This window comes from Sceloporus occidentalis, unplaced genomic scaffold, assembly GCF_023333645.1.
Source record: "Sceloporus occidentalis isolate IW3139 unplaced genomic scaffold, rSceOcc1.0.p SCAF_2, whole genome shotgun sequence".
NCBI lineage: Eukaryota > Metazoa > Chordata > Lepidosauria > Squamata > Phrynosomatidae > Sceloporus > Sceloporus occidentalis.
In genome coordinates this window covers 195,063,919-195,286,447 of record NW_028316982.1, presented here as the reverse complement: position 1 = coordinate 195,286,447, position 222,529 = coordinate 195,063,919, and the positions used below count along the sequence as shown (strand labels likewise).

At 40.6% G+C, this 222,529-nt stretch overlaps 3 protein-coding genes and 1 long non-coding RNA gene across 14 annotated transcripts; 2 read left to right on the top strand and 2 right to left on the bottom strand.

The window, feature by feature from the left end:
• Positions 1–16,025: 16,025 nt before the first annotated feature.
• Positions 16,026–38,045, bottom strand: LOC149319513 (ATP-dependent RNA helicase DDX3X-like). 7 transcript variants are annotated; one of them, XM_089511865.1, is made up of 19 exons: positions 37,826–38,045; positions 34,448–34,505; positions 33,718–33,768; positions 30,985–31,047; positions 27,964–28,095; positions 26,337–26,460; positions 25,246–25,410; positions 25,063–25,162; positions 22,830–22,965; positions 22,044–22,129; positions 21,632–21,730; positions 21,393–21,553; positions 21,149–21,293; positions 20,741–20,885; positions 20,295–20,476; positions 20,078–20,195; positions 19,235–19,391; positions 18,666–18,814; positions 16,026–18,526 (listed from the first exon to the last, which is right to left on the bottom strand). In XM_089511865.1, exons 1-19 carry the CDS (start codon positions 37,868–37,870, stop codon positions 18,447–18,449), a joined length of 2,196 nt encoding a protein of 731 aa, XP_089367991.1. In that variant the 5' UTR covers positions 37,871–38,045; the 3' UTR covers positions 16,026–18,446. The 7 variants fall into 7 exon arrangements, with proteins under 7 accessions (XP_089367991.1, XP_089367988.1, XP_089367989.1 ...); XM_089511862.1 differs by having other exon boundaries at positions 20,696–20,885; positions 37,826–38,044; XM_089511863.1 differs by having other exon boundaries at positions 20,696–20,885; positions 33,718–33,765; positions 37,826–38,044.
• Positions 38,046–38,534: 489 nt separating this feature from the next.
• LOC149319512 (uncharacterized) lies at positions 38,535–65,407 on the top strand. Of its 2 annotated transcripts, none has more exons than XR_016280210.1 (3): positions 38,535–39,501; positions 53,747–53,940; positions 63,480–65,407. It is a non-coding gene; the product is annotated as an uncharacterized LOC149319512 (long non-coding RNA). The 2 variants fall into 2 exon arrangements; XR_016280211.1 differs by lacking the exons at positions 53,747–53,940; positions 63,480–65,407 and adding exons at positions 43,791–43,942; positions 48,196–49,443.
• A 7,895-nt stretch (positions 65,408–73,302) lies between these two features.
• LOC149319511 (large ribosomal subunit protein uL2) lies at positions 73,303–79,016 on the top strand. Its single transcript, XM_089511861.1, has 6 exons — positions 73,303–73,375; positions 74,614–74,757; positions 75,556–75,697; positions 75,791–76,009; positions 78,000–78,115; positions 78,796–79,016. The coding sequence occupies exons 2-6, from the start codon at positions 74,620–74,622 to the stop codon at positions 78,952–78,954; spliced, it is 774 nt and encodes a 257-aa protein (XP_089367987.1). The 5' UTR covers positions 73,303–73,375; positions 74,614–74,619; the 3' UTR covers positions 78,955–79,016.
• A 9,271-nt stretch (positions 79,017–88,287) lies between these two features.
• Positions 88,288–193,536, bottom strand: LOC149319510 (ubiquitin carboxyl-terminal hydrolase 9X). 4 transcript variants are annotated; one of them, XM_089511858.1, is made up of 46 exons: positions 192,652–193,536; positions 172,605–172,738; positions 169,845–170,098; positions 166,962–167,107; positions 166,577–166,656; positions 162,091–162,203; positions 161,615–161,833; positions 160,045–160,160; positions 157,638–157,889; positions 157,410–157,548; positions 153,993–154,145; positions 152,421–152,525; positions 151,590–151,796; positions 148,681–148,817; positions 147,140–147,273; positions 146,010–146,097; positions 143,439–143,781; positions 134,772–134,867; positions 132,637–132,848; positions 131,770–132,010; positions 131,387–131,536; positions 131,162–131,282; positions 128,195–128,325; positions 127,633–127,911; positions 126,288–126,413; positions 125,211–125,336; positions 123,424–123,590; positions 121,257–121,365; positions 117,486–117,632; positions 117,150–117,296; positions 115,912–116,134; positions 114,867–115,087; positions 113,746–113,936; positions 112,003–112,176; positions 109,100–109,241; positions 107,992–108,742; positions 106,976–107,099; positions 104,821–105,046; positions 104,187–104,316; positions 101,866–102,051; positions 100,679–100,899; positions 98,134–98,222; positions 97,352–97,508; positions 93,526–93,738; positions 91,794–91,889; positions 88,288–89,871 (listed from the first exon to the last, which is right to left on the bottom strand). In XM_089511858.1, exons 3-46 carry the CDS (start codon positions 169,938–169,940, stop codon positions 89,737–89,739), a joined length of 7,659 nt encoding a protein of 2,552 aa, XP_089367984.1. In that variant the 5' UTR covers positions 169,941–170,098; positions 172,605–172,738; positions 192,652–193,536; the 3' UTR covers positions 88,288–89,736. The 4 variants fall into 4 exon arrangements, with proteins under 4 accessions (XP_089367984.1, XP_089367983.1, XP_089367986.1 ...); XM_089511857.1 differs by lacking the exon at positions 172,605–172,738; XM_089511860.1 differs by lacking the exons at positions 172,605–172,738; positions 192,652–193,536 and adding an exon at positions 192,383–192,413.
• Between the last annotated feature and the right edge of the window lie 28,993 nt (positions 193,537–222,529).

The following is a 222,529-nucleotide window of genomic DNA, read 5'->3' as shown; positions in this document are numbered from 1 at the left end:
CAGTTTTTGAGGCACCAGCACACTCTGGCAGAGAAGGCTAAATTCCTTGTAGAACTACAAATCCTAGGATTTCATAGGATGGAACTACAGCACTTAAAGTGGTGGCAAACGGCATTATTTCTACATTGTATTTATTATTAATCTTTATTTATGAAGCGCTGTAAATTTACACAGCGCTGTACATGCAATCTTTTTAGTTAGACGGTTCCCTGCCCTCAGGCTTACAATCTAAAAAGACATGACACAGAAGGAGAAGGGAGTGGTGACGGGAAAGGGTAAGAGGTCCAGCAGTTCCTCTCTACCTCCGAGGCCTGGACCAAGGCAGATGGACTGGAGGGAGGGCTTGGCTCCAAAATGGAAGGTTAATCATTATCCAGGGAAAATACATACTCACAAGTAGGATAATACATATACAGTACATAGCAATACAGGAAATGGATCGATAAACAGCCAACAACAGAACATCAGATAGTAAGCGACAATTATGCGATGCCTGGGAAGGCTTCTCTGAACAGGATGGTTTTCAGCTCCGTTTTGAAGCTGGTTAAAGAAGTGATGGCTCTTGCTTGTGGAGGAAGAAGGTTCCAGGAGTGAGGGGCAGCAAGTGAAAAGGGGCGAATCCGAGATGGGGCAGAGGAAATCCTGGGCTGAGACAGGAGCCCTTGACTACCAGAACGGAGGGCCCTGGTGGGAAGGTGAGGAGAAAGAAGGTCTGATAAGTAAGGAGGGGCCAGTCCATGGAGGGCTTTGAATGTCGACAGCAGGAGCTTATACTGAATGCGGAAAGGGAGAGGGAGCCAGTGAAGGGATGCCAACACAGGAGAGATGTGGTCAGAGCGGTGGGTGGAAGTGATAATGCGTGCAGCTGAATGCTGGACAGAGATTAAGGGACGGAGGTGAGAAAAAGGAAGACCAGCCAGGAGGACATTACAGTAATCAAGTCGTGAGACCACTAGGGCATGGACCAGGATCTTGGCAGTAGAGGCGGAGAGATATGGTCGGATTTTGGCAATATTGTACAAAAAGAATCTACAAGCCTTGGCTGTGGTCTGGATCTGAGGGATACACGACAGAGAAGAGTCAAAGATAAAGCCAAGACTGCGGGCTTGCTGGACTGGTTGAATGGAGATGTTGTCCACAGAGACAGAAAAGGAGTGTTGAAGGTTGGGGTTAGGAGGAAAGACAAGAAGCTCCGTCTTGGACATGTTGAGCTTCAACCGCCGATGGCGCATCCACTGCGAGACAGCTGTAAGGCAAGACGAGACTTGCTGTTCAAGCCTTGGAGAAAGGTCAGGGGCAGAAAGATACAGCTGGGTGTCATCAGCATACAGATGGTAGGAAAAGCCAAAAGAGCTGATGAGTTTTCCTAAGGACAGTGTGTAGAGAGAAAATAGAAGGGGACCCAGAACAGAGCCCTGGGGAACTCCAACAGATAAGGGAACAGGAGAAGAAGTCTGACCCCCTGCAACTACTGCAAAAGATCTGCCAGACAAGTAAGATCTAAACCAGTCGAGAACAGAGTCTGAGAACCCAAGGTCAGAGAGTATGTCAATTAGGAGACAGTGATCAACAGTGTCAAAGGCTGCAGACAAATCGAGAAGAATGAGAACAGAGTAAAGGCCATTAGCCTTGGCCTGTAAAAGGTCATTCGAGATCTTAGTGAGAGCTGTCTCTGTAGAATGCCTTGGGCGGAAACCAGACTGAAAGGGATCGAGAATGGAGTTGGCTTCAAGAAACTCAAGACAGCGCGAATAGACAACCTGTTCCAAAACCTTAGAAAGAAAGGGGAGAAGAGAAATCGGACGATAGCTAGACAAGGAGGAGGGGTCAAGAGAAGGTTTTTTCAGAATTGGGGAAATGAGAGCATGTTTGAAGTCCGAGGGGAAGGAGCCTGTAGAGAGAGAGAGATTGAAGATATGGAGGAGCGAGGGCAGAAAGGAGGGAGCTATAGAGATTAGAAGACGAGTAGGAATAGGATCAAGAGGACAGGTAGCAGGTTTGGAAGAGTTCAGAAGTGTAGAGAGTTCATCCAAAGAGGCAGGAGGAAAGACAGAAAATTTGTTAGGCGAAGGCGATAGAAGATTAAGAGCAGAAGAATCAGGAGGGACTATCTCAGAGCGAATAGTGGTAATCTTAGAGATGAAATAGTTAGCAAAGTCATTAGGAGAGAAAGATGAAGAGACAGGAGGAGAGGGAGGTTTAAGCAAAGTATTGAAGGTGGAGAACAAACGCTGCGGGCACCTCTCATTGGCAGAGATCAATGATTTGTAATAATTCTGTTTTGCCATAGAGAGGGCGCGTGAGAAGGAAGAAAGAACAAATTTGAAATGGATAAAATCAGCCCACTTTTTGGACTTTCTCCAAAGACGTTCGGCCACTCTAGAGCAGGACCGGAGAAACTTAATGTTGGGGGTAAGCCAGGGCTGAGGTCTAGTCTTGGAGGAAGAAGTGTGTACAGAGACAGGGGCAAAATGGTCAAGAGTTGAGGAAAGAGTGGAGTTAAATAAAGACATTGCTGAATCAGCAGAATCCCCGAGATTTAGGGAAGAGAGAGAAGAATCCAGGGTCAGACCAAGATGGTTAGAGTCAACAGATTGAAGATCACGAAAAAGACGTTGAATAGTATGGCGAGGAGGAGGAGTATAAGTGAGAGCAAAGGAGATTAAATGATGGTCAGAGAGTGGAAAGTCAAGTGCCAGGTAGTCAGAAATGGCGCAGTTTGCAGCAAGAACTAGGTCAAGACAGTGACCAAGAGAATGAGTTGAAGAGTTGGAGTGTGGTTGGAGGCCAAAAGAAGCTAGCAGAGAGTTAAAGCGAGATGTTGTAGGGTTATTGGAATCGTCAACGTGGATATTAAAGTCACCTAGGATCAAAGTGGGGACTGAATCCGAAAGGAAGAATGTCAGCCATGATTCAAAGTCAGATAGGAACTGGGTGGCAGAACCAGGAGGGCGATAGATGACTGCAACCCGGAGCTGTAGAGGAGAAAAGAGTCTAATAGGATGAAACTCAAAGGAAGAGAAATGATAGCTGGGGGGGAAAGATAGAACTTGAAACTGGCAGGAGTTAGATAGCAAGATACCAACCCCTCCTCCTCGACCCTCAGGGCGGCTTGTGTGCGTGAAGGAGAGACCACCAAAAGAAAGGGCAGCGGAGGTTGCAGTATCATGGGCTGGGAGCCAGGTTTCGGTGAGAGCAAGGAGGTTAAAGGATTTAGAGAGAAAGAGGTCATGAATTGCTGTTGCTTTAGGGGCAGCAGAGCGGCAGTTCCAGAGGGAACAGAGGAAGGGAAGCAGGGAGACAGGGAGAGGCCGAATGGGGATCAGGTTAGGAGAAATGTGGCGAGCCATGGGAAGGATGGGGTTGACAGAGAAAAGAAAGAGGTGAAGCTAGCTTTACAATTAAAGGTCAACAACAACAACAATAACAATAATGACAAAAACAATAATAATATAGCCAGCTCAGGCCTTCTGGGTAGGAGTCTGATGCAAGCAGGAAGTTCTGCCAGGGAGCACAGGTTAAACTTGTCCTTCTTCCTGTGGAGAATTCTGGGACAAGCAGGAGAGTGAGATGGAGCAGGGCCTTCTGGGAAGGAGAGAGTTCCTTTGTGTAGGGCTGATGGGAAGTCTTACCTTCCTCCTTTCCCCTCAGAGGCAGAGATGGAGCAGGGCCTTCTGGGAAGGAGAGAGTTCCTTTGTGAAGGGCTGATGGGAAGTTCTACCTTCCTCCTCCTTTCCCCTCAGAGGCAGAGATGGAGCAGGGCCTTCTGGGAAGGAGAGAGTTCCTTTGTGTAGGGCTGATGGGAAGCCCTCCTTCCTCCTTTCCCCTCAGAGGCAGAGATGGAGCAGGGCCTTCTGGGAAGGAGAGAGTTCCTTTGTGAAGGGCTGATGGGAAGTTCTACCTTCCTCCTCCTTTCCCCTCAGAGGCAGAGATGGAGCAGGGCCTTCTGGGAAGGAGAGAGTTCCTTTGTGTAGGGCTGATGGGAAGCCCTCCTTCCTCCTTTCCCCTCAGAGGCAGAGATGGAGCAGGGCCTTCTGGGAAGGAGAGAGTTCCTTTGTGAAGGGCTGATGGGAAGTTCTACCTTCCTCCTCCTTTCCCCTCAGAGGCAGAGATGGAGCAGGGCCTTCTGGGAAGGAGAGAGTTCCTTTGTGTAGGGCTGATGGGAAGCCCTCCTTCCTCCTTTCCCCTCAGAGGCAGAGATGGAGCAGGGCCTTCTGGGAAGGAGAGAGTTCCTTTGTGAAGGGCTGATGGGAAGTTCTACCTTCCTCCTCCTTTCCCCTCAGAGGCAGAGATGGAGCAGGGCCTTCTGGGAAGGAGAGAGTTCCTTTGTGTAGGGCTGATGGGAAGCCCTCCTTCCTTCTTTCCCCTCAGAGGCAGAGATGGAGCAGGGCCTTCTGGGAAGGAGAGAGTTCCTTTGTGAAGGGCTGATGGGAAGTTCTACCTTCCTCCTCCTTTCCCCTCAGAGGCAGAGATGGAGCAGGGCCTTCTGGGAAGGAGAGAGTTCCTTTGTGTAGGGCTGATGGGAAGCCCTCCTTCCTCCTTTCCCCTCAGAGGCAGAGATGGAGCAGGGCCTTCTGGGAAGGAGAGAGTTCCTTTGTGAAGGGCTGATGGGAAGTTCTACCTTCCTCCTCCTTTCCCCTCAGAGGCAGAGATGGAGCAGGGCCTTCTGGGAAGGAGAGAGTTCCTTTGTGTAGGGCTGATGGGAAGCCCTCCTTCCTCCTTTCCCCTCAGAGGCAGAGATGGAGCAGGGCCTTCTGGGAAGGAGAGAGTTCCTTTGTGTAGGGCTGATGGGAAGCCCTCCTTCCTCCTTTCCCCTCAGAGGCAGAGATGGAGCAGGGCCTTCTGGGAAGGAGAGAGTTCCTTTGTGAAGGGCTGATGGGAAGTTCTACCTTCCTCCTCCTTTCCCCTCAGAGGCAGAGATGGAGCAGGGCCTTCTGGGAAGGAGAGAGTTCCTTTGTGTAGGGCTGATGGGAAGCCCTCCTTCCTCCTTTCCCCTCAGAGGCAGAGATGGAGCAGGGCCTTCTGGGAAGGAGAGAGTTCCTTTGTGAAGGGCTGATGGGAAGTTCTACCTTCCTCCTCCTTTCCCCTCAGAGGCAGAGATGGAGCAGGGCCTTCTGGGAAGGAGAGAGTTCCTTTGTGTAGGGCTGATGGGAAGCCCTCCTTCCTTCTTTCCCCTCAGAGGCAGAGATGGAGCAGGGCCTTCTGGGAAGGAGAGAGTTCCTTTGTGAAGGGCTGATGGGAAGTTCTACCTTCCTCCTCCTTTCCCCTCAGAGGCAGAGATGGAGCAGGGCCTTCTGGGAAGGAGAGAGTTCCTTTGTGTAGGGCTGATGGGAAGCCCTCCTTCCTCCTTTCCCCTCAGAGGCAGAGATGGAGCAGGGCCTTCTGGGAAGGAGAGAGTTCCTTTGTGAAGGGCTGATGGGAAGTTCTACCTTCCTCCTCCTTTCCCCTCAGAGGCAGAGATGGAGCAGGGCCTTCTGGGAAGGAGAGAGTTCCTTTGTGTAGGGCTGATGGGAAGCCCTCCTTCCTCCTTTCCCCTCAGAGGCAGAGATGGAGCAGGGCCTTCTGGGAAGGAGAGAGTTCCTTTGTGAAGGGCTGATGGGAAGTTCTACCTTCCTCCTCCTTTCCCCTCAGAGGCAGAGATGGAGCAGGGCCTTCTGGGAAGGAGAGAGTTCCTTTGTGTAGGGCTGATGGGAAGCCCTCCTTCCTTCTTTCCCCTCAGAGGCAGAGATGGAGCAGGGCCTTCTGGGAAGGAGAGAGTTCCTTTGTGAAGGGCTGATGGGAAGTTCTACCTTCCTCCTCCTTTCCCCTCAGAGGCAGAGATGGAGCAGGGCCTTCTGGGAAGGAGAGAGTTCCTTTGTGAAGGGCTGATGGGAAGTTCTACCTTCCTCCTCCTTTCCCCTCAGAGGCAGAGATGGAGCAGGGCCTTCTGGGAAGGAGAGAGTTCCTTTGTGTAGGGCTGATGGGAAGCCCTCCTTCCTCCTTTCCCCTCAGAGGCAGAGATGGAGCAGGGCCTTCTGGGAAGGAGAGAGTTCCTTTGTGAAGGGCTGATGGGAAGTTCTACCTTCCTCCTCCTTTCCCCTCAGAGGCAGAGATGGAGCAGGGCCTTCTGGGAAGGAGAGAGTTCCTTTGTGTAGGGCTGATGGGAAGCCCTCCTTCCTCCTTTCCCCTCAGAGGCAGACATGGAGCAGGGCCTTCTGGGAAGGAGAGAGTTCCTTTGTGAAGGGCTGATGGGAAGTTCTACCTTCCTCCTCCTTTCCCCTCAGAGGCAGAGATGGAGCAGGGCCTTCTGGGAAGGAGAGAGTTCCTTTGTGTAGGGCTGATGGGAAGCCCTCCTTCCTCCTTTCCCCTCAGAGGCAGAGATGGAGCAGGGCCTTCTGGGAAGGAGAGAGTTCCTTTGTGAAGGGCTGATGGGAAGTTCTACCTTCCTCCTCCTTTCCCCTCAGAGGCAGAGATGGAGCAGGGCCTTCTGGGAAGGAGAGAGTTCCTTTGTGTAGGGCTGATGGGAAGCCCTCCTTCCTCCTTTCCCCTCAGAGGCAGAGATGGAGCAGGGCCTTCTGGGAAGGAGAGAGTTCCTTTGTGTAGGGCTGATGGGAAGCCCTCCTTCCTCCTTTCCCCTCAGAGGCAGAGATGGAGCAGGGCCTTCTGGGAAGGAGAGAGTTCCTTTGTGTAGGGCTGATGGGAAGCCCTCCTTCCTCCTTTCCCCTCAGAGGCAGACATGGAGCAGGGCCTTCTGGGAAGGAGAGAGTTCCTTTGTGAAGGGCTGATGGGAAGTTCTACCTTCCTCCTCCTTTCCCCTCAGAGGCAGAGATGGAGCAGGGCCTTCTGGGAAGGAGAGAGTTCCTTTGTGTAGGGCTGATGGGAAGCCCTCCTTCCTCCTTTCCCCTCAGAGGCAGAGATGGAGCAGGGCCTTCTGGGAAGGAGAGAGTTCCTTTGTGAAGGGCTGATGGGAAGTTCTACCTTCCTCCTCCTTTCCCCTCAGAGGCAGAGATGGAGCAGGGCCTTCTGGGAAGGAGAGAGTTCCTTTGTGTAGGGCTGATGGGAAGCCCTCCTTCCTTCCTTCCCCTCAGAGGCAGAGATGGAGCAGGGCCTTCTGGGAAGGAGAGAGTTCCTTTGTGTAGGGCTGATGGGAAGCCCTCCTTCCTTCTTTCCCCTCAGAGGCAGAGATGGAGCAGGGCCTTCTGGGAAGGAGAGAGTTCCTTTGTGAAGGGCTGATGGGAAGTTCTACCTTCCTCCTCCTTTCCCCTCAGAGGCAGAGATGGAGTAGGGCCTTCTGGGAAGGAGAGAGATGCACCCTAAGAGCAATGCAAAGTTCTAAATATTTCAGTCCTGAGTTATATGAAAAGAAGAGGTGGCTTTATTCTGCTGCTTTGAGTGCTTTTAGCATTTTTTGATGGTTATGGTTGCAGTTTTTTGGTCATTTTTCACCTTTAAAACAGGAAAATAATGTATAAATGCCTGAATATGTAAATATTCACACACACACACACACACACACACACACACACACACACTTCTTGCTAAGATTAGAGGAGTACAATTAAGAAAGATAATAAATAAAAAATTCAAATCCTTGTTGAGAGCCTACTGTATCAGATAGGAGCACACTGTCACAGTTTTGCATCTGTGATGTCATGGGTTTGTATTTAAAAATGTTTGATTTATTGTGTGTATGTCAAGAGTATGAACTCGGTGGCTGCAGGGTGGCATGAGAGAATGAAATATTCGAGGGAATGCTGATTGGTAGAATGTTTGAGGAGCTTTGCATAATACTGTTAGAGAATGACAGAAGTCTGAGTTCGAGTTAGCCCAGGGTTTGAGAAGAAAGCAGTTTGAGTTAAACTAGGGTTGAAAGGGGTTTGAGTATACTAGGGTTGGATTGAGAGAAGGGACTTTGAGTTGAGTAGATGACATGTTCTGAGTTACCTTAGAGAGAATTAAAGAAAGAGAAGTGTTTTAAATGTGTTGTAATTTATTTGATTTGTGTTGAACTTCATTTGATTGCACAGTATGGTATTTGTCTATTGTAGTACTGTAATTCTTTATTGTTATGACTTTATAGCTTAATTAATTTTATATTGTTTTTGTTTTAGGACTGGGATGGGGGGTTGTTTAGGGATTAATTATGAATTTAATTTTATTTGTATTGCAATCTTGCACTTCATTTGACCATTAATTGATTAGTATTGTATTGTAGTTTCTTATTGTTATATTGTATTTCTTTATTGCTGTAACCCAGCTGGATTCTACGTGATTGGGCGGGCTAAAAATAAATCCTTATTATTATTATTACTATTATTATTATTGGTGTGGTCCAGACCAGTGCTTTGCACCAGCCTGGCCACGTACTAGTGTTGTGCGGGCGTGGAGCAACTGCACACCCTGCAACCCTATTGTGTGGCAGCGGTGTAATAATGGCGGTGCCCTGTATACATGGCCACCGCCATTGTACCTAAGCACTGCATGGCATACGCACATTGCTGCGCGATGCTTATGTAAGGAGTGCGCCAGTGGTGCACTTGTTACACCATCCCTGTGGCTTTAAAAGAAACCAACTTTTTTCAGGTTCTTTTTCCACCGGAGGGAAGCCGTGCGGTTTGGTGGCTGCGGCTTCCCTCCAGAGGAAAAACAGGTGATGGAAGTCTGTACTGCACTATTAATAATAATACTAATAATAATAATAAATCTGCTGTGTTATGGTAAACATAACATAAATAATGATTTGCTTTTGTTTTTATACACTTTTGGCCTCAGAAATGCTAGCTTGCTGAGAACTTGATTCATACAAAGTGTCTGTGGTGCTATCACTGAATATCAAGGGGGAGTATCTATTGATGACAGAATTTGTATAAATCATCATAGATATCTTGAGAGCATTGAGAAGGCTGCCAAAGTTGGTGATCACAGAGATGGGGAGCAGGGAAAGCCCTGACTCTTGGTGATTGTAGTGAGCACCATGAACATCTTCACAGTTGGTGGGTTAAGTGGTAGAAAACCCCAACTTTGGCCAGAATGGTGGGATTACCTGAGGGGAATCTTCACAGCTGGTGAAATGAGGGTTGGAAAACCCTGCCACTCCTAAGAATGGGCGGCTGCTGCTTACTGATGGGGAGGGGAGACAATTCACAAGATAAAGAACCTGATGGTCTTGGCTCAGAGGGAATCGTGATGTGATCATAGATGGAATGCACTCTTCTTTTCCTTCCCCAGGAGCACAGAGCAGCTCATCTTAATCTGAATTGCCTTCCCTCCTCCACACTCATAAGCAGCACCACCACCTCTTCCCTGGATATGGCAGCTACCAAGGGGAGTTTTTAGTTGGAGTATAAAGGGCTAGAGAATAACCTCCATACTCTGTCCATAAAGAGCTTTAGGTGTGCATGCAGCCAAGAATGCATATTTTCAGTGGGAGGTTGAAAGGGGAAACCTCCCCTTCACCATGCATTCTCGGAAGATGCCAGTCACAGCTGCTGCTGAAACATCAGGAAGAAACTCTTCTAGAACATGGCCACATAGCCTGCAAAGCCCACAAAAAAATTCCCTTCACCCTCCATCATCCGAGGCAGCCCTATAACAAAATAGTGTGAAGGAAGCTGCTTCCACAACAGACTCTGGGATAATGGTATCACTAGGGGTGTGTGGGAGGTGCGGAGTGCACTAGGTGACACCCTAAAGGGGAGGCACCACTTCTCCTCAAACATCTTTTTGCCAGAAATGGGCTGTGACATTAGCCTGTGTCCAGTTAAAATGCTGAAGAAGTGGGGTGAGTGGGGTGAGGCTCAGTGGAAGCAGAAAGGAGAGGTCTGAGTTTTTTAAAAAATAAATTTTAGTTTTTTAGTAAAAAAAATTTTTTTTAAATATTATTGTAAGTTTTTTCTTTAAAAATATCACCTTGCACCAGATTTTTACTTCAAACACATTAAACTATATATAGTTGGTCCTCTGTATCCATGAATTCAAGCATCCATGGCTTGAAAATATTTTAAAGACTATATCAGTTCCAAAGAGCAAACCTTAATTTTGCCATTTTATATAAGGGACACCTTTTTACTATCAATGTACTTAATGGGACTTGAACATCCACAGATTTTGGTATCCATGGGGGTTCCTGGAACCAAACCATAGCAAGTACCAAGGGCCCAGTGTGTATGTAAATGCACTGAGGCTGTGTGTATGATGTTGCCATTTAATGGTATAATTTTAATTTTGCTAGTTGTTTATGTCACAGCTATTACCATGACATCCCATGATATGCAGAATTACGATTAATGAGTAACAATTAAGGATTTGGTATGGGGTGGGAGGAGGCTAATGTAGGGTGACACCATGAGTTACCGTACTGGTTGATGTCAAGCCTAGTGATACCATTGCTCTGGGAAAGAGGAAGATGGTTTTGAATTTAAACAAATAAATAGCCAGAAATCAGTGCCTTTCTCTAGTAGTGAATGACAGGAGAAGGAATGCTTCTCCAAAGACATTGCCTGCCTAGAAGTTTACTAAAATACCTGCTTAGCTGGATTCCATTTTTACTTACTTTATGCTGAGGGGCAAAAATATAATGCACCTGCATGAAAGCAAATGAAATCAATTGAGTGCTGTAATGGGAGAGGGGAAGACTTGGTATCTCGCTTTACAGATTTTGCAGTCCTCTATTTGACACTCTCCAGTCTAGGTCAGGGTTAGAGACAAACAACTGTGAGAAGAAAAATTAAGAGTTCTTAAAATTACCCCTAGAGTTAGTATTAGAGATGGTAAGCCTATCACCTCCTAGAGGTTGGATTTTGCATTCTTTCAGTCCTAACCAGCATAGCCAATAGTCGCAGATGCTAGGAGTAGTATTCAAGTTTCTTATCCTTGAATTAACACCCAGACAAGAGGATTGGGCCCTTCACTTGGACACAAGCCCTATTCATTTGTTACTCATTCCAGTTCCCCCAGAGTAATGCTGAGCAATGCCCAGGTTTTTTTAAAAACTTTTCCTGTATGAAACATGACACATCTGCAGCGGAGAGATTTTGGTTTGCTTAGAGACAAACAGGGATCTGGCTCACCTGGACATCCTCCTCCCAAACAGCGACCTCTCCTCTGCAGGTGAATCACTTTCCATGTGAGAGAAGTGATGGCATGGAGGGACAGAACTTGCCTTCCCCTCCCCATTTACATGATGAAGTAAGTGGGGTGAGTAATGACTAGAGATACCCTCCTCCCCACTGTCTTAAGAACGTAGTTCTAGTTAATCTGTAATAATTATCTGTTTGTATGTCTCTACATCTATATTAGCACATGTAAATCTGTTCCCTGTTTTATCCTCTCCATAAGTGGTCACCTTTGCTAGAGGTTTCTGAGAATGCAAAGCCAGTGGCATTGAACTACATCAGGGGTGGGAAAAGTGCAGCCTCCAGCTCCATCTCCCAGGACATCCCCAAAGACACATGTGTATGCATGTGTGTGTTTATATATATATATAAAAGTCAGGTGAACAAAGCTTGACAAATCAGGTACCACAAAACTATTCAAACACATGGTGATTTGGGTTGTCCTCTCTACAACCTCAGTAAGAAAAAATGGCTGGTTTTAGCTCAGAGAGAAACACAAAGTAAAGTTTTATCACTTCCACTTTCGTCATGGACGAAAGGGAAAATAGGGTGAAGTTGCCCACCTCTGAACTAGGTAGCCCCTGCCTCCTGAGGAATTATGCCTACTATGGAAATATTGGTGCCTACTTTATTTTCTAAAGCCCAGCCAAGACTTTAAACATTTTCCCCAGAGCTTTACTATCTGGGATTAAAATGAACAAGATGATGACATGTCATTACAAGTAGTTAGTTCTCTTTCACAATGGAATTGCTTTTACCAGTAGTGAGTATTATTGGAATTGTTATTAAGAAAATAACTCACTTGCCCATTCAATGCTATATTCCTCAGACTATGGCCCTCCTGGAAAGGAAGGTTTTCTTTTGCATAGGGGAAAAAATGCTAAAAAAATCCCCCCCTCAAAGTGTGAGGTGGAAATTGCCTTGCAAAAAATCCTTTTAAAATGCTGAAGTGGGGATAGTAAGTTGGGTACTTGACACTCTTGCTATCTCTACAGTAAGCAACACATTCAGGACTGCTGGATCGTAAGGTGAAACAAAGCATGGCAAATTCTTGATGTGTTTGTTGTGCTCCTTCCAAGTTGTTTCCGACTTATGGTGACCCTAAGGTGAATCTATCATGGGGTTTTCATGGCAAGATTTGTTCAGAGGAGCTTTGCCATTGCCTTCCCCTGAGGCTGAGCATCTGACTTGCTCATGGTCACCCAGCGGGTTTCGTAGCTTAGCTGGGAATTGAACCCTGATCTTCAGAATCATAGTCCAACACTCAAACCACTACACCACACTGAGTCTTTCGTGATGTGTACATAAGGGGAATAGTATGTTTTTAGGATTAAACATCCATCACTACTTGAGGGAGCACTCTGTCTAAATAAAGACTTGGCCTTCACAACTGTTTTAATCCTCTAGTTGTTGTTGTTAACTGCCCTCAAGTTGCCCCCCACCCCTGACTCATGGAGGCCTCTGGTGGGGTGGTTTAAATCTATAAACCAAATGTAATGTTGCACTGAATGGCAGTACAGAAATCTGATAAAATTTAAATCAAGAAAACTAAACATGGCTAAAATAGTTATTTGTGGGTAGGTTTAAGCTTGAAGCTGTGTATAAATTCCATGCATTCTGGCTGAAGTTCTGTACTCGTTTATAAACTAACTTTCTGTTTAAAGTCTATCATGCCAATAATACTCACTACTGGTAGAAGAAGAAGCTTCAGTTCTGTTCAGCAAATCAAGTGAAAGCAGAAGGTCCATCTGTAATACTAGGAAAAGAAAGTCTTCTGGATTTGGCTGTTTCCTTAAAGAGGTTCACAAATAACCACATTTATGTGTTTCTTTTCGGAACTGTTTCCAAAAGGACTTAGGCGGGTTACAAACCGCCATTAAAGTAAGGACTCAGTCCGTACTAGGGTTAGGAAGGTACGGTGCTTCTGCACCCCCCTAACCCTAGTACGGACTGAGTCCGTACAAAATGGCGGCTCCCCTTCCACAAAGGGGCTGCCATGAAGATGTCACAACCGCACCACCTCTACACGGGGCGGCGCGGATGTGACGTTGGTCTGCGCCAGGGCGCCTCGGGCGCCCTTTCCGCAGACCAGGAAGGAGCTCCATTTCAGAGCTCCTTCCTGGTTTGCGGCGGTGCTTTGCTTCGCTGGGCGCAGCCTTCAGACGGCTGCGCCCAGCGAAGCAATGGAAAGGGGCCAAGCGGCCCCTTTCTCCTTCTCCCCGCCGCCGCGGGGTGTCCTTGGGGCTTGAAGCCCCAGGGACACCCCTTTTCAGGCTGTGGGGAAGCGGCGTTTTGCTGCTTCCCCGCAGCCTGAAAAGCGACAGATCGGGGCCTCAGCAGCTGCCGTTCTAGCAGCTGAGGCCCCGATACACCGGGGAAAGGGGCGGGTACAGCCCGCCCCAAATGGGCAGTCTATAACCCGCCTTAGAGATCATTATTGCATGAGAAGAGAAAGCCAAAATGGATTGGAAGAGTAGTGGCTTTCTCTGTCTTTCTCTCCATACCCACGAAATACTTCAATTCTCTTCCCAAGGGAGAGTCACAAAAGTGTGTCTTTTGTCCAACTGGAAAAGTCAGTTTAGCTTTTACAACTGTCTGACTTGGGAAGGAGAACAGAAGTGCTACAACAAGCATGTGACGAGGCAAGAAGAAAGCCACTACTGTCTCAATCCATTTTGGTTTCTTTTTTCATGTGATAAGGCTTACTTTACTGAGGTGATCAAATGCATTTTCAGCCATCCTCTCAGACCAGCCATCAATTCATTGAACAGTAGTGGACTTAACTAAACCAGACAGGAGTATTTCAGAGTGTCTCAGACTATCTGATGTGCGGGGTTGGCAAACCTCTACTCATCCCATATTTATACATTTGTGGTGAATTACCTCTGGAGAAAATTATGGAACTTTTAGTAAATGCTCCTTTAAACGTAAGTAATATGTATTCGTATTAACTGTTGCTGTCATATTCAGCGCTACCGTTATTAATTCTACTACAGTTACAAGTAGTCATTAATGTGAAGTCAAAAGGGAATAAACCAATAATATGGACAGGAATTTAAATCAGAATTTCTGGAATATTTAGCTAGATGACACTCAACCTATCACATAAATGACTTCACTAAAATCAAGCTACTTTCTTTTCATAGCAAGTGAATGTGCTGTTCTTTCTGGACAGTAAGCAAAAGATCCTGACTTTAGTTCTATTCCAAATTTGCATATGCCACAGGGCTGCCAAGTAATAACATACCTAAAGTGAACTATTTCCTGAAAGTTGTTGGACTAAGAAAACCCCTGGCTGCCATATTGTTAGTGACATGCTCAGGCCTAAGCCCAACTTTGTTGTTATGAGGGCAGGAATTAACTACTTCCCTTAAGCAATGACCCACCCACCCCCAGCTTTTCCATTTTCAACAGCCTACTTACTGTCAATGACCAAGTAGTCAAAGCTGGACACAAGACGATGTACGACAATCTTTGGCTGCTGCCTTCCTTGGCCACTACACAGACATGTTGGGAGGGGGAGCTGTAGGAAAGTGTTGACTTGGAAGAGTTGGAGGGCAGGTAACATGATGTAGTTCCGTCTGCTGGAATGCTATACTGCATCTCCGCAATGCAGCGTAACAGATGGTAAGCAGATTTACTTCACACATCAACACTGACCACTCTAAAGATCTGAAAGACCTTCATCACCTTATGCAGCCCTTCAAGAAAATTTAGGGGAAGGGCCACACTTTGCATTCTTCTGTATCCTATTACATTCTACCCTATTACTCCTTACAACTGTAGAAATATGCTTTATACCAGGCCTTCGTACCACTGAATACTGCTTCTGGAAGAAAAGGGTTTATATCTAACAAAAGCTCCCATAAAAATAAAAGCTAGTCTTTAAAATACCAATCATTACTCAAGTAAGATCTCCAGGGATATTAATATAGGACTGAAAAGAAGCATGCCATTAACCATTTTGGGCATGACTAACATAAATTACTCAAGAGCACTGCAATACATCAATTAAAATTAACTTTTGACAAAAAGAGAAGTACCACTTTCTAAAGCCAACCCCTCAAAGCTGGGGGTATCAGGTCTGAAAATACCTTTTAAATTTTGTTAAAACCAGGGAGTTTACTAACATAAGTGAAATTACTTGATGGAATGTATTGTTACTTAACACAGTAGCCAGAATGGTGGGAGCCCAGCATCTCTGGAAGCTAAATCACAAAAATCTTGTCAGTGCTCAGCATCTTTTTCTTTTCCACTATCCCCACCTCCAAAATAGCTTACTCTCTTTGAAAACCTTGTTAATTACTAAAGGACAATACAGTTGGCCCTTCTTATACATGGATTTTTTATACACGATTCAAGCATCCACTGTTTGATAATGTTCAAAAAAAGTATAAATTTCAAATATCAAACCTTGATTTTTCCATTTTTTATAAGGGACACCATTTTGCTATGTCATTATATTTAATGGGACTTGAGCATCCACAGATTTTGTTATATATGGGGGATCTTAGAACCAAACGCCAGTGTACAGCAAGGGTCCAATGTATGCTTATTTCATTTGGATGACAATACCCCTTTGGGAACAGTAATCCATTTGAAGTGCCACAGTATATTATTGGCTACAAAGATCAAGTTGGTGAATCAACAGTGGTAGACAACTCTTCATCTAAAACAGTCTGCAGATCACTGCACACCCTCAAATTAAGGCTGAGCCATGAAATAATTTATTCTGTGCTCTAAAGTGGTTCTCAACTTTTACTCCTCCAGATGTTTTGGGCTTTAACTTCCAGAAACTCTATTGATCATGTTGATGTTTAAAGCACTTGGGAGGAACGAAGTGCAAGAAGAATTGATTTAAAGAACATTTCATCACCAGAAAGCCCATACTTTGTTCAAATAATAAATAAAAAACTCAAAAATGACCTGATGTGCATTTCAACTTTTTATTTTATTAAAATTGAGAGTAATGCACAGCACATGCAGTGCTAGCATCTAAACTAATACAATAAGCAATTACTAAACCTACAGTGACCTGACGTTCAAATCCTTTACACTCAGCAAGTTTAAATCCGTTCTTTGCATATGATTGAATCCTTATCTTAACTGAAGAATATTGCTGGCTGTAAAACTTGCTAAAATGCTATTGCTGAATGTACAAGTCACTGATTATGCCAATACAACAAATATAAACCACATGTTTGAGGATTGCAATGTGCCAGACATTCACTGAAAAAAACCACACAACTAAACAAAAACTCACGCAACAAACATCTGAGAATCTGGACACTTCACATCAGTGTTTTGAAGTGTTTCATTAATATCTTAAGACAAGTGTATCAAAACCTTGGCATGTTCAATTTTAAAGTTGCCAATTTTTGTTTTACTATCAGAAAGTTATGGCTACACTGCCAATGCCGGGTCTGCTTAATTTGACTTAAGAGTTTAATATGACTTAAACATTAAAAGCTCACACTACCCCGAAATATATAATTTCACGCATACGGTGACATTCAACATTCAAGTGCCAGTGTTTTTGTACTGTCTTTTGGTCAAGTTTCTTTAAACTTTCAAAGAATCACTTTTAGGCTTACAAAAATAAATATTTGTCAAAAATGTTCAATAAATATTACACAAAACTAGCAGCAAAAAGTATCTAGAAATCTGTCGTGTGCAAATAGTTTTCTTCCCAACCATTATTCCCATGGTCCCAGTTTTAGAATCTAGTTCCTTCTCCTTAGACAAGCTGCGTTCAGTCTCCCAAGAGACAAAATAAGATTGGAAGTTAAGGACACGCACACAAGACATATAAAATTTTCTGAATGTGCAATAAAAGAAGTATTTTGTAAAAAGTTATGGGCAAAATGTACAAGGGCCTAAATCTAGACTAATTGAAATAGCACCATAACAAATGACCTCAAATACTGTCAAGTGCACCTACTTAAAGTTTAGAACAAGGCACAATACACTTGAAAAGATCTATTGCACTTTAGGAGATTTTGCTGTTGTCCTATACCACTTAGAATAAAAGTTGGTAACAGCTCTGGCCACAGAGGTTAGGTCAGAGATACTAAGTGGCAGAGGCATTTTACTGTTGGAAATACTTTTATCTTTGGCCAGATTCAGCATAACAGACTAAATACAATGGAAACCTATGCAACTAAAACTGACTAAAACTGCACTTGATAGCAGAATTAAACCTTGTGCAGTTATGTACATTCCAACCTTTGTGATCTCAGAATTTGTTACTCTTCTGGAGCCATTTTACAAGTCTACAGTAAGCCAGTTAACACTTCAACGCAGCTTGAACAGAGTAATGTGAATCTGCATTAAAATAAAGCCTGCTGCATAATTCTTCCTGTTCATTCCCCCTTGACCAAAAAACATCAACACTAGCATGCGTTAAGACCAAAAAAATCAGCCAGGCCCTTAAAAAGTGGACCCATCACTGTTGTGGTCAGCCATTCTACCATTTCAATTTTATATGGCAGGCAATTTTGAGAAGTCCAAGTAGATGAATTCTCCTAAAAACTATTTCAAGTTCAGACCTTTAAACATTCCCTGTAATGGTCCGCCTCCATTTGGCTAGCTCACATTAATAATCTGCCTAAACACTGGAATTGCTGTGTTTACTTGCATTAACTTTTTAAAACAGTGCTTGTATGCATGTACCCATACATCACCTCATCATCATGACTGGAATGGCTTATTAAAGACTATCAGGTTCTAAGTACCTATCCAGGATAGAGTGAGCAAATCAACTTTAACTTTGTACAGTTTTGCCACATTAGAAACTAATTCCACTGATATGCTTCAAGATGTTTTATTTTTCAAATCTCCGAGTCTCAAAGCCCTAATGCAGGCCACCGCACAAGTTGGTTTTTTTGTTTTGTTTTGAAGTATAAAGTGGATGAATCAATGATTCCTGTAAGTTGTATCACACCTGCGTGCCAAGGTTTGATTTTTTTAAAGCCCAAGTTGAGTAATTTTGTCAAGACAATTGATAATCTTGGGCATTACTGAGCCAACAGGACATCAAAATAAAAAGTTGTCTAAAGTTAAAGGCACAGTACATTAACAAATGATCCTCAGTCACAAAATTATAAATACAGTCTTGGAGTGGGGGTGGGTGGGGGAGTTAATCCTTGACTACAATGGAGTCTTTAAACCTTCTTCAAAGTAGGGCTTCTGTTCCTTCCCGTCTTGTGACCTTGAGCTCCCTTAAAAAAAATTCAGTGGAGAATCACAGCTGGTAATGTACTGCGAGTTCTTGAAGCTACACAAGGTATAGTCTGGCTAAGTTACATGTGGTTTCCATATTAGCTTGTTTGGTAAGAATCTGCAGCAAGAAGATCAGTTGCCCCACCAATCTACCCCCTGAGAGTTATAGTTGCCTCCATATCCATCACTGTTGTAGAAGCCGCCATAGCCACCTATTAAGACAAAAGTAATCAATAGTTTAGGAGCAAGCAAATTTACCTTTACTTTTTAAAAGCCATTATTTTAGTATTATCCGTACCCACTTCCCTTTCATCCACAAGTGCTCAATATACAATCCTCCCATATACTTACCACCTCCAAAACCTCTGCTCCCACCATGGCCGCCGCCGCTGCCACCTCCACCACTCCGCCCGCTACTTGCACGGCTACTGCCAAAACTGCTGCTGCTACTACTGCTACTTGTTCGATAATCTCTGGCACCAAATCCTCCACTGAAACGGCTAAAAATGAAAAATAGTAATAAGTAACAGGCTATAATTTCTTTAAAGGGGCTTTGTGGATTTTTTTTCTCTTCAGAAATGTTCTCAAACATTATTGTATCAGAAAACAGAAAAACTAAATATCCTTTCTGATTTTTTAACATAACTGGCTATGATACAGGACTATTTATTCACACATGAATTTGCTCGAATGTCAAGGTCAACATCTAATAACCCCTGCTTTCAGAAAGTGACCAAGTAAGAAACTGTTTCAAGCACCTAATCTGTAGAATAATGTATAATTTTGTTGTCTTTTCAATGCCAGACAAAGGTGTTTATTTAAAAGGTCCAGTTAGCATACATCTAACATGCTTATTCTGCTTGCTCAATTTAGTATCATTTCTGGAGTGCAGGCAAATTTAACAGATTAATTTAAGTTACCCTTTAGAGCGCCCACGACTGCTTCCACCCTTGTGATGCTGCTCATATGCCATGTTTTCTAGCCAAGACGGTACTTCCTGTTTAGCTTCAACAAGCAGATCTAACAAGTCCTTTGTGATATTTCCGTTCTTATCATTGAAGAATGATGTAGCAAGGCCTGAGAGAGAGAAAGATACTTTGTTAAGTGAACTTTAGTCGTCAAGTGAGGAAGCTGTCCATGGTCACAAAGCAGTCAGGAAAAGTACAGTTGGAACATGTTTCTGAACGTTTATAAACAGCTCACCAAAAACATATTCTAAGCAGAAGGGAAGCTGTGGACATTCTTCATGCCACTAAGGACAGGTAAGCGTAACTTTAAAAAGTCCAGTACCTCATACATTTTAGAAGCTGAATTCTAGCCATTCTTGCAAAGGAAAAGCAATGAGAGGGGCTATCCTTACCGTATGCTTTGGAAAATGAGAGGAAGAAAAGCAACTGGCAGCACAATCCCTACAGTATAGCAAAATTCAAATCCTTCAGTTTAGAAGTCCAGGCTATAAGCTTTATGAAGCAGGATGCTTCAAACCAATTTCTAAGAGAGTACAAATAATCACCTAGGCAGTCTTCTAAAATGTTCTTGAGTTCTGCAAATATTTCTTTACTTCTGTTCACTGCTTTAGAGGTGACCTACAAGTTCTCCCGATGCTTCCATCCAAAATGAATCTAACCTGATTGGTCTCCCATTACTACTTTACAGCTTTTTCACACTTCCTCAAGCTGGTAGTTACTGGCACTGAAGTTCACATAGTTTGTTTGTTAAGGCTCAACAACTAAGTCTTCAAGTTTATATAAATAGGATCTTACCGAGATTCCCTACACGGCCTGTACGCCCAATGCGGTGCACATATTCTTCTATGTCACTTGGCAAATCAAAATTTATAACATGTTTCACATTTGAGATATCCAATCCTCTTGCTGCTACCTAAGGAAGACAAGAATTTAGTCATCAGAGCCTGTTAACTATATCACATCAAATGAGAGTGCTGAATACATGCACTTTCACAATCTAGCATTGGCTTACTGCAGTGGCAACCAAGATGGGACATCTGCCTGAGCGGAACTGGTGCAATGCTTCTTCTCTGTCTCGCTGAGAGCGATCACCATGGATACTTGTACAAGCATATCCTTCACGGAATAGGAAATCCTCCAGAGAATCAGCCCCCTTTTTAGTCTCCACAAAAACGAGTGTCAAGGCGTTTTCATCTATGTAAGTAAAGAATCTCATTAGCAAACATTGCTGCATCTGTACCTATAGCACCATCAAGTGGTACAAACTAGTATTATGGTTGCAAATAACAACAGAACAACAACTTTACTAGTCAAGCTAGCTGCATGCAGATTTAAATGAAATATTCAAATATAGGACAAAACAGGGAGGAAAAGTCTGAAGCTTTTCCTCCACCTAACATAGATTCTCATTACCTGAGCCATTAGAGTTGTGTTGGAATTCTCCCAAACAGTCTTTACCTGTGGCATTTAGGAGGTCAAGCAGAAATGACCGTTTGTCTGACTCTTCCACCCACACTACTTTCTGTGTGATGTTCTCAGATGTAGAGCCAACTCTGCCAACAGCCAAAAAGATATATTCCTCCAAGAAGTCACGAGCAAGCATCTAAAAAGAAACATTTTATTCAATATAAGACATCCAGATATGAATGTATTCATTAGGCTACACACTTCCATGGATATGTATGAATCAGGGACAAAGTTCATGATCATGGAGCACTCTATCTGTTGAACCTGGAAAAACAGGTTGTCTGCCTACATCCTAACAAGCAGTTACTTCCTTTAAAAAAAAAGAACACATCACCACCTTAGTAGGATCTGCTGGATCTCCCTAAGCTGTACATTACACAACTTCACAAAAGAGAATACCTGGATTTCCTTTGGAAAAGTAGCACTGAACATCATTGTTTGACGGACACCCTTAGGTGGCATAGTGTCTTGTTCAACAATACGACGAATCTGAGGTTCAAAACCCATGTCAAGCATGCGATCAGCTTCATCCAGTACCAGGTATCTAAAACAATTAAGAGTGCCTCATGATTTCCAAGATTTCAAGTTAATAAGCAGCAATCAAGACTGTGAATATTTGTAGCTATGGAGCCATTTCACTTACTTGCAGAAGTCCAGTCCAATCTTGCCTCTCACCATCATATCTACAAGACGACCTGGAGTTGCCACAAGCAAGTGGCAGCCACGTTCCAAGTCTCGTATCTGCTGACCAATGTCAGCTCCGCCATATACAACACAAGGACGAACTTTGGAACGATATGCAAACTGCAGGGGAAAAATAAGGTTTTAGTCTGAGGTATCTTATGCACTGCTATCAAACTGCTAGGAGCATGCAATGTTTACCTTTCTGGCTTCTTCATATATCTGAACTGCCAATTCTCTTGTGGGAGCCAGCACCAGTGAGATTGGGTACTGTTTACGGCGTCCGTATCTTCCATTCTCCTGCAACATTAAACACTTGTTATTAGCTGCAACATAAACTGTAACTGTGGCCCAGGCACCTGATGCATCTTCCATCAAAAAGCAGAAAAAACACCAGAGATGGTTCTAGGTGGTCTTTGGTCCCTCACTGCTCAAGGCATTACAACTATACGCTGGATTTGTGTGCTTCTCCGTACTAATACCACAAACACCCTATTGAGGAGGTTCCTGCCTAGATGCTATTGGAACAAGATCACAATACCCGAGTAGCGTTTTTGGTCAGAACTGTTGGGATAAATCACAGATATGGCTTATATGTTAGATATAAACTTGCCTTCATAGCTCTCAGGGCATCTCCTGGGCCATCTGTATATATCTGACTCAATATGGGCAGAAGAAATGCAGCAGTTTTTCCAGACCCTAAAGGAAAGATACACTTTAGTCTTGATAAAAATACAACACTCAAGTTTCCAAACCAGGATGCCAATCTTTTCCCCACAAAAGCTTAAACAGCAGTAAAGATTTTATTTCTAATATAGATTAAAAATGTCAAAATACTAGCGTCCACACTATGTTAGTTGCTACCCCTAGAGAAATGTAATATCCCATTATTTGCACCATTCCATTCTCATCCTAGCTGTATACATTGCATCCCTAAGCAGCACCATCAAACAGCATTTCCCACCCATATTTGATTTCTGCTCTCTTAACATCTATACAGCACAATGAGACTTCACAACATTAGCTTTGGCTGCATCCACAATGCAGAAATAATCCAGTTTGGCACAACTTTAATGGCCATGGCTCAACGCTATGGAATTCTGGGAATGGTAGTTTGTTGGAGCACAAGCATTTTGCTACCATTCCCAGACATTCTACGACCTACCATTACCAGAATTCCACAGTGTTGAGCCATGGCAATTAAAGTGGTGTCAAACTGGATTATTTCTGCAGTGTGGATGCAGTGTTTGTGTACTGACCAGATTAAAAAAAATATGAAGTAGACATTTCATGATCATATCCACATTCAGGGGGAAACATTCAAGTACACAGATATTTACAGCTCTGAAAATTCAGAAGCAGCATATCAACTTCTCCAACAAGTAATGCACAGGCTTACCTGTCTGGGCACAAGCCATCAAGTCTCTCTTGTCTTTAATGATAGGAATGGCATATTTCTGCACTGGAGTAGGCCGAGTGTAGCGAGTGAGCTCAATGTTCCCCATGATGATTTCCCCCATGTCAACATCGCTGAACTGCAAGATAATTGAAGCTATTAAACAGCAGCCTTGCAAATTAGTCCTGAAGTTATCAGTCTCACAGATCTCTCAACAGAACACTGTGTCTTAATAGTCCCTTCTACTTCCACACTGGCTATGAAAGAGGTTAAGTGCTCTCCTCCACAAGCAGCAAGGAACTACAGTGGGATCCTTCCAACAGACAGCTTTGCTGCCTGAGCAGGAATGTTTCAGGGTTTTTTAAAACTGCTTACAGCAACCAAGAGAAAAAGTTACAATTAAGACTACCAAAGGGGCTGGTGCTGTATGGCAATTTTGCTAGAACTAAAGAAGTCTACAGCCTGCCCAGAAAACCTGACAGAAGAAACAAGATACAAACATGTGAATGTAGCATGAGCACATGAAAAACTCCCAATGAACTCAGTATAAAACTTCAGGTTTATGCCTAATGAAACCAAGATGTGCCTCTACATCAGACATGCACAACTTGGCAGTAGGTATGGGTCAAAATCAAAACTTCTTCAGGCCACAAATCTGTTTTAATTAAACATTAATTAATAATATTAATATTAATTCCATCCCCCCCCCCTTCCTCTGCCTGGCCCTCTGCTCAGGAGAAAGCCGAGCGGCAGAGAAGACTTGGGGGTGAGCGTTTGCTCCGCTTCTTCCTCTGCTGCCTGGCCTTCTCAGGAGAAGGCCAAGCAGTGGAGAAACCTTGCAAGGCGAGTATTTGCCCATCCTCCTCCATATGGCCCTCTTCTCATTAGGAGGCCAGGTGGCACAGGAGCCTTGAACTTGTTTCACATCCTTCAGGCTGACCAAAATTCTTTGACGGGGCATATGCGGTCCCTGGGCCTGCTCTACACACTACACAACAACCAGAGGCCTACATTATTTTTGTTAAAGTCAAGATTTTCCCCAACATTTCACCAATCAAATATTGTATTAAAAAATTTAAGCTGCCAATTCTGAATAAGGTGTCTACAACATTACCACCCTTACACCACACCACCTCTGAATAGCATATAACCACTGCCCAACATATCACATATGGTTTATTTTCTATTAGGTCTGCTTTACTGCCAGCCACTCTAACATTAGAATACTATGGTTTAAAAAGTTGTATCTGTATGTTAATAAAGTTTTAAAAGATGTTCAAATAAATTATATCCTCTAAGACGATGTGTTGTGGTCATTCTTTATTCACCTTATTTGAGAAAATAAAGACCAGAATCAGAAAGAGTATACCAATGTAAATCTCAGTATGATGCAGAAACAAACAAGTTCAACATATGACAAAAGTTCAAAATTTTAAGAAGTAATCTCAATGAAGGCTCAATTGTCCATTCTTTCTATTAACTCAAAAAAGCCAGCATCTAGAGGGAAGAGTTAAGTTGTTGTTGACTAGTAAACTAATCAACCAAAGCAGGCACTGACCTAAAACAGGGGTTCCCATCCTTTGGTCCTCCAGATAGTTTGGACTCAACGTTCCATAATTCCAGGCTGTTGGCCAAACTGTTCTTGATCTGGATCTCAAGTCCAAAACAAATGGCGGACCAAATGTTGGGAACAGTTGGTCTAAAGGAGCAGAAAGGCTTAAGAGATTTTAGACATTTCTAAAGTAATAATAATAATGATAACAACAACAACAACTTGTATCCCGCCTCTCCCTGTATTGGATCAAGGCGGGTAACAACAAACAAAAACAATAAAATCAAACATGACTATCAATAGATAAAAGCATAACAGGACATATTAGATCCTCGTTCCCCAATCTCCCACCCTAAAGTACCATTAAAAACAATTCCCAATAAAATGGTTAATAAAGTAGAAAAGCTTAGAGATTTTTAGTAAGACAGAATTGAGAAAAATGGATACAAATCAGGTAAAATATGTAAACATAGGTAAATAAGTGTACTGAAGGAACTGAATTCAGTACACTTGAATAAATTCCTAAATTTATTAATAAACTCCCCTGAAATCCACCCAGAATTAACTGCTTACTTAATACACTAATTACTGATTAACAAGGTTTCCCTTGTCAGGACCATGTTGACATCCCTTTCATTGGAGACTGATTATGCAACATTAAACAAACAAAAAAAAAATACTTACACTTTCAATGTGTGGAGGACAGTTGTTGCCTGTTGCTTCAACCGGAATGTCATCATATTTTTCAAAATTAATGCCTGTATTCCCACCAGCAAACAGCTCCCTAGAATAGAAATACTCAGCATACTATCAGGCTGCAATGAATACCTGATTTAGAAACTCTGAGATAAAACTGACTGTACTTACTGTTCCATGCGTTCACTTGGTGGAAGTGGTTTGGACCAGTCATCCTCGTCACATTTATCAGACCAACGACTGTTTCCGCCACGATCAAATCTGCCAAAGCCACTCCTATCACCACGACTGCCAATACCATCAAAGTCACTGCCTCTTCCACCACGGTCATCAAATCTAAATCACATAAGATAACATCAGAATCAACTTCCACAAAAATTCTGATGAGAGGCTGAACATAACTGCCTCCCTTTAAAATAACTAACATAATTAAAGTGACCATAGTTTGATTTTTTCCAGGCTGTTGGACATCCCCTTGCTGAGCATAAATTAAACCAAGCTAACCTATCTACACATTCAGCTCTGGGGTTATAAAATCTAGTGAAATCTTAAATCTGGAGGAAAAGTCTTCTCTTGTTCAGATTGCAATTTAGCATTTTTTGGGAACTGATCTTAACACCTCCACTATGGAGAAGCTGGAGTGCACAGAGGCTCCCAATTTTACATCACTCACTGCTGTCCTTAGTGACAAGATAACCAGTAAAGGAAATTGATATAAGCAAATTTAATGTTCAGGTACTACCCTGCTATTGTGCACACATCCATACAGGAACATGCCTCTCAGCTCTTAAAAACATGAAAAAATAAGTAGACTTGGTTCCCCCCCCCCCCTTGGGATTGCAGTGAAAAAAAGAAACTATTTCACATGAAATGCCAATTTTTAAAAGCTTCCAATCATTTTATCAGCAAATTAAATCATTTATTTGTAGTCACACTCTAGGCTAAAGCAATGTTATCAGTAAAGCTGTTTTTGTTGAGATATCACATTTAGCAAATATAAATTTACTGCACAATTAATGAAGAACCAAAGTAAATCAACTCAACACTGTATAATTCAAACCTACTAAAGCTAGTTTAAAATACAAACACTTTTGTACCTCAGGTTATCCTGTATACTTCTTCAGATTACTAACTTTCTCATCTCTCCTTCAACCCATACTTAGTAAAGAGCAGAATAACAGTGGCCAAACTTCTACAGACATTAGAATTACCTACTATGGGCACAGTCTGATTATGTCAATTAGAAGGGAGTCAAGTATTACCTTCCTCTTGAGCCACTGTCACGGTCACCAAAGAAGCTTGATTTTCCTGAACCACGTTCACTTCTTGCACCAAAGCTACTGTATGCATCTCTATCTCTGCCAGCATTCCACCCACCATCAAATCCTAGGAGTAATGCAATCACTGATTAAATGTTTGAATTTTAATGACCAGTTTTTATTAAATGTAAAGAGTCAAAGAATCAAGTAAGAAACAACAACAACACCATAAAGGTGTTTCAGTAATTGATACATCCCCAAATATTTGAATGTACAATTATTCAAGGCAACACACTATCTGGTGTTATACTGCCAATATCACAAGATGGCATTAATTATAAATACCTGATACATTGGTCTTGTAGCAAGTGATATTCAATATGCAACAACTGTTAAACCTCTCAAACAGCAGTAAACTGCTGTCTAGTTACTGTGTATACTCATGTACAAGTCTAGAAATTTAGGTTGAAAAATTGACCCAAAAAACTCGAATTGACTTATCCATGAGTGTAAGTACTGTATCTTAATTCTTATTTAAAAGAAGGAACTATCTCCTGGTGAAAAGCAAGATTATAATATGTGAAGCACCGACCCTCTCTATTCTCTCATCCATCCAGCCTTAAAAGTAAGCACAAAGAGCTATGTCTGCTGGAATTTTATAAGTTCTTTCACATTGTTTGGCTTTGCTTCATCCTTTAGATCCTTTGCTATAGGCCCCTCAGTTTTACCCTTGACTTATCCACGGGTCATAGCAAAATCCATAATTTTGGCCCGAAAACTTGCCCTCGACTTATGCATGAGGTTGACTTATAGTCGAGTATATGCGGGTATGTCCAATGAGGACCCTGCATGTCTTTGTGTCTATGGCTATTAGGCAACTTCCAGTGAATTTTTTCTAAACTCTGAAGTGAGATCTTAATTTTCAATCTAGTTACAATTTTTGTGTAGTATCCTACTATAGCAAACTGGTAACAGAATGGACCATTCTATGAGCAGATTGACAATCTCTGCACCCATACAAGTGGGAGAGCAATTTGGAGGGGGGCAAATCAAATAGTAACCAGCTCCAAGTCACCTATTTCTTGAATTCCTGGCTCCAGGGGACCTGATGGCCCAGGTAATCTTTCCCATAATTTGATTTATTGTAGATTTTTTTTGTAATGGACTGAAAAAATGGCCAGTTCCTATTAAAAAGACACTGAAGCCAACAGGATGAAACTTCATGTGGAGAAAGAACCCGAAAAATGTTTATGCTCCTCAACATGCAAAATATGGAGTATAAAACTGGCTACTGAATAAAAAGCTACACTGTAATGAAAGCACTCACCTGATTGAGTTCTAGCTTCAGAATTCTAAATCATCATCTTACAGTAGGTGTAGCAGTAAATTAAACTGCCATGGCCCCCATTAAAGTAACAGGTATGAATACTAGTACTGTAGCCTTTCAGTTTAGGAAAAAGCAGCTCTGTCAGAACTGCTTGGTAACAATCTCCAACTTCCATAGAAAGTTGCAGCAACTCCATACTACTATAACCTAGGCTTTCTACAACATAGCTACGTTTTTCCCAGCAAGAGCACCAGCAGACTCTGAAGGAGTGTTGCATGAAAGGTGACAGGTCCCCACGCCCACCTCTGTCATCACGTCCAGATCCTCCTCTGGATCCAAACACACCGCGATCACGATCGTAGCCATTCATCCGGCTGTCACGATCATATCCATTCATATAGCCATTACCTCCACGAGAGTCCCAGCTGGGGGAATCTTTGGCAGAGAATAAAAAGTTAAACAATTAAAGGGTAAAATGTCACTCGTGCTGGCAAATAGTGTTTGCAAGCTCCATGGCATCAGTGTGACTTTCACTGCCAGAAATTTATATCAAGGACACTTTCCATGGGAAAGGACTGGCAAGTTTGGGGCCAAATTCTTGATCAGAAATGCAGACACTGACTTGATCAGGATGCTGCATTAGTGTTGCCAAAAGCTGCAAACATTTAGTTCAGCCAAGGGTTTAGGGGAAAAGCTAGCACAACTGTTTGTATGTGTATTAGTTTTGGGCACCAGTAGCTGCTATAATGCTGTAAGCAGAGCATGTCTTAAAGAAAGGTGGTCACAGTGTGAAGCAAGCTTCAAGATTCTGTGCTAAGCTCAGTCAAGTACTATGAAGTATAAAGATAATGAATACTTTGTGAATGTGCATGATCACCAGATAGCCCTTTAATTGGTAGAGTTGTGTGTTGTTTGGATCCCAAATCCAAATACAGAAACTGAACTCTGCTTTTGTCACTATGAAGTTCCTGAAGGAATTACATTGGAGAGTCTAATCAGACTGAGATTTTAAAATCTCAGATGAACTTCTGATAGCATAAGCAATGTTGCAAAAAACACAAAGTCCTGTGAAAGCTGTGGCATAAACTGCCATTAGATCACAAAAAGTGAAATACAAAGGGACCAGGGAAGAAAAATTACAGTTTTTTCCCTCTCACCCCATCTTTTCCTTAGGGGAACAAGGGTGGTTGGCAAAAACTGGGGGTAGAGGTCAAGGTAACTTTCTCTATGAAAATGAATGACATTCTTTTCTAAAGGAAAAGCTTAAATATTAAGGTCTACATTTGCAACTCAGAATGGAAACATCCATGGTATTAAGAAACTACAATCCCTGCAGACATGTGTAATTTAATCCAATCTGAGGCTGCCAACTTAATTGCTTATAGTAGGTCACCCAATGTTGCCCTGTTTAATTCCAAAAGGTTTTTGTGTTATCTCTTTTGTTTTGGATAATACTGATCTCAAAGGTGAAAAATTGTTTGCAAGAGCAACAACTAATATAAGCAGAGCATAATATACCTGATAGATTTATTATTATAATAATAATAATAATAATAATAATAATAGGATTTATTTATATGCCGCCCAATCACTGGAAATCCGGTCGGCTTACAACAGAGGGGATAATAAAGCATTTGTAGTTGTAATTGTATTAATTACAATAGATTTACACACTATTTTTGTACATACTTTACGTTTTGACAGTAGTAATGTTTGAAAACGTAGATATTTCAGCAATCCCATAACTTTAACTACAAAAAAAATTGACTTTTTCCACAGCTTCAGACTGTTGAAAAAATCTGTATGTGGTCACTGCTCCAAAGTATTTGTTCTGCTTTTTAAATCCTATCGCAAGTTCTAGTTAAGGTGGAACAAATTATTCCAAAGATTCTCTTCTCCAATGTACTAAACCTTCCAAGTACTTACTCAACCTAAAAACAGCTAAAATGTTTATACGAAAGAATGGGAGAAACAATATTAAACAATCTATAGTCGTGCTTCCATATTCGTGGTTAGGGGTGAAGGGCCCTTGCGAATGCAAAAATTTTGTGAATAACCCCTCCCCCCAGTTACAGAGCAGCAGGGAAGGGTTGGAGAGGAGCACACGTTTGCCTCTCTTTCCTCTCTGTCACTCTGTGGCTGGCTCAACTGGGCCAGTTACAGAGCAGCAGGAAGGGGATGGAGAGGAGTGAGAGTAAGCGTGCATGTTGCAGTCTTGACTTTGCAAATGATCTAAACCACGAGTGCTAAAAGCCACAAATACAGAAAGACAATGGTAGTTTTAAAGATCTGAAAGATTTGGCACACAATATTTATGTGTATTTACAAGTTACCAGAACATACTTTGGTGAAAGGTAAACTTGCGTAAGGATAAACTTGCACAGTGTAACATGTAGAGCGCTGGGCTAGGACTCTAGCAGACCTCAGTGTGAATCCCCCTCAGCCATGTAAAATCCCCCTGGTCACCATGGGCTATCACACTCTTTCAGCCTTACAGGAAAAAGTAGTAGCAAATGTCTCCTGAATAAACATTGCCAAGAAAACCCTATGGTAGGATTGTTGTAAGGAAAAGTTGACTTGAAATTTACACATACATTTATGGGGACAGGATACATGTGATTATCATTGTCATGTTAAGAGAATAATTATATGGCTTTTTTGTTTTGGTACAAGTGTATCACACAGCTGTATTAATGTATTTGATTTAATGTATATCATGCATTTCTCCCAGCATATAATTATTTGAATTATGTCTGTTAATGCAATATATGTTTTAATGTCAGTAACCCTTAATCCAAACAATAATCTACATCATTTTCACACAGCCAGTAAGCATTGTGCACTATTTATCTGTAAACATATCGTTGTGCATGTAGGCCACAGAAACTTTGTTTGGCAACTAGAATTATTTAAAATAAAATAAAGTAATAATAAATCTGGAGTGGCTAAATTTCAAGTGACTAGCAAACCTGGTGATGCATAATAAAGTTCCCCATCTTGTTTCTTAATTGGATTTGACTACTATCCGCAGCTGAATATTAAAAATCTAATAAAAAGTGCTATCAAGCCACAGGACCATGAAACAAGATTTTAAGCTTGTTCAATACAAGTGAATTTTTCATTTCCTCATTGTCTCATTTTCCTTAACATGCTAAGCAAATCAGTCTTTAAAAAGTTAAATAGGCAAGTAAAGCATGCCTGACTATGCGTTTCAAGAAAAAGCTCACACCATTAGTTGACTGCAAATTCCTGTTATGCAGTATGCCTGGAGGCATGCTCTCAAATAGCAAACTGTAAGATCACTCCAGCCTTACACCAACTTACAGCTTCTTGGTGGTGGCGTCGAATTGGAATAGTAGTTTGCTGTATTGTTATAGGCATTTCCTGCTGCAAAAGAGTCATGAACACTCCTAGCGTTATGATTTACTCCAAATATAAACACAAAATTGTAATTCACTGGTATAATGAAATTTCTTCAACCTGCAAAAAAAACCCTTTTACCCAAGCAGTGTAGTGGGAAAACTACTTGCCAAGGTCTTTACAAATGCACCTATTTACCTCTGACACTGAAGGTGACCTGAAAATGAAAAACCAAGAGGAGTGTCTTGTTTCCTGGTGGTTAAGATAGCTGACCTCATTCCTCTAATGAATCTCTGGCAGACAGAGGAGTTGTTAAGTAGAAAAGTTGGCCCCTCAGCAAGTATCAGAAATGGGAGTACCTCCATTTATTTGAGCTTGCTTACCAGACAAAAAAGGGTTAAATGTTGGGATAAGTCATCAGGTGGTGGCAGGAGCAAGATTTTAGATAAAAAGCTGGTCTCAAGTGATCCCATCCAGCTTACCAGGAGTAAGGGGAACCCAAAGAACCTTCACATGGTAGGTTCTGTGTTCTCAGAACACCATAACAGCAAGTTAAAATACCCTCAGAAGTGTTGGTGAATTTTCAGCACTTCCAGAGCACACTTGGGGTTAGCATGTACCCAATCCTTTTGCTTGGAGAAAAAGGTCAGCATATTTCTGGGTCATAATCACAGGAACAGCTACAGCTCCTTCAGAAGTGCCTTTGCTAGCACCTAAATAAGCACACAGCTATGGAAGAGCCCTGATATGCCTTAGTCATTTGGAAAGCAGGCATCACTCACTTTGCTGCACCATGAGAGTCAACAGATGATTTTGCCACCCATGTGAATGTAACCCTTCGCAACATAACCCAAAATTGTTTTGGGCAAGGGCTAGTATGGCCACTTTAGATTATCACTGTATTCATGATGAAAACACTCTCATATGTCAGAGGACAGGACAATAAAGGGACATGTTGAAACAACTGGAAGTGACTAATTCTTAGAAATGGTTGCCAATGCTTGTGGATACTCATTACCTGCAGTCAACCCAAGAGTAAAGAGCTTTATTGTTGTACTGTTATAAGGTAAAGATTTTTTATAGTTTCTGAAGTAGCTATGAACCTCAATTTTAGACTTTCTGCTTGTAATTAGGAAGAATGCAAAACCAACCTGCCCAATGCTTAGGACAGTGGTTCCCAACCTTTCTAATGCTGCGACCCTTTAATACAGTTCCTCATGTTGTGGCGACCCCCAACTATACAATTATTTTCATTGCTATGTGCAAATATGTGTTTTCCGGTGGTCTTAGGCAACCCGTGAAAGGGTTGTTCGACCCCCAAAGGGGTCCTGACCCACATGTTGGGAACCACTGGCTTAGGATATAGAGCATGACTGGTATATTCAAAAGTCAAAAGATTCATATGGGATCTTCCCTGCTACGAAATATTCTACCATCCATCAACAGCTATACTAGAGGCAAGCAAAACAACAAGCCAAGTTCAAAGCTTGTCATCTGCTGCATTTTCAATGGCAGTGATATGTAACTACCCAACTTTCAAAAAATATTTGTAACTTTTTTCCTGCTCAAAAATCTGAAAGTATTTGTGAACTGACTGATTAAATAAGGATATGGCCCACAACTCAGGAAAGCACACATCCTTCACAAGTATAAACATTTTTTGTGGAATCTTTAGTAAAAATATCTGTGTAAGACTTCTATGAACTATGATCTGCTGCTAAGCAAATGTTGGTCTAGAGGGGCACCTATCCTATCCTGTAGCTACAGTATAAACAGGCATTTTAGCGCACAACTCCAATATGCTTCTGTTAACAAAGACCATTGCCATCGATTATGCAAGCAGCAGTGACTTTCAAATTATGATATTTAAAGCAAAGTAACTTACTATCATATATCCAAGGGAGAACAGAAAATAGAAAAATAACTAGTTTTCATTCAAGCTTCCCTTAGTTGTGAATCAGGCATTATAAAAAATATTATCTCAAACAGCTTGGAATTACAGGATATTCCTCTAGAGCTTTCAACAGGCAGATTTAGAACATGAGGCAATTTAAGAAGAGGAGTTTAAAGAAATCAATTCATTGTCATTTAAAAGATTGTACCCAGACTTCCTTGTAGAAATGTTTGAACAATTTTCCTAGAGCAAATTTAGAGGCACCAAGTGCACTTTGAAACCATAACAGGCCACCAAATTATGTTGCCTGACTGGTTTTTTAATCTGCCACCATTTAAATTCTGAAAGTATATGAAGTTTTTCACAAGCTCCAAGTCAAATTACCAGATGTGTTTCCACAAACTCCCAGGTGCTAGACTACAAGTCTATCATCAAAAGCAGCCATTGCCTACCTGATACTGCCTCTACTGCAACAGGTACATTCCTCTCTAACAGGCTCTTTGCTACTGAAGTAGCTTTGCTGTTCTTGCCCTTTAATTACTGCAACCTATCTAGTTAATAATAACAATGAATCTGAAGTTTCTCATCCCTTCCATCCCAGTACTGGAAAAGGGAGCCAGACATCCCAGCATTAATGTGCAACTTACCTCACATTTTCAGAGCTACCACTGCTTTTAAGAGCATAGCACATCCATTTCTAATACACTTAATACATGTTGATTTTCATACCCCAACTCAGTTACATGGCAACATTAATACTGACAGGATATCTCATAGGCAGAATATCCATGTACCAAACATACCCTGCTTTGAAGCTTCTCTATTCCGTAAGTGAGGAGGAATGTAGCGACCTTCTGAAAGTAAAAACAGAAACTTGTTAGTTTTAAACATTTTTGGTCTGCACTAAGATTTCATCATAAGCACTATTGCACATTCATGTGTTCCTTTAATTAAGTACTTTATGATTGAAGCATGTAATATAAATCTGCAGCTAAGAAGACCAACTGCCCTCAAGACAAATACAGATATATAAACCCACCCAGAGCAGCTACGATGTAAAAATAACATTCTAATTACTGTTATGTAATTAGTTATCACTGGAATGTGTTAACGCCTCACTGCTCGCTATCAGAAACATGCTTCCATTTCAACAAACAATCCTGTTTGTCAACATGTAAAAGCAGAATATTTTCACTGAACCTAATTCACTTCACTGGGCATCAAGAAAATGAAAGTGCTGCTCTGGGAATCTGGGCCCATTCCTACAGGTACAGAATTTCATTACATCATTGGAAGCCGATTTAAGAAACAGGAACTCCTTTTGTTCCAAGAACAAAATTCTTACCATGAAAACATGGTGGAATATTTTATGAAAAGTCAGTGAGATTTAGTGGTATAGAACTTCACACAACAATATTTGCAAGAACAAATATATTCCATATTGGTTGAATTCCAACAGCAAGGAATTATTTTCTGGTCCTATAGGTAACCATGTTATCTAACTCTAAATAAATAAATAAATTATATACTCACTACTTGCTGTGCCTCCTCCACTCTGAGAGTCTGAGGAATTCAAGTCTAGACCAGCAAACTTTAAAACAAAAGAACAAAAATAAATACTTAGTTTTGAACTATGTGAATAATTATTAAGTATATATATTAAATCCAGCTTTCTCCTTTCAATATCAACATACTTGCTTTGATTTATCAATCAAAAACCTACAAGAACTACTGTAACTTCCTTGTAGCATTTATACATTTGAAAAGTAATAATTTAATACTGCACACAGCTACTTGTTGAACTTATTCTAGTACTGTTAATATCAATGTCACCTATCACTCAGTTAACCATCCCAACTGTTAAGTGTAAAAATATAAAAAGTTACACTGCCCCCCCCCCGGGGGGGAAACATTTTGCAGAGCCAAACGTAAAGGCATCAATCACATTGCTTACTGTGATGGTGTGCCTTCAAGTATAGGATGAATAGCCTTTATCAAAAATGTTTGGGGACAGAAAGTGTTTTGGATTTTTCTTCCAGATTCTGGAATATTTGCATATACATAATGAGATATCTTGAAGATGGGACCCAGGTCTAAAGATAAAAATCATTTCTTTTGTCTATGCCTTATATTCACAGCCTGAAGGTAATTTTATACATGATATTTTTCAAATAATTAAAATTTTGGATAGTTGTGGATTTTGGAATTCCAGGTAAGGGAAGCTCAACTTATAGTTTCCAACTTATGGTGACCCTAAAGCAAACCTATAATGTTTTTCTTGGCAAGATTTCTCCAGAGCTTTGTCTTCCTCTGAGTGTGACTCAGTGGGCTTCCCGGGCGGAGATTTGAACCCTGATCTCCAGGGCCATAGCCCAATGCTCAAACCACTACACCAGATGGATATTTTATTGATTGCCCTTATTAAAAAATGTCCAAAGCTGTCCAAGATTTATTAATACTTGTGTATTTATAGAACAAATGCTCTGAGAAGACACTATGATCTTGGTCCCAACATTTTGCCTATGAGACAGGATGGGGAGCAGGAAGTTAAATAAGAAAAAGCTCTTTCCCCGCCCCGTATGAGTTTCTGGAAGACAGAAGGAAGGCTTCCTTCATCATGAGGGCCTTCCATCAAAGGCACTGAATGCTTGGTTGAGGAAAAAGCCCCCTCCCCTTTCTCAGGGTGAGGAGATGTCCTCATCACCAAGAGGGACCAGGCACTGCAAAATGGAGGCCGTACAAGGAAAACGTAGGGCATGACCAACCAGATGTTTGAAACATTCATAGAAATATAAATCCATGATTCTTAACCATATTCAAAACGGAGGACCTTTTGGAGCTCCTCCTGGAGGGAAGGTAATGAAATGTAGGACATGCCCTGGCTCAGGAGGACACCTAGAGATCCTGGGACTAAAAGACTTGTGTAAATGTAAATCCATGCTCAAAAGGAAGGACGTTTTAAAATCCCTCCTGGACAGAAGCCTGAAGTGGAGGACAGGTCCTGGAAAAGGAGGATGTGTCTGGTCACCCTGGCTATTGTGACGGTTCTACTCTGCAGCAGGGCAGCCAAAGGTCCCCACCACAAATGGCAATAGCAGCTTCATTTATATATACTGCTTCATAATGAACTAACAGGGTCTAAGCGATTTACAAATTGTAAGCCAATTGCCCCCAACAATCTGGGTACTCATTTTAGTGACCTCCTTGGAAGGATGCAAGCCTGAGCCCTTTTGCTGGTATTGAGCTTGCAACCTTGTGGTTTGTGAGTGAGTGGCTGCAGTGCAGGCCTTTAACCCCTGGGCCACCAGGAAGGAAGTCAGAAAGGCTAGGGGAAGAGGCCAGGCTGGATGGCCCCTGAGCCCTGGCTGGGACTGAACTCACAACCTCCCCATGCCATCTCAACTAAGGACAGAACCATCCAAATGTAGGCCTCTTAGTAACATCTCTAATTGGCTTTTCCTCCTGTGACATCTTGCCTGATGGAGAAGCCCATGGAGCTTCGAAAGCTTGCAACACGGGCATTGTGCATTTTGTTCGGCCAATAAAGGTATCGCTGGTGGATTGATTATCTGCTGAGATATTTCTGAACTGTGAATGCGAAGGCTTCCATGACTGGGGCCCATCGTTTTTTGTGGGTTTTGGGGGGCTGTGTGTCCATGCTCTCAATGAGTTTATTCCTCCTCTGTGTATCCCCCCCCTTGGTTGCAAGATCTCTGAATCTTTAAGGGAAGGTGAGGCCCAGGAAGGCCTTCAGAGGAGATGCCAGCCACAGAGGCTGTTGAGGCTGTCTCGTGGCTTGCGGGGGGGGGGGGGGGGGCGGCTGCAGTGCTGGCATCAACCACCGGGAAAATGGAGAACGTTCCAGAAAAAAAGCAGGCAGGAGGCGGCCCAGCAACAGCTGGAAAACCCTCCTCCTGGAGGCACGAACCTGGAAGGGGAGGCCGCCTTCTGGAGCCCTCCAGGGCAGAGGGAGGGAGGGAGGGAGGGAGGGCGCCTCCGGCTAAGCCCGCTGCCTACGACTCCCGCAAAGGAGACAAAATGGAGGGCGTCAAGGAAATCGTGGGAGGGCTCAGCATTGCTGTAAGAACTCAAGGGCGGAAGGTCCGGCCTTTTAAGGCTCCTCCGAACGCTCTGGATGTATTGACAAAAGGAGTGCCGCCTCTAAGGATCGCTTTCATTTATTCCTTCAAGGGAGAGGAGAGGCCTTTTGGGGGGGGCTCCTCCTGGGCAGCCGGCTCGGCTCCGTCACGTGACCCACTTCGGGAGCCGCCGCCGAAGCGAAGCATCTCCGAGGAAGGCTTTTACGAGGGAAGCGCGCTCCCGGCCCCTCCTTTCCTCGCGAAAGGACAAAGGAGGCGGGAGCGCGAGCGAACACGAAACCGCGCACGCGCGAGAGAAAGGAGGGAGGGACGAGAGAGCGCAGCGCCACCGTTGCGCTTCCCTCCCTCGCCATGAGGCAGACCGCGCATGCGCGCCGCAGCCGCCATGATCACCCCTCCCCCTCCTCTTCCTCCTGCCCCCTCCCTGCAGTTCGGGCATGCGCACAATGGCCGCCGTTGTTTCTCGCTGTCGCTCCCAGCCTCCGCCACTAGGGGGCCCGGCAGAATCTAATCCCTCGCCGCTGCCGCACAAAGCACCCGAAACAGGCCGAGGCCTTGCCTGACCCAGCACGGCCCTCGCAGCCCCCGGCTCCCCCCTTTCTTCACCCGCTTCTCTCCACCCCTCGCCCGGGGATGGTTCCTTGGAGCGGCAGAGGAGGGATCCATAAAACTGCGTCACAATTAAATGCGCCACTGGGAGGCCTTGGTAGGGGGAGGGATGGAGGAGGGGGAGACCCGAAGGAGGCCGAAGGGGATGGGGAGGCCTCGGGGCCTGGGTCGGGCTAGGCCTCGGCGTCGCTCTCTGGCTCACCTGCTGATCTAGACCGAGGGCATTCTCCACTGCCACATGACTCATAACGAGAGGTCGTCTCGGGAGGTCCCGCTCCACGCAGAGAAAAGTCAGGGTTCACCAGAAACGTCGTCGGGATTCACTGTCTCGGCTGCCGCAGCTCACTAGCCTTCGCCTCCGAATCGCGTCTCTAACTGAAACCCCCCCAGTTCGGCCGGGGCCTTTTTATATCTCTCCGCCCCCTCGACGTCGACGTGATGACCTCAGCAACCAAGCCACGCCCACTCTTCTTCTTACTCCTCCTCCTCCTCTCGGCCCCCTCCCCCCGCCTAGGCTTGCAGCAGAAGGTCTCGCGGGGAGACCGCTCCGCATAAAGAAAGAGGGAGAGGCGGGGGGAGGGCAGAGGACTCCCAGAACTCCCGCGAGAACTGAGGTGAAGGGAGGGGGAACTCCTCCCGAATTACACTGTGAGCGAGAGGGCTCGCGCTCAGTTGTCACCGCGAGGCTTCTCTATACAAAGTGGGTGGTGCTACTCCTCGCGCGAGATCTCCCTCCTTTACCCCTTCCCTTTCGTAAAATGGCTGTCGAGTCACTACTACCCGTCCTCTCTCTCGTTTGTCGGAGATCTCGCGATGCTTCGGCTGAGGGCCGCTTGGCGCAGCGACAGTATGGGGGCCTCGCTCTTTTTAGGTCACGTGGTCATCTTGATCATCCCGCTCGCTCCCGCCGCCATTTTAAGTCGGTTGCGGCTGAAGCGGTTGAAGCGGCGCGGCCTTCTCGCTTCGAGGCGGCGGATGGAAAGGGGCTTTCTTGGGGCGCTGAAGCGGCAGGGCCGCCCCTTGTGTCTTGGGGTGGAGGAGGCCATTGTGCCACGACGGCGTGACTCGCCCCCGGCCCCTTATGTGACCTAAGGCCAGGGGAGGTCGCCTGGCAACGGAAGGCCCCTTCCCCTCACAAAATGGAGGAAGCGAGGGGCTTGGCGGGCCTCCGTGCCCTCCTCTCCTCTCCTCTCCGGGGGACCAGGTGTCCTCAGCCCCGAGCACTGTAAAATGGAGGACGCTAGAACCTCTTACAGAGATGTCAGCCTCTGCTTCATAGGCTCACAGAAAGAAAGAGGAGGGCAGAAGGCTGGGGAAATGGAGGACGTGTCCTCAAAAAAGAGGACCTCGGCTGCTTTGGCCTGTTCTGCTGCGCCAGGGTGGCTACCAGGCGCCCAACCTCCAGAGGAGGACAAGGCACCGCCAGAGGGGAATGGAGGAGGAAGTTAAAAGAGAGAGAGAGAGAGAGAGAGGAAATGGAGGAGATGGCGCAATGAAAGCCAAAAAGACACAGAAACATACATTCGTGCTCAAAAGGGGTCTGGATCCTTCCTGGGCAAAAGGTGGGAATGTAGGGCGCCTCCTGGAGAAGGAGGGTTCCCCCCAGGCCCTTTCACCCTCCTCCTCCTCCTCCTCTCCCTTGGCCAGATACTCTTTTTGCCTGGCTGTCAGAGAGAATGCTTTGCCTGGCAAAGGACACAAAAAGGCCTCTCCTGCCTCTGCGGATGGAGAAAAGGGAGATAGGCATTTAGGTGAGTAAAACAATAAAGGCAGGCACGTCCATAGCACTCTCCCATTGGTCTGCTTTGCGCTTCAAAAGGCCTGTGCCCCTGACCAGGATTCAACTGGGATTGCTCCATGAAAAATGCCAGAACTCAGGTAACATTTCAGTAGAAGGATGTATTTTCCAAATGACTTGTTTCGACTGTAACTTCCGGCCTCCTCCCAAATACTTTCCTTGTTTTTCTAATCATCAGCTCTAACACTATTTACCCGTCATTTTGATCTCAACCCCACTTAGCCTCAATTTCCTTTCCAATTAATTGTTCCACAGCAGAGCTTGCAAAATCATTTTACACAGTTGTGAATATCCAGCTGCCATCAACAAAGACGCATTAGGAGGACAGAACAACATCAACAAGAATCCTAAAGCTACAAATAGAGAAACCCTATTAAAACAATACCAGTTTGGGGATTGATGAGACATGTTGAGAAGTGTATTTATTCCCATAAACGAAATCCAAATCCATCTGGAGCTTGGCCATGGGGCAATCAACCCGGTTTGCTTGACCCACGTGGAGTAGGAGACAGCAGCTATGTCCATTCTTGGAACTTACTAGTCTCTACAAAGCCTTCCTTAAGAACCACTTAAGTACAGCCAATTTATGTGGCCATGATTTCTCCCAGTTGTTGATCCATAATGCAGTTTTCACACAACATTCAAAGTTTGTTTTATATTGCATCAAAAAAAGTCTTGAATTTTAATCTCAAAGTGTGCTAGGTAGACATTTCATAGCAACCATTGAGCTCTTACCTCTGCTGCAGTTCTCATATCCCTCACAGGAAAAAGCAGTAGAGAAAATGGCTGCCTTATTATTCTCTCTTAATAATGCCTCTGGGTTTCCATTGAAAGTAGCCACTTTCTTCTACTACAACTCAAAATTCAAAACCATTTCCTGTCTAGTTAAGCTCTGGCCAAAGCACCTTATGCAGTCCTTTCTAGAGGTCAAAACAACCAGGTTGATTTTAGTGTGATCAAGAACTGTGTTTCTGGTCCAAAACACACTGCAAAAACAATCCAGTTTGAGACTGCTTTAACTGCCCTGGCACAGTTCTAGGGAATCCTGGGAATTGTAGTTTATGAGGGCACCAGAGCTCTCTGACAGAAGGCCAAATGTCTCACAAAACTAGCTCCCAGAATTCCCTAGCATTGAGCCGGGACAGTTAAAGCAGTCACAGACTACATTTCTGCAGTGTGTTTTGAACCTCTCAGACTCAGCATTCCTACAATCATAATGCTCTGTGGATCTGTCACAGAAATTAAATTTGAATCTTCAAAAGTGCAGTTATACTTTTGTTCTGTGGCAGGTTTTTCTCTTGCTCTTTTCTATGACCGCCGCTTTGAGGCGGTCGGCCGCCGCCACCGTTTGCTCCGTAAGGGAGCCGCCGCAGCCACACCGCGCGGCTCCCTTGCAGAGCAAAAAAGAAACTCCAAAATGGAGCTTCTTTAAGCGGCGCCTCTATGACGTCGCGAGGCGCCAGGGGCGGACTCACGACGTCATAGACGCCGCAACACATGCGGACGCACAGCGTCCGATATGTAAACATGGTGGCCCCCATGTGGAAGGGGCGCCGCCATGTTGTACGTATGGAATACGTACTAGAGTTGGGGGTGCGGAAGCACCACCCCTTCCTAACCCTAATACGTATGGAATACGTATTTTTTGGCGGTTTGTAACCCGCCTATATATGGGAAAGAAAGCCCTTGTCTGCATTGGCACGTCACTTTGTTATAGAATCCTTTATTCCAAGGAGATGCTTTAGGTTTGAATGCTTACTACTGAGCACAATTGTGACTTTGTCTTTGTTGAAGTTAAAAGTTGGCAGACAGCAGCCTTCAGATTATTCTTAACTCCTTAAAATGTTTCTTGCTGGTGAACTTTTCAATATATTTTGCAAAGTTTCTTCAAAACAAACATAAGTGTTCTTCCTTTGAACTTAATCCGGGGGGTTTACTGAAAATGCATCTTTGCAACATCTGGAACTTTCCATAGACCTCTGTTATAGCCATACATACCTACCTATTAATTTCATAGAGCTGCACCATCTTACGTAGTGCAGTCCTATGCATGTTGTCTTGGAGGCAGATGCTATGGAATACAGTTATGGTCCATATATCCTTGTTCCTGAGATATTGCCTAAGATTTTGCCTTAGGAGACATAGTAAAAAGTTCTGCCCATGCATAACTATGTCACATCTCCCCTCCCCTTCTTTGCTGCTCCTCCACTGCCATTTAGTGACTGGGGCAAGGGAGATATCAAGAGAATGGTCTGCTATTTCCCAGTGTGGGGGCAAAGCATGACAATCATCCTCCGGGACCTGCAGAGGATTTCCCAGTATGTCATGGTGGATGCCTTCGTTGGTCTGCATCTGACTATAAAGGCTGTTGACATTATGCACATATATTCAAAGGTGGAGCTTTGCTAATAAATAATGTCCAGTTCATTTAAATGTGCAGACTCACACTGTTTTCACTCTGAAGTATGTTCTGCTGTGTTTAGCAGGGGTTACTTCTAAATAATTAGGCAGATGTGTATGCACAAGCGGGACACATGTCTAAGATACATAGGCTAATATATAGGGTTGAATGCCCCCTGAAGGACTGCGTGATCAGCGTGAAGATATTCATGGATTCATCTTTATTGCTGTACTCAGGTGAGTACAGTGGCTCATATGTCAGTTGCGGCTGTTCTTGAACATGGGCTTGTTATCTAATGTGTTGAGATTGGACAGTTACAGTACACTGTGAGACTGCCTTTAAGGTTGTTCTGGAAGCTTCAGTTGATCACAGTGTTTCAGCTGGCTTCTGACTGGTACAGCTTACTGGCAGCACATAACATATATGCTGAAGGAACGGTACTGACTTCCTCTACTAGTGGTAGGTTTAAGGGTTAGTTATTAATTTCTAAAGCCTTAAACAACTTGGGATGTCATTACCTGAGAAATCATCTTGTCCCTTATATATCTGAATTCACAAGGGTGCTACATGCTCCTGAGGGTTGCTCTACACTCATTCAGTGCAAGGTGTGCAGTGCTGTGGCTAACAATTGTTTTTAGACTATTGTATTTCCATATTTTCATTTCAGTTAGGTCTCAGTGCTGTGTCTGATTGAATTACTATTGTGTGTGTGGTTGTACTCTGTATTTATCTAAATAAAACCCTCTTAAATCACTCAGACTTGGAGTCCTCCTCAGTTCTTACTGGTTTACAGAGGTGCCAATGGTCTTAACGGTTACCTAGCCTCTTGTAAAGCTAATTTCTCCAACATTTGAAGAAACGCTGACATACTTGATGGGGACCTCCCTAGTCCCCCTCCTTTCTGTGGGTAACATGGGGTTTCTGAAAGTTAAAGCCAACTAGACAACAATTAGCAACAAAACATTTTCTTCTATGTAAATGTCTCAATATACCTAAGCCTATGTAAGTCCCAGTGAGCAAACTGTTAAATCCATTAACAGTTAACTGTGAAACTGCCAAAGTCCCAATGAGCAAACTATCATCTCTTTCACATACAACTAAAGGGATCTGTTTTATATGTGAAATAACTTCCGCGTTCTACTTTTACACCATTAACACTTGTTCCCTTCCTGACCAGAGTCCTATTATTAGCTTTAGTTAATTTATAAGGAACATTAATTTAACTAATGGAGCTTAACAAGTCACCATTGATTCATTGAGCTATCTTTGGAAAAGATTAATAGTAGAATGTAGACAACAATAATAAAAGATAGGTGCTTGTATTTTTGTTTCAGATATATTTGTTTGTAACATTTATATGCCTGCCTATGGTTCCAATGTTTAATGAATTGTAGGAATGTTATAAAATATATTGGAACTGTATTTTAAAGGCTTATCTAGTTAAATTTTGCCACAAGTTAGTATCATCCTGAACATATCAGTGTCTTTTGATTATGGATGCTATTCAGGGTTGGGTCTACTCCTTATTTGGATGGGACACCATGAAGTGTACATCCTTACTGTAAGGTGAATCAAATTGTTGTAGGCATGATAGTCAGTTTTGTATACTTGCTATGGGAGCAAAGAAAGCTGCCAGATAATGTGCCAGAGGGAAATTTTACAGATAGTGTGGGCTGCCAAAAACCCAGATGTGGATCCTAGAGCAAATCAAGCATGAGCTCTCCCTGGAAGCCAAAATGACTCAACTGAGGCTATCAGCCTGTGGGCATATCATGAAATGACAGGACTTATTATAAAATATGATAATGTTTGGTAAAGTGGAACGTAATAAGGGGGAAAGGATGACTGTTTTACAGATGGTTAGATTCAATCAAGGAAGCCACAGCCTTGAATCTGCAAGATCTTAACAGGACTGTTAATAACATTTGTTTTTTGTTTTGTTTTGTTTGGAACTACCTCATTCACAAGGTTGCCATAAGTGAAGCTGACAGCAGTTAACAACAATAATAATAATGTGTCAAGAAGAAAGCAGCAGGCTGACATTGATCATTCGAAACCTCACTCATGTTTGGCAATACTGTTCCCTGGTTTTGGGCAGAAATCTCTTCCAGCCCTATGAGGTGATGTCAAGTGAACCTTAGGCCTTTTGTATGAAAAGTATGTGCTCTGCCACTGAACTATGGCCTTCCATTAGAAAGCCTGAACAAACCTTTCTGGGTCAACAGACAGTAATAATGATTGGGCTAGTGATAATGATTGGGGTGTGCATCAAAGGGATTACAGTATCTAGGAGGTAAAGCTGTAGAATGCTTGTTACTACAGTACTAGGAGCTACTGTTAGGAGTGGTAGGCAGTGTGGACTAAACAAATTAATTTCAGAACTTATTTTGTTTGTATCATTGGTAAAACAACTAATATGTACCAAAGTGACCTGTTTCACAAAACAAAATGACCTGTTTCACAAAACAAAATTAAAAACACAGTAGCTCATTTGGCTTTATATAGCAAATAATTGCTTTGAAATTGACTCGTAAAACATTAAATAATCTATGCTGGATCCAATTCTGTAGATTCGGTATGAAAAGTTATGCTGTATTTTGAACAGTTCTAAATATACAATCAGCTTAAAGTAATGTCTGTGCCTGATACTTGGTAATATCCTCAATATATTTTCTTTCTCCTTTCTTTATTTTTCTATGTTTTTGTTTGTTGTGTGACTCCAAGTCATTTCTGAATTATGGCAACCCTAAGACAAACCTATCACAGAGTTTTCCTGGCAAGATTTGTTCAGTGGGGAGTTGCCTTTGCCTTCGCATGTGGCTGAGAGCGTATGACTTGCCCAAGGTCACCCAGTAAGTTTGCATTCCTTGAGATTTGATTTGAACTCTGGCATCCATAGTTTTTTGTGGTTTTTTCGGGCTATGTGGCCATGTTCTCGAAGAGTATATTCCTGACGTTTTGCCAGCATCTGTGACTGGTATCTTCAGAGAAAGATGCAGCTACAGATTCTGGCGAAACGTCAGGAATAAACTCTTCTAGAACATGGCCACATAGCCCAAAAAACCCACAAAAAACGATTTGAACTCTGTTCTGCAGAGTCATAGTCCAACACTCAAACTGCTACACCATCTCTCTCTCTCTCTCTCTCTCTCTCTCTCTATATATATATATATATATATATATATATACTGTATACACACACACACACACTATAATTGGATTAAATAATGGAGTTCCAAAGCCCCAAACATGAAAGCTCTCCTTCATGTCATTCAATAACATTTCCATCACAGGTGGAGGAAACCCTCCTCCACTGTCCTGAAAGCAGGGGTGGGCATCTGCCAGAGCATGTGTGGCTGCAATGGCCTTCCATGGAACTTTGTAGGGTTGTACAGTGAAACTAACAATTTTGGTGTCTCCACTCCAGATTTTCCCTGTACACATTATCTTTAGGTAATCGCAGCAGCTTGTATGGTTTCAGTAGCTTCTTTATGCCAGTGATACTCAATTGTATTTTTCTACTCCAGAAATCTCTTCTGACATTGAACATCATGTCACAGCATATCTCTCAGCTATCTCATCATGGATGTTTCATCGGCATCTAAAGCTCAACATGGCAAAGACAGAACTACTTATCTTTCCTCCAAAACCTTCTTTACAATATACATTCTGTCATGGCTAATAATGTTCCCATTCATCCTGTTAAGGAAGCACATAGTCTTGGCTTTATTTTTTATTCTTCTTCGTCCTTTGCTCCCCAGATTCAGGCTGTAGCAAAGTCATGTCAATTTTTTCTTTATAACAATGCCAAAATTAGATATTTTCTTTCTGTTTCCTCTGCTAAGACCTTAGTTCATGCTTTGGTTATTTCCCTCCTTGATTATTACAATCTTCTTTTGACAGGGCTCCCATTGTTTCACCTTAGTCCTCTGGTTTCCATTCAACATTCTGCCGCTAAGATTATCTTTTTGGTTCATCATTTTGATCATGTTACCCCACTTCTGGTATCTCTTCACTGGCTACCCCTTCCTTTTAAGATTCTGTATACAAGCTTCTTCTTTTAACATTTAAAACCTTACATAACCTAGTGCCCCCCCCCCCCCAATCCTTTAGCCCTTACTTCTTTTTACCAGTCTGTTCAAGATCTACATTTCAGGAGTCCTGGGCTTCTTACCCAGTCAAGGTTTCCTCTTCTTTGACTTGGCTTTGTCATTTTTCACTTGCTGCACCATACTCCTGGAATTGCCTTCCTGAACATCTGCGGACTGCCTCTTCTCTTATTAGTTTTATATCTGTATTAAAGACTTGCTTGTTTTCTAAAGCATTTGGAACTTTATTTTAATACTGTTTTTATAATTTTATATTTGATTGCATGTATTGGTTTTATACTAATTTACTTTACCCACATAATTTGTTATAATTACTGTATAGTTTTACATTTTATTATTCCTTAGATTGTATGCCTTTGGCAGGATTTAATGTTTTGAATTGATTCATGTAAACCTATGGCACTATACAAATAAATGATGATGATGAACCATCTCTATCCATTACAGAGCATTATATTTAAGTATCTCAGCTCTATCCATGTCCCTCCACCTGTACACTTGACAACCCAGAAGCCCAATATGTAGAAAAGTTGGTGGCTACAGTAACAAGACCGTGAAGTCAAATGTGTCTATAGTTTTGTCTGGGCTTTCCAGGCTATGTGGCTGCATTCTGGAAGAATTTATTCCTGATCTTTTGCCTGCATCTGTAGCTGGCATTGTCAGAGGGTAGTGGCATGAAAGTGTGTGGGGTATATATACTTGTGTGATCCTTGGTTGGGAGGAAGTGATTTACATGTTAATCTGTGTTTTGGTCTGTTGTTGAATGGCAAGGCCATTAACATGTAAATACCAACCAAGGATCACACAAATATATATACCCCCACACTTCTATGGCAATAATCATCTTTGGCAATACTTATCTCATGATGCCATCTCCATTGCATCACTGCCTTGCTGTCCAAGTGCGGATAGAGTGCATGTTATAATTGTCAGGAAAACCCATCAACCAGCCCCAAAACTGTCCCATTAGTCCTTAGGTTCTTCAGTGGTTTTTCTGTCACTGGGCAATTGTGATGGTGTCAGTGTCTCTCCCACAGTCTTGTGCCATCCGGCTTTTTATAAAGTTTTAGATGAGCTTTTAATGCTGTGTAGTTTTGTGATTTTTGTAGTCTTTTGAAGAATTTTTACTGTTTTTAACTTTATCAATTGTTTTATTTTGTTTTAAATACTGTTTTTTTACATTTCTATTGAAGTTTGCAGATAGTTCTTTTTCAATCTGTATTGTTTTTAAATATGTTCTAAGGCACCTTGAGTCCCATTATTGGGGAAAGGGTGGGATAGAAATGAAAATGAGAAAGATTACGATGATTATATAATGTAAATTTTTAAAATTATGTTAGATAAATGTATATTTTCTTTTTAAATGTATCCAGCTGAGAGGAGTAATGTATTTTATTTTATAAGCTCTTTAAATACAAATAGGAAAAAGTTATAAAATAAAATGAAGAACTTTATTATAAATGCACTGTGCAGGTATCAGCATAGATAACACAGAAGAATTCTATCCTCTCTTTTGCGCAGTTTATTCAAGGCCTGATACAATCTCAAGCTTGCATCATGTAGTGATTGAAAAAGCAATTTTAAGCAGGAAAACAGTTCTTCAAAAGGATTGTGGGATCCTTCAGAACTTTGCTCAAGAGCACTATAGTGTAATTTTTTGCTACATGGATAGTTAGGGGAGTATGGAATAAAACAAAGCATATGCAGTGGTGTGATGGTAATGTTGACGGGCAGACCTTCTTCCCGACAGTCCACATAGCCATACCCCAAGAAATGTCCAAAAATGGAGGCATGTCCATGATACAGGTTTTGTTGATCTGTATCACTAAAAATGTTCTAGCAATTTTCCTCTTCTCCAGGACCAGGTTTCATAAAACAGATGGGTCTGAATTGCCCATTTGAAACCCGAACAACCTAAGCCAAAACAAATTGCATTAACACAGGAATTGCTTGCAATAATGTTGCTGAGAAAACCAGTTTCGTCCCATCTACTGTGAGCTGAGGATCAAGAATCACTGTCCCTGTTAATGAAAAGTCCTTGCACTTCCAGTGTGCAAATCCCAGCTCTGCTATACCACTGTACAGTATTCCATCAATGAAAAATAGTAAAGGAAATGAATGACCAAAGAAATTTGGTGTAGAGAAATTGGCAGTTTTTCCCTCCCCTGAGAAAATGATTATGAAATATTTTATTTTAGAATGATGGGCAAAGTATTTAAGACAAGGTGTTCATATATGTTTCCTCTCCCAAAATTATATTGCAGGAAGACTTAGGGGAAGGCAATGGCAAACCACTGAACAAATCTTACCAAGGAAACCTCATGATAAGTCAGCCATATGTCAGAAACAACTTGATGGCACATAACAACAACTATGGGCCTTATCACACGTGAAACAGGAGCTCCAATTCGAAGCGAGGGGGAGCAGAGTCACTTTGGATCCAAGGCAATTCACATGATGAGGAACTAAATTGTGGTCTCTACTTGGGCAAAATAATTTTTTATATTTTAGTAATTGGTGTGTTTTTCTGTTTTTATTGTGAGGTCCCCCCCCCCCCTTAATAAACTAGCCAGACTAAAGAGGTTCCTTATCGTTTGGTACCTTGTAGCTTCATTTCTAACAAAAAATATTTTTTTGGAAAAGGAAATTAAAGTTTAAAAAATGTTTCAATAAACTGTACTTGTCATATATCAGTGATGACACTTTAATGCCAAACAAAAAGTTTACATCTATACATTTTCTGTTCTTAAAGTAACAAAATAACTTTCAATCCGCAGAGTGCTGTTATCTAATTTTTCAATTTTTGCAAATTTTTCAAGTTTTATTACACCCTGGAAAAATGTTTTTCCCCATGACTTCAAAGGCCTGAAACTTATGGGCCAAAATAAGGCATCTTCCGGCTGCTTTGGGAGCATTGGTGTTTACATGGTGCACACCCCCAAAGAGGCCGGAAGCCGCTCTGATGCTCCACTAAGGGGAGGAAAGCCAGACCTTTAAGGAGCGGAAATAATCAGCTCCTGCTGGCAGCCAGCTTTGGACTACAATGGTGGCCCATGGTTATCACGGTCCCGGCACAATCACAGGAGGCTGCTCCTTCCGGGCCATGTGCTTTGGCCCAAAATTTCCAAACATTTTACATCTCTAGCATCTACCAAGACCATGGGGATGTTTCCTGCAAACTCTACTGCAATTTTTGGATTCACTACATTCCAATATAAATGTAATGTGTAAATTGTACACACATTATTTTGTATTCAAAGACATAGCCATGTTAGTCTCTGTTAGCATACAAAGCGACCCTGTAACACCTTTGGGAATGAATGAAACAAAGACATTTCTAGTATAAGCATTTCTGGGGTCCAGTTCACATCATCCTAGAATTGGGCCCTAGAAGCTAGAATTTCCTTTTCCTCAGTCTCAAAGGTTCTGTGTGATTCGTTTATATCTTTTTCACATTTTTTTTTTTTTTTTTTGCTATTTTGTTATAGTCATCCAATAAATGTTTTCCAAGGAATAGATATCTTGTTGGTCTTCCTTTTTGACAGCAACATATAGTGTTTATAGTGATGTGATGCAGAAAATGGCACTTGCTAGCAGCCACCTCAAGAACTCTTTCCTTTGCACAGAACCTTGAACTTTTAATTACAGCTGCTTCAATGCTCTCTCTTGGTTTTATGCATGACATGAACATTTACTGTTTATTTGGCCTACATTCTGAATCTCCATTATTGAAATTTCATCAGCAAGCTAAACTTTCTCCTTCTTTGCCTAAGAACCCCTTAGGGTGTTTTTGTGCAGCTGTGTTTAGTTTATGTAGAATATAGGACAACAACATGTAATAGTTGTTGTGATCACTAAAGCTAATTTTTTGAGGTTGTGGCTTGTGGCTTTTTAAAAAAAACGCCATTTAACAATTTGATTTTACTGCCCATTATGACCTAAAGAAGAATACAGTTGCTATGGAATCCCTCACACTGGGAGAAAACATTTCTACCAGCTTACAAATATCATTATGCTAGTTATGTGTAATTCCTTTATCCAGTTTTCAAAAGCATAACAAAATTACATTGTGATTGTAACTTAACAAGCAATAACTCAACACTTTGTGCAGTATAACTGTAACCTTTAGTTACTGTTACAGTTATGAGGTGTCCTGGCTGTGGTGACACATGCTTTAATTACATTCTGTGGGAATTTTCTGTAACTTAGTTTACAAAAAGGTGCCTTTGGAGAGTGTTCAGCTACCAACTTCAGCTACCCCAACAGCTGCAGCCAGACTGGAATAGCTCAGTAAGTTCATGACTCCCTTGTTGCAATAGCTCCACTAACTACCAGTCTGTTTCTAGTTACGATCAGAAGTTATAATTATGACAAATAAATCTCTACCTGGCTTAGGTCCAGACTGTCTGAAGGACCATATTCTTCCATATGAGCCTGCCTACGCCCTAGGATTCTTTGGAAGAAGCCCTTTTCTGACTTCACCTATCTTCTGGGAGGATCATTGTAGAAGGCCTTCTTGGAGGCTGTTCCTAGGGTCTGGAACTCCTCATTCTAGGGATGTTAAAATAGGCCCTTACTTCCTTTCCTCCTGTCAGATGGCTTTTTAAAAAAAAAAATCCTGTAAGGCTTTTGAGGACTGTTTTTTAAAAAAGAGATATACTGTTTCTTTAATATTTTTATTATATGTTTTAAGTTATTGATAGTTTAATTACATTTTTATGATTTTCCGTCTGTCCTATGATAATCTGGTAATACTCTAAAGCAGTAATTCCCGAATTCTGGCCTTCCATATTTTTTGGACTTCAGCTCCCAGAATCCCATTGGCCAAAATGGCTGAGGCTTCTGGGAGCTGAAGTCCAAAACACCTGGAGGATCAGAGTTTGGGAATTCCTGCCCTAAAGGCACCTAATCCTGTTTAATAAATAATAATAATACTTTATTTATATTTCCCACCTCTCCCTGTGGATTGAGGCAGGACTACATCCGATATTTGATCTTGGGAGCTAAGCAGGGTCAGCTTTGGTTAGTATTTGGATGGAAGACCACCAACAAATACCTGGTGCTGTAGGCTATTTTTGAGAGGAAGGAACTGGTAAAACCAACTCTCAGTATTCCTTGCCTAAGAAACTGTACGAAATTCATGGGGCTGTCATAAGATGACAAGCAACCTGAAGGCACATGCAGACACAGACACACCTATAGTCATGTCCTACTGGATGAGCATGGTACCCCTGGATGATATTCTGATTCTAATATTAGGAAATGCCCAACTCCTGGCATTAAATAATTCATGCTATTTTAATGATATCTTTTTCTTGTTATTGCTATAGCCAAATCATTCTGTATGTAAAAAAGAGTGGTGTGGAAAAAGAATAGCAACTTACAAATATTTGGAAATAACATTAATAGCTATTGTGATCCAATGCATAGATACAGATTGCCTCTGACAAGATGCAAAATTGTGTCTGCTGCTTTGGTTTTACAGTTCAGAAGTTTATTTCTGGGGTGGGACATTTGGGCTGAAGTGCTCAAATCCTGCACCCCATTTGTATCTAAAAATTTTGTTGTGCCCTATCACATGGCAACTTTTGTCTTGTAGAGATCAGTGTCCTCCCAATGTGGGATGAACCCATATCTTCCACTTCCTTGTTCTTTCTTGGTATCTACTTTTCCTTGTCTGTTCCTTTCTCTTAAGCAAAAAATACCAATGCAACTTAAATTGTTTTAGGAGGAGTGTCTATATGTGGAAACACACAGGTAAAGACCTGAATCGGTCCCATTAATTTACAGGGGTGTGTCAAATTGTATTGTCTCACTTTACAACATACCTCTCCCAGTGCACCTGTGCAGTTGAATGAAGAAGAGAGCAAGAAAGGAAAGGCAAGAGAATGAAGATAGTGAGCTGAAAGAACATGGCAGTTTTGAGTATCAAGAAAAGGTTGGAGAAGTGGTAAGGAGAAGAAAGAAGTTGCAGCCTTGAGGCTGCAGAAAGAAAAGGGTTTCCTTTGCCAGGTTATAGGGAGCCATAGGGAGCTTGAGGGGGAAGAAGAAGCTCAAACCTCCTTGTCATTTGGAGGCAGGGCTTTCTTTTGTCTCATTAGAAGGGTGGAGGCACTGTTCTCTTAAGACAAACCAGCTCACTCCAGATAAACCCCCTTGACATCAGCAGTCACTGCATCTTCTGGTCACTCTGGAAAGCATCTTCATATTTCTTTAGCCTGAAAAAAGTAAGCTCTGATGTTTTATGCTTCAAATGTATTTAAAATTGCTGGTGAGTTGAATACATCGTTACTTTTGTGGCTACTTAAGCTTTGTTGAAACATGCACACACATACACCAGGTGCAATTAAATCACTACAGTATTGGCTCCTATAATTTACAACTGTCTCAATTTGCCTCCTGAATCCAGGAATGCAAACCCACCATAAATCAAGACCTGCCAGCGTTATTACATTTTTTCTGCAGGGAAAAGGGCTAATGATTTAATTTTCTGCTGCAAGCATCAAAATGCCTTAGGCTCTGCCTTGTTTGTTTGTTTTTGCAATTAATGTTATCCTATAACATTCCTTAAAAAACCCAGAACTTGAAGTAAGAGCATAGTTACTAGTCAACTTAAGAGAACCTTAAATTTAAATTCATGCCGTCTGATTATCCTGCTTGATGAGCAATGGCACATTGCACATGGATTTCTTTTGTTACCCAACACAAACCATACAGTATCCATGTGGAATCCAGTTGCATTTGGAAAACAAACATATTTTCTGTGTACATTTTCACAGAAACACTAACATGGGATCTCACTGCCCATAGCTAGGAAGGCAGACTCTTTGTAGGGTAGGCAGGTGTATAAAAAGCTATACCTGTTGAAATTCCTCCTTGTAAAAACCCTTAATAAGTAGCATCCCCAGCTGGGATGTCACCCAGTGCAGGGAGACAGGGCATCTGGGGATGGGGCAAAAGGGCACTCCTCCCACTTTAGTGCAACAGCACATAGAATTACATCATGACAGCAAGGCGGGTGGGTGAGCTTGGCCCTCAGCAGTCCTCCTGGCCTTCTGAGTCCCGTGTGGCTCCGGATGGTAGGCAGCCACCTTCCCCGGCCTTCTGAGTCCCACATAGCCATGGATGCCTGGAACCCAAAAGGCAGGGCCCCCTGGGATTTACTACCCCACTGGGTGACACCCCCCCTCTGGAGGTGCATAAGCAAAATGAATCTGGGCAATGGCAATGAAACAAAGCATGGAAAAGTTACTTTTTGTGTGACAATAATAAATAAATAAATAAATAAATAACATTTATTTACATCCTGCCTCTGTACAAAAAGCAATCGGGGCGGCTTACAAAGTCCTAGAATCTCCTATGGAACATGTCCTTTCTATGCTGATTGGGAGGGTTTGGGAGCTGTAAACCAAAACAAACAACATTTCAGAGCTCTGCAATTACAGCATGACTAGCCTAATCTATCTTCCCAGCCTTAGTGTGCATGAAAATTTGTATCTAAATAAAGTTCTATATAAACAACAATTTTTGTACAAATTATTTCTACACTTCAGTTTGAGTCCCAATTTTTTTCCTGTTATATTTATAAAAAGGTGTCTTCAAATTCCCTCTTCCTCTAAGCAAATCAGGTTTCAGACTCTAGTGAAGTAAATGATAATCCCAGTAGTTGTCTTCCAACTGTCTACAGAGAATTCAACAAGAGCAAAGCAACTGACATCAAATTAACATTGCAGAGAAAGAAAACAAGTATTTCACTGAGAACACTTATGCTTCATACCTCCATCACATAGGTGTTTCTCTTTTTTTTTTCCCCAGCTCCTGCAAAATGTGTCATTTGAAAGTCATCTTTATGAAAGGAGAGAGAATCCATTCGTGTTGTATTTGGTCCTGAAACTATGCATTCCAGCTCTAACTAAACCTCCAGGGAAGGTGCTATGAAACCAATGTCATTAGGAGGTCTAGAAGGATATGAAGAGAAAAACAAGGCAGCTTGAAAACAAACTCCTTAAGTAAGTTGGCCAAACATGTTTCTTGGTGAAGTTTCTGACGAGTTTGTTGTTGCTAACTGCCATCAGGTCAGTTTCAATCTCTGGTGACCCTATGAATAAGAGACCTCTGTCTCCCTACCATCAGCCACCCTGCTCAGGTCTTGCAGACCCAGGGCCAAGTCTTCCTTGATTGAGTCTATCCATCTGTAAAGCAGTTTTACAGATTGCTTCCCTACTGCCTTCTTTTTTACCAAGCTTTATTATCTTTTCTAGTTACAAGTGGCATATTCACGCATTAAAGCCAGTGGAGGGAAATATCTTGAAGCTGTGGGGATTGCTCCTCTTCTTATTTTAGTTTATAACTTTTAAAATATGTTTCATCCAGAAGAGAAAAAAATAGCAAGCTTCTTCCTTCAGTAGCTCCTTCTAAAATCACATCTCGGCTGCCCACCAGTGATTCCTCTGTTTTCCTTTCACTCAGCTAAATCTTCTTAAGAAAATAAAATGAAATCAAATAATAAATAAATACCTAAAATAAAATAAGAAATGTGGGCATCTGAAATCCTTATTATACTTTTCCATGCATTTAGAAAGCTACTGTAAATCACTATATTCCACCATTTATTATTTATTGTCAGTCACTGTGTTCTGAAAATACTGCTTCTACTTCATTCATTAATAACAACATCATCAATAAAAACCCTGCCTTTTGTTTGATATAGTATGGTCATCCTAATTAGAATGGTCTAGAAGTGTGGTGTAATCAAATAATACTCGATTTTTTCATCTTCCCCCCATGTATGCGCAGCATCACAAATACATCGTCTGTGATTGCCAATTGCCTCCCTTATCCTGCCCAGCTGCCATCCCCTTGGACTCCCCATGTGACTGGCCACATAGTTACACAAGTGATACACCACTTGTACAGTGCATTGGTGTTCTTAGGCGCTTTACAGAGCGCCCAAAAAGGGTGCTCTGCCGGCACCAATGTTTGCTGCGCCAGGGAACCGCAGCGGACAAACTGCACGATTCCCTGGTGCAGCAAAAAGAACCGACAAAAAGCGGATTTTTTTTGCGGCACGGTTATGACACCACAAGGCACCAGTGGCGCATTTGCGGCATCATTACTGTGCCGTGCCATCAAAACGGCACCGCCATTTTGACGTACCCAGTACGTCCCAGGGGTGAGGCCTGATTGGACGCTACATCCTTGGCCAACCTCTAGGACGTACTGGGGGTGTGGCAAAGGCCTGTGTAGAATGGGCCTTAGTTACACACTGGGGAAAAACGATCATGGAGGGCCCCCACATACATAACCCCTTTCTCTCCCAGTTTGTGTACATTTTTGTTACATCTATTGCATTATTGGCGCCCTGCTGTGTTTGTCATAATTTCGGTTCATGGGGTATGTGACAGCTTGCTGGTGCAATGGTGCATCTGATCACCTATGCCTGTACACTCAACAAAAGAAAAAAAAGCATGGCAAGCAATGACGCCAGCTGCTGCATCTTACCAGGCCCAAGGTACTTGCTCCAGACCACTTCTGTAAGGTTCCCGGGCCTTCCTGCATTCCCACACTTGCATCGTGCTGGTTGTATGCTGGTTGATTAATGATTTTGGTAAAATATCTGGATATTAAATTAACTGATTCAAGTCAAAAATACCACCAACAGGAGATAAGATGGGGTATACACTTGTACCTCCATATTTGCTAGGGATAGGGGGACAAGACCCCCGTGTATATGGAAAAACCTCAAATAACAAAAACACCATGTTTTCCTAGAAAGGCTGATGCCTTTCTAGGAATCTCTAGGTGTAACTCTGTGGTCAACGTCCCACAAAGATTCACCATAGAACTGCACTGGAGGAGCTACAAAGGCCTAGTAGAGTATTCTCTCTAGGAATCTCTCGGTCTTTCAGTGCAACTTTTAAAGTTGACCATAGAGTTGCACTGGAGGACCTAGATATTCCTAGAGAGAACATATTAATCAAATTCATGAATAATTAAATCCTCAAATATCAAAGCTGCAAATATAGAGGGATAAGTGTAGTGTGTTTAAAGTATGCCAGTTTTGATGTTACCCAAATGTTATTACTTGTTTGGGTATAATTAGTCCTAGGGACTTATCTCAGATGATTAATTTTAATATAAGTAAACTGATAAGAGAGATTGCAGACTTAAAGATGACTCTATGAGATAAGGTAAACATTATTAAAATGAATGTCATTCCTAGTTATTGTTTGTTTTTCATGGAATTCACCTTGCTAGAATTTTCAAAAATTAAATGCATTGTTTAGGAGATGGGGAGGCTTATCTCCTCCTACAATTTCAGTTAAAAAACTGGAAAAGGATCAGCCTTCGGGATCTTACACACCACTGGGCATATCTTGTATTAATTTTTGGACATATCTCACTTAAAATAAGCAATTCACCATGACCAGTCTTGGAGCCTTCATTTCTAGCACCTCTGTTTAAATGGGCAGTACTTGGTTATCATTTTATTTTACTTTTAAAAAGGTCAGTGTTTTCCAGTCACCTAAGACTAGCTTAACATCCTGTGTTGGTGTGTTGTCAATTTCTTCCTGGACTCCTTTGTAAAAGCTCACTATTTCTTCCTCTTTTGCATCTGTGGTATGTGCATATACTTGAATTACGGTAGTATTCATAGGTTTTCCATGGAGCCTTATTTAGATGATTCAGTCTGATTTGGCATTATAACCCTTTACTGCTTTTGCCACATCAATCCTTAATATAGTGGGGGGGGGGGGGGGGGGAATGATAGGAAAATGTGAAAAGAGTGCATGGTTTTAAATACTTTCTCATAATAGAAAAAATAAAGACCAGGGGGCAGAAATATGGTGTGACAAAAGGAACTGGACAGTCAGCCAAGAAACAGGAATCCAAAAGATGACAGTGGAGAAGAAACAAATTTATTAGGAATGGAACAGAAAGACAAAGAATGCAAGGAGCTGAATAAAGGAGCTACAAACTATGGGAGCTCCCAGATAGGCTATAATGAATAGTGTTGGCACAAATGGAATTCTGAGGAAATGTAACTCCTGAGGGATGTAACAGAGGCTCCAGAACAGAATAGACAGTAATAGCAGATTCAAGGAAGGAACTGGCAAAAAGAAAGCAGGGGTACGTTTAAAGTACTTTTTAAAAAGGATTGTAAACTATTGGCAGGGGAACTGAATTAACAGGAAAGGAAGCTATGGTGATGGGATAAACAGCCAAAAGCACAGAATCACACTTTTAGCTATAAGGCTTGCACTGAAAATGAAATTTACTTAGGCACAACTTTTACCCTAACTGCAACTACCAGCCCTTAATGAGGAGCAAAGGCCAAGGAGCAGTAGATTAAGATTAGAATTCATTTAATATATTCACTTGAATGAAGCACCAGTTCCTTCTTTTTAAATTAATTGCCATCACCTTCATGATCAACAGAGCATTTTACAGCATGCTGTTGAAGTAAAACTTTACATATTCTCAGGTATTAAATATGTGAATTAATTAGACATTACTGTCTCTTGAATCCTATGTGACTTGTCATGTTATATAACTTTACATAATCCTAGCAATGTAACAGAGGTGATAAGAAATCACTTTACTGAATTGCAAAGGTGTGTAATGGGAGGCTGGCAAGAGTACCCAATGCACATTGATACATGATGTGCACTGGTGTGCAAAGCACAGTGTGTAATGCACACATGTGCACAATGTTATCAGTTGCATCTCACAGACTGGAAAATTATGGTTTTATACTATCATTTCTTGACTTCTCTGAGAGCTGTAGTCTTCTAGAAATATACCTTTTTTTCTAGGTTCTTCTCTGCTAACATTTAAATCCATTAAATAATGTTCTTCCCTCATATAAAGATGAAATTCACCAATGTTATATGACAGTACTGTATCAATCAGTGTATATTATCATAATGCAATAAGCAGAAGCAAAGCTATTATCCTACGCACATTTGCTGGACTAGATAGGATACTGAAGTATCAAGAAAAGTTAAAATTGTGCACGTCATCGCATTTTCCATTTCTATGAATCGTTGTGAAAGCTGAACAGTGAAGAAAGCTGACAGAAAAAAAATCAACTCATTTGAAAATGTGGTTTGTAGAAGAGTTCTACAGATACTTGCTAAAAATACAAATAAATGGGTCCTAGAGCAAATCAAGCCTGAACTCTCTCTAGAACCCAGGGCCCCATTCCCACTCGCTCATTTGCCCTGGGTAGATCCGGTCTGGATTCACTGAGCTGGTACAGAATCTCCCCGGAAAGAAGTTCCCACTACCTTTTACCTTGATCAATACAATTTGCCCCTCTGAAGTTCACATTTGCAGTACCACTTTAAAATGGAACCCCCTTTGTTGTCAATCAAATTCACTTCCACTTTCGTCAAAGGTGACATATCCTACAACCAATGGGCAACGGAATGGGTGCTTTCCCGCCTCCTTTTTTTAAAAAAACAACTGACGGCAGTGTTCGCATATTCTGTCAACTTGTCAAATTTAAAAACCTCCAGGTGTATGTGTGTCTGAATGTCAGCCTCTAGCTTCCCCTTTGCTTCCAGCCCAGCATTTCCTCCTCTTTGGAACCTCTTCCCTTCCCTTCCCCTCCAGACCAATGCCATCTTTGAAGCCCTTGCCTCCCCCCCCCCCAAATGCCAGCCACTTCCCTTCCCTTCCAGCCCAAAGTATCCGCATAATCGGTCACAACAACAACAACAACAATAATAAATGTCACTTGCAGGGGAGGCCACCTCAGAATGCCATCTCTGCATCCTCTTTCTTTGCTTTCCCTCTGATTGCCACCCCAGAATGCCATCTCTCCTTACATACACATATGTAGCAACAGCATTCACACATTGTATCAATTTGCCAAATTTAAAAGGGAAACGTATGTAGCACAAGCATTCGCATATTCTGTCACACACACAAAAAAAATAGTTTTAAAAAAATGCCGCTTGCAAAGCAACCGGTGCGAGAGGGGAAGCATGTTCTGCCCACTGCCCTCCCTCTGACCTAAATCCCTCCCCTGAACTTGACCCGGTCATGATCGGGGCCAAGTTCACATTTGCCGGCAGCAGGGAAGAAACGGGTTTTCCAAAAGAAACTGGAAATAATCCACTTTCGGAAAATCCGCTCTAAGGGGGATTTGCCCTGGATCTGGTGTGCAAAACCCTGATCCTGATGTGTTTAAACCGGTGCCAATGAGAACTTCCCACTTTTAATCTGGGTTACAGTTCAGTACAAAAGGTAGTCTGAATGTTCCCTAAAATTACTAAATTGAGACTATTGTACTTTGTCCGTATCATGATAAGACATGATTCACTAGGGAAAAAAAACACAATAATACTTGGCAAGGTAGAAGGCAGTAGGAAAAGAGGAAGACTCCAATCCAGATGGATAATCTCAATCAAGGGACGTCATGGCCCTGAGACTGCAAGACCTGAGCAGGGCAGTTGAGGATAGAGTGACTTGGGTGTTTCTCATTCATGTGGTCACCATAAGCTGAAGTTGACTCGGTGGCAGTTAACAACAAAGGCCAATTTAATATAGTAGTAACTATTTTTGAGAAAAAAATACACAGGATTGCACTGTATAATTATTGTAACATAATATCAAGGATGTAGTGGAAAGTTCTTCAAAAGGAGAGGTGGATGAGTTATGTTAAATTAGTATATGAAGTGTTTCTCAGAACACTGGAGTCTCCATTTTGTGGTTAGCAAATCTCTATAAAGGGACCTCAATCAATGCCAGGGAGCTATTATGTACTTACTGTATAGCTCATCCCTGGAAGGGATACAAGCATACAATGGGCCTCTTTGTTTTTGGTATGTGTTCTCAGAAGACTGTCATTGATCAATTGTAGTGATGTGTAAACTGCAAAATCACAAGAGAGGTCTAAATCTAATTCAAAAGATTATAAGGCCTTTGGAAACAAGGAAGTTTGCAGATATAATACAGTAGCCTGCAATATCCTTGACTTTTCCACATTTTGTTGTGGAACTGAAACTTAATTTGCATTACTACATCATATATACAAGATAGTCAGCACTGTAAAGGTCCAAAATATTTTTATTCTGGCACAAAAAAATAAACAGAAATAAGCTGGTATTTGTTGGATGCCTAGGTGTTCACCCCCTTCTCTTTGGTAAGTCTAAAAAAGCTCTGGTGCAACCCACTGCCTCCAGGAGCCACATAAGCAGCTGAATGCAGTCCACTTATGTGAAATTCCATTGCCCCCTAATTTCAGATGAAGTATACTTGTTCCTGAAGGCCTCAAAGATTATTAGAGAACATACAGTATTTAAACAAACAGCATCATGAAGTCAAAGGAGGTATTGAAACAAGTCTGGGATAAAATCGTACAGATGCACCAATCATTGTTGGGTTATCAAAAAATATCCCAAACTACAAACATCCCCTGGAAAAATGTTAAATTCATTATTACAAAATAGACCATGGCTCAACTGGAACTCTGCCTGAAGAAGAGAGTCCACAAAAACTCCATTGATTAGGTAAGGAGGGCATTAGTCAAGGAAGCAGCAGTAACTCTGAAGGGACTGGAGTGATCCACAGATGAACTGGGAGAAACATCTATGGGACAACTACTACATTGATCTTTCATAAAGCTGGACTTGATGGAACCATACCAATAAGGAATCCATTGCTGAAATAAACCCATATCAGAGTCCAATCTGAGGTGCAAAAAGGCATGTGCAGTATAGTTATTTTTTTAGTCTGATAAGAACAATACTCAACTATGTGGTATAATGCTTTGAGCAATGGACTATGATGCAAGATCAGGGTATTATTCCCTGCTTGGCCATGGAAACTCACTGCGTGACCTTGAGTGAGTCACATACTCTCAGCTTTAGAAAACCTTAAGGTCACCATAAATTGGAACTGACTTGAAGACAGAACAAAAACAACAGTATGGCAGAAAGCTAACAGTGCTCCTTGTTCTAAGAAACCCTCTCTCTGGTGAAACATGGCACTGGGAAACCGGTCCAGATTAAGGGCAAGATGCATACAGACAACTGCAGGGCAGTTCTATGGGGAAACTTGTTTCAATCTGAAAGAGACCTGTGAGTGGAACAGAGGTTCCTTTTCCAGCAGATAAATTACTCTAAACACACTGCCAAAGTAATACTGGAATGGATTAAAATCAGGAACTTCATACTACACCTGAAAACTGCTGTTTATCAATGGTTCCCATCAAACCATTTGATGAGCTGGAGCAATTTTGCGAGGAAGAACAGGGAAACATTGCAAGATCCAGAAGCACAAAGCTGATAGAGACTTAACCCAAGAGATCTGTAGCTGCAATTATTACCAAGGATTCTTCCACCAAATCTTTAGTCAGGGATGTGAATACCTATGCAAATTACAAATGCCAGTATGCTTTAAAAATAATTAGTACCATCATAAAAATCTTTTGTATCTTCACAGTGTTGAATATCTTGTGTATTTGAAGTGGTAACAATGTTAATTAAATCAATTTCAATTCAAGGTTGTAGCACAACAAAATGTGGAAAAATCAAAAGGGGTATTATACCTGTAAAGTGCCTGTGTTATTCGCAGATAGATAGATAGATAGATAGATAGATAGATAGATAGATAGATCCATATGTGGGCGCATTATATGCAGCTTTCAGCTTACGTTGAAGTCACGTGGCAAGATAATGAATGGCATGTGCCCCCATGGCGCATACGCTCTCTTGTGCCGTGAGCCCAAGCCCCATTATATTCAATGGGGCTCGAGCATATGCATTTTTCGCCTTGCGTGGGGATGGGGTCCAGAATGGATCCCCCGTGTAAGGTAAGGCTCCACTGTATACACACACACATTCACACACACTACATACATAACACTAGCTTGGAAAACTTCCTTTTCTTTTACTACAACTGTCTCAACCTTATAAACAGCATAAATATTTTAGATATGATCCTAATCAACAGAGACAATCTGGTAAATTGGATGCAAGTGGCAACATCCTTAGGTGGGAGTGATCATGTTCTCCTGGAGTTTGTTATACAATGGAAAGGATAAGCCAAGCATAGTCAGACATGCATTCTAGACTTTAGGAAAGCTGATTTCAGTAATCTTAGGGAAATACTGGGGGTGATCCTGGGTCAGGAATAGTAAAAGACAAAGAGGTTTAGGATTGATGGGAGTTTCTCAGAAAGTAGATATTGAAAGCACAATTTCAAACAGTTCCAATGAGGAGTTAAAATGGGAGGTGTCTCAAGAAACCAGGCTGGATGGCTAAAAAACTTTCAACTGAGCTAAGTTTTAAACTGAATATGTATAAGAAATGGAAAAATGGGGAAGTCACCAAAGAGGACTTCAAACAAATACCTAAGACATAAAAGGGGAAAGTCAAAAAAGCTAAAGGGCTTTTTCTGAGTATGTCTGCAGCAAAAGGAAGAAGGAGGAAATGGTAGGACCATTGTGTGGAAAAATGCTAACAGAAGACAGAGAAATGGCCTCTATTAACTGGAATTCTCAACACCTTCTTTGCCTCAGTGTTCTCACAAAAGGAAAAGGCTGCTCAGATTGAGGAAAATGGAACAAAGGACACAGTAGGGAAAATGCAGCGCAGAATAAGTAAAGAGGTAGTACAGGAATATCTGGTTAATCTAAATGAATTCAAGTCTTCAGAGCCAGATGAACTACATCCAAGGATATTAAAAGAACTGGCAGAAGTAATCTCAGAGATACTGGTTAAAAAAATACAGTGGTACCTCGGGATACGAAATACCCAGGTTACGAAATTTTCAGGATACGAAAAAAACCCATAGGAAATTATTGTTCCGGGTTGCGAAAGTTTTTTCGGGTTACGAAAAAACTTTTGGTGCTTTTCTCCGCGATTTCACACGGAATCGCGGCTTTTCCCCATTAGCGCCTATGGCGATTCGGCTTGCGAAGGCTTTTCGGGTTACGAACGGCGCCCCGGAACGAATTAATTTCGTAACCCGGGGCACCACTGTATGTTGAGAATTCCTGGAAAACAGGAGAAGTCCCAGCACACTGGAAGAGGGCAAATGTTATCCCCATCTTCAAAAAAGAGGGAAAAAGAGGACCCAAACAGTTACCACCCAATTGGCCTGATTTCAGTACAAAGAAAGATTCTAAGCAGATCATTAAACAGAGAGTTTGAAAAAATTTAGAAGAGAATGCTAAAATTACAAAAAGTCAACATAGGTTTATCTAAAACCAGTTATGCTAGATTAATTTTATATCTTCTTTTAATAAGATTACCTGTTTGGCAGATGAAGGGAATGCTGTGGATGTAGCATGTCTTGATTTCAAGAAGGCCTTTGACAAAGTCCCCCATGATATTCTGGCAAACAAGTTAGTAAAAATTGGGCTAGACAATGCTACTCATAGGTGGATTTGTAACTGGTTGATTGGCCAAACCCAAAGGCTGCTCAGTAATGGCTCCTCTTCATCCTTGAGAGAAGTGACTAATGCGATCCTAGGCTGTAAGTATCATGTCTAGATTGAAGGAAGTAATCTATCACTCTATTCTGTTTTGGTCAGGCCTCACCTGGAATACTGCATCCAGTTCTTCACATCACATTTCAAAAAGGATGTTGACAATCTGGAGCGTATCCAAAGGAGGGTTACCTAAATAGTGAAAAGTCTGGAAAAGTTGGAAACTATGCCCTATGAGGGGCAACGTAGAGTACATTTAACCTGGAGAAGAGAAGGTTAAGAGGTGATATGATAGCCCTGCTTAAATATTTGAAAGGATGTCATACTGATGATGGAACAAATTTGTTTTCTGCAGTTCTGGAGAATAGAACCTGGACCAATAAGTTCAAACTACAGAAAAAGAGATTCTACCTAAACAATAGGAAGAACTTCCTGACTGTAAGAGCTGTTCGACAGTTGAATATGCTCCTTTTGGAGAGTGGTAGAGCCTCCTTCTTTGGAGAGTTTTAAACAGTGGCTGAATGGCCGTCTGTGGGGGGCGGGCTTTGATTTTGTATTCCTACATAGCAGGGTGTTGGACTGGATGGCCTTGAGACCTCTTCCAACTCTCTAATTCTATTATTCTATTCTGGCTGGAGGATTATGGGCGAAACACTAAAACAAGATTAAGGGATGGAATTGAAGTTAGCAAGAATTTAATGATTACTCAAGCTGGCTGAGTCTGATCCCCAATAACTATATAATGTCAAGCCAACAGAGGAGATAACAAAAATCAAAACCCTCCAGTTGACTGCCCTTGTTCTTTCCCTCTTTACATGTGTGATCATAATAGAGAAGAGCATTTTAAATAAGTGTGGCACACCCTGTGTTCAAATTTTTTCCTGGACTGCAACTCCTAGAATTGCCTAACCCAACACATGGTTTCTGGGAGTTATAATTTTTTTAAAAAGACTAAGGCCTGTTACAGACTGCCAAAATAAGCTGCACCAAAGCTGCACTCCTGTGCTTAGGAATGGAGTGTGGCTTTGGCGCGACCTCCGGACTCTTAGGACCCATGCATCATTTAAATAGCATACCTCCAAAGAGACCTGAAGCAGCTTTATTTTGGCAGTCTGTAACAGGCCTAACTTTTTCAGATGCTACATATACCACATATTATATCTAAGTCCTAGCTCAAGGAATACAGATCACCACTGAAGACACACACAGAGCCTGGGGCTACATCACTCACTATCCACTATAGTGATCAATGGGAATATCAGTGAGTACTTTGAAAACAGGAATGTTGATGATGGGGAACTTATATCTCACCAACAAACTCAAGGCAAAATATCTGACTCTAGTCCCTCCACTTTATCTTCATAAGAACCACATGAAGTAGGTTAGGCTGTCAGAGTGTGCTGGCCCAAGGTGACATAGTAGGATCATAGAATGTCTCAATGAAAACTTCAGCCTGGATCTCCCAAATACCAGTCCACCACACTAAGCAACACATCACTGCCCAAGAAGAAAAACAATTTAGAAAAGACAACACTAGCCACCAAATACAAATATATAGGAAAGACTGCAGTATAAAATTCTACATAGGGAGCCCTTATGGCACAGTGGTTTAATGCCAGTATTGCAGACACAAGGTTATGGGTTAGCTTTCAGGGCTCCAAGGTTGACTCAGCCTTCCATCCTTTTGTAGGTTGGTAAAATGACTACCCATCTTGTTGGGAGCAATTGGCTTACAGATTGTAAACCTCTTAGAGAGTGTTAAGTTCACTATGAAGCAGTATAGAAATGTAAATTGTATTGCTATTGCTATCCTCAGTTAAACAGAGCTGGAAATGACCAAGTCCTTACAGTGCTGAAGCTGCAAGTTGTTAGCATACCCAACATATCCTGTATTTAACTTCTAGGTTGTACGCCATAGGCAGGCTTTTTATATATTCTTGATTTTATTTGGTTTTTGTACAGTGCCGTGTACATTTACGGCACTTTATAAATAAAGCTAATAATAATAATAATAATAATAATAATAATAATAATAATAGAGATCTTCATATTTTCATATCTAGGGACTGGCATACTCTTAAGAGATCACAATATCCTTTACAACACCAAGTGAATTTCCATTGGGATGGACACAGAGACCCAAAGATCTGTGAAAGATCCAGGTAATACCAGGATAAAAACTGGATCAGTTTGCAGATCATTCCGTGCTCTCTTGCAGCTCTCCGCATATCCTCTCACACTAGAAACAAAAGGCAAAGGCAGTAAGCCAATGCTTCCTAACTACCCCTTGCCATGTTCCCAGCCAACTTCCCCATCCATCTACTCTGGGGTCCTAAATCCAATAGCTGTTGTTGTCACTCCAAAGTTAAAGCTATCTGTCATTGCAGAATCCCCTTGTTATGAAGACCATTAGGCCCTTGTCACGTTGCATGATAGCACCCACTAAGGCTAGGATCTCAATTATAAATATCCCAAACCTAGCTTCCCTGCAAACAGCCAGCATCCATCCAGCAAACAGCACACAGTTGGCTCCCAGTCTGTGCTCCATACATGCAGAACACTTGCTGTGTCTCCCTCAGTTCCCATCTAAGTAGGGTTGCCATAAGTCTGGACCTCCAAACCAGGACAAATGTAGGACAAAAATTTCAAATGAAGGGCTTATTTTTTAAAAATGGAGGACACGCGGAAAAATTTGTTGGTTTAAAAAAAAAGTTAATATAAATACATGTTTCTTAGGCATGACCAAAATGGAGGACATTTGGGCATTATTCCTAGACAGATGACAGAAATGTACTTTCCCTTTCTGGCCACCCCCCTCCCCCCATTCCAAACAGCACATTTGGGCATTGAACATGGCTTTACTTAACATGGCAGTCTCTTGCATATTTCAGAGGCTTATTCAATAACCAAACTCTTTGGGTTTCACACTGAACATGCTATGCATACTGAATATGTCAAGGTGGTTTAACAAGAAGTGGGTTTGCCCTCGGATTCAACTGTACTTCTCAGAAGTGTGTACTTGGTCAAGGGACTTTGGTTTTTTTTCACTGCGCATGAGTTTGTAAAAATCAGAGCAACTTACATTGGTTGTGCCGCAGAAGCTGGCTCATTTCATCATCATCACTATCCTCTTCCTCCTCCTCCTCTTCTTCCTCCTTCCTCCCTCCTCCCTCCCTTCCTCCCTCCTTCCTTCCTCCCCCTTCCTCCTTCCTCCCTTCCTCCCTCCTCCCTTCCTCCCTCCTCCTCCTCCTCTTTTCCTTCCTCCCTCCTTCCTCCTTCCTCCCTCCTCTTCCTCTGCCTCCCAGCCCAGGCCCAAGCAGAGGAGGAAGTGGGTGGCTGCCTTGGTGCACTCCCCCCCCCCCGCGCGCCAAGGCAGGAGGCAGGCAGCCAGCCACCTCCGCCTCAGCCTCCTCCTCTGCCTCCCGGGCCCAAGGAAGTGCCCAGCGCGGAGGTGCGCCAGGCGGAGGAGGCGGTGGGTGGCTGCCTGCCAGTGCCTGCTGCTTGGTGCGCGCACGCGTGTGTGCAGGGAGCACCAAGCCAGGCAAGCACCTCTGCCTCCTCCTCCGCTTGGGCCTGGGCTGGGAGGCAGAGGAGGAAGGAAGGAGGGAGAAAGGAAGGGAGGCTTGGAACGGAGGAGAAGAAGGTGCGCCTCCTGTGCACGCCCACGCCCGCGTCCCCTCCCCACCTCCCCGCCACCCTCCCCCTGCGCACCGCCTCCTCCTTCGCTTCCGAACGGAGGAGGAGGAGGAAGTGGGTGGCGTGGCCACGCGGGGAGGCAGGGGAAGGTGGGTTGGCGCCGCGCGGGCCCCAAACCGGGGGCTGGGGGCCAAACTGGACCGGGACCGGGAGGGGGCCCCCAAAAGCGGGTTTGTCACGGGGGCCGCCGGGTTATGGCATCCCTTCATCTAAGCCATATCCTGTTCTCAGTAGTCTCTTCTCCGGGACAGGTAAATACTACCCCTTCTACATCCCTAAAATTTTGCTGTCCAATTTCCATACCTCTATTTTGGTTAGCTCTGTATGGTGTGTCCCTTTGAATTACTATCATTAGCATATTTCTAAATAAAAATCCCCTTATTCACCCAACCCTAGAGTCCTCCTCAGTTAGTACTGGTATGCATACAGTGGACCCTTGTTATACGCTGAGGTTTGGTTCCAAGATCTCCCGTGTATAACAAAATCCGTGTGTCCTCAAGTCTCATTACATATAATGACATAGCAAAATGGTGTCCCTTATAAAAAATGGAAAATCAAGGTAAATTTATACTTTTTTGGTACATTTTCAAACCGTGTATGCTTAAATCCGTGTATAAAAAATCCGTGTATAAGGGCCGACTGTAGGTGGAAATGATCCTCAAGTTCCCCAGCCTCTCGCAGGATTCTTTGAGCTCAGCAAATTCTCGCTACTTTTAAAAAAGAAGCTGAACCAGTTGGTGGGGATCTCCAGTCTCTCACTTTTATTTGGATAACAAAGTGTATAACTAGGCTGGCTGGAGTGTGGGTAGGTGAGGACGTGTCCCTGGGCTGCCATCTAAAAGGGCAACCATATGCCACCTACTCTACTTGTCATGGAAGAAGGAAGATGGGAAAGCAGGGAGTACATAAATGTATCAGCTCTCGTGGCACTTGCCTGCTGAGAAAGAAGGTTACCCACTTCCCTTTTGATGGCTTTAGAACTGCCATTGGCACCATCTCCTCGCTCCTTCCTTCCATAGCCAGAAGAGTATGGGGGTGGTATATGCATACACATGTACATGCTTGTTCACCAGCTGAGGGTGCCAGTGCTCAGGGACATAGCCATGATTTTGGGAAGGGGAGGGTCCAGATAATGGGGTTTGGGTGCAGTGGCACAGCGGCACTCACCATTCGTTGTATCTAACAGAAGGGGGGGGGTCTGGACCCCATGGATCCCGCACCCTTGGCTATGTTCCTGCAGTGCTGAAGAGCAGCTATAAAAGCAGGCTTTCCTGAGCTGGTGACAGCAACAGTGAGGGCCATGGTTTCATTTTCTCAAGTCCAGGAGGATACGAAAGTTCAGAAACTTAGGCTCAGTAGTAAAAAAATTCAGAAACTCTTAATAGGAAGCTATAGAGCCGGCCTAGTTACTTTCATTGCCAGAAATGACCAGCAAACATTACAATCACATAATTAAACTACACACAATTCTGGTGGGCTTAATTCATATTCATTAAAATTAATAAACACATTTCTCTTTCTTTTCCCACACCACCCCTTTCTCTTTCTTGTTATAGCCAGATGCTTTCTTACAAATGATCTTGAACAAGTTCATCTCCTAACCTGGCTTATCTCAACAGCTGTGTCTGAACTCACAGTTCTAAAATATTTCTATCACTACTACATATCCCATCACTATGTATTATGGCAGAACAAAAGACTCCTGACAGATTTCCATTACTGGCCCCTAATCTATGTTCCTGTGAAACTGGTTCCTTGTTCCCCGTTTGTATGAAACCTCAAAACATTCAGTTCAACAGGGGCAGGAAGTTTATATGTCCTGATGCTGAACGCTTGATAAATAACATGTGTTTCCCCTCAGCTCTTACATGTAAAATCTCAGATGCACTCATGAACCTGAAGCCATTCACATGAAATAATTATAGTGCTACATTTAACTGGCATGTGGTGCCATCCTATGGAATCCTGGGATTTTCAGTGTAGGCAAATCCATTTAAAATGCTCAGCCAGAGTGCTCTAGTGGCCCACCAAACTACAAACAAACTTGACATAGGATGGAACCATGGCACTTAAAGTAGAATAATGGCAAAATAATGGCTGGATGTCCATCTACTGGGAGTCCTTTGATTGTATATTCCTTCTTGGCGGGGGATTGAACTAGATGCCCCTCATGGTCTCTTTCAATTCTATGATTCTCTGGTGCTATAATTGTGTAATGTGAATGGCCACTTTGAAACTTTAAGGAAAAACCCACATGCTAACAATCCAAGATCATCATATAGAAATATATACTGGTTTAACAAGGCTGCCTCACTCATGAGTCTGGAATCAGAGCTGGCACACTGGAGACATATGGTAAGCATTAGTGCTTGCCTGAGGTCGGCAGTAGGAAGTATGCATTGCAAGAGCTGGGGGATGGGGGATTAATGTCCTCCCTAGAAACTAATGGGGAAAGGATGTGTTATATTTCTAGAAGGTGGCATGAGACATTTTACTTTTTTATGGGGAGGGGTGGTGGCTCAGTTCTTTCAAGCAACACTGTGGCAGAATGCCCATTGGAATAAATTCTCAGGCAAAATACACTATGACATTCAGCCACCCACCTGTAAGTCAGTGGTGCCTCCTCACACCTTACCACCGCCACTTTTGCAAGGGGCAAAGTATCCTGCCATTGGTTCGGGGAAGATTCTGCCCAGCTCTCATAAGTAATCCCCTTTGCAAGGCCCAATGGTCTCTCCATTACAGTGCCCATTGCCAGTGGTGACTAGTCTCTTTCTCCCTACTGTTTTGCACAATGTGAGCCAAGGTGCACGGAGCAGAACAAACAGTACTTGCAGACAGAGTGTCTTCCAACGCAACTCCTTAAAGCATATGGACAAGTACTGTTGCAAATGACATTGACCACACTGTGTTCCCCAAAAGGTGAAGTCACAAAAAAGATGCCAGCCACAGATGCTGGCAAAACATCAGGAACAAACTCTTCTAGAACATGCCCACATAGCCTGAAAAACCCACAAAAAACTATTAGGAAGATTGCCAATGAGAGATGGAGAACCTGGTTGAGGTATGCAAATGGAAGTGTACCTAGACAATAGCAACCTTTCATGCATTTGCTCACATAAAAAAATCTGCTGCAGTTATTTAGTATTCATTGTGCATCTTCCTCCTCCTCTTTCTCTGATCTCCCCAAATATCAGTAGCAAATATCAGTAGCATGCTATTCCTCCCCTTCCCCCAGAACCACACAAGGTCTGCAGTTGCGTTAGGGATCTCCTGTTGTGTATATCCTTCTCCCTGAGCTCCTGTGCCTTGTGAATAGACACTATGTTAATTTTGTTGTAAAAACAGATACAGGTAATTGTGTTGGTCCTTGGCAAAATAAATCCAAAGCTGAGCAAATCACTTTAATTAAGACCAACCAAAATGCCAGAAAAGAATGGGGACTTTTGAATTCCCCAGAACTCTAGGATGATGAAGAGTTCTGGAGCTCAAAAGCCTTTAGTGACATTGTCCAACTATAATTGTATAACTGTCTTATATGAATCTCAGCTTTGCATTTCATTCCTCTCTCACTTCACTAACACTTTCCTCTCTTCCCTGCCTACCACCCAGCTGGTTTTTGTTGCAATAGACATCAATTGTCTTGTTTGCCAAGATTCTAATTTAAATTGTACCTGGAGCAAATTGCTTCAGAGCACGGTGTGTTTTCTACTTAGGGGGCAAATATCAGTTACACGAAGATTAATTGAACAGGGAATGGGGTGGGCACAGTGGTTACCTTTCCTCCCTCAGTGCCATGGCCTGCATCCAAATCCTTCCTCTCCTGTGGCCGCTTTTCAATGGCAAACAAAAATATGAGAAATCCTGTTCATGAATAATCTCATTTGGTCCTTAGAACAACAACTCTAAGCTCCATTAGTTCCAAAAATAATTTGGGGTGAAGGTTTATCAGCTGCCTCCTTCTTTTTCCATAATGGTATCGGGCAAATGACACTCTCTCAGCCTCAGAGGATGGCAATGGCAAATTTCCTCTGAACAAAATTTGCCAAGCAAACCCCACAATAGGATTGCCTTGGAGTCCCCATAAGTCAGAAACGACTTGAAGGCACACAGCAGCAGCAACAACACAACTGTCATCATAACTAGGCTGCTCTCCCTTGCAAACCATGGAGAAGAGCAAGGGAGATGATGCTCCTTGCAAAACTGCCAAGTCTGAAACCGCTCAGGCTTTTCCCATTCGCTTTAAAAACAAGAAGGTGGTGCAAAGAAAAAATCCTTGCAGTTCCTCCCAATAAAAGCTACCCTTTAGTTTTGAATCCTGCCTGTTTTCCCCAAGGATCAACACTGCCAGTATTTTTCCAGAAAAAAAAAAGGGGGGGGGGAAGCAAACTGAAGGGGGAGGAAAGGGAGGTGAAAGCTTCAAAGACAGAAGAGAGCATCCCATCCTCCCAGCAAGCAAGGGCATCTTGCTGCCTTTGCATAGCAGCTCTGTCTTGGATGTCGACAGATCTCTATCTCTCTATCTCTATCTCTCTATCTATCTATCTATCTATGAAGACTCCAGATTGTCCTCCGGTTGTCCGGGAAGACTCCATTGCCATTGAACTGAGAGGCACGACAAGCTGAACCTGGGGGAAGGCAGGGAGGGAGGGAGCTTGGCTTCTCCTTGCAGAGGCAGATTGGCATTCATTGGCATAGCTTCACTTGCCCCAATTGAGGCTAGACTTAAATGCCATGGGATCCGTTGTGTGTGTGTGTGTGTGTGTATTGAGGGAAGGGGAGAAAAGAAAACCCTGTCAGTCCCAACAAGGACACCCTAGCCAAGCAGGAAAGCCAGCTGCATTGCATAAGCCTCGCCTGTGTCAGCCACAAAGAAGAGCCTTTTGCATCGCAGGAGCCTTTTCCAAGGGAGGATGGCAAGCAGCAGGGATCCTCCGCAGCGCCCTGCAGAAGAAAATGGAAAGGGAAGAGGAGGGAGAAGGAAAGGGAAAGGGAAAGGAAAGGGGCTTCGCCATAAATAGGCTGCAGCCCTTTGTAGCCTCTTCGTAAGGAGCAAGCTCCCTTGCTACTCAGGAAGCCTGCTGCAAGGACAGGGGCTGCTTCTAGGCAGAGAATGAGAGCCAGGGGGGCTGTGTGCCTTCAAGACATTTCTGACTCATGGCGACCCTCTCATGGGGTTTCTTGGCAAGGTTTGCCATTGCCTTCCCTTAAGGCTGAGAGCATGCAGAATGCACTTTGCAAGAGACCACTTTAACTGCCCTGGCTCCATCCTACAGGTCCCTCCCTGGGAATTTGTAGTTTGGTGAGGCACCAGGACTCAGGCAGAGAAGGATGGTAATACATGTACATATACATATGTGTGTATATATCTATATATGGGGGACATACTAAAACAAATGACAGTACTTGCCCATAGGGAAACCATACTTGCCCATAGAGAACCATTGGAGAGTACTTGCCCATAGGGAATCATTGCAGAATACCTTCCCGTAGAGAAGCCATACTCGCCCATAGGGAATCATTGGAGAATACTTGCTATGGGCAAATATGGCTTCTCTGTGGGCAAGTACTGTCATTTGTTTTGGTACGTCCAAAAGCACTCTTTGGCAGAGAAGGGTGGCAATAACTATATGTATTTGAATGCGATGTACCTGGACTCGAGGAGAGGCTGGGAAGCAATAATAATAATAATAATACATAATACATCATAATAATAATTTATAATATTATATATATATATATATATATATATATATATATATATATATATATAAGCACTCTGACAGAGAAGGGGGGTAATTATGTTATATGTAATCATGACAGACCCTGACCCTAGGCCTGCGCTAAGTGTCCTCTCTAGGAATCCTTCTCTCTGGTTAAAGTTGGCCATAGAGTTGCGCTGGAGGAGGACCCAGAGATTCCTAGAGAGGACATATTACTCCAAACCGTGCACAACCAAAGCCGCAAATATGGCGGGATGGGTGTATTTTGAAGGGTATGGGAGCTTCTTTGGCCCCAGAGCTCTTCAACAGAGGAGGCTAACGTCTCACGAACACTACACTTCCCACAGTTCCCCAGCAGCGGGCAGTGAACGCGGCCTCAAAAATGCGATCATTGCTATAGTTTGAGAGAGAAGAGGCATCCATCTCTGAGGGGGAAAAAAGAGGCGGCGCTGCTAAGTTCCCGGATGTCAGGACTTCATTACCCACGAGGCCTTGCGGCGGGCGGCCTCCTCGTGGCCGGAAGGAGCCGGTTCCTCCGCGAGCTTCCGGTCCCGCCTCCTTTCCGAACCAGGGCCTGCCGAGGTAAGGCTGGAGGCGGAGGGGGGCCGGGCGGAATCCGTCTCCATCGGGGGAATCCTGGGGGACTCAGGGCGCCATCGGCTTCCTGGCGACGTTGGGGTCCTCGGAGGGAAGCAAGGGGGCGCCTGGCCGCCATCTCGAGCTCTCCGCCTGGCCTTTTGGGCTCCTTTTGGGGGGCACCAAGGAAATGGCGGCGCCAGGAACATATAGGTCCACAACACACTGCAGATACAATCCAGTTTGGGACCGCTTTAACTGCCCTGGCTCTGTGCCAGGGGACCCTGGGAGCTGCAGTGTTTGTGGGACATTCAGCCTTCTCTGTCAGAGAGAGCGAGCGCCAGGGCAGTTAAAGCGGTCTCAAACTGGGTTATTTCTACAGTGTGTTTGGAATAAAGATATACACACACAAGTGTGTTAATGTGTAAAATTGTGTACGCAGGGAGGCCTTGTAGCGCCTTTGAGGGTAACACAAAGGAAGAGGTTGGCAGCAGGAGCTTCCCTTGCCTTCAGTCTACTTCCTCAGATGCGTCCAGATGCCTCTGTTTCCACTCAGATGCCTCTGAAGAAGTAGACGAAGTCAAGGGAAGCTCCTGCTGCCAACCTCTTCCTTTGTGTTACCCTCAAAGGCGCTGCAAGGCCTCTCTCCCTGCCTGTTTTCTTGGCATGTGGGCATGCTCTTTAATTCCACTTGCATGTGTTACTCTGCCTTGGCAACAAAACGCATAAAAGGTGCAAAGTGCATAAAGTATAATACGAAGAAGAGTCAGCGTTGGACTGTGACTCTGGAGAGCAGGGTTCGAATCCTGGCTCAGCCATGAAACCCATCAATTGAGCCTGGGCAAGTCACACTCTCTCAGCCTCAGGGGAAGCAGTGGCAAACCTTTGAGCAAATCTTGCCAGGGCAATCCCACGATAGCCTTAGGGTCACCATGAGTCAGAAGCAACTTGAAGGCACACAGCAACAACACCATTTCTAGTTCAACTAAGCCTATCACTAAGATTTAAATGTATATCTGTTGGTGGTTAAACTTTGGTAATGGCAGCTGTGCTTCAAGATAGTGCCATGAATACGTGGCTCCATTCCCCCCTTCTTTGTGTATCCTTGTAGTAGTAAAGTGTAGGAGTGGATTCTGGTGTGGAGAGGGGTTGAACTCCCTTCATTACTGGCATTACTCTAAACAAATTCCTGGGCCGGGATTCCTTTATTCTAAACCTCCTTGTCTCTCGCAACTCTTTCCCAGTGCAGAATGGGCCGCGTAATCAGAGGCCAGAGAAAAGGCGCGGGGTCCGTCTTCAGGGCCCACGTGAAACACAGGAAGGGCGCAGCGAAGCTCAGGGCTGTTGACTTTGCTGAAAGACATGGCTACATCAAGGGTATTGTGAAGGTAAGTGCCGGGCGGTGGGGAATTTTAGGTCATGATGCTCCACATATTGTGGTGTGTTCAGTATAATGTGACTTCTTGTGTCCTGGCTGAACTGCCGCAATAAAGAGTAGGTGGGTATAAAAACTGTGAAACTACTTACCGTCTCTTGTTACACACAGATAGATATCAAGGGGCAGCCCTGACAAATACATCTTGTTAGGGAGCAGTATAATTTAGTATGCAAATTTAGGTGTTCTTGCAGCACCTGAGACTAACAGATGGAAAGAAGTAGTAGAATCGCAGTATGAAAGTATGAATCGCTTTCATAGAATTGGTCTGCTAACTCAGATGCAGAAAGGATTCAGTGTAAAGAGGTGAGCTGAAAATAATTTGGGAGTCATACTAAAGGCTGGAGGCCTGTGAAGCACAATGAGACTTTCATACAGATGAAATTTCATAATGCAAATGAATTTCACCTAGAGTATGGGTTTTTAATGAAACTATCCTTCAGTCCTTTCAGTAGTATGCCTCCAGTATTTAGCATTTATCATTGCTGTGTGGAATTTAAATATGTGAAGATGGGACCGCTGGTAGGCACTTGGGTTGTGTGATACGATTACCCAGTATAAACAGTTGTCATGTCAAATATCAGGCTTTCTTTGGTCTGACAACAATGCAAGTAAATATTACAAGGAAATTAGTAGTGTTTCTAGTATTTAATAGTAATTACAATTAATATTGCTTCTCCCTCTCTCTCTCTCTCTCCCCTCTCTTTCTCTCTTTATGCCATCATATTAAATTGCAATTCTGTTTCAATAGGATATAATTCATGACCCTGGACGAGGAGCTCCTCTTGCCAAGGTTGTTTTCCGTGATCCATACAGATTTAAGAAACGAACAGAATTGTTCATTGCCGCTGAAGGCATTCACACGGGACAGTTTGTTTATTGTGGCAAGAAAGGTAAGTAAAGATGATACAATTGGTGCATGTTTCTTTGAAATGCGCCCAGTGACATTGCTGCTTTAAATATTCCCTCTCCTTAATCTCTTGTAGCTCAGCTCAACATTGGCAATGTGCTGCCTGTTGGTACTATGCCAGAAGGCACCATCGTCTGCTGTCTTGAAGAGAAGCCAGGTGATCGTGGGAAGCTGGCTCGCGCCTCTGGAAACTATGCCACAGTTATCTCCCACAATCCTGAAACCAAGAAAACGAGGGTGAAACTGCCTTCTGGTTCCAAGAAGGTGATCTCCTCTGCAAACAGAGCAGTTGTTGGTAAGTGTTACCTAAAATGTGTGTGGCACTCTTCAAGCTCCAAAGTGTTTGGTTGGAAGTGTTAGAATAGAACATCGTAATTATACAACCTGGATTGCAGAGTTGTTTTGGGGTTTTGAGATGTCTAAAAGATGTCTTTACAATAACTAGGGACTGCATATATAAAGCTAAAATGAATCATGCGGCATTTTAAGAGCTGCCAGGGATTGAAGCCACATTGGTCCTCCAGGAGGTCCTAAGGCTGCAGCTCCCCACCAATTTCAAAAATGCCCACCCCCCAATTCTGCCATCTGCCTGCCATTTTAGGTTGGGGGAGGGGCTTTTTTGTTGTTACAACAGGAAGTTGTCATTGGAGATGATCTTTATGCAAAACTCAGATGCAGTGAATAACAAAAATAGCAGCAATTGAGAAAACCATATTTTTAGGCTTTTGGTTTCCACTCAGTCATATTAGAATTGTTGGTTGAGTCTACTGAGACATTTTCGTCATGGAATCTCTGAACTTGCATATTGAGTTAGGGCTGCATCCACACTGCAGAAATAATCCAAATTGACACCACTTTAACTGCCATGGCTCAGTGCTGTGGAATTCTGGGAATTGTATTTTTATGAGACATTTAGAGATCTGTTAGAGAGCTCTGGTGTCACAACAAACTATAATAGCAGAAGCAGCCTAACGGTAACATTTTGGACAACATGGTTGTGTTTGAAAGTATGGAATACTTTTAATACTCAATACCTTTTAATACTCAACCTATCAATCTATGCGTCTGTATAGAACTTGATGTGTTCTGACTGTGTAGGCTGGGATAAAGCAAAGTGGCATGTACCCTGTAGTGGGTTTGGGGGGGCATTTTCACAAAACCTTTGACACATACTCCTAGCCAATTTTTGCCTGGTAGGAAAAAACTTTCAGGAAACAGGAAGTGACTTGTTTTGTAAAAAAGGGCCTCTTTCCCAGTAGTCTCTGATGAGCCATAACTCTGCAATTAAATAATGAACTGCTTTTACCATTTACGGACATGGGGCATCCCCCCCCCAGCCATTTTAAATGGCAGAAATTTTTACAGGATGGCATATGAGTGCATTTTTAAATCTTCAATCTTGTTTTTTAATTGCAAGATGTTATATAAGAAGAGCATGTTCATAGTTTCTTATTGTTATTACAGGCATCTCTCATTTAAGATGTAGATGTGTTCCTGGGCATTGTTTCTTTATCAGAAAATTTGGTTCGGGAGAAAGAAATAGAAAGAATAGGGACAGGGTCCTACTTCACAAAAAAGAATAGTTTAGTAAACTCCAGTAAACATTTTATCCAAAACTATCAATATATACAAGGGAAATGAAATAAGGCCAGATAAGCCTTGCACAAGTAAACAAAAACACTGAACCTTCTAGACTCTAGAATCTAGAGATAGTTGAAAGCTTCTACTAAAATGCATTCAGGTTTTTTTCTGTCTCAGACCTCCAATTTTCTTAGGATTTTAGTTTTGAGGGCTATACTTAAGAAATCCATCCTTTTTAACATGGGCAGGGGAGGTGGTGAGTCTGGCTTAACTGCTTTCCCTTTTCTGTTTTGCGTTTAACACACATGCTCAGTAAGGGATTGTGGAAGCAGCTGCTGCTTACCTTGCCTTTTTTTAGGCAGGCACACATGGCTACAGTAGGATTGGTTAGAGCAGAATCCCATTCCTTCCCAGCTCAGTGTTTTATTGCAGTTTATCAGAAATATGTTGCTGCAATCCTACCTTGAAAGTCTGCCTTTCTCTAGCCCTCCTTTACCGTCTCCCAATGCTGATACAGCGAAAAATCTCTAGCTAAGCAGAGGATGAAGCAGAAAACGGGGCTGGGTAAAGACTGCAAAAACAAGCTTCTTTATATTAAGCTTTGTTAACTGTGGTGTGATTGTATTTGGGAAGGGCTGTGAGCTGTTTCAACTGGTGTTGATTTTTTAAGAAAAAGCGGAGAACAAACTTCCTATATTTAACAGGTATTGTTGCTGGTGGTGGTCGTATTGACAAACCAATCTTGAAAGCTGGACGGGCTTACCACAAATACAAGGCAAAGAGAAACTGCTGGCCACGTGTCCGTGGTGTAGCTATGAACGTAAGTAACTCTTTTTATTGCAATCTTGCTTGGTTTTTTTTCCTACAGTGATCTATTTCCTTTCTGACAAACCACTCAAGACTGTTTACAATTTTTAATTGTAATCCATTACTTCAGATCCATCATGCAAAAGGAAAATGGAAGTAGAAAAGAAAAATAGGCCAGTTGAGCTACTGGCTCTTGACTGAGGTGGCATGCTCACTTGAGCCACACAATGCTGGAACTAAAGGGCAGTCTGATGGGTCAAGGCATCTCTTGACCCTCAAGTGGGTCAGTGACTGCTAACAGACACAGTTATAGTACTGCCCAAGTGATGTTCTAGTTCAAGCAGAAAACCATGCATTGCCAGTGCTTCAAAGATTTAATTATGCATACGTAACTACTGTACTTTTTGTATTGTACATATCAAGCTGGCTAATACATATAAAACATACAATTCAAAGCTAAAACAAAACCACTAATCATCATAAAATTAAAACATAACATTAGTTCTTATTGCAAATGTGCACTATTTCTTGAAGTTGATAAAGCAGGCTTTCTCCCATCAATTGTGTCTTCAGCATCTTCTGTCTTCAGTTCCATGGCATTAAGTGGGGTTTTGTATAGGTTTTGGCTTGACGGGCTGTTTCATGTTGTATTGAAATCATTTCTTGCTCTGATTCTGGCTGTTCTTTTCACAGCCTGTTGAACATCCTTTTGGTGGTGGTAACCACCAGCATATTGGTAAGCCATCAACCATTAGGAGAGATGCTCCAGCTGGTCGCAAGGTTGGTCTCATTGCAGCCCGGCGTACTGGCAGACTGCGTGGAACAAAGACTGTGCAGGAGAAGGAGAATTAAATCTTCAGTTCATTATATTCATAACAAAATAAATGCCATTATTTGTGTACATCTGGTAAAAATGTGTGGAAATACTCATTTTTTTCTACTTGTAAGAATTTGTCAAAGCATTGAGTATGTATGTAGGTGTCCTGAAACTGGATAATGGAATAAAAACTTTCAGTTGAGGCTACAAAAAACATTGTTCAGGGTAACTGCAATACTAAACTTAGTTCACAAAGTAATTTTTCCTGTGTTTTACTAAATAGTAGGATAGCTAATTGTGTAACAGAAGAAAAGAATAATTCCATAATGTTGATCAACGTGTTAATTATATTCAAAAGTTATAGCAGAGTTGTATTAGTTTCATGTACAGTCATGTACTAATATAAAAGAAAGCACATGCAGTAAGTTTAAACTATTAGTCCTCTTCTAAAACACATTTTAAAGTGATAAAAATTGAACTAGCTCTGTAGGGTTTCCATATATATAGTTCTCACACTACTATTTGACAAATTATTCCTTAAACTGGGAGATATCTCCAAGCCAAATGGGGAATAACAGGTCCCTTGCTGCAACAGTGATGAGTGTTGCTGTGTCAACTTTACATATTTAGGTTGAAGTAGCTTACTCATATGTTGGGCCCAGATTTGTATGAAACTGCTGCTCCATTTGTTTCTCCCCTTGTGGCAACAGCCATTATCAGTAATAGTCCCATAAAGCCCATGGGACTGCCACAGGATGGGAAAGCACCTAGCCAAGTGAAGACAGAAATTAGTACTTTCTGTTTAATGCAAAAGCTAGGGTGGATCCAACCTTCCTTCTGCAGTCTGTTTTGGCTTTTTAATGTAAATTATTTAAAGCTAGTCTCAAAAAACTATTGCTGAGATAGACAAAAGCCCAACTTTTAGTCAGTGGATTGCTGCTTCACGAGGTTAAAAAAGCAGTATTTAAGCATCTTTTAGAGGCCGAACAGATAGGCCAAAATAAAGGTGCTTCGGGTCAGTTTGGAAGTATGCTGTTTAAATGATGCATGTGTCCTAAGAGGTCTGAAGCTGTGCCAAAACCACGCTCCAGTCCTAAGGACTGGAGCGCAGCTTTGGCACAGCTTCCAGTCTCTTAAAGATGCATGTGTCATTTAAACAACATACCTCCAAAGTGACCCAAAGCAGCTTTATTTTGGCCTGTCTGTTCGGCCCCTTAGCCATCCTGACGAAGAACACTAAAATTCAAGCTTTCTTACTGATCCATTGTAGGGCTACCAAGAATTAGATGCTATTAGGCCAGCAGCTGATAGGCCTGTTCCTGACTATGCTGATGTTAAAAGGAAATCTTAGTCAACGACAGTGATAATGGAGAACATTGGCCAGTAAATAGGATATGTTATTTTCTGCAGCGCAGAGATTTTTACAATTCACAAAATGCGCATTTCCCAAGTTTTATTAGCAAAGGGTTAAGTATAAACCAATCTTAATGCAAGTTAATACCAAATCCAGTAAAATGCTTTAGCCCTTTTTATTGGAAATATTTTTATAGGCTCTCCATTTGTAGGTTGAAGCAGGAGGGCACCCATTTTTTAGAAACTGGCTTTAAAATTTAAAAAAAAACTTGGTTACAATTAAGCATCATTTGCTACAAATAGATGTGCAACATAAGGTACCTTGTGTACAGTGAGATAAATGAAGGGCAAGCACTTAGGAAATGCATTTAAAAACTGGAAGAATATTGAATTAAGTATTCTATTGCTAGGTGGAAATGAAAGGCATAAAGGCACACTGGAATAGCCCATCTTCAATCTAAAAATTGTTGAGCTGCAATTTCAGTGTGTAATAACTATAAATAGTGTGTTTGTGCTTGCACAAAGTCCTGAAAATTAAGACTTACTGTATAAATATGGTATTTTGCCAATACAGAGTTTTCCCTTCTTTGCTTTTCCTTAGCAGAGTAATTTCAAATTCAACATTCTGAATTTTTTGATCTTTAAATACGGTTCAAATAGCAAACAACTATCTGAGCTCAAAGTAAACATTTGAAATCCCATGTTTCAAATGTTAACTCACACTTGAATACATAATCCAAAAATGTAATTGTGAAATACAGTATTCTACCTGTCTCAGTAAAACCAGTAATGACAAAAAAGGGGCACTTACTGGAATAAGCTGTGGAAGAAACAGAAGCAATTGGATTGTGTCCAGTTAACACCTTTGATGGGAGGTGAAAATCTTGGTTGTTGCCCCTCTTGAAATATACTGTGGAGTTGGGGGACCCTCTGGGGAGGCAAGGCGTGAGTGCTGGAAAGGGAGAGGAAAGGATTTCCCTTTTGGATTTTGTTGAGTAAGTCAAACATTTCCAAAGCAATCTACAATGGGAGTATTCTCCCTACCTCCTAGAAGCTCAAACTTTGCAACAGACAGGGTTGGAAGATTTCAAGAGAAGGTCAAGATTACCTGTATTCTCCCATATATGAAAATCAATAAATTGGTGGCAAGAATCTTCATCAGTACAATATTGAACACCATTCAAGGTTCTACAAGATCTAGCTCATCCAAACAACTCTAGAAATCAAACATGGGATGCAATCAAATGTTAAAGCTAAAGAAAGGGTATGCCAGAGGTTTTAATAGAGGTTTCAGATAAAAATGTTGAAAAGAATAAATAAATTGCACCCATCAGAGTTAAAAGTTGTTTTGACAAAACTTTCCATCATATGCCTTCCCAAGATAAAGCAAGATATGATCTATAATCACATAATTCTTAAAATGTAACATTCAAATATAACTAGAAAACATTTTATATTTTATGGCGGGTTACACACCGCCATTAAAGTACGTGCAGAGCGCGTACTAGGGTTAGGGAGGTGCGGTGCTTCTGCACCTCCCTAACCCTAATACGCGCTCGGCGTGTAAAAAATGACAGCGGCCATTCCAGACGGCTGCTGCCATGAGGACGTCACGGCTGCACCACCTCTAAACGGGGCGGCGCGGACGTGACGTCCTTGCTCCATGCCAGGGCGCCTAGTGTGCCCTTAGCACGGACCAGGAAGGAGCTCCATTTTGGAGCGCCTTCCTGGTTTGCGGCGCCGCTTTGCATCACTGGGCGCAGCCTTCAGACGGCTGTGCCCATGGAAGCAAGGGAGAAAGGGGCCAAACGGCCCCTTTCTCCTCCTCCCCGCCGCCGCAGGGTGTCCTTGGGGCTTGAAGCCAAGGACACCCCTTTTCAGGCTGTGGGGAAGCGGCCTTTTGCCGCTTCCCCGCAGCCTGAAAAGCAGCGGATTGGGGCCTCAGCGGCTGCCGTTCTGGCAACTGAGGCCCCAATACACCGGGGAAAGGGGCGGGTACAGCCCGCCCCAAATGGGCGGTCTGTAACCCGCCTACATGTCACATCCAAAGTCTAATAGAATTGTATTTTATTTTTTTGGTGATCAGGATAGTTTTGGCAACTGTTTTCTATCATTTACCTATATTATTCCTCTTGAATTAGTAAAAATTGTGACTTTCAACCACATCATTTTGAAATAGTGTAGCTCTGTTGCAGCTTGCTTTGTTATGTAGGAAAAGGAACACTCAAACAGTACTACTCAAAGTTGTGATCCTTGAGTAGTTTCCAGGAAAGAAAAACAGTTCCAGGCCCCATGGGGAAAATATAATTGCCAGTCAGCTACATTCCCTACATATGACAAGATTATAAATCAAACTTAATTCTGTCCAAAGAGATACGAATACCCTACACAGGCAGATGGGAACCACTTCCTCAACACCTAATAGGATATAGGTAAAGAGTATGACAATGTAAGTGATAGGATGGAATAGTGCGTCCACTAATCCTCAAAAATGTAGACACAGGTTCTCGGCTAGCTTTAACAGCCTGCCCCCACTATGATTAAAATGTCAATGAAAAGCAGATTAGCGGTCCAAAACAACTGCAGAAATAATCCAGTTTGAGACCTCTAACTGTCCTGGCTCAGTGTTGGGAAATCCTGGGAATTGTAGTTTATTGTGGCACCAGAACTCTTTGACAGAAAGCTAAATGTCTTACAAAATGATAGTACTTGAATTCCCTAGCACTGAGCCAGGAGAGTTAAAGTGGTCTCAAACTGGATTATTTCTGCAGTGTGTTTTGGATCAAAGTCTTAAAATAGGTCAGCAATTAGAATACAAATGACAAATTGGATTTGAGGGACAAATGGTTGCCCATGCAGAAGGGAAACCAGCTTTGCCAAAAATGGTATCTGAGGCGAATGAACTTGCTGGCAACCATGAGAGGTGGAGGATGAAAACAGTGTTAGCTCAGGTTAGTACTTGGATGGGAGACTGCCAGCAAATACCTGGTGCTGCAAGCTATATTTCAGAGGAAGGAACTGGCAAAACTACCTCATGAGTACTCTTTGCCTAAGAAAATCCTATGAAATTCATGGGGTCACTGTAAGTGGACATGCAGCTTGAAGGCACATACATACACTTTGAAGATCACTGTTATGTGCTCCCTCTTCATACTCATTCTAGGACAATTGATTCCCAAACAAGGCTCCAAAAGGTCATGAATTACTGTGTTGTTCAATAAATGTTCCATGGAATTAATCAAACACACAGCAAAATTGAAAATATAAAGCTAATTTTTCAGATCCACATACAGGCTTAAGCAAAAGGGAGCAAATCAGATTTTGTACTGAGCAAGAGGGTGGTCTCCAAGAATGAAACAACATAAAAGAGATGGCAAATACAGGTACTGGAATGAATGTAGAGTAGCATACTAAACTCATGAGCACCTAAAATAACTTTTCTTGGTCAAACTAAATCTTGCAGGAATTAAATAAAAAGATGTACAGCAAAGAGCAAGAGATGGTGCTCCTTTTTTAAAAAAACACATGTACAAAGATCAGAGAAATGGCAATTTTCTAAGCATGAGGGGGAAAAGCCAATCAATATGACCCAGCACAATGCAATTATGAAAACACAAATTTGAATGGAGAAAATTAGACAATTTTAAATAGATTGTTTTGGGTATTATGATGACAGTTAAGGGGACAGAGACTTAAATGGTGGTGCCTTTAAACACAAACAACCTGTTTAATTAGCACTCTTCTTAAAGAGCATTTAAGGTCTTTACTATCAACAGAAAATCCACACATGAAAATATTTTGCTCTATGCGTGAGAGCTGCCTCTTGTGCTTGAACAACTGCACTGAGCAATCACGACAGCCAACCCCGACCACTGGGACTGAAACGGACCCATATTCAGCCAGAATGGCCACAGGAATTGGCACTAAGGCATGGAGCAAATATTTGAACTCGCTCTTAGCAATTGCTGGCATTTAGGTTAATTGGAGAGCTACAGTTTGTGGGCAGGAACTGTGTCATTTACGGATCAATTTAGCTGTGGAGCACACAGAACTGCATTACTGAAATGCTTCCTTTGGATTGACCCAATCTAGAATTTGAGCAAGACTTTTAATAATAGGGTCTCCTGAAGGTCTTTCGTTCACAGGATTACCTTATGTTAGATTGATTTGATGGCACAGAACAATAATGCGATATTAAACGCACAATTTTTCAAATGTGCTTATAAGTGTTCACATTTCTTCACATATATTATCTCCATTACAGTTCGTCAAGACTGGCATGCCTAAAAGTACATGAGTTCATAGCATATCTTGAGTCTGAACTGGGAATTTTCTGACCTTTACCGTGTCTTTTTAGCCAATGTGCTTCACCAGCTCTTCATTATGGATGATCCTAGCAGATTACTGTAAGTACTAATTTCCTTGTATGCCTCTTTTCCCTCAGTATTTGCAATTTAAGCCCCTAGGAATCCACTATGGGTCAAATCCACAGCAGTACAGAACCTGAGCACAACTGAAATTCAACAAGTGCAACTATCTTCAGAAGCCAATGAACAGGAAGATGCCAGAAATAGGTTCAGGTAATATGCTACACTAATAGTGTCACTACTGCAGTATTTTTTTTATAATTACACAAACAGCAGCAACTCCAATTTGAGTTCTATAATGGCATCCAATCCCTATTGAATTTAGTACTTAATTGGTCACAAATTTGCTATTTTGTTTACCATTGTCATCTGATGCCAAGCAGGACAGCTATTCAGAATGAGAACAAAAATATGAAGGGGAGCAATTTGTACCAATGTTTATTCATTAAGGTACAGTTATTTTCCTTACTGCAACAGCGTTCATATTGCATGCACTAGATTCTCTACAGATAATCTAATGCCTTTCCCACATTAGCAATGAAGTAAATTGTGCACGAAGAATGCATATCTATTTCTTCACCTTTTAGCCATAGGACTTTAAAAAGATGAAATGATTACTGTCCCTTTAGGGAAGGCTAAAGAATACAAAAACAATAATACAAAAGCATGTTCCTGCTGATCAAAAGAAGGTGACAGAGGATCCATTCATAAATAACACATGAAAACCTGCTTCTCAGAATGTAAACCAACACTACAGAAACGCACTGTGTTGAATCCTAAGCACTCTGCAGAAGGAAATTGCCAAGGGGCATTCCCTGCTCCTTCTTGCCTGTATATAACCAAAACCTTTTGATTAGAGGGACCATTCTGAATAGGATGGCTGTCAAGGGAAGAGAGAAAGATCCCATTGTGACAGAAAACCTATACAATCAGAACTTTGCTCAAGGAAGCTACTGTTGCTTTATCTTTGGAGACTCACTGTTTTACCAAGTGCTCCATGTACCACAGATCACCTAATTCAGGATGGTCTCCAACCCTCACAGGATCTAATCCTCCGCACATGAGATCATATAATGTTCTAGCCATAACACCTGACTCACAATTGCCCATTCTTCCACAAGGCACCACTTGCTGGGATGTTATGAAATTATGCACATGCAACAGTGAGAACCAGCTTCACACATCTGTGTTTTCTATTAATAACCATAATTCCCAGAAGGAAGACGTTACATTTCTAAAATAACTTTTTCTGCTATGAGAACATTCTAAAAACTTACATTTCCCTTATTTTTTTTGTTGTTGTTGCAAAGAGCTTGTCTGCATAATGAACAAATCTTGCCAAGAAAACCTCACCATCACCGTAAGTCAGAAAATATTTGAAGGCACACAACAACAAAAAATGCCCATGTTAATGTAAGCTTGTAGAGTAAGAAGAATAAGTTAAATGTTCTGTCATACAACAGTGACTAGTATTAGCAGCAAATTTACAAAATGATAAACAGAACTTGGGGAAGTTTTCTTAAACAAACTTCAGGAGAACTGATGGGCTTGTCCCAAGAACATAGCAGTACTTTTTATTTTCGCTCTACTGTAATGTATGGGAGCTATGCAGGCAACTTGTCGTTTGAACTGTGCCAGCCAGGACACTCAGAAAATGTAGAAACCAACATAAATGAACATGTTCCAGGAAACATGGAAACAAACACAAACATTTTGCAGCAAGTTCTTAAAGTGCAATTTCATTTTGAAACCTCCTCCAGGGTGATAGCAGCAAGACAACATTTGCATCTACATGAACATGTGCCTAGAAGGGCAAAGCTAACCTACTTATTCTACTTCTCTCTCTTTAAACTGATACAGAAATTTCAAATACATGTTTGTCTTTCTTTGTAATTTACTAATTACATAAGCAAAATGACACCCAATATCTGATTTATATACATATACTGCCTAAAAACCTTTTTACTAATCACATCCTAATTTGCTTGGGAAGCAAATCAAATTTGTACATGTGTTTCTAAAGCTACCTCAAAACACATGGCCATTTAAACAAATATATTATTTCATTTAAAAATCATGAGGTTTAAAATTCCATTTTGGATTCTTTTTATTTCTCTTTTGGTTTTTAAATCTTGAGAGGACACTGCAGACATGCTTTCATTTTTTTCCACAATTGCTAAAGATTAGAATCTATGTTCGAACAAAAAACTGAGGCTCCCATGAGTTTTGGCATTCAAAAGCTCCCCACAAATGATACATTTAAAGAACCCCAATAAGTTGGCAGCCATGCATGGCTACTTAACTATGTTGGTTTAGCAGCTAACACACACACAAAAAAGACCTTTAAAGTCTCGCACTGAGACAGTGGCAAAGATTCATTTGCACATAGAACTATTAGGGTGAAGAAAACTATTCACATAAACACATTCTGATTACAAACATACTTAAAAATCCTACAGGTGTACAATTTATTTATAGTTTATGTCAGATAATTAGGAAAAATGTAAGATTATTTTGCTGCTGGATGGATCACTTTTATGGAAGACAGGGATTTCCGATTAACTGTTACAACAAAAATTAAATAATCAGTGGAAAAGTAAAATTAAACATTTAGGCACTTTGAGGACTTGTTTTAATGTGTGCCATTAATATTGAGGTATTACATTACAGTTTTGCAGCAACTGCTGCCAGAGCTCTGACAAAAGCATGCATTAAATCATTCTTCAGAACATTTTCATTTAAAATGAATAAATTTGATGTTTTTGAAGAAGAAAAGGAAATCCCTTTCTCAGGTTTCTGCTACACACTTATATGAGGCTATCATTTTAGAAAAAGTCTCTTTTATGGGGAAAGATTAGCCACAATACTCCCAAACTGATCATCCAGAAACTTCTTCCCCCACGAATGGGAAAAACAAATTAATGCTTTATGAAAATAAGTTTTTAAAAAATCCACAATCACTTAATGCTTCTTCATTTTTTCCAAGGTTGAAGTAACAAGTTCTACGTTTCTATAAGCAAAGATAAGTCTTTGAAACATTATGTTTAACAATAATTACTGGTCCAAGGGAATATGAACTGTTGCAGCTCAAATACAAAAACAGGCTAATATTCTGATTTAAGCCAGTAGTAAACATACCCAAATATACTGGGAACGTTTTGCCTGAATGTTGTCACCCATCAAATTATATGCTATTAAAAACATAACAGTTAACATAATTCTAGAGAAAATCTGGAAGAGTAAAACGATAATTGCTACATAGAATATTTAAAAATGGTTTAAGACTATCTCATTACACTAAATGCAACAGAACACACTTCTGATTTTCTAACTTAGTTCATTTCAACTATAAATACTAGTCTTGATAAGCAGCGTTGTTTGTATTAACTCAGTTGTAAAAAATACCATCAAGCTTGTGCTCATTAAATATATATGTATATATAAAACATACAAAAAGTACAAGATAGTCACATTAAGAAACTATTACAGTTTTTTTTTTTTTATTCTTTGTCAAGGATCAAATTTCTGTCCACCAAATCTCAATGCGACTTTTTAAGTTCCAGAATTCAGTATAGTGCACAGAATCCAACTACCTGTGCAGTCTGTTCTTTAAAAAAAAACCACACACACACCACAGGACAAAAATGGTCTTCTTAAATCAAATTCTATTTGTGAATTCAGCAAAATAATTTCTATAAAATAAAACAGCAAATATTTAAATAGTATAGGGTGGGCTGTATCTGTTTTGCAGGGGTATTTGGTTTTTCGACAAGTTCCAAAATAATTACACACATTCAAGTTACCAATTTTAATTTAAATACAGTATTTACTGATGCGTTCCTTGAAGTCTTTAAACAAATGTTTGCTCTGGAATAGAGAGATACCTCATATTTGTATTTGACTAACCAGTAGTTTGTTTTTCAATAATCAAACCCTGCTTCTAAGGTTAAGATTTCTCTTAGAATGGATAAAGAGCTAAGACAATTCTTGCTTTCAAGTAGAATTGTGAACGAGCAGAAAACCAGCAAGTTAACTTGGTGCAGTGGCACTCACAAGTATTGTGTGATTTTGTTGACTTCCACTTCACTGCAATGCAGTAGAAAGGAAAGTGTTATCAAATAAGCTCTACCAAAGAAACAAAACAAGCACACCAAGTACAGTCTATTATGCTCCAGGCATCCTGGCATAGCAAAAATTTGCATATTTGTTTTAAATCTTTTAATTTCCTATTACTGAAAACTAAATGTTCTTTTATCCCACCCAGAGACAGAACTGTCAAACATTAGATGTGAGGAACATATGTGCAACTGAAAACCACTTGTTTGTCACATTGCCCAACCCTCCCCCTCCCTGTTTTATAATCTAGATGTCAGAAGAAAAGGCTCTGAACAACACAGTTGTCCCAATGGGATAACTGTTAATTTTTATTTCCTCACTGGCTACACTAACCTGGTGTGAAGCCATGCTAAATGTTACAGCTTAACTATAGCTTCAAAGTGATTAACCTAATACCAGAATGAAAAAGGCAATGAAAAAAGACCTAGAAACAATGTTACATCACCAATTTTCCACATCAACCAAATAATTAAAAGGTTACCAGTCATTATGTTGCTCATAGTAAAATCGACTCCAGTGGCAAAGAATTACATGAAACTATTTTTTTCCTGGTTGACATGGACAGGCTTACTTTTTTGGGGGGGAAGGAGCTGATCCAACTGCCATTAGGCAGGCAACACTGGTTGTAGAGCGCAGCAGATATATCAAGAAATTAATTGTTGTAGATCTGTGAGTTCTCATCAAGACAAAAAAATGTTTCTTGCTTAAGAATTAACAGTCAAACATTAATATACTATATACACCTTTGCCATTTACACATTAGCATCAGGCCATTTATTACAAAACACTATACACTTTCCACTGCAGGCAGGTTATATATTGACAGCAATTTTCTGCAGGTAAGACAGTGAATAGACTCTTCACTCCATGTTGATTAGGAATAGTTTTTTTTTCTAAATATTAGCCAGACACAGAGAAAAGTTGGACTGTAAGGCCTGGGTGCACAGTCTTGATGGAGCAAGTTAATCATGTGCATTTCCACTATTCTTTTGTCTGAGGTGGTGAAACCTCTTCACTGCCTTCAAAATTTTCTTGTGCTCGTTGGCCAGGTCGCTGAGGGTTGTTCATATGATGTGCTGCTGGGCCTGTATATGGCTGTCCATGCACATGGTTATTCTGTAAGAGACAAAATGTATTGTAAGAACAATTGCTTCTACTTTATTTTTATTTTTTTTAAAAAGAGCAACTGTTTAGCAACGTATTTTTAACAACCGGAGATAAGTCTTCCCTGTTAAATAGAACTAAAAATCAAACAAATTTACACTGAAAGCAAAATGTAGTTAATTAAGTCCAACTTCATGCAAAACTTCAAACAAGAGGAAACTGAAAAAAATGCTAACCAACTTATATGAATACATTAAATTAAATAAGTCTTCAAAAAACAAAATGGTGGAGCAAAAGTACTTATAATCAGTACAGAAAATAGGAAGTGGCAATTGTGAATGTTCTTCAAAGGATAGTTAGAGTTCTTGTGTGAAGCTTAATTGAATGATTAATTTGTATTGCTAGCCCTCAAAACATCTACTAAACTAATGGGCTAATATCAGGGACGTAGCCAAGGGGGGGGGGAATCTTGGGGTCCGGACCCCCCCCTTCCATTAGAAAAATGAATGGTGTGTGCTGCTGCGCCGCCGCACCCAAACCCCATTATAATAGTGGTACTTAGTCTGGACCCCCCCTTCCTAAAATCCTGGCTACGTCCCTACTAATATGAACCATTAGTATACCTTCATGTAATATGAAGTTGCATCAGTTCTGAACCTGCAACTGGAATTAAAATATAATCTCTGTGCATTCGGGAAGTGAAAAAAGCCAGCTCTTGTGAGAAAGTGAAGACACATGAACAAATAAGGGAGCTGGTGGACAAAATGTGATTTAATTTTGAGGGGACTGGGTCTGTATCACTTACCAACTGCTCTGCTGAGAACATCAGTAAAGAAATCAAGATGAAAGCAAATGAGCAGGAAAGGAAATTAACAGATTAAGGACAGAGAATTAATGATTTATTAAAGATAGGGAGTCAAATAATGCAGTTATCCATGACTCTCAAACATGGCTAGGGTCAGATTCGCTATCATTTTAATTTCCAGAGCTAGTGATTTCTTTATAAAGGCATTTAATTTTAAGGGAGGTTTAACCCAGAGTTCAATATTCATTAGCTATTTTGCGTCTCATTTGTAGTTTCAGAAAATCTAACTAGAGTCCAACACTGGAATTATCTTGGAGTCTGATTACATCAACAAGCATTATAGGAAAACTTTTAAATCTAATAAATGAATTAAAGCACAATAGAATCCGACTTCAGTGTGGTTCAGAATTTTGTTTAGCAGATCATTGTATTAAAATACTGTATTATGTTAAGATTAGGTATTTTGCCAACACATTGGCTTGATTTCTAAAACGGTTCACTAATGCATAAATAGGACATGTTGCACTTGGGAATTTAATTTTCTTCTGGAGATACTTGTGAAAAGATGCATGGCTTTGGTCATGATGTAAACTACACAGGGAAAAAAAAGGTTAAGCTTAAGACTTGCTGGAGAGCCCAAACTGAAAGGGAGGGGGAAAGGAGCCTCTCTTTAACTCTTTCCTCTCCAAAATATACAAAGGAACAAACAAATCTGAGCAACCCTTTGAGTTAGAGAGCCCGAAGGGAGAGGCATGGGAGAGGGAGCACTGGGAATGGCAGCAGAGATGGCTCTTTGACACTTGCCCTCAGAGCACCAAAAGGCAAGCAGAGCAGCAGGGACGTCTCAGGGGCTGCAGCCATTCAAAGGAGGACCAAGAGGCAAGTGGAGCAGAGGGACAGTGACTGCACCCTTGACTTATCCACGGATCATATTAAAATCCATAATGTTGGCCCCCAAACCCCACCTCGACTTATACATGAATTCGACTGATACACAAGTATATACGGTATGTGGCAACTTGTGTCTAAAGAAATAAGTTTACAATATATTTCTAATCAAGCTGAAGCAAAATTTACACAATATTAAAATGAAGTAATATATTTCTGTTCAAGATGTTTTTCTGCTCACCTGTTGATACTGGGAGCCAGGTGAATGGGGATACAATGGAGCATCTTCAGGTGGCGAGGACTCGTGCTCATCAGGTGCATCTGGATCATCTGGCTCCTAAAAAGAAAAATCACTCTAATTAAACAACAATAGAAATACAGTTCACAATAACCCTTTTCTCTAATTATGTTTATTGTCAATCAATATTCCAAGCTTTATGCACAATATACCACCCACAAGTCAGAGACATATAAAGAATTATAAATTAGATTATGTGAGCATCCTGGTATTGGGAGTAAGGAGGGACAGCATCTCAACCTTTCTTTTCTCTCAAAAGTTATCACTGACAGCAAGCAAAAAGATAAAAGCAACCATTGTATCAAATCAAAGATCTATATAATCCAGCATTCTGTTCACACAATAGCCAACTAGATAGTTGAAGGAAATCCACAATAGCAATATCAAGTACATTTCTATACCACTTATCAGTGCACTTAAGCACTTCCTAAGCAGTTTACAATGTGTAAACTAACTGCCCCCAACATGCTGGGTACTCAGTTGAGCGACCTGCGGAAGGATGCCAGGCTGAGATGACCCTGGAGTCCCGAGATTGAACTCACTACCTTGTGAATAGCTGCAGTACAGGCATTTAACCACTGTGCCACCAGGGCTCCTTCCAAAAGTAGCATAGGAACACAACAGTATAATGTTCCCAACCTAAGGTGATTTTTTAAAATACACTTCTTCTACTACTGATCAACAGCCTCAAACCAGAACATGGTAACACAGCAGAGTGGAATGGTTCCAAGGCAGGAGATCCCTTTTATTTTCCAGCATATCTAGGGAGTTTTCAAGTAATCACATACTTAGAAACTTGCATTTTTTTTATGAGAAGCTGTGCTGTATTACCCTACTAGCTGCTAAATTTAATAGAAAAAATATGTTTTTGTAGAAAACTGTTTCTCTTCTCTGAATCTACAGTCAAGCATCAATCTTGATGTTAATACCTCTAAGTATCAACTTTCAAACAAAACCTAGTTACATTATGCTCCAGTACCATAAAAAGCTGAGAAATCCCCCCATATTTGTTTTAAACACTACTGGAACAGTTATCAGTGGCCACACAATGGGTCTTTTATTTTTGTCCAACTTCCATCCCACTCCCACCCACCCCAATACATAAGACAATCAGAAGAATAACACTTCACAATCTAGATGTCCTTGGGAGCAAAACAACAGCTAAGTAAGCATCTTGTTTATAAAATGCAGGTCCAATGGCTTTATCTATCAACAGGTGAAAAAATGTCTGTGCTTGTCTTCCTCAAATACTTGCCCAAATATGTTTTGGATTATAATTGCAATTAACCCCAGCCAATATGACCACTGGCCAGAGATAATAGGAACTGCAGTCCAAATCATATTTTCTTCTTTTGGTGATCTGAAGATTCACCTTGGTTATAGCCATTGCAAGCTGCAAACCAAGCAAATATCTACAACTTTGAAAAATGTCAGTGTCCCTTAAATATAAGACAAAGTTAAGGTGGATTGATGTCAGTCAAAACAGACATCTGTTAAGATAATGTATGACAAAAAATGGGTAAACTTGACATTTTAACAACTGCACACTAATCTGTAGTACAACGAGCATTTTTGCTATGGAACTAGTATCGAATTCTGTAAAGCATTTTAGTACATTTATTATTTACTAGGCAATGGATGCCAAATTACCATAAGGTGAAATTTTAGTACTTACCTCCTCTGGGCACAGCTCACAAGCCTTCGCAAGGGTCATTCTTGCACTATGAGATCTCTCCAGAAAGTAGCCATTTGATGTTTCATTACTTTGGACTGGAGGAGACCAGTTATTATATGTATATTGTGGGTTGCCAGTGTACGGCCTACGTTCAAGTTCATCTCCAAGCCACTCTACTGCCCACGTCCATTTTCTTTTCAAGTCTCCATTGCTCTGTATGAGTAAAATGTAAATAATTCAGTATCTATGAATGCATTCTTCAAACATTTTCCCTGAACACAGGTTTTTAATAGGAGATGCCATTTCCAATTCATTATTCTAGCCATTATAAAAGTAGGATTTTTTTAATGGCAGGTATTTGACACTTTATTTTACTATTTAATTTAATTTTATATTTATTTTAATTTTATTTTATTTAATTCATTTAATTTTATATTTCTGGCCATGATCTGCGGAGGGGGGGCACACGACAAGGGAGCAGTCAGTAGTGCCAGTTCTCCAACTACAATCTGCAGAGAGGCAGTCAGTCGTATTTGTTTCTTCATCAAGACTCCAGAGTTAGTTTTAATTCCCTTTTTCCAATGATGGAACCAAATTAACATTGTTTGCTTGTTATTCCAATGATTTTTTTCTCTCTTCTGCCCAATCTCCCATTTTAAAAATTTCTTCTATTAATTATGTGAAGACAACAATGACGTTTAGCCAGCAAGGCAAGATTTTAAAAAAACTGATGTGAAGATAGAAGAAAGCAACAAATAGTGTAACAATAGTGGGAAGCAAAAAAAACTTGCACAGGCAGCAAGTAAAGGGGACTCATGGTCTGCGATGTCTCTACACTAATGCACAGAGCATGGGAAATAAGCAAGATGAACTCGAACTCCTAGTACAACAAAGCAAATATGGTAAAATAGGCATCACTGAAAACTGGTGGGATGAGTCTCATAATTGGAATGTAGAAATAGAGGGATATAACCTTTTAAAGAGAAATAGGCCAAACAGGAAAGGAGGAGGAATAGCACTATATGTCAGAGATATTTACACCAGTCAAGAGATCCAGGACATCAGTACTGGCAACCAGGTGGAGAGCATGTGGATAAAAATTAAAGGGGACGGAAACAACAAGGATGTTCTGGTGGGAGTCTACTACAGACCCCCCAGTCAGATGGAGGAATTGGATGATGCCTTTCTAGAACAGATGACTACACACTCATAAAGGAGAGATGTAGTAGTGATGGGTGACTTCAACTATCCTGATATCTGCTGGGATTCAAACTCAGTAAAATCATCAAGGTCTAGCAAATTCTTCACTCGCCTCAAAGACAATTTCATTGTCAAAAAGGTAGAAGAGGCAACAAGGGGGTCAGCTATTTAAGATCTGATCCTAACCAAAAAGGTTGACTTGGTTAATGGGGTGCAAGTGGTGGGATCATTAGGTGGAAGTGACCGTGTTCTCTTGGAGTTTGTTATACAATGGAAAGGAGAAGCCAGGCATAGTTAGACACGCATTCTAGACTTTAGGAGCACAGATTTCAGTAAACTTAGAGAATTATTGAGGGTGATCCCGTGGTTAGAAATACTAAAAGAGAAGGGAGTTCAGGATGGATGGGAGTTTCTCAAAAGGGAGATACTGAAGGCACAATTTCAAACAGTTCCAGTGAGAAAGAAAAATGGGAGGTGTCTCAAGAAACCAGGATGGATGACTAAGGAACTTTCAACTGAGCTAAGTTTTAAATGGAACATATATAAGAAATGGAAAAAGGGGGAAATCATGAAAAAGGAATTCAAAGAAATAGCAGGCATGTGTAAAGTCAGAAAAGCTAAAGTACAGAATGAACACAGGCTTGCTAGGGAGGTTAAAACAATAAAAAGGGCTTTTTTGGATATGTCTGCAGCAAAAGGAAGGAGGAGGAAATGGTAGGGCCACTACGTGGAGAAGACAGCAAAATGCTAACAGGAGACAAGAAAAGGCAGAATTACTCAACACCTTCTTTGCCTCAGTCTTCTCAGAAAAGAGAAAGGGTGCTCAACTGGCAGATAATGGAGCAGAGGACAGAATAGGGGAATTTCACCACAGAATAAGTAAACAGATAATACAGGAATATCTTGTTAATCTAAATGAATTTAAGTTTCCAGGACCAGATGAACTACATCCAAGGGTATTAAAGGAACTGGCAAATGTAATATCAGAGCCATTGTCAATAATCTTTGAAAACTCCTGGAGAACAGGAGAAGTCCCAGCAGACTGGAGGAGGGCAAACGTTGTCCCCATCTCCAAAAAGGGAAAAAAAAGAGGATCCCAACAATTATCGTCCAGTTAGTCTGAAATCAATACCAGGAAAGATTCTAGAGCAGATCATTAAACAGAGAGTCTGTGAACATCTAGAAAGCAATGCCATAATCACAAAAAGTCAACATGGGTTTCAGAGAAAGAAGTCATGCCAGACAAATCTGATCTCTTTCTTTGATAAAATTACCAGCTTGTTGATGAAGGGAATGCTGTGGATATAGTATATCTTGATTTCAGTAAGGCCTTTGAGAAGGTTTCCCATGACATTCTTGCAAACAAGCTAGTGAAGTGTGGGCTAGACAAGATAACTGTTACATGGATTTGTAATTGGTTGATTGGCCGAACCCAAAGGGTGCTCAACAATGGCTCCTTTTCATCCTGGAAAGAAGTGACTAGTGGGGTCCCCACAGGGCTCTGTCCTGGGGCCAGTGTTATTCAACATCTTTATTAATGTCTTGGATGACAGAATTGGGGGCACTCATTAAATTTGCAAATGACACCAAATTAGGAGGAATAACTAGTACGCCAGAGAACAGGATCAAAATTCAAAATAACCAGAATAGACTAGAAAGCTGGGCCAAAGCTAACAAAATGAAATTCAACAAGGAGAAATGTAAGGTACTGAACTTGGGATGGAAAAATGAGATGCACAGATATAGGATGGGGGACATCTGGCTGAACAAGACTGCATGAGGGAGGGATCTAGGGGTCCAAGTGGACCACAAGTTGAACATGAATCAACAGTGTGATGCGGCAGCTAAAAAGGCCAATGCAATTTTTAGGCTGCATCAATAAAAGTATGGTGTCTAGATTAAGAGAAGTAATAGTGCCACTATATTCTCTTTGGTCAGGGCCCATCTGGAATATTGTGTCCAGTTCTGGGCACCAAAATTAAAAAAGGACATTGAGAAACTGGCGCGTGTCCAAAGGAGGGCGACTAAAATGGTGAAGGGTCTGGAAACCATGTCCTATGTGGAACGACTTAGGGAGCTGAGGATGTTTAGCCTGGAGAAAAGAAGGTTAAGAGGTGATATGATAGCCCTGTTTAAATACTTGAAGGGATTTCATATTGAGGAGGGAGCAAGCTTGTTTTCTGCTGCTCCAGAAAACAGAATCCAGGCCAATGGATGCAAACTGCAGGAAAAGAGATTCCAGCTCAACATCAGGAGAAACTTCCTGACAGTTAGGGCTGTTCAACAGTGGAACACACTCCCTCGGAGTGTGGTGGAGTCTCCTTCTTTGGAGGTCTTCAAGCAGAGGCTGGATGGCCATCTGTCGGGGATAATTTAATTAAGATTTCCTGCATGGCAGGGGGTTGGACTGGATGGCCCTTGTGGTCTCATCCAACTCTACGATTCTATGAACAGTCATAACAATTAACATTTTGGGAGGATTTGGATATTCCTGCCATGTGAACTGGCACTTCAAATTTAACTCAACTGTGGATTGCTCCTCTGAGCCATCCAGAGAATGAAATATTCTTACTGAAATTAAACCAGTATAAAACTAATAATAGTGAACTGAGATCAAAAGAGCTACCTGTAAAATCTGGTAGGCTACTGGACAGTTGCTGAAGAGAGCCACCATGCACTTTATACACTGGTAAGCCCTTTTTTGATAATGATTCTTGGAGCGCTGAATGGTATCAAATAGTCCATCCCTGTCATCTGGAATTCCTTTAAGTGCATTGTGAATCCTGAAGAGAAACCAACATCAAAATGTTACTTTCTCAAAGCCTGGAAATCTCTACACAAATATCAATGGCACAAATAGTTTTATTAAATAGATTCAATAAAACCTAGCACTTTTACCAAAAAGTCTCATTTGTTTGCAGGAAGAACTTATATTCAATATAAATTATTTCCCCCAAATTCTCCTGTAACTCACACCTCAAAACACCCTTGTTGTTTCAAAAGGCTTCCTAAGTTTCCAAAAACATGTAAGAGTTGCAATGGAAGAGGGAACTGAATAGAGAAGATTACAAGTAATTTAACAAGGTAACTTATCTATCTATCAACAATTGTTTCAATATACAATCAACATCTTATATATGTAACTGGAATCCAGTGCAGGAACAAAATGGCATATAGACTTTCCTACAACACTTATAACTGTTTCCAATTATAAATGACAGGATGATATGCTACCAATATGCAAAGTCAATCTGCACATCTCGCATGCTGCTATAACCACTATATGCTTATAACAGTTAAATGTTTTCAATAAGTCATGAAAACCTGTTTCCTGCTAAAACATACATGCCTAGTAGTCACATGGATAGAAAACAAACATTTTTGAATCCAAGAATCTGAAATGCTAACCTGTGAGTTTGCCAAGAGTCCTCAATTAGCAAAATTTGCAAAAGCAGATCCAAGTAAGGTCGAAGTTCATATGTGTATGAATATGCAACCTTAAAAAGATAGTGATTAAGATTTCATTCACATGTCACAAGCCACAAAATATCTCTACTTTATTAATTAAGGTTTTATAACTGGGTAGTTATTCAATTTCTTTGGTGACAGTGTTTTTTAAATCAGAATTAAGTACAAGAGATGTTCCTTGTTAGACTACTCATGACTACAGGTAATGGACAACAAATGTGAAAAAGCATCTTCAACCAGTGTCTTTGCTGTTTTTCAAAATAGTAAATTTCTCCAATGGTTCTGTTTATACGTAATACTAACTTTTCAAAGTTACTTCCTGATTTCTTATGATTCAAGAAGTAATTAAATGTGAAATGAGTATGGGGAGAAATAGGTCAGATTTTGGTCATCTAGTGCCAAACCAAGAATTATTATGTATAAACTAATGATTGTTTAACAAAATATAATGGGAAATCAGTGGGAGGTATAATAACATGTTTATTTCCTAAGGGTGGTCAACAAATAGCTTCTATACTTAAAACATTCCAGGGCAAAGTTACCTTACAACTTTTACATGGGGCTGAAATTTGGGGATGGAATGAGAAGGTGCTTGATCAGCTAGAAGCAGTTCAAAACAGTAATTTTGGGTCTTTCCCAGGGTACTCCTGCTGCAAATTTAAGACTAAAAGTTGGACCGCCTTCAGTCTGTGCAAGCATTCACCTGAAACTGTTAAAATATTTTAAGAATGTGGGTGGCTTATATAGAAACCATTTAGTGAAATTGTTTTTGGTACTTCAGGGAAGAGTGATGCAGTGGCTTGAGCATTACACTATGACTCTGGAGGCCAGGATTAATCCCCACTCAGCCATGGAAACCCACTAGGTGACCTTGGGCATGTCACACTCTCAACCTCAGAGAAAGGCAGAAGCAAAACCCTTCTGAACAAATCTTGTCCAGAAAACCCTGTGATAGGGTTGACTTAGGCAACCATAAGTAAGAAATGAGTTGAAGGCACACAGCTGCTGCCTGTTTTACAAATGTACACCTCAGTGATTGACTGTTTGCCCAGGATGCTAACCAAATGTCAGCTTGGTCCAACCTTTTCCAGGTAGTACTTCAATTTTAATAATAATAAACACATATTTCTCACTACCTTATTGACCTTTTGAAGTGTCGCCTTACAGAAGGCATATACCAATTTTCATTTTCAAAGCATATCCTTTCCATACCTTCAGGGAAGATTTTATTTCAATTCCTATCAAATTGTTCTTTGTCTCTGTGGGCTGGGTCAATTAGAAGATACTAAAATTATGCTTTACACTGTCCTTTTTCTAGTAACATAAGAAGGAGATTTCTGAGCCAGACTTCTGGAGGATTTTCAGTGTTCAAAGAGGAATGTATCAACTCTTTACTGGCAGATGCACTCCTGTATGTTACTTACTAAGTTGCTATTTTTAATTTATCATTTAAAATGAGAAGGAATTGTTATCTGTAAGATTTTTTTTCCAAGCTGCAGTTAGCATTTTAATTTTATATTTTTAAAAAATTATAAGTTGTAACCACCACTTTGTATTTTTATCTACAATTGTTTTTGAAGCTGTTTTAACAACTATGTGTTCCTATGTTGTGACTTGGAATTATATAATTAAACTAATGTATTTATATAATGGGAAATATGAACCGTATTAAACTGCAAAAGTTTGAGTGCTTAGAGAGATCTTGTAGCACCTTTGAGACTAACTGAAAGAAATCGGCAGCATGAGCTTTCGTAGACTTCAGTCTACTTCCTCAGATGCGTACTGCACTAGGATTGTGGGAGACCAGGATTCAAATTCTTGCTTGGCCACTGGGTGACCCTGTGATCAGCCTCAGAGGGAAGAAGGCAATGCCAAATCCCTTCTGAACCATTTCTGCCAAGAAAATCCCATGATATGGTTTTCTTAGGATTACCAGAAGTTGGAAATTACTTGAAAGCATACTATGATTTAAGAATTAGCTATCAAGTTGTTCCCCTTAAAAATGGAAGCATATAAAGCTCTCAAAACTCAAATAGTAATTTCAAAAATATGTACTGCAGCTTCTTCCAAAGTAAGGATGAATCACATAGCATAAACTGCTCCTCTCGTTCTGGATAGAGAAAGTGATAAATTAGGGAAATCCCATGAGTCATACCAAACACCAACAATTCAACCAAATGCTGATGGAAAGAACTATGCTCATCTCTATATAATTCCAAGATGAAATTAATCATGCTCCTTGTTTTAAATGTATGTAAAGCAATTTTCTTTTCACATATTTCTATACTGTTTTATTGTTTTGTATGTATACTATAAAGGTGGATATAAATATTTTGAATAAATGAAGTGAATAAAATCTTCAGTTGATTTTGGACAATGGTGATGCAAGGTCTCAAAAGGCGTGTGTGTGTGTGTGTGTGTGTGTGTGTGTGTGTGTGTGTGTGTGTGTTACTTCAATAAAATGCTCCTTATCTTTATTTATTACCTGCCAAAGTAATTCACTGAGGACTGTAGATGAAAACTGAGGATTTTCCCAACAGCAGAAGCGAAGTAGTTTGATGGTCTCTTCAGAATTACTGCAGTCCTCAATTATTTTTTTCACATAACTAGTCCGCACAAACAAAGTGTCTGCCACATTCTGTTGAAGTGCCATTATTGGCTGTGATAAATTAGGATCGCCATATGGGTTGCTAAGTGGAGGGTTACCTAAAGAGAAACACTTATTATTTTATTTGCGTTTTGTACTATATGGTACCATACACCTATTAATGCAGTCATTTTATAAAATTATTTCATGTAATATGTATATAATACATTAAATAAGGATGTTAATATGTCTTGCTATTTGGTATGAAACTTGTAGGCACTCACTTGGAATTAAGTCTGTCTTATAAACACACAGTCATCCGATGTTGTCACAACTGTGATCACAGAACTATTAATGCCATTTACATAAGACATGGAGGTGGAGAAGAAGAGGAAGCCCTGTCTTATCACAAACCATGTTGACAAGTGTGAAAAGAGTGTCCCTCAATTTGCTGATACTCTTATCATTCATACCAAGTAAATCTGCAACACAGCAAATTATATTCTTCCTTACTGTACACTTTATTACTTAGAAATAAAGGGGTTTGCTAGCTAAGCTCCAAGTCCATGCCAGTCAAGACATTAATTTGTCTTCTCTTTCTTACCTTCTATTAGTCTAAAGCCTTTTAGCATAACCAAAATGTTTAGACAGCAGTCTATCTCTTGAGTAGTCCAGCAATCCAGCTAAGCCCTGACTTCCTCAGGTTTATTACAGAAAAATATAAAAAGGAAACAAAACAACACCACAATGGAATTACATCATTGGATATTAGCCATACTTTTAAGTAGGAGTGTGTATAAATCCCATCACAAGAAATAACTACTCTGGGTGCTATTTTAGATTGAATCACAATGACCCATAAGAAACTACATCCTAAAGTTTCACCATTGTGATTTCTTAGTGATTGCTACAGTATATATATTAAAATTCCAGTTTGTATTTCAACATTTTGCAGTTTTTTTCAACTCTTGATCATAGGCCAGTATAACAGGAAGAAAAGGCTAACAAACTATGAATATTAACATGCTGCTACACACATTTAAGTACAACATATTTGTGTTTATGAACTTCAAAATTAACAGTACCGTTGATAGAAGATTGCATACGTGATGATACATTGCAACAACGGATTAGTTGGGACACCACAGTGTAGAGTTTGCCCAATTCAGCATACTGGTATTTGATAGGAGGACCTGGGCCTTCATCCAAAGCCACAAGCATAAACGTGGCAGGCACGTTTAGTTTTAAAAGCTGTGTTTTTTCTGCTACACCTAAAACAGAAGACAATACAAGGGAAACATAATTGGAGCTACCCTGCATATATTCTAGGCTATTAAGTAAGCCATGTACACTCATCCCTCATATTTGCGGCTTTGATTATTCACAGATTTGATTAATATGTTCTCTCTAGGAATACCTAGGTCCTCCAGTGCAACTCTATGATCAACTTTAACTAAAAGTTGCACTGAAGGACCTAGAGATTCCTAGAGAGAATACTCTACTAGCCATTTGTAGCTCCTCCAGCACAATTCTATGGTCAGTGTCTGTTGGACCTTGACCACAGAGTTGCACTGGAGGACCTAGAGATTCCTAGAGAAGTGTCCTCTCAGGTAAAAACATAGTGTTTTTGTTATTTACCGGTTTTCCATATTCACAGGGGTCTTGTAGCCCAAACCCTAGCAAATATGGAGGGACAAGTGTACACTGTGATTTCATACACATCAAATTTTATGCATCTGTTCCCAACTGAGAAATCAACAAATGATATTTTGTACCCTCAAGCACCAACCACAAAGAATATTGAATAAACATTTTTATTCAGCCAGAAATGCTTATGAAATCTGTTCTCTAGAAGAATGAACTCCGACTTGCCCACTGTTAATTCTACTACATAGATCTTGTTGGTAGAGATGACCCTACTTTTCATCAATTTTCTTGTCAAATTTAATTGCATGTTTAATTAGCAAAACAACTTGGATACTTATCACAACTCAAAGATTTTTAAGGCCTCAGAAGACTGTGTACCTATCCTACTATAATTGTTCAGGGAACACTGCAGTATTTCTGAGCCAGTGAGATAAAGATAGAGTCTTTTAATATATTCTACAAACCCTCAATGGGACTAAAGGGGAGTTGGAGGTGGGGCTTTAAATGTTCACAGATTAAGGAATTGCCTTGCAGAGAGCATATTGCTTATATTTTAGCAAAGCCTTCCTGAACTTCATTAGGAAAGCCTTGGAATAACAGAGCTTTCTATGGCATCTTAATGCATGGGAACTCTCATTCTCCTTGGAGTTGTAAACCAACTTAGGGAGGTATTTACACACTTTCTTTCAGTATCATTTGGACAAAAAAGGAAGTATTTCAAGGGGGCAGTTAAAAGCAATTAAAAAAAAAACTTCTTCCATGTTATTTTATTATTTTGTATCTTACTAATCTCTCTTGGATGGTGACAACTGCTTTATTTATGATTATTCATGCTAAGGACTTCTCAGATTGTGTTTTTAAAAGTTATTTGTAATTTATTTGTCTGCTGAATTATTTAGATATTTGCTAAAGCTGTCCCTAAGAACGAGTTTTGTTATGTTGGATTTTTAAAAAAATTCAAATGCACGACTTGGATGTTATTTTCATAATAATAATAATAATAATAATAATAATAAAGTACACTGAAACAATATGAAATACTGTTTTGCCTTAGGCCTAGGAACAACTACGTTCACAGCTTTGATTCATATTTTGCTTCATATAACCTGCCTGACAGAATGGAACTTCTTTCCCCTCTTTTTCTTATTCCCTACTCTGCTCCCAATGCTTCTCAGAGGGTCAAGAGACTTGTGAGCTGTGATACAGAGAGAATGTGGGATCTCTGAAGGTTGGAGGAAGGCATCTTACATGAGTGGAGCCCTTCTGTCATCTGAGGGGAGATCCTATATCCAATCCTACATTGGAGGGAACTCATTACATCACACAACTCTAATTTACCGTTTCATTTGATCTATTGACTATAATTTAAAGAAGTGACTTACAAACCTTCTATATTCTAGGAAATCTGTTATCAAATTGGCTACTGAGGAATCCTTGAACACTACGGGCAACTTTGGAGATAAAATTATTATCACAATATGGACTTTACTAATTCCAAAGTGTATTCCAGAGACAGTTCATGTTAACTGCTTGGCAACACAAACTGAAAGTATGCCCTAAAACCCGACGCACCAAATTTTCCTTTACTGCTGTGATTTGGGGATGAGTCACATTCCCGTCATTACTGATCTTCTCATTGAGGAATTCAAAGGACAACTAAAATATATTGTGAAAATCACTGATTCATGCCCTCAATAACAATTTTAACAACATCCTTAAATATCCATCAGCCTTTAAGAGTAAATAGATAGCACATTACCTAAATTGGCATACATCACAAACAAGTTGAAATATTGCTGCAAATGACGTCCATGTTCAGACACTTCCCTTCTCAGAAGATTCAATACAGCTCTCAGCAAATGGTCACTCAAACTTAAATTGTCATAGGCCTAAAAATCAAAAATGGCATTGTCAATTGTAAGTTTTTATTGACTGAAATTGATAAGCCAACACATTATGTGGCTTCACCAAGGCCTTTTAAGAGACCAACCGTATTAAATCAGAACATAATGAAACCAGAACTTGAAAAAGTTATTGTCTGAATGCAGCTCTCAACATTCTCAGCCAGCATGGAGCGAGGGATTCTGGAACTGTAGTGTAGAACAGCCACATGTGTCCAGGCTTTGAATGAAACTCTTCTAATTAATTACAAACTATGATAACATCCAATTCTTAAACTGTCTGCTATACTAACAGTGAATTAGTTTAACATGAGTCTGAAAACTTCAAGAAGAGTCAAGACTCCAAGCAAACATCCCAACATAATTTCTAAATTAATGCTTTAAGAGTAATTATGATGCTATAATGTCAAAGAAGGATTAATGTTGTATCTTAGAACATTTAAGTATTAACCACTTTTGTTTACAGAATTCTGTCTAAAAAACCAAGCATACCTGACTAGAAGGTCCTGGTGAAGCAAAAGGTGAAGGACATGGTCCATCTTGTAATGAAAAATGTGCAATAAACACTATAAGTTTTGCAAATGCTCCCCTCACTTCAGCACTAGGGCATTCCAAAAGGTATTCAGAGAAGCGATTTGAAACATTGAAAAGCACGTTGTTTGCAAACCAAAAACGTACATTCTTGCTGTGACGAAGGAGAATGCATAAAGCATCATACCTGGAAAAGAAATTAAATTAATGGCATCACATTTTCAGAAGACAGAACTATGTATCTCATTTACAGCACTACCTGTTAGTAATAGGAGTACGGATTATTAACTGTTCATGCACACTGCAATGTTTATGGCCTTGAGCATAAGGGTGGCTTGGAGTGGCGTCTGGCCACTCCAACCACAAGAGTGCTCTGAGTGGCATGGAACCACGACCACCAGACACCAGAGTCCTGAGGCTGACTGCCGCCACAGTCTACAATGAACTGCCAACAGTGCTATTTTTGCGCTCCTTTTGCAGCCAGGTTGGGGTTGCTTTGGTGGTTGTGGTGCAGCTTTGGCTCGATCTGGGGCATGCGTCATCTGAACATTACACCCCTGGATCGACCCAAAGGTGGCGCTTTTGGCCCATCTGTTTCAGCCTCATGTGGTATCAAATACAGCAAAACATCCCTCTGTTTTTCTCCTAAATAGAAAGTCCTCAGTCATTCTAAATACAGTGCACCTGCGCCATATGCAGCTTTCATCTTACGCTGAAGCTGCAGCCATGTGGAAACAATGGCACATGTGCGCATGATGCGTGCACCCATGGTGCGTGCACCACAGCACATGCATGAGTCCCATTTTTTAATGGGGCTCGAGCATACACGTTTTCCCTTACGCGGGGAGGAGTGGGTCTGGAACAGATCCCCCACGCAAGGGAAGGGCCCACTGTAATGCTTTTTTGTGAATCAGAGATCACAAAAAGACCTGAAATAGCATAATAGCCAACTTGCACTTGAGTTGCACTTAGAGAACCAGTGTGGTGCAGTGGTTTGAGCACTGGAACATGGCTTTGGAGACCAGGGTTCAAGTCCCTGCTCAACTATGGAAACCCACTGGGTGACCCTGGGCCAGACTCTCATCCTTAGTGGGAGGAAAAGCAAAGCCCCTCTGAACAAATCCTGTGATATGGTTGCCTTAGGGTTGCTATAAATCATAAACAACTTAAAAACACACAACAACAAAGTTGCACTGCCAGAGACAGGTGTTGGAATGAGGTGTCTGCTAACCTAAAGCAAATAAAACACATATTCACCTTATGTGCACAACCTGAAACACAGTTTTACAAAATGTTCCTTTATGGAGGCACAGAACCACATGCGAGTGAAAGTGTAATGTAGCAGTTAAGAGTGCAAGGCAAGGGCCAGTGGATTTGAGGTTGAAAACTTCATTTAGCTATGCAACTCCCTCCATGTTCTGAGACCAACTGCTTTCTTTGCTTGACCTAAGTTACAGAACGGTTGTGTGGATAAAACTGGGAGTGTGGAGGGATGAGACTATGCTACGTGCACTTTGGAAGAAAGGTGGGGTCTTAATATAGAGCAATATATCAATATTGTAATGAATAAATAAATAAATAAACAAAACAAAACACATTTTAAATGTGCATGTGATTGCAAAAACACACAGAAAAAAATCCACATTTATTATTAACCAAGTTTCTTTCTTAAGTGTGGTTACTGTAGTACAAACTTCATACTCATTGTGAAGGCCTGCAGGAGAAGGACAGGGGGAAATTGTATTTGAAAGAGGAGGAGCAAGGCAAACTGGTACACCCCAAATATTCTGGATTATAGTTCCTACAATGCTTAATCATTGGCCATGGTGGCTGGGACTATTCCAAAACACCTGGAGGGCACTGGTTGCTTATTCCTGACACATTCTTCTAACATACTCCTGAGTCACAATGGTAGTTAAACTATAAGACCCAGATGTGCACCAAGTGTAATATATTCATTCTTTCAAGCAGGACAACATTAAATTTTTAAAAATAAATAAAAAGTAAATAAAAGCTGTGATCTATTTTGAGGCTCCATTTCACTGCATTGATCTCCCAATTTTTGTATGATTCCTAACATATAAACATTAAAACTTATTTTTTAAATCTGAAATACCAATCACTGGCAGGGCCACGGACTATTTTCTTTGTGTGAAATCCTGTGGTAAAGAGAAATCTAGCAGCAAGCTGAACACTAATCATGGTTATTTCTTCTGCATCAGGCAACAGGTGATCTTGTCCTAAAGAAAAATGGAATAGAAGGTGCTATGATACTGCTTGGAACTGATACAGCATATTATTTTGGCTTATTTCACAGATTATTTCACTCTGAAATCTGACAAGTAAATTTGACCTTCAAAAGATACTTTTTTCTTTTGCAATATTGGCTGATAATTGACTAAGTATGGGTTGACTTATCCACAGGTATATGAGTTAAAATAATGTACATTAACTCTCTCTACACATACACACACAGACACACACACACCATCCCCTTTCTCTGAATAGAGAGCTTAGTCCATCCTGGAAGCACCAAAAAGAAGCATGGATCCCCTCTTCTCTCTCATCCATCCATCCTTTAGTATGAGCACAGTTATGCCTGTCAGAATTTCTTTGGCGTTGTTTTCCTTTGCATCATCCTTTGTTACATGCCCCTAAGTTTTACCCTTGACATATCCATGGGTCACAGCAAAATCCATAATTTTGGCCCCAAAACCTGCTCTGGACTTATACATGAGGTCAACTTATAGTCGAATATATACAGTATCTTAATTTTTAGATACATATCGCTAGTATGTTTGAATGTACATTTGCATCATAGCATTTCATTTAAGATACCAAGATCTGGTTATTACGTTTACCAGTTAAATGCAGAAATAATCTTAACAAAATGTAGAACAGCAAATAAGTCAAATGAGTGATAATGCTGATTAACAAATAAATGGTGACTTCATCTTTTGTACCCATTTTACTAATTAGAAAACAAACTTGTTTTAAATCAATCCAAGGAAAATAGTATTTTTAAATAGATAAACTTAATTTTAAAACAAAACACAAGTATGAAAAATGTAAAAGAATGTATTTGTAAAAACAACTATCAATTCATATTATTATGAATATCTAAGTACTGACCTGGAGGAGGATTCAGGTAGACACTGTTACAAGTCAGTAATTTCTTTACAAACTGGAAATATTCTAGGCTGTACTGCATTCGGTTATGCATGAATTGTACATTTTGTTTCCGTACACTTCGCTCAATGGCAGATGGCATTTTAATCTGATGGGGCTTAGTAGTCATTGTAAGTTCTGAAATATATTTTATTAGTTCATTATCTTTGTCTACTGTGTCCATACGTTCATAAAAAAGGATGTAAGCATTCCACCACCTTTTCTGACGTCTGTAGGACATGCGCTTCATCATGTGATCAAATACTTCCCCCATGTATTCTCCACCAAAACACTGATTTTTCATTTCTTCATCATCATCCATTTTGCATTCTGTCACATCACCATCATCAAATTTATACCATCTGTTTTTCTCACCATCACCACCATTTCTCTGAATAATGTAAGAGTAGTAATGTCCACCACTGGCTTGTCCGCTGTGTACCAACACACCTACTAGTCTATATTTTGTACTTCCAGAATGTTCGTTTTCAGGTTGTTCATTCTGTATTAGCTGATTTTCAGGATTTACATCATCCCCTTCTAGTTTTGCTACTCCTGCCACTGTATAAGGTTCCATGTCCAACTCTCGTGGAAATTCAAAATAATCATTGAACTTGATTGCACATTCCCTTTCCCAGTCATAGTCAAATCGTTTCAGCTGGATGGCAAGAACTGGAGGCAGCTTTTTAATCAGCAAGCGTTTCACTGTATCAACCTAAGAAACAAAGATCTGTATGTTACAGCAGTCCATCTCTGTGAATGATTCATACCAAAAACGCTCCATAACTAAGTGAAACAGAAACAACACCTATGTAATCAGGTGAGAATACACTAGGTGGTTCAATAAAAGACGCCCTCAATATGATATGCATTCTCTATCATGGAAAGATTTGATAACTGACGATGATTGACCTGTAGTCATCCTGAATTGTGGCTATTAATTATGACAAACACTAGCTCTCAATTATCTATACAATGAAGCCATCTAAAATAATAGGTTTTCTTGAATTATGTTAAGTGCTACTGAGTTTTGAGCATTTCAAAGCAAAATAACACTGTATTTCAAAGTTACCTTTTTATTGCATTTTTCACAATGGTACGCATTTGCACCTTCCAGTAAGTCTCCTTTGACATATTGTTCCAAGGAGTCAAGCAAGTTTTGGTGATTTCTTATATCTACATTCAGTGTTGTAAAAGACTCTTCACATTCGTACCTATGGATGTGGAAGAATGGGTTAAGTATGCCGAACTAATAATCCTCCAAATGCAACAAAATATGCATATCATTAAAACATAGTTAATAACTTTGCATATCATGAAACACAATTAATAACTACAAAATGTTTATTAAAAACAGATCATGTATATTTTTAGGTAGAGCGGCCTAATTTATCAACTGAATGTATTCACACTGGATACAAAGTAATGCCTCTCAACTATATCTCATTTATACAGAAATGTTAGGTAGCCCAATGAAAAAGTTAAATTATTTATTAACACACGAGTATGAAGAAATAGAATTGTTTCTATCAAATATACATTATGAACTACAGAAATATTATTTTGTATATTTATTGATAATTCAAGGAGAAACAAAATTAGAGAATTCATTTATCAATGCACTCCTGTTAATTTCTCTTAGGCTGCATCCACACTGCAGAAATAATCGAGTTTGACACCGCTTTAACTGCCATGGCTCAGTTCTATGGAATTCTGGGAACTGTAGCTTGATCTGTTCAAAGACCCATTTGTTTGTCTTTTTGGCCATCCACAGTATCCTCAGCATTCTTCTCCAATGCTACATCTCAAATGAGTTGATTTTCTTTCCATGTGCTTTCTTTACTGTCCAGCTCTTACATCCATAATAGTGATGTATAGGGAATACAACAGTTTGGACAATCTTAATTTTAGGATTCAGTGTTATGTCTTTGCAGTTTAGGATTTTGTCTGGTTCTTTCATAGCTGCCCTTCCCAGTCCTAGTCTTTTTGATTTCCTGACTTCAGTCTCCACTCTGATCAATGTTTGATCCTAGTTAGGGAAATTCTTTGACTATTTCTATTTTCTAGGATGATTCATGTAGGTCTTCTGTGCTCATTATTTTTGTCTTCATAATACTGAACATTAAGCCTACCTTAGCACTTTCTTGTTTGAATTTCTTTAGTAACTGTTCCAGGTCTTTATTGTTTTCTGTTAGTATTATATAGTGTCATCTGCATATCTCAGGTTGTTAATGTTTCTTCTTCCAATTTTAACTGCTCCTGCCTCTGAGTCTAAACCTGCGTGTACCGTATTTTCTGCATAAATGTTGAACAGATAGAATGACAGAATGCATCCTTGCCTGACTCCTTTGCCAATTGAAAACCATTCTGTTTCTCTGTATTCAGTTCTGACTGCAACCTCTTGTCCTGAATATAGGTTACACATGAAGCCAATGAGGTGTAGTGGCATGCCCATTCCTCTAAAAGCATGCCATACATTTCCATGATCTGTGCAGTCAAATGTTTTGCTTTAACTGATAGAACACAAACTGAATTTCTTCTGGAATTACTTGGCACACTCCATTATTTATCATATATTTGTAATGTCATCCCTAGTACCTTTTCCTTTTCTGAAAACTGCTTGCACTTCTGGGATCTCTCACTCCATCTATGGTGCGAGTCTATGATGCGGAATTTTGAGCATTATTTTGTCTGCATGAAAAATTGATACAATAGTCTTGTAATTACTGCAGTCTATTGTGTCTCCTTTGTGGGTAGGAATGTATATTGATCAATTCCAATCTGGGCCACTATTTTGTTTTCCATATTTGTTGGCATATTTTAGTTAGAACTGAACTTGTTTCTCTCACTGTGGATTGTAGCAATTCTATTTGTATGCCATCTGTTCCTGGTGATTTATTTTTTGCAACTGCTTTGAGTGCTGGTATCACTTCACTTTCCAAAATTCCAGATAAGGGATACTCAAGTTGTGTTCATATTTATAGGAAAATGCAAGTGTAAACAACCCACATACTGAAGGGAGACCCTCAAGAATCTCTGTTACTTGGCAAGGCAAGACTGGAAAAAGAGAGCCAGTATTTAAATCTCCAAAATCACATGACCCCTACCACTACCATCTCTGGAACTGGAACAAAGAGAGGTAGCTTCTGTGGCTGTGCATTACAGTCACAAGAAGCTCTCTTTTACAAAGTTTTTAATGCCTGGCCAGCCACCTTTCCTCATCCTTTGTCTAGCTGGAAGGTTTTTAGCAGCTTTGGCTGGAGAAACAGATGATCAGTATCAGATTGCAGCAGCATGTCCGTGGTAAACAATGTAATAAACTTTAAGGTAGAAAAAAGTGGGATTTTACTCTTACCAATTCTACTGCAGCTGTGTGTGCCTGTTTACAATGAGGAAGTCAAATAGCAACTGCTTTCAGAATCCCTTAATGAGCATGCAAAAGGGGAAGCAGATATAATCCTGCCTCACCAGCTCCCCCCAATATTTTTTTAAAAGGGAACAGATCTGTAAGTGTAGCCATCAAAATGGAAATCAGAAAGATGGAGGGCAGTTAAATCAAAAATTATCCCTGGATACATTTTAGAAAAAGCTTTCAATTGATCTCCAGAAGATTGAAAATGTTTTCATTTACTTATGCAAGGCTTACTTGACCTGATCGTTCCATTTCATATGTGCATAGTGTTAATTTTCAATAACACAATTTTCCTATCACTTGTTGAAGCCTATCTCTATTCTTTGCATGTTCTTAATATTTGTGGTACTAAAGTTTCTGTTAAAGCAGTAGTGTGCCTAGGAACGCATCTACTTTCTTAACTGAGATATACGTGTACTTCTTTACACCTCCAGAGAATGGTCTCTGTACAGTTCCAGGGCAGACTAAAACACCTTTTAAATTGATGTCTGTTATCACTTTAACAGGCTTTTATTCTATGAAAAAGTTATGTATACTTTCATGTTAGAAGATACAATACTTACCTATGTGGACAGCCTTGACAGATCTTCTGATCAGCAAAGGATCCTCCCAAAACTTTACTTAACATTGCTGGGTGACCTAAGGCCTTTAAAGCTTCATCTAGACTATCCACTAAAGAATTGAAAAATTCTAAAGCATCATGCTGTTCACGCAGATTCACAGGTTCACCCCAGAGTCTACAATGGAAAAAGAATTTTCTGATAATGCAATTTATAACAAAATGGCACGTAGCATGAAAAAAAATTCCAAGTAGCTTATAAAAGCATTAGCTTTTTTATAATTGAATTACATGTTATAATTATGTTACAATCCTACAATGTGCTGTATAGTGAATAAAAATGTGACTAATCAGTCTGGTTTATTTCGGAGAGGGAGAAACAAACATCCATCCCACATTTTCTCACTCCAATAACATTTGGCAAATTGGGGATAAACATTTGAGGGAGGGACCATGGGTCAACCATCAAAACAGGTAAACAGAGCCCAGGGAATGGTGTCAGAATGTCCACACTAGTGGATGCTAGCATTTTTCAAAAAAGCATTCTGGGAAATACTGGCATCAGTCAAATTAACACTGCTGCCGCCAACATTTAAACATTTAAACATTTAAAAACAGAAAAAGCACTAAGAAAGCTCTTTTTACTACCACTGTAGTTTCCCCCTAAGTTAAAATCATTTTTCATCTTCCCTTCTTCATTGGAGGTCACCTGAAATGTTTTTCCAATACTGGGGAAATCCCAAAGCATAAAAAGAAGCCAGTTCTGTTTCACAAAGAATCTACAGTTTCAGAATCCAGTACCCATTTTTATTTTTGTAGTAGACTGTTCAAATGAAAGAGTCCTCACACAGGAATTTCTGTACATAGGCTGAATTCCCCATTCATGGTTCTCCATACAGCAAAGGAAGGCTGCATGAACTCTAGGCATCCCCTTTCCCTCTACCTTGTCTATACTATAAACACTGGGCCATATCTGAGCTGCCCAATACTTATTTACTTTATTTATTTATTTTCTATCCTGCATTTCTCCCTGCACCAAACTCAAAGGAGTTACACAGGAATAAAGACTGTTTCATTTAAACAATTTCATCTAAACCAGGTCTGCACAACATACGGCCCGGGAGCCACATGCAGCCTAATAAGAGATTTGAGGCAGCCTGCAAGGATGTGGAATGTCAGTGCTCCTTTGCTGCTCAGTCTCCTCCTGCAGAGAGGGCCATGAGGAGGAGGACAGGCAAACACTGGCCCTGTGGGGCTCCTCCACTTCTCAGCTTTCTCCCAATGAGAAGGACAGGTGAATGAGGAAGAGGATGGACCAAGCTCACCCCTTAAGGCTCCTCCATCACGTGGCCTTCTCTCAACGAGAAGTCTGGGCAGAGGAGGAGAAGGACAGGTAAGACTCCTCTGCCACTTGGCTTTCTCCTAAAGAGAGGACCAGGCAGAAGAAGAGGAGGATTGAATTAATGTTAATTAGTTCTAATTAACATTAATATTAAATAATTAATATTTAATTAAAACCTATCTACAGCCCAAAAGAAGTTTAGCTTATTTTAAGTTTAGCCCCTACCTACTGCCAAGTTGTGCAGATCTGATCTAATCACAGTAACATTTTGTTCTTTGGGTCCCTTTATCTTACTTCCCACTTAGTTAATTTATGTGATGGTGTAAGTTGCAATCCCTTGCATTTCATTTAACGCATGCTCCTTCTGCTATAACACAGTTTAATATCAGATAACTTCCCATTTACCTGAACTGCTTCCAAAAACCCCTTGGTACATAGTACTGTAACCTAGAAGCTGCTAAGTGACCAAAGATGACCTGAAGGTGTCTTAATACACCTATGTTGTACTCTTTTCTGTCTTCTGTTTTACTTAAAGTTGGTTTATCTTCATACTGATGTGGATAGCCAAATACTTCATCTCGTGGATCAACATTGCTCTGAAAAGAAAAAAAGCAGCATTGTATCGATTGTATACTCAAAGACAGCAAAATAAAGAAACAAAAGTTAAGACAGACATTACAGCTTGTGTATAGAAAATGAAAGTGTTACCTGTGAAAATAAAAAATTATAGCAGCTCTGACAAAATATGGGTATATGTGGATAATTTGCTCCATTAAGATACTTAGCTATCTAGGGCAATAGCTTTCATTCCAAACTCAAGTAGGCAACTTAGGTCCAAAACACACTGCAGAAACAATCCAGCTGGAGACCTCTTTAATTGCCCTGACTCAATTCTGGGAACTATAGTTTTGTGAGATGTTTAGCCTTCTATGTCAGAAACCTCTGGTGCCACAGTAAACTACAATTCATAGGATTCCCTAGCATTGAGCCAGGGCAGTTAAAGCAGTCTCAAACTGGATTATTTCTGCAGTGTGTTTTGGACCTTAGATCCCATGGGAAGCAAGATCCCAAGATTTTTACAGCACTTATTTCTGTGCTAGAATACTACACAATTTTCTCCAGTTTTGTCAGCATCTTTCTCACTGTGAAATTGTGCTACACAACATGGGCAACAACTCATAAACATGGTAGAGTCCAGATGCATAAGCCTTGTGTTTTGCATAACAATGAACGTAGAGAAATGAAGTTATCTATTGAAGGAATGGGGGAAACATATTGATAGTACTTGTGAAAGTTGTGAAACAACTTCAGTTTAAGAGTAACAAATTATTGATACTGCCATAATCCTAAAGAAAAGCAAACAACAGCCAGAAGTTGAGGTCTCATGCTGATTTTTATGGTGTCGCCAACCAAATGCTACCACATAAACTGTCACAAAAACACAATGAGAACATAGGCCATTGTAATTAACAGTATGACAAAAACTCTAAATACATAAAAATGTGAAAGCAGCGTGCAATTATTACCTCATTGTCTTGCTTCTCATCTCCTGACATATCATCATCCACATCACTGCCAGTACCCTCAATCGCAAGGATTCCATTCCGGATGGCAGGAATCATATATAGTTGCTGAATGACAGAATTCATGTAACAAGTAGCACCAGCATTTTTTAATCCTACAAATCCCTTTGGTGGTCGTGGTCCAACAGGTGGCAAATATTCCCATTCTGTTAGTGCTTCACAAGCTAGGAGAGATCAAATGCATTATAAAATTTACAAATGCAAAATTAATGACCTTTTTGAACTGCCATCAGGCAAAACAGCAGTACTTAATGATTTAATCCTTACTGGAATATATCTGCAACCACATTTGCTTACAATTTTAACTCCATCCCCAAATGGATCTCATGTTGGGGGAAAGCCAGGATATAAATGCAATAAATAAATAAATAAATAAATATAAATGTTAAAAACAGAATCCATCAGATTTCATATTTAGATATAGCCAAAATAACTCCCACAATGGCAAGATGTTGAAAATTTAAAAAGTAATTTTTATTCTTTTTAAAATTATAGGATTTATTTGAGTTCATTTGCACTCATGCTATGCAAATCATTTTTATTGCTCTACTTAAGACTGCACCTATAAATACATGAGTTAGAGCCAAAATGTTGTGGGTCGATCTTTTTCATGCACAAAGGAGCACCCATCCATGCACTGACGCCTTGGAGCTTCTCTTTTTTATTGTCTCTGATGTCTCCCAAAAAGGTCACTTCTGAGAACATTGGACAATAAAAACTTTGAAGAACACCTCTGCCTATATTGACAGAACTTCCACATGCATTCATAAAATTTTAATCATAGCTTTATTCTCTGCTTGTTTCTTCTCTTAGAAACTGTACTTAATATATCCAGCAGTCATCTCAAGGAGATGTACAAACATTTTTGACAAAGCAATTTAAAAATAAAGAAATAATAAAAAGGTACAGACAATGCTTCAATTCCTACTAATATGTTCACAGCCCAATATATGCATACACAATATAAAAGTTATGAAATGATACATACTAGTTATTGCAGTGCCTATGTAATACATTTCCGTCAAAGTATCTACTATTTGCTTGAGGTTTCGAACACAACCCACAGCTAGTGCTACTAGCAACTCAAATCCAGCATTAATGGTGGCTGGGGAACTACAAACTGGTATGGCCTGCTCAGCAGGCAATTCCCCATTCCTCATGTACTGTAAGTAAACATTAGAGGCCGGAAAGATGAAATCATCTATTAGTTCCTGAAAAAGAAGGGAGACATCCAGTATTAATTTAGGCATTACCCAGAAGCTGAACATATAACACATGGCCTGCCTTTCTGCTGCTGCTTTCCTCCTCTTTTCTAATAATATTAAGGATCCAGCATTTCCTCTTCTCCTCTGTTTTCTTTTCTTTTGAATCTCTTTGATTTCTGAATCCAGTCCAATCATGTTTTGGTTGTGAAGGCTGAAAACACATCTAGTTGGCTGGCAGGAAAATTAAAAACTGAAATGAAGGTGGAGGAGTCAACTGTATTAACAGAAAAGAATCTAAGGTATTGAGACGCCTGCAATGTTCACTGGCATGAGGGGATAACACATCGCTTGCAGATTGTTTATCTGTGTCATCCAAAGAAGGAAAACAGATATAAGGCAAGCGCCCAATGCTTTACCTTTCAGCAAAGCATTTGCTGTCATCATGGCTGTTCTGCTACTCATATCAAGACAAGAGAACAATGATCATAGCTGTTTTGATAAAGGATTCCAGAAAGATCTCACCACCTTTCTGAGGCAAGGAAAGGTTCCACTTTCCTCAGTACTATACATATATACATCTCCTTGATGCTAACCATAATTGTATTGTGACCTAGACACTAGAATGAGTATGATATACAATAAAGCCTTTTAAAAATGTCAGAGTTGGATTACATATCCAGTGTTTTGAATTATTTAACATCTCCGAGGAACTAAAGAATAAAGGAGGACACTTTTGTATTGCAGTCTTGTTCTCTATACAATGCCTAGCTATGGCCGGGGGGGGGGGGGGGGGGGGGACTTGATTTTTATTTTTGTAAACTAAGGTGATAGATATTCCATAGGATTATGAACAGATACTTTACAACATATTGAATATTTTTATTCTAGATATGTTATTTTTGTTTATTCTAAAAAATTAAAGAGAAATAAAATTACTCACATTTAATTCAATGTATACATATATAAATTAAGCCAGTTTACAATGTTTAATTTAAACATTTTCTATATAGCAATTACTTACTTTAATGAGATTAGCACCTCCTTTTTCACAACCAATATGGTATTTTTTTTCAGGGGTTTGGAATGCCAATAATTCTTTTGTTACTCCAAGGTGACCTTCTAAAATAGTCTCTTCTACACCTGTTTCCCCTGTTCTTTTCACTTCATCCTAACAAAACAAAACAAAACATTCAGACACATGAAAATATGCTTTTATTATTAGTTGCTACTCCTGTAATTTACTTATGAAAAATGTTTTTTCTGGCCTTTCTGTCCTACTAATTCAGCCCTGAATGCAGCTAATACATACAATTAAAAACAGAATACAAGCAGCAGAATGAACAGAATAAAAACTTACCCTAATCCTTTTAAGCCAATCGATTTCATTATTAAGCAGAACTTCAGCATTGGGCACATTAATATTACTATTGTACGCATAATTAAGAAGGTGTCTTAATAAAGTAAAATAATCCCCTGAATGCTTAGCACGCTCTCGAGCAGTACTCTACAAAAGAAAGAGAGAATAAGCCATTTTGAAAAGATATCTGCATTAATGGAAACAACATAGAACATTTCTTACAGAACCCATACAGAGTTTATTAAAATATAAAATAATGGGAGATTTATATGAACTGACATCTCTATAAAATGAAGATGTTCTGCACAAGCTGCCTTGATCCAATCTTTTGGCAATTCTGTGCTCCCACTGCAACCTCTCCAACATATTCCAGACCTTTACTGAAGGTGCCTACATGTCTGTGAAGGTGTCCTGGATGAAGGATGCTTCCTTCATAGAACAGAGAATGGAAATGTCTTCTTGCATCATCCGTCTTTCATTGGATGTTATTCAAAATCCTCACTTCAGAACACTTTGCATGATCTCATGTATTCTGATAAATTATCTCTCAGAATGTAAATAGGTGAAACACAATTCTATCAATATAAAATATAATTGTATATAAGGGAGTACCAATTTTAAAAAAGTCTACAATTGGTTAGGAAATTTAAGCCTTTCTGTACATTTTAGATAGCTACTTGAGCAATGATGTCACCTGAAATGATTTTCAAAGAAGGAGGGAAACAAGGGTAATTAATGAAAATAATTAGAATAACTGCAACAGAGACATATTTAATTTACAAAATATTTGCATGTGTATTAACAATATTGAATCTCAGTATTAAGAAGTCAAGCAACAGTATACAAATAGAAAAAACTATGTTGTATCCTTATAAATATCATTGATAGTCCAAACCAATAAGATAAATGTCCAAAGTGTTGGCAGTAAAATTATCCTGCTGTCTCACCGAACATATCCAATCCAAAGTCTGGGAAAAATCACTGATGGTACTTGCAGTATGGTAGCATACTGTTGCTCGACTTCTTAATACTGAGATTCAATATTGTTAATACACATGCATATATTTTGTAAATTAGATATGTCTCTGTTGCAGTTATTCTAATTATTTTCATTATCTACCCTTGTTTCCCTCCTTCTTTGACAATTATAGTGTAAGCTTGCTGCTCGTTGGTTTGTTTACCTGAAATGATTTGACAAACTCCAAATATGACACATTTGATGTAAAATTTCTTCAGGACAAGTTTACACATGAAGGCTGAACTCCATTACAGATCAAAAGTGAATTTCTCTTAAGTAAGTGTATTCATTTGTTTTATAGCTTACCTCATCTATATTTCATAAGAGGTCTGTCAGTAAACATTTTTGTTCAGATAATCATTTCTTGACAAATATTTGGTGCTGATCATCATATTTGGGCTAATTCAAGGGCACAGATACTGAACACATTGAAAAAGACTATTTCATGCAGCATAATTAACTTGTATGTATAACTAATTCAAAACTGGTGGAGCGAAAGCTATGCTTGTGCAGCTATACTGAATTATACACACTCTGAAAGCCAGCAGCAGCCTGAAAGTTATTCCTGGTTACTGTGGAGAAAATGCTGCCACTGCTCCCATATTTTCAGTGCCACCCTCTGCTTATATACACATACCTGTCATTGCCACTTTGCCTCCTATCCCTGCCAACTGCTGCTGTTTCTCTGCTACACCTATTCCTTCTACTTATTGTTAGTGTTGTCGTTTCACTTATTAGCTGCCTTCTTTAAAGATCCTATTGGTTTTACTTCACATATAGGCATGCTTTTGAAGCAGCTGATATCTCTGCAAAGAGAATGACTGACTGCAAATGACACTGCTACAGCATGCACAAGAGAAGGGAAGGCGAGGCATAAAGGAGCTTCTCTGATGCACAACCACTTGCACAATGGTTTAATCAGTCAATGTGCTTGTGAAGTTGTAACAGGAGGATCAAAGAGGAAACAACTTGTAAATATAACATCCTAAATCCATGAAACAGCCATACCTTTACTGGCCAAGAAAAAGGAAAAAAATGATGATGTTGGAATCATATGTCTGCATTTCATCAGGATGTTGTTCTCAACTTTTCTTTCTCTGTTTGATTGTTAACACCTTTGCCTGATGAACTGTTAACACCTTTGCATGATGAAGAAATCAGTTGTCCTTCCAAATCCTGTATCACATATTTTGTGCATTTTGAATGACAAATAACGATATTGTTGTTTTGTGGATTTTGGATGCTATTGTACTTTCTTGTATGGCCACACCCTCAATATGTTTTCTAAATATGTAAATATGTTACTAATCAGCTCTTGGATGAATGGGTGTGAAGCATTGCTTGAAATAACAACGGGCACCATCAAGAACACTGTGAATGAGAGGAGGATTTTTTAAAAAAGAAACAGTTGAAGTTCATGGTTGGATGAGTTAGAGGAGAGAGTCAGTTGAGAGTGTGTGTGTACTGAATTGATTGAATGTTATTATATGTTTCAAACTGGGAACTAAAACTAAAACTAGTTAAAGTAATTAATATTTCACAGGATATAATAAACCACATTAAATTCCTTGTTATTTTTTTAATTCTGACTGGCTTCCTTAAACTTGAATCAAGGGTGGGTCAAGCTAACCATAAAGAACACAAAGTTATATTAGTCCACAAAGAGCAGCTGGAGACCCAGGCTGCATCTGTACCACAGAAATGATCCACTTGGACACAACTTTAAGTGCCTCTATGCTATGGAATTCTGGGAACTGTAGTTTGTTGTGGCACTGGAGATCTCAGACAGAGAAGGCTCAATATCTTACAAAAGTACAATTTCCAAAGTATCAAGCCATGGCAGTTAAAGTGGATTATTTCTGCAGTATGGATGCAGCCCCAGTCACCCAAAATCCAAGGCAGGATTCTGAACAGAGATCTTGTGCTAGGGTTTTTGTTGTTGTTCCCCACCTCAATTAATAGGGAGAGGTGGTACTACTACTACTACTACTGTAGGAGTTAGAGTGGCAGGTATCCAAGGTTAGGAACCGCAGGGCCAATCATGGATAGGCCAACGTAACAATCCATGCACTGTTTCCCACAAATCCCCAACTGCTTATGTAGTGGGGAGTGCATCAGCACAACTGAATTCAGGACCTTGTTTCAATCGTAACAGTTTTTTTATATGAGCTTATTTTATGTAGAAAAAAGTGTCAAAAGACAACATTGTGAGAAGTTGCATCTACAGTTGGCCCTCCATATCCATGAACTCTGCATCGAAATCTTGAAAATATTCCAAATTAATAAATAAAATCCCAAAAGCAAACCTTGATTTTGCCATTTTATATAAGGCATACTATTTTACTATGCCATTGTATTTTGATATTCACAGGGTGGTGGAAGTGGTCCTGGAAGCAAACCCCAGTGGATACAAATGACCCACTGTATAGTTATGGAGCATATACATATAGTAGACTAAAGAACTGTATGACTGCTATCTGTGACCATCTAATTTTTTCCAATTCCATTCTGATCCTTGTACAGTAATATTATCCCCGAGGAAGTTCATTATTCTCAGCACAATTAATCGAAAGAAAATAATTTTGAACTATATAATTCAGGTAATTTTGTCATGTAACATTTTATGCCTTTCATCCAACCATTTGTTATTAGCACTGAACTACTAGAGAGAAAATCTGTGTGTATGAAAACCATCTTTATCTCAAATTATTTATGCAACATAAGTACAGAAATGCACATTTTAATCAACTTACCCCCAATACAGTAAATAACAAAGTTATAAAGAAAAGAAGAGGTCTCTGCCCCATACAACATCTGGTAGCCATTAAGAAGAATTGCTCCTGTGCCATTTGACGAACAGTTCTAAAAATTTTAACCAGAGATAGTTCTATTAATAGACAATTGGTGATCCAAAAAATTATAACAATAATCTTGAAATGTTTTATACAACATATACTAGAATTTGTAATGCAGAATCCACTGAGTCTGTAATTTTATTTTTAAGATTGCAAACAGATATTTAACATTATGCCAACTCCTATAAAAGTCAATTCCTTCATTTTAGCTACTGACTTCTATTGGCTCCTTTTCTCAACAGGACTTTCTACTTTAGCAAAAAACACATTAACAAAACATCTAGATATATGTTATCTTGCATGTCAGAGAGTTCAAGTCAAAAACTGTATCTTCTAATATTAAATAATGTACATACACTTGGAAATTAGTTACAAATATCAGTGACATGAACTAATGTCTAATCTACTAAGTATTCATCAGCAAAATAGGCAGAAAATGTATACAGCTGAGATTATATTTTGTCCTTTTCTAGAGGCTCTGCGAAAACAGATAATAAAACATCAACTCATAGGGGGGAAAGCTTGACGGAAAAGGAAAGTTTTTAGCATCCTCTTAAATCCATCAAGGGATGAGGCTGTGCGGAGCTCGTCGGGCAGGGTATTCCAAAATCTGGGGGCTGAGATTGAAAATGCCCTCTGTGTTGCACTATAATGTGCACTTGGAATAGACAAGAGATGTTTCCCACCCAACCTGAGAGTGCGGGGCGGATTGTATGGGGAGAGGCGGTCCTCCAAGTACCCTGGGCCCAAGCCATTTAGGGCTTTATAGGTAATAACCAACACCTTGTATTGCGCTCGGAAGCGAATGGGCAGCCAATGGAGGTCTTTCAATACAGGTGTCGTATGACTGGCCCTGGAGCATCCAGTGACCAGTCTAGCAGCCATGTTCTGCACCAATTGTAGCTTCCGAGTTTGGTACAAGGGTTGCCCCATGTAGAGCGCGTTACAGAAGTCCAAACGAGAGGTTACCAGAGCATGTACCACGGTTTCAAGGTCAGCCCAGCCCAGGTAGGGACGCAGCTGGCGTATCAGCCGAAGCTGAAAACAGGTGCTCCTGACCGTCGCATCCACCTGAGATGTGAGGTGGAGCGACGAGTCCAGGAGCACCCCCAGGCTGCGAACAGAGTCCTTCACAGGGAGCGTGACCCCATTCAGGACAGATGGAACAATTTCCTTCCCCGGACCAGGAGAACCTATCACCAGTACTTCCGTTTTCTCCAGATTCAAACTGAGTCTGTTTTCCCTCATCCAGCCCATTACTGACTCCAAGCAGGCATTTAGAGAGATGCCCTCCTTAGTCACTGCATCAGTCGGAGACACAGAGAAGACTATTTGGGTGTCATCAGCATACTGATAACACCGCGCCCCGTATCTCCGGATGATCTCTCCCAGCGGCTTCATGTAAATGTTGAATAGCATGGGGGACAAAATCGCTCCTTGAGGGACCCCAGATGTAAGGGCCCTCTTGTCGGAGCGACAGTCCCCCAGCTCCACCATCTGGAATCTACCCGAGAGGTAGGAACGGAACCACTGGAGTGCAGTGCCCCCGATACCCAACTCCCTCAGGCGATCCAGAAGGATACCATGGTCGATGGTATCGAAGGCCGCTGAGATGTCCAAGAGCACTAACAGGGACACGCTACCCCTGTCCATGCCCAGACGGAGGTCATCGACTAAGGCGACCATGGCAGTCTCAACTCCATAGCCCGCCCGGAAGCCAGTTTGAAATGGGTCCAGAAAATCAGTCTCCTCCAAGATCCCCTGGAGCTGGAAGGCAACTGCCCTCTCGATCACCTTCCCCAGAAATGGTAACAGCTTAGATGAGAGGATATGAGAGATGAGAGGACAGCCAGATATATTCCACTGAGCTTCTTGATTAAAAGAAAGGGTATAAAATAAGTAAAATGCAATGTCACCTCACTTGAGGTGATATAGTAATGGACAACAACAACAGCAACAAAATCATAGCCCAGCAGCTGTCATTTGAATTAATGCACATGGTAGACATCTAATGTCATCACACTGACACATTCTCTGGAAAGAAAGCCAAATTAAAATTACTTACTTGCTATGGCAGTGCAATAGCAAGTCAATGATAAATGTCTGCCATGCTTTTTCTTTACTGAGTGCATCCAATGCTGTTGGTATCAAAGCAAAACAAAGAGTCATCGCTTCAAGCGCTTCACAGCAAACTTGCTCATCTTCTGAATCTGGTTCATTTCCAGCATTGGTCTGCAATAGCAATAAAAATTAGTAGCATATGATATACGTATATGGGGAAAGAAATTTATGATTTCTTTAATTATCTTATTTGAAAACAAAGCAGCATTGGGGATAGAAGTGCTGTTTTCTACAATAAGAAAAAGAAACAGCAACACCTGATTAAAATCTACAACTGAAACTAGTATTAGAAACAGAAAGACGACTGTTGAACAATACAGTATTGTGTGACGGCACCCCATGATATAGTGATACCTGGGTTTTCACACAGCACTCCAATTATGTAGAAGGAGTCAGGCAGTGAGGCAATCTGCACTAGGTGGAAGCAAGAGAATATGTAATCTTACAAATTTGCTCCTAATCTCTTTGTTCAATTTCAGTCACAGATCAAAGATGAACCTTTCACAGGCTCAAAGCAAGTGGGCCAAAAGCACCGGCTTTGGGCCACATTGGGGGTGTAGTGCTTAGATGACACATGCCCTGCACATGGCCGGAAACTGCGCTGATGCCACAGCATCACAGAAGAACCAACCAAGTAGAAGCGGATAGAATCCACTCCTTCCGGCAGCCCAGTTCAAGACTGCAGCTGCAGGACAGATTTGGACTGGGCATGTATGGTTGATGTGGTCCCAATGCAAACGGCGCTGGAATAGCACAAGGCTGCTCCATCTGGGCTGCCTGTTTCGCCCTTGAATTTACTGAGTTAAATTACATGTGTGGACTGGGAGGCTGTTTTATACAACAACTTCTCAAAGGACAATGTTATCTCCAAAACCAGAGGGCTGGCATAATTAATAATCCTTAACATTCAAAATGTGGATTTAAAAGCAGTAACAATTTAAATCTCAAAGAACAGCAGAGCACAGATTTAGACAACAGAGTACAGCCAACACATCAGGCCTAATATAAGCAGATTCTATTTGCAGCCATGGTAGCACAGTTCTATGATTAAAGTATCTGTAATTTTTTTTGTGAAAATTACTGATCATGCTTTAAAGAATCTACTTACAGGATTCACACGGGTGCTAATTTTAATCCATGAATTTTTAGAGTATGCTTAAATAACGCAGGGTTGTCATCAGAGAATGGGGAAATTATCTATTTCTTTTACATATAGACATGACTCTACACTTAACATTTAATGAAACAATTGATGGAGAAATTAACATAAATACCAAAATAGTTCTAACATGTCACTCAAAATCTCAAATACATTTGTTTCTAAGTAAATCTAAATAATGTCCAAACATGTGGATGTGAGGTATTCTATCCTTGGATTAACGATATTTCTATGCTCATCTGTGTACGATTTTTGTTTAGATGAAGAACAGAACAACTGGTTACTTACAGTAGCCAGCAGTAATTTTTTTGTCTTTACACAGAGATATGAGATTCAAAATGACACTGAGATCACTGCAAGATAAATTACACTTGAACTAAGTAACTGAAATATTTTTATGGAGTTGAAAACTGTGCAAGGTTATCTCTACCAAGAGAAAGCTGTAAAATGAGAGCTTTTTAAAACAGTATAGAAGCATTTACCATCTGAGAACAGACCATTTAAAGCCAAATTTCATTAAATTATTCTATTCATTATTAGTTTGAGAGAAAAAGTTGCTTCATATTTCTTACCTTCTCATAGATTTTACTAATATCTTCATTTGAGCTAAATACCAGCTGTACTGAGCCACATCCTGAAGCCCAAACTATTTTTTGCACTGCCCTAATAACACAAATATCAGGGATATACTTGGAAGCCTACAAACCAAAACACAGTATTATTATTAGTCAGGCATTAGTGTGAACATGAAATAAAAACGCAGAAACTAATTTTTATTTATTTATTTATTTATTTACTTACTAATACAATTCTGTGCCCATCCCCTAGCAGTTTATGTTCTTGCACAAGAATCTTAACAGACAGGAAACAGGAAGCTCCCTTATAACAAGTTAAAGTATTTTTTCCATCAAGCCAACTATTGCCAGTTCAGAGGTCTGATCTGTGACTTTGTTTTTAAATGACTTTGGTAGACAGAGCCTGAGGACGTCTGAATAGAAGGTGTGGATTGAAATATGTTTCATTTTACAGACACACTTTCCCTTGTTACAAGCCAGAAGACTAGGAAGTATAAAGGGGATGAGCTAGACAAAACACAGCCCCTTGTTTTGTTTTATTTAAAGGAAAAAATAACTTCAGGAATAGGCCAAAAGATAGCTATTTAAATGTTTTTCTCCATGGTCATACTTTCCCATCACCATCTTCAAGTATTGCAGCTTTGGACTTCAGTATTATATATTCCTGCCCAAGGATTAAGATTATCTCTGTGTCCTGCTGAGATACAGCAGCTCTAAAGATAAAATTATTTAGAATTGACCAGAAGTTTAACAGCTGTCCACCAACAAGTTAATCAGTTCTCCACCACTAAGAAAAACCATTAGCAATGAATGGGTGAACGGGAAAAAAGAAACTAATTCTAGTCAATTTTAAAATGTGGTTTAGGTTTCACCTGAGATTTAATTGACTTTAGTAACATAAGCCAAAATATTAAGAAACATGGGATTCTGATTAAAGAATATACAAGAAGCTTCTAGGGTGGTATAACTTCTTTATCTCCCACTCCCCACTTTAAACCTAGCAACTAAATTAATATTGCATGAACCATGTACTGGAAGAGGATCTTTTAAAGAAACAATGAAGACCACACTAACCTCATCAGATATTTGCTGTGCAAGGCGTATTGCAACATTCCTTAGCATGCACTCTGATGTTGGATTGGGAATGTTCTGTAAAGCAGTTTGCAACACCACTGCCTGGTCATGAGTTGCTTGATTGATCTGGAATAATTCATTTTCAGTATTTTAAAGGAAGAAAACACTATGTTCAATAGTAAAGGCCAACAAGGTGGAAAGATGTATATCCACTATAATTTATTGTACACTAACACAGTTGAAAAATGTTATGGTTCAAGTTGGCATCCTCTACTATCTTAACAGATGAAGGTTTACAATGATAGAAAACTAAAATAACAAAACAAGGTTTGTTGATATAGTTCTTTCCTGCTTTATCCTTCAAAACACTTTAATCCAAACAGAAAATTTTATGCAACCTCTGAACTTCAAGGATAATAATATTTAATAGAAGTGTCTTGTCAGCAAAAACAATTCTCTCTGCTCTTCCCATCTTAATAAAATGCCAGGACAACAGCATTCACAGAAGAGAACTCCCAAAACAGACTACATTTTATGGATCCTTTTATTCTACATCCATCATTTTTCTTACCACAGTGTTTTCATTTTGCATCTATACTGTGCTATTTTAATTTCCTATGCAAATGAAACCATTATCTTATTTTCTGCAATACTTCATAAACTCTACTTCCTTCTGTCAATCCACAACTTGCCCCATTAAAATATAAGGAGCACACAACTTCTTTTCAGAATTCACAATATGGAAAATAATGAAGTCAATTATGACTACATGAAGTCTACATAATGAGATCCATATGAGAAAGAGAAACTGAAAAGTGCAATTTCCAGGTCCTGGGCCAAGTAAATTCAGCTCAAATATATATGTGAAGACTAAAGACTCTCGTAAGGCTGGAACAGACAGCCCATTTTGGCCAGCTTGTACGCAGGTCAGCTTCTTTCCCGCTTGGGGGCATAACGTTTATACACCACTTGCCCCAGAGCTGGCTATTTCGGGGGGGAAAGCCGGTTCTTTGGGAGAAGAGGTGGCTTTTTTCCACCCCAAAAGGAATGGATCTTATCCTCTCCTTTTTGGGGGCAGAATCTGGCTGGATTGGGGCCAGGTATCTGCTTGCGCTGGCCCCAATCCAGCGTGAAAGGGGTAGATCTAAGCCATCCTTTTCACCTGTCTGTTTCACCCCTTAATTTCCCTCCCACAGAACTAACTAAAACATGATGTGTATAGACTTTGAAAAAACTAAGCATTGCTTATTCTATGTGAGACTATACTAGCTACCCATTAGATTATAAATGGCTCAGCCAATCAAAATATAAACAATGTTGCTGCTGAAGCAGAAAGTGACATTACCGGTGACATTGGGCTTGTGCCTTCTACAACTGGCTGACATGCTTCTGCCACAGCTCTCACATGGCCATAGCCAATTGCGGTTAGCAACAGTTTTGCTATTTTTAGAGCATTTAAGTAGGCGCCCCTTCTTGTCTCCATATCTGCATTTGGCAGAAAGTTATTTCTGGTCAGCATACTCAGCACAAGAGGCAAGCCACCACTTTTCAAGAAGTTGTACTGAAAGTCAGTGGCATCTTCTCCCAGAGGTAAATTGGCAGGCATTAACAAGGCATAAACTACCTGGAAGGAGAAAAAGGAGAACAAGAATTGTATTGTATTGAGTGAATTGTATTTAGTAAATATACCTTTAAACTAATTATACTGGATTGCTGCATCTGAGAATGGTTCTACATAATTCTTTTCATTACACTGTGCAGAAGTGATATAGAAGAATTCTAAGTTTACATAGAACTATCTCCTAAACTCAGTGCTCTGAGTAGTGTGATCCCTGAATTCAATGTAGAAGTTGTAAGTACAACAACAATTTCCAATTTCAATATATTAAGAGGAAGATATTACAAACCTCTGTAAGATATAGCACTTGGGAGGCAGAAGGGCCGAAGAAGAGAGAATCAAGAGATGGACTAAGGCTGCTATCACCAAGTTTTGCATGGTCTAAACAAATAGCTCTCAGCTTCTCTACAGTTGTGTTATCTGAAATAAAAGCACAATTTCAAGATGTTTCTTCTCATAAACAATGCAATGTAGATTTCAGAGGCAAGCATTTTGGAAACTAAAATACACTGAAATTGTACTAAGTAAAGATAATTCTTATTTCATTCACACAGACAAAATACTGCTAGATGTGTGTCATATCTCTTCTCTTAAAACAGTGGTTCCCAACCTGTGGGTCAGGACCCCTTTGGGGGTCGAATGACCCTTTCACAGGCGTCACCTAAGACCACCGGAAAGCACATATGTGCATGTAGCAATGAAAATAATTTTATGGCTGGGAGTCACCACAATGTGAGGAACTATATTAAAGGGTTGTGGCATTAGGAAGGTTGAGAACCACTGTCTTAAAAGATCAAATCATGCTTTTGCTCCAAGATAGGGACTACAGTATTGAGTAATGGTATACACCAGAAAGTTTTCCAAAAGTTTCCTAAACAGAGCAAATAAAAAGCAGAAGTTTGGGAATTCTATGATGAGCTATCTAATGCAGTTACAGCAGCAATTTAAAAAATTGTGTTAAAACGCCCTACAAAACTTCTGTCATAGTTTGTTTTGATTGTTTTGATGTAAAACAGACAGACAAAATAAAGCAGCTTCCAGAGTGTTTATATGACCCATGCGTCCAAAACGCATAGAAACTGGACTGAAGTTATGTTCTGGGGCTAAAAACCAGAGCAAAAAGAAGCCAGGCTAGTCTGACTCAAGGCAGAAAATGTGATCTTCATGCGTGCATATAGACACAAGCGTGGGACTATGGCAAAGCAAAGAAATGAAACTGTGACAACTCCAATGGATGTAATCACAACATACACAAACCAGGCAGTCCAACGGGGGGGCATGGGAGTGAAAGAGATGGGGGTGCCTTCATGATTGAGCTTTGCCAATATATCACTTGCACACCAACGCACTGATGCCCTGTACACACATGAGACTATGTGGCCAATCGAAGGGATGGCCATGCAATGGAATGGCAGCTGGGCAGGTGTGGGAGGTACTTGGAGGTCTCAGGTTACGTGTTTGTGCAACAGTGTGCATGTATGGTGGGGAGACAACCAAAAAAATTACCAGTGGAGTAGCATGACGCCATACCATGTAGTCAGGCTGTGCATATTTGGCCCATCTTGCAGGTAGGCAGCAGGGTTTCGACCCGCTTTTGTAAAAAGCAGAATCAAACTGCTTTTTTCCTGCCTGTCTGCTCTGGCCCTAAATCCTACATCAATCTTGTCTGCAAGATTGCAGCAACTATAGGACCATAGCATTAATTTCCCACACGAGCAAAATTATGCTCAAAATTCTGCAGCACAAACTCCAATCATATGGAGAGAGAAATTCCAGATGTGCAAGCAGCCTTCAGAAAATGAGAAGACACTAGGGACCACACTGCAAACATGCAATGATTAATGGCATGCACCAAGGAATTCCAGAAGAAAATCAGCATATGTTTCATTGATTATAGTAAAGCATTTGACTGCATAGATCACGGAAAGATATACAATGCTCTAAAGACATGGGAGACCTACTACATTTGATAGTCATGATGAGAAATCTGCACTAGGGACAAGAAGCTACTGTTTGAACAGAATGTGAAGAAACAGAATGGTTCCCAATTGGCAGAGGGATCAGGCAAGGATGCATTCTATCACCCTGCTTGTTTAACTGTTACACAGAAAATATCCTACAAAGAGCAGATTTAGACTCAGAAGAAAGAGGAGTAAAGATAGAAGGAAGAAACATCAGCAATCTAAGACATGCAGATGATACCATACTACTAGCAGAAATCATAGACTTGGAACAATTACTAAGGAAGGTCAAAGAAGAAAGTGCAAAGGCAAGCTTACTGCTGAACATAAAGAAAACAAAAATGACCATGGTGGAACTACATAAATTCATCCTAGATAATGAAGAAATCTAAATAGTTAAGGATTTCCCATGAGCTGGATCAAACACTGATCAGAATGGAACGTGGGTTCTTACCTGATTACGTCCTTTTCCAGCAGAGAAGGTCCGAGCCCCTGGCCCTTTGTTTGTTTTATCTTCCTGCCTACCAGGTGCCAATGAGGCGGAGTTACCCAATATCAAGGAGGCTCGGCTCCTTCTCTGCTGGGAAATGGAGCCTGCAGTTGAGCAATAAGCAGAAGAATTGGAATGGGAAGGGTAGCAATGAAAGGACTAGACAAAATTCAAAATGTAAAGATATACAACTGAGCACTAAAGTTAGAATTGTCCAATCCATTATATTCCCCATCACCATGAGAGCTAAACAGTGAATAAGGTGGAGAGAAAGAAAATAATCTCATTTGAGATGTGGTGCTGGAGAAGAGTGTTGAGAATACCATGGGTGGCCAAAAAAGTCAAACAAATGGATCCTAGAACAGATCAAGCCTGAACTCTCCCTGGAAACCAAGATGACAAAACTGAGGCTATCACATTTTCACCACATCATGAGACCCCATGACCCATTAGAAAAGACAATAATGCTAGGGAACGTTGAGGGTAGTAGAAAAAGAGGAAGACCACACACCAGGTGCAATCAGGGAGGCCAGGGCCTGAATCTGCAGGACCTAAGCAGAGCAGTGGATGACGGGAAGGTTTGGAGATGTCTCATCCACAGGGTCACCATGAGTCGTGGACAAATTCAAAGGGAGTTGAAAGCAACTACATTAGACCTTTCTGTGGGTCTAATGAAACTTGCTTTCAAACCCACTAAAATCAACTAATGTATTCCATTCATTTCTGTGGATCTACTCTAGACAGGATGTACAACAGGTTTAGCCCAATGTCTATATACACTAATAAAATGAAAATAAAATGTTACCTGGTGGCATTAATTTCATAAGGATACGTGCACCATCTCTAAGAGGTGGCATGCTTAGGCTACTGCCGAGGTCTGCAACTTGCCAAAGGAAAGAGATGTATCTAGGATGCAGTGACATGATCTAAAAGAAAAGTAAAAGCTTAGTTATTAGCTCTTGACATCGAACACCAAATTTCAAATTTTGTCTAGTACTATAGTTTTAATGTGTGCACATCTTTTACTTACAACCCCAGGCAAGCAACCTTCAACTTCTGGATTTGGACCATCACTATAATGATTGCCATGATTGCCAGGAGAACCAGTAGAGGAATCAGAGGAACTATCAGGACTTGAAGGCATATTGGAACTTATCTGTGTAAGCTTGGCTGTAATTAGCTGAGGGGGCAAGTAGAAGGCACGTGTAAATTTATATATTGTATAGAACTGTAAAATACTGTAAATGTGTGAGCATCAAGGTTATCTGAATGAAATGTATTAAATCAAAAAATGGAAGCCTACCCACTAAGAATCCCACTTTTCCAAATCAGATTTATTTTTAGGGTTGGCTTTTCAAGGGAGAGTACAGAAAAAAGGGAAGACGTCAATATAAGATGTTCAATAGTACTTACCGTTTTATCTTTGAGATTTAACTGTCCAATTAATTTTCTATCATCTACAGGATCTACTAGCTCGCCTCCAATGAACAATTCTACTTTTGTGTGTGCGCTGTTGGCTTTAATGCGATTGAGAATGCAACGCCTGACTGAACCAATAGTGTCATTTGTATGGGACCAAACATCCAAATCTTCCACTTGCCGACCTTGGTTTGGAAAACGAACTACAAGAGAAATGTGTTTTCCACGAAAAGCCCTGGAAATGCAGGAAAAGAAAATATAGGTACCAAATGAAACAGCTTTCTATGTTTAAAGAGCTTAATACCACCAGGGAGGAAAAAACAGTCATTTTAAAGGCTTATAAACAGTCTAAGACAGGTGAGAGATCAGAAAATGTACTGCTGTGATTTCTCCCTATATATTCAGAAGACTGAAGAGAACTAAATTTTAAAGAAAGTTTTCAGCATATAGTATGCATATGCTAAAACTTGTGTACAAGTTTGCTCACATGTATGTTGTAAACATTTGTGGTTTTACTACTTTTGTCACATATAAGCAATCTGAACGTGTGTGTGTGTTTTCAAGTCACTTGTCAATTTATGATGATCTGTTATTTCATAGTTTTTTTAAGCAAGGAAGACTCAAGAGGTGTTTTTTCCCAGTTCCATCTTCTGAAATATAGCCTATAGCACCTGATATTCATTGGTGGTTTCCCATCCTAGTAGTGACTTGAGCTGACCCTGCTTAGCTTCCACGATCAGACAGGATCTGGTGATTTTAGGGTATTTAGGCCATACCCTATTTGGAAGACTATGTACCAATCAAAAGTATACTTATTTGGAAGTACACTTAGGACTACATTCTAAATCACAAGAGACAAACCTTGACATTGGTAGAATTGTTCGCTCTTCGTGATAATCACTGTCACATTCATTTATATACTCTCTTAAAACAGTCAACACTCGCACCATCCGTATCGCTTCTTGTCTGGCACAATTAATACTGTCTTTGTCCCCATCCAAAACACATAAAGTATCATAGGATGCCTTCAAACGATCGAAACAAGATTGAATGAAGTCTTCATGGATTACTATCTACAGAAACAGAAAGAGAAATACAGACAACTATATTTGATCACCAGGTAAAAAAGTGGCAAAATCGAGACTAACTAGAGCCTTCTGCATAGACACCTACTTAAAAGGAAGAAAGGTGACCATGACAAAAGGCACTTCAGCCAGCCCTAGAACTCCATGCATATAGCTTTTTAAAAAAATGACACATAAGCAGGTTTCACACAGAGGCTCTCCATTTCATCAGAATTCCTCATTAAGCAGTAAGCTTATATACACACTGAAGCATATGTATTTAACATACGGATGTGGGATGGGGGACTAGCCCAAGTATTCAATACTGGAACAGCCATCACAACAACCCTACTCCCTTTTCTGTGAAGTACCATATGAAGGAATGTCAAATTTTGTGTGATTACTTTGACCAGTCAGAAAGACATTTCATCCTGGAGAGAAATGACCAGTGGGGTCCCACAGGGCTCTGTCCTGGGCCCAGTGCTATTCAACATCTTTATCAATGACTTGGAGGACAAAATTGGGAGCATACTTATCAAATTTGCAGATGACACCAAATTAGGGGGAGTAGCTAATACCCCAGAGGACAGGATCAAGATTCAAAATGACCTGAACAGACTAGAAAAACTGGGCCATAGCTAACAAAACGTACTGCACTTAGGGCGGAAAAACGAAAAGCACAGATATAGGATGGGGGACACCTGGCTGAATGAAACTATGTGTGAAAGGGATCTAGGAGTCCAAGTAGACCATAGGTTGAACATGAGTCAACAATGTGATGCGGCAGCAAACAAGGCCAATGCGATTTTAGGCTGCATCAATAGAAGTATAGTGTCTAGATCAAGGGAAGTCATAGTGCCACTATATTCTGCTCTGGTCAGGCCCCACCTGGAATATTGTGTTCAGTTCTGGGCACCACAATTCAAAAAGGACATTGAGAAACTGGAGCGTGTACAGAGGAGGGCGAATAAAATGGTGAAAGGTCTGGAAACCTTGCCTTATGAGAAACAACTCAGGGAGCTGAGGATGTTTAGCCTGGAGAAGAGAAGGTTAAGAGGTGACATGATAGCCCTGTTTAAATATTTGAAGGGATGTCATATTGAGGAGGGAGCAAGCTTGTTTTCTGCTGCTCCAGAGACTAGGACCCGAAGCTATGGATGCAAGCTACAGGAAAAGAGATTCCACCTCAACATTAGGAGGAACTTCCTGACAGTAAGGGCTGTTCGACAGTGGAACAAAGTCCCTCGGAGTGTAGTGGAGTCTCCTTCCTTGGAGGTCTTCAAGCAGAGGCTGGATGGCCATCTGTCGGGGATGCTTTGATTGGGATTTCCTGCATGGCATGGGGTTGGACTGGATGGCCCTTGCGGTCTCTTCCATCTCTATGATTCTATGATTTGCAAAAATAAGACCACTGGCCCATACCCAAAGAACACTGAATATATTTGCTCTTGATCAACAATACATCATACTTGTTGGGGGAGCTACGGTTGATATTTAAGATGCCTTAAATATTCTGGACCCTGTCTGTAACAGGACATGCTAACCCAGCACACAAGACTTGCTAAAATCAGTAAACATAAATACAATCAGAGTACAAGTTTCTTTGCCTAAGTAGGCAAAGACATAAGATCATATAAGGTAGGGGGGAAATCAGAGTTCATGTCTACAAGCCTAATTCTGGAGATGATGCCAGAAATCTTAGTATTTCCAACACAGACCTATATTCTAACAGAACAGACATGACTTTTGCGTGAGAGTTGAAAAAAACATAGCAACTACTGACTTAAAGTGTCATTGGTGTTAGAAGAAATCTGTCTGAGCAAGCATCCAATGCGAGAAAAATTAACATTTAATTGCCTTGAATGAAGGCTTTAATCCATAAGGAATGACAAGTGGCACCTATTTTAAAAGTTGAGTTTTTAATATTTTTACCTGATTAACTTGTAGTCTTGGACCAAGATTGGTATAAATTTCCTTTAGTAGATCTATTGCTCGACTAGCAATGTCATCATTTCCTTGAATTACAACCTACAAAATACAAAGATATATAATTAAATTCTACCTAAAATGGTCTATACAGTAGTACATTCTTGGCTTTGATTATGTCACACAGTAAACTTTAAAATGAAACCACCAGTTAAAGAAAATGTTACTTTGAGGGAGTAAAACTAACAATCCATTGGTTTTAATACTACTTCTTTCTGCCATCGTATTTATTAAGCAGGTATATTGCAGCAGCATCTCTACTAAAAATACCTAAGTACTGCCCAAAACCAAAAACCTTGCATCAATAAATTTCCCCATATGTCAAAAGGAGGTGACTTGGATCGCTTCCGTATTTTCAGTAGTAAAGCTGCTAGATCCAAATGGCAAGCAAATATTCCTAGTAAAACTGATCTAATTTTAGATACATCTGAATAGTGGAGTTGAACCCCAGTCAGACTGATGGCTTAGTGTTAGCAGAATAGTAAATGTGTGAACTTTTCTTCCTGAACCATTCATTTTGCACCTAGCACAAAAGGTATTGTGAGACAGAACATACACATTTTCTACCAATATTTCCTAAGATTTGTTAAGTCAAAGACTTTCAAGGCCGGCATCCATAGTTTTTTGTGGGTTTTTCAGGCTATGTGGCCATGTTCTAGAAGAGTTTCTTCTTGACATTTCGTCAGCATCTGTGGCTGGCATCTTCAGAGAAATGATGCTGGCAAAACGTGAGGAAGAAACTCTTCTAGAACATGGCCACACAGCCCGAAAAAGCCACAAAAAACTATTTCCTAAGATTGCTTTCAGTATCCAAGTGATTCTCCGTAAGGACAGGTTGCTTACCTGTAACAGTATTTCTTCAAGTGGTCATCTGCGAATACATACAAATGGGTTGTACTGCGCCTGCGCAGTGCCTTCAGAAACTTCTAGAATCACTAGGCAAAGTACTCTTTGCAACATATAGAAACTTTTTGGAGGTAGCTCCGCCCATCCCTTATAAAGCCCCTGGTTTCCCGCTCTTTCCCCAGTTCCGCACTTTTCCGCCGTGTAGGCGACAAGAATGAGCCAATGTAGAGCAGGACACTGAGGGGAAGATGGGCGGGATTTGTATGTATTCGCAGATGACCACTCGAAGAAATACTGTTACAGGTAAGCAACTTGTCCTTCTTCTTTGAGGTCTCTGGGAATCATACAAATGGGTTGAGACTAGCAAGCTAAGGTTTACGGTGGAGGGAGTGTCATGACACCTGTATCAACCAGCAACTTATTTATTGATCACCAATAAATGGAACAGACATCACAGTGTCTCATGGTCTCGTTTGTTTGCTTGCATATTGTTTGTTGTTTGTTTGTTTTTTGAAGACATAAAACCATGAAAATGGCCCTATAAGGGCATCAAACATAACACTGAGCCCAGTGAGCTCATGTAGTGCATCAACAAAAGAGTAAACTGTAGTGCATTAATCATGAAAAACACATCAAACAGCAGATAAGCCCGTATAACAAGGATAGTCAGTGTAACCCCAATACCAGGACAGCCCTGCCAAAGGCTGCCTCTCTCTTAGACCTGGTATCCAACCTATAATGTTTGATAAAGGTCAAGGGCTGTGACCACACCGCAGCCCTACAGATATCATCCAAGGGTACACCTGACAGAAATGCAGAGGATGCCGCTACCGCCCTTGTGGTATGGGAGCGGACCCTATCCTGCAGAGGTTTACCTAGGAGTTCATAACACAGGCGAATGGTGTCGGACACCCACTTAGAAAGTCTTTGAGCCGACACCGGTAGTCCTCTTTTGGGTCCTGAGTAGCACTGGAACAGTCTCTCGTAACGGCTCGAGTCCATAGTTCTAAGTAGAAAGCTAGAGCCCTACGAACGTCCAGTGTGTGGAGAGCCCTCTCAGCATCGGTGGTCGGGCTCAGGGCTAGGGTAGGGAGAACAATGTCCTGGCACATGTGGAACATTGAGACAACCTTGGGCAAAAAGGTAATGTCCGTATGGAGAACTACCTTGTCCAAATGAAACCTGAGAAAGGGTTGGTCCCGTTGCAGGGCACAAAGTTCACCCGCACGGCGGGCAGAGGTGATAGCCACCGAAAAGACCATCTTCCACGTCAAAAGCCTGATGTCCGTGGTAGATAAAGGTTCAAAGGGTCTAGACTGCAAGCCCCCCAACACCGCTCCAGGCTCCAAGCTGGAGGCGGTAAGGAGACCTGTGGGTGGAGGTTGTTACAGCCCCTCAAGAAACCTTTAACCAAGGGGTCTTTGAAAAAGGAGGGTTTCCCCTAAAACTGAAAAAAGGAACAGACGGCCGACAAATAACATTTGATGGATGTGAAGCACAGACCCGAGCTGACCAAAGACATCAGGAAGTCCAGTACCACTGGTGTTGTCACCTGGGCAGGCGAAAGACATCTGTCTGACAGGAAACGGAGAAACCTTTTCCACTTCAGCGTGTAGGATTTCCAAGTGGCTGGTTTCTGGGCCGCTAGAATGACGTCGCGCACCGAAGCCGGTAGCAATGCTAGGGATGGATTCTCCACGTCACTAGAGGAAGGGTGTCGATGTCGGAATGTCGAACCCGTCCTCCCTGAACCGTGAGAAGATCCGGCCTGCGTTCGAGCTGGAGAAACCTGTCTCGGGAGAGATGGAGGAGGGACGGGAACCTAGGCTGTCCCGGCCACCACAGGGTGATCAGGATCACGTCGGCGGCATCCGATGTCATCTCGGACACTGTCCTGGTGATCAGAGGGAAGGGGGGAAAGGCGTACAGCATCACCCCCGACCACTGGAATCCGAACGCATCTCCGAGGGAGTCCTCGCCTCGCATCCGGGAGCAGAACTGGGGACAATGGGTGTTGTGGACAGTCGCAAACAAGTCTATCTGTGGGGTTCCCCACCGACTGAAGAGGTCATGCACAGTCACTGGGTGAAGCCTCCACTCGTGACATGCCGACTGGGATCTACTGAGGAGGTCCGCCAGGTCGTTTAGGGTTCCCTACTGCTTGGAGAAGGATGTCGCGAGCGATGCACCAGTCCCATACCCAGAGAGTGATGTCGAGGAGGGTGCGTGATCTGGTGCCCCCTTGTTTGTTCAGGTAATACATCATCGTAGTGTTGTCTGTCCTGAGTTGAACAACCTTGCTGGAGAGGGTGGATTCGAACGCTCTTAGGGCCTTTTCTACCGCCAGTAACTCCAGGGTGTTGATATGTAGAGCCTTCTCGTCGTGGGACCATAGGCCCTTGGCCCACAGGTCCAAGGCGTGTGCTCCCAATCCTTCCTCTGACATGTCTGTGGTCAGAACCACCTCCGACTGAGGCGGCAAAAAAGGCATGCCGGCGCAAGCTTTGTGGGAGTCGAGCCACCAACAGAGGGAGCGGGCGACCGGCCTTGGGATGGTGAGGCGTCGAGATGGGGAGTGTCTCTCGGGGTCAAAAATGGATAGAAACCAGGACTGGAGGACCTGGGATCGGAACCTTGCCCACGGTGTGACGAAGGTTGTCGATGCCATATGGCCCAGAGCAACTTGGACCTCTCTGGCAGTGACTCACCTTCGGTTGATGCCAGGCAGAGCGCCCGAAACCAATCGGGAGGCAGGAACGCTGTACAGCTGTCGGAGTCAAGGATTGATCCGATGAATCTTATCTGCTTGGTGGGAAGCAGCTGTGACTTTTTGAAGTTTACCACCAGCCCTAAAGCCGTTAGGAGTTCTAGGGTCTCAGTGGTATGTCTATGGAGCTCGCTCCTCGACGGAGCCAGTAGCAGCCAGTCGTCCAGATACGGGAAGACTCTGATGCCCTGACGGTACAGAACAGATACCACCGGTGCCATGCACTTGGTGAAGACTCGCGGGGCTGTCGACAGGCCGAACGGAAGGACGTTGTATTTGTAGGCATTGGGTCCGATGGCAAAGGCCAGAAACCTGCAGTGGCTCGCTCGGATGCTGACATGGAAGTAAGCGTCCTTTAAATCGATTGTCGCAAACCATAGGCCCTGGTGTAACAAGGGTAAAATAGAAGCAAGTGTTACCATACGGAAGCGGCGATAGGACAGGTAAGTGTTCAGTGCTCTCAAGTCCAGTATGGGCCTGATGCCCCCATCGGCCTTGGGGACCGTGAAATAACGGGAGAAGAAACATCTGGGAATGTCAACGGCGTCAACGGGCGAGATGGCGCCTTTGGCAAGCAGGGTGCGTACTTCGTCGAGAAGGGTGTCTGGGGGTGGTGGTGGAAAGAATAGCTCCAGTTGGTGGTGGCTCTTCGAATTCGAGGGCATAACCCCTGCAGACGATGGTAAGGGCCCAAGAATTGGAAGATATCGAAGCCCAAATGGTGGAAAAAGGCCTCAATCTGTCCAGGAAGCTAAGGGAGGAGGGAGCAATGGAGTACGCTGCACCCCTTCAGGGTCTTTTCTTGGCTGGATTGGAGTCCTGCCTCCGGTAATTCTTCCTGTACCTAGGCGCGGAACGGCGGCCTGAGGAGGAAGAGGACTGTGAAGGGTATCTCTGCCTGGGCTGGTCCTGGCGCTGGAACGGACGGTCCTATTGGTAGGGCCTCTGACCCTGTCCGTACCATTGGCAGATCCCGGTGAATCGTTTGCGGGAAGAGGCATGGGGAGAGGATGACATACCATGCTTCTTCGCCGCAGTCTTCATCCGGTACTTGAAATTGAGCTTCTCGTCCGCCTCGCAGTGGAAGAGGCCGTCCTCATCGAAAGGCGTGTCCTCGATGGTGGAGCGGGCATTCTGGTTCAAGTCGGACGACCTCAGCCATGCATGCCTGCGTAGAGCTATGGCAGCAGCCATGGATTTTGCTGCGCAGTCAGTGGAGTGCCTGGCCGAAGTGATGAGCCAACTCCCGATAGAGTGTGCCTCATCACGAACCTCCGAGAGGGTGCCTTGGGACTCGTCGAGAAGGTCCGGTATCAGGGGAGAGATCTTCTCCATTAGCCATTGTATATATGCGCCCATACAGGCATTGTAATTGGCCACTCTGATCCCCAGGGCCGATGAGAAATAGGCTTTTTTGGCCAGGGCATCGACTTTCTTGGCTTCTTTATCAGACGACATCAAGGAAGACTTAGGGGTGGACGCGCGTTAAGAGCCCTCCACAATCGCAGAATTCTGCCTGGGGTGTCCAAACAGCCATGCTGGGTTATTGGGCGCAATTCTGTAGAGGGACTCAATCTTCCTATTGTTGGCCGACATCGATGCAGGAGCCTCCCATGAATGCCTGGCCAACTTTTCCAAAGACAGCAACAAGGGAATTGCAGGTGGTGTGGGCAGTTTGCCCTGGATCCGCCTTTCAATCGGGTCTGAAGCCTCGTCCTCTATCTGGGAGATCTGGATGTCCAGAGCACTGCCCATCTTTATGGCATGTTCCGCAAAGGTACGGACGTCGTCTGAGGGCGAGACTGCACTGGGCTGAGCAAAGTCCTGATTTGAAGGTTGATAGTTGCCCAAAACCAAAGACTCTGAGTCGCCCCGCGGGTGATAGCGGGCCCGGGATGATGTTTCATCTTCCATCTCCAAGTCCATGACATCGAAGTCTGTTACGGCCTCGACACGGTGCAGAGGGGACGCGGCGGTCTGAGGGGGCCTGGAGGATGCCAGCAGCTTGGCCTTTTGGATGGGCGGCCCAAAGTGAGACTTGATAGATTCATGGGGGACCGCCATATAATACCTATCGGTCTCACTGTCATAGAAGTAGTCAGGCTCCAACTCCCGAAGAGGGGATGGAGAGGCAGTACGAAGCATAAGGGCTCGATGAACCACCGATCTGGGCATCGGGGTGGTGGACCGACGGTCATCCTGAGAGCTGGCTGGGGAAGCCGGGTCGGAGAGGACGTCGATGGTGTCATCAGGCAGGTATTGAAATGTCAAGAGCGACCGGCCCTTGGTCGGGGAGCGGCGTCGGGGCTCGGAGCGGCTGTCGGGGATCTCGGCGTCCTTGGTGGTCGAGCTTTCCGACGCTTTCGTTGCAGAGCGGGGGTCCGTTGGTCTGCGGTCGACGTCAGGCTGGTCCCGAGAGGCATCTCCATGCCTAGAAATGTCAGAGTCCCGTCGGTCAGAGCGGTGGTGCTTGGTGGCCGACTGGTGATCCTCAGGAGAGAGGGTGTGGGGTCTCTTGGTTACCGAAGGTGCCACGGCTGTCGTGGCTGGGACCTTGGCAAAGCCCGTTGAAGCTGAGGCCTTGGCAGTAGAAGATCTCGAGGCGGAGCCCGTCGAGGCCGAGACCTTAGGCAAAGAGGATCTCGAAGCAGAACCCTTCTGGGCGCTCGAGTCCTTGTCAGACGGCGGCTCTCCTTAGAGCCCTTCTTGCGCTTGTCCTTCTTGGACGGTTGAGAGGTCTCCACCGAGTGTCCTCCAGTACCAGGCTCCTCATTCTGGGGAATCGACACGGGCTCTAGAGCTGTCGATTGGGCTGGGCTGGTAGAGAGGAGTTGAGTCGGGGCCTCGGCCAAGGTCGGCAACAGAGTCGAAGCGGCCGAAGATGCGGCAACCACAGAAGACATCACGCCCGCAGTGAAGACCTTGCTGTAAATAACGGCCTTCAATCTAGTCTCCCAGTTCTTCCTAGCTTGGGGAGTGAGGGATTTACAAAAGGTGCAGGACGAAGGGATGTGCGCCTCACCCAAGCAAAGGAGACAAGCCGAGTGAGGGTCTTGGCCAGGGATCTTTCCCCCACAAACGGAACACTTTTTGAAGGGGACCGGTGGCATGGTCAGCTTACAATTCGTGGTCAGTCAGTCCGAGGTCGATAACCTTCCGTGAGGATTGCCAAACTAGAGGGATAACGAGCGCGTAGTCGAACAGTCCAAGATCGATGACGAGATTCCAATCAAAGGGTCAAGCAAAGAGTGGTCAAAAAAATGGTCCATAGTCAATTTTAGTGATTCTGATCTGAGATCTAAAGAGCGAAGTTCCCTAAGGCAGCAAACGTGGCGGAAAAAAGGAACTGGGGAAAGAGCAGGAAACCAGGGGCTTTATAAGGGATGGGCGGAGCTACCACCAAAAAGTTTCTATATGTTGCAAAGAGTACTTTGCCTAGTGATTCTAGAAGTTTCCGAAGGCACTGCGCAGGCGCAGTACAACCCTTTGTATGATTCGCAGAGACCACGAAGAAGAAGATTGAATATGCCATGGAAGCAGAAACAATAAACCAGAAGACATAAGAGGGAGCTGAGAATTGTTTTTATATTTGACAACAACAAATTGTCCAATAAGAGTAAATTATTTTAAGCTCAGTGGACCCACACCACAGGTGCTTTTATTGCACTTCACTGTGGTGCTGCCAATCCTTTAACCTTCTCCCTCATAAGCTATGAAGAAATCTTCAGAAATCCAAATACATTGTTTAAAAGACATATTCCAAACAGCCTCAGCTGAATGTCAGTTTAAGTCATACAATTAGGAGTCTCTTTGCCAGATATTTAACAAGAAAACCATTAATGTTAATAAACGATATAATGGGAAATATTGTTTTTCCTGCCTTTTAGATAAATTCTAGCAAAATCCATGATTAGAAGTTAGACATGAAAGTGCAGAATGGTCAAAATCAACTAATTTAGATCATCTAGGGGTAGCCGTGTTGGCCATATAGCAAATCCAATAACATCCAAACAATTATACATTTATTGGACCAACCAAAATGCACAACTACATGTTGCAAGCTTTCAAAGTCACACTGGCTTCTTCATCAAGCCTGGCGAAGAAGTCAGTGTGACTTCAAAAGCTTGTAACATGTAGTTGTGCATTTTGGTTGTCCCCATAAAGGTATCATTGTTCGGATGTTATTAACTTCAATTATGTTACTGTTCCATGTTATCTACAAGTTCTCTTGAAGGGAGAAGAAGAAAAGGCAGAATCAAACCAACTGTCACTGCCCTAGCCTCAGAGGGAGAGAAGAGGCAGTATCCACCAGACTTAATCCCTTCCCATTCTGTCATTCCCCCCACCCTTTTTTTGGGGGGGGGGTATAATGTTTTAGCAAAATTGTAGACCTGAGGGCAAGAAACTGTTTTGTTTTTTCTTTTACTTATAAACCGCCATGTACACTGATGACACTATATAATCATCATCATCTATATAATAATCATTATCATCAAGCTGAAGTCCCATGTACTATGATGTGTTGAAGAAATATGTTAAGTTATAATAAGTTAGAGATGACAGATTTTATCACCACCACCACTAAACACAAATTATTTTAAAGATGATCAATCTATTTGCAAGCTATTGGCTTCAACAAGCCTGTACTGTTTCCACACTTCAAACAAGCCAGCATTTCTTCAAAAATATTCTCTCTTTCTCTCTGTACATATGTCTGTGTGTGTGTGTGTGTGTGTGTGTGTGTGTGTGTGTGAGAGAGAGAGAGAGAGAGAGAGAGAGAGCGAGAGAGAGAGAGAGAGATACACAATAAATCTTTACTATGAAGAGCTAAAATGTGGTGTAATTCACATGTACATATACTGTAATCATGAAACGTGTGTTTAACTGGCCCAGCTTAGAAACTAGCCTCCCCCACTCCTTTTAGAACAGCCTTTCCCTCCAGTTATTATAAGCCAAAATTCATATTGTTAGATACATTTTCATCTGCCAAAGGTACCTACCCTCCAAAGATAATCTAATCCAATTAACTCCAAGTCATCCATCATATAGGCCCTTCTCTTCGCAACCAGCTTCCCTTCTCGACAGTTTACAGCTTTGAAGAAACGTTCAAAACATTTCATTCCATTTTCTGTTAAGAGTGAAGGGTCCAACTGAAGAACATTGTTTTCAAAGAAGTCTTTATTTATGTCAGGGTCTAAATCTGGTTCATCTCCCATGAGTTTAGAATACCATTTAAAACAGGCTTCACGATCACACAGGTAGACTGCATTTTCAGCTAAACATTTCCATATTTGTTTTGCCTGAGGAGCACAGAGCCATAGTTGACCATCCTTCAGTAAAAATCTTGCATAAAACAAAGAGAAACAATTAATTAAAATTAGGAATATGTACATAATTCTACAAATATGAAAACAGCAACACCCACTAAATACATTCAAACAGTCTGGGATCTCTTCCAGTATATCCAGAGAAGGGAGATAATGTTTAACATAAAATACACTTTGTGTGTGTTACCTTTATTCACAGAAGTTTGCAACATACTAATTCCACAAGAGAGTAACCAGTTAGAAGATGTCATAACCCAAGCTATAAAGAGAACGACATTCAAGAAGACTGTCTTGGTGTAATGTCAAGCAGGCTAGAAAAACATTGTTCTTTCCCTAGTGCAAGGGTGGGGAACCTACAGGTTCTGATGAACTACCATTTCCATCATGCCTCACCAAGAGCCAAACTGAAGGAGGTTTTAGCCAGGCTCATAAGGGACTGGTTGTAGCTCCTCCCTTCATGGTGATGCTACAACCAATCCCTCATAAGCCTGGCTAAAACTTCCTTCAGTTTGGCTGATTGTGAGGCATGATGGGAAGGGTAGTTTGTCAGAATCTGGAGGGGCCATAGATTCCCAATCCCTGCCCTAGTGGATCCTATTTCAAAGCCACATTTATGGAAGGAATGTCAGGGGTTAAATAAATGTGTGTTTTTATCTGAGGGGATTCTATTCAGGTTATTTCATCTTATACTCTTTGTCCAATAAATTACTTGAAAAACACAATATCCATCTGCATAGAAGTGCAACACTGGAGATTAGAAGCCAACAGAGATGCTTTTAAGGTAACAGAAGAAAGCAAGGAATTAATCTAGAAACAAGCAAAAAAATTCCCAATAAAAATATAACTGAAAGGCACTGGAAACATTATTTTGATGTACTTATCTTTTTTATTTTGGCTTTTACAGCTATTTCTGTTCCTCCATGTTGCTCTTAATAATAATTAAACATCCTCCATTCTAGTGAACCCATAATGTACTAATATAAGAGAAACACAGAACCTCTCCAAGAATGTAAGGGAACATCAGATAACACTGGTGAGGAACTTAGGCCCGTTACAAACGGGGTCTTGAGGCGCCCCATCACGTGCTAGGGGTTGGCCAGAGACCTAGCGTCCACACCGGCCTCACCCCTAGCACGTGACGGGGGCGAAATAATGGTGGTGCCCTATACACACAGGTGCCGCCATTATTACGTGTTGGACGCATAGCGTCCGCACATCGCACGGCACTTATGACGTCGTGAGTGCGCCATTGGCGCCTCGTGGTGTCATAACCGCGTTGCGGGAAGAAGCACCATTTTGGGGTTTCTTTTTTACTCCGTGCGGGAGCTGCGCGGTTTGGCTGCTGCGGCTCTGTCGCGGAGCAACTAGCAGCGCCGGCAGACCGCCGCTTTTAGGCAGTCTGTAACACGCCTTAGTATTCACCAACAGGCACTCCCCTAGGAACACTGATCAGCAACTTTTTCAAAGGGCTTGTTATCAGAGAAGGAAAAGAAAATCAGAACTTGTGTATGTTATTCATTACAATGTCCTCCATACGACATGTTTCCTTTCAATGTCTGACACAATAAAAGTTCCTAAAAACAGTTTATTAAAACATGCATGGGTGAAATTGAAAAGATGCTTATTATGAGACTGAATTCATAACAAAAGCCTTAGAATCTGCCCTCAACCTTCTGTGTACAGTACAACAATGAAGCAATAACTACATTACTTAGGAACAGCTTCAGTGCTTCACTTAAGAGCAAAATGAAAACTAGAATGAGATTCAACAGACTAGCTACTGATACAAAAATATTTTTTTAAAAAAGCTATCTATGGCTAATCTCTTTAGCCCAAAACAGACAGGCCAAATAAAACAGCTTCTGACCACTTCAGGAGCATGGTGTTTCCATGACACAGGCCCCCAAAATGGCCAGAAGCCGAGCCAAGGCAGCAAGAGCTGGCCCAAAAAGGAGCGGATTAAATCTGCTCTTGCTGGCAGCCCACTTCAGGAGAGGGCCATGTGGTTGTCGTGGTCCTGGCATGATTGGGATCAGAGCAGCGAGAGGCCACTCCTTCCAGGTCATCTGCTTCAGCTCTAACTGTCTCTCTCATTGCAATACTATCTAGAAAAAAAATCAGCACAGAAGACAAATGCCATTTTATAGACACGAGTAAAAATGTATTTATATTTGTATTTGCTTTCCAAAAAACGTGTGTTGGATATCTGTACTCAAAGCAAAAGAATTTTTATTCAAAACCAACCGTAGGAAGTTCAGCCGCTCTTGTACTTCTTGCACATGACTGTATCTACTCCCTGGTCTTACAGTTTGGGGATCGTATTCTCCATGCTCTGCAAATTTAATATAAATTACTGTTATATCTATGGGAAAAGTTTTATGCTACAAACTATCCATCTTTTGTTAGAAGCAAATCCAGCTGTGTTTAACAAAGCTCAATCTCAGAAAACTGCTTAGAATTGCAAACATTTTAAAGTTTCATAAATGCCTATCTATTAGAAGGGCATTGAACACCATATTAATGACTGACATGCAAATATTTCTTATTTCTGTAAAAATAAATTATAAAAGGTTTATAATATAATAACCATTTTCATTTCCTTAACTGTTTTCTTTAGAAAATTTCTAGCACCTACCTAATAATGAAGATGTTCACAGCAAATGTTTAATTTTTACCATGTTGTAATTTTTGTTCATTAAAATTTCCATGAAGGATTTAAACAAAATATGTGTGATATAAATGCAAAGATACATTTTTATAGAAAGTATTAAATAACAGAAGTAAATAAAGCTGTCCCTGAACACCATCTAAAATTATTATGTACTGAAATATTTATCAGACTACATCTAAAGTGTGTGTGTTCACACCTGCACACTTTAAACAGTCCTGTAAAATTGAATAGCAAAGTAAAGTTTGAGTAAGAAGTTTTAATTACGCAAAACAAACTCTGAAGGATGCTATTTCTCATTTGCCTTTGTAAAACAAATTCTGATGATGACTAGATCATAAATGATAATAAAAATTACTTTCACTGACATGTGGAGAGATCTTGTAGCACCTTTGAGACTAACTGAAAGAAGGAAATTGGCAGCGTGAGCTTTTGTAAACTTCCGTCTACTTCCTCGGATGCATTAAGTAGACTGTACTTAAGTAGACTGAAGTCTACAAAAGTTCATGCTGCCAATTTCTTTCTTTCAGTTAGTCTCAAAGGTGCTACAATGATCTCTACACATACTGATTCTACAGACTAACACAGCTATATCTTTGAATTATTTCACTGACATGTTAGCCTCAAATATTTATTATGTTATAAAGTGAAATTGATAGGAATGGTTTCCTTAACATAATTCAAGACAAAATTAAACTCAACTCACCTTTAGCATATTGTCTCATGCTTTCCATATATGCCGAAAGATTTTCTGCAACTAAAGTTACTAGAGCATGATTGTGCTGAAGTTGATTGATTAAGTCATGGCGATAAAACACATGAGGGCTTCGCTGAGTTTGACTGCAGATAAAAAACATTAGAGTGGATGAAGAAGTTTGTTTTAAATTGTATAATAGGAAGAAAATGTTTTCAAAGAAACAGTTGTGTTAGTCTGTTGTAGAATGAAAGGGAAAAACAGGTGGAAAAAAGGAACCTAGAAGCATCTTTAAGAATAACTAATTTATATTTTAGCGTGAATATTCATAGATATCAATCCACTTCCTCTCACAACTGTGTAACCATGCTTAAAAACCTTTGCCTTTTATATCACTCCATCAGTGCATCTAAGGAAGTGGACTGTTTTCCAAAAAGCCTCAAGCAGAAATATCAATTAATTAGTCTTAAAGGTGCTGAAGATTCCTCGCCTGTCTCCAATACCTTGATAGGAAGAAATTATGAGCAAAGTGCAGGTCATATTATAAGACTAGAACTTTATTAAAAATTGAATAGGTCGATTTAAAATTAAAATTAGAACTACACCATAACGTTCACAAGACATGCATCAAGAAGTTTCTTGAAACAAATATTTTCACACTCTTCACAGAAACTTACATTGCTCACAATTATTTTTCTTTTACGTTGCTATTAACTGAATTAGCCAATTAAAGTCAGAATTCCACAGCACTCCATTTCTTCACAGATCTCAACCATAAGCTAAACTAAGAGACTTGGGCACCATGCCCAACTTCTGGCTTCTTTAATCCTTTTCCTCACCTAGCTTCCACAAGGCAGAAAGTGTCTATAGAAAACGATGGACAAATTGTGTTTCGGCATAACTGTGATTGGGCAACATTATTGTCCTCTATCACATGGAACAGAAGAAAGCACCAAAAAAATGAGTCATGCAATATGGATACTGAACTGTTGAAGTTCCATCTCCAGTCAATTATGAGGATTAGTCTCTAAGTTCTTATCTCTACAGGCTTCAGCTACATGAATGCCACCAATTAGCCTCTTATAGATCACATATCTTTGTCAGGATTTTGGGATGGGGGCTTACATTCAGATGTCCATTTCACCTCTGAACTGATATGCACTTAACCACCCAAACTCACTTTAAGGGAGGATTATATGCAATATGTATTGCTACTTCCCATTATATTTCTCTATCACTAAGGAAATATTTAATTTCCTAACTATCACCTTGATGTTATTGTGTGCTTTCAAGTCATTTTTGACTTATGGCAACCCTATCTTGGGGTTCTCGTACCAAGATCTGTTCAGAGGGAGATTGTTCTTGCCCTCTCTTACGCTGAGAAGTTATGACTTACCCAATGTCACCCAGTGAATTTCCATAGCCAAGCAGGAATTCAAACCCTGTTCTCCAGAGTTGTAATCCAATGCTAAAAAAACTAGAACCATGCTAGCTCTTAAAAATCACCCACCTAACTCAAAACTGTAAAGATGTTACAAATTTATATTGCTCACCTCAAGTTTTGTGGTGCTTCACCAAATAAGCTACAAATTTCTCTAATCTGTTTCAATGCAGGAATGACCCATTTGTCATTTGTGCGAAGCTCTTCTATAAAACGATCTATCCATTGTATTTTTTGTGTGTCTCGATCCTTAAAAGACAAATATTTTAATTTTAGTATGGAACAAATCTGTAAGGTTTAGGATTTCTCCTCATTTCTAGTACTTGTTTCAATTACTGTGCAATTGTTCAGAACTGCTTTACCAAGTGGGTTAATCCCCCAGAAACTATAAGCACTGTAAAAAATTTGTTGTTGCCAGTTTATGAGGGGCTTGGCCAAAAAAAAAAAAGCTCTATAACAACAGAAGAAACCGTGAACATAAGCAAAGCAAAGAAAATTATTCTGTCTGTGCTTAGTCCTACAAAGATCAGATATAAAGCACCCATTCCCATAAAAAGAAGTGAGAAAAGGAAACGATAACCAGGAATAGCAATGATGTGAGATATTATATATGGGGGTATTATGTGCCTCCAAGTCACCTGTGAATGAATTTATGAATTTCATAGAGTTTTCTTAGGCAAGGAATGCTCAGAGGTGGTTTTGCCAGTTTCTTCTTCTTAAATATAGCCTACAGCATCTGGCATTTACAAAAATCCTGTGATATAAATTAGATGAAGAGAGTATAAATCTATGGTTTTCCCAGTTCATTCACTGTAACAGGAAATATGGGAAACCTCTGGCCCTTCACATGTTGTTAGTTTCCAGTTTCCATCACTTCCATCCAGTATGGCTGTATGTGCCTTCAAGTCACTGTCAACTTACAGTGACCCCATGGATTTAATAGGGTTTCATTAGATAAGGAATACTCAGAAGTGGTTTTCCAGTTTCTTCCTCTGAAATATAGCCTATAGCACCTGGTATTTATTGGCTGTCTCTCCCAGGGCAGACCTGGCTTAGCTTTCAAGATGAGAGGGGATATTGTGCCTTTAGGGTACACAGTTTCATATAAAGGTTTACCTGCTACAAAGCTTTTAGAAATAGTGTGGGGAAGTAACTATATAAACACCTTTGAGTTTACTGCACTAAACACCTATCATGCTGCTATTCCACTTTTACTCATCTGGTTGTCTCCTATTGCATTCTGGGATTTGTAGTTAGGAGGGCATGTAGAATTCTCAGCTAAAGAGCCCTTAGGCCTCACTGAACTACAAACCCCAGAATGCTATAGGAGGCAACCAGAGCAGTAAAAGTGGAATAGGAGCCCTATAAGAATATAGCACAGTAATATCTTTTTCTCTTAAACATATATTCTTAATTTTGAAAGAGAATATTCCACAACCCATTTTTCCTATTTTTCCAGGGGGCTTTAAAAAGGCAGGAATTTTTTTTCTAATCTTTTCCCAGAGTTTTTTCAAGGCCTTCAGAGCTTTAGCACTGACCTGTCGGCAATGGCGCCAAAGAACAAAAAGCCAAATAAATAAATAAATAAATAAATAAATAAATAAATAAATAAAGGGGGCATCAACAAAAAATAAACCCCACAGAATCAACCCTTCCAAACCCATTCCTTTTCACTTTTTTGTGTCAATATTTTCATCATAGAAAGATGAATGTCAGGACCTCACCCTGAACAAACTGAATAATCTCATTATCAAGTGTATTTCTAACATCTATATGAAATCAAGATATTTATAAGCAAAGAAAACTAATTAATAGTCTATTCAAAGGAATGATTGCTCCTGCAGCAATACTTTGGGCAGGGGATGCTAGTACTTGGATGGGAGACTGCCCATGAATACCAGGTGATGTAGGCTGTATTTCAGAAGAGGAGAATGGTAAACCACCTCTGAGTATGACTTGCCTAAGAAAATCTCATGAAATTCTTGGGGTCACCAAAGGCAATAGGTGACTTGAAGGTACATACAGAAATATAATGAATGTTCTAATTTATGATTCACAGTATGATGAAAAATGGAAAAAGGTTTCAGAATTATGGGAAGACAAACAAATTTTATAATAAGAAAAGGTAGAGCAATCTATTTGGAAATAATATTATTTGATTTGTATATAGAAGTAATGTATGTTTAATATGGGAAACAGGAAATTCAGTATGGTATGTATATCAACAAACCTTTAGAGGTATCAAAATTTAGATTATGTTAAACACAAAAGATCTAACAAGAATTATAATGACTTGTGAATTACATTTATGTTGGAAAATAAAAAAAGAAATCTATTTAATCAATTAATTCATTTAACATCTGAGCTGTAAACTAAGAAGTGTTTAAAAGACAATGTATTTTATTGAAAGACTGAGTTCCTCTTTCTAGAACACAACAGTCAATAAAGTGGAGGTGGGAGTTAAGACAGGTAGGAAAAAATGGTACATAAACAGAATATTCAACTGTTTCAATTTAAAACTATGATTTCAAGTGGGGGAGAGGAGTTCACTCTCCAGATATTTTGGCCTACAACTTCCAGGAGACCTATTCAATATAGTGAATAGTGAGGAATTATGGAAGCTACAATCCCAAAAATTCTGGCTGGCCACAACTGTACCCCCACACATGCTCGTTTAGAAGACTGTGAACAACTGAGGACTTTCATACCCCTCCCTCTGCTTCCTATTAATTGTTAAGGGTGCCTGCGGAATTGAGCTGGCCAATTTTTACATCATAAACTCAAGCTGTTGCTGAATAAGATGAAGAGATAGTTAGTGAAAGGGAAGAAAGTAAAAAAATACACTGTCTTCTGATTCAGATGTAAAGGCAAATGATTTCTTCTATAGGAACTGATGAAAACAGAACTGTAGAGCAAGGACAGAACACACAAACAGAAGGGTTTCTTTGTACAACACCAAAGCATTTCACATAATGCAACTAATTTAATATCAACAGACAGACAGCAAGATGATTTATTTACCTGAGAACAACTATAATCTAAGATTTTAATGTGGGCACTGAGAGCCTGGTCCATGATATCAACTGGAACATCATCACTATGTGCTAAATTCCATAACAGGTTTAGTACTTTGTGTGCCATCACTCCATCTTTATCATCTTCTGCAAGACGACGAATTAGTTCAAGTAGCTTTTCACGCTGCTTTTTGCTTGCATTTGTCCAACTTGCCTAAAAACAAAGAGAAATCACCAGTCCATATAAAAATGCCACTCACAACAGAAATAAAATTATTAAAATGCTAAATAAAGTCTACTTTCCATGAGCACAGATTACAATGAAAATGATGAACAATGAACATAGAAAGATCATTTTAGATCATTTTCAAAGAGTGCATTGCAATTAGATTTAGTGTGTAAGCAACTACAGAATGTTGATTCCTGCAAGATTGGCTGGAGTGTGGGATAAACCCAACCGTGGTGAATTGCTCCATCTGCCATCACAAGAATGACCTTTCCAAAACTTCATTTGTATGTATCACAGCAAACGCCATTGATTTTAAGCAGGAAGATGCCTATATAAAGTAGATGTGAATATTTCTTCACTTAAAATGTTATCATTTAATTTTAAAAATGTGTTTAAAAAAACCCTCACCCATTTTTTACCTAACTAAACTTCAACGTAATGTAATGTCTGTATTTTCCTACACCAGTATCACTAATTTGGATTTTTAAAGAACTATTCCAACAAAAACTTCACTCCAACAAACAAGGTGGAGCTTTGATCTTAAACTTTTACTCTACTTTGTCCAGAGGACATTAAGGAACAGTATGAGATTAATATGTAAACAATTACCTTAAAACAATCAAACAGATGGTCAAGTTGTTCAGGAGAGAAATCCCAGGCTAATTTTGCAAGGAGGTCATGTACATTCTTCACAATGGCTTCATGTTTTCCTGCCTTGATTATAAATAATGGTAAGACCATTTGATTCTATCCTTATATCAAAGTAACATTATTATTAATTTGTCTTACAATTTACCCACAAGGTATCCTACAAAGAGGAATTGATACATATTTGAGTAATTTATGTTATTATTTGCGGTTATTTTTATATTTATATGGTATATATGTATGAAAAATAATTTAATATTTGTTAATAAATACTGATATAAATGCAAGTGTTAGTAGTTATTTATATATCTATATACATCACACTTTATTAAACAGGGAAGGGCAGCTGCGACTCCAGATGCTTTCAGACTACAGTTCCCACAATCTCTTATATATAGCTATGCTGACTGGTGCTGATGGGAGCTCTAGGCCAAAAACATCTGGAGTTTTCCATCTTGTTACAGATATTTCCCTCCCCAAAAGGGATTACAATGCAAAATAAGCAGAAATAGGGAGTAATGGAGGCATAGGTACAGTAAGTATGATAGAATATGTGGTTGTTTCAATAACATGTGCTTTAGCTAAATTTCAGTAAGATATAGAACTTGGGATATATCCAAAGACTTCCTGGCAAAAGTGAGGTTGAGGAAGGATTTTTAAAAATAGAGCAGGCAGTTGGACCAGCAGCTTCAGGAATAGGGGGAAATCAAAGGAAATGGACAGAATTATTTTAAAGATAAGGAGAGTTCTGGTTGGCCCAAGGCAATGGATACACAATGCTCACGAAGGATGTGTTGGGATATAAGCGCAAAGAGAAAAGGAGAGACAAGACTACAGAAGGCTTTCAATATAAGGATAAGAAACTTGTGCAGCACAGCACAGCAAAAGAAGCTGATGTAGTCATATTTAAGTAATAGAGTCTCACTGTAATACTAAGCAAGGTAAAATCATTTTGGCAGAGGACAGTTGGATAAACATGAGCATACAAAAGTGAGATAATGGAAGAAAAATGAAAAAATAATGAAGTTATGATTAAAAATATAAAGGGAGCTATTTTCAATTTTCCAGTAATGAAAATCCTGAGAGTGTAACTATGGCGCACTGGGTCTAGTGCAGCAAACATATTTTATAACTCTCCATTTTCTGATTTCTGTCTCAAGAATCTGAGAGGGAAATCATAAAGCAAGTTACAGTAGTTCCCTTTCTTTATCAGGAGGGGAAAATATTTCCTAATAAAGATGAGGAAGTTGCAGAGGGACAAAGGCTCAACTTGAAGAAAGAAGAGGGGAAGAAGAAACATGGCATCCTAGGCCCTGACAGAATGGAGGCCCAATCCATAATCAACTATCAAAAAGTAAAGACACCACATTTCAGATTTTTAGAGTTAATCAGAGAATTAAAATATTTATGGAAAATCAAAATGTCAGCTTAACATTTGTACCATAAAACATAAAACAATTTAAATCTAAACAGTTGCATCATATGTGATATAAAGTCAACTTGCTCTGAGTATTAAAGTTGTCTAGCTTTTACCTGTGCAGCCCAAATATTGTCAAGGTCTTGCAAGGTGAGGGCCTTTTCTTTAATGACAAAACGAAGAATTTTTTCTAATTTTTCTACATACTGAGGTTGATGTAGACTATCCCTTAACACAATCGATAATATATTATTCTGCTGGATCCATTCCTAAATTTTAAAAAGGTGAAAAATATTAAATAAAGATAGAAATGTTACTTTTTGTTTTGTTTTTTATTTCAAATGATAGTAAATAACAATGATATCCAACCCATTCCCAAACACAGAAAGAACTAAACATATTTTAGGAACACCACTAAGTCAGTAGCCCTAATATTGGCTGCCAGTATTTTCTCCCCTGTAAGAATTCTTCTCTGTTGACTATTCCATATCTCACATCACTCACGTACTATGCAATGTACAGCTAATACCGAGGATCAACTATTTGGCAGAAATCTCAAAAGCTAAGGACCAGTGACCTCCTCACAACAGCACTTGGTATCATCATATTAAAATTATGTGTCATTGGGACAGATGCTTCAACTACAATGTTTTATATGAGTGGGCAAACAGAGCAACATTTAGAAGTGGTGATTACACAACTCAACCGCTTTGCATTTCAATGACCTAGCTTCTCTTTTAACCTCTAAACTTTGCTATTTATGACCCTTATAATGCCACATCATTAAAATAAATTGAAACATCACCACCACCACCAAATTTGAGCTTAGAATACAGAATACAAAATACACAGGATATGCTAATAGCAAAAGTGAGTGTTTCCTGCCTTCCTTCCACCTGGGCTCCACCCATGCCTCAGCTCCTAGACTTGAGGAGTCTTGTCTCCCCCCCCCCCTTTTTATTTTGGTATACAGTCCGTCCTCACCTTACGCGGGGGATCCGTTCCGGATCCCTCCGCGTAAGGCGAATTCCGCCTATGCTCGAGCCCCATTGGAAACAATTGAATGGGACGCGCCGCCCCTTCTTCCCCGCGTGAGCCCTTCAAAGCCGTGTATGGCGCGGGCGCGCTGTAGTTTATACTGTTTTTTAGGTTTGAGATGGGTGGGGGTTGAGAACGGGGATTTTTTTTCTTTTCACTTGTTCTTATTCTATTGTTATGTATTTTGCTTTGTTAACTTTACTGTTATAATTACCATGTATTTTTTGTTGTGATTTGAACCTGTGTTGGGGGACTGGGAAAGGGGTTAATTATGAATTCATTGGATTGTAATGCTTTTATTTTCTTTGTTGATTGCTGTTGCATTTGTTACATTTGTATTGTATTGTTAAATTGCTATTGTATTTGTTAAATTTGCTTGATTGCTATTGTATCTATATTTGTATTTTATTGTAATTTTTATTTTGTATTTCCCCACTGCTGTTAGCTGCCCGGATTCCTCGTGATTGGGCAGGATACAAATAAATTATATTATTATTATATTATTAGCAAAAGCTTCTAGAGTAAGGTTTTAACCTGTGACATAACTCTTTTGGACAATGGTAGTATGACCTATTGAATTCCCTTTCCTCTGAAATTTGTCCAGTATTACTTGTTTGTTTGTTTTGTTTTTTGACAAGCAGTGTGGTGGAGTGGTTTGAACACTGGCTAATGACTTTGGAGACCAGGGTTCAAATTTCCACTCAGTCATGGAAACCCACTGGATGACCATGGGCAAGTCAAACTCTCTCAGCCTCAGAGGAAAAGAAATCTTACAAAGAAAACACCATGGCAGGCTTGCCTTGGCAACACAATAATTGTTTCTTTAATAAGTGAAAACTTCTATTTCAGTAAACATTGGGGGTTTTTTGGTTTTTGCCATTATTACCCTATTATTTTTAGTTTTCTAAGCTAATATGTTTAAAAGAATATGGCAAGATGTATCAAATTAATTTCTTGTTACAAAAACAATCTGCTGGTTCAATATGGTACATGTGTTTGGATGAATCTCAGGCAAAGGAAGAGTGAGGAGAAACTATTGATGTAATTTGAGGCAGAACTGTTGTGCTGGGGGCTGGGCATGCCAGGTAAAAGAAAGGCCTCAGAGGGAGAGAAGGAGAGGCAGTCACAGCTCCACTATGCTTAGCCTCGGAGGCAGATGAAGGACCCTCCCTCCATTCCAATTGCCACTATCCTAGCCTTGGAGGGAGAGACGAACTGGCAGTATCTGCTGGACTTGATCCCCTTCCTCACTGCCATTCCCTTCTCTTTTTGTGTCATATCTTTTTAGATTATAAACCTGAGGGCAGGGAACTGTCAAATTAAGAATCTGTAAACTGTCTGAGCCCCTTTGTCACTGAGGAACAGAGTATAAATATTCTAAATAAATAAAAGCAGGACAGATATTTGAGATCTGTCCTCTGTTTCAGCCTTTTCCCCAACACTCAAGATTTAAGTTGCCATGGCAGATCACCCTCTGATCTGCCGATACTGCTCCTGAATGCCAGGTGAATCCATAATAAAGCAATTACTATCCATGTATTTGCTGTGAATAAAGGGGCTGACCTGGCATTTATCAGAGATAAATGGGTAGACGAACTTTGCCTCAGATTTTTCTACGCAGATACTCATGGAAACCCACTGGACCAACCTGGTTTGGAGGGCTAGGGAATGGAATTGCCATTATCCATAAGAATTCCACCTTCCTCCTGAGGAAATCTATCTGCTCAGGTATCAGTTTTGAGGATGTGTACCTTGTGTTGGGTCAGAGGAACGGAACAGGTATGTGGTTAGGGCACTGTCCACCCTGCTCTCCAGCAGTGTCCTTGCTTGAGCTGGCTGTGGTTGTTTCTGAGGTTGTATTGCCTTTGCCTTCCTCTGAGTCCGAGAGTGTGTGACTTGTCCAAGGTCATCCAGTGAGTTTCCATAAGTAGGGATTTGAACCCTGGTCTCCAGAGTCATAGTTCAATGTTTACTAAACCACAATGGCTCATATAGGTGCTACATAATGTCAGTCTTAGAAGAACAGCAGACTGTCAATACATTTCTGATCAGAACTTAAAGTGTTTATGATATTTAAAGCCCCAAATGAGCTGAGACTTAATACTGAAGAGAGCACCTCTTCCCATATGGAACTGTCTGTGCCAGGAAAGGGATGTCCTCTGTGTCCCACTAGTGAGTTCAATACCCTGTGTTGTAACAAGGAGAGGGCCTTCTCAGCTGTGGATGCTCACAGGATATCCAACTAATTAATTAATCTGCCACCTTTCTCCTAAATTGGATCCAAGATAGCTCACAAAAATACTTTAAAAACAGTATAATTTTAAAAACAGAATTTAAAACATCACAATAATATAACATGTCAAAACATTAAACCATTAAAAACATGGAAATAAATTATTTCAAATGTTTTTACCTTTACCTTTAATGAACAAACAAGCAAATAAAGATACAAAATATTTAAATGATTGTCACTAGATGAGTGTAAATAAACTTACTGCCATTCTTTCTGCGGTCAGCCACTCCTCTTCTTCAGGATTGCCATGTCGATGGGTATAATATGACACACTAGATATTACTTTATTAACTTCATTTAATGCATTCATTTTTCCATTGAAAGATGAAATTTGCAACAACCTGTGGGGAAAATTATGTATCAGAGAAGGAGTACAAGATACTTCCCCTAACATACATCCCTCCAAACCCTCAGTAGAAGAGAACCTTACCTAAGAATCATTTTTAATCTAAATATTTCTAAGTTTTTTACGGTTTCCTCTTGTCCTGGTACTCTCGAGGCTAAGTTCTTTAATGATTTGATTATCATTGACAATGCATCATTTTTGGCTTCATTCTTGGCTTCTTTTTTGAGTTCATCATCAGTTAAGTTTTCTAAAAACTGTGGAACCATTTCTATAATGGGAAGGAAGTATTTCTTCACTGTATGCAGTGTCAGAAACTCATAGCACTGTCCAAATGGTCTAAAGGAAAAAAGATCAGTGTAAAAGCTTAAAGTAATATTTTAGGTAATCCTGAATAGAACAGTGAAGTACATGTTTTAGAAAAATTTGATGAATGCAAGGCATTAAAAGCAAGCTAATGAATGCTACACTGAAATGCTTCCATTTTGCCATCCCATCAGTGAGTGACAAAGGAGGACTGGCAACTACTACTAGAAGAGGGCAATTCAGAAGTTCAGAACGAAGACTCACAACCATAACTGCATTTTCTCCTCATAATTCACTCCCCTCCACCTAATACAACATTATGTGTCAACCCAGTGTTCTTGGGACAGAGGCTCCTAATGGAAGTTACATTTCAATACCAAAACCCTTCTCAGGCAAGGCAACCTTTGAGAGACGAAATGGTGGATGCCACTGAGAGGTGCTCAGGCTCTCACAGTGAGTTTTATTACCATACATTTTGCCGTAAGTTTAGGAAGTACATTTCTATCCACCACTTCCATTAAAGCAAAAAATGTATTTGAGAATAACATCTGATTAAGTCTTAATGAGTATCTACTTGGTTATCCAATACATTTAGTCCCTCAAAGTTTTCTGGACACAGGGAAATAATGACAGTAAAAATAGAAGCTAGACTAAAAACTAAAAATTGCAGGTAACCCAAAATGGAGCAGAATAAGTGTTTCAGCAAGGCTAGCCAATATATTACTGCTATCTGTCAACACAAACAAGTTACTGTGGGGGGGGGGGGGGAGAACCTTTGGATTTTTAGCAAAATGGTGTTTGTTGATTGTTTATACAATTTCATTTACTGGAGGCAAGATCTCTCAGGTGAAGTTCCTCAGATCTTTATACATATAGACATACATATTAAATACAGCATCCCAAATGTGCTACTGCATAATAATATAATATACTCTTTTGTTCAACCAGATGATATAATTCAGATAATATCATTTAATTTTCTACACAAGAAAAAACTACTGGTTGTACACATCTCAGATGAGATTCTGCTCCCGCAAAAGCACAGCTATTTCTGCATTCCAATTCAGATGACAACTTTCTACTGGCAAAAATCTGAAGCCTCCCGAACTTTTACTTTTAGACTCTGCTGCTAGTAAAACATCAGGAATAAACTCTTCCACAACACAGCCACATAGCCCCAAAACCCAACAAAAAACAAAACCCAAAAAAACCCTTTGGATTCTAGCCATGAAAGCCTTCGACTTCACACCACAGGTTTATACAGCTGAAGAAGAATGTTTACTTCGTGTCTTATAAAACTTCCTGCTTCCAGGTGTAATCTCCTGCTTTAAAAATAAGTCTCCTATACCAAAAATGAGTGAGAGCATAAACTGCAACACAAACTTGTCCTAGAGGACACAGTGGGAGATTCTGACTTTTAAAATTTTTTAAAAGGGACAAGGAGGGCTCTAGAGCAGTGATTCCCAAAGTCTGGTCTTCCAGGTGTTTTGGACTTCAGCTCCCAGAATCGCAGACCACTGGCCAAGATGGCTGAGGCTTCTGAGAGCTGAAGTCCAAAACACCTGGAGGACCACAGTATCCCCAAAACAGCTCTGGGAGCTACATGTAGCCTGTAGGTTGCATGCTCCCTACTCATGTTAGAGGAAAACATTTTGGGTCATGTAAGACAGTATTTTGGTTCTGCCCACTTAGGTCTTCCATCCTCTTTTCCAAGAAAAGCTGCCCCTGAGAGTTGGGGGACCTTGCCTTAACAAAATGGGAAATAACAAGTGCAAGCAGAAACACATTTTTGCTAGGTCCAGAGTGAAGAATGTGTTGTTTTTTTCCAATGATGTTGGACTAGAACTCCCACCATCTACCACCAGCCACTATGGAAAAACATCTAAAAGGCCACATTGCCCATCTTTGCACTAAGACAAAGCCACCAGCTTATATAAACCACTGTTTTAGTGCAGATATTAACATCTTTTAAACTTTTTTACATATATAAAATGATGAATTTTAAAACTGGGTAGAAAACTGAAAAGTACTTCACAATTTGAAAGAAGCGAAAATATATACACCTAAGCTACACTGATAGTAATAACTGTGCTGAGGTCCATAATGAGATAGATACTTGAATCAACCTGAAGGATTCTGCTGTACTGAGTTGATATGTCCCTAATACATACTTAGAAAAAGAACTTACTTGATGAGAGCTGCAATAATTTGAACATTCAGTGCTGATCCACTCATAAAACGATCATGTAGGATCTGAAACCCATTTAATGTGCCAAACTTGTTGATGAGATCTACTAGCCAACCCTGCAAAACAATTTTTCCTGCTTTACAAGTAATTTCTACCACCAAACAAAGATTTATGTTGCAAAGAATATGCCCTGTATATCATTTTGCTTGGAACTGGAAAATGGTGTGCACATTTAACCTTGACTGTGTGCTTGTACTACTACTCTTAATTTCTCAAATACTTTATCCTTTGAAAAGTTATGTCACCAGCAATTTGATATTTAGAAAGGTAGTATTAGAAAAGTAATATTATAAACATAAGTTTGTTTTCTTGTGACAGAAAGAATCTAATATTTTCTTTTGCATCAGACACCAGAGGGAAGCAGGGTAGAGGGCAGGACTATAACTCTAAATCTGCATTTTCTGCTCTAGCATGCTCTGAATGGAGCTCATTTAAAACCCAAAAACTTCCATGTTTTCAGTTACATAGCCCATGAAAAAGAACATAATAGGCATCTAGAGGAGAGAACTACATTGAATTCTCTTCAAGCTTCTTATAATGTAAACTAAGACACTCCACCCTTGAGGCTCCTTAAAAATAAATGATATAGCAGACATGCCAGTGATTATTATTACAAAGAAGGTAGCAGCTTTCTTTAGTTTTAATTTACACTGGGGAGAAGGATTATGAATATGTAGCTACATTCATCATAGTTAATATTTCTCAACCTTTACTCTTACACAGGATTTTTAAAAACCATATTCTGACTGAGGAGAATCATGTTAGCACTGGCCAATTTAACATTAACACTGAACTAAAAAATGATCATGGTTAAAGAAGACAAAAGAGGGAACAAAATTCATGCTAATCAAGGTGGGTTGAGGAAAGGGGTATTCAATCATGTGGCCTGCTTCTTCAACTCAAGGCTGAGGTTTAAGCAGTGTTTCATATGCACCAGACTACAGACATTCCACAGACCTACTTGTCTCTGGCTCCTCAAGGACAGGTTTCATTTCAGGGAACAGGTATATTCCATTAATTTACACAAATTAAATCACCAGGTTTCAAAGTTGCAATTTAGCAGTTTAAAATCACAGTACTGAATTTCACTGGGAATAGCCAACACAAGATTGGCTGTGTTCACATTTTTTGCATAGGTTCAAGTGCCCACAGTCAATATTATTTGATGCTGAATATTTAATAAAATCCAATTTACCACTTAGAATACAACACATGAAACTGTGTTATGAAAACAGTTCCACGGCCCAGGACACTAGAAACTCAAACTGTATTCTGATGCCATACTTTCTTTAGCAAATGTGTAACAGGCTATGCTGTCTTTACGAATCAATTTAGAATGCACTAGCAAACAGACAAGAACAAAATCAGTTTCTGTTTCACAAGATTCCTATATATTTGGCTTAGCCCAAACTGAAAAGGAAAATTTAACACCCCAGAAAGCTGTTGTCCACAGGTGTCTAGACAGGTTGATCAAAAGTTCACTGTTGGTTCAACATTTCAATCAACACACCTTCGGTGATCGTGGGTCTGGAGGACGAGCATAAAGTTCATCTTCAGCCAACTGAACTCCAGCAGGAACAGTTTCAGAGGGGCGTGTACCATTGTAAAGATGGAATTTGCAATGAGGATTTAAGGCCATTGCAAGAAGTTCAAGAAGAGGAAACCAATCTTGGGCCAGCTTTGCCACACAGAGTTCAACTAGACGGTGAGTGTTGTTAATTATACATCTCTGTTAGGGAACAAAGTTGTTTTTTAGCTTTGCCTGATATTGAAATCCACAAAGAATTTTTATTATAAAGAAGAAAATTCTTTAAAATCTTGTTGCATTAAATTATTTCAAAACACTCAGATTTAGATTACAAAAGTTTTATAGTAAGAAAGTGAGAAGGCAGACTTGCCAACAGCTTTGGGTATTCAAATTAATATTTAACATACTGAAATTACTTGTATCATGCTCACAAAAGTTGGTAGCTAACACAAACTCACATGAATTTCAAACTTCCAGCCACTCACTGCTTCATCTGTAAGGATTTTTGTGAAGGAGATAGTTAAACCATCTCGAAAAAATCGCTGACATGCTTCACTTTTAACATCAAGGCCTGTGCAAAAAAAAAAAAAAAGATTAGTAAAGAAATTAAGTTCTTATGAAAATTCAGTAGTCACCATGTGCTACCAACCATTCAAAATTTGCTTCAGAAGAAATACGTTTTAAATGGCTGTAAAGACAACCCTTAAGCATCTATTATACTTCAGTTAAACTGCATAAATGCTAGTTAATTTCTTTAATATCAATATTGCTTCAAGATTTTATATCCATGCAGCCACTGTCTCACAAGTAGATTATAATTTTAAGAATATTACAGTTGCCCCTTGGAACTTGCAGGGGAAATGGTCCAGAACCCTTCACGACCATCATAGGTTTGAATGGGGCATGCGCCATGGGCGCACTTCCATTGGGGTTAATGACGGTTGCCCCTCCATGGATTTTCAAGTCCACGGACTTGAAGGGCCGATTGTACTTGTCTTCAGGATAGCTACTATAACAATGAACTCTGAACTGTAGGCATTAAACCAGGGGAAGGCAAAGTGTACTGAAGTCCTACTCTCCAGCATTCATCATCACTGAATATACTGGCAAGGTGGAGGGGAGCTGCATTCATAGATTTTTGCCCTCCCATCCATTAATTTTTTAAAAATGAAAAGATGCCTATCAAGTGATTTATAATGGCTAAAACCTGCACATGTGTATACCATATACCATTTCCCATCTTTTTCACACTCTTGGAGATTTGCTTCTCTGAACTAACCCTCTTTCACCCCAGTCTCTCCAACTTACTCCCCTGCCCTTGAGGAGAACTCACTAAGTTTAGAAGCTGACTCAATTTTTCCGTTCTCTTTCTCCTTGTAATGATTCTTTACGACTATTATCAGGTATATAAGCCACACACCATACTCTATACAAAAAAGATGGATGGTGGTTTAGTGTTAAGGCTAATGAAAGTTCAAATCCCTTTAGGGTTGCCCACAGAACTGAAAATTTGGGGAAATTTGCCACTGGTAAAAATTAATTAAGTATCCTTTTGGAAATTAACTTTTTCATTGTAACAACTACTCCTTAAATTAAGATTCTATAGCCCAACATATTCCAGTCCTCTCAGAGGTATTTTGCTCATTCAGTTCTCTATACATGGCATTCTTTCTACCAAAAATTTAAATACACACACACACACACACACACAAATTCTCAATAGTCTGCTAGGGTGAATTTTTTGCGTGTTCCCTTTTCTCTATGAGTGTTCAGGCTTTCTTTTTGCTAAGTTAGCCATGAGGTTTATAATTTGAATATTTTGTAATATCACAGATGCACAGCAAGAACGTAGCTATCACATCTAGCATATCGGAGAAACATAAACTTCTCAGGACTTGCTAAGTCCTGATATGCTTTGTCATGTGCAAAAGCTTTTACACATGACAAAGCACAGCAAGATCAGCAGTTAGTGGGAGGTTTATGGTTGTAAATTAGGCCAGATGTGATTCTTGCTGTGCACTTATGCTGTAAGACAGCCACATATTGGCTTCATTACAATTCTTACGACAGGGGTAGACAATGGCGGGATACAAACCGCGCTTCCCCGCCGGCGCCATTTGCTCCGCGCGGGAGCTGCAGCAGCCAAACCGTGTGGCTCCCGCGTGGAGCAAAAAAGAAGCTCCATTTCGGAGCTTCTTCTTGCGGTGCACTGATGACGTCGTGAAGCGCCGCTGGCGCATTCGCGACGTCATAGGCGCCGTGACACGTCTGGACGCTATGCGTCCAGTACATAAAGATGGCGGCGCCCATGTGGAAGGGGCGCCGCCATCTTGTACGTATTGTATACGTACTAGGGTTAGGGGGGTGCGGAAGCACCGCCCCTTCCTAACCCTAGTACGTATACAATACGTACTATATGGCGGTGTGTATCCCGCCTATGTTTAGTCCCAAGGACCACATTCAGTGTTAACATTCACTAGGTATATACAACTGTAATCCTCCAGATGTTTTTAAATTGCAACACCCATAATCTCTTACCACTGACAATTCTGGCTAGTAAAGTTGGCCCTCTGTTTTTGCAGAGGATTCATTCCGGAACACCCCGCGAAAACAGAAGCCTGCGCACATTCAAGCGCCATAGGCTTGAATAGGGCATGCCCCCATGCATGCATGCCAGGCATGTACCCCACTGAAAATAGCAGATCTTCTGTGGATTTTCGAGGTCGCAGATCTCAGATCCGCGAGTTAAGAGGGGCAACTATACTTCTGGGAACTTGAAGCTAGAAATATCAGGAGGACCACTTCTGACATATGTGCCCCCCCTCCAACATCTCAGTTTAAATGTCCTCTCCCATTCAGATCTGGATCAGTGGAAATGGCAACCCTTCTCCTTCCCAACCATCTCCATCAGGATTCTTCATTTCTCTTGTGCTGCTGGTGTTAGGGAAACTTCCTATCTCAGAAATGGGATAACAGGAGCTTGGGAGAAGCTTTCACTTAACACACTTTCATAAATCCAGCTCAGCCAGTTATTGTAACTGGTTATGGCCGCTGCCAAATCTTTTGGGAAACATTGTGTGAAGGATGGCACCCCAAGTGTGCCCTGTTACCCTGCAGAATTGGGTTCCCATCAGCCCAATGAACAGCTTGTGTTGCTATCTGGTGTACTCAGCACACAAAGAAGTCACCACATGCCATATCTCTCCACAAAACTGGCTGATACTACTTGGAAATATAGAAGGAAAGTAATCATGTTTTTCAGGAGAATTGGGCTCCCACTGGTCCATCAAACTGCTTGAAAGCTTGAGTCTGTTGGGAAACTGCTCACAGAATAACTCCCTTGTAGTGGCAACCACAAAACAGGGGCTAAGGTTGTCTCTCCTGATTTACTGCTTAAAACTAGATGTCTGAATTATCTCTTGATCTATATATTACTTTCCACTTCAGTCCCGTCTACCTTAGCTGCCTCTCTTTTCTTTTAGTTTCATCTCATCTTCCAAAATCCCTCAACCTCTCACTAACATAATCTATTCAATAATTACCTCAGAAGACAATGATGTTTAAACTGGAGAATGATCACTACACCGCTGACTACTTAACTAAAATCTAGTGCTTTGCAAGATTCTAAACACTCCCCTTACATATTATCATTCTTAATGCTGACATGTTTTCCCATGTTTATGTGAATAAAGTAAAATTCCCATCACTCACACACAAAAGGAAGGAACTGTGTAGTTTGATGGGATACAAACATTTTAGGGAAATAATCTTAAGTGGGAATCCACCATATATCCCAATGATAACCAAATGCTAGCAAGATGGGGGGAAACTTTTGAAAACTGGATAGGAAGGGTAATGGAACAGAGAAGTTGGAAAAAAATGATTTTAACCAGATTTGTGGAGGAAGAATTGAGTGGCTGGACAAGGAGAAGGGAGGAAGTGAAAGAGATAAGGAAAGTAGACAAAATGCCACCCTTGTCTAGGCAGGTTATTTCTTGGTAAGTGGATTTAAAATGTGAAAGCTGCCTACCAAAATCAGAAGAAAAACCAAAGATTTTAATACAGCTGGAACTGAGCGCTTATGTGGCCATCCAGCCCAGTCTCTGCAAACAAATGCAAACAACACCTGGCATGGCTAGAACCCTGGAGAACACTGTTCCATTCTAGACCATTTTGCCACACTGCCCATCTTATTACAAATCTTTGCTGTTCTTGTTGCATTATTTCAAGTAGTGTCCAACTTATGGTGACCCTATGTTGGATCATCCAACAGGGTTTTCTTGGCAAGTTTCTTCAGAGGGGGTTTGCCAATGCCCCTTACAACATGTACAATTGGTCATTATTAGTATCCCTTTATAGCAGATGGATGTTCAGGTGGAGAGTAAGTGTCCAAAGACTGCTTAGTAACGTCACTGCATGTACAAACACAAACCAGGGATTGCTTGTTTATAATCTCAGCAAATACACTACTAGAACGCTTGAACTTCAGATATTCCAATTAAATATAACCAGAAGAAAGCATACAGAAAAAAATGGATCCCTAGTTTCCTTTCAGTGAAAGCCATATCTCCTTTATAAGATTGTTTAGATGGCAGTAGATGTTGAAGTTAACAGAAACATCAGGTGTTATATAGGTAAAGGTATTTCCCATTGACAAGGTTGTCAAGTCATGTCCGACCATACGGGGTGGTGCTTATCTCTGTTACTAAGCCAAAAAGCCAGCATTATCAGTGATCACAAGGCCAGCATGATTGCACAGAGCACTGTTTACCTTCCCACTGGAGTAGTACCTATTTATCTACTTGCATTTGCATGCTTTTGACCTGCTAGGTTGGCAGTACCAGGGACTAGTGATGGGAGCTCACCCCATCATGAGGTGTGTTATATAGTGTTATATACTGTTCTTAATAACTGTTCTTCTAAAATTTCATTTTTTTAGCTTACCTTTTTTACTAAGTTCAATAGCAGCTTCTAAAAGGACTTCTAATTCCCCTTTAGGCAATACAGGAACAACCCATCGAGGTCTAAGAAAACAGTAGAATATAATATTTCAATGTTCCATGAAATCTAAGACTTTCCACATTCAGCATCATCCATTTGGAAAGGATGGAATAAGTCTTAACCACCAACTACAACACTGTCTCAGAAAAAATTGCCATGCTTACTTCTTTAAAGTCTTTAAAGTTTAAATATTTTGTGATTTGATTTTTAAAAAGCCTACAAGAAAAAACTTCTAAAGTACCAACAGGAATTAATTGGATAACTTGTACTTATAACTTGCAATAAACACACATACAAAAAAATGAACTAAAGCCTTTGAAGAAATTACCTATTAATCATGTCATCCAACTTGGCCAGGTCAGTGTGTGGAAATGCAGGCTCCTCATCTTCAAGTTGTGGTGGGGCATCACCTTGACCCTGTTCATCAGGAGGAGTAGCTGGGGAATTCTCATTTGAAGAATCAGGTGAAGAAGTCTGAATTAGAATTTATGCAGTTAAGTAAATCAATTAAATCAAATAATTCCTTTCTAATATATTAAGATAGACCTGTGCACTAGTACTGCATACCAATATCTCCCCTTTTTTCCTGTGCAAGATTTCCAGTTTTAGTTGGTTTCTTGTTTGCTTCCCTAACCAGGTTTTTTGGAATTAAGGAGTCACAGTACACCTTAATTACTTTCTAATGTTCCCTTAAAATAATCTTCAAGGATAGACTGCTTTTTTCTGCCTCACCACCTTTTCACTTCTTCGATTACCCTTTAGCCACAACAGAAATTTCTTATGCCTCTTATTTTTTCACATTTGCTTATAGTGTGTCGTTTAATGTATAGCATTTCCATATGTCCTCTTTCCCAGAGCATTTAATTTAATTCTCTGTTTCAAATACACAAGCTTTTCCACAATTAAATAAAAAAATTCTTCAGCATAGTCTCTTTGCTTCTAGGTCCCAACTCTTAACACGTGGAAAAGCATAAATGCGATCTAGCATAACCTGAAAACCTCCTTTAAAAACTCAGATCAATCCAAGGTACTATAACTCATTCAATTGGGCAATCACTCTGCAGTCCAAGCATGCTCCTAGCTGAGCAAAAAACACTTTTCATCACCCTGTTTCTCTTTAACTACCACTGGCAGCAGCAACAAGGAAAAGACCTTCTAGTTACCTTAGTGTTTCCTAGCAAGAGCTATATTGTTTTAACAAAAGACAATTGTTTCTGTATTTTCTATGATTTCCATCTCAGATTCAAGCTACTAACTTAAAGAAGAGAAAAAAGATGAAAAAAATGACACTGTCAATCTTCTGAGCTTTTGGGACAAAACATTCTTCATGAGGTACAAAAGCCAAACTTTAAATGTTACACTACTTTATGAAGTAAGCTCTCCTTGATGTAGACTGTTGGGGGCAAATTAGCTTACATGCTAATTAGCTTACTTGCTGTTCACCGCTATGATCTTTGGAATAGCGGTATATAAATAAAACATATTATTATTATTATTATTATTATTATTATTATTATTATATCTTCAAGCTTGTTACCATGTGACAAAAATGATGGAATGATAAAAGAATAAAGAAATTAAAAAAACAGCAGGAAGACAAGGAACAACAGAAATGGGCATGGTGGTAGTTAGCTTCCTTCAATTATCTGAAGTAATATAAAATTGCTAAGACATCAATGCATTTAACAATAGTATAAATTTACTGCTTTTTCACTGTGCAGAGAAAGTATGGGGCAAAACAGACCACCACCCCTTTGCACTGCATGCTCCCAAGCTGCCCAGAAACTGCCTGGCTATTTGCACATGGGACAACTTCCAGGCGCTCTGGCAGCATGGCGTTTAGACGCCACATGCCACTAGAGCAGCTTAAAGCCAGCTTCCAGCTGTGATGGGGTAGAAAAGCCAGCTTTTTGCTTTTTAAAAAAAAATTCCCTCATCAACGACCAGATTCCTGCAAAAATAACAGTACCGTAGAACCTTTAATCACCAACAGGTTTTATTACTATGTCATAGGTTTCAGGGACTGCAATCCACTCCATCAGTGATCTCAGCTGGCACATATTGTTACTGCTTCACATCTTAAATTGTTTTAAAATGTTTAAATTATTTTTTATTGTATGCCACCCTGAGTTCACCGGATACATGCAAGGGTAAAAACAGTTTAACAAATCCATATAAACGAATAAATATATTTTTGGACTCAGAGGGAATGGAAATGTAAAAATTGCTAGCAGTGATAATTAAAATAGTAATGCTATTAATAAACAGGCATCCATGCACAACTGAGCTAAATAACATGTAGGCCTGTTACAGACAGCCAAAATAAAGCTGCTTCGAGTCACAGTGGAGGTATGGTGTTTCAATGATGCATGCGTCCTAAGAGTCCAGAAGCCGCACCAAAGCCACACTCCAGTCCTTAGGGCTGCAGCGTGGCTTTGGTGCGACTTCTGGACTCTTAGGACGCATGCATCATTGACACACCATACCTCCACTGTGACTCGAAGCAGCTTTATTTTGGCTGTCTGTAACAGGCCGTAGTGTGCTAAGTCTTTTCTCTAGTTCCCTACAAGAGACAATCTTCTTGCTTTATTCTTGCTTTAGATGCTGCAGAGACTCTGCTTCTGAAGATCTTTTGTTCAAAACCAGTCTTGACCTCAAGATGGCTCCTTTTGAACAACAGTACAAAAGAAAGGTCAAGGTCTTGGCAAGTGCAAATATTTGTTTAGTGAGGCCAATCCAAAATGAATAATCTCAGTTAGAAGATGTTAATCTGTGAGAATAAATATTCACAGAAAATATTACAGACTGTAAGGCAGGGATATGCAAAGTGCAGGGATATTCAAAGTGTGGTCCATGGACTGCAGCCCTGCAGGGCTATTTAAGGGCCTCAAGGATCCCCAGCATCCATCTCACATTTTAGGCCCAGGAGAAGCCTTCTCTTGAAATCCATAAATAAATGACCATTTTTAGCAAGAACATTTTTTTTAAAATGAGAAGGAGTTGGCCGTCTAAGGACCCCTGGGGGAGCCAATGTAGCCTTCTAGTACCTGGCAGCTGCCCACCCCAGCAGTAAGGGTTTTGTAGCTAGCAATACATGCCTATTCGAATTTATTATTATGATCAATCTACAGTTTAAGTACTTTATTATAAATACAGACCAGTACATTCAATCATTTTTAAATCTGATTATTGGGATGACTATACAGCATACCTGATTCTGCTGGAGAGGGGGCTGGGACTGTCCATCAGGAGCCTGGCCCTGGCTGTCATTCCCTCCAACTGGAGAGCCACGGGTCGTGGCTGTCATACTCGAAACAGGGCAGATTTTTGCAATTTTGTCTGTTTATGTAGTTGTTGAGAGAGAAAAACTTATAGTCCGCTTAATAAAGTTGAAGTACCAGCATACATCTGTTTTAAAAAGCTCCAACTCAAGAACAAGCCATCCTGCTGAGACCATTGCATAACCTGAAACAAATACATTTAAGACAAATTATTAATTTTGTTCTAAACCTAAACTTGAATATGCAAAAGAAAGCAGCCCTATTCATTCTTTTGTCTACACTCATACATCTACCCCCTCAAATATTTTGTAGGCAGGTGAAGACATTGTTGTTTCAGATGAACTTTGATTAGCTGATTGCTCAGGGGGAAAGGGCCTTTCAAAATGAGCAGTACTGTTTATTTGTTATTTTCTTTTTAATGGCCTTTTAATTCAATTGTTAGTTTAATTATATTTTTAGGTTTTGTATGATACAAATTTTAAAGCTGTAATTGTTTTATAATAATAAATTTTATTTATATTTCCCACCTCTCCCTGTGGATTGACGTGGGATTACAACCTGAATAAAATACACACAACAATAAAATCAATAAAATACATGCAGCAATAGCTCAGATAAAAAGGCTAACCTTATCATAGTACACAATATTTCACTATCATAATAAAGGAATGAAACATAAAAGTAAACCGAGTCAGATGGATATGCACGCTGGAAGAGATCTGTCTTGACTGCCCTCTTAAAAGCATCCAGGGTGGTAATAAGATGGATCTCCTCCAGCAGGTCGTACCATAATTTAGGAGCAGCAGAGACAAAAGTTCTTTGGGAAGTCGTTACCAATCTGGTTGTTTGTGGTTCTAATAAATTCTTCCCAGATATTTTGAGAGTGTGGGGTGGATTATGTAGGGAGAGGCATAATAATATATGCTACTTTCTTCTGATGACAATAAACCAACAGACACATGCATGCTTCCATTAATAGTCTAACAGTCCATTAATCACCATGAATTAGATAAATTCACATAACATTTGTTAATGCAGATTTCTTTTGGATCTTTAGATGAACAGCAGTCCAAACAGGACACAATCAAGGCATGTGTCACCAAAACTAGATAAGATACATCCAGGAACAAGCCCAGTTGGTACACTAGCCTTAACTGCACAAATGTAATCCAAGTGTACACAGAAACAACAAATTTTATTCTTCAAAGAAAGTCTCATTCTATCTAAAATCATTTGAATTCCTATTCCCTGTTCTGCCTCTCAGCTCACCAGAAACAGATGCCATTTGGATTAAGATTTTCTGAAAAGGATTTATTTGCCTTTATTAAGTCCATAAGAGACAGCAGTCACTGATTTGGAACAAAGGAACCAGGAGCAAGAGGAAAGAGAAGGTAACAGTTCAGTGTCATCAGCATACTGCAGACCCTGAAAACCAGAACTCCAAATTATCTGTCCCAACAGTTTCGCTGAGTGGCATATGAGGCAAGATGGAAACCTGAGGGATACCAGAGATCAAAAGCTATGGCATCACAGAGTGCAACCACCTCACACCTCCCAGCATCAACTTCTCAATTCACTCCCCAGTGATGCTTCCAAAGCCTAGCCCAGAAAGATACTTTACAAGGATTAAAAGCCATAGAAAGGTCTGGTAGAATCAACAGGGACATACTCCTCCTGTTCTGTTTCTCATATGCATAATCTACCAAGGTGATCAAAGCAATCTGTCCAATTTGAAAGAGTACAGTACTTATATATACTTCCTAAACAGCTGAGAACCTTTTGTGGTGCTGAACACTTCAATTCTATGAAAGACATGTATGCTTTTCCACAATAAACCCTGTGTTAATTTTACAATTGCTACATGCTAGCTTTTAACTCACAATCTGAAATGCCTAGTGACTCACAATCTGAAATGCCTGGTGTAGCTAACTGATCCTACCTTACTACCATGTTAGTACTGAAAAGTCAATACCTATCACCAAAGTATCTTTTAAAGCAAGTGTAAAAGTGTAAAACCTTTGCCTTACTTTGAAAACAATGAAACAAAGAAAACACTGACCCCAAATTTAAATGCATGATTGAGCAGCAAACTGTTAGACCAAGTGACAATCCTTACAACAAACTCCCAAGACAAGACACAGGAGAGGAGTGATTAAAGTTGAGAGGCAGTAGCATGTAGAAAACTATCTAGTGATATGCCTGAAGTGATACTAATATCAAAGAATTAAAATATTTTGCATCTATCAAAATTATAGCCTCAATTAATCAAGACAAACCTTCCATGTCTCTCCCCCTATTTTCAATGTTCTGTGCCTCAGCTGGCTTAAGGTAGCTCAACTCTCCTCAACCTAGATTTGGCAATCAGTGGCATGCAACCCAGATGTGCTCTCTTCAGGTTCCTTCCTGGAAACAACTTCATAGGCCTGAAGTACAGGTGACTATTCTGTATCCAGCAATATTCAGTGTTGTGAGTGCCTTAGACTCCTTCCACATTTCTTGTGCAGTTAGTACTGAAGCCACCTCTGAGCACCTCTAAGTTTATACAGACCCTGTATGAAAGTGGAGAGCAATGTAAGGTGGGCAACAATGGCTCACATGCTGAGAACTGGTTGTGCTAAGGACAAAGATACAGCTGAAACATTTAGTATCAACTGATACTTGAAAAGAATGTGATGATCACTGGCTCATACTTGAAAGTGAAGAAGAGAAAGAGGTGGTGTCTGCAGCTCAGTCCATTTAACAATGAATTTGATGGATTTAATCAAATGACAGTAGGTGAAGTGAAGTCTTTCAGAAGTTGCAACTCTGAGCCACCTTGAGTCCCCTATATTGGGAGAAAGGCGGGATATTAATATATTATAATATAATAATAACAATTCTTTATTTTAAATGAATTGAACTGTATAAAATTTTAATAAGTTTTAATGACATGAAATTTTTATACCATTATTTTATGATTGCAAGATTTTGCATTTTGTATTATGAATAAAGTATTTTAAAAAATATCAATTCTTCACTATTGGTTATGTTGCCTCAGGTGAAGTGAGGTGCAGTCCAACAACATCTGGAGGAATGCATTTTCACCACTCTGATTTAAGGAGTGGGAAAATACACCATTCCACTTCTTTCAGCCACTCTAATGGGAATAATTTATGTGTGCTGCACTATAACTAATTTATAGTAACACAGTTTGCAGTTGTCTAATCACTTGTTGATTAGGCAACTACAATTTTTTCAATGGATCAGATCTACTGCTACTTGTTTCCCCCCCCCAACTCCACATTTTACTATTTTTGTTGTGTTTTTTTTAAAAAAAAGTTTACTCTCAAAATACAGTTTTAGCTAGTTCACAATCACTGACATGAATATGTTTTTGGAAGGAAAAAAAACAAAAAAATAGAGCAATGTCAATATTAAGAAACAATATAAGATAATAGAAAGTGTGTTAAAAAGATGTTATAGGATAAAACAAATACACGCATGTGCCTTTGACCATTCATATTTGGAAAAGGCATCATTCACCTATCAACAACTAGCATTTTATGATACCATTACAGCTAGTCTATCCATTTCCAGGAAAGCATATTAATAAAACAAAATTATTCAGAGGTGGTCCATGCTGAAATGATCGCTCTCAAGGGCAACATTAGAGTTTATTAATTGTATTACATTCTGTGTTGTTTTAATATTTCTCAGTGTGTTTATTAACAAATATGTGTTGCAAGGAAAAAATGTGAATGCTGTGTCTGTTTCCACAACAAATTTAGTGACTAAAATACAGATACACTAGCAAGTTCCTTTATCTCTTCTTTCAGCAGCTGTTTCTTACTAATGAAAGAAGCAAGCACATTAAGATTCAAAGAACACTTTGCTAGCTCCCTCTAGCGGCACTCCTTGAAGATGGGAAATCCATCCAATAACAACTGATGATAAAAAAGCAAGCTGGAATTTGTGTTAAAAGTTTATATGGCAAGATGAAACAAGGAAGAAAACTGATCTTAGTTCTCTTTTCATTTCCTTCATCAATTGTCTCCATTGTGTTTTCCATACCTAGAGTGCAGGAACATATTGAAAGTGCCTTATACTAAGTATGCATCTCTTTGTTATAGCAATATAGTGTATGCTATCTTGAACATCATCCATTTGAGAGGTGGGCTATAAATCTATTGAACTCACATCCTTGTGGTTTGTGAGTGAGTGGCTGCAGTACAGCCACCAGGCTCCTAAATCTAGATAACAGAAGTCCAGTACTGGAGAACTAATGACTAGCAGTAGCTTCACCAGACTCTCAGACAAGAACTTTTCCTGTACTTTTCCTGTCAGTTCTACCAGATCCTTTTAGCAGAAGATGCTGGGGCAGTGGTTTGCAAATGTGGGTCCTCAGATGTTGATGACTTTCTACCAAGGATTTTGGGAGTCAATGTCCAACAACATGTGGAGGCCTACATTTGGGAACCACTGTGCTAGGGACCAAACCTAGGACCTTTGCGTACAAAGCATGTGCTCTACAACTGAGCCCCCTCATTAATTTTTATAAATTATACAACTACTCAAACAATCTTCTTGACTCTTAGTTTCCAGAGGACCACATTAATTGCAAAACCCTCATTTATTTAGAGGTGAAAATAGCCAGCACTAAATCAATACACATATTTATAAAAATATAACTAAGTGTAATATTACATTTCTGCAATGTTCAGGAAAAAAATAAGCAAATCTTTGTGAAATAACTTGTGGAGGTGATAGGCTCTATGTTTAAGGACACAGATTATTATTGGGTGAAATTCTTCCCTAAAACTGGACAAAGAAAAAACTACAACCTACAGTTTATGGCTTAGTGGGCACAATGCAAAGAACTGAATGTGTTCATAAGGCAACTGTCTAGATGTTCTGTATTTTAAAAACAATCTAATTCTTGCACGCCATCTAATTCTTGCACACCTTTCACTGATATCTAGGAGTAAGCCAACTGTCAGAGTAAACAACTGTTCAAGAGAAGGGTGCTCCTGGTGAGCTACCTTATTGAAAGTTTCAAAAGAGAAGATGGTACAGTTTCCAAGAAGATGAAATGCCTTTTACAAGTATGTTACTGATTGGCCATTTTTACCTTCTTATTTTCTGAAATTGTTAAATTTTTAGCATTTTACACAAACCTATATGAAAATATATACATCTGAAATACTAAAAATATGTAATACAATTATTTATGTTTTAATAAGGAATGGAGTTCATCTACGTTACCAAAACTTCTAGAGAAAAAGTCAAATTTGACAGGTTTATTCATCTAACATCCTTGCTGCATTACAAAAGTAAGAAGAGGCAGCAAGATAGAAGCAACTATTTATCTCTTCACATGACCTCAAAGCACTTCTATTCTATTTCCAAGGGAGACGATAATAAAAGTGTGCGTTGTGTTTCACTGGAAAAATCCATTTGACGAAAGGCACACTTTTACAACCATAGCCCTCTGGAAGGGGAACAGAATTAGACGACGTCGTATGGGGAGATAAGCAGAAAGCCGCTTCTATATTGCTGGGCCCTGTCCTTTTGCAATGTGTTAAGGCCCTGAGTTTTGACTTGACACCTGGCTTTCACACTTTTAAAAACTATTACATAGAAATTACATTTACAGAGCAATCCCACAGCTAGGTCAGAGAATTGATTCTTAAGCCCCGCCTAACTCCTGCTAGCCAGGCAGAAGAGAAGGAGCTGCATTCACTGTTCCTTTCCTCCAGGGTTTCACTTTTGTTTTGTTTTGTTAAATCACACCCACTACAAACAATGGAAGGGACACTTTTAGAGAGCCATTTGGCTAGCCTAGGTTTACCCCAGTGTTGGGGGCAGAGGGCAAAAGGGTTTTGAATTCTGCACTTGCCTGAGCTCTGATCACAATTCCTCCTCTGATGTCAGACCTTTGACAACAGAGCACCATCTCAAATCTTGCTAAGGAGTTTTAGCTTCTGGGACACCACCCCAGGAACTACAGAACTATCATCTAAACTGTGAAAAAACAGAAAGTTCACTTCATAAATCAACAATTTTAGAAACAAGACTGGCACATCACTGGTTCAGTAATCACTCATCCAAAAAATAAAGCAATGAAGAATAGTTTCAGATAACCATGACAATGAACTGCTGCTATTTTACCAAGATGCTGAAAGTTTACTTCTTTCAAAGGCGACAAATATAATGGATATCTTGAAACAACATTTCAAATTCTACTATTTATCATTTACAACGCACTGAAAGCGTCAATTCTGAATCCTCCTGAGCAAGTCACAATTCAAAGCACTTTGGACTATACTTTCAGAACCCTCTCGAAGATTACTGTATATACTCATGTAAAAGTCTAGAAATAGCAGTCAAAAAATCGATCCCAAAAACTTGGGTTGACTTACTCACGGATCATGTAAATACTGTACTTTAACTTTTATCAAAAAAGAAACCATCCACTTCTCTGATTAGAGTGGCAAAAGGCAAGAGTTTAGTCCATCCCAGAAGAAGCTAAACAAAAACAAAAACACCAACACCCTTTACTCTCTCAGCCATTTTTGAATCCCTGGGTGGTAACATAGTGGTAGCAGTGGCTCTTTGGCACTTCCCCTCAAATAGGCATTGAGAAAGTAGAGGGGGCCAGTGGGTTTTTTTAGGTTCTCCCAGGACAAATTAAGCTCTCGCCTTTCACTACTCTACTCAGAGGAGGAGGTGGTTTATTTTTTTACAATTAATCCTGTACCTTAACTTTCCTTTGCATCCTTTTTGACACATGTGCATTTTCTTAGCCTCACCCGCACCTGGTCACTCTCCTACACAATGCACAGCCACCAATTCCCATAGTTCCCTTTTCATCCATCCAGCCTTTAGAGTGAGCACAAACAGCTATGTCTGCTGAAATTTTTAAGTTCTTTGGCATTGTTTTCCTTTGCTTCCTCCTATACATCCTTGGTTACGTGCCCCTAAATTTTAGCCTTAACATATCCATAGGTCATATCAAAATCCATAATTTTCATCCCATAATCTGCCCTCAACTTATACATGATGCAAATTTATACATGAATACATACAGTACTTGGTGTATGTGAATACTTGACTCTCCATATATTACAGCACCTTTCTGAAGGAGGCAAAAAGTGTTGGAGCATCCCCCCCTTTTATCAAGTACATATGAGAAATAAAAGGCTCTCCACACACTGAGCACTTCCTAAATTAAACAAGCAGAAATATTAAGGTGTGGTACAAATATTAGCATTCTCAAGTTTCAACTTAATTTAATACAGTAATCACACAGGGTGTCATAAATAATAATGACTATCTTTGTCTCTTGTTCCTCACATTCTTTGCTAACTTTACTTTCATTCATTTCTATTAGGTATCCACTCTATAAATTGCCTAAATACTCTAAAAGCACCAGATTCTGTCTGAACTTGGAATCTAAGCAGGGTCAGCCCTGGTTAGTACTTGGATGCAAGATGGTCAATGAATACCAGGTGCTATGGGCTATAATTCAGAGGAAGGAACTGGAAAAACTACACCTGAGTATTCCATGCCTAAGAAAACCCTATGAAATTAATGGGGTTGCCATTAGTTGACAGGCAACTTGAAGGTACATATACACAATTCCTCTGTATTATAGTCTTTTCCTTTAATGTTTGTCTTGGAGTTTTTCCCCATCTACAGGTTTGGGGAAGCCTCAAAGATTGCAGATGTTCATAAATCATTAGGAGTAAAAAAAACTTGAGAGGAAAATCTGCAAAACAATACAGTGGGCTTTTTGTGGGGGTTTTGGGCTATGTAGCCATGTTCTAAAAGAGTTTATTCCTGACGTTTCGCCAGCATTTGTGGCTGGCATCTTCACAAACGTCACAAATAAACTCTTCTAGAACATGGCCACATAGCCCGAAAAACCCACAAAAAACTATGGATGCTGGTCATGAAAGCCTTCGACTTCACGATACAGTGGGCCCTTGGTATCTGCTTGGTTTTGGTTCCACGACCTTCCCTACGGATACCAAAATCCATGGATGCTCAAGTTCCCTTAAATACAATGGCATAATGAAATGGTCTCCCTTATATAAAATAGCAAAATCAAGGTTTGCTTCTAGGAATTTATTTATTTTTTTTAAAAAAACACTTTTAATCCATGCACACCTGAATCTGTAGATAAAAAAAAAATCTGTAGATAAGGAGGGCCACTTGTAATGTGAAGACTGAGCATGGTGGGAAACTACTGAATACTAAAACCCTGGGGGAATGGAAAAGGGAATTGGAATTAAGTACGCTACTGACTCTGTCAATTGCAAGAGAGGCAGGCTGGCAGTTTGAGGCCTGAGTGCTGCCTGGTCGGCTGAGCTCCCATCACTAGTCCCCGCTTCTGCCAACCTAGCAGTTCAAAAACATGCAAATACAAGTAGATAAATAGGTACCACTTTGGTGGGAAGGTAGTAGTGTTTGGTGCAGTCATGCTGGTCACATGACCACCAGATCAGCCTTCGGACAATGCTGGAAATGGAGATGAGCATCACCTCCTACGGTCGGTTACGACTAGACTTCATGTCTTGTGGGCTGACTAGAATCCACAACTGGAAAATTCTACACGGCAACCTTTTACGGCAGGCCACTTGTTTTGTTCTATTATGCAGGAAGTTTTAATTTTCATAGGGCTGAAATTGTGAATCGACTGCTTCAGTTGAAGAAAGTGTTTATTTTTTTATATTTTTTTCAGATCTTGGAAAGATTATGGGGCCTAAACAGACAGGCAGGATACCACGGGCCAACCCGTGGGTCCAACCTGGGTCAGTCAATCTGCCTATGGGTCCAACCTGGGTCAGTCAATCCGCCACCTTACCTGCCTCTGTTCTTGCATGTGCTCTGAAAACTCCTGCCATAGCCCACAAGGGAAGAAACAGGGCACCCCTTCTAATGTCATCAGCAACAGCAGGGGATGAAACAGTGGCAGAAGGTAAGGGCCGTGTAGGCCCGTATGATCTCCTGGCCATCGTGGCACAGTGTCCAGGAAAAAACATCACAAACAGCTGGTCTTTTTGGCCCACATTAAGGGCACTTTGGGCTGTGGTTGATATGGGGATACCAAACTGGGGTCCGGACTGGCTAATCCCAGCTCAGGGATAATGGGCAGTATCATCCATACAGGATGCCAGGCTGGAGTGAACACCAGCTTTTTGGTCCATGCATACAGCTCCTATGTTTCACGGATTTTGTATTTAAGAAGGCATTTGCACCATTGTTGAATAGTCCTTTCATGTCAAGTTCAATATAAGGCAACTCTATCCTAGTGGTTCTCTTGGCAAGATTCAGAAGAGGTTTGTCATTGCTTTCCCTAGTTTGAGAGGGTGTGACTTGCCCAAGGTCACCCAGAGAGATTCCACAGCTGACTGGGGAGTCAAACTCTGGTCTCCCAGTGTCCTAGCACAATTCTCAAACCTCTATACCACACTTACACTGTTACCAACTCCTGATGGTACAGTTGTCCAGCCCCTTACGTGGGGAATCCGTTCCAGACACCCCATCCCACACTGCATAAGGGGAATTGATCATATGCTCAAATCCCATTAAGGATAATTGGGCATGCTCCCATGGCGTACCATGGTGCACGTGCCCCATTGTTTCTATTCGGGCTTGCTTTCTGCATGAGCTCAAGTCATGGAAGGCAAGCCCGCGTAAGGGGCAGGCCAACTGTATAACTGAAATCAACAGGTTAGAAGGTATCAGATAGTACAGGGCTAACAAAGAAAAAAAAGCTGAAAAGTAGTCTACTTATGAATTCTGCAGTTCTCCACAGCCATACAAACAAATGCATTTGAATGAATGCAGCCATGGTTAACACACCCAACAATTGTGTGAATTTACACAACATTATTGATCTGTCCCTATACATCATTATTGCTGCAGATAGCAAAAACCTTACTAATAATTACAATTAGCCAGTGTACACAATGACAGCAGACAAAAAGTTTGATCAAATGTTCTAATGAAGTTTAGATTTGAAATTGTGAATAAAACAGGAAGCAAAACTTAAAGAAATTATGTCCATAACTAGTACTGCATACTTTTTCCTGCAATAACTCCAGAAATTTCCTGTTCCATTTTCCTTACATAAATGCAAACAGCATTTATTTGTTAAAGTCTTTATTCTCTGAACTTCCAGTATGATAGTCCACAACCCAAACAACAGATAATTTTGCACAAGATGTTTATCTGACATGTTCCAGCAAAATAGATAACAACTGTGATCTCAAAATTTGAAAAATGTGAAGTTTCCAGTCCTGTGTAGATTATCATTGCTGCTGCTACTACTATTATTATTATCATTAGTTTATATAGCACCATCAGTGTACATGGTGATGTGTGGTTTACACTTTTAGAGTTCCTTGCTCTCAGGCTTACCATCTAAAAAGAAACACAAGGAAAAGGGGATGACAGGGAAGGAGGAGATTAAGTCCAGCATATACTGGCTGCTATTCTCCCCCTCTAAGGCCACAGCAGTGGCAGCTGGGATGGAGGGAGGGCTTTTCCTCATCTGCTGGGCCTAGACCTGACTACAAGTCTATGTATTCAAGACTCATTAATGTCAGTGGTGTTTAATGCTGTTTTCACTGTATATAAGAGGGAAACGACATGAAGGCACAAAGGGATGGAAGAGAAAGGCAATGACAGTAAGGGCTGTTCGACAGTGGAACAAACTCCCTCGGAGTGTAGTGGAGTCTCCTTCCTTGGAGGTCTTCAAGCAGAGGCTGGATGGCCATCTGTCGGGGATGCTTTGATTGTGATGTCCTGCATGGCAGGGGGTTGGACTGGATGGCCCCTGTGGTCTCTTCCAACTCTATTATTCTATGATTCTATGACAAAGCTCTTCTGAAGAAATCCTGCCAAGAAAAAGTCTGGATTGGGTCGACATAAGTTGGAGTTGACTTGACAATACTGTATATAACAACAGTAAAAGTTATCAATTTACAATACAGTATTTGTTCTATACAACTGAAGTTTACAATCCTAAAATAAAATAAAATAAACCCAAAATCATTTTTAAAAGAAAAAAAATTAACAACCCTTTTTTCTCTCCAAGTACTCTCCACCATGCAGGATCAAATACTGTATTAACATTTCAAACACAACATGAACAGAAACTGAATCAAGTAGAAATTAAGAACAGATACTTTGGCACATTAGGAAAACTGTTGTTCCAATGTGAAAAAATTCAAGTTCAATTTACCACTTCATCAAAGAATCCTGGAAAAGTCACTGAACTTAGTGCCTCTACAAATGGCCCCAAAGGAGCAGCTTGCTCCTGCCCTTTTGCTCGCCGGATCAGGGCCACAGGAACCGCACGCAGCAGCCCCAATCCAGCATTTTTCCACCACCACCCCAAAAGTAGCAAAATACCACTCCTTTTGGGAGTGGAAAAAAGCTGCCCTTGCCACCACTGTGGTGGTCTTACTGTGTTTCTTCAGTGCAGCATGTCTAAACTCTGCACCAAAGAAACACCGTGGATCCGCCAACCATCTGCCCAGCAGAATTGCCACACCCCCACTCCACCCTGATGCCGGCCCATTTGGCTGGTCTGTACAGCACCTATATCTACTCCACAGGGTTGCTGCAAGACCAAGATGCTGCTCTGAGGTTTTCTGGACATAAAGTGAGATAAACATATTTTTAAAAATATATTCTACAACAAATCATGCAGAACCAGCATGATGTAGCTATTTGGGCATTGAACTAGAACTCTGGAGACCAGGATTTCAATCCCTACTCAGCCACAGAAACTCACTGGGTGATCTTGGGCAGGTCACACTCCATCAGCCTCAGAGGAAGGCAAATGCCAACACAGCCTCTGAACATCTACTGTCAAGAAGACCACATGATATGGTCACCTTAAGGTCTCCATATCTCAGAAATGACTTGACACCACAAAAAAAAAAACTGAATCATAAAATGACTATTTAGTCTAATACAGCTGGCCTTCCATATCCAACAATTCCACCATCCACTGTTTGAAAATATCCCCCCTCTGCAAAAAGAAATTCCATGAAGCAATCCTTGATTTTGCAGTTTTATATAAGGGATACCATTTTACTACACCACTGTACAGAATGGGTCTTGAGCATCAATGGATTTTGGTATTGGGGTGTGTGTGTCCTGGTACCAAATCTCAGTGGATACTAAGGGCCTACTGTAGTCCAGTTCCTGGAACATAATTCTATACCCAATAGAACTATTAGATCTCAGTATCCAAAAGTTGTATGTAGAGAGCATCATTGTGGCCAAGGCTGCACGCTCCTTGCATATTTGAGATTATCTTTCCTTCAAGATAGCAGAGAAAGCACAGCTTTAGATTTGCTCATTCCCACATGTTCTGCACAGCACAACTTTCTCTGTAGTAACCCAGACAGTTTTTCAGTTCAATACCCAAGGAAAACAATTTTAACCACTTTTCACTGAGTTTGTTTCTAAAACTAGACCATAATTTTTACTATTTTCATATGACTTACAGCTGGACTTTGGGACTGTGTTGCCACTATTTTTAATAATCACTGAAAGTGTTGTTTTTGTTTAGGGTTGCCACTTGTCCCAGAAAATCTGGAAAATCCCAGATTGACAGGATTAAAAAATGTCCCAGCCGGCTGGCCCAGTTGAAGCAATAAATCCTGGATTTCTCCTTTGTTGGAAGCACAGTGGGATGAAGCAGGAAATCATGCAAGACTGGCACTGGCGGGAGCCTCATCCTGCCCTTAAGGCTGCAGTTGCTACTGAACAGGCATAGCATTGCCATCCTTTTCTTATATTCTCTCCCCGCTTTCCACAACAGGCCCAGAAGGCAGGAAAGGGAAAAGAAGCAAGTAGAGATGGCCTTATGTTGTGTGGTCAGTGTCGGCAGCTGGAGCGTAGGGCTAGGCAGCACAGTGAAATCTCACTTTGAAATAGCCTTGAGAGAGTAAAGGGAGTCCCTACACACTGTTGCTGCTTGGAAGCCTCCCTCTAGTTACACCAGCTAGAGAGAGAAAGAAGGAAAAACAGCTCAACTTGGTTCTGGTTTGCTGTTGTTCAGAGCCTTCAAGTCATTTCTGACTTATGGTGCCCCTACCATGGGTTTTTCTTGGCAAAATTTATTCAGGGGAGGCTTGCCACTGTCTTTCCCTGAGCTTGAGAGCATGTGACTTGCCCAAGGACTTGCAAGCTGGGAATTGATCCCAGTCTCCAGAATTGTAGTCCAACACTCAAACCACTATGCCACGGTTTAAACATAATGTAGAAAAATACGATGATTAATATGTTGTATATGCAGTCAGAATGCAAATTATAATATGCATAATTATCATAATTTGTATAATATACAAATTAGATGCCCAGATATCATGGCTGGAATATGGTTATACTCTAGTTATACTTATTTCTGAGTTTCTATAGTTCAGCAATTCATCCAAAATCAGGTGGGGCAGAATTTTAAAGATGTGTTTTTTCAAAGGAAAACATGAACATCAAGAAACAAGCTGTCTACACAGAACCCCCTTCCTCACTTCCTTGGTAGTACTCCTCTTAGTGTAAAAAGAGATGATCCTTCAGATCATTTCCCCACAAATCCACCAATATTGATTAGCATACAGGTTCTCCTCTCTCAAGTTCTCCATGAAATTAGAGAACTGAAGGAAGGCTTTCTGAATAATATCCCATTAATTTCAGAAAGAAAACTCTTTAATGCCTGGATCCTTAATAGTCTCCAGCACTGTGATGGCAATATCATCTGGCTATAAATCTGGTTTTATTTTTGTGAGCTGCTCTAAAAAGCTTTATGGTTAAAAGGCATATATGTTGTAAATGAAACAAATGAATAAAATGTATAAGACCTTTCTCTCACATGTAGAGAAAAGAGTGGCTGATCTCCTATACTAAACCCAACAGAAATCAAAACTGTCATGTATGCAGAGGTTTCATATCACAATGGAAAGACTAGCAAGATCATTCCAATCAAAAGCCTATGTTATAATAAGTCACCAAGCAATCTCCTTCATCATTCTGTTTCATCTTTAGCCTTTAAGAAAATCCATAAGAACAGCCCCACAATACAACATTTCAAGTGTCCCAAGATCTGCCACCAAGTCAGCCCAAATAAAAAAGAGTGCTTAGCTGTCCCATACTAAGCATTTACTGTTCATGTTTTAGGACAGTCATAGAAATTAGCCTAGTAACTAATACATCAGGCACTGCACCACTGTGTGATTAAAAGAACCCTTACTTCCAACATGTTACATTATGATAGAGCCTTGGAAGTCTTAAATACGTCTCTAAATTAAAGCATCTCTATTCACACTAGCATTCAAATAGGCAAATATTAGGAAAAACAGAGTAGCAAAACTCCAAAACTAATACTGAAAGGCAATTTCACATCTAGCACACTTTTCAGTACAAAAAGGGACAGTAAATACAGAAGACTTTGGAATAGAAGTCCACAATGGTTTCAGTCAGTAGCCAGCCAAACCTTCCTCTAGTTGCCTGGCAAGTCCAAAACTCTGGAGGGAAATAGCAGAGGAGAGTATTTAAGATCAGTCCATAAGACACCTGCTCCAACTAGATATTGCCACCTGTAAAAGTGGACAGGACACATGTTTCTAAGAATATCCACCAGTCATGCTAACAAAGTATTTTCAGTATCGGTTGAAAATAGATCTGTTGAAACCACTGCTTTTATTTACAAGTTACACAGCGTTACCAAAAACTTAGAAATTCATACAACTGAATGATTAAAAGATATCTAAAGATATGGTACAGGTTGAATCTCCTTTATCCAAAATGCTTGGGACCAGAGGTTTTCTGGGTTTCAGATTTTTTTGTTTGTTTGAATACTTGTATTTGCATATACATACATATTGAAATATCTTGGATATGAGATCAAGTCTAAACACAAAATCCATTTGTGTTTCATATACACTTTATACACATAAGCTTAAGGTAATTTTATACAATATTTTCATAGAATCATAGAATAATAGAGTTGGAAGAGACTGCAAGAGCCATCCAGTCCAACCCCCTGCCATGCAGGAAATCTAAATCAAAGCATCCCCAGCAGATGGCCATCCAGCCTCTGTTTAAAGACCTCCAAAGAGGGAGATTCCACTACACTCCGAGGAAGTTTATTCCACTGTTGGACAGCCCTTACTGACAGGAAGTTTCTCCTAATGTTGAGGTGGAATCTCTTTTCCTGTAGCTTGCATCCATTGTTCCGGGTCCTGTTCTCTGGAGCAGCAGAAAACAAGCTTGCTTCCCCCTCAATATGACATCCCTTCAAATATTTAAACAGAGCTATCATATCACCTCTTAACCTTCTCTTCTCCAGGCTGAACATCCCCAACTCCCTAAGTCGTTCCTCATAGGGCATGGTTTCCAGACCCTTCACCATTTTAGTCGCCCTCCTTTGGACACGCTCCAGTTTCTCAATGTCCTTTTTGAATTGTGGTGCCCAGAACTGGACACAATATTCCAGGTGGGACCTGACCAGAGCAGAATATAGTGGCACTATTACTTCCCTTGATCTAGACACTATACTTTTATTGATGCAGCCTAAAATTGCATTGGCCTTTTTAGTTGCTGCGTCGCACTGTTGACTCATGTTCAACTTGTGGTCTACTTGGACTTCCAGATCCCTTTCACATGTATTTTCATTCAGCCAGGTGTCCCCCATCCTATGTCTGTGCATTTCATTTTTCCGCCCTAAGTGCAGTACTTTACATTTCTCCGTGCTGAATTTCATTTTGTTTGCTTTGGCCCAGCTTTATAGTCTGTTCAGGTCATTTTGAATTTTGGTCCTGTCCTCTGGAGTATTAGCTATTCCTCCTAATTTGGTTTCATCTGCAAATTTGATGAGTGCCCCCAATCCTGTCATCCAGGTCATTGATAAAAGATGTTGAATAACACTGGCCCCAGGACAGAGCCCTGTGGGACCCCACTGGTCACTTCTCTCCAGGATGAAAAGGAGCCATTGTTGAGCACCCTTTGGGTTCAGCCGGTCAACCAATTACAAATCCATGTAACAGTTACTTTGTCTAGCCCACATTTTACAAGCTTGTTTGCAAGAATGTCATGGGAAACCTTGTCAAAGGCCTTACTGAAATCAAGATATACTATAGCCACAGCATTCCCTTCATCTACCAAGCTGGTAATTTTATCAAAGAAAGAGATCAGGCATGACTTGTTTCTCTGAAACCAATGTTGACTTTTAAATAATTTTGTTCATGAAATTAAGTTTGTGTACACTGAACCATCAGATAGCAAAGGTGTCACTACCACCCATGGAACAAGTTTTTGTTTGGGGAATATTTTGAATTCCAGAATTCCAGGTATGGGAAACTCATTAACACTGTTAAGCAGAAAAAGAAACATCAATATACAAGTCATTCTAAATACATTCATTCAACCAAACAGTGTAACTATTAAATCAATAGCACTGAAATAGGCAAGTTATGTTTGAAACTGCAAGAAGGCCCAAACTACCAAGCTATTCAACCAGTCATAGCCATATACATAACAAGAACTTTTTTTTATCAACACACTCTAACCAAAATGAAAAATTAGTCTTCTACACCAGATCACTGCCTAACATGTCTGCAGGATGAATTAGGTGAAATGTCAAAATGAAAGCATGCCATCTTGCAACACAAAACACTGGGGGAAAATTCCATCATACCAAAGATTTTGAAGGGGAGAAATGTAATTCCTGGAAGCATAGTTATTGTTCAAGTGAAACTTTTTCTTAGTTCACATAAACTAATATATTTTAGATAAAACTCAAGTGTTTCAAAAGAAAATCCCCCCTGAACAAGAACTAAATATATTGCTACAGACCTAACACATCAAAGGATATATACATCAAAATATAGAAACTGCAGAAAAATTTAAATCCACTGTTCCTGAATTGACACCAGCATAACAAAGTGTTAAAAGACAACATACACATTATAATAACTTCTGACTGGACAAAAACTGTACTGTCTCTTGGTTGTAAGAACTGCTGCAGAACTTAATTTAAACAAATCTAAAGACCAGGCAAAGGAACAGAAGAGTTCCTATTGTGCATAATATACAATGCACAATAACATAACTGTCCAACTTATGTAGGCTTAAGAGTTCAAAAAGTGGATTGTGAATCCTGCAACTGAAACAGATTCAGACAAAATAACAATGAGAATGTAATTTACTCATATAGCTATGGATCACAAAGTACTGTATTTTCTGGCGTATAAGACTACTTTTTAACCCAGGAAAATCTTCTCAAAAGTCGGGGATCGTCTTATACGCCGGGTGTCATCTTATAGAGCAGGTGCTGAAACTTCTGAGCCAGACTGGAGAATCTGAGGTCGCCGCATATGGTGGGGGGAGCTCAAAAACGGCCGCGGCCACATCCCCAACGTATTCAACAATCGTATGAAAGCAGCTACCGCTCTGATAGTCTTGGAGACAGGGAGGGCTGGGCAGGCAGGGAGAGCTGACCAATCCAAACAAGCTTTGTATACAACAAAGTTTCCTGCTAAGAACCTACATGTCATTTGAATTAAAATTACCATATTGAAATCAAATCTGATGTTTTTTTAATTTTTAATTTGGTGTGCGTTGGAAGAGGAGTAGTCTTATATGGTGAGTATATCCCAAACTCTATATCTTAACTGGAAAAGTTGGGGGTCGTCTTATACGCCCAGTCATCTTATACGCCAGAAAATACGGTAGTTGATAAAGAATGACAAGCAGACAACACTGAACAAAAACAAAAGAGAAAAAAAGGGGGGGGGGATCCACAGAACATCAGACCAGAACCAGACACAAGATAGTAATCAGGTATCATCAACAAAAATATTAGTGAACCAAAAAAGCAATAGGATTTAACTGTTAAAATTAATGTTAAGTAAGCAAGCAGCATTAGTCTCCTAAGTGCTGCACTGTTTGATTTATTATTTGTTTTAGAAGGACTGACTTTAATACATGGAACACCTCCTGAGGAGTACTATAGACCTACCTACCATTAATGAATATAGTTAAAAGACTGGAAATTATTTAAATAATTTCTTTTGTAGATACCTAGTAAAATGTTAGTGAACCAACAGCCCTTTGCAATGTATAGTATTATTTAAAGGAAGTTAAAGTAAACCTATTTCTAAACAGATACTAAATGTTCTGTCTCAGTCTCATGACAAGGCAATCAAAAACTTAAGAGAAAGATATGGGGGGGGGGGACCAAAACAGTTTTCTATTCTGTTGCTCTCTTGCCCCAACAACTGTTTAACTCAAGTGCTGCATTCCAGATTTCATACCCTGAAAAGTTTTAATACATTAAGGAACTTGCTTCCCAACAGAAGCAACTGAGATCTAAATAGAAACTGGGCAACCACAATTCCAAAGACATCTTATTGAACTTAGGACGTAACTATGGACACACACCTAACATGTCAAAAAAGAAAAATATCTGAATATCTCTAACTAACTGCAGATTTGAGTACTATGTTCTCGCTACACAGATTTCCAAAATACACTGCAGAAATATTCCAGTTTGAGAATGATTTAACTGCCCTTGCTCAGTGCTAGGGAATCCTGGAAATTGTAGTTTATTGTGGCACCAGAACTCTCTGACAGAAGAGGCAAAATGCTTCACAAAACTACAGTTCCCAGAATTCCCTAGCACTGAGCCAGAGCAGTTAAAGGTGTCAAACTAGGTTATTTCTGCAGTGTGTTTTGGACCACAGACTCTACAGACAGACATTTCCTGTCATAATAGGAAATGGCCAGAGATTGACACGTTAATGTATTACATGTAAATTAATTATCTGGATTTGATCAGCATTTCAAAAATACAAAAAATGCTGTAACCCTTTCCTAGAAAGCTGTACAATGGATTTTTAAAAAATACCAAGCAGTATTCAAGAAGACTTCTCAGAAAATCAATGCGAGAGAGAATAAATCTACAATAAATTATGTTGTCTGCACCCCCTTCAAAACAGTAAATTATTTCAATACTAGCTTTTAAAGCATCATAATCCAGAATACTTTTTTGTTTTAGCAGATAACTATTTTTAATGGCTGCAATAAATGTTTTTGACTGGTTATTGTTGGAAAATAATTCTGAAATGTGCTCCATTATTCCAATATAAATGCTACTTTGACAACCTTACACAAAAGACCCATGTAAATTTCAGTTACAAAGACTGCTACTGAGAACGCAGCCACTTCTTTCCCCAAGTATAGGTGTTTATAGTATTGGCCTTCCAATTGTGCCAGAAATTTGAAAACAAATATGTGTGCTCACAAAATAATATTGTCTTATTTTTCTGGGATCTGTATGCCACATTCTTCATTTTACAATGAAGTGGTGAAGACAGTTAATAAATGCTGTATGTGCATGTATTATAATGCTTGTAAAGCTGGTGTTCTACAGAACAAAGCACTCTGTTCTTTTTCCTTGACTGGTTCTTTGAAAAGCCACACTGCAAAGTTAAGAGGAAATGTTTATTAGGATACATTTAGTGAGATACTGAAAAGACTGGAAGTGAACTAATAACAGAGAGACACTTACAAAAAAATTCTGGGTTTATTAGTAGGGGGTACATTCCCCTCTTTAGAGTTTGCTGGATTGGAATAACCATCAGCCCTACTCAGCATTACCAATGGTGAAGAATGATGGGAGTGAGTTGCATTTTAAAGACGGGTCCCCCATCCCTGATCTATATTTATGAGTGACATGGAGAGGGGATGTAAAAGCTGAAAATAATTACCCTGGTCCAAAACACACTGCAGAAATAATTGAGACCACTTTAACTGCCCTTGCTCAATGCTAGGGAATTCTGGGAACTGTAGTTTTGTGAAACATTTAGCCTTCTCTCTGAGAGCTCTGGTGCCCCAATAAACTACAATTCCCAGGATTCCCTAGCACTGAGCCAGAGCAGTTGAAGTGGTCTCAAACTGAATCATTTCTGCGATGTGTTTTGAACCCTGCTGTACGAACGCTTTACCAGCCCATTATAAATATTAGTTGAACACACTGCACACACCCTTCTAATTTCGAACCAATAGTGCCACTTCTACGTTTAAGGAAACATTATACATTAGGACTTTATACACTGGAAAACTGCACTGCACCTTATTCCAAGTTATGTTTATATACAATATTAATGATTCTGTTTGAAGCAATTCACAAATCTTCAGCTGAATGCAATTATAAGTGCTCAGAAATATTCCGTCTGGTAACTGGAGGCAGCAATTTAATTTCCAAAGTGAAGCCCCTGCCTCAAAAAGGGGGGAGGTAGATTTCAGAAAGCAACTCAAGGGTCTATCTCACCAACATTTAAGAAATCCTTAAAGCTATCTGTACTAGGTTTGCAAGTTGCTAATTTTCCTCTGATTTCCTTAAGTCATATAGGCCTGTTACAGACAGGCCAAAAAAAAGCTGCTTCGAGTCACTTTGGAGGTATGGTATTTCAATGAGGCATGAGTCCTAAGAGTCCAAAAGCCACACCAAAGCTGCACTCCAGTCCTTAGGACCAGAGCGTGGCTTTGGTGCGGCTTTTGGACTCTTAGGACGCATGCATCATTGAAATACCATACCTCCAAAGTGACTCGAAGCAGCTTTTTTTGGCCTGTCTGTAACAGGCAATAGTAACTTTTAAATTTTTAATCTACGACTCTTTTATTATAACCTATCCTTCCAAAAGGTCCTTTCTGGATACAGAAGGATGTGTGATACATCTGAATAAAAACAAGTAAAAGCTGTTTTGGCTTAAGCTGACCCCAGGTATACCACATAACTGTAAGAGATAGACAGCTTTGTCTGCCTATGTATTAGATTTTGCCAACTGTACAGAACCACACGCCCACATTTTAAGTCTACGTCAGTACAGAGGTCCATCCAAACAGAACCTGTATTTGAATCACATCTTAGAATATGCGGTACGAAATTAGGATACCGACAGAGCAGCCAAGACAGAACTGCAGAGATGAAATCAGGTTTAAAAGTACGTTAAAATCCTAACACTCACATAATACCTTTGCTATTCTTATAACCCAACGCTACGCATGTTATTCAGAAATCTCACAGAGTTCAAGGGGCTAAATGAGTGTGTAAAAACAACAACAACCCTGCAGCCTTGAATTTCCCTTTGTGCTCACACCCAACTAATATTATTACACGCTCTAATAACAACGTTAAAACAGAAAACACTTGAGTAACACGGCCGTCATTCCAATCCTGTGCCAGAGTTCCCTCCTAGTTCTTATGAAAATAAAACTCAATCTAAGGGCGCTTAAATGCTTTACAAAAGCTATCCTGAATGTTGATAAGGGCCGACTAATCAGAAGTATACTTAGAAGACCAGGGTCCAAAACACACTGCAGAAATAACCCAATTTGGGTCCTTTTGAACTGCCCTGGCTGAGTGCTGGGGAATCCTGGGAACTGTAGTTTATTGTGGCCCAGCACTCTCTCTGACAGAGAACACTCAGTATCTCACAAAGCAACCATTCCCAGGATTCCCTAGCACTGAGTTAGGGCAGGTAAAGCGCTCTCAGACGGGATTATTTCTGCAGTGTGGGTTGGAGCTGTATTTTTCCAGCGAGATAAATAACCAGACAAAATGTGTGTGTGTGTGTGTGTGTGTATACACATACAGACATATATACAACATATATATATATATAGAGAGAGAGAGAGAGAGAGAGCATATAGACACACAAACACATATTGCAAATATACATATATAGCATATATATATATATATATACACATATACATACACTTGTATATAGCATGTGTATGTGTTATATACACACATACACATTTATATAAACACACACACATATATATTCACATATAGACACACACACCTATAGCATATATCCATATACACACATTTATACATACACACACACACACACACACATATATATATCCTATAGAGGCACAGGCCGTGCCTTTGCATTATATAAGCCCCTCTATAAGGTACATTCCTGACATTAACCGAGGCAGGCGGGGTTTCTTGTTGTTGTTGCTGTTCTTTGAAGCCCATAGGGATGTGTCCCCCTCCTAACGGAGAAGACCCAGTTCCGAGGGCTCCCCGTGAGGCTTGGCTGGGGCCGGGGGCAGGGCAGCCATGACACCGGCCGAGGCCCACAATAACAACAGCGACAACAGCGGCGTTTCCAGCCCAAGGCCCCGGGTTTCCTGGCGGCCGGGATCTAGGCCGGCGGGGCCTTGCGTTTCCTGGCGCAGTGGCAGGAGCCGAGGCCTAGGCCCTCCCTCCCCGCCTCAGTAATGGCGTTTGGCGTGAAGGGAAGGGAAGGGAAGCGGAGGAGGAGGAGGAGGGCCAGCCAAGGAGGGGACCGGCGCCGGGCGAGGAAGCTATCTGCGCAGCAGGGGAGACACAAGCCTCCCTCCTTCCCCGTGTGCCATATATATGTATACAGAGAGAGGGAGAGGGACCCACCGGTCTTCCCAAGGAGGCCTCCCTTCCTCCTCCTCCTCCTCCCGGGGACTGCGGCGGCGGCGGCGGCGGCGGCGAAGGAGGGGTGTGGGCGAGGCCTAGGCCAGGCCAGGCCGGGAGCTGCTACCTCCGCCGCCGCCTCCGTCAGCCATTTTCCCTCCTCCTCCTCCGTCCAAAACAGAGCCCCAGAGACACAGACGCCGAGGCAGCCCCGCTCCCCTCCTCCTCCTCCTCCTCCTCCCCCGTCTCCCCGGCAAGGCCCGCTCGCTCACCCCCACGCAGCCTCCCCTCTTCCCAGTGTTGCTGGTCCTTGCTGTGGCGGCGAGGCCCGCTCCGCTCCCGGGAGCCGCTGCTGGAGAGAAGGAGGAGCAGGAGGGGGACGGAGGGAGGAGGAGGCGGCGGAGGAGGCGGCGGCGGCGGCGGGTGTGGCCCGAGAGTTTCTCATCCCAGGCGGCAGAAGCCGCAGCGGCAGCAGCAGCAGCAGCAGCAGAAGGCACCGGCGGCGGGGCGACGTCTCATGCCGGGAGGGAGGCGAGGATGGCGGTGGCTGCGAAGGCGCCTCCTTTTCCTCTTCCTCCTCTCCAGGAAGTGCCTCGGCCTTCCTCTCCTCTTTCCTCTCTCCTCTTTTCTGTTCCTTTCCAGACTCCTTTTTGTTGCCGCCGGGGCCCTTTCCCCCTAGTTTTGCCTCTCTTTAGGACCGGCGACGAACAAGGAGGCCCTCCTCGCCTGCCTTCCTTCCTTCCTTGGCTCTCTTCCCTTTTGGGGCCTGCGTGGCTGTGTTACTCTTCTCCTCCCCGTCCGCCGGGGCAACCAGATCCGTTCACTTCCTTGGAGGAGAAGGAAGAGGAGGAGAGAGGTGTCTTTCTCCTCCTCCTTCTCTCTCCTTCTGTCCCTTTCTCCTTCTTCTTTCCTTCTTTCTTTCTCCTTCTTCTCTCTCCTTCCTTTGCTCTTTCTCTTTCCTTCTCTCTCTCTTTCTCCTTCTGAGTCCGGATGCGAGAAGAAGCAACCGCCGGCAGAGACAAGAGGCGTCTTGAGTCAGGGCAATATGGCGGCTCTAAGCAAGGCTCGGCCGCCGGCGGCGGCGCAGACTCCGACTCCACGCAGCAGAGGCACCCAAACAGCGGCGGCGGCGGCGGCGAGCGTGACCCCTTCCCTTCGTATCCTCTCCCTTCCGTCCCTCCTTTCCCCCTCAGCCGCCCCTTTCCCTCCTCAGAAGCAGAGAGGAAGCAGTTGACGCCTTCGTTTGGGGTGTGGGCAGTTGTGGGCCTCTGTGTGTGTGTTTTTGTGTACTACTGAGGTGTGTGTTGGTGCTTCGTTGCGCTTAACTGTTTGAGGGAGGACTAGGCCTCCCCTTGTTTCAGTCGAGGAAGAGGCGACGGAGGCCGAACGGGGCCTTGCCGAAGCGGGCGGCCGTTTCGGTTGAGGGGCCCTCATTGTGACCCGCGGCGCGAGGCGGCGAAGAACCCGGATGATGACGTCACTTTTTCGTGCTGAAGGGAGGGGAGGAAGCAGCCTTGTTGGCCTTCCCCTTCCTTTCCTCCCAGGAGTGTGGGCGGGGCTTAAAGAGAGAGAGAGAGATGCGCTGCGCTGCTGCTGCTGCGTTACTGTGGCCAAAGCTGAGGGAAAGGCCTCAGGCGTCGTCATCCTCACAGCTGCCGCCAAGCTCCACACAGACACAAAACACACACGAACCGCATTTCCCTGTGCTCCAGTATACGTATAAAGCACTGCGCACCATTATGAGCCACAGGAAATGAGTCTCGCCTGGTCAAAAGCACCGGAAGTGGGCCCTGAGGAGATTAGGTGCATCCACACTGGAGAAATAACCCAGTTTGGCACTGCTTTTTAAGCATCCTGGCTGAAGGCTATGGAATTCTGGGAGCTGGAGTTTGTTGTGGGGCCAGAGCGTCTGGGCCCCACAAACTCCAGCTCCTAGAATTCCATAGCCTTCAGCCAAGCCCAGGATGCTTAAAAAGCAGTGCCAAACCTGAAGAGAAGCACATTGGAGACGCTAACTATTGGCTGACATGGCTGAGGTCTTTTGGGAGCTGAAGTCCAAAATCTCTTTAAAAGGGGCACAGTTTATGGACTTCTGAGCTATTCTGTGACAACCTTCCTGTGGCAAACAAGACAACATTTATAATAGCATAATTAAAGTTAATCTAGAAATGGTATAGTAACTCATTTCTAGGCTAACTTTAATTCTACCATCATAAATATAGGGGCTTTTTGGTCCCCACTGCTTCTGCCACAATCTGTTATCGCTTCTCTAGGCTTCTGTATGTCCTTAAAAACTTCCTCTGGCGTAGCTCTGGTGCCACAACAAACTACGGTTCCCAGAATTCCATAGCATTGAGCCATGGCAGTTAAGTTCCAGTGGAGCTTCTAAAGCTTGCAACAAGTATTTTCAAAAACCTAGCTGAAAAAGGAAAACAAAGCTTCTCAGAAACTATTCCAGTGGTCCGCAAACTGTGCCCTTTAAGAGATTTTGGACCCCCAGAATCCCAGACTATTGGCCCACAAGCCTGAGGCTTCTAGAAGCTGAAGTCCAAAATCTTTTAAAGAGCTCAGTTTGGGGACCTCTGAGCTATATTCTATGACAACCTAGCTGTATCAAACTTATATGACAACACTTATGATAGTAGAATTAGAGTTAGTCTAGGAAACTAGTATGCCAAGGGATCTTGCAGAACCTTTGAGGCTGACTGAAAGAGAGAAGCTGGTATGAGCTTTCATAGACTGGAGCCTACTTCCTCAGATGCATTTGGACTATCCATCTACATTTTCCTCCTCCGTGGCCCTAGTCCAGCTGTGTTAGGAAGGGGGCCGTATGCTGTTTGCATGCACCTCTCACCTGCTAACCAGCATGGCAAGAGTGACTATGAAGACCTAGCCATGCTAGTCTGGAAAATCAGTATGCAAAGGGATCTTGCAGCACAAAATCCACAAAACAGTGATACCTTTATGGGGACAACCAGAATGCACAAAATACATGTTGCAAAGACATTTTCCAACACCCCTGAGACCCACTGAAAGAGAGAAGATGGTAGCAGACTTGAGATGTGTCAAAGGTGTCTGAGGAAGTAGGCCCACGTCTACAAAAGCTCATGCTAACAACCTCTCTTTCAGTCAACCTCAAAAGTGTTGCAAAATCTCTTTGCAACATGTATTTTGTGAATTTTGATTGGTCCCATAAAGTATCACTGTTTTGTGGATTTGCAGTGTTAGCATACTTTGCTATATGGGCAACACTGCTATCCCTGGATACCCTTTCTTTTGTTATTACTGATTTTGGTAGTGAAAAAAGTAGCATATTTTGGTCAACCTGGCAGAATGCAGAAGAATCATCACTCCTCTGTATCCAGCATCATTTATTCCACATACTCTGAAATGCCTAGACTTGGCAAACCCTGTTACATATACTGACTCACATTTAATTTCATTACCATACTAGGGTTAGATTTATCAGCTTCAGCTCAAACACATTTTCCATAATCTTTTTTTATCCAGAAATTTCCATTCTGCAGTCTATCATTTTTAAAACTGTTGTTGTTGGATCCTAGTACTTGTTGGAGTGAAAGGTGGTGAACTGGTTGACATGGGGACATAAAATCATACATAGAGTTTGAAGGTACCACAAGGCCTGCTCCACCTGCTATTAGGGAGGCAGATGCAGAAATCCTATTCACTTATTTTCAGATATAAACCGATGATATGGAATAAGAGACCAGAAAAACAGTAAGAGATTTTTAAAACACTGTGATTGTAGAGAAATGTGCATCAACAACCACAAATGGGAACTCCTTTTGGCTCAACTAAGAATTGTACTTAGGATCTATATATTCACCCATATTCATTAAAACATGATGCTTCACTAGACTGTATATCTTCCTAATTCCTTCAGTTAAATATATTGTTTGAATATCTCCCTTTTTTTAAATTGGTCACCAAACTCTTCAGACTATTTTCTGACCTACACCCTGAGGGCCTAGCTTCATTTCTGGGCAAATATATTCGTTTGCATGTTTTCTTTATAGCCTTTAACACAAATTAGTGGCTGTTCTCTCTTGATCACTTCTGGGGCATCGCTGGAAATTGTGTATATGCATGAACCAAGTAGATAAGCAAATTATTGATTGAAACATAGGAAGAAAATGGTGCAGTCTAGATGCCAGTATGCTATAAAAACTAGTCTTCCTGCCCACAGATTCTTAAAGCACTTTTATCATTCTAAATACTGTCTGTTTGTTCATGTCCGCAAGTCACCTGTTGTCATATAGCAACCCCACGAATTTCATATTATTTTTTTAGGCAAGGAATACTCAAAGGTGGTTTTGCCAGTTCCTTCCTCTAAAATATAGACAATACCACCTGGTATTCATTGGTGGTCTCCCATCCAAGTACTAACCAGATGTGAACCTGCTTAGCTTTCAAGACCAGATGGGACCTGGTGCTTTTAGGCTATTTAGGCCCTATATACATACAGTACATATATGACAAACTCAGTATCGGTATTTGCAAGAGACAGTCACATTACAGACAGAGTACAGTACTGTTGTACAAATACAACTTTTACATGTGGGATAATTTTGTATAATTAATTCAGAGCATACCTAAGCTTAATTGTATTGCCTACCCAAAAGTGAAACAGTAAAGATTCCGTATGGCACCTTAAAGACTAAGGACTTTTCTTATTTTTGAATAAGCTACAATGGGTTACAGCCTGCTTCAGTTCACAAAAGCTTATAGCAAGTAAACTGTGATGGATCTTCAATGTGCCACAAAATTCTTTGGTGTGTGGCATACAGCAAGGCACTGGGAGCTAAACCTAAGGTAGTATCTTCAGGATTTAGATATTTGCTCCTATGCATTTTTATCACGCACAGTTCAGCACAAAAATAAACATAATGGCCAGTTTTCTCATACCTGCCAATCTCTAAAATAGGAACATAAGGAGAACAATAATTGATTAAACCAAAAGCCTGTCTAGTCCAACGCTGAATTCCCACAGTGGTGAACCTGATGTTCACGAGAAACCCATAAATAGGGCATGAATGCAATTGCATTGTCATATGTTTATATGCCTACCATCTGATACTACAACAGGTTATATGCACACAATGGTAATAGCCATTGATAACCTAGGCTGTATCTGCATTGCAGAAATAATGCAGTTTGACACCACTTTAACTACCATGGCTCAATGCTATGGAATTCTGGGAAGTGTAGTTTGTTGCAACACAAGCTCTAGTGCTGCAACGAACTGTTCTTCCCAGAATGCCATTGAGCTATAGCAGTTAAAGTAGTGTTAAACTGGATTACTTCTGCAGTGCGGATGCAGCCCTGGTCATCCATTAATATATTCAATACCTTTTAAAAGTTATATTGGCTAGCAGTATAACATGGAGGCAAATTCCATAGTTTAACTGAATACTGTGAAAATAAAACTTTTAATCTATTGATTTAATATGATACCCTCTGATTCTAGTTTAATGAAAAATCCACTTCCCCCTTCTATTTTCTCCATATTATGGATACTTTTGCACAACTCTATCATGTCTTGATTTACTTTCTGCTTTTCTCACTTGAATTGCTTCATGCATTGTAACCTTTAATCATTTTACTGCAAATAAAATTAAAAATTTTGGCCTGTGGCAGTATTTCTGCTCCAGTAAGGGAGACCACACTTTGCCCCAATTTAATTTGTTTTCACAGGCAGTGAACTTGTCTGAATAGTACAACTTCAGAATGCAGGTGAGGGCTCATATATTTAATTTTTATTCCATATTAAAAATGTCACTGTATCAGAAGGTGACTTTGGTACTCTTCTATGTGAAAGGGTTATTTCATTGTTATTATTTTGAAATGAGGTATATTAAAACTTGTGGAAAATCAAGCATTTTTGCCTTTTTTTCCTCATCATTCTTGTTCTCCCAGTGAAACCTCAAACCCCCATTATCCTTGCTACAGCCTCCTTTTAATATCTGCAGATCCTCTCCTCCCTTGTTCCATCTCAAAGCATAACACTATGAATTTAACAGTCAGACTCACTACCCACATTGCTTTTTGTGAGAAAGAGAGAGAGGTCTTCCTTTCTTGACTGTATGTTTTTTTCTTGACTATATTTTTTTAAGTACGATTACAAAGAAAGGAGAGTAAGAAAATAGAGGGTGTACATAGGATATGAAGTTGGGTAGGCATACACAATATAAAATAACCATATTTCTGAAAACAAAATTTCTTGGAATTGACATTTATAAAATACTAATTAGTAGCCAAAGCAGTGAAGTCTTTTGACCATTAATGTAGAGTGTTTATCTTTCCAGCTTTAGAGTACAAATCTTTTGGCAACAGTAAATGAATGTAGGATCCAACCATGCTGATTATATTTCCATATTTCAGAAATTTAACAGGTGAATTTACAGTATAACGCTGATATATTATAATCTACCAGCTAAAAAAGGATTAGCCACTGAACATGCCTATTAGGAGTACATGGCCAAGATTTACCTGAGATAGACAATTACTTTTTATAAATGCAACATGATGTACCCAAAACATTAATTTTTGACTTCTAACTCAGCCAGAGAACACAAGATTTTATACACAGCTGAGTCTCCTACTCTTTCAGCTAGAAGCATCATAGACTGGGAAAGACTCTTGCCTGAGATCTTGGATAGCTGTTTTGATTTCTTTATTCAGAAGGCTTAAACACTCCAAGTGTTGTACAACTGAGTAATCATGAAAGCAACTTAAAACTTTGTTCATTAGTTGTTACAGTTTCACCAGCATGCTTCCTTGAGTAAAATAATTCTTCAGCCCTGTGGACCTCATCATCAGATGGGAGCTGCAGATCTGAGCTAACAAATTTCTCAGCACAGGAGGCTACCTGGGGGAACAGCAATGTTCAAATTACCTGTTTCAAGTCTTCTGGATGCTTCATAATTTTATTCATTTCCTTTGGAGTATGTGGATTCTGTTCTCTTAAACTGAATGACTTGATCATAGTATACTATTTCAGGTACTACTGCAACAAGACAAAACTAGTGTTCCTTTTCTGTTCTTTCTTATCCAATCAGTGTTAAAACTTTAGCTTGCACAGGGAACCAGATAAACCTTAGACTGGAGTATCACAGTCAGACTGATCTCCTGGTTTCACTGTGTCAACAGTTACCTCACCACAGCTATGCTGATGTAACTCTAGCATAATATGGCCATGACATGTACTCTCAGCAGCAAGCAAAAAGACAGACAGAACAGATAAAAATATTAATAAAATAAGGTAGCAGCATCAACAAACATTTCAACATCGTTGCTCACAGCTCTGCAACCACTCACCAGTCCCAATTGTGTATACTAATAAAAGCCAAATTGTACAATTCATGGAAGGCACGGAGTTGTGATGGTGATGCCATTGCAACATACAGCATTTGAATCTGTTCTGTCTCTTCCAACATGCAGTGGAAATGTGGCCAAGAAAAGTCCATAGCATCTTGCCTTTTGGAGTCCTCTATGACCTACTGGTTTGAGGGACAAGTAGAACCTTCAGTGTCTCTAGCTCTAGTTTCTGACTACCACTTAGGTATTCAAATCCCATCCAAGTCAGTTACAGTCTGAAACCAACATTTTGGCAGGAAAATCGCTGCCCTGCGATTATTGTAATTGAGATTTTTTATCCTCTTTGATGTTTTTATGATATGTATTTTAGACATGATTGCCACTGTATGGAGAATTTTGGTTGTAATCCTGCTTTGATCCCTTGGGAGAAGCGGGAAAATACTATTATTATTATTATTATTATTATTAAAATGGATACTAGTTTCCAATATGAACCTTCACAGGCTCTTCATGAGGTGGTCTTTTCTTGCCACAATCTGAGATATTTGATGGAAGAGGAAGAGAGCCCCTCCTTTGCTTATCCTGACCTAGGAACTTCCATAGAAGGGAAGACAGTCTGTCCCACTCTCTATTGTCCTTCTTTGACAAGCAAATATCAGTTAATTCAGGTGGGCTACTTAGTTGTAATCCTATCTTCTGCTGTGGCAGGTGCAGAATGGGCTGTCATCCAAGGCTCTTCAGATGTAGCATATTGCCAGAACAACAGTGGTTCACCTGTTGTAAACATTCCCTATGCCAGGATGAACACTTTCTTTTGCTGGCAAAAAGTGATTTAGTAGTAATCATATCCTTAGCCAGCAGGTATAATTGAATTGGATCCTGATTAATTTACTTAATGATTTTAAGAGATTAAATCCTATAGGGCAGTGCAAAATACTTTTAAGAACTGTAAAATTATTTTAAGAGTTCCCAAATGATTTTGTATAAAAGTAAAGTTTATATCACTCTTGGAATGGTGAGAAATTCAGAAGCATGCAGCTTGTGTCCATGGAAACAGTGATTCAGCAGTTCAAGACATTATTATCCATCGTCAGACAAAACATTTCCTGGGGGAAGTAGCTTCTGTAGATACAGAGCTTGGGAAAATTGCAGCTCCCACCTTCGAGAATTATGGAGCCTATAGTCTAATAATGTAACATTTCCAAGCTCTGTTTGGTTATTGTTGAGTTGTGCTCCACAGTGGGTGCACAATGTGGGTGGGGAGGAAGAATACAGCCGCCTTGTTTCCTCTTGCTGTACTTCTCTGTTATGCTCAAAATGGATATGTTGTCACTTTCTTCCCATTCTTCCACTACCTATTGTGCCATGCAAAATCATATGGGAGCAGCTCACCATAGAGTCCAGTGGCCTTGTGCCCTCTAGATGTGTCGGAGTAACACACCTGTAAATCCCCACTTCATTCGTCCAACACATCGGGAGAGCTCCAGATAGAGAAAAGCTGATGCAGAAGTACAGAAACAAGTAATAAGGAGGTATGTTACCTGCCTGTTCCCATATATCTCTATCATATCCTGAGCTGCTAATGGGGTGTTAGATTACATATAGGTAAGATCTAATCACAAGATGTTGTCTGAAGATTTCTTAAAAGGTTGAAATCATCATGCAGATTCAACACAGGCCAATAAGCAAGAAGAAAAGAGACAGGAGAATTCAGATCAACAGTATCCAGGAGATTTGATTAACTGACATAGTTGTCTAGCCAGGAAGTCTGAGATCAATGGTTAATTATGTTCCATCACTATACTGGAGTAAAGACTTTCCAAGACAGATGTTAAGCCATAATTAAATATGTTCACCTTTAACATGTCTTCTTTTACTCTAGAAATTCTAACATTTTGACCTGATGTTTCTTCAGGAAGAATGCTGCCTCCCCATTAAATCAGCAGAACAGTGTGATAAAAAGATAACATGGAAGAAGGAAGGAATATGAAAGAAGGAAGGAATATAGTAATTAATTTCTATTAACAGATGCTATAAGGGCAGTTCACATTAGCCCTCTCTGCATCAGCTCTAGAATCATACCTTTCCCTTGCTCCTTCTCTGAATTCTTTGCTATAAGGACAGCCTGGCTCAGAATTTTATTGGCTTTCCTCAGACCTTACTTTCCACCATTTTCTCCATGCTTCTCAATGCCACATAAGGATTCTAATATGGCAGTAGCAGCCCAACCAGAAGTATGGAGGTTATAGTCAGAGTTTGGAACATATTTTTTTGGATTACAATTCCCAGAATCCCCAGTCAGCTTGGAACCTTCTCAAGGTCTCACTCCAGTTCAGTGGAAGGACACTTGGTTTTAGTGTAGATTATCCCTCATTTGATTTCTGATGTCTCCAGGTAAAGCGCCAGTCAGCAGGGCTGAAAAAAACATGCAAAGAAAAAAGAAAAAAAAGGCATAGGACCCATTGCCATCGAAGTTATTTTGGTACATGAGACAAAAAAATTCCACACAACTACAAATAGTAATAATGTGTTGCCTTTTCATATTATATAAAATCTGCTACCCCGTTTTGTCTTATGGCAGGGCTGAGCCAGACCACCTGCCCAAGATCCTGGAGTGAGGGGAGAACAACCATGGTCACTCAGACACTTTAAATCCTATTTGGATAACAAAAGCAGATTTTAAAAAACAAATCTGAGAAATATAAAATTTTATCCTGTTGTGTGCCTTGAAGCATTTCTGACTCATGGCAACCCTATCATGGGGTTTTCTTTGAGAGATTTGTTCAGATGTGGCTTGCCCTTGCTTTCCTCTACAACTGAGAGAGTGTGACTTGCCCAAAGACACCCAGTGGGTTTCTTTGGCCATGTGGGGATTTGAACCCTGATCTCCAGTATCATAGTCCAGCACTCAGAACTACTACACCATACTGGCTGTCACCAATTTTTACCTACTGTGCTATATAATGAGTTTGAGTTCCCAGAATCCACTATGCACCTCATCCTTTCCATTCCATTCAATAGCGATTTTCGATCACCCACATGTCCCCACACACCCCTGCTCTCCCAGAAAATCCCATTGTTGTGATCTCACAATCAACATCTGACTTCTACAGCTGGAACACAATAAATCCCCTCTCTTTCCCTTTCAACAAATGTCAGGACATGTCAGATAACATGAAAACGTGGTTGAAAGTGGGCTTCATTGGCAAGGCTCCTTAATTTCTCTCTCAGTAAATTTAGAACTGCACCCCCATGCACTCTTTCAGTGGACTCCAATAATACATGAACATACATTCCCCAGCCCCCAAAGTGTACAGTTCACAGAAGATATGTTCAGAACTGTATTATGATGAGTCATTTGAAAATGAACAATGCAACCTAAAATGACTGTGCTGAATAGATACATCAGTGCAGTGCAGAGCTTGGAAAAGTTACTATTTGAACAGTATCCAGAATCCTCAGCTAGGTTTGCTTGGTGTTTAGGAGTTACAGTCCAAAAAAAGTAACTTTCCCAAGCTCTGGCTTGGGAATTAGTCCTGTATGTTGAAATACAGTAGTAGATAATATCTTGTCTAACAAAGAAAGTGCATTATCATGACCTTACATGGGGAGTGGTGAGGAGACGGGGGGACAGGATTACACACTGTATGAGAAAAAAATAAGTTCTCTTTCTCTTATTTGTAAAGGGATACCTTGTTTGAGGAAGTAATGGAAAGAATATTACTTTGGAAGCAGATGTGTCATTTTCCATCAGTAATTAGGTCACAAGCTATAACCAGGTGCCTCTAATGAATTACACACAGAATGCACACAGCATGTACAAAAGCTGAACATGTAAAATAGAGGATAATAATTGCCTACATGGGAACTGCAGCTCCCAAGGTTCATCATCACTGGATATGCTGGGTAGATCTGTTGGGATTTGCAATTCAATAATGTCTGTTTCCAACTCTGTCTTAAGACCTAGGAGCAAAAATGGATGCTTTGTGAGATACAGAGGTATAGCTATGTTTGCTGTAAAGGTGATGTAGAAAGCATCATTTTCCTAAGGAAACGAGGGGGAATATTTGAATCTGAATCTTCAGGAGGAGAAGAAGTTTCACAATCTTGCTATTCCACTCTTTTTAGCTAAGGTTTTATTACAATTGAAAACATTTACTCCTTGTCTTCTTGCTGTAATTTTGTAGTTTTTGTTAATTTTCAGCAGCTTCTTGTGTGTCCAGTACTTCACATCTTGCCATTTATATACTTATTAATTGACATTATAAAGCAGAAGGTGACTTATTTCAGGCATTCTCTTCAGTGGTGAAAGAGAACAGTGTACTGTAGTGGTCATTTTTGGAAGTGTCCAGGGATGAATTCCTGCTTTGTTCCTTCTAGAAGACATAGTACTAAGATCCAGTCAAAATGAACTTTCTTTTTTTCAATCAGAAAATGACATCATTGTGTCTGACACGTTGAACTCTGAAGAAGCTTCAGAAAATGGGGGCAAAAGATTTCCCTGACAGAGAACAGTCATGGGAAACCAGCCCCACATTAAGCAAAGTGGAGCAAGTTGCCTCAGACAACTAATACATCTCCATAGCTGTTCTTCCTGAATTCCCTATAACACATTCTACAGTTAACAGATTAGTCTGCTGCCTTTGAATGTACTAGAGAAAACTCTGTCTCACTATCAGTAAGCTTCACTGCCAGTCTAATCAGTTTCTATACAAAAGATGGGGAGGGGGATCCTGCCCTTTCTCTCAGGAAACAATATGTTTTGTGCTATGCTTAGTGACAAGATTCTGAGTAATAGCCGTGTTAGTCTGGAATATTAGTATGGAAAGGGATCTTGTAGCACCTTTGAGACTAACTGTGTGAATGAAGTTGTAGCATAAACTTTTGAAGACTTGGAGGCTGTTCAGACCGCCCCTAAGGGGTGGCCTGCAGCCACCTCCAGCTGTGTCAGATCGGGGCTGTAGCAACCACACACCGTGGTCCCTTGGTCTGCTACCACTGATGCAAGATGAAGTATATGAAAGCTTATTTACAACTTCTTTCACACAGTCTCAAAGGTCCCTTTGCATAGTGACAAATGGTCTTCATTTTAATTAGAATAATGTCAAGATAACAGGCCTTCACTGAACAGGTCCCGGAGTTTCCATCTCATGGGCATATCCCAATTATATGTAGAAGCCTCCTCCTCCCTCCTCCTCCTCCTCCTCTTCTTCTTCTTTTCTTGTATCCCGCCTTTCTCCCAACTCAAGGCGGCAAACAGCAGATTTAAAACAATACAATTTAAAAATAATACAACATTAAAACGTATAAATATAAAATTTAGAAAACAAACCATTTTAAAAGTTAAAACAGTTAAGAGTTAGATAAAATATGTTAAAAATACACACCTTAAAAATTCAAACCATCTAAGGAATGTAGCAGCTCTCCATTTGTTAGGTATTTTGTTTTGTTTGTATCATGCATACAGTTTCAAAAACTGTGTGTTTTATCTACCAATTCCTCCTGACACCAATAGGTCATTACCTACTTTATCCCCACCTCATTACACACACACACACACACACACACACACAGAGTATATACATATAAACATAATTTCCTAGGGATAGGGCCACCATTAGACTGGCACTGTCCCAAGGTATCCAGCCAATGAGGTCTCTACTGCCACCATCTGTACCATCCCAAGTCCCTGGTTTGATTGGTAAAATGGCAGCAACTGCACTTGGGATCCCCATTTTTTACTTCTTGCCCCTGAACCTCCAGTTACTAAGCTAAATTCTTGGTATTTCTCATCTTGACATTTTATATTTTTCTATATGCAAAGAGATACACTGAACCAAATAAAAGGCGTGTGTATGTAAATACAAGCTAATTGCTGAGACCTCACATTTAGCTACCAGTAATTTTTGTCCCTAAAGAATATAGTTTACAATAGGCTCTTTCATGATGAATTTATAATGCTGAGTGCTGTCCATTCTGCTCCAGAGTAAATACAATGGATCTCATTCTAATCTGAAATTCATTTTTTTCTGTTACAATAGATGTGCACAAGAGGCATACCATGTAAACTGCCAGGCCCTTAGTACCAATCTGTCGTGCAATTGCAACTGAGTAATTTCTCAACCTGTGGAATCCAGAATGACCCTGGGACATTTTTTCCAGGTTTCTGACAAAATAAACGGTGTCTTCTATCTTCACTGACAGATACATCAGAATATGGAATCCTCGGCTCATGATTAAAAGGCATCTTCACAAACAAATAGATTGGAAAAAATGTTTTATTTTTTCAGGCACCTTTTGGTATGTTTTGATTTCTCTCACCAGTGTTTGGATCATTATACACATTGTTGTGGAAGCAGCACCACCTGGTTAATTTCTGAAGTCACAATACCTTTCTCAACATGTACACAGACTGCAAATAACAGATGACTACAAAATCAACATTACTTATTTTCAGTTTCCTTCTTCCAAAGTAATTGATCATGGGAAACTTATATTAAACTTCATATTTTAGGGGATAGATGATTGCTGAATTGCTGTCAAATAGCTTTATTTTTAAAATATATTGTAGTTATGTGTGTGCACTCCACTCTCCAAGTGTGAGAAGTTTAAGTGGACCCTGTCCTTACCCAGCATCCAGGTTCCTTAAACGCAGGTAACTGCAGAGTTATGGTATTGCTATTATATATTTTATTGTTTACATACTTACACTGGGAACCTGTTGGTTACATCCAACTAGCACAGGCTAATTGAATCATCTGTTGAATGGCAAATCAACATAGTCTGCTCTAGTTGGTCCTATGAACAGGATTAAAGTCATGCAGTTGTTGAATATACAGTAAAATGTGGATTAACAATTTACATTAACACTCAACATACACTTGCTCCCCACCAAATATCTAGGGGACTCATAATTATGTAGGATTTTTTGCAGAGAGTGGTATTAGCACTTTTTTGCCTCTTTTTTTGGACTTAGCTCAATATTGGCTAATTTGGTACTACAAGAGACCTCAATATTTTTCTCTCTTTGACAAGAGACTGGGGATGAGAATAAAGATTCTGACTTTTTCACCTTACTTCTTGTGGCATCCTAGCTGCCATATGTATTACCAGAATGTTAGCTACAATAAATCTTTCTTTGAGAGATTTTGCCTCAAGGCATTCACACTAATAGCTCTACTTATAGAAGTTTTTACTGTCAGAAAGGATCCTTAATCTCTTTGCAGTCAGAAGAGGCAATGAACTGCAAGAGATACTTCTTGAAGGTCATTTAGAATAATCCCAAATCTGTCACAATATTTAGAAATGACAATGTTGATAAAACTTAGCAATGCTAGAAAACAAGATGACTGACTACCTTATTAGACAAACTGAAATATGAATGTTGCGTTGCTCCATTATCTCCTAATTTATAATGTACAAATTTAGGAATATATTACAGGTGAATTGGCAAAAAAGACATGCAGTGCCAATCCAACAGCAGCATCTGTTGACATCCAATTGATATGAATGTCAAAAAGTTCAAGAATGACAAAAACATGCTTGATAATGTGCTACATGGAGTTACACTTTTTGCTTTAAACAGGTTCAGACAGTTTCAAGGGCAGGAGTGGGCAAAATGTAACCATCCAAATGTTGACAAAATACCACTGTCTATTCCTCACCATTCACCACTCTGACCAGAACTGATGAGAACCAGAGCTCCACAACATCTGAAGGTCCACATATGTTATTGGAAGAGAGGAGGCTATAAGGAAAGACAGAAATTAGTTCCAGGAAATGAATTGTTAATTGAAAAAAAAGTTTAATTGCAAAGATATCACAAGATGCTTTAATCCTTCCCACAGAAAAGTGTGCCATTGAAGGTAGGAGATGAAGACAACATAATGTGACCTTCTGCATACAAGAAACTTGTACAGTATAGAGAACATTGAACATTTCCAAGCAAATGCATGATCACCTACACACAACCTGGAAAAATTAATTTTTTTAGACTACAAATCCCAGAATGCTCTAGCCAACATAGCTACTGCCTAGACATAGAACTGTAGTAAAAAAAGAGAGTACAATTTCCAAGCTCTTCTTGAACTCTAGTAGATTCCCAGCAATCTGATATATGGAACTAATGTGAAAATTAAATGACTGAAGGGAACCAACCAGTTTTGGTAATGCAGCCAATGAATATGGTGAGAGGGTACTGTAAGCAGAATTCTACTGTTGCTGTTGGTATAAACTGTTTGCAAACCCATCTCTATATGCAAGCCAGACACATTTTGTATCTAGGAGTGAGGATATGATTTGATGGCAAACAGAAAATATTAAGAAACTACCTACTACTAGATCTATCCTTCTTTACCAGCTACCTATGCATAACAAACATTTAAGCATGGTTTTCACATTGCTGTTGTCATGTAATGTCAAGTTGTTTCCCATGTATGGCGACCCTAAGTGGGGATTTCTTGGCAAGATTTCCTTAGAGGGGGGTTGCCCTTGCTTCACTCTGAGGCTGAGAGAGTGTGACTTGCTCAAGGTCACCCAGTGAGCTTCCATGGCCAAGTGGGGATTTAAATTGGTCTCCAGGGCCATCGTCTGGCACTTATACCACTACACCATTCTGGCTCACACAGCATATATTTTGAAAGATAATTCCATTCTGTCCATTCTGTCACATCTACTTGTGAGAAGAAAATTTATTTGTAGAAATCCATGCAACAGATGCAACCCCTTCTTAAATAAAAGTTGTTATTGTTGTTGAAAACCCCACTTAGGGTTGTTTTAATACCAACATTTGGAAGACTTCTGTCAATGAAACTGTCTACAATCTAAACCAGCTTTATTCGAAAATATCTAGTAATGCTCCCTCTTTTCCTGGAAACAAAGCTTCTCTTTAAATTCAGATGGCAAAAACTGGTCACAGAAAACACAGACACCACATTACCTCAGGAATCTGCAGGATATTTTCCTCAGCCACAGATGATCATGAAGAAAAAATGTCTATATCAGCGTTCTACAATCTGGTGCCTTTAAGGCATGGTAGTGGACAAGTCTGGGGATGCTGGAAATTGTATTCCAATGCATCTCCTCAAAGAGACCAGGTTGCAGGAGATCAATCTATGTAATGACCCTGAAGACTGCTCTTTTTCAAATTTTTCTTTTTCATTTCATTGCTTGCTTTTTTTTTGCTTTTTTTTTCTCGAATGATTAACATTTCTGAACCCTTAGCTCATAGGAAAATACAGCTGGAGCAAAGCAGTCATCCATAATCCTGCATGTTTACAACTGTCACATCTCTCTCTCTCTCTCTCTCTCTTTTTAACATGAACCAAAATGCACTTGACAGTGATTGACGCTGAACAGCCATTGAAAAGGCTGGAAAAACATATCTGTCAATGTATTATTTTATTTTAATTGGTTTTGCTACTAGTTTAACACTTTCACTTATTTATTGTTATTAAATTACAGATTTGAATTATTTGTATTAAGAAATGTATCTAAATGTCAAGTGACTTTTGCCTCCTCCTGTATACAGAGAGAGAAACAGTTGCACAGAATGGTGAGAAATAAGTTTTGCAAAATCTTATTTCTTGGAAAAGTCATTCTGTTGTGTAGTACTGAGCACATAATCAGACCACCACAGCACTGAGTGACCCAGGGCAGTTACTAATTCGAAGGGCTACATTCAAAAGTATGGCTGCCAAGTCACAGGCATCTCAGGCCCTTAGATTTCGAGGCCAAAGGACAGCCCCAATGATGTAACAGGGTGTGGGCCATGGTGCTGTCATAGTGGGCAAGATACATGAAGCATCAACTACAGAGCATAATAAGAAACACAAAGTTGGACCAATTAGAAAATATTTATCTAATTAGAAGTTAAGTTTTCCAATCTGTGTGCTGAAGAGAAGCCCATACTTTTCCTATCTTTGTTTTTAACACCTTGGGGAGCACTGCATTTAACCTCACGTTGGGGTGGAGCCAAATAAAGTTTCCAATATTCTGCATTGAACGGAAAAATCCAAGCTTTTCCCCTGGATCCCTTTATAACGCCTTTGCAAACACTTATTTTAACACACTGGAGTGTTATTCCAACCAAGCTTTTTCCAAACAAAATGAACATTTCTCAAACTGCTTTTAAATGTTGCCATCATTAAGCAATGTCCCTCACGGGCCACATTTTTCCCATTCAGATTGCAGAATCCTCCCTCATCATATCTCAAATAACAAATGTAACAATGCTATATATTTAATAATCATTAAATATTTGGGAGAACAAGAGATGAATAAAATGATGATAATAACTTGTGCATGTCTGTTCTGAAGTAAGAACTCTTGATTTCAATTGGACTTAATATGCTGAGACTCTAACATAGTAATTTTTTTCAACTTGCATGAACCGCCCCTTCTTCAGCTGGATTGGGGCCGTGGCCCCTATCCAGCCTTCCGAGGGCTCAAAAAGGAGCCACAAGAAGCAGCTCCTTTTTGCACCCTCGAAAGGGCACCATAGCTATATGGTGCCCTTTTGGCGCTGTGTCATCTGGAGGCAGTGCCGGAGGTGCACCACGACGCTGCGTGTCATCTGGAGCAGTGCACAGCATCAGGGTACCCTGGGGCGCGAGTCGGGCATGTGTTGTCAAGACACTGCACCCTGAATCTGCCCCCAGGCCAGCCTTTCAGGCCAGTCTAGATAGCCTCATAGTCTTCACATGTATGTCCAAAATACATTGCAGAAATAATTCAGTTTGAAATGGCTTTCACTGTCCTGGCTCAATGCTAGGGAATTCTGGGAACTGTAGTTTTGTGAAACATTTAGTCTTCTCTGTCAGAGAGCTCTAATGCCACAATAAACTACAATTTCCAGGATTCTCTAGCACTGAGCCAAGGCAGTTAAACAGTCTCAAACATGATTATTTCTGCAGTATGTTTTGGACCCAAGAACAATTAATTCAACTAAATAATTATATTTCTTTAATGTCAGATGTCTGTCTGTGTCCCAGGAAGTTGTTAGAATTAAAAAAAAAAACTTATCCCATAGTCAAAAGCAGCAGGGAAAAAAAATTGAAAGCTTGCAGCAATATGTTGAATGAAAAATATGCAAGACATTAAACACACACAATAATGTGGATGCAAAAACAGATATTGGCCTAAATAAAATTGCTGTTTCCAAGCAATGATTTACAGAATGGTAAATCAACATTTATGTGAATCCATTGATTGTGTCTATTCTAGTTGAGCTAACAAGTGGATTTAGGTCAATTTCACATGGAGCATGTCAAACTTTCTCTTTCTCTCTCTCTTGGAAAGCACACATAGTTCCTCACATACAAATCTATGCAGCATAAATTCACACACAAATGCACACACCACTACTTTCCTCAAAGCTAGTGGCCCATAAAAACTAAAATTATCATATTTGTGTGTGAGTGTTTAATGGACACAGTCAAAGTCTATATTTTAATTGCATGACTGCAAGAATCAAACTGTTGACAATCTCTCTTAAGTATGAATCCTAACCTCTCCTGCTTAGTTCTTATTCTGGGTGTTCAATAAAGTAGCAATGGAAACAGGTAAGCCAGGATTAGGTTGAACACCCTCATGTTGGCTAGATCAGATGATACCTAGTGGCCGGTGTCTGCACATTGACCATAGACATTTTTAGAGAAGAGAGGTCCATGTGTACAGGTGAATAAAAGCAATCTTTTGCACAAGCTAGAATTTGCAGTTTCATGGTTGCCATGCAGACCATGAAATCCCAAACTGATCCACTAGAGCAGGGTTCTCAACCTTTTTTACTTACAGAGCCTTTATTTCTATGGTGGAGCCCTAAAAAGGCCTACTCTATGTCTTACAAGTTAATGGTTTTTAGTAGTATATATAAGAATATATTTGTGTTCTTTAACTGCATTCAATTTTTATTTCTTTCATTTTCCTGGGGTAGCCGCACATGGGAAATGCACTCAGAGCCCAAAGGGCTCCTCAGAGCACAAGTTGAGAACCACTGCACTAGAGCATGAACACTGAGGTTGCCCAGGATCAGTGGTCTGAGAGAGCACCTCAGGCAGCATGATTGGGTCAGCTCCTGTCCTCATTCCATTGCATATAATATGTAGAGAGATGATGTAGTATTTCTATAAGCAACTGTTTTAATTAAAAGTATATCAAAGGACAGGTTGCTTTCCTATAGCTGTGGTTCTTTGAGTGATCATTTGTGTCCTCACACAAACAGATTTTAGCATCTGTGCAGGGACCCAGTGGGAATGCTCCAGAGTTGAGTAGCTTGGTGGGAAACCCTTTCCGTGTCCCTTGTCTATCATGCATTTCCAAGCCCGCCAAGCTGCTCCCCTGTTTCTGAGTCTGCCAGAAGATAATAGAGACCCGAACCAGAGAGAAGGCTGAGTGGTTTGTGTGAGGCAGAGATGACCACTCAAACAACCATTGTTACAGGTAAACAACCTGTTCTCCTCCTTTGTGGACTCTGCCTCACACAAACAGGTGATTATGAAACTTACCGAAGGAGATGGGGCACGTTTCTGGAGAACAGCAGAAAGAATAGCACAGCCAAATCAGACATTTACCCTAGTCCTGCAGTCCAATCTATAGTGTTGAATATACTTAAATGGCTGAGACCACATTGCATATTTACAAAGTTCAGGCAGTGGTATATCATGAAGAAGACACAGCCATAGTAAAGTGTGCCTTCAGGCCAACAGGAACAGGCTGCTTGGTGATTTCATAGCAGAGTCTTATAGCCTATGCAGCCCACTTCAGTCAAGTAAAGGATACTTGCTATCTCAGCTAGGGCCCACCATAGCAAGGGAAACAATATGTTTGGTTGTCTGAAAGTAGCTGTACACTGAACATAGAAGGCTAATGCTCAACAAACATCCAGTGTAGTGCCCTATCCAAAGGTGATGATAGCTGTGGATAAAATGTAGGTAGTACAATGTCTTGATTTAAATAAAAGTGAGAGACCACCTTAGGGAGGAATGTTACTGGAGCATTTGTGAAGGTATAGTTAATCTTCTGTGTTGATTATTCTGAAAAGGTTAAAGTGTCGAGAAACTAGGGTTGCCATTTCCTGCTTTTGGGTGGGACTTTCCGAGGTTTTAGACCCTTGGGAAGGTCCCGTCTCGGATTTCCAGGTTTCCTGGGTTTTGGCCGCTGCTGTCGCCGTCATAACAGCAGCAGCGGCCAAAACTCGAGGCCCCCTTCTGCCGTGGCAAGGCTTCCTTCTCCCTCAGCTCCGTCCCGGATGGCGCAGAGCTGAAGGAGAAGGAAGCCTCATGCACCTCCTTCTCCTTCGGCTACGCACCGCCCAGGACAGAACTGAGGAAGAAGGAAACCTAGCTGTGGCGAGGTCTCCTTCTCCTTCAGCTCTGCAATCTTGGAGACTTGGTAGAGAGGAATCCTAAATGTTGCAGGTATTTGTGAATCCACCATATGAAAAACCAGATCAAAAACTGGAGGTGGTGGAATCAAAATATTCAAACCTAACGATTTGGCCATGCATAGCACTATTTCCGCAAGTAAATTAATATCTTCTGGAGGTGATGGTGATGTGAAGTCCTCTACAGCAGTTGTAGGAAAGTAAGCGAGGGGAGAAGGTGATACTGAGAAGGAAGAGTCAGAATCATTGTCCACATCAGAAAAATAAGGTGATACACTTTCCTGTGACACAGATACAGAGGAAGGAGCTATAGTGGCAACTGGAAGCACATACAATCAGAGGAAGTTCTGTGGTGGCAACAGACACAGAAGAACAAAAAATAACACTTTGAATACAAACATAATAGACTGTAAAAGTCACTATAGAAACAGCAAGAGGCACCATAACCAGAGGAGGAGATGGTGGTGGTCTAGAGTAGACAGAGTAGCTGTTGTCCTTGGTGGTAAAGACGAAGGCCGGCAATGCGGTGTTGGTGATAAGCTTCTTTGAGGACTATATGGTCACAATGGTGACCGATGCCGAGGAGAGCAAGCTGGCAGATCAGTGTGAGGAGACCTACAGCAGCTTCAGTACCAAAGACATGGAAAACAATGTGATAGTGGGCAAACCCATAGTAGTGGTAACAGTCTTGATGTGACAGGGAGTAAGAATGTGAACTGGGAAGTACTCTCCATAGGTTCTCCTGTCAATACCGATCCACATAAGAGATTGAAGTATAGGATGAATCTTCTCAATACCAATAATCCCAGTATGAAGGGCATGAGGATATATTGGATTGCTAACTCAAGAAAGGAAATCTGTCCCATCTTAGTGATAGTGGAAGTAGTCTATGTCTCAAAGAGCCCTGATGAGATGGAGAAACAGCAGCATCACATGCAGAGATGGAATGAGCAGCAGGAGGAGATTCCATAGCAGGAACATTCTGCTTGAGAAGTGTCTCCATATTCTGTATGAATATAATGTGAAGCGAGATGCTGTAATATTTGTGCGAGCAACTGTTAGATTTTTGAAATGTATACTGAAGAACCAACATTTTTCTGTTATTGTAATGTAAATGTTTTCTGTTACATGCTCTTCCAGGTGAAGGAATGGGGGAAAGGGCACTGCCTATTATCCCCCTGCATGAACTGTGCATATTTGTTCCAATAACTAAGCCAATTTACAAATCGGTAATCTGTGTAAAGAGTACATATTCTGAACACAAGTACAAGTAACAGTATGAGTAGAGGTCACAAAGACTTTACAAGTACTATACATAATGTGTAAAGAACATCTACAGGCTGGGATATAACAGACACACACACACACACAGAGGGAGAGGGAGCGAGACTGAGTTTTGTCATTATCTGTCATTGCTTACAAAACCACATACTGAAGAACATTCCCAAGAAAAATATGTGGGCCATACAAGTTGAGGTAGAATTGTTGTTGTGAGCTTTCAAGTTGTTTTCAATTTATGGCAACTACGAAAGAGTTTTCTCAGCAAGATTTGTTCCAAGTTTGCCATTGTTTTCCTCTGAGGCTAAAAGAGTATGACTTGCTCAGGATCCATGAGCGGAGATTTGAACCTTGGTTTCCAGAGTCATAGTCCCATGCTCAAATCACTGCACCACACTACTTCTCTTTGGGGTGGTATATTCTATTGGAATTCACTGGATTGAACAGTATGACATATGGTCTTCCAAAGGTGCAAAGTAATCTTGAAACTGGATTTTCAGTGTATTAGTAGATCAAATTAGCTACTAAGATTTGCATATGTGAAAGCATCAGTATCTACTTTTGAAATGAAAGAAAGTGGAGATAAGCTGATCACATCTGTGGATTGAATTTAGCTGATAAACTGCAAACAGAAGGCATTTATCTAAGACAAGTAGACCACAGGATGAATAATGCTCTGGTTCACTTGTCACATATATGCTTCTTGTTACATGTGAACAGTAGTGTACAGTTGTGCCTCTGTTCACAGTTCCAGCCTTAATAAAAGGGCTATAGGATGCCAAGAAACACATTATTGCCAGCCCTTCAGTGTCTCCAGCATCTGCACAAAAGTCTTTTCAGCAGCTTAACAGGCTCCCTTGCGAGGCTTTATGTGGCAGTACAGCAATGACTGTGACATTTGGTGCAGCACGCAAGTTACTAGAACATGCCATGTGCATAGTCTCATACTGTTTCATATTGGTATACTTCTAGTCACTAATATGGATAGAAGAAAGTGCTTTTAGTTAAATTTGATTGTGAATAAGTATGCTTAAAACTGCTGCTTTTCAATAATGTGAAGCCAGCCCACATACACATTTAGAGATCTAACAACCAAAGAAATTAAAAATGCCCTGCACATATCACAATGGTATGGTATCCTTTTTTCAAATTTTATTATAATTTGCCTTTTACTTCCAATTTCCTGTTTTATTCATTTCAGCGAAATAAAACATGGCTGTTGGGCTCTGGTGAATTGCTTGGAATTTTTTTCTAAATGTACAGGGCTGAATACATCCTATTGCATCTGGCAAAAAAAGTGGCACGCTTTCTCCACTGCACCCCTCCCCTCCCTATAGGGTCTAACTTTGATTGACACCAATGACTAAATCCTTAAATTAATTCCTAAATGAGTAAACAGTTATTAAATCGCATTGCAATGGCTCTACTGTAGTTTGGGTGGGGGACCTATTTCTTGTCTAACCTCATCCAATAAATTTCTGGCATTGTATTGATTTAAAACTTCAGTAGAGCATTTGGTAACTACACTTAAGGCATCTAAAAGAAAAGGACCAGGCAAAGAAAATGCATATTAAGGGACTCCAAACACAGCAAATACAAAATTTAAGATGAAAACAATTTTCAATAATTTTTGTGAGTTTTCCAGGCTACAAGGCTGTGTTCTAGAAGAGTTTTTTCCTGATGTTTTGCCAGCAGCCGTGAAAGCCTTCAACTTCACAATTTTCAGTATATAACTATCTGTAATGCTACAAATTTGGAGACAGAAGGGAAATTTCATCAGAGGACAAAATTGTTACCAGAAGGACAATACTCTCATCTATCCCCTGCCCCTCATAGCTACCACCCTGGGGTGGTGGGGGGATGGCTAAAATTAGCTATCACAACCCATTGCATCCTGTAGTTACTTTTGTTTCGGGGGGGGGGGAAATGCAGTACACCCCACACACACTACTACTGCATAATTAAATGTCAAAGGCCTGCCTGAAAAACAGTTTTCACCTGCTGGCAAAATAAATAAATAAATGGAAAAGAAAAGAGTTTAAATTGTGCTTTTAGCTAGGCTTTTAATGTTGCCCATTTTAAGCTAGTGTTCAAACACATCTCATGGCAGGAGTAGGAGGTATGAGACCCTGAAGATATTGCTGGAATGAAACTCCAAGCTGACATTGCCAGCATGGGTTGTACTGAGGAGTGCTGGGAGTTGCAATTCAGTCATAATGTGGGGTGAGGAATGTAATTCCCATCCCTGTTTTAAGAGATGTATGCATGAAGGGTGCTGTGCCTTGAGATCTTTTCTGACTCATTCAGCAATCTAGCATTTGTTATCATAAAGCCATCACTCTGACACATTCTTCATAATTCTGAGGGAGCTACCTCTGCAACATCACACACCATTACTTATCCTTTTGAGTGATACACACTGTTTGCTTTGCACTGCATTCTGATTGCTTATATGATTGTAAACTGCTTTTTAATCAGTAAAATAGGCCCCTGAGGGGCTCAGCAGACCACCTCTTTCCTTGTCGGATTGGGGTTGCAGCAACTACATGCCGTGGCCCCAATCTGACCTTTCCTCAGTGTAAAAAGAAGCAGCAAAAAGTGGGTCCTTTTTGCTCCATGGAAAGTGTGCCCTAGCCATGGCAGTGGCAGCTTTTTGCTTCTTCTTCGGTGCAGCACATGTAAAGACTGCACTGAAGACGCAGTGTGATGCCACCCGCCATCTGGTCAGGTGGGCCGCATGGGGGTGCAGTTGAGGCAGCTAGCGTGCATATACTATGTCCCCATGCTGGCATATAACGCCAGTGTGTTGAGCCCCTGAGTTAGTTTTCTTATATGACACATTTTGTTTTGTTACTTAACACATGGCAGCACCTGATCAAAGTTTGGAAAGGGTGCTTTTTTTGGACTACAACTTACAGAATCCCCTACCCAACATGCCTGCTGGTTTCAGGGAATTGTTATCTAAAAAAGTAACATTGCCAAGTGCATATATGATTTTCCATGACAGTGCCAGAATATCCTGAAAGTTTTTGCCACTAGTATGGAACCTCTCTGTGTCCTTGGGAGTTTCCATTGAGGCTAGTGGTACATGATGTTACAGCAAGAAGCCGGAAGTCACTACACTTGGTTCTCAGCCAGACAGACTAGCCCCTATCTGATCAGCTTTAATAACAAACAAACATTCTTCTACAGCAGTCAAAAATGCCCTTCTGGCAATGGACACATTCTTCAGAATGCTGAACTTTTTCTTACTCTGTATGGAGAGGATTGTATAAGTAGTTTTTAATAGGTAACAGGGTTGATCAAAGTAGGAAAGTCAGGAGCAAGGACTAATGCCTCCCTCCTGTTTAATGCATAACAAATGTGTAATTGTGATTCAGAAACCACCCTTCTGTTGGGAGGATATGGCATTCTCCCACTACTCAAATGGCAATGTGATGTTTCGAGGCAACCTTTACACAGGAGATTGGTAGTCAATGCTGAGCCAATAGGTTGATCTAAATATCCAGCTTGCAACATGTGCAATTCCAATCAGCCCAGCTGGGAGAGGTTTTTTCCTGTGGACTTACATGAGTGTAAGTACTATTTACATGAGTTTTAAAATGGCAGGTAGGTGGATGTGCATTCAAGTCACCTGTTGACTTATGGCAACCCCATGAATAAGGGTTTTCTTATGCAAGGAATACTGAGATGGTTCTGCCAATTCCTTCCTCTGAAATGTAGCCTATACCACCTGTTATTTGTTGTCAGGTTCCTATCCAATAATTAACCAACATCAGAAGGGATCTGGTGCTTTTAGGGTATGTAGATCAGAGCCAACATTCCCTGCATATACACCAGCTCTTTCTGAATGTGGACCCTCACGTACCCCACCACTGGCTATTCTGGTTATGGCTGATGAGAGTTTGCAGTCCAACAAACTGTGCAAACAATTTCTGGTCAAAAGCTACCTGGGAGTCAGATCCATTCTCCGCACATCCACCCAGCAGCCCATTATGTGTGGATAGTTTATTATAGTATTGATCCTTGAATCCTTCTAGGGCCATATTAAAAATGTTTAAATGTTGATGCCAAATCTGCCTTTGAAATTATTACTTGGAGAAGGCCTGTTATTCCGTTTATATAGGACTAATAGCTACTACCTGTCTAATGTTGCTTTTTAAAAAAATTAAATGAGGGATCTATAAATCATCCAAGGTCCAGTTGTTATTTTAAATATAATTCCATCTGGAAACCTCAGCAGACTCAAACAGGCGGCTAATTAACTCTTGCTCTCTCTCTCAAATAAGATGCTCTATTGTACATACAAAAAGACTTTTACAATTGACAAACCAATAATTTATGACAGCCAATTGAATTTTCTAGGAATAATACAGCCACTAAAGAGAGCTGAGGCCAAATACACACGTTTGTTTTTCTGCTGCATTTGATTGAGAGTAAAATATCTATCAGTAAATTTAAGTTACATTACATCAAAATCTGTAATCACAGTTTCGTGGCGCTACATGAATGTTACAATGGAAAATATAAATTGTACAGTATTCTTATGTAGTAGGCTGAACAAACAAATTGCAGGGAAATTTCAGACTGTTTATCCATACAAACCAACATTTGCTTTTAATATGAAGATTACATTATGATACTATTTACTTAAGAATAATGCACAACAAATGTGTAATAATAATCCTGAGAGTAGATTATTTAAATCTATGATTCTTTGAAAGTACAATGGATATTCTACAAATATCTGCTTGGAAATAAGCTCCATGAATTTAAATGGAGTACCTGGGAGTGTAGACCATGTTTACTGAAACATAAATTTGCATCCATTAATGTTGATTTCAAAGTAAGCATGTGTAGGACTGGAATCTAAGATGTGTATAATATAGGAAAAAATATGTTATGTATAAATGTTGGCCTCCTTTTAGTGTTAATTTTTATTTCTTGCATTTAATAGCTATTTTAACTGGTTTAAATTTATGGCTAGATAATATTTTTTAATTTTTGTATTGAATATTATTTTTAGCTGTTTTTTAAACTGTGATAGGCCACCTTGGATGCCAAACTTTAAACCAAAACAACAACAGTATTTTCTAATAATTCATGCTTTCTCATGATGTGGCCAAATTATGACAGCCTCAGTTTTGCCAGCCTGGCTCCCAGGGACAGTTGGGCTTGATCTGTTCTAGAATCCATTTATTTGTTTTCTTGGCTGTTCATGATATTCTCAGCACTCTTCTTGAGTACCACATCTCAAAGGAGTCTTCTTCCTATTTGCTTTGTTCACTGTCCAGTTCTTGCATCCATACATGGTGATGAGAAATACGATGGCTTGTATGATCCTCAATTTAGTGTTCAGAGTTATATCTTTACACTTTAGTGGATCTTGTCCAGTTCTTTCATAGCTGCTCTTCCCAGTCCTAACCTTCTAATTTTTTGACTGCAGTCTCCATTCAGATTAATGTTTGATCCAAGGTATGGGAACTCTTTGACTATTTAAATTTTCTAATTATCTAGGATGAATTCTTGTAGAGCTTCCATGGTCATTATTTTTGCTTTCTTGATGTTCAACATCAAGCCTACTTTGGCACTTTTCTCCTTGACCTTTTCTAGCAATTGTACTAGCTCCTTGTTGGTTTCTTCTAGTAGTAGTGTGTAATCTGCATATATTAAGTTGTTGATGTTCTTTTCTCTGATCTTCACTCCCTCTTTCTCTGAGTCTAAGCATGCCCTCTTTTTTGCATACAAGTTGAATAAATAAATACAGTGGTGTAATAAAATGGTGCCCAATATATAAATGTCAAAATCAAAGTTTATTCTTTGAAATTTTTATTTTTTAGAATGTTTTCAAGCTGTCGATGGTTGAATTCACAGATATGCAGGGCCAACTGCACTACCAGAAGTAAGACCCTAACTTCTGGGTGCCCTTCAACAACCTCTATATGATGTTCTACACCCCACATACTCTTATTAAATCTCTTTCCACACTGGTTTAATATGGCAGCAGGACTTCTTTTGCTGTGGTATCTGCCCTACTGAATGTCTTTGCCATTAGCTCCAAACATTTCTACTTACACCAAAATGTTTGGAATTGGTTGGCTCCTGGGTCTTTTATTATGATTAATAAATACAATTAATGTATATCCCACCTTTCCCAATACTAGGACTCAAGGCAGCTTACAGGAACAACTTAAGTTAAAATCACTCACAAAGATTTTTCTGACCTTTTTTTGCTATTTTGATTAGACTATACATTCTTCTTTGTACTGTTCTGTTTTCTGTTGTGATAGGACTATGCCTCTTTATGTGATACAGTGGGCTTGGTATCCACAGACTTGTCATTCATAGATCTAAGCTGTGCCACCATTAGGGACAGCACCTGTTGTCTCCAGTGGCAGAATTGCACACGGCTGCACCACCAATAGGGACAACGGGACTTCATCTGAAGTCCCGTTGTCCCTAATGGCAGCATAGCTGTGTGCATGCGCCACCACTGGGGACAACATGGGCTTGAGGATCCGTGGATTTTGGTAACAGATGTCCCGTGAATACTGAGGTCCCACTGTACATAGCTTTCTGTTTTGATATACTCATGGTGATTGTTTTCTAGTCAGCTTAGAATCGATTCTTCAGATGGTTTGATTTTTTTAAGCAAGAAAACTGCTTACATGCTGTCACCAAGACTGTATCTATTATCATTCATACCACCCAATACACAAAACTCTCTGGGTGGCTCATAAAAGAGGTAATGCTGTAAGATCATAAAACAGCATAAAAACCATAACAACGATCACATCTAAAAAGGTTGTTGTGAATTGTCTGGTGTTTCCACCATTTCATAATCTTGGCCACTGTCCTCTGGTCATACTCCCAATATCTTTCTTGAACTGTGGTGCTCAGAACTGGACACAGTATTCCAGGCGAGATATGACCAAAGCAGAATAGTATTGTATTATTACTTCCATTAGCCAGTACACTATGTTCCTTTTGGTGAAGCCTAAAATAGCACTGACTTGTTTAGATGCTGCATCACACGGTTAACTCATGTTTAGCTTATGGTCTACTAAGATGCCAAGACCTTTTCACATGTACTGCTTTCAAATCAGGTGTTACCCAGTCTATATTGTGCATTTTGTTTTTCCTGTCTAGATGTGGCACCTTACATGCACCTCTGTTGAAATTCATTCAGTTTAGGCTTAGCTTTCCAGTCTGTCAAGGTCACTTTGCATTCTTTCCTATCCTTTGGGGTATTTGTTATCCCTCCTAATTTGATGTCATCTGCAAAGTTGATAAGCATGCCTTCTATTCCATCATCCAGGTCATTTGTAAAGATGTTTAATAAGATCATCCTCAGGACAGAACACTGAGACACCTCACTACTTACTGTTCTCCATGATGGGCAGCAACAATTGGTGAGCGCTCTGGGTCTGGTCTGTCAACCAATTATAGATCCACATAACTGTAGCACTGCCTAGTCTATACTTCACCAGTTTGTCTGCAAGAGTATCAATGGGGACCCTGACAAAAACCTTACTGAAATAGAGATACAATGGGCCCTTAGTATCCACAAGGGGTTGGTTCCAGGACCACCCCCCAGGGACGTAGCCAAGGGGGGGGGTTCTTGGGGTCCGGACCCCCCCCTTCCATTAGAAAAATGAATGGTGTGTGCTGCTGCGCCGCCACACCCAAGGCCCAATATAATGGTGGCACTTAGTCTGGACCCCCCCCCCTTCCTAAATTCCTAGCTACGTCCCTGCACCCCCCATGAATACCAAAATCCAGCAATGCTCAAATCCTATTGAATACAATGGTGAAGCAAAATGGTGGACCTTTTATAAAATGGCAAAATCAAGGTTTGCTTTTTGGAATTTATACATTTAAAAAATATTTTCCAGATGTGGATGCTTTAATCTGTGGATGAAAAAATCTGTGGACACAGAGGGATGGCTGTATCCTACATCCACAAAACTACCCTCACCTACCAAGTTTGTAACTTCTTTGGGCCCAAGCAGACTCTTATCACAGCATGCCTTTCTAAGTCTGCACAGACTCTTGAATGATTCCCTAGCAGTGGCCCCAAGGGTCCTCCTCCTTCCCCTTTCTGAAGATGGGGCCAAGGTCCACTCTCTCCCAGTCTGCGAGGAGGACCTCTC

What these genes read in the sequence shown, in the direction of transcription:
- LOC149319513 (XM_089511862.1), bottom strand. Translation starts at nt 37,870, where the DNA reads ATGAGTCATGTGGCAGTGGAGAATGCCCTCGGTCTAGATCAGCAG. An exon ending in GACGCCACCACCAAGAAGCT is followed by an intron (nt 28,096 to 30,984) that starts GTAAGTTGGTGT and finishes TCTCTGCCAAAG; the next exon opens with ATTCCCCCAGCTGGGACTCT. An exon ending in CCATCTTGGTTGCCACTGCA is followed by an intron (nt 20,196 to 20,294) that starts GTAAGCCAATGC and finishes TGTCTTCCTTAG; the next exon opens with GTAGCAGCAAGAGGATTGGA.
- LOC149319511 (XM_089511861.1), top strand. Translation starts at nt 74,620, where the DNA reads ATGGGCCGCGTAATCAGAGGCCAGAGAAAAGGCGCGGGGTCCGTCTTC. An exon ending in TGTTTATTGTGGCAAGAAAG is followed by an intron (nt 75,698 to 75,790) that starts GTAAGTAAAGAT and finishes AATCTCTTGTAG; the next exon opens with CTCAGCTCAACATTGGCAAT. An exon ending in TGCAAACAGAGCAGTTGTTG is followed by an intron (nt 76,010 to 77,999) that starts GTAAGTGTTACC and finishes TATATTTAACAG; the next exon opens with GTATTGTTGCTGGTGGTGGT.
- LOC149319510 (XM_089511858.1), bottom strand. Translation starts at nt 169,940, where the DNA reads ATGACAGCCACGACCCGTGGCTCTCCAGTTGGAGGGAATGACAGCCAG. An exon ending in CATGAGACAATATGCTAAAG is followed by an intron (nt 146,098 to 147,139) that starts GTGAGTTGAGTT and finishes TTAAATTTGCAG; the next exon opens with AGCATGGAGAATACGATCCC. An exon ending in GAGGTGCTAATCTCATTAAA is followed by an intron (nt 116,135 to 117,149) that starts GTAAGTAATTGC and finishes CTTCTTTTTCAG; the next exon opens with GAACTAATAGATGATTTCAT.